The sequence below is a fragment of the Strix uralensis genome, chromosome 19, assembly GCF_047716275.1.
Source record: "Strix uralensis isolate ZFMK-TIS-50842 chromosome 19, bStrUra1, whole genome shotgun sequence".
Taxonomy (NCBI): domain Eukaryota; kingdom Metazoa; phylum Chordata; class Aves; order Strigiformes; family Strigidae; genus Strix; species Strix uralensis.
In genome coordinates, this window is record NC_133990.1 from 10,689,308 (window position 1) to 10,977,665 (window position 288,358).

The 288,358-nt window shown below is 38.3% G+C and overlaps 1 protein-coding gene across 5 annotated transcripts; it reads right to left on the bottom strand.

Annotated features, from left to right (window-relative positions):
• Positions 1–28,041: 28,041 nt before the first annotated feature.
• On the bottom strand, positions 28,042–235,228 carry CA10 (carbonic anhydrase 10). Of its 5 annotated transcripts, XM_074889399.1 has the most exons (11): positions 234,965–235,228; positions 234,170–234,311; positions 233,824–233,911; positions 195,545–195,619; positions 153,163–153,305; positions 74,426–74,611; positions 42,428–42,523; positions 40,103–40,175; positions 32,652–32,806; positions 30,118–30,292; positions 28,042–29,255 (listed from the first exon to the last, which is right to left on the bottom strand). In XM_074889399.1, the coding sequence occupies exons 3-11, from the start codon at positions 233,882–233,884 to the stop codon at positions 29,233–29,235; spliced, it is 987 nt and encodes a 328-aa protein (XP_074745500.1). In that variant the 5' UTR covers positions 233,885–233,911; positions 234,170–234,311; positions 234,965–235,228; the 3' UTR covers positions 28,042–29,232. The 5 variants fall into 5 exon arrangements, with proteins under 5 accessions (XP_074745500.1, XP_074745497.1, XP_074745501.1 ...); XM_074889396.1 differs by having other exon boundaries at positions 233,824–234,311; XM_074889400.1 differs by lacking the exon at positions 234,170–234,311 and having other exon boundaries at positions 234,965–235,224.
• Between the last annotated feature and the right edge of the window lie 53,130 nt (positions 235,229–288,358).

Below are 288,358 nucleotides of genomic sequence, written 5' to 3' on the forward strand. Positions count from 1 at the left end.
TTAATCAGTGCAAAGCCGCAAGGGCTTGAGAGGTACTGCTAAAGAGTGCTTCTTTCAAAGATGTGTACAATGCTGTCTTTATCTCCTGTTATCGAGAAGACTGTCAGCACTGAGTGAAACTTAAACTTCTTAAGAAGCTTTTTTGTTAAGGAGCTTAAAGCAGATGCTTTCTGAGTTCAGCAGCGTGGAGGAATGCTAGTATTGCTATGGTAGTGCGGCCAGAATAACAAGTCAGAGAGTTCTTTATGCAGACAGACACTTTATTATTACAATAGTACATACTTATGCTATGGTTAAAGCTCTTCATAATTAACAAATCAGCAATTAGACAGCTATCTACTTTTTCTCCTATCAGCATAAGACCCCCTAACATGGCTGTGCAGACCAATCCACTGCTCGTTCACGCAGCAGTAACTTCTCACAGCTCAGTGTTGCAGCTGGCCGTTTTTTTTCCCTGCCACCTTGGCACAACTCGGCAGTTTCTTATCTTTCTCCCAAGGTCTGTTTCTCATCAAAGCCTAGCTGCTTCTCAGGGGCTGTGCAGAGCTGACAGGCCGATCTCTCCCACACTATCGCTTGCAAGTAAAATGACAAATAAGTTAGTTTCATCTGGGTGTTCTCTGTACTTGTCCTCTGCTCTGTCTATGTTTTTATGCACAGTTATAAAACTGACTGCAATGTTAGAGAGAAGTCCTCATCTGAATGAAAAAATGTTTGTCTAAATTCACCCCTCTTTTTTTTGGAAAGTATTAGTTACATTTTAAGGATGCTCCAAATAACTTTTGAGTTAAGTCATCTGGCTAGAACTTTGGAGGCAATTACCACCAGTATTCATTATTTTTCAAGCTTCCTTTATCAATTTCTGAAGAAGCAATTAAATCTCTCTTTTGGCGGGGGGGGGGAGCAGCTCAGATTTCTTCAATGAGTAAACATATTATGGATTTTGGAAGCCTTAAGAATAGAGAAAAGTTAATATTTTTAAACTCTGTGGTTGTTTCATGTTGCTTGCTGCTCAAAACTTCAGTTAAAATGAGTGAGAATTTATTCCTGAGCCTAGAAATCTGAAGTGTCTTTTTGTACTCAGTTTTTGGTAGCATTTTGTTCTACAGCTAAATTATAATTTAAGTCCCTATTGTAATTAGTGTCATTTGATTTTAAGAATGTTGAACCATTAGAAATGCTCTAACAGCTTAGAAGATTATGTAGTGCATAAGCCAGCTGGCTTATACAAGAAGTAGAATATCTGTTGTGATGGTCTTGGAAACAGCTGAGTCTCTCTTGTATCTGGGTGGTTTCTTAGGATTCTAATTCCTTCACAATAAAGCACACAAGCCATTTTAATTAAAACACTTTTACATTGGGAAATGTTTTTATTTTCCATGTTGACTTTTTGAATACTTGAGATGAGGAAAACCCCAACAAGTGGGCTGCATTCCCCTCGTGGTTGTGGTTTTTTTTTCCCTGAATATACCTTTGCATATACTACATGAAGTTGTTTGGTGTGCTGTTATCTATTCAGTTTTTTTCTGTTGGACAGACCTGGCAGAGCCAGCATGAATGAGACTCACTTGAATTTGTGAATGAAAGGAAATCTTATATCACAGAAATGAAGCCAAGCTGGGTAGTCATATTCAGCTCAGTGGAGGCACTTGGCAAGTAGATTTTGCTCAGTGGTTCAGATTGTTCAGGTTTTATTCATGGCCATAAGATTACTAGTATGAGTATTTCCTTATTTTGTGAAGAGGTAAATTCTCAGTTCATTCCACTTCAAGAATAAAATCTTTGCTTATTTATTTGAATATGTGGGAGGGCTGGCATTGTTGCTGCTGTGTATTTATTTTATCCACTTGAATTCCTCTGTAAATTATACATGTGAGTCTGGTTATTTGTCAGTTGCAATCCAGGCAGGTCATGAGTTGCTTTTGTCTTATGGTCGTGCACAATCAATAATAGAGTGAGTAACTCCTGACAATTATTAAACGAATCTGGGCATCTTTCTGTTGGCAAATTGTTTGTGAACAGATGGCAAAATTTTAAGACTTAGTCAAACATCAAAGTTTTTCTTATTCTGCCACCTGAAACAATCAGATCTGAAGCCAGTTGAGTAAGTGTAAATTTATTGCCAATGTGTGGTGGAATAACTTATCTCTTCAGCATTGTACATGACTTGAATGCATAAATAATGCCAACTTTTCAGCAAAGGAAGATTTTTGAGAGTTAGAGTTCTAGTGGTTAACTTTGTGGCTGCATGTTGATAAGTTAAATCTGTATTTCATGAACTTTGATTCCAATGCTTTTCAGTTATAGTCTGATCTAACTCCTACTGAATTAAAAAGCCATTATCTTTAATGAAGATGCATTTATTCAAGTTCTTTAGTGTGCATACCATTTCTGTGATGACACATGCTGAGTCTCTGAGGTGCACTTCACAGGCTGAGTGGTGTGATGGACAGCAAGAGAAGGGTAAAGCACCCTGTGCCCTAGAAGTCCTGTCGTGAGCCGAGATGTATTTTTTTTTTAATAAATATTTAAATGAAATATACATTAAAGTAATTAAGAAACACTTTATGAACAGGATTAAAATAACAAAGATCTTAATGTAAAACTAAATAAACATTTCACCCTAGTTCTTTTTCAGTGTATTTCTAGGGCATCATTTCAGACATTCATTTCTTCATACACAGTCAAAACGGTGCTCAGGGATACAAATGATGCACATAGAGATCATCTGCTATGTGATGCTCTGAGGAGAATTTTGAATGAGAAGAGCGACAGCTCAGGTGGAGAAGCAAACAGAACACTGACATAGGTGGTGTGTTGGAGAACAGCGTGTCAAGGCGTTATGGATAAATTGACAGCAGGACCTGGGTTCTGCCTGAGGTCTTTCACTTGCAGCTTTGCCCAAGACAATACTCAGTCAAATTCTTCAGCAATTCTAATTGCTAAGTATCTCTGGTTTTTGGTGGGTGGGTTTTTTGTTTGCTTTGGGTTTTGGGGTTTTTTGTTTGTTCTTTTAATTAGTGAAGAGAGTGGAAAACTTTAAGGAAGTCCTATTGTATGCTCAAGGGAGAAATCAAATTAAAAAACCAGCTTTTTGTACATGTGTACATTTTTGCATTTACATGGAATTTTATCAAAGATCATTGTCTCCATTGCTGATTTATCATTACAAATGACCCATCTATAAGACACTCACAAACTATGTGTAGTTGTTGAGGCAAAAGTCATACATATGACAGGTGGATTAAATGAGACTAGACTTGAAACTAGAGGCTGTATTTGTAAATGGTGGTTCAGTGCTGAAGGGAAAACCAACATGGAGATGTCAAGTGAGAATTACACAAAGCAACTAATGATGTGTATTTCCATTCTCTCCTGTTCTGTAGACTTTGAAGAATCTCAGTCTTTTAAAATTCTAAGATACATCTATGCATGATAAATTTGTGATTATCTAATCCAATTTATATGGTAAGAGGGTAATTTCTTTATCCTCTGCGTTACAATTCTTGTCCATGATTTGGTAATTCCCTGTGGAAGACAGGTTATTTCTAGGGTGCTTAAATCTGAATCTCATCTAATGTAAAACCTAAAAGAACTAGGAAGCTTATAAAATAGTGCTTGAATGCTAACAATAACCATATGGATTATTTTAAAGCAAATTGTAAACAAATTGTTTTCTGCAACATGGTAATGTAATAAACATAACACTAATGAACTTGATAAACTGTAATTTATCAAGCCTTGGTCACTGTATCTCAGATGATCTGTGCTCTGCACAGGAAGGTTGTGAGGGAGTGGATTAGCTGACTATATGCTCTGCAACACCAGGAAACACTCCTGGGATCTGATTTTCCAAGGGAAATTATGAAATAAGGACAAGGCATTGGGAGGCTGAGGAAATGGAGACACGACCTAGATCATCCAAGGGTGGGCAATCTGAGTCTGGAGAGAGAAAGAGGCAATAAGGAGGAGTGAAACAGGGTGAACGTGAGGCCCATGAAGTGTTTGGGGGGAAGGTTGTGGAAGTGGTCTTGCAGAATTGAAGCTGGATGTTTTGGGGAGCTTGAGATAGGTTGTGTTGTTGTTTGTTTTTTTTTTTTTTTCCTTTGGGAATTAACTAGTTTTAGGACAATTCAGTACTCCAGCTTGGAGTGCTACTGTCTCTCATAGGTTGCAAGTACAGTCATAAGCCAGTGCACTTTCAGACTGATGTTTAGAGCCTCTGGTGACCACACCAATACTGCTTCTCTGTCTTACAGTGCTCATTTTCCTTATGAACGCAAACACATTTTCAGCTACCAGCTCTAACTTTCCTCTTCCCCTGTCTCCCTTCAGTTAGGCCACTCGTCGATTCTACAAGTTTTATCTACTGGTTCTATACTGTAGGATGAAGGCACCTTCACAGTGCTGCTGCTGATAATGCAGAAACATCTGACAAAATCTCTGCCATGAAAATATATGTGCACCCCTGTGAGGGATGGGAGGAAATGATAGGGAATGAAGTGATAAAATTAATCTGTTTTTCTATGAACTCTAGAGGTGATACGCGGGGTCTTAGCAAACTACATATGCCTGATCTATCTTGTGTGCAGGGAGTTCTATGTAGTTCCGATTATGTGTGTTTTAAATGTAATTACATAAAATAAATGAAACCATAGAGCAAAAAATGGAGAAAATAACAATATTCAATTCTCAACACAAATTCAGAGTCCACATTGAAAAATGCAATCATTTCCTGAAACTCCCCGTCTAGGTCTTAAATGCTACAAGGGCTTTCAAGGAGGGAACTAATCTTACTGCTCTGATTCTAACATAGTGGAAGAAAGAGCCATTCTAACATTTAACGTTTTAGACAAGATCATGCTTTCAAGTGTTTAGAAGTTCTTCTGAAAGAGCGGTGGGGTAGGAAGGCACCTGGAGTCTAATAACATTGTAGATCTTTCTGCACCTATAACTAATATTTTTCCTGCCCTGCTGTAACTCCTCACGCCTTTCTTCAGCTGGGTGTCCAGTTACATGCAGAGCTGGCTATCTCTTAAACTGGGCTGAATACAGTGGCAAAGTAAGCTTGCTAATCTGTAACCCGAACATGTTCAGCACATACTTCTCTGTTGTCATCCTATTACTAGTTGTATGCTGTAGGTGAATGAATCAATGGGAAGAGAGCTTAAATACAAAGCTATTCAACTTCCAAAAAGAAATCTGTAATTGCAGGGAAAGACCTCTAACTGCACAGCAGGGACTAAACTTTTGCTGGAAAAGATGTGGCTCTGTCTTAGGCAGTGCTTTGAAATGCTACAAAAGGTCATGGCTGCTTGTAGTACAGGCAAGAAAAAACAGGTGATTTTCTGTCTGTGACTTAGCACTTACGTGAAGTCTTTGATTTGAGAAGCTCGAAGCACCTGACAGATACTAATGAAATCCCACGACCCTGCGGTGGTACAGGAAGATGGATGTTTCCCAGTGTAACAAACCCAAGGACTTGATGAAGTGGACTTCTGAGCCCAGCAGTATTGAGAAACTTGCAAAATGGGAAATTCTTCAAAAGTTTTGACATTTTCCAAGAATTATCTTAACTTTTCCTTTTATCTACTTTTGTCTTACACCCCCTCTGCCCTCCCTGAGAATGTTCTAAATGTAGTCTAATTTGCCAGTTGTCTTTAGCAGGGAAAGGGGTCGGGGAAGAATCATGTAATATTTAAAATATGCTGTCACTTCAGTTTGTTTCAGCACTGATACCAGGGTACCAAGAAGCACTAAAATGCCCCTGAAATGGCACTTGAACTGTCTTTAATATTTGCTGAAGGAAATGTAATGACACTCTGAAGGATATAATAGATTAGGATTTAACAGATATTGGGTTTTTTTTTCCTAGCATTTGTTAATCTAGAAGACTTTATCGTTGGGGATTCCTTACAGGTCTTAGGCATCTTATATTTTATTTTAGTCACATTGCTCGGCCTTCATTATTTTGTCTGTTTATGTCAATGCAAACTCTGCTGTTATTTCAGCCTGAATACCTGAGGAAGAACTAAATGCTGAGCAGCAGTCCAAAATGAGTACTCTGCTCCATTTAATCCCATCACACAGCCATCATAATTGAACAAACGAGTGTATGTACTGTTTCTGTCAAATTACTAAAGCTGTAGTTTCACTAATGCTGTAAGGTACTGAAGGTGGCACTTCTGCTGTTTGCTTCTGTGCTCGTTTTGCCCCATCCTTTGTGCCAGCAGAGGTATTTACTTAGGGAACCAGGTTAAAGCTATGTATGTATTTTTGGGCATATTTTAATTTGGTTTCCTGACCTAACTCATGTGTTTCACAAATGCCTTTTCAGATGCAAGGGTCTGAGGCAAGACTGAACAGTTTGGAGAGGGGGTAACTGGAAAAAGGCTGTGATCAAAGTTAAAAGCTGCTTCTAACTTTGGTGTTGGCTTATGCAGTTTAAGGTGTTTCCAAAGTCATTGCCTTGAAGCCAGAGGAGCTGAAATGGGCCAGATCTGTACTGTAGCTATAGTGATACTTGCATAAAGGAGCAGAGTGAAAAGAGATTTAAGTGATAAAAAGGGAGAAGAAAAAAAAGAAGTCAAAGGTGGTCTATGCATAAAGAGCTCTAACAGGATACCTTGATGACTGACACTGGAGCATGATCAGTTCCTCCTTAAAGCTTTTTTTGCTGTGGTAAGAAAACTTTAGTTTCTTGAACAACCAAATCAATGCTTACATATATTACTTGAAATCTAATCTGCATGTTCTTTGAAAAACAACACTGCTGAAAATTCTTATTGCATACAGAAGAAAACTAGACTTTGAATTATTCCTGAACATTTAAATTCCCCTTTGCATCAATATATTTTTACTTCCCTTGTTGTATAAACTGCTTTATAAATTAATTGCCTTATTAAAGTATGTGGATTTGTGTAAGTTTATTGTTTTGTTGTACCTGGTTTTGCTCATAAACAACACTAAGCACACTGATTTAGAAACGCTGCAGATAACTTATCAAGTATGAATGCAGCTATGTGTTTTTGTGGGATCTGTTTGGATCATAGCAGCGTAGTAGTTCATTTGAACTCGTTGCTACAGCGCTACCAAATTCATGCAGTTTTGTCGTTTTTTCTTGCAGCTCAGATCTCCCTTTTTCTGTATGTGCTAAATGTAACCTCTGGCTGTTTAGGATGAACTGAAAACGAGGCTGGAAATGTATAAGCATATGTTCTTTAAATGATGATTACAGACAATAGTTTGGCAATCAATTTTTCTGTACCAGTGCAATTGTTTTGAAGCCAGATGGCTGGCAAAAATCCTAGCAAACCATAATATTTATTGGTTTGCAAGATTTATTTTTCTAGAAAATGATTATGCTGCATATTTAAAAACAGAAAAATGTGGTAGAGAATGTCTGCATTTATTGAGTGAGACATGTCACATGTTTCTGTATGGAGGGTCTAATGCGGATCTGTTGAGACTGGTGTAGGTACAGGTACACCATCCACCCGGACATGGTCATTCCTGCAGACTGTTGTGTTGTACTGCTCCGCTCGTTTAGGGTACACCATGGGCTCCAGCATCAGGTGCTGCGTGAAGGCTGGCTTTGTACTGCCGAGTGAAGCTTTACGTAGATCTTGGGACACCCGAGTTTCCATTCTTCTGTTCTCCTGTGATTCTTGATACATTTGTATAAATAAGTATGTATAACAAAGATGGTACTAAAGTTAGTACAAAAGGTACTTTATTAGTTTTTGGAGCAGCGGAATGTCAGATTAATATGTACTAAGCCATTATTGCCTTGCAGCAAACCAGAGAAAACTTTATATAGTCAATTGCTATAGTTACTGCATGGGGCTGTCTGTTTAGTTAATAAAATGTGTTGATATATTCATGTACATTTTGTAAATGCTAAAGCAATATCAAATCCTCTCTTAGTAAAGAATATATCTTAAGGATGTTGCAGGGTCTGGAATTGTAATTCGCCAATATTTTGGTGTTTGGGAACCGTGTACAACACATTCTATGAGTGCCAAGAGAAACAGGATTATAATTCTGAATTGAAGCAGAGTTCAAAAGTAAAATTTATTGTGGCAGTGGCTAGATGTGTCTGAAATGTAGGAGCTGCTTGCCTTTTTGTTTAGGGACCAGAAGCTTTCCATTCTTGTTAAGCAGCTGTTTCTTATTGTGAAAAATTCCCTCCTGAAGTAGCTAATTAAGTAATATCTCACAGTATGATTCACAGAGTATCTCTTACAGTTAATTATTTGAATACTGCAGACATGTATTGTCCACTTAAGGTATCTTGGGTTTGATCTCGCTGGCCAGTATGAGTTCTATAAAATCAGTGGGATGTAAGGTGATGTCCCATGTGAAATTTAAATTTCTGAGAACACTTGCTCAGTGATTTATTTGTTCTTTATATATAAACATGGTCAAATACTATGATGCTAGGAACAGAGTGATGATATATGCATTGGGCACGTTAATTCAAGGGCATAGCTTGATGTTTTTAAAGGAGTTTTTTTAAGCTCCTGCCATACTGAATATGGTTACTATTGGCTGTTATAAAATTTGGAATTGTTAAAGCTGTCACCAAATAATATTCAGTTTTGACTGCAGTAGGAAAAATATTTATACTTATAGTTTACACCGTAGATGATGTTTATACAGATCCCAAAACAACAGCCACCTTCTGTCTGTTTTAGGTCACTACTCACCTAAAGGTTCTGTGAACGTAGTGAGGTTTTTTCCCCTAGAGTTTTAAGTATTTGAAAGAACTGCTGTGTATTTTTCCCCCTTACATTCTCATCTAAGTAACTGATAAACATTTATGTTTTAGTTACAACAGAGTGAAGATTTTATCTTCAATGGAAACTTTGAGGGTGTGACCTCCCCTGTTGTAACTCAAAGAAATGAGGACTGCAAGTTCTTGCATAGGCTCCAAGCTGTTAAAAAAAATTTTTTTTTTTTTACACTCATGAAAGAAATCTGATGTTTTATGGGGACAGTAAAGGTGCTCAGCTTTAATCCAAGAGAGAGTGAGCACTAAGGAAGCACTGGGTAGCACTGTGTTTGCAGCAAGCTGTTTGATGTTTTAATGTCATCCAGGTGTGTGCCTGAGTGGATGCAGAGGGACATAAAGTAGCTGCTGGGGGGTGGCTTGGTACTTCCAGCTTTACTGTGGGTTTTCTGGCTAGTATAAATGAAGTGATAAACCACGTTGAGCAAGTGATTTATAGCAGGTTGGAGTCCAGCAGGGTGATTATATCTAGCACTTGAGGGAAGCAAAGGGTATGGAAATAAATGTGTCAGAAATATAATTAAATGTTTTGTGCTGCTGCTGATAGATGTATAATTACAAACACTACCAACATCACGTACCTACAGGGAGGGAACAATGAACAAGGCTACATTTGTGAACTTACTTCTTGCTCTATAGGAATTACCCAGCCTTTCTTTTACCTTACAATCCTGCTGTTTTTCTTTTCAGTTGAAAGGGAATAATAAAAGGTTTTCTCTACTGCAAATACAAAGTAGATTCATTCAAACCTATATGATTTTTTCATAAAAGAGTAAACAACAAATGAAAACACCACCAACCTGAAAACAAGCTGTCAGCTGTGGTGAAGATGTAACTTAACATCTGTTACTTGCTTTGGGGTTATTTGCCATGGCTTTAACCTGAGCAGTGAATGTGGATACTAAACTTGAAAAGCTATCCTTGCTGAATGCAAATAAGAAGTGATACTGGCCTTTTGAATACTGAATTAGACGACAAGCTGAGCAATGACTTGAAAGTAACATGTACCTGGAAGACCAGTCCTTCAGCTCGCAGATACTTGAATGATCTTATTCCAAGGTCTTTGCTATGCTATGAATAAAAATTTTTTTGGTAGTTTAGTTGTTCAGCAGAGACAGCCCCAGTTGATACTCTAAATGAAGACGAGATTTAGGCTTTTGGGAATGTCTGTCTTTCTCTTCACTGTCCATCATCAATGCTTGTAATTCAGCAGCCGTCCAATTCTCCTATTTGCAGATTTTTTCTGTTCTTGTTATGAGTTTCCAGACACACGAGAACAAATGATTCTTGTCTGGAAGTCTGGCAAGTGAAAATGTAGCTTTTATGTAACCTAAGTCCATCCATACTCAGTCCATCAGACTTTTTTTTTTAAATACTTTTTTGGGTGACAGTGGATGAGCATAAACACCAGGACTTGAGAGTAGCCTTTTGATTAATCAGAGTTGGGACCTTGGTAAACTAGACATAGCTACTACGCCTCTGGTATTCCAAATAACTGGCTGAATCTTCTGTGAATCTGACTTTGTCATTGTCCTTGAAGTAAAGATCTGTGGTTATACACTGTAAAGATGTTTGACCAAAATGTTTAATTTATACTTTTTTTCCATTTAGCTGAATGAGGACTTAAGTAAAATTCAGATCTGGTCAATGCTTATGAAGATTTAGAAAGAAATATTATTTTTACTGTTCATAATTGCTGAAGCAGCTACTACTACTTTAGGGAAAGCTGGAAAAATCTTTAAGGTTAAATCCAAAATGCACCAAAAACGCAGTGCACGTACCCTTGATATCTGAATGGCAATTTATGCTTCCCACTGGCATGGCACCTTGAGTTCTGCATGAACAATGCTTGATTATATTTTAGATTATGGTTAATTACCTTAAAGTTAAGGAGATGTGTATGTATAGATTCTATATGTTAAGTGTTTTAATGCAAAATAGTGGAGGATTTAAACTGGAGATTGAAAAGTGAGCAGGTTATGAGCGCCTATGCTTAAATTTTTCAGTGCTTTGAGATGGAACAGGAAGGTTTGTGTTTCTCTAGCAAGGGCAATTTTTCTGAAAAGTGTTTGCCACGTTGTTCTGTTTTGAAAGAGAGGATATGTGGGATAAATAAGGTGTTTTAGCAGTACATTTGTCATGATATTTATGGTTCATCTGCTGGCTTACCTCTTAGGACACATCATTATTTTACTTCTTAAAGAGTGATTCTAAAAGGGTGCATAGACACCCTAAACTCTTCTCTTTTATCATCTTCCCTTTGAAGACAAGAACTAGATCCTTGCAAACTGTGTTTTATTTTCTCCAGTAATCATTTGTAGCAATACTTAGCGCTTTCAAAATATGCTTTTAAGGTGTCAGTTTTGCTAAAACACCTTTTGATTCACTTTGCAGCTGTATTTACCGAATCCTTCAGTGGCCAAGAAATGTTGGCTTCAGTATTAATGGTGATATCGAGTATTACCCTGTATACTTACTGGTATCTCAGGTATAACTTCAGTATATCATAGAGTCGGATAGACTTATTGTACTAATAAAAAAATATATCGAAGTTATGACATGCTTCGGATCCTTTACTTGCAGGAGACATTGCATTCAAAATGTGAAAATTAATATCCAGTCTTCATACCTTATTTATAACCTATGTCATCCAGGTATTAATACTTAATCATTAATTTTTGCTAAGGTAAGCAACATTAGAATTGATTTCGTAGGACACAACATTCCCATTACCTTTTCTATAATAAAAATACTTCTACAATTTGTAGCATACCCTACAGGTTAAATGGTGAAGTGTGCCATCTGTACTCAGCTGATCTGCTTGGTGAATAGGAATGTAAAATCTGAAATGTTTGGTTTTCTTCCATACTTACTGAAATATCAAAACTAGCTGGATTGAATCACTTGTTTTTAGCATTAATTAAAATAAGTCCGTGATGGGAATTGTGTTGCCTTAATTCAGCAGCTATGCTATTAGGGGCTGCTTAATGCCTGAGAACTTAACTCTCCTTTAGAAAAACAAGTGAAAAACATGTGTCCCACAGCATGTTTGTGTGTTTAAAAGAGGCAATATATACTTCTATAGTGATTCCCCCCTCCCCTATTTACTCCCTAAGTGCCTTTTATGCTTTTATGGTGGTTGTATTTGTTCTTATAATGGAAGAGTGGTTGTAGTTCAGTAATATGAAATTAATTCATAGACTGCTTCTGAGAGAAATTATATGGCCCACTCTTTAAAAACAAACAAAACTGAGTAAATGTTTACCTTGAAACAAACTGAGGAATGCTATTCTCGATCCTCCAGACTTTTTTCTGGGGAATCAAGGTTGCATCCCATGGGGCTCAAACCTTAACACTGAAAAGGCTATGGCCATAAAATCTGTGGGGGAAATTGAGGATATGAATTATTCCGAAAGGGAATATATACAGAATCACAAGGAGAAAAAGGAGATAAATGCAGAAAGCGAAGAAGATTGAAGGTCAGATTGATCATGCTTTTAGAGTATGTAAAGAAAAAGATATTAGTGGCAGAGATTTGAACTTTTCTGGAGACGTAAGATTTAAAAGCCTTAATTGAAACATCGGTTCTCTCCTCTACACTGAGAGCATGGGAATCCTTCTCATAGATATGCATAATGTCATCAAGAAAGAAGAGATTTAGATGTCAACAGATGTAACTTTAAAGGAACCTTTTAACTTGATATTTAAAGACACATGGGGGTTAGCTTTAGACTACAGGGATTTTTAATCAAAAAGAAGAGACTCAGGCAGATGTTCATCCTAGCAAACTGCCCAGCCTGGACCCTCTTCCCTTCCATAACGGGATCAACTGCTGCTACTTTACCTTAATGCAGTCCACAACATGCTCCCATGTATGTCACATCTGGCGTGAGATGGAGGCCTTTAGGATGTTGGGTTTTTTGTTGTTGCTTGAGGAAAAAATTTTTGGTTTTAAGCAATGTGTTCAACAGATTTTGATCAAAATGCATGTTTGCTGTATTTTGGGGGAGCTCTAGCTACGTTAGCTGTTGCTGCATCCTGTTTAGCTTAAGCTGTCTAGGTTGTTAATAATTATTAATTTTGAAGTTATGAAATATTAATTAATATTCAGTCAACCTGGAGTCCTTTTCAGGTAAAACTAGCAGGAAACACATTTTTCAGGCTGAAAAATAAAGCCTTTAGGGGTGTTTTAGAGATGACAGTTCCACGTTGGGCTTGGGACAGTGTGTGAACAGAATCATTCCCATTGAATGTAATGCATTCTGTCTAAAGGAACTTGAAGAAGTTGTCCACTATCTTCTGACCTAAAGAAAAAACAATGAGACATTGTCACCACGGGGGTGTGATGGATTGGAAGTTTCTTCTTAAATATCAGCAGCTATTTATTACAAACATAGCCATCTGTGGCAGAACCTGCCTTGCATCTGTGTACAAGCTTACAGTGGTTGTTAAATGGTCAGAAATGTCCACAGTAACTCTACAGATTTTCCTTTTAACAGGGGACAATGGTGTCTATGACTACTGAAGTTACCAGGAAGTGCTAAATGTTCTCTAGAGCTGGCATTTTTTTCATGTGATCACTGGAAAGAAAAATCAAATTTCAAGAAACATTTCTTTTAGTAGGCTTATTCTTGAGTTGAGAAAAGCTAATTCCACGGACATTGCTTCATGTCTGAACAAACTCTATCCCACCCTTTTGTAAATAAATTAAAGGAAAATGGGAAGATTTGGTTACATGAGAAGGCTCATTCCAAGTGAGATTTTTAATATTGCTAAATTATCAACTTTATGCTAAATAATTAACTTGATTAGATATTAAAATCATTAACGTTATGAGTGTTTTGTGGTTTTCATGACCAGTTTGGTTTCAACTAAAAAGCTACTTTGACTGAATTATTGCTGTTATTCTTGAGGACTGCCACCTCCTCAACTGATCGTCTTACACTAGCACCTTCTTCTGCTACCTGAGCATCCTACTGACATGTTTTTTCAGCTCTGGTAAATCTGATATTTAGACTCTGATTATATGTTGCAGTGATTCTTAGTCTAAAGAGCTGTTTTTGGGAAATATCACATAAATTTCCATTTATTGAATGTTGAAAGGAAGGAGGAATGCATATTTCTTTCTCTAGAAATTCACCCGTAGTATTTCTCATTATGGGGAGTAGTAAACTAAGAATGATAAGGTATGCTATTTATAATAATTATAATTTTGCTGCAGAATGGAACTGCGTATAAAGTTATCTAATAAAATCATCCATTGAGTTCTCCTATTCCTAAGTCCTGGACCAAAAATCTAGGTACCAGTTGAATGCTGAAGGGCCATATAAAAATAAAGCTTCATTGGAAATGAACAGGTAATTGTACTACAACAGAAATAAATCTAAATGCATTGTCTCCATTGAATTTATTTAGACCTTAAAGGATAAATTAGCTTTCTCATAATTTGAAAAGATTTAAATTAACTGAAGGAGAGAAAATAAATGCACAAAAGGCAACTTCTTGACAGTCTTGTCAATACACGTTTGGAACTGACAACATGAGAAATTATGGTATCAACCTAAAAAATTAAAATCCTCAGGGCTCTGAAAACATAAGAAGCTGATAACATTTGTATGCCAGAGTTGTGATGTATGAATCCCCCTAACCATTATAGAATAGTCAGTGACTGCCACATGTATGGCACTTTTTGTGGGTGTATAAAAAATATGTGTGTATACATACACATAAAAGTTATAGTGTTTGGAGCAGTAGGGGAGAGAAGAATTGGTATCTCTCTATTAACCCTGGTTCCTTATCAAATAAGCACACAGGTGGATACCAAAAAAAATCTGACAGGTTTAAGAGAAACCCGTAGTCCATTTTAACTTGCATAATACTGTGAAGTGCAAGGTAATAATTTAATAAGCTTTTTATAAATATATTAATCTTGTACTTTAGAATGGTATGCAAAATTGTGGAAAGAAACTTACTTTAGTCTGATGGAGTTAGGAAACAAATTGTAATACACAAGGATAAGCAAATTTGCTATTAAAGCAATAAATGTAACTGTGCTTACAGTGCCCAGGTGGCCTTCAATTACGCTGGCTTGAGGGATTTTAAGTGAGGACACAACACTGACCTGACCCTGCTGTTTTTTTAAAAAAAATGAACTGTTGTTAGTTTTAGTACTATAGAATAGGCATACTGTGTGGGTTTATATGGGAACGTTCTGTTTCACCAAGTCTCTAAGTTTTCACACAGATTCTGCAAAGTTTGTAGGTGCCTGGGCTTTGCCATTCAGGAGAGTTCCTTGAAATAAGTTTTGGCTAACTCAATGAAGGTGGAGAAAAAAGGTTCTTCCCAAGTGTGAGCGATGCAACTTCAACTCAGCCTGTGTTTTTATCTGATCTCTATTCATGTTTGGTTTCTCCCTTTAGGCCTTGAACTTCTGCTTATCTGCTTCACATGACAAACTTTTGGAAAATTGAAGAGATCCTGCTTTGCGTCCAGGCAACATGGAGTTGAGAACATGATGCTGATTCACCAGGTTTCAACTCCCTGCAGGTAATGTTGCTTCTTTCAGCAGTTTTGGAATTGGAATTCATGAGATTATGTGGTCACATCAGGATCGCTGTTGTACCCTTTTGGTGGGAATTGGAGAGTGCTCTATGAAGGGTAACGATTAGGTTATGACGTCTTTGCTCTTTGGTCCCTTCTGAAAGAAAGGTCAGGCCCAGGATTTGACTGTGGTGATGAGACCACAGATATCGCACGAAAATTTGAGGGAAGAAAGCGACATCAGGTTTGAGGCGTTCTTGTCTGTAACCCGAACACTGGGTAGTCCTAATTTGACACACTTTTTATACTTTCCTCCTAGACTCAGCAAGCTCCTTCCTGAATCTGTCCATCCTTGATACTTTATGAACAAATATAAACCACGTGCTGGCTTTGGTTCTAGTTTCAAGTGTCAAATGAATGAACTTGAATGAAGGTCTTGCCTGAGTCGTGTCCCTTGCATTTGGTATTAGTAGAGGAGCGCAGTGCTTCTGTGTCCTTTTGCAGGTCTGTGAATGTATCAGGTATGTGAGGACAGGGATGGGGCGGTGCAGTGCTCTGGGTATCAGCTAGTAAGGTGTCAGTGATACAGGATATGTCAGTGCCAGTGATAAGGTCCTGGGTTATTTTTCATTTGTTAACAAGAGTGACAACAGTGCATGTGATGAGATGCATTAATTTTAGCTTGTTGTTTCTCGTGCATTTGTAGGTATAGGGTATGTTTGTGTGTGGTGTCTGGGGTCCTAGTGCTGGTTTTTCCATTACGATATCCAGGCGGGCTGTGAGTGCTCTCTCATAGCCCCTACATCTTGCATTTCTGTATCAGCTTCCCTTCTTAAGAAGCACAAAATGGTTTACCAATTAGAGAGGATTTTTCCCAGTGGAATCAAATAGAGATATTTCTGGGCTGCTGAAATGCATCCGGGAGAAAGGAGTACTTCATCTACTGCTTTAAGAAGGGGAATCAAAATGTGAGGATGTGAATTTCAGCCTTGAACTGCAATAGTCATTGCACAGCTGCTGACAGAAAATAAAGACACAAGCAATTATGACATTTCATGAGAGAAGGCCTTCTCAGTCTTGCCTAGGTAAAGGATGTGATAAATAACAATGAAAATAAGAATAAGGCTTAGAGATTTGGGGGGGTGTTATATACAGTGGGATAGCTCTGTTTTAGAAATATGCATATGCTGTAAAGCATTAATTAAGCAATTGTTCACAGTGAAGCATTTTAATGAGTATGGTACTTCATACTTTTCATTCTTCAGTAAGTATTCCGTAATTTGTATGCTATTGTACTTGTATACTGTGTGGTCTCTGTAAAGTCGCCATCTAAAATCGATCATTGCTGAACTTGGGCCTTCAAATATATGCAAAAAATTTGGCAACATTTGTCTCACAGCAGTGGCTCTTCAGCACAGTGTAAGATCATACAGAGATCTCAAGAAGAGGTTTCTTTGTTTCACTAAACAGAGGATATTCCTGTGTACATGTCTTCGTATGACAGTTTCCCTCAGAAAAGTGTCTCCCACCTCTAAAAACTTTGTAGAGGTGAATATTTCTTAAAAGTATTGCTAATTAAGCTGAATCATATCACTTATACTGGTCTTCTCGTTAAGCACTGAATTTGTGTACGTTTCTATTCGCTGTCAGTGTTAGTTGTCTGTTAGTCATATTTTGCCAGTATTAAACAGCATTCTGCAAGGACAGCATTCAATGTTAACAGAAGCGTTTGTTGCCATCTTGCTCAAGGTATTCTGAACAACATGACATAAGAATAGTTACTACTGGTTTTGTTTTACATTTGTTTCATTTTACTATCCTCTTATTTTTATCCCTAACCTTATATTTTTGTTTTTAAAGTAACATTTTCCTTTTCTCATAATATTTTGTTTATCTTGCTGTTTGTGGATTTTATGAAAGCCTGTTCTGAGCTTTGATGAAACAGCCTTTGGTATGCTTTGATTTTTTTTAATTTTTTTACACTATATGTGATCTTGCTCAGCGAGGTTTTCAGTGTTCTTATCTTTATGCTCACTATGGGCAGTGAGAAAATGCAGAGAAAAATATACAAGCAGTGAAATAGACTGGAAATGGGGAACAACTATTTGAAGGCACAGCCTGGGCACAGAGCTTGGTGTTCTGGTGGAATTACTTTTTGAGTAGCCCCGTACTAGCCACTGAAGTCTACCTCAGTTACATCATCCAGAAAGGGTGGTATGTAATTTTCGAGGCGTCTGGAAAACTAACATTATCTAAATGCTAAATACTGTTATCTAAACATTGCTGGCTGTAGTTTGATAGCTCAATTCTTGCTGGTCAGGCAGATCTAACAATTCCTTATGGTATTGGATAGGGATTAGGCTTCTCTCTCACTATTCCTGGAGGTATCGTTAAAAAAAAAAAAAGTGATGGGAAATATTGCACTGTTCTGGCTGTGTCTGTGCTGTGAATCTATCCAAAACTTTATAAGAGCTTCCATTACTGCAGTATCTGAATTGTTTATGTGGTTGTTCTTATATCACCCCATCCCTATTGTGCTAAGGTTTTATCGCATTTTTTTCGGTGTGAACAGAGACATAAGAGGGGGCAGTGATTTGTCGCAGATTGCAAGTACAGCCTCTGGTGGAACAAACATCTCTCAAGCCCCAGGCTGTGGGCAAGTCCCAGAAAGCTGATTATACTACTTCTCTTGAATGACCATATTTCCTACTGCAGCGCTGTCAACTTCTCATTTTGCTCAGTTCACATTATAAACAACACTACAAATGCGGAATATTTTAAAAGATGGCTTCTCTTGTTGAGGTCTACTCCCATGAATAATACTGATGGCTATTGAGACAAGTCAGCCCTTTCAGTTCATTTTTTTGCATGGTATATACCCTGGGTTGTTCCCCCCCCCCCCCCCCGCACTTTTCTTTCATCAATATTTCTTTTTCTAAAATGTTTATCATATTTGATCTTTCCATAGCTTGTAGGTTACTTTAAAGTTAAGAGGAAAATTATGAATATTTTCATGAGTGAATGTCTTGAATTAATGTTTTCCTCACCATTAGAAAGGGTAACAGAGGTTTAGGTTAGTGTATTTATCTGTGTCTCAATACAGCTCCAGTGCTTATTTTGTCTGCCAGTGTTTCTAACTATCAATTAGAAAATATATTCCAAGTGACTTGATTTCCAGTGACTGTGCATAATAAATGGACATATGCTAAACATAATTATGTATTTTAATGCCTTAAAATGTAAGAATGGTCGGGGATATTTCAGCAAAGCTCAGTGAAGAACTGTGGTAACTATCTACAGTAATTGCTCCAGATTTAATTGTACCATTAAAGGATGGGTGTTTATATTGTAACAATGTAATCTGTTTTAGGAAGAACTTGCAAAAAGATGGCAAGTAATTGTAAGCTTTCTATAATCAGTATTATTTCCATATGTATTTGTGTAGCACCACAGTGATATCCCTATTCTTGTGGCAGGTGGAAAAGTTCCAGTAAGATATAATTTATATTTGTGAAGAACTTATTTTCTGGAGGCATAACATCTTTGACGTAGAATGGGTCAGATTTTTAGATCTTCACATAAGCAAAACACCCTTGGAGATTTTATTAAAATCATATAGGGGAAGCTGTTCACAGAACAAAAGCTCTATCCAACAAACAAACGTTGCTAAATAATCCTTGAGTGAAGTTAGTGCTTTTGAAAGACAAAATATAGAGGAAAGGGTTTATTTTGTTTCCTGAATTAGCCAGATGTAGGGCCTAAATAATAACCCTAGAACCAGACTCCTCTAAATTTTGCTGTCCTTTTTTCCATGTATTGAACTGGAAAGACTGATGTTCAGAAATGATACTAAGTGGGCAGCTGCAGTGAGGAAAACCTGGTCAGTGTGAGCCTCTTGTACATCTGGGTTATGAGATTATCACAATGTAGAGAGGAATTGGAGCTTTCAGGCTATGTAGGATATAGAGAAGGTCACTGTTAGCCTTCCAAAGAGAGATACTTTGAATCACATCCAGCCAATGGCTGATTAAAGTATTTAAAAATGCTCTTTCTATGTATATGGTGCATTTAATGTGCAAAGAGAATTAGGAAGTAGATGTTGCCACCATTATTATTTTTTTTTTTTTTAAATAAGCCTTCATAACTTTTTTAAATTTGGAAAAAAGCAGAAAGCAAAAAAAGCCAATTTGACATAATTTTGAATTTCAGTAGTCTGCCACTAAGCCATAAAGTAAGCAAAAGGGGCTTTGTTTCAGTGTTGTTTCCTCTTTTAAAATCCTATTCAAGGTCATGGTTTGAATAGAAAAGTAATTGGATTTGAGACACCATATGTTGTGGGATGCTTATGACATCCCTAATGAATGATACAGGGTACTACTTCTTCCAAAAAGATGTTGACATTAGCATTGAAATGACTGTTGACATGAAAACTTTCATTAAGAGAAACATCTTGAAGTCAATCTTGTCTGATTTTTTTTTTCTTTCCCCCCCTCCATCACGATAAGATGCCCACTCCTGAAATGCAAAGGGGTTGCTTACCTTGCTAAGCTCCAGCCTGTCACAATCACTCACCAAACTTTACTACCCTTTCACAATACCTTCTGATTCACAGTGACAAATCCTAGACTATAAAAGCAACTAGATTCCATTGCTGCATGTCTCTTGTTAGTCATTTCACAATATTTATGGAGCTGCTTGTGGAGAACATTATTCCTGTGCTCTGTTTTGTAAATCAAATAAAGGTAAATTCTATTAAAAGAACATATATTTTTAAGGCTGTAAAGTTTGGAGAAGTTTCTTTGTTTTGTGTTTGTCTTTCAGTGTTTTTGGCTTTGAGAAGTATGAAGGTGATATCAAATATGTTGCCTTCTTCCTGTATGGTCTAACTTGGAAGAATCCTTTATGTAAGGAACCTTAATATAATTTATAACAAATAAATAACAAATATGAGGAAAAAGAACTTGATACTATTACTGAGATACTGAAATTGAAGAGGCAATAAAACATCAAAAGTCACAGTAGCTATGCAAACAAGTATCATAAAGCAAGCTGTTATAATCAAAACAACCTAATGTCATTCCTGCCTTTAAGATCGTTGTTTCCTTTTTCACCCATTTTATGGGATCACAGTCCTTTCCAAATCACAGTGCAGCATCAAATAGATGTAAATAGAGCACAAACAGTTTTGTTATTACTAAGTACAGTTTCTAAACTTGAACTAGGCCCCAGATTTCCCATGTCTTTTGGTTACAGGGTTGCATGCACTGCTTGTGAATGACAATTGTATATCGAAACGGAATACGTAGTCTCTACTTCTGCAGAAACACTTCTGTGTTGGAAACCAAAACTGATGTGTGTATATAAACACTATGACTGAGCTAAGGAAGGCCAAGCTAATTTGCTTGTCCCTAATACCTCTTTTAGGTGTGGGCAGTAGGACAGGATAGTAGTAACTAGCTCATGTGTTTTGCTGTTTGATCTAGCTGATACTGAAATTTATGTGAGGAAAACTAGCATGGATGTATCGAGGCGTAGAAGCAGGGAAGCAAAAGGCATGCCATGTATTCCTAACGTTGTGCCCTCATAATAGCAGTTGGTGCGATTTCTGTTGTTTTGCTTGATTTGTAGTGCGGCAACATGGAGAATCACAACAGCATATCCATATATCAGCTTTTTGATGTGTTTCTGTGGGCCGTGCAGTCGAGCTGCTGGAGACTTGCTTGCTTTCAGGCTTGCAGCCTCAGGCCCTGGTCTGTGCAGATGAGCCTCCTGTGAAATGTAACTCATGCGAAAGCATAACAATCCTGAATGCCAGTCACAAGGGTTGGCTGGTAGCTTGCCATGTAACGATATCAATCCTTGCTCAGAGAATTGAGTTTGTAATTTGCCCTTAGTGTGAAGGTAGCCACTGCCTGTACATGCAGTGGAAATCCAGACGGTGCTCTAACAGCTTTAAGAGCCGTCCTCTTTTATCTAGTTTAGAATTTTTATTTTTAAAAGACAGGTCTAATTACTCTTTAAGTAGAGGATGAGAAAGCAGGGCTCTAAATGATTGGTGAGAAAATATATCCCTGCCCTGGGAATAATTATCTTGCTGTGCTTGGAAAGTACATGGGAAGAGAAGAATCTGAAGGACACACTAACTAAAGAGCTGGCTGAGCTGGTGGAGCAAGAACGACGCGAGGGAGGAAGGAGGCGCAAGTGGGCTCTGAGCTGAAAGCCACGCCAGGGCTGTACAACCACAGTGAAGCTGTGCCCCAAATGCTGTTGAAACCTTCCTTCATTGCCTTCCTGGCACAGTGTGATGAAAGGCAGAGTTGAATTATAGGTCTTCAGTAGAAATAACCTGCTTATTAGAAGACTGGGTGAATTTCACCTCCTTTTTTCTTTTTTTTTTTTTTTCCTTTTCTTGGCTGTATCAGCGCACCAAAAGGCAGAGTTGCATTAATGTTTCAGTTCAGATCTTTTAGAGTCCTTACAGAAATCTTAATTAGTGTTAACAACTGTATCTTCTGGCGTTTCCCATGCTTACAGGAAAGTAAGTCCCTTACGAAGAGGTTCTCACTGTTTGTGAGACAACTGACATGTAAGGAGGTGGGGGAAGAGTTACTTCCCAAAATTTGAAGGCTAGAATTATTCTGTACTTGCTTCATCATTTGTATTCTGAGTTATGCTGGGATCAAGACTTAAGAGCCAAAGTCCTGTTGGTCTGTAAATTGGGCTAGATGATTTAGATCTCAGAAGGGGATGTTTGCTTTAGTTAGTTCACATGCTTTAAGGAGAGGCCACATAGAACAATCTGTCTTGCTACTGCTTATGGTATGGCAGAGTTTCAGTGATTTAGTTTTTAATGCAAGCATTTCTGCTGGCCATCTGTGTTGGAGGAACATGGACAGCATTTGGGGGAAATGTTTGTCAATGGAGTTCCATTTCTGTAAATTTTTCTGTAGCGCGTAGAACACAGATATATAAATGTTTAATGAACGAGGCCCCCAGTATGGCAAAACTTTGGTATGAACGTGTGAAATGTCACTATTATTTGTATTGCTGTCAAATTCTAAATTATGCCTGAAAGAAGGCAGAAAGCTGAAATCAGCTTGGTGCTGCATTACTGTATCATTAAGGGAGAAATTCAGGACAGAGGGAAAAGATTAATCTCTTCTCCTTGTGGTTCTCCCAAATTCTGTTTTCTGCTGTTATGCTTATGATTTTCTGTTGTCTTAATGTACCTTTTTATCACATATTTGAATATTAATATGGTGTTTCTTCATCATGTTGACATATTCCCACCTCTTTACCATGTGTAGTTTACAATAGCTCACTTACGAGTCAAATCTGGCAGTTATCCAAGAGTCTTTTAGGCTGTAAGTCTGAAGTACTAGTGTTAAAGAGGAGTTAGCTTTCCTTATCAAATGGTCAACTGCTTAAAAAACCAAAAGATTTAAAGAGGATCTTGCATAGATGTATACATAAATGGTACCCCCTTGTTCTCTTACTTTAGGTCTTTTCATCCATTTGATGCTGATGAATTTACTAGTGCTGTTGGTAGAAACTTATGCTCGTTTCCTTTGCATTATTTATGTTTTTTAGGGGAAGAGAACCAAGAACTTTTTTTTTTGTAGTTTTCCAGTGCTATTTTTTGTCTCTTCACAGAGACTCAATCATTACACAACCAGGTGCCAGAAAGTTCCTGTGGATTTTTTTTTATTTTTTTTTTAAACAGTCAGTTAATCTTTTCATTCAGTTCCTGGCTCTTCCCTCTCCTCTCCTTTTCCTCCTCTTTCCACGATCTGTTTAGCATGCCAACAGATTTTAGTGTAAAGGATTTTGTTCAACTTAAATTGTGTGACTGCAGCCAAAGGACCCTTAGCTGAAGCAGGGTGTTTAAACAAACCTTAAATTTGACTCAAAACTTGCATACTGAGCTGAATTTCTCAGGTGATCTTTAAATTTTTTATTTTCCCTGGAGAAGCACAACTAAGGTGGAACAAAAATAGCAGGAATAAGCTTTGAACCATCTAAAATGTGGAGTGTTCTGAATCCTGGCACTTGGGAGAAGTTTGGAGATGAGGCACCGTCAGCAATCCATTCTGTGTGCCCTTGTAAGACATAACCCTGATGCAGGTGAGTCAGGGTGCAACAGTCATATTTTAGTGGCTCATAGTTAAGTCCTCCTTCGTGATTTGTGTTTTGGTTGCCTTTTTCCTCAGCTAATCCTACCATCATTGCAGCATGAGTGTGGTCTGCTTTGCCCTTCGGACACTAGTTTGCACAGATTAATTTCCAAGTAGTCTCAACTAAAGCACAGGTGTGCAGTAGGACAGTAAGAGAAGCAAAGCATGAGGTATTTCTGGCAGACTGGTTTATTTGCAGAGCCCTAGAGGTGGGTTCACAAAATCGCCTGATACAGCGCTGAGGAGGCACATCCAGAAAGGTAGTTGAGGAATCGGGAAGGACATTCTGATTGTGACTCAGCATTGCTTTGCCTTGATCAAACAAAAACATTACACTTGGGCGTTTGAACGTTTGCCCTGAATGCAAATACCTGAATATCTCAGAAAATGAGATCTCTTTGCTAGGTGTTGGCTGTCTCTTTGTGCTGAGACTAGCCACCCAAGGCTGAATTTCACAGCCTTAACTTTCTTCTAGGAAAACTATAATATTTTGCAGCTGTAATGTTGTTCCACTTGGATTTCCTTTTGACTCTAGATCTTTCTTCCCTTACAGGGTGGGAGCATCTGCTTAAATTCATAAACTCTGATTATTTTATTTTTCTTTCTATTTTTCTAATATTTCTTCTAAGGATTTTTTTTCTCTATTTAAATACTAAGGGTTATTTTCCCATCCTTAGAAGATTTATTATCCTGTTTTTCATTTTCTATTCTGAGTATGTGTTTGACACATCTTTAGTTATTAGAATAGAAGCCTGACACTGTAGGAAACAGAAAATGTTTGCCTGCATTATGTTTCACATTATAAATGGTTCTTGTTCTTTACCGTGCAAACAGGCTCCTTGAATAATTTTACGGTATGCTGTTGAGAACTGCGGTAAGCCATTTGCTAGTAAATCAGCATTTCTTACAGCAAACTCTCTATGCTTTGTCAGGCACTATATCTAGGGAATAAAATCTAATAAAAAAAATCAAAACATGGAGCAGTTATGGCTGATCTCCCTGAAAAATTTATACTGTTCTGGGTATAGGAACGAAAACCCAAAAATCTGGGATTTTTTTTTTTAGGTAGTCTCTAGTTCTAAAGCTTTGAGATGTACAGCAAAACATGCAAAACATCTGCCTTTTTGCTGTTTTTCTGGTATTTGCAATAAAATATACTGACCAGTTTCAGTTTTCCTTTCAGTTCTTGACTTTTGGGGAAGGTTCAGCTCCTGAAAGCAGTGGCTAAGGAAAGTTTCAGCTGTATTTTCAGGTAGTGATGGAATTTCACTTTAAAAAATAAAAGAAAAAATTAAACATCCCTTCTACTTAATATTAAAGATAATGAGGAATACCTTAAATGTTGGAGGGGTTTTATTTGCTTTCTGGTCTTGGCCTTTTGGGTGCTATCATCCTGCTTTCCAGCTTGTCTTAATTGATGTAGCAGCTCTTTTTATATTATTTATTTTTTTAATGGCAGCTGAAGTACGTTGATTCCAGCAACAGTTAATATGAACAGACTTGCCAGCTCTTGTATTTTTATGGCAGTATTGCATTTTGTGGGGCAAGCCTTTATTGCATTGCTCAGAGCTGCTTATAATTTTGGAAGGAGCAAGGTATGAAACCCCCAGAAAACCAAAATGGGGAGAGTAAAGGCAGATCTGTCAGAAGCAGGAAGGATTCTGAAGTACTATTCCAAGGTTGTTTTTTTTTCTTTGTTTTGTAACAAATGTCCTGAAAGGTCCTACGGATTGAAACAATGTTTTGGATGCAAAGTACTTAAAATTATGTTGGCTGCTGACAGCCCATTCCCACCAGGTCCCTAATGTCTCAGGTACCTGACAAACTAATGTCAGGTGAACAGCAGTTATTGTTAACATAGCTTGAGGCCAAGATGTGGAGTGGTGTATGGACACTTAGAGCAGGCTTTTCATGAAAACATGGATTTGGGTGATATTTCTGATCTTTGCTGGCCAACTTACCTTTTTGACTGAGTTGCTTGTCTGAGTTTGAGTTCCTGGATCAGTATAGGGGAGCGCAGCCCTGCACACCTTCGAGTGTAATTGTCCCCAGCCTTGATGGAGGCTGCTGGTGCCTTGATCTCAGTTTTTCAGCACCATTTCCTTTGCTCCCTCTTCTTTCAGAGTATATACTTCATAGAAAAGTGAGAGGTTTTAAATGGTGAGAAAGAATGTTTTCTGTTTTATAATATATCCAAGCTTCCAGGCAGATCCTTGAGATGTTTGCTTGCTGGTTCAGTTTCAAGGCTGGAATAGAACGGTGGAAGGACAGAAATGCGTGGTATCTATAGGTACAATTATGCTGAAGGTCTTTGCCTTCTGCCTTCATCCTGCAGATCCTATTTAGTTCTTTTTTGTATAGAAATAGTTTTTTCTTTTGGTTAAAGGAAAAACTCAGCTTAAAATTTGGCTATTACACTTTTTTGAATACTGTTTGAAACAGAAGCTTTTATAGTACTGTAAATTTGAATATTCTCATGCTTTTTATCATCAAATGAGTTTGATAAGTTTGGTACCTGGTTTGATAACGTATTCTTAACTGTGATAGCAGAAGAGCAAATCTGAGCATTTCGTCCCAGTATTAGGTTCTTAATGTCTGCTATCATTATGGCACGGTAACCCAGTCCTGCCTGTGCTGTTGACTCTTCATCAAGGACTGCTGCCAGGTTTCCCTTCCCTGCCAGGTAGCTCGTGCCTGTACTGAGCCTTATCACAAGCAAAGAATCTCACTCATAATCTGAATGTCACAGGCAGAGATGGTATTGAGGCTACAAATTCAGCTCTTACTAGAAAGTACTGAGTACTGAGCTCCATGTGCAGCCAGACTTCTGGTGAGCAATGTGGACAGAAAACACTCAAGTTGGAGAGATTACTATGTGGACATGCTGCATAGACTCTGAACGCCAGAAGACTGTCTGTGCCAGCTGTTTTGATACTGAAACTTTATCTTTTTGCTTAAAGGCTTTGTGATAAGGTGTGGCTTTCTTTGGATGCTCAGTGTCTCTTGACACGGAGATGCATTCCTGATCTGAAAAACTAGAGCTAAATGTCTAGATTTGAGCACTACTGAAATGTGAGAAATGTGCGAGATAGTTAATGCTAAGCTTTAATATGGTCTATTTCTACTGCAATCTACTATTACAAAACCATAAACAAATCACGGTAAGATGGAGTTCATTAGCTCACAAAATTGAGTTGGAAATGTTTACAAACATATTTGAGGTGTCCCAGTATGATTGCTCCATTCCTCTATTTACAGGGCTTCTACATTGCAGCCTCACCTAATCCAAAGCACAGCATGAGTCTTCCTTAGGACTAGTCCCTTCCATCATATCTCTCTTTCCTCTTAAATTCTTCAAAAAGCTTCAATCAGCTTTCAGTAAAATAGAAAATAGGTTTTATTACTTATTAAAAGTTTTATAATGGAGGTCTGGCTTATCTTCCCTACCTTCTGTCACTGAGAAACTTGGATCAATAACTGCCAGATATTTGTCCAAAAATATAGATTGAAGCATTGTGGACTTTGTGTTCTCAGTAACTTTACAACCTTAATGTTCCTAGGAGAAGTTTCAAAAAAAACCAAACCACCCAAACAATCCCAACACCAGAAGTTTAAAAGTTATAGATCACTATGGCAACTCAAAAATACTGAACGTGTGTGACTTGTATTGTTTTTCGTTTTTTATTAGCTAGGTAAATCTAAGGTGATAATTTTGCTTTTATTTCAACTGCAGAATTTGACAATATTAATCTACAGTGTAATAGTCACCGTGTGACACTTCTGTGGTTGTGTTGTGCATTTTTCAGATCACTGCACAGTGTTAAGCTGGTATATGGAAGTAATTTGAAACGCTCAAAATGAAATAACTCAAGGATCCGGTACTATATATGTGCTAATAGGATCCTGGGCCAGAGTCGTCAGCTCGGAATCCTGCTACAAATACAGCACCACTGTGTCACAGCCTATCCAGGCCCACCTCTGCTCTTTCACTTGTGATTTCTCTGCACTTTTCATGGAGCGATTGAATTGTTGACAACTTTGGGTTCCTTACAGGTCTCCATCTACATCCACATACCTACTTTGAGAGTCCCCTGAATGACAGCTCGTGCGTGTTTTCGCTTTCCTGACAACTTTCCCTTTTATGTCACAGATGAAGTCACACAAATTGCAATCTTTCCAAACTGCTGGCTGCAACACGGACTGAAGAGTTTCCTGTCTGATGCCACCTACACTCTTCTCTTTCGCCAAAGATGAAATAACGTGTCATGTTAAAGCTAGTTTGCCTGCAAAATTTTAACTTCTTTACAGTGGTTCAGGTCCCTTGCACTTCCTGTAGTGCCTATTTTTCCACTTGGTATAAACAATTCATTGGTCAGGCATGGTACTTTCTAGCTTCATCTTAGTTTCTGAGAACTTCAAGTTACAGGTTACAAAGTGTGTGTCAGGAATGAATAGCATGTGGTTTGCCCCCTCTCCAGATAAATAAAAAATAAAAAAAATTATACCCTTGTGCAAGAAGGTCAAACATGAGCTGTGTGAACTTGTTAAACACATTTATTGATTTCTTGACAGTAACCAAACACAGTGAATGACCATTATAAACAAGAAAAAAGGCATTCGCTTTTACTTGGTCAGCTCCTGCTTTATCTGTAAAGAAAAGATATCCCTTTCCATCACCAATTTACAGGATTAAATTTGTTTGTCCCAATAATGGATTCAGCAGGGAAAATGGCAATTTTAAACTGAGATATGTTTCAACTGCTTTCTGCTTCTGAGCCCAGCTCCTATTAATGATGGACCATAAAGTGGAGTTAAAGTTATACTAGCTTTAAGTGCATTCCCAATTGCCATTAACTCACTTAAATTGGCTGCAAAAAAATAAATGAAGTAAAAAATGAAAAAGAAAAAAACAAAACACAAATAATGCAGCCACAAACAGTAGAGGCTTATTATTTCAGAAAAGAAAAAAGTAAATCAAAGCAAGTTTACTAAATTAATTTGTTAAACACATTTATTGAGTTGTTAATAGTAACCAACACAACGTATGACCTGTTGTAAAACAAGAAACAGAAAATGGATCAATTCTGATTTTGGCAAATCCTACTACAGATATGTGACAGAGAGGGAAATATTTCAATTTCCTTTATATTCTGCAGTGATATATTTACAATACTTATCTCTCAAAGTCTGTCCCTTTTTTAATTAAATGAACAGAAAGATCATAACCTAGAAATAAGTTTCCTCTACAGTCTTCTCATTCTGTCTTGTCAGTATCCATTAATGATAGTGAAATAATGAGAGCTTTCCAAGGATTACTTGGCACACAGAACACAACTCCACTTTGATGCTGTACCGAGCCACCTTTTTTCTTTCTTTCTTTTTTTTTTTTTTTTGTTTTAATTTGAGGGGGGGGGGAAAAGAGGAAGAATTTCATATGTACAAAGGCTGAAAAGTCTTTCTTTGTGAAGCTAAATTAGTTCAGGAAAACTGTATCAAAATTGTAATCACATTTACTGTAATACTGTCTTTTTACTTTTTTTTTAAATTACCACTGATCATATGAATGAATTTTTAGTTGAGTTTCCAACATGGCAGCTCTTTTCCTACAGCACGTTTGCACGGGCTGTCGCGAACCCAAAGAGAGTGAGGTTGGGTGCATTCTAGATTATGTCAATTCACAGTAGTAGCATTCCACTGAGGTTATGGGTTCTGCCTGCTCTGTCTTACTTACTTGAGGAGCCATTCATTTACTGAAAGGAAAGAGAAACAAAACAAAAACAATTATGCTTTAATAAACTCCAAATATGAAACTGGCTGGATTTAACACTGTAATAGCACTTAAACAAAATGTCTTGAAAAAGCCAGGAGGTTCAGTTTCCTCCTCCTTCTGGAAAAGAATTAAATTTGAATGACTGTTCCCTTGAAGTATTGCAACTCAGTCATCAGTCTTGTTGCTGAAAGTGTGCTTTCTTTTCCATCCTTCTGTAGTACTGTTTCATAACCATAATATTACTGGTAAGAAGGCACTTATACACCATTATTGCAGGTAATATAACTGCGTGCATAGGCTAAAAGATATGTAAGACACATTACAGCTTTGTTGTGAGCCCCCAGCCATGGCAGCGTAAGACTCTACCAGCAGGTGACTGGGTTGGTTCACTTGTTTAATATCCACTGCGTAATACAGCACTTTCTAATCTGAGGATTTGTTATGGTGGTGCACCTCCAGAGTGAAATTTATTTGTTTGAGATCGGCTGTCATCGAGACTAGCTCATTCCCCTTTTTCTTTCCAAGGTGCATAAAACAGAGCAAAATGCACTTTTTGAGGCAAGAGAAGACTTTAAAATGAGGCTAGAAAACTGAAGGCCTGTCCTAGTTGCTTTTAAAAATATATTACATGTCCCAGACATGTTTTTGTCATGCTTTTCCTGCATGTTTCTGGCCAAGTTTCCTCACCCGTCTCAAATATGTAATGTTTGACTCATACCATTAGTCCCCCAGATCTGGAGTTTCATCTGTTTTCATTTGTACTCTTTACTATGCACTTGAATTTCTCTAAGAAAAGAGTTCAGTGTAAGCATAGAAAGGATTATTCTGGAGGTAGAACGTACCTCTATACTGTAGTTTCTGTGCTCTATTGTTTGGACAATCTTTTCCCTGTAAACTAAAGTTGATATTAGTTCGGATACATCGATTGTTGAGAGGCTGGACTGGTCTGAAATTGTCGCTCATGCTCAGAAATATCTGTGATGGCTGATTCTGGCTTAGCAGTCGTAAAGAATGCATCTATACAAAATACAAAACAAGCATTTTTAGTACTTTCCTGTTGTCTTTCCTGTGGGTAAAAAATATACAATGCTATTAAATAGACTATTAAATAAATGAAAGTTAAGCAGGATTTCAGTGATTTGTATGCAGAGGTGGGTTGAAAGAGTTAACTTGAGGTAAAACTGTTCTTTCTGTGGTCCTCTGTTTCTGAGCCCCATTTTAAATGAACATTAACTAGTTTTGTGTGCAGTAAATGAAAATGGTATGAGGTGTGTCCTTGGCTGATTGGGAAACAAATGGAATCCACAGTACTGGGTGACAGCAGTTGGTGCAGAGAAAATGAACTTGATGAATGACAAGAGCTAATTTCCCAAGTTTTGTAGCTATTATTTTGTAGCTTCCAGCTGAGAAGACACAGTTTTGGGTGATGATACTCAAGTACCGGGTACAGCCAGTCAGGATGGAAAGGATAACTGACAGTCATGCTGCTGAAGTCATGAAATTAATGATGTTAAAAAGTGAAATCCTCTCTCCATTGGCAGATCAGTCTTGATACTGTCTGTGCTGTGTCTCTAGTGTTCTTATGGTAGCCTCTGGCCTTCTTGTGAGATGGCTTTATGGAGTGGCAGAGAGGGAATTACTGAATCTTCTAGGAATTGCAGTGTGCCCAGCAGTGGTTGGATGCAAACTACAATCGACAGCAATGGTTCTTATGTCTGTGCAACTGTGCTAAAAGCCTGTTAATTGGTTCAAGTCAACCAAAACCTTTCAAACTTTGTATAGGAAACTGGAGAGAGGAAAAAAAAAACCACCCCAAAAAACCCTGCAATTTGTAAATCAGAAACCCTCAAAATACTTTGGTTTAAAAAAATAGAAAATATTTTTCACGTCAGTGTACAATTTTAAGAGGTTTGGTTGTGCCATTTAATGCTTAACTGGGGAAATCCAGTAGCTGGGTTTTACATACTGAAAATCTTTAACAGCTTCCAGGGAAAACTTGAGCCGTGCATTACTTTATCAGTCTGAGTACACAATGTAATTAGTAAGTATTCCATGAAATCAATTTGCAGCACCAATAATGGAGGATGTAACTAACCAGTAAAGCATGACAAGGAGCGAGTATCATGAGATTATAGCCCACAGGTACTAGCATAGACTCTAGAAATATTCTAATCCTTGTTTTGTACATTAATGTAACTAAAAATGTTGCTTGTAGGAAAATGTTCAGGTCCTCTGCTTGAAAAGTTCAGAATGTACAGCATGTTTGCCTGTGCTCAGCTGTGTCATTCTCCCAAATTACCCATTTAGAAAAGGCACAAAGTGCTTTCTCTGCATCTAGACAAAATTGGACAGAAGGAATATCACAAAGATAAAACATGTCTCAGGCTTTTAAAAGCCATCTTATTTACAATGTTAATATGATTTTAAATCCCAAAGTAATATTTAGGCTTGTTCTATCGTTCCTTGTTTCACTTCTCAGGCCAGATTGCTTCTGCTGCATGCTTGGGACAGGCAGATGGTGGTTCAAGTATTCCTTCAGGATTCTAGTATGCAAGAGAAGAGGGAGGTTTTAGTTCAGCTCAGAGCTCCATAGCCAACTCGCTGATGGAAGCTCTGGACAAGACTGCAGCTGATGTTAAAGTTGTTGGTTCCTGATGTTAGGCCTTGGATTGTGAGCGAGCCATACAGAAATGTAGTCTTCATGACTTTTCTGCTGGTGTGTTTCCTCAGCAGTATAATTTTGACAATTAAATTAATTGTCTTTTTGCATAATTTATCCTGCTTCTTTCTAGTAGGGACTTCAATTTGTCAATTGGATTTTTCTGAAGATATCTGCAATGTCTATCCTGTCATCTCTTATTCCGTACCGGAAAGCACTAGCTGATTCTTTTTCAAGAAGGTCCCATATATTGAATCTCTGTCCCATTAATGTGTTATTGACATGTATTTAAATGGCCACAAGTGTTACTCACAATTTTTCTGTTTCTTTCTGACCTAAGAATGGCCTCTGTTATACTTAATAACCTCAGCTACTTTTGTGCAACACTGCTAAATTTGTTTTAGAATCCCCATATATCTATTCACGGAGTCACAGAATAATTTAGTTTGGAAGAGACTGCTGGAAACCATTTGGTTCAAACCCTCACTGAAAGTAGGGCCCACCTCAAAGTGTGTGTGTATAGATACTTAGCTCTAAATAGCTAATATTTTTATTTTGGTAAAAAACTTCAATGCTTTTGCAAACTGTATAAATCACAGGCAGAGATCCCTATAGCAAAAGGTTGAATATAATTTTGTATGTAAAGCTACAAATATATATGCTTAATATATTCTTTTGTACCTATGCTAGGTTGAGTAATTTTAAAATTATTTTTACCTGCATCCTTGTTATGTAGACAGGTTTGTTCATTATTATCCAGCTTGCTGTTTCATAGCAGGGTGGAATTGTCATTGACCCATCATATGTAATGAAACTAGATGTCTCTGGATAAAGTTCCTCGATATTAAGCCCCTGTAGTAAGTATGCATCATCTGGAGAATAAAGAAGAAAAGTAACTGAGATAAAACAATAGCTTCACCAAAAAAAGTCCCACTCTTTTTAGGTACAATCCTTGTTCCTGAACATCATGAAGAGTTTTACCAAAATACGAAGTGCAATGAACATACATTTCTGAATGCTCCAGCAGTTGGGACAAGAACAAGCCATGTGAATTCACTAATCCTGCTTGGGTTGAGTTCTACTCTTAGATGCCCATGCACACCTTCTGTGAGTTTAGCACAAGCATTCGCTGTGAATCTATGAATCACATTTAAGAACTGGAGTTAAAAGCTTCTTGAAGTTGCAGTTATTGATTTAGATGCGGCAGTCTTTGGGGAATGTCAATTTACCATATTTTGGAGTGATTAACAATTTTTGCTCAACAAAGCCTTGGGATGGCCAAGAGTGTAAAACTTAATTGCCCTTCTACCCCAGGAGGAAGTTAAGGTTAATGCATGGTAATAAAGCTGCTCAGTGAAGCCTGCTGGCCTTTCATGTGCACAGTGGGGGTGGATGCAGTGCAAGCTCATTTCGAATGCTAAAATTGGGGTGGAAAAGTACACTGGAAAGCAGCTTACTAGGTTCCCTTGCTTTTATTGTAAGTCTCCCTGGGAATTAATGAGGTATTCCTCTGCAACAGAATTCAATCTGTGGACATGTACTAAGATATAATGAGATATGGTTATATCTTTCAAAATTCATCAAAGTTCCTCAGCCTTTTCTATACTACATGTGCCATTTCCCTTGTGTAATTCTGGCCCTACAATATTTTTGGCAGTGCTGTCAAAACTGGAGCTTAGATTTTCCTGCCAAATCTTAGGTGGCAGGAGTTCCTTAATAGGAAATACTCAGGGATACACACACTTCTTATATGCTACTGCTGTAGTGTATCTTGGAGAAAGCTGGGCTGGTTACAAGCCATAATGTGAAATCTCTTTGCATGCTTTCACTTGCATGTAGTGTGTTCAACAAGGTTCATTTGCAGAGTGAGTGCTAAAATTTGGGCAAGGCGTGTTTCCGCTTTCAATACACAAGACAAACTGGCATTGGTTTTAATGGAAGGCAAGAAAGATAGTACACATAAAATAGAAGATACTGCTCAGACTAAAGAAAAATGTTGAAAGTGCATATCTTAAGACAATGTCAATAATTTAAGCATTTCTGTTGGATTCTCTGTTTTTCATGTACCATTCACTGTAAGTTTAAACAGTTCTTGGTTTTATGTTTTGTTTTGGGTTTTTTTTTAAAGCTGATAAATAGTTCCTTGGCCATCAGGAAAAGATTGTAAATGGAATAAAGAAAAGAAATATGAATGATCAAGGAAGCGTATACAGACTAAAAAAGAAAAGAGTAATTAAATTTTATTATTTTAAATGGAGCATATTATAGGTGAAGAACAAAACTCAGATGAGCCAAGTGCTTGTTTCATACTACCTCATGGGAGAAAATAAGGACTGCAGACTACTGTCTTGGGCAACAGAAAATCAAAGAACACATGCAAAGACAATGTGATCTTTTTCTTATTTTGACATAGTGCAGTCAACATGCTACAGGCTTCTGCAGTAGTAATTTAGTGGCTATAGCATCATTTGAAGTGTTAAGGTGAAGTGTAAGATTTATACACACTGACTAGTGCCTTACAGTTATTTCATATTTTAAATGTGTTTATTATTTTACAAAATAGAATCTTGGCATGTCCTTTCAAGTTGGTCAGCAATACAGCCTTCTGCCACGTTCTTGCACTTTGAGCCAGGGTAACTGCCATGCTATGTAGCTGGATCCTCAAGTAGAGGGGAAAGTACTATTAGTGTCTTGTTAGGAGGCTGACTGTTACCTTTTTTAACATGCTCAGCCTTCACTGGCCCATGGCCTGGGATACGGAGTCTTTCTAACCCCAGAATTTTCCGAAGAGAAGTGTAAACCCATTGCTATAGTATTAGAATCAAAACGCTGTCAAATTTTAACAGCTAGAGATGACTGAATACACCTGTGTCCTATTCATTAAAAACATTATTTGCAGTGCAGGGTAACTTTGCTGGAATTACATAGGAAGAGAATGAATGCATTTTTTCAAGCCAGTGCCTGTTTTCAATGAGTCATCACACATTTTTCCCTTTCCCACATGAACATCCTGTTCATTATTTATGAACCATGGAGAGTGGTGTGTTAGCTCCAAATGGCACAGAGTCAGTTAGAATAGAGAGTTTCAAACTCAAAGGACCAAATCTGCTTTCTCACAACCATATTGACTTTGGTTGGGCTAAAATGATTTAAACAAGGTAGAATTTACCCTGAAACATTTACTAGGGTTGGAAAGCAAACTAAAGATTAATACTGATGAGGGATATTGATGATATATATATATATTTTGTGTGCGCCACATTCTAGTTGATTAATTTGTATTCAGAACAGTGCACAAATTATTAACAATAGGACTACTTATCAAATGGAAGATAGAGAAACAGATTTACTGCTGGCATTAGTGCAGGTAATCATGGGGGTTTTGGAATTGCCTCACATTGCTTTAATAGAGATGTAATTCATTATTTTAATATGGGCTTCTAACTTTTTTCTGTGGATTTACAGCACTTAGTCATCCTCAGAACATAATAACGCTCCGGGGGTGGAGTATGGCATGGAGCAGTGTGGGAGCAGTGTGGGGCATGGTCCTCCTACTCATTCAGGCAAGCCTGATAAATGCCAGTACTCTCAAGATCAGGAGAGATGCGCTCCATAGCCTTAGCGAGTTTTGGATCAACTTCTTAGGTCACCCTGTTTGCATACTGAGGACCTACCAAATGTGTGGCCATCTCCCCCACCAGCACACAGAAGTGAAGTGGCTCCAAACCTGGTTCGTTGCCTCTGTCTTCACTTGGAATATGTTTAAGGAGAGACAGTGAATTATGGTAAGGATCAAAATCCATCAGTTGTGATTAATGGGAAACTGGAAGAAAATATCACTTCAGGAAAAAAGGGACGATGGGGTGAATGAAATAATGAAATAAAAGAGTTTGGCCAAGTAAAATCAGCATTTACTCATGCCTGCATATGGGTTATATTCCCAGGGGAAGTTGTATGACTCCATGAGAACGGCCTGAGAAAAACTACAGAATAAGCATTTGGTTAACAACATTTTTCCTATGAACAGTTCTGCTGTTTTCCCCACATCTTGATAAAGATTTCCCATTCTGGAACTGAATTTGCACTAATAGTAGACTGTACCACTTTAATGTCTTGTCTTATATTTACTGGAAGTATGTAGTTCAAAATGGTCAAAGTCACCATGTGTGAGCTCTTGCTGGTAATAAACTTCCTTTAATAAAGCCCTTCAGCCTTAACTATATTCTCAGCATCATTCCTATCTACAGCCCCCATCCTGTTTATTTTGATCTGCTTGTGCCTTAGGGTGATTGCTGAACTCATGAACTCTGCTCTATACAAATCAGATATCATTAGATTTCATATTCATTTATATAAAGGCCTTGACTGACAATTTTCTTAGCAAATGATGGAAATCCTCTTTTTATCCCTACATTTGTAATAGGTGCATGGGGTCTGCTTTCACAGCAAATCTGATGTATGCTCTCTTTAAAACAATAGTGTTTATAGGGAATATATTATTTACTGAATGAAGGAAGGTCCATTTGATTTTGAAGTTCATGTGATAATCCAAAAAGGGAAGGTCCAGCTCTAACTAGATTAGATTTACAGGATAAGGCATGTAAGGAGCCTCCGCTTTTTAATCCTGATACAGGGTTTCTCCATTTACCAGCCTTCACAAGTCACTTAGACCCAGGCTGACAGAGACTCATTTTGAATACCTGAGGTTGGTCCCTTGGGGCCTGGTTTGAGACTGCTGAGCTTCCACTTGTGACAGGAGCTGCAAGAGCTCAGTCCTTCTGAGAAGGCACTGAAACATGAACTTGAGAAATTAATAGGCTCTTATTTCCATAAATCTGAATCTTAAGCATTTTCAGGACAACCTCTTAAGATCAGAATAGTTTATTCACTTGTATGTTATCTATAAAATAGCTAAAGACTGAATTTGAGGAAATTCAGAATTTTACAGCTCTTCTGCTTAGCTGAACATGTGGCAGTATTTTGGTGGAGAATGACAGAACTAAATTTTCATATGGAATTTTGGGAATCTAAAATGTTATTTCTTTCCAATGTTAAGCAAACACTGGGTGGAAGCTAATGCAGCCCAACTGTTCTGAAAGAAAGCTAACTTATCCCCTCAAATGTCATACTTAAAGAGGAATATTAAAACAGCTTTTCTTTAGGGATATTCACATAGCTCTGACTAAGGCCTGGTTGAAAGAACACTTGTTTCAACTAGTTCACAGTAGATTCTTTGGGCTATGATAACAGAATAAAATAAGCATTAAAAAATCTGGTTAGAAATTCCTTGGGGTCCACTTTACTTTGCTGTAGCCATTAATATCTAAGAGTAGAAATTCCTCTTTTAATGCATTTTGCCCATGGAAATTTCATGCATCAGCATAGATAGCTCTTAATTTTGTTGTTGTTCTTTAAAAAAAGTACTTTAGTTATGTTACTAGCTGTCCTGACTCTGAACCTATGCTCCACTTCTCATTCACTCCACGCTCCCTTTGAGCACACTGGGACTGGTCATTTTGTCAGCAGCCTGCTGAGTATTGACTTCAGGAGTGGACCCCTAAAGTACAAGCTAAAAACCTCCAGCTGCTAAAGGCAGAACAGAAATCCTTGCAATGTAAGAGGTAAAATTAGTTTTCAGCAATGATGCTATAATCCATCACGCAAGACAACTGCAAAATTACTTTCAATAACACTTTCACGTTCCCAATTTACACTAAAAAATTCCCAGTCAATACTTGTTACTACAGTAAGTAACCTAATGCCCTGCAGAATATTACGTGCATTGTATCTACAAAGGATTTCATTTTAAGAGATAAACTTGTTAGTGGTAAGTGGTTAAAAATTGAAACAGTTCCGTTAATCATTGATTTTGCAGCCTACGCTATGTGTTCATCTTCATGTGAAATTTCATTTAGTAAACCCAAATTAGGTATGATTGGAATTGCATTTTCCTTCTAAAGAGGCAAAACGACCAACGAAAGGTTGTAGGATGCTGTCAACTCCAGAGAGGAGGACTGCCCGCTTATAAGTGCAGTGTGCAAATGAAATATTTGGCATTGGGACGGTACGCTTGCCTGCTGGTGTGGGTGACAGTTGCATGCTCACTCATGCAACAAGGGCAAGATGCTGCCGGTGCCCTCCTGCCCTATGGAGCTGTATATCCCTAATCATGGCCTCTCTGCTCCCAGCCACCACAGGTTGTCCAATCTTTGCTCTGCTGGCTAGCCACTGTAGCATGTGGGGCCAAGGAGTACAGAAAAAGGCTGAGGTACAGCTGCTGTGACGGGAAGAGCGAGGCAGCAGTCTTCTCTTATTCAGTGTGTGAGACCTGACTGGTCTGTGTGTGTGTGTATGTGGGGAAAAGCAGCTTCCTCAGTGCTACAGTCAGAGATCTGCTGGCTGGTCCCCAGACAGAAGCCAGGAATATGTAATTTGTTCAGAGCCTGAAAAAGCACATACAGCCTTAATGATAATTTCCAGTCTCCAGGATGCTGCAGCAGCACTGGTAGGCAGGAAGCTCTTACAGAACAGTGTTGCTGTGTTTTTGTAAGGAATCAAGACAGGCAGTTTAAAAACTGGGCTAATCTCCTGCTTCTTCCATGCAGAGAAGACAATGTTTCATATTGACAGAACAATCTGGAAAAGATGGTCTGAGTGGAACCATTTTGTTACCTTCCTTTCTATAGGTATCATGGAGAAAAGAGTTTTATCATAATAGAGGCCTCTTATTTGGATCAAAGATGTAACAAAATTTGTTAACTGTAAGGTAAAATTAGAGGAACATCTGTGGAAAGAAAGGTGTGTATATAGGAGAGGACAAGGAACTATTTACTTCAGAACGGGGTTGGATTGGCTCCGTTGTTCAAGTTCTGTATTGTATGACAAGACTCAAAATGTTTTGAATGCTTTCTTGTTCAGGAATTAGTAGGTAAAATGCTATGCTTACACTTTTTCATTTTACAATCCTGGCATTGCAGGGAGGAGGAAAAGATGGAGTCCCTGGAAAGAAATCAGACTCTGTACTTTAGGGGCATGTATAGAAATCTCTCCAAACCATAATCATAAACCTGAAGTTCAGTGACTTTTGTTGAAGTTAAATGGACACTTGAGATCTCTGGAGTTTCAGATATAAAGTTTTCCAAGTAACATTATGTTGTCATAGAGTGTGTAGTACAATATTATTTCATTTACAGAGAGGTAAACTGAGGCAAACCCTAGTAGAATTGTTCACCAAATCCTAGAGTCCTGACAACCACTCTCATTCCAGTTATCATGAGCAACTCATTCCCTGCTTTCATAAACAAAAGGAAAATCAATGAAATTTATGAAAAATGTTAACTCATTGTTTACAGAATAACAAATAAAGGCTGAGTTTTACAGTAATCTCACTTCTCCAGTTTGCTGTAGACTTTCTGAAAGCTAAATTCTGGTATCGTTTAACTTATTAACTTCATGGCTGCTTGGAATTCAAGTGAATATCTGACAAAGGGAATAAGGTTTATAGGAGAATAGATTTAATTTGTTCCATTGAGATGTATGTATTTTTCATGACTTTCTCTAAACTAGCCTAATTTTCACTGACATTTAAGCTCCAGTTTTCCGTAAGTTCAATATACTAACACGGAATTATTGAGCATTATCAGTTAAAGGCTTTCCAAATGTGAATACAACAAATATACATGCTATGTTAATGACCTCTTAATATAGCCATTAAATGCAGCAGTAGTTGAATGGAAATACCATAACTTTTCTGTACAAAAAGAAAGCATTAATTGAATACTAAATCCACAGTTAATGATGCAGCATCTTGACATAACTTGATTTGATATAATTCAGGCTGCTCCGCATGGTACTTTTATTCCTAACAGTAGGCAGTTTCTCCTGAGTATTCTGTGTGAATACAGTACATGTATTTGTTAAGTACAATTTCATTAATTTATTGCTTGTTTAAACATAAAATAGACTTTGAAGTTCAAAATTCATTTGAAGAACTGATGATCTTACTAGATTTTTCAGGTTCCCAAGTTTATCATGCAGAGTTGCTGGCAATGCAAACTTTATAAATTCTGCCCGTAATGAAGTGTCTCTTGTTTCAGTGGATTGCTAAATATGTTATTTGATACTAAAAGCATACAGCTGTTAGCCATAGTAAATTAAAAGAAACTTACTTTTATACGTTATTCTCGTTATGGTGTCTCTGTTAAGCATACGATTTAGAAATGGATTTGATGATTCAGATACCTACAGGAGAGAAAATGTACAACGTCAAAAACTTCTCACAAACATTCCCGTTCTGGAAACGTGGCTGGAAATGCACACACGCTCATCCTCTTTCTCCTGCCACTCCTCCAAATTGTTTCTGCCTTTTTTTCACTGTTGTGGGAAGAGGAAATAATGACTTGGATATTTTTCTAAAAAAACTTGTTTGAAAGATATTATCTAAAAATAAATCAAAAAAAAAAAAAGGGGGTGGGAGAAAAGGATGAATAGAAATTAACGCCTGAATACAAGTGTGACTATGGGTTTCTTCTCCAACAGCTTTGATGGGATTTGCAGGTGGTTAATATAATTAGGTAGGATTTTCATATAGTATTCTATTATTTTGCTATTTATTGAGAATAATTTCCTTGCAGCAGACTATTCAGATTGCAAATAAAATCTGTCTTTCCTTTGTTTTACATACAGGTATGAAACGCCTAAATTTCACTAAATGCACTGATAAATATGTATACATACACATAAATATTCAGTCTACATTAACATTTAGAGCATTTAGAGGAAAAAAGGTAGAGGGCTTAGAGGTATTGTTGTTGTGGTTTTGTTTTTTCTTGGGTGTTTTTGGGGGAAGAGGGGGGAATGCATGTACTTCATCAACGCCATTGTTGATTATCAATGATAATTTAATGAGATATTTTATTGCACTGCAAATGGCAGAATTCTTATTGGTTAGCAACAAAATTAGTGTCATATTTTTTATGGAGACATTTTAATAACTTTTTAGCTAGCCTTCTAATATCCTACTTACCTCTCAATTATTCTGTGATGTAGTTTTTCTATTAGGCACTGGATGCTGCATCTGGCACTTCTCCAGAATGAAATCAATTTATTTTGAAAATTGGAAACTTCACAAAAATTTTAGTTAAGATTTAGGAAAATAAACGGGCTATTGAACAAACTGTAATCCAGCTGTGTTTGTCAGGTAGCCTTCAGGAAAATTCACTTCAGGTTTTATTTTGTGGAAATTGAGATAGTTATGTCTCCACTTAAAAGTTTTTCTAACTTTGAACATTTAAAATAGAAAACATCTTTTCATGCTGGTGAGAGAGACCCAGAGAAAAATACGGTGAGGCAGTACAAGAGGTGTGCAACTCAGCAAGTACATGAGTGATGCATTATTTAGACAAAATTGGCGTGCTGGGCATTTGGAAGGCTTGCTTCAATTTTATCATTTTGTGCAAATTCAAGTCAGATCATTGAATTGTAATATGATAGATTTTGGATGAAAAAAGGTAACCTAAATATCTTAAATATTAGACCTGTATAAAAGGGCAATTTTCATATCTAATTATTCTATGCGCTCTGTGAAATGCATATTTTAATTCTGAGGTTAATGCTTTGTCAGGAACTTTACCTTATGAAATGGGATTAGAGAATACTAAAGGAAATTAATAGATATCCAATGCATAAGGTCTGATGAGGGAAAGCTATTTTTTTCAGCATGAAGCACTTATTCAGAAATATATGCATTTTTAGACTGATGAAACAGAGATATGTAATGGCAGAATATGAGCAATATTTTGGGGGAAATGCATTCTTCATATAAAATGAGAGAAAAGGCTTCTCCAATGTAATTAGGGAGATTTGAGTAAACTATTAAGTCTTGAGTTCAGTGCTAGACTGCTGTAATTTATAGACCTAACCATGCATCTTGAACACAACAGGATGGAGACTAAAATACAACAAAATATTCACGTGTCTTTCTAGCTCTGTGAAATGAAAGATATTGAGTTACATTTTTAACGTTCTTTCAGTTTTGATAGTTTAAAATGTTTTAAATAATGTTGTGAGGAAAACTTATTTTCCTGACTTTGAAACATCAGCATGTCTCCAATAGAGCAAACATGCCATCTCTCCCAGGACCTTAAACTACTAGTAGAGATTTACTTTTAATTGAATGAATAACATCTCATGAAGGAAATACCAAATCTGCAAAATTAGTAACTTTAGTTACTAATTAAAGTGTTATGACTGATGTTTATGATATAAGGATTGTTCCCCCCTCCCCCCCCATCCCTTTTTCATTTTCCTTACGTTATATTGTAAATGCTTTAGAGTAGAGATTGTGTTCAGTTCCTAGGATGATGCTGTCTCTGAATTCCAGATCAGAACCTCTAGGCATTGCTGTAGTGAGGAGTCTAATTCCTACATTTACAGCTCATGGGAAAAGTAATCCATTGTCTATATATTAGGGATTGATAATACTGAATACGTACTTTCATAAATATGGAAACTACCACCAACCCATTAGGACTCTTTGCAGCTTCTGTGACATTTGTGTACAGCTCGTGGTTATAGTGGATTAGTTGAACCTAGAAAACAGGGAAGGGAAAGATTACAATTAAACAGTAGCAAATCATACCATACACTGTTTGCAAATACTCTCTATACACCAATTGGTTTGTATTAGGATCCCATCTATGATTAGGATATTTTGTAACAGTGTAATTTTTCAGAGGTTTGCAGCATGCATGATTTTAATAATTTCAGTCACCATCTGGCTCCAACTGGCACAGCACCAGCATGTTTTCTTCTAAATTGCCAGTAAGTGAATTTACCCACATCAAGTTACGAATTGCACTGCAGGGGTTGACATGGTTTCCCTGTTGCAACAGCACTTGCCATGGGCATCAAGTAATCTGTACTTTTCAGCCTCAAGCCAAACACAGAGGAGTCAGGGGCTGAAATATTTGCAGAAACATATGGGATACAGGTTTGGAACTGTTTAAACCAGCACTCGCAGAATTCAAAATACTAATAATCATTGGCCCCAGACTTTACAAACTTGGTTACAAAAGCTCCTACAGTTAGGCACTTACTGTATTATCGTTAACCAGGTTTTCCTTAGCTCCTACAGCTTTTCTTCTGCTTTTTAGTTTTATGATTTGCTGGAGTTTTTAAATTATGAAGGCACAGTTCATCTCTCTCCCTGCATATGTAAACGCCTTACCCAGGACAATGGTGTTTGATTTGTCTGGGATCACTGGACACTGTTATCATTTATACTGCAATTTGTAGCCTCATTTGTTTTAAGAAGATGAACAACTTTAATGAACTTGTGAGGCAGTTAAGTACTTCTAAGAATTTCAAAGGCTAGTTAGCTTTATTTAGCCTAAAGATGTCTATCTTAGTTTTCAGATGTCAATTAGAAAAGTAAAGTCATTGTTCTGGCATCTTCAGAATTGCAGCAGCCTGATGTTTGTATTTAAAAATCAGCTGTGTCTTCCATGTGCTGGCATAAATCTAAAGATAGTCCACTGAAATTTGTGGACTTACATCCAAGATCAGTATTAATTTGATCTATGACTTCTGGTAGTTTTTTTAACTGTACAAATGGCCAGACTAATACTGCCAGTAGAGAAATGTCATCATAGTGTGCTTTCCATGTTTATAATCAGGAAAAAACCCAAAACACAACACCCCAAAAAACACTGAAATGGGGTTTAGTGCCTGCATCAGTGACTTTGTCTTTTGGATGAATGCAGTGTCTGGTGCTTCAGTAGTGAAATACAATTGCAAGGATTTCTCTGCAAGAATGACCTCCCTGTACGATCTGCAGTGCACAATCAAGTTACAAAGCCTTGCTTTGCCATCCGAATACATATGTCCACCAACATGTGTACTAATAATGATCTGAAATATAACAGCATCCCAATTTGTGTGTAATCTACACCATCCTTATCTCAGTCTATGATAAGCTGAGAAATAAGCGATGGCATCCAATCTCTGGGAGTGTTCAGACAGTTCTATTTCCTACACTCTGCCCTGACAGCAAAATCTATTTTTCTTATAAGTACATTACTCAGAATCGTATCTTGTGAGCTTTCCTAATATAAAAATCCACGAAGCATTGTCCTCCCACCACCCCCCAATCCCTTAGCGATGCTCTTTTAGTGTTTGGACATTGACGTAAAAAGGGGCAGTGGAAATTCTGAAAGAGAATATTTGCATTACTAAGATTGGAAGGTCTTTGGCACATAGCTTTACTATTTACAGCTAACGGTTCACAGACTAAAAAAATAAGGTAAGGGTCAAAATTACTGCTATAATGTGTTAATTTCAGTTACTTTTGTCCTGTTTGGATTGTTGGTTGACCTTTTTACAATTCACACAGTAGGCAATTTTTAAGGCAAGCAAACAAACCAAACTGGAATGAAAAAGTAAAAATGTCAAAGTAGCCAATGAAGTCATCTACTAAATTCTGACATCTAGGAGGCAGGACGAATGCAGTATGTTTTCTAAAGGTCTTGTAAGGAATTAATGGGAGTATTTACTCTACAGCACATAAAGGTTATAGGCTCATTAGTCATCACTTTGTGGTACTACTGAACTTTGATAACATCATGGTTCTAGGGACTGTGCAGTCACTGAAATTTTTAGGCTTAGTAACATATTTTTCTTTTTATGTACAACTATTTACTTTGGCACCGAACTAACTTGTGAATTATCAAAGAAATAAATGATGAAATCTGTTTTAGACTAGCATTCCTTCTGTACAAAGTCCCAGAATAACAATGAATTAGATTAACTTAATTTATCTAACAAACCAAAATGTCTAGTGCAGGACTGGGTAAAAGTAAGGACCAAATTCTCCTTCCACCTGTGGAAGCCCTGAGCCGGTGTCAAACTCTCATTTTTACTGATGGGACTTATGGAAATAAAAATCCTGAAGTATATATGACCACATACAGGATATTTGTCCCAGGCTCACTGCAAGGAGCCTACTGTGCAGTGCAGTTCTAGCCTTGCATCACACATTATACTGCAGTGAGATATGGGCCTCAGCACATAATAGTGTCCCGGCTCTGTTGGAGACCTCTCTCGATGTCAGAAAAAGACACAATTGAGCGTGCAGGACTCACACCCAGACTGCAGGCAGTCAATAGGGATTTGTGGGAATGAGTTAACAGAATTGAACAGATTAGGAATTAGAACAGTTATTTCTTTTGCTGATCTATAAATGATCTCTCCACCCTGTATTGCGCCGTCTTTACAATAAGAGCACTTGTCTAAGAACTTTGGCATTCTTTACCAGTGCTTTCAAGCAGCTTTCATTTCAAGTTTCCCATTCTTGCAAGTCTGTATGTCTCTGCCCCACTCTGCCCCTCTTTATCACATCTCAGTTTGGTAATGAACCGTTTTGGAGAATGTGCTTGAGAAATCTTGCTTCACTATAGCTTGAAAAGATCTCCTTGCCCTGCTATGCTTTACCATTTCTCAAAGATCCCAGTGCTGAATGAAGACAGCCTTTTTTTCTTCTGAAATCTGTCACTTTCTCTGTGTTAGAGTTGTATCCTTCCTTCCTGCACCCAAATTAATTTTAAAGCTGTTTCCATAGCACCATGGTTAAATTCATTAGGTTTTTCTTTTTTCTTAAAAAAAGATTGACCATGTAAAGAGACATCATTTTCAAAGTTTGTCATATGGAACGGACTAATTTAGAAAGGTACAAATGAACAAATATGTTTTAGATATAGAATATTACATGCAGGATAAAAAATATAATTCCCTATTAAATTCCTTCTTTTGAGAATAATTTCTTTAAAGTTGCCTGAAATACCTCTAATCTTACAGTCTGTATAAAATATTACTAGAGTCTTCCACGAAGGTGAAGCCACACAGAACTAAAATTGCTCATATGTGAAAAATCTCACTTTTTCAAATGATGACACTGTATTAAAAATAAAGCCCAACAAGAGCAAACTTGCAGTGCTGAAAGCACCCTTTGATTCTAGTTTGAGTTTCAGGGCTCAAACACAATACAGAATCTTGTTACAAGCTATTGATTTTCTTTGGAAGGTTCCCCATTTAAGATTAATTTGCCACAGAAGAACTGGTAGCTCTTCGTTTTCCTCAAGCTATAGAAGTTCTATTTTTCAGGGAGAAGAAGAGAATTGAGATTAATTACTCTCTTTTAGCTGATGAAAATCTAGAATGTGCCCTTGTTCCATCACCCAAGAATATGCATTGGACCAGGAGCAGACACAGCACTTTTTAGACACCTGAGGCTGGTGGTGTTGGGAATGTCAGCAGGAGCTGACGACAGTAGGTAGGGCTAATCTACTGAACACGCTCTCCTCAGCATGGTAGGCTGTGTCTTTGGGGCAAAATAATATAGATAAGCTGATATTATGGTTCATGCTTTGGCCGCTGTGGTGCAAACATCTAATTTCCTTTCCCAGCACACGTGCATGTGTGTTTATAATGGTAATAACCTCTTTGCCGTACTTCAGATAAAGTTCAGCCCTGTACTCGTAGTACTCACATTGTTTGTACTGGTTTTACTCCGCAGCGTGTTTTGCTGTTTTTCTTGATCCTTCACCCAGGTGAAATGTGCGTCTTTGGGCAGAGCTAGTAGCAGGATATTTTCTGTGTGGCATTTGACCAAGGCTCACTGGCTAAGCAAAAGGAGGCATTGTGAGGTGTTGATGGTTGTGGATGCCAAAAATTCCAGGGACTCTTTTCAGCAATTTTTTTTAACTTGGACAAAGCCACTCTCTGAATTACAGAGCTCTGATCTAGTGTGCATGCATAACCCTTTTATAAGTGTTAGATCACTGTGAGATGTTCTGCTGCAGTGAGACATGGAGAAGTATGAAACTGAGGGAATTTAGTGTATCGCAGCACTTTACACAAATGTTTACACAGTCCTCTTGGGAGTAATGGAATACCCTTTATTCTCACTTGGAAGTGTTATAATTGAGTGCATAAACATTTTGATTCACAAATGACAAGGGATCTAAATCATGAAGTGAATGGCAGCAGGGAACAGCTAATCTGTAACTATAATATTTGTATTATGCTGTGCTACCTGAAAAACTGTTGGGATACCTGATTGAGAGCAAGCACATAGCATGTTTCCAGCACAGCAGGGTAAAAAAGCGAATGAAATTGCTCAAGAAGACAAGTTAAATGTTTGTTTTGAATCAGAGTCCTTTTAAAAAGTGGCTAAGATCTCATTATGGAAATAAATTATACATTTTTGTTTATCCAAAGTTTAATAAAAACAGTGAAATAAATGTAATTTCAGCATGGCAGGTGTCCAGTGAGGAAAATAACTTAAGTGAGTTAAAACCTATTATAACAACAGTTGATATTCCAGTGTTAAAATACAGTTGCTCTTATAGGTCTTGTAAAACCCTTTGGAAAGAGCAGTAATGTTATATCCCCTATGAGTTATTTATGATATTAATTTTGTGGATCTGAACAGGTATGAGATCTGAGGTCCTCACTCTGTGAAAGAAATTAGGTTTTTTTAAAATGTCTCCTGGTTCTAGGATGTGTAATTTGTGTGACTGACAAAAATATTTTTAGATTTGTCTTAAATTAAACATACCTCCTGCTTCATGGAAAGGTATAACACCATCTGTGAGAACACGCACCAGGCTCCTCAGAACCTGTGGTCCTGATAGGTCTTGTTTCGTTGGACCTGGCAGGGATGCATTTTCGGCAAGTGATGAAGGATTTTTATGGTGTGTTGCTTAATAAGAGGCCTAAATATCACATGGACTATTCAAGAAAATAAAAAAGTTAATTGCAGTTTTTTCATGATTGGTTAGAATTTGGAGCTGGATGTTAATGTTGTTATTTTCCTGACTTCTTACAATGATCAAGGCTTGTTTGTACACACGCACTCACCCACATGCAAGGAGAATGCACTAAGATTGTATGTATTTAATTACTGAATCTTGGTGGATACTCGTGGCCTGCTCAAGGCACAAGTGATTACAATTCAAGTGGGGTAAGAACTTTTAACTCTCTGGTCCAGTTCTCAGTCCTTTTCTTCTTTTAGTGAGCCTATTCCTGTAACAGCTGGAGAACTGGGCTGTCAGTGGGCTCAGAAGAATGCTATTTAAGAAGGTAGAAATTAAGATTCACTGTAATTGTCTTTGAAAAACAAACCCATCTTTCTTTCACGCACAGGGTACTCCACCATGAAAAGTTAGGATATGCCAAGGTGGTATTACCCACATACTTATTAATTAATCTGTAAATCTACCTGGCAGTTATTTTTTCATGTATAAGCCCACAGCAGTGAGGTACCCTTACGTTGTTGGTAAACTGGTAAAATAAATTTTACACCTATACTTAGTTTACTTAGTGTTTTAGCAAACTACTGTGGTTTTAACACTCACATCAGTTTAAAAGATTAACTTACTCTAATATAACAAAGACGAAATGCAAACAGCATTTGTTTGAAATAATTTTATATCTCTGACTCTTTTTGATGTTCTCTCTATTAAAACTGAGGTTCTTTAGGCTGTTGCTGACAGATGTGTTTTGTGGTTTGGGTTTTTTTACTGCTTTTGACAGTTATTTCATGATTTAAAAGAAATGCCTATAAAATACTGGTTTAATAGAAAGGCTTGTCATGCACATTTATAGCAGTATGTCAGCAAATGCATCCTAGATAAATAAAAAAACATTATAATTATTTTTTACTTAAAAGAATAAGACTAAGGATCATATAGAATCATAGGAGGGTTTGGGTTGGAAGGGACCCCCCCATGGGCAGGGACACCTTCCACTAGACCAGGTTGCTCAAAGCCCTATCCAACCTGACCTTGAACACTTCCAGGGAGGGGGCAGCCACAACTTTTCTGGCCCCACCTTTTCTGTAGCTCCCTTTAAGTACTGTAAGACTGCTATACTGTGACTTTTGGGGGGGGAAAAAAAAGTAGCACTGCCTGCTTTAGGTTTAAAGTAGTTATCTCAAGATGCAGGCATACAAATGAAAGGTGAGTGAGAGAATTAAGCTTTCTGGGGCATCTGTTCAAAGATACTCTAACTGGGTGTTTAATAGTGCTTTGAAAAGACATCGGTGAGAATCAGATCTGAAGCAGGACAGCCAGTTTGGCTGCTGACCTGGTATCTTACACTGATGAGGCTGCTAACAGAGCAAACATACTTATTCCTGTTTACATGCAACCATTGCAGATAGAAAATATGAAAAATATGACATGAATGAAGTGTAGAAGATTTTAAAGTATTTATCTTTAATATTTTATATGTTCTTTCTTTTGTAAATCTTACTTTAATTCATTTGCAACTACGAAAAAAGGCTATTTTAGACAATATTTAAAACTTGATGTTTCTTTTACTGTAGTCCTGTGGATGCGTAAAAAGTACAAATTGCTACCAGAGGTGAGATTGGCTGTGCATGTCTCAGAATTTGCTATTAGGACTTTTCACCTTTGTGCTAATACCAAAAAAATAAGTAAATGATAGGGTGAAAGAATAAATGCGAAAGGTGATGGATTCCTGCCATTCAAATGCTGCCGGAACTGTTCCAAGTGTCATAATCATTTGTACGTTCTTCCAGATAGTAGGAAACACAATGAAGGAACAATCCAAACTGAACTCCAGAGGTACATAGATGTGTCTGTGATCCTGGTTGCTGTGTGACTTCAGGAGAATTTTTGACAGGGCAGTCATTGCTGAAGCCTTCCACTGCAGATTACTCTAAATATGGGGTATTTTTGGCTGACCTGCCAGTCAACCAATCCTGTCATTCATTGTTAGCAGATGAGCAAGTGCTGGGTAAACATAAATAAATGACACTGTTCTGCAAGTCACTTTCTATAAGGATCACAATGAAGTCTCACACTCAGACGTTTGATGTTGATTATGTCTTGGCCGATGCAAAATTTCATTGCAACCTGTAATTTGGCACTGACCCAATCCATAATCTACAAAAGTTACATTTTAAGAGAGAAGAGGGATAATGCAGGAAAAAAGGCTATTACATGAGCCTATCATCATTTCTGGATTCGTGCAGGATTTTCTGACTAAACGCCACATTTAAATTGTTTTCTTATTTTAAATACAACAGATGCTCAGACACCATGATGATGAATTCAGTATAAACGCTCCATTTGGGAGATTCGGTTATATAATGGTGCTCTGAATTTCTCGGAGAATTCTGTATTTCTTTAGCAGTCGGTCCAGAAAGCAGCAGAAAATGGTTCCTGCAAGTCAAAACTATAGTCAAGTAGCAACTGATGCTATTTTTGTTGTTCACTGTGTTGCCTTGAGACATTGAGTCTAAAGGACACGTGTGAGGTCACCGAACGGTGCGACAGAGATGCGTTAACAGTTCAAACCTTTTCTAACAACATGTGATGCCACTACAGCTCTCAGTCTACTTTGCCAAAATACCATCTGTAGCTACATTTCTGTTCAAAGGGTGAGCATGATGGGCAAGATAGACAGAGAAATATCAGACTGATGAATAAAAGAATGAGTAAAAAAAAAAGTTAATAGGATTTGGGCTAGTGAAAATCTAGTTGTTGATCTAGGCCTTATATGTTTTGTCCTCATTTTATAATTAGTAGGGAAAAAGTGGTAAAGCTTAAGATGCCCAATGTTAACTAACAAGCAAAGAAAAGGTTGGTGGTAGGATTATAAACCAGAGGCAGAGATAAGGCAATTACCAGTTTTATTTGCCCTCTTGAGTGTAGAAGTATATGGTTAAATTAAGAATATAATTTTTCCATGGCAAAAATGAATCATGGGAGTTTATATTCTTAGAATTACAATAAGGTGTGTATACAAGGAAAGAACAGAATAAGTGAGGATGTATTTTAAGAAGCTATTGGTGTGGTCCATCTGAGGTTCGTGGAAGTCCCTGTCCAGCCCATTTGGGCAGCAGCTCCTGCCTGCCTGAATGCTCTCTTCTGTTGCCTGATCTCAGCCTAGCACAGGCATCCAGCCTGTCATTGCTGCTCCTGCCGCGGTGCATGGCTTTGTGACCTCTTCTTCCCCACTCCCTGCTGGCAGATGTAGAATTGGGGAAGCTCTTAGCACAGGATGTGTGGAAACTGGCTGCTCTTGCAGGGAGGAGGGGAAGAAAGGGAGATGGTCTGTTTGCCCTTTGGGAAGGGAAAGTGGCGCATAAATGTGGAGGATGAACATATGCATTTGGTGAGATGAGACACTCTGTTTCAAACCAATGGAATTGTAAAGTATTAGTAGTATATCCATTGAAAGTTAAATGTGAAAATACACACAGGGCCTCATGGGTTCTTTCCAAATGATTTATTGACACATGCTTTTCTCCCGAGTCTCCTTCCCCTTTACTTGATTGGATTGCTCACCTATGACTTAAGAAAATTATGTTCAACACCTTCTCTGCCCTTAAGCAAACCTTCCTGCTATTTCTGCTCAGCTTGCCATCCCTGACATGGGATAGCTGCACTTCTCCAGTAACAATGTTGTGAGATGCTCAGATGTAACATTAACAGTGTTGGGGAAAGCATCTAGATAATGAATGTCATGTTACGAAGCTCAATTTGTGTTATTCATCCATGACAATTTGTGACACGTCATCCATAAAAGGTACCAAAAGAAGCTCAGAATACAAATAGTTTTGGCAGGAGACTGTGGGGCACTTAAATTTCCAGCACCTTAAAGAGTGATAAGAGGGAAACATTTAAAGCCTGATAAAAGAGAAGAATTTGAAATGGATATAAATTCTAGTGATCATAGTGTTACATCTTTGAATGTAAGTTGAGGGCTCAAACACAAAAAAGTCTGAGGAAGCCCAGCTTGACTCAAAATAGCCAAAAGCATTTCTGGTATGAATGTTTTATTGAATTATTGAAGGTCCTTTAGGATATTAATGCTGCGGTAGATGAGATGATATGTTGCAGAGCCAAATTTTTAGAAATCATTTGAAGAAATTTCACACCAGGATTTCTTGTTCAAGGTGCAGAGTCAGAGATTGAGAGGAAAGAAGGCACGGATCTGCCCTGCAGGCAGAAAATAAGGTTGTGGGGTGTGTTGGGGTGGTTTTTTTTGGGTTTTTTTTTTTTTTTTTTTTTTTAAGAATATCCTGGAAGCTTTTTTTAAAGCTAAGGGAAGTATAACTGCCTTTTGTTGTTTACATAAATTGCATAAGAGTTTCACATTTGTAGTTTAAAAGGTAAGTTCGAAGTTGAGAAATAATGAGCACAGACAAAACAAGAGGACATGAATTATCTAAGAATAGGAGATAGTACAGCTTAAGGCAGACAACTGTAAAATTATCTTGTTTCTAAATGAATTGAGTGGCATTATACTCAGTAGGAAAGATAACTGACACTTGGAAGTCATAACTAAGCCAGTTATCTTTTATAAAGTAAGCCATTTCGCTCTATCTGCAGATGTGGTGAAAGAAAGTAGGATATTGGCAAACACTACTCAACAAATGCAGTACAGCATAAATTAAAAGGGCATGAAATTACACACAGCAGCAGTTGTTTACCATAAGAACACATTCTTCTGGGTATCTCGTAAAGGGCACTGAAAATTGCCACATGATAGGAGCAGCTCAGTACAGCCACACAACTGCAGCTTAGTGCCATTTACAAACAAACAGAGGAAGATGATGATCACAGCAGCCTTTCAGTAGCCTTAATTATACCATGGCTGGTTGAAGTTCAAGGATCTAACAGTGGTTTTCTTTGTTAAAGGTATTTGCTGCAATTCCCTGGTTTAAGTCATCCCTCAAAGCTGCTTCCCTACATCAACAACAAAAAACCATCTTGGCTTCATATAGACAAGAAAAGAACCCCTCTTCTTCCATTTGTTTCAGAAACTTTCTAATTATATATTTCAGCACAGTAGCAACCTTTTCCTAACTCATTGGTAATTGTTGCCCAGACTAGCTAAACACCAACAATTTCTGCTTCGCAATTTGTCTGTATAACGTGAATTCTTAGAAACAAGAAACCATCTGAAAATCCCACCTAAGCGTTAGGAGGTAAAGCTGAGAGTTAACTTTGTGAATATGCCCCAAAATTACACTTTCATTCACAAGTTTTAGAGTTAATAAGTGAAGGTCAGTGAAAAATAATGAAAGCCAATTGCAACTCCCAACAGAAATAAATGGTACCTGCCATGTCTCTGTGTGCTGTTTGAGCAGTGAGATGTGAATATTAAATGGACAAAAGGGTGAAGAATATCAGTTATGCAGACAGTGTCTTTGTAAAAAAGTGAATAGCGCTTCAGTTAGGAATTGGGACGAATGAACAGAGGGTGAAGCCATGGTGCATCATCTCTAACCTTAAAAACATCTCTGCCCAATGGGATTTGAGGTTTGTGGAATGGAGGTTCCTGAGCACAGAGTGCTTTGGGGATCCTGTGTGTGAGTGTTCATGATATAATCTGCCTCATTGTGAATCTGGAATCTTTTAACTGGTAATTCATCTCTTCACTGGAAAGGATGGTGAGTGTAGCAACAGCAGTTCAGATGGGAAACACAACTGTGTCACATGTCTGCCTTTAAAGCATAGGTGAGCCCAGAGTCCCTTCAGTACTCAAAATAGGCCCTTGGACATGATGGTGGTGAAAGGGCCAGCAGTAAAATCACGCCTGCAGTTTGTATCGGCAGGCTTTCTACATCAGGCAACAGAAGTCAAAGCTTTTTTCCCCCATTAGAAAACACAGTCTGTATTCATTTGCAGGTTAATTTATGTAGCTGAAATGCTGAAAATACTGGCATGGAAAGACCTGACATGCCAAACAGATATTTTCCCTTAATGAAAGAAAACCAGGGGAATGTGCCATGCTCCAAAATGCTGGACTGCTGAAGAAAACTTCAGTCTGTTGGACTTTCTGCAATTAGAAAAGGTGAATTGGGTGATGATCCAATTAAAAGTCTTTGAAATTTATTTTGTCCATGCAGTAAACTATTTTTTGCTGGCAGAAAGCCTGGCCTCAGTCGGGCCGTGAAAGCAGCTCCTTCTCGCTGGCAAAGGCCCTGGCCTTCAGAGTGTTTCTGACTGCCGTGCAAACACCACACACTATTTATTTCTTGCTTCTTCCAGTTCCCCCTGGAAGAGCTGTAGACCCCCGAAATATGAACTGAATGCGGATCTGCAGTGTTGCTTCCACAGGGGATTAACATCTAAATGAAGTGCGGGGATGTGGAAGGTACCTCTGCAGCAACCGGCTTTCAACTTTCCTCCTCACAGCGCTGTTTCCTTTAGTGGCGTTACTGATCGTAAGTGAGGAGGGGGGCAGAGAGCAGTAGATGGTGCTTGCCCCTCTCCCATCCCTGACAGCAGCCACCTCCACCTGCTAAAACACCCTTGGGAGGGTGGTTGGTGTAAAGAGTGAATTGTGGGCCCTGCTTTCCCCGTGGAGGTAGGGAGCTGTGTGCTCACAAAGTGGCTGTGACGCTGGGCTGAGGCAAATGCTGTGGTTAGCTTTGAATTCATGCAAACCTCATAACATCATGCAAATATTTATGAATGTTGGTGCACAATGACTGGAATGGTACTGCTATTTGTTAGATGTGCAAGAAAAGATCATTTAACGCGAGCAATGTCTCCTGTGGGTTTTGTCTTATTTTTTCCCCCATGAAATTACTATTCGCAAATTTGACCAGCTGTAGTTTCTTCAGTTAGTCCTAATGTTGTGCTTACTACATCTTCCTTTATTTAATTTCTTTGTTATGTACATTATCCTCTGGTATGGCTCTTGCACAGTGAAAGAGAACCTTTCTCTTAGCGCACAGATGAAATGGAGCTGAAAATTACAGCAGATAGAAACCCAGCTCTTTAAATGTCAGGTTAAGAACTCTTCAACCACAGTAGACACCTAATTGAAGATAATGTTGACTGTATGTATTACTTTATTACTTTGTCAAGCTTACATCATTAAGCATGTATTTGATTTCATTATAATGCAGTAAACAATTTGTTGTTGTAGTAAGATACGCTGGTTTGTAATGTCTGCAGGCAGAGTTGCATCATACTTTAAATGCAGATAGTGCTGTCTTTAGATTTTGAGTTATAGAGCAACAGTGTAATTATCCTGTTACCTTGCTAAAACATCTAATTATTTGTCAATGATGCGAAAACCTGAGAACTTAAATGCGAGAAATTCTCATATGAATGTAGCTATTTTTTTTTCATTGACACTTTAACAATACCAATTTGCTAGACTGTTGTGAGGAAAGGATCCCATATAAAATTATGGCAATGGGGACTGCATATCACTAAAATGATATCTAATAAAAGATTGACTTCTGATTTTAATAAGTGTAGTATATATGCAAAGTATGTGTTTAGCTTTGTAATTCATTTAAATATATATAATTAAGTTTTACTGCATAACAAATTATATGCTACTATTACTCTAGTCTTGCAAAGCCCATTATTGCAAATTTAAAGGCAGACACATAGATTAAAAATAAAGGTAAAGCTAGTTCTTCCGACTTTTTAAAAAAATGTCATTGAACTGTGAGCCCAGTTTAAAGTCAGAATTCTGTCTCCAGTGTTCCCTGATCTCCTCAAGAAAACAAGTTCCTGAATTCTATTAAAAATTGCTGGTTTCTTAGCAAACAGCATGAAGAGTTTTTCCTGGGAGAAAGGTTTTAATAATTAAAATTAGTCAATACTGAAGCACAGGAGATTATTTGATCTTGTTCAGAAACTGACACTTTCCAGAAGGGAAAAAAAAATGCAATCTCTCTAATAAATCACTTTGTGCAGAACTGGGAGTCAAGTGGAAGAAATTTGCTGCAGAAGAAAAGAGGGCAACTCACCAGGGAAATAGGTTTGCTCAAAATAATTGTGAGTTTGAACATCAAGGTTGAGATTTTTAGGACATTTCCAGAAAAAATCTGTAAGACTCTCGGGATGAGATGTAAAAACGCATTTGTTAGTACTTCAGGGCATTACATCTCTCAAACACGTTATATAAAGTTGCTGTTGGCTCTTGTGCTCCAGTGCAAATTTCAATTTGTCTACTTTTTCCCCTGTAATTTCAACTAAACTCAGCTGTTTTATCAAGTCAGTCTATATTTCTGTGCAGAACTGAGGATGCTCACCTTCATTTAACAGACTTAAATTTTGCTCCAATAGTCCCTGTCAACTTTGGTTACTGCCAGCAGATGAAAAGATGAAATCAAAAATGTGCCAGTGGGGGTGTGTGCCCAGCACGGACTGGACTGCTTTTGAGTGATGCACTTTTTCAGACCTTCCTGTAATGATGCCTGTGCCACCTAAGTCCATGACGTTTTCCTTGTCCATATTCAGACCCATATATTTTCCTGCTTCTGTGAACACCAAACCTCTCCCCTGACCATTTCTGTCCTGTTTCTTCCTGTCACTTAAAATCTGTCATTCTTCTAACGTTAGGACTGCTTTCCAGCTGTGCCATTCCTCACTGTGCATTTCCTAGAGAAGCAAAATGGTCCTTAAATATACCCCAGTTGCCTTTCACAGTGGTGTTCAGAGGTTAGTGAATACATGTCTGAAACCAGACTGCTGCTTTTTCAAGGGGCCATCACAGTGGGAAAGGGCATCACTGCCGCTCTGCTCTGTACATCATTCTGAGGATGTCACAGGTTGCTCTTGCAAGTGTTTCTGAAAGCACAGAAAAATAAGTTCAGATGCTGTGGCAGGTTACAGTATTGCACCTTTTCTTTGTACTGCCAAACTGTGTCTTTGCATTCTGTTTTTTAGCTTTTATGTTGCATAATTAGAATCACTCAGTTTCAGAAATGCAGAAGATTCTGAATGTCGCATTAATTTAACTGCGTTTAAAAAATACTATTCTATAGCTTTTTATCATATGAGGAGGGCAACATTAATGTACAACTTAAATGTACAGAGTGATGCTGCAATTCTGCAGAACTGGTGGTGTGGCTGAAAAAACCCCCAACCTTCTGAATTATTTTGACTTGTTTGATTCACCCTGTTCGATGTCTCTTTGTGGCAGATTGTGTGAGAAAGTGGAGAGGGAGGCAAAAAAAGACTGCATGGGCAAGCAAACTAATGGATGCACAACCAGCTTTTCTGTTCCTAATTCCCAGCTTTGGAGCAGTAAACTTTTACATTCTGTAGTTTTTTAGCAAAGTTTATTCTGTGCCCTACAAAGTACATAGGCTGTTTGTATAAGAGAAGGCGACCCAAGGACTGCCTTTAACATAGAACACAGCTGGGAGAACAGACACAGGCTAAACCTGCTCATACTCTGAGTAGTGATGTGAAAGTACTGTATTTGTACTTCTGATTAATGTTGTGATGTTCTTATTATCTTTGCTAGAACTTTTCAGCAAGGAACAATAGGACAGAACTTACTTTTTAGCATCTTTCATGCTCCTGCTGTACAAGTGAAGCATTCAATACGCTGTAGCAGAGAAACACCTTGCAGTTGGGGCCTGGCATCTGGCAACTGTCACAAATGGTCCTGATATCAAGAGGAGTTTCATGGGTGGAACCCGGACAAATCATTATGCAGGCCTAGTAGATCAGCAGTAGCTTGCTCACAGCTCTGTGCAGTTTTATTCACTCATCATACTTACACTGTTCTCAGCCAACTGAAAGTCTGGTGAATAAACAATTTCGTAACGGATAAAAATAGATCTACTTTGACAATGTAATTCCTAGTACTTAAAAAGACCCAGATAAAACACTACGGTCCCTTTGGCTAAGATTCAATTACAGGTCACTCTTGCAGAGTAGATGAGACAATGTTATATGAGTGATGCTATTGAATTGCTCAATTGCCAATGACTTCTGCAGTATCTGCTTGTATTTTCCAGGAACTCTGTTTCAACAAAGTACTTTTGACCATACAGGTCCATCTATCACAAAAACAAGCTCTAACCTCAGTACAGACAAAACTTTAGAGCAAACAAAATTAAGAATGAGGATGCTGCTGCCATGACAAACTCATCTGCAGTCAATGAGCCAAACAGATTAAAGACAGGGGCAACCAGCAGCTGGGGTTCTGTCAGCTCCTCAGACACTCATTTCTTTCTGGTTCCTCCACTGTTAATAATAAATGGGGAGAAGGGTAAAACTACTATCAGCAATAAAAGCAAAAAAGATTTTAGCAATTCCACAATACAATCTACCTTAAGCAGGAGCTGCTCACATTGCTTCAGAATAGGAGGAGGAGGAAAATTTTCCATGAATCAAAACACTGAAGACAGCTTCTTAAGCAACAAAGGAAAATATTTTCACCTAGCCAACTATTAATAGTGGATCGTTCATCCAAAACAGCTCAGCATTCAATTGCTGCTGGTTTTATCTCATATATATATATATATAGTAGCTCTTGCTGGGCTGACCGCTCTAGAAAAGCTAGCCCAAAAACTTGAAAGCTGATCCATCGCAGCAGGTCACAGACTTCACATTACAAAGGCTATGCTGTTCCTTCTCAAATTATGGGCAATAGTTTTACTGTCTGCAGCTGGAGGCGTTCACACAGCCATGCGTGGCTTTTTTATTTTTACGTGTAGTGTCACTGCTGGAAATTAGATTTCTAATATGAATTAAAATTACAAGGGAAGCTATCATTGTTTTGCTGTTGCTACCATAGTGCACTTTCTTTTGTAGAAACTCCACTTTCCACACAGATGAGTGGTGTAGGTAATGTATACAAATGAAATGTGTGCATGTTAAGGATAAATTGCTTTATTTGCTTCATTAACAGCAATTTGATAAACAGTTATTCAGTTACAGATCTACTGATTAGAATCAATCAACATCTCAAAGTTTGAAGACTATCAGAATAATTAAATGGTTCAATAAATCTGAGACTATACATCCAAAGAAATATATTTAGAGACATTTTAAAAGATATTTACCATATCGGCATTCCATGAACTTTGAGGATACATATTGTAAATTATTTTTCACTGCTTCATTGACTTTTAATATTTTCAGTGCTTACAACCCTACTGCAGTTCAGAAGAAAGTATTTTGAGATTTACTTAGCTTCCCATGTTTATTATATTACAGTCTTCTCTATTTGGCATTGCTTTTATCTGCCTCTTTTGTTATATTTACATTCAAAGTTTGTAGCTTTAAAACATAGCTGGTAAGAGACAGGTTCAGACATAGATTATAAAAGATTTTCTGAGTGGCAGAATATTGTGCATATATGATGGGAAATCAATGACTGTCATCGATACGGTTGGATGTTGTAGTCTGCCCAGTGCAGTGTCTATTGGGGTGATTCACTTTTGCTATAGAAATAACAGTGACAAGGCTGCCTATTTAAGATATCTATCTACCACTATGAATGAGTTTTGAGAAATTAGAAATCACTTTGAAAACGCCACGAAATATCATGTTCTGGTCTTCACCACGCCATGGTCTGTTGTCACGACTGCAGTTGACTCAGCCTCTCTGTCTCAGTCTACCCATTTGTAAAATCGGCAAAATAATTACACTGCAAGGTAATTGATAGTTAATGGGGAACGCGTTAATGACCATAAAGCATTTGACAAAAAACATTACAAGGGCTATTATTAGTGTCTGTTGTGAGCAGCTATCAGCAGTTCTGAATATCCAAGGGGACCACGATGTGACTGCTTCCAAAGACTGGACATGTCTGAATTAGGTTTTTGATTCAGGCCCAACTCTAAACAAAACGATGAACTAAAAGGAGACAGATGGTCTCTCCCAGCTCTTCATTGCACTTTTATTTTCCTCTTCACAAACATTAAAGGACGGATTTTCAGCTGATACAGGATGATACAGCTCAGTAATTCTGTTGGTTTTCTAGAATTCCCCTTTTAAAATTTTTTTTTTATTTTAAGTGATATACGTCTTTAGATTTAATAATGGTCATTCACTCTGAGTTACAAGCTGTCACTTGCAGAGCACAAAATAAGGAATACCTTATTTCACAGTACACAGGTAAAATCGATCTACTTCAAGCTGCCCAAAGACTGTTTGATGATCACAACCGAAATATTGAAGAGTTTACAAGATCATTTGAAAGACAGATGGCATCACAAAACTGATGGGTTCTTCTGTACTAGTAGAGAAGTCTGTCTTTTCAAAAATGCTGTTTTCACCCTAATCACTTGGTAATTTCTACAGTATTAGCAATTTCTGGATACTTTATTATTTCGCAATACCATATGTACATAAAATAAGAAAAAATGAATGTGAAGTTCATATATATGATCACACTGGAGCCGAAACATTTTAAATTTAGATGGATTTAAATATTTTAAATGCTAGGGATTGCATCCTGTTTTTCTTGTATTGTGACCCACTCTGCAGCTCCTGACAGATGACACACATCTGACACACATCCTACCTTACTTTCCATTTGTTGGCGTGCCCATGATTTCACTTATTTCAATGGGGCAGGTAATGTATATGAAGATTTGTGGGGATAGACCCCAAACGTGCTGCCTGAGCTCAGAATTCTAACAAAAGACTTCCAACTTTCTTTGAAGTATTCATTTCCAGTACTGAGTCTACCTAAAAAATAGGTATGTATTTTCAAATAGGCCACAGGAAAAAGGCTTTTGGAACTTCAGATACTGATTTTTTTATTTTTCAGCCTGCTATTTTTCCTTTCATCATTTTCCTGGATTTCTAAAAGAAAATCCTATGAGAATGAAACACACAGACATTCATTAGAATCTGGAAGAATAAAGGATATTTTTTTTTTTCCCCCTAATTAACTGCCCCAGGGAATAGCTCTACCAGTTAGGAGAAAGAACAGTTCCTCTATTGTGCCTTTTGTGGTTTAGGAACAGTAGACAGGGAGGCTCTAAGCTACAAATCAAACAGTGAAAATCCTCTTAACTGAACACACCCTTGGGCTTCACACAGAATAAGGCCTTACACTAATCATAAGCAGAACTAGTTGGGATATTTTTTGCTGAAACAGGGTTTTGCTGGAAAATGCTTACGTGTCAAAACCAATAGACCTCGTGGAGGGAACCTGGTTTCAAAGAAATTTTGCTGAAACACAAGCAGAGACTATCAGAAATCTCCCTGATTTCCTGCCAGTTTGTCTTGTAATTTAGCCAAGAGCCTGGAGACCCGTCGCCTTCATCACTCTAGCTTACCTTACAGTAATCTGTTGGTTTTCCTGTGTCTCTCCCTTCAGCAGAGCTGTAAGTGTGTATAAAGTTTTGTTTGTGGGTACAGACAGATTGTCAAAAGGACAATCTGGGTACCTAGAGCACAAGAGCTTTAAGACTCCTGTAGAGAACTCTGCCTTAAACCACAACTCCTAGGGTTAGACTGTAATTCGCAGCCTTGGATGTGTGTGGAAATATTCCTGTCTGATGCCTCCTTTATGGAACTAATCATGCCTAAAGCAGGAAGCGTCAGGGATGGATTGTACTGTTTAAAACCACAGCAGCACTTCTCCTGAGCTTGTCCATTAGCCACCTCACTGGAAATATCTCACTGTGACCACTGCTCTGAAGGTAAAAATGGAACAGAACGTGCCAAAATTTAGCTTAACTGGAGCAATCTTGGTGTAGTAATTTGTATTTCAGGTAAAACTGGCTCCACAGGTCAATGCCACAATACCCTTTAGAAACAATCCACAAACCCCAAAGCCACAAAGTAATTTCACAATATGCAGAATTGGGACCAGAGCTCCCTCTGCCTCTTTGATCATTAGTTTCTGTCTTTGAAGTATAGGCATGTCCTGCTAAAGGAATGTGTGGTAAAGAGGGCTTTAGGTTTCACCCATAATGGATTGTTCTGCACATACTTTATGCATTTTTAATTATGCTTTTATTGGTAGCATATATTTTATGATGTTTTATTGACCCTTCCTTGTTTTTTATGTGAAGAGTCTTCTCCCAAAGCACTTGACAGTAGCATACTTAGTACTAAGAAGTACTGAGACGTCTTTTATCCTTGTTTGAATCAGAATTCCTTATTTCAGGCAAGTATGCTCAAAAAAGAAAAATAAAATAAAGGTTTGTTTCTTGCTGCTTCTGGAGTATCTTAGCAGAACCACAATTTGAAAGCCATGCTCCTCTACTGCTTTACGTAGTGAATTTCAGTGCAGTGAAACGTACTTCATTGATAGTTTGGTGCACTGGAGCAGGAGAAAGAAACGTCTGTCTAAACAACCTCACCAGGGTATTTCAAACTTATGTGGTGTGAGGCAAAAAAGCAGCAGATAATGAGAATTGGGTGGCTGAGCTCCTGTAGCCATGGATGCTGTAAGATTAAGTCCTGTATAAGCACGAAAAATGATGGGCCTCTTGGGACCATACCTACATGCTGTGCTTTGGGCGTTGACTTCAAAGTATCAGGCTGGGTTGGAGATACTGTATAGGATTGGTAGCTCTGTCCTTCATCACTCTGTGCTTAGATTGTCAGAGGAAATGGGAAAGAAATTGCTAAAGGTGCGAAGAGCAAAAATTCACGTAACAAAATATGCTAAATGTATACTGTTCACATTGAATATGCCTTGAAAAATAAAACCTATTTTTTATTCATAGGAATTATGCATTTGAGAGAATGTGACAGCTGTTTCTGACCAGTCCTATAGTGAAGATTAAGCAGATTAAGGCTGTGTTGCCAACTGGTTCTGTTATTAGCAGAACTTCCAGGGAGTAGATGGCAGTAGCATGTTCATATTTTTATAAGAAAAAGTAAATAAAATTCTAGATGATGGAAAGAGATGGACAGTAATGGACTTGCCCTTTCTAGCTAAAATCCCAAACTCTCTTTGCCTTTGATAGAAGTTTCAGAGTAATAACTTGTAGATGGTGCATTTCTAATGTGCCTATGGCAAATCGTCAGTTAGAAAATGTTTTCATGGCAGTTAGATTAAGAAAACCAACCGAACTACTGAAAAGTAACAGAACAGAATTAATTAATTTCTGCTGAGTTTAAAACCAGCAAATCTTGGCAGGTGTATGCAGTAATGTCCAGTTCATTTATATAGAGATAAGACTGCAGACAGATAAAGGTGAGATATTAAAAGATAAATGGAAAGAAATGGACTTTGAAGAAATGTGGTTTAACCTTGTAATTTCTAATTCTCCACAGTGTTAACTGTGATGCTGTTGTGCCTACTATCACTCACATGCTATTTCACAAGTTAGGTATGCCTGAGAAACTGATCTTATAATAATTTTAGAAAGACATGCTTATGAGATGATAATGAAAACTTAAGTTTGCTTCCCTTTACTGTTTGTAAAATATCCTAATCCATTATCTATTGAAATTTTGTCTAAAGAAAACAAGATTTAGAAGTATTTCCTTCCTGATCTTTATTGAAAGTATCAATTACCTAGATTGTTAAAATAAAATACCTCAAATTTAAGGTATTTTGACTTTCTGGGAGGCAGTGCATGCCTGTGTGCTTTTAATTAAGGAAAGGTCTACAGTGATGGTGGAAGGTCAAGTCAGTATGCTAAATGAAAACTGTAACTCTGCAACCTCACAGGGTTCCCTGAAAATGTAATAAAAAGGCAGCTAGAATTGACATGATTTAGTTGGCTTTTTACTCAGATACTAAAATGCCTCATAATAAAAACATGAGGTAAGGGACAAAGACCTAGCAAAGGAGTAGCTGAAGCTACAGAAATAAACTGTAGGTCAGAGAGCTAATGGTGAGGGTTCACAGCTGCCACTGTGTATTAGAAAACAGTGATTATTATCAGGGAGGAGGGAGACTTCTGAGCTCGAGCTCCTCCTGGGTAATTCAGTCTTAGGAGGATGTGGTCTCCCCCACCATTCAGATCCCAAGTCACTGTGACCCGAACATCCACGTAGGACACGGAAGACCTTTCATGCTATCTTGGCTGCCTCCTTTTGCCCAACTTGGACATAGGTATGAGCCAGGAACTCCTGCCTTGCACAAGAGAGCTTTACCAACGAGCTTAGGCTGTTCAGAATCAGGGTCACAAAAATCAGCTCTTCCATTTGTACAGAGTAACACAAAAATGACCGAAGAAGACAGCTTCCAAAGTGAATCCCTGCTCTCTGGGCTACAAGGTCCATGCTTGATCTCCGAACTAGTTGGTTTTTACTCCACTTAGGCATTAAACAAGTTGTTGCAATCAAGACATACGTGGCTGTGTGAGTGCTCAGCACCAAACAATGAACTGCCTGAGGAACTTCACTGTGTTTGCTGGTGATGGATCAGTGTCTTGAAAGTGTTGTGTCTCATCTGTTACTAACTCTGGATTCTCCTGTTTATGATCTGATTGCCAGCATTCATCCTCCAGCACACAGGCAGTACCAGTTAAGAGAGACTGAGCTAAAAGGGTATTACGTTTTATTGCAGTCTGATGTCCGTGGTTAGTATATAACTAACAAATCATACAGTTTTACCTCAGACAGAAATCCATTGTCTTCGTGAGAGTTTTGTCCAGGGTAATGTTTACAGTGATTGCTCACTGCTTTTTTATTGTTTTGGTAAATTGCAAAGATAATAAAAATACACATATGCTTGCTTTTTATTTTCTTTTGTGGTTGCCCATAATAGCTGCAAGAGCTTTTGTATAAGAAGTTAGTTTGTTTCTTCCTTTCTCTGGAATGATACATTAAATATATTTGGGGAAAAAGTTAAAGTTTACAAGAAGTGTAATGGAAAAATCATTACCAAGTAACATAAAACCCATTTCAAAATGAGAGTAGTTTTTTGTCTGCAGAGGTAAATTACTCTTTAATTAAAGAAGAATCATCCCATAGCAAGTAAAGTCACCCTAAGCAAATGATAATAATTTAGAATGAGGCAAAGCGAATACTTCATAAGTGACACTGGAGGTTTAGAGTGCTGAATGTTTTAATGTCCCAGTGGTTTAAAAGAGCAAATCCAACAGCTGCTACTCTAAGCAGAAAAACTCCACCTTATTGCTTTATGATGCTGGATTTTAAAATCGAGGCACCAAAGGGATTTAGCTTATAGTCAGTGACAGACTGTGCTCTCGGTACACTGACATTCTCTTCCACTTCTCCCTCTCCCCCAAAAGTTGATAACTGAAAAATAAATGTGCAAAAATATGTTTATTACTAATGGGATCTATTTCATTCAGTATCTAAGAAATTCAATATTTATTATTCCATGCAGCAGATATTTTGCTGTGTCACATGCTATATTAATATAAGCTGACATTGTCATAGAGCTTACAATTTGTTTGTAAGGTCCTACAGCTCCTACAACTCTGCTAATGGATAGATAGGTCGTAAGATTCAGAAAAGTAGTTCCCAAAGAAGGGAAGTTTTCTGCAAAGGAACCACTCAAGTGAGATAATGAAGAAAAAAAAAAAAAGCCAACCTCTAAAAATCTGCCTGTACAATTTCTTAAATTTCAGGATATAGCAGACAGTGTCTACGGAGCTTGTATCACAAAGTCTCCAGAAGGCAATATACAGGAGCAAAAAATACTGGGCCCTAGAAATGGAGCTTCTTTTATCAAGTGCCTCGAATTTCTTATGCAGAATCGAAGAATAACGTGCTTCAGTAAAACATTGAGAAATCTAGGGAATTTAGATGCTTTCAGACTTAGGTAACTGATAAGCAAATATTTGCAGAAGCATTTCTGATTCTTGCTATAACTGACTTGAGAGTAGAAATCCTATTTCACATCAGTGGAAATAACGAAGAGAACTTCAATGCCATGTAGCAGCTGGTACCCTAACTTCAACAGCCTTTCACTCATTCCTTTAAGAATAACTCCCTCAAACATTATATACAAAATTTTCAAATACTTAAATATTTAACAGTGCTTTCTAGAAATCAATTAATAATCTAGAGAATTCAGGTGATTTCTGTATTGTTTGTTGTCTGAAATGTTAAAGTATTCAATTATTCCAGAAACACTTAATGCAATTTGTTTTGGGCAATGTTACCAGGTCTTAAATAATCAATATGATGCCATACTAAAACACTTCTGAAAAGAACCTTCATTTATTTGATGTGACGGTGAACTGTAATTTTTCACCTGCAATGACTACACAAATACCTCAGTCATCTGATAACATGAAAAAGTGCAAGCCTAAAACAAAGATCAAAATCTTGCTTGGGTACCTGAAATTTAGTCTCAAATTTTGTAAGTGGTTAAACACTTGTTCTAAAGCATCACTCAAACTCCAGATGGTATCTAATGATTGTTTGGGATTATAAAATTAAATGACTGTTCCTTTCAATTATATGTTATTGTTAGTCTTTCTCCTAAAGGAAGTAAATACGTAATTCTCCCCCTGTATCTTTTTCTTAGTTTGTATTCTACAAATAGCTGTAGCTGTATCTAGGTCCAATCCTGATTCCCTGTTGGTGCAATAAATAAACTTCCAAGGTTTATACACCAAGAGAAACATCCCATTACAATTTGCTTCAGATAAAACCATTAAACTTTTCCAGTTTTATCTGTGCTATCGTAAAATACACTCTTACACCTATAGTATGAACTGTAAATTCTTTCCCTTGCAAAAAAATAAGTCAAAAACCTCATTTGTATTTCCACTGCTAATCAAGTTTTAGAAAGGTGAAAAAATAACATGAATGGTATTTATGATATGAGAAGCTGATTATACATGAAGTAAAATTCTTTATTGCTGATATAAAGCTTGGACATTATATAACTTGATTTGTGTAATTAAGGTTTTTTCCTAAGGGAAGGATAAAACAGGCTATTTCTAGAATCTAATTTTCCTTTAAAAATGGCAGTATGACTACGAGAGCACTAAATGTAAGACCATGCCTGCAAGAGTATACTGGCACTGCCTAGCAATGCAGCCATTCATATAAAAATGAGTTTTACTTGCTGTGTATTTTTTCTATTTATATATTTATGATCAATGACTTATAGTTGCTACACCTTCCCTTGATTCTATAACTTTCCCTGGCTATCGAGTTTTGGGATTTGTTATTTAACAAGCGTATATTACCCATGACTTGAAGATGACTGTCTAGCCAAAAAAACACAGGAAGGAACTAAGTTAGAAGTCAGTACTCCACTTCAAAAGTGTTAAAGATGAAACTGCTTTTGAAGGTCACTAAGGATTAAGATGCATTTTTGGTATGTAGCCAGCATAGGAAGTTTACTGTGTTTCGATGTAAAATACACCACAAAAATTTCTTCTATATTCCTGGAAAGTCATCTTTCTCGTGGTTTCCAATAGAGTAGTCCAGAAGGAGAGGCTTACTCAATATGAGACGCTGACTGCATTTTAAATATTGCCCATTTGCTGCTTACAAAATATCTGGATGTCAACACATTATTCTGACTGGTACTTTTACATTGTTATTACTGCCATGTAGCCATGGACAGTTCAGTTACTGCCTGGCTTTCCACCCATTTTCAGCTTTTGGTTTCAAGGAATCGCTCTCTGTCATCTCCTCTCCCCACAGTTCTGTCCATAATTCATGTAAGTGTATATAATGCTGAAAATCTTCCACAAAAAACCCCCCTACAGAAATCTAATGGAACATGAAATCAAGTAAATGGAATTTGGTATAGCAATTAGTTCGCATTTTTATCTGCAGACCTGTTTCTTATCCACCAACAAAAGAAGTTAAACGTGTGTAACTCAGATGCTTTGAATTAAGAAATACAAGTACACAGGGGTCAGAACAAAATAATATGAGAAATCTAGGAAATAAAACCTAGCTTTCAGATGTTTAGTATTAGATTTTGGGAAATTATTTGCACTATCACATGAAACCTGCAGATATTTTATGTTTTGTAGCTCAACCCTTTACACATTCCTATGTAGCCACTGGGGATAAGTTTACTTGTTCAATTGCTACGTGCCCTAAACTTTTCTATTCTTTGCTTTCACTGAAACTATTTGGTTTCAGGCAGAAGGCTGATGCTGAGCTGACTTGCAGGAGGGCAGGAGTGTGGCTGCACTGAGAGCTCCCTGCACCCCTCAGAGCTGAGAGGCATTGTGGGCCTCTTCCTACCAGAGCAGAGAGCAGCTACACCTGATGTGTTGGTAGATGTGTAGAAGGCTTGTTTAAATGTCGCACTTTTACAGGGAGCATAGGGATGTTCAGGTTTTGTGCTTTGCCCAGGAGTACTCTGATCTGCCCCTCCAGCTTCTACTCACTCTCAGCTACAGTCCTGGAAGTGAGGCCGCAGTCCGACAGTTTAACAGGCTGCGTAATCAAAATTATATTTTTGGACAAACAGACTATGGCTAATTACCGTGTATTACTTCATACAGTGGTTCTGGAACAATATGATCCATATCTGACAGAAAAATACACAGTAAATTAAAGCATTACCTTTTATCTTCCTATTGCCACCTACTACTTTATTACTGGTTGCAGGTACAGTAAGTGTATTAGCCTTAGCACCTTAATGACTCTTTCATCAACAAAACTTTTGCTTAGATTTTTGATTTATCATCTCATTTTTCTTTGGGAAGTATTTTGGGGACATTTAGAGATGTTTTTGATAAGTTTGACTTTATAAAATAACATAGGTTTCCAAATATGCCTCCCTGCAAGCTTTGCTCTCTAGATTATCTCAGCAGTGTTCTTCCTTGGACCATACTTTTTATTTTTTTCCTATGGACCATGCTTTTAAATCCAAAGAGCTCTGCTGTCCAGAGGGAGGGGTAGTCATTTCATCTCCACGTAGTTTTAGAGGTGAGACAGACCAGGCAGCTTGCTACTAAAACACATCTCTGTTAAAGAGCCTGATTCCTTTTTAAAGTCAATAGAGGGTGGAAAGGAATTTCCATTGGATGATTCAGAGCTCTTAAATTAGCAGACCACAGTCAGATGTGAATATCCCTCAATCTGTGCTAGTATATTGTTCAATCCTATCTTCTGTTATATTAACCAGCAATAAAACCCTATTTAACTTAACATAAAAAATTGATTTTGGTTTAGAAAAACACAGTAAGCATGTGTTGATGAGAAAGTATGTTTTGGACTTTAGCTCTGCTTTTTATGGATATGACTATTTTATAAAATTTCAGGTGAAGTCACCTGTAATCTTTAGGGTGGACAGAGGTGCATTCTTGCAACTAATCTCCCACTGATTTTGAATTACTCATGCGAATAGTCTCCTTATACTGTAGTGATGACAATACCACCACCTCTTCCTGATTTATATTCTGTTCCTATAGCAATTTAATTCATTATCCTATTGACTTTCTCCTCTGAAGCTGAACATTAATCTGGAGGTTATAGAGATTTTACTAAACCACCCTTCCATTAGACATGTGTTCCCTCATCTGCTACTTTCCTCAGAGGCTTATTTTTCAACATTAATAAGCACTGGAGTACAGTAAACTTATCTTTGGGCTGAAATACTTAAAAATGACCTGCATCATTTCCAATAAAGTCTCCAAAATGTAATACAGATGGCCTGTGGCAACTGACAGATCTGAATTTTAAACTTCCTTCTGCAAGCATTTGGCAAGAGTGCCAGCGTTACAAGGCGTAGTAGGTGCTGGCTTACAGCTCACTCTGCTTTGGCATTCCCACCTGTAGGAATGCGGTTAAGAAGAAGCAAGAAATTCCTGTCCTCTCTGCTCAGTGACATTGCTAGCTGATTTAATGCTCTTTTCCTGAGAAAGAGGAAGGACTATGTGCTAGCACAATTTGATGAAGAGCCACGCTAGAGTCACAAATCTGCACATCAGTGAGGCTTCCAATAGAGAACAAAGCAGAAACACAGACCCGGGAGAGCAATCTACATATTGGGTAAGTGTAGGGAACTGTGTGGAGAAACCAGGAGCTTTTGTGCAGAACTGACCCATAGGTTAGGAAAGGAAGCAGAGTCCTGAGTCAAATGTCACCTGAGAGGCACAATAGGTGATGAAATTCTGGGGAAGAAGATAGGGGCCCTGTCAAATAAAAGGCAACTTAAATGCCTTGTAACAAGCAATACAATATGGAGTTGGCCTGTACTTGCCAGGTTTTTTGACATGCTAATTGGCCATGAGTTGTTCTGTTTTGCCAACGTAATTAAAGTCATAGTACATATACAGTACTTTACTCCAGTAAAGGCTTGTTGGTTGTTTTTGGGGTTTTTTTGTAAAAACAGTACCAACATTATGACTTTTGGGGAGGCTATTTGGAACTACGCAGGCACATCAAAGGCGTACAGAAGGTCTCTGTGACAGAGCCACTGTTTCTGATTTAACAATTCCAGACTACTCTAATTCTGCAGCAGGCTGGATTAAATTATTCTAGCTGGCCGGATGCTTCTCATAGGCTGTCTATCTGACAGTCCTGCTTCTAAAAATATCAGAAGTTGGATTTGCAACACTGATCTCTCTGATAAGTAATACTTTACTATGACTAGAAGTTCCCCACTCACATAGAATATGCCTGCAGTTAAAAAAATTGCTGTAGTAGGAGAAGGCTGGTATTTCAGAATTTTGATTCCCATTTTATTTGGTTTTCTTAGTGGCTTTTAGCAACAGCAAAAGTAAATCTCAGTTCCAAACTGTGTGTATAGCTTTCAATACATATTCATTTATCTAGATATTATTCTGGCTTTCATTTGATTTCTTATGTAGCTGATGAAATCACTGTGTGTTTATAATCTCTCTCAATGGGTTTTCGAAGGGTGACTTGGCAGGCCAAGAAGAAGAAATCAGTTTTTTTCATGTGTTGTAGACTATGGTGTCTTGTTTGAAAGTCTCCAGCCATTGAGTTCGTGAAAAGTGCATAACCGCAAATAATTAAGCTCCTTGACTGTCTGGCTTCACGTTGATAAGGCTACTACAATGCACAGCCGTAAAGTGGTTGAAGGTCTCCTGCAGCACATTTTTCATTTTTCTGCTTAGGAAAAAAAATTAGTATGGATTTTTATGACTTTGCCACATGGTAAAGTTAAAGGGTCCCATTTTCACCATGAACCTTGTGAAGGTTGTTACCTTTTTATTTTAACAAGGTAGACAGTGCCTCAACAGCCCTCTGGTAAATTCTGCTGTATTTTGTACTGCTGCTGTCTGAAAGGAAGATGGTTTTTCTCATTAAATGATACAGACTCTGAAGCATCAAAAACTGTTTTGCATAGAGACATTAGGCAGCAGACACAAATGACTGGTGTCTTAGTTGGTGACTTTGCTTGAGCCAAGATTTTCTTTTAATCATTATATAGTAGGATGCTTATGCAAAGAGTGGGGAATTAAACACACTCAAGTATGTATCAGAGGGACAAGTAAATGCTTGATTTATTTATTTAAGCATTCCAAAACCTGCCTTTCTTTCCATGTCAGCAGTGCCAAATACACTGATGATAATCTGATACACAAAACCCCTACACTCAAACTGTTTAAGCATTAGTTCAGTTATTCTGCCTACTAAAGTGATAATTAGGGGCTAAAAGGTAACCAGATTATTGTAGAGATATCTCTTGACAGCCTTTAACACCTAGTTAAATATTAAAACCTGGAAATTACAAGCCTCTCAGTATCATTCAGACCACAGTATATTTTGAAGTAATTTGCTATTCCTAGATTGTTTTTCATTCCATGGTATCACTCCAGTGCTCTCTAGCTTGCTCTGAGTGCCTATCCACTTGCAGAACATCTTCACTAGGCAAAAAGAGTCCCTAAGGACAAACTTCTTGCTTAGTATGGATGTTAGGTGGGATTTCCAGATGTGTAAAGAACATTGCAGCTTATCCAAGATATGTTGGGGCTGTTTAAAAGCTTCTGCTTTGTCTGCACTTGGATTTAATTTAGGCGTGTTTGAATCAATCTAATAGTTTGCCAGTGCTGCGAGGGAGAGGTACTGCTCTCTCCCCGACCTCTTCCCAGGTTCCCCTTCTCTCTCTGCAGTGTGCTGACTTTACGTGCACTGGACACCTCAGTGAAAATGAGGGGACAGATATGGATGGGAGTGGAGGGAAGGAGGAGTAGGAACAATCTGATTGTGACCTGCTGGAAGGGATCCCACTTCTTGGGTAACTTCATCTTCTTGGGAATTGTTTCCACAGCAAACAGGTTTCAGTAAAACCCATAGTAGGTTTGTCCAACACAAATAAGAACAGCAGTAAGAAGGCAGTGTCATGGGAGTTAGTGTGCAATTAGCAGTCAAACAGTGTAATCCTGTAATGATTTTCTCTGGTTGCCCACACCTGCTAAAGCCTCAGCCAGCAAATATTCATTGCTGTTCTTACCTGCACTAGCTAAATTAAACTAATGCACTTATGCAGTTATTTTTCTTTACCCCATCTCCTCTGACAGCATTATCCAATGCAGAAGTGAATAGTAATTAGCAGCAACAGTCTTGAAAGCATACGTTACATTATAAAAACATGCACTCTATCATACAGTCAGCTAGCTTGTTTACAGTTTTCTTACTACAGTTGCTGGGAGCTGTAGACATTACATCTTCCAGTGCTGAGAGCTTATCGAAAATCACTTATGTATACGGAGAGAACTTGTATGGGTGGATGTGTATTCTGTATTCTAAGAACACAGCTGCTGTCCTTCACTGAGAATTTGCAGCCATGCTATTCAGCATGATTGATTTGAATCTGTGCTTGTACTTTGGAAACAGTATGTGTTCTGTATGACTTAACTGTGCAGATGTAAGTTCAAATTAGAAATTAATACTTGACCTTATTTGGAACTCACATGTCCAGCTGCCCAAAACAGCAATCTGAAACTGAAAAATGCATCCTTAAAGGACAGGATTCATCTCACTGTCTGAAAAGGAGGCATCTAGTCTAAGCTACTTGGCCTGTTGTTTGTCTCTGCTCTGTTGCCAAGGGAGATGTGTCTCCACAGTTGTTTGTCCTGGCCTAAGAGATGCTTCTCTGGCTATCAGGAATGTTCATCCTCTGAAGGTGCTAATCTCTTTCTATTCAGCGAAGGAGGAATTCAGATAATTAGATGAATCCTGCATATACTGTGGATCCAGCTGTGCATGACTGACTGACTGACAGTAGTTTCCACTTAGTTAGGTTTTCAGCTTTTATTAAGAAAAACTTGAGGACTCTGTTAGCAAATACCAAACATTAATAGTACTTCAAAATCAGAAGAGCATAGTTAAGTCTTAACATTAAATATCTCAAAACAATGCTTTACATTTTTATCTTTTGTTATAGTCTATGACTTGTGAATTTATGACTTAAAAACTCTTTAAAAAATATCTGAAATGATGCTGATACATCATGTCAACTGCAATGGTACGTCTCAACAAGATTTTTACTTTCTTGTTCAGTCAACTTGCTTTTGTTTAAATGTTGCTCTTCTGTAAATCTGAATAGCAAAGCAAAAACCTGATTTACTATAGCATACTTAACTTCTGGCTCTTAAAGGAGTAATACATTATATGATCACTTATCATAGAATTTAACAAAGGCACCCAGAAATCAGTTCTGTGAGACATGAATAATTTCATGAAAAAGCTGCCACTGGCTATATTAGACATCTATGTAGCTTATAAAACAAAGAAAATGATTACCATCAATTATAATACCATCATTTGACAACTCTGCAATTAATTTCCTACTCTTAAATAACTGCTGTTGCACAGTGCCAAAGAAAATGCCATGCATTAACTGACTCATCACTAGAGTTTGTGACAGTACAGATGGTAATTTGATTATTCATCTCCAAGAAAATAAGTGCTTTAGTATGAAAAACTACTCATTTTGGTCTTCTGAAAGAATGGTAACAGGGAAACCTAGAGTGTCTTTAAAAATAATCCCTACAATAATATACAATTATTCTGAAGCATTTTTTTATTTGTTAAGATTTGTGGAGTAGAGTTGTGTGTTCAATAGTTCACAGACACGGCACAAGCTGAAGAAGGATGGGGTACTACAAAATCCATGCATCTCTTCTATGTATAAATGTTTCTACATAAGAAGAATGGAAAGATTCTGCTTTGCCTACCAGAAAGTCTGCAGACTTTATATATGAGACTAAAATATTTATCCAGCACGAGTAATGGGCCATCCTGCAATAGCTATCACGATCATTAAATTATGGTCTTGCCTGGCACAATTACAGACATGTATTTAAAGTACAAAGCAAGTGCCAATCCTGCCAGGGTTTACTTGTGGAGTTAACTTTATTTCTTGAACAGACCAACAGACTTATGTGGAACCATCTCTGAAATTAAATATCACCTTACTTTTACATGAATCAAAGTCAGAATGATACTCAATATAAAGTGTTACACACCAGTGAGTAGCAAAAGGAGCACTTTTATAAGAACTTGAAGCACTTTCAGTATTACTTTGTGGTTAATCTTGTATTTGCACTTACTAGGGATATAAAGGACCCATCAAAAGACACTTGGTTACTTTGTAAGTAGCGCATATGAGAATATAGGATGTCTGTGCATACAATAAATACAACAGTTTCATTTTTAGATATGAGTTACACAATTTGCAGTGCATAGGCAAAAAAAAAAAAAAAGAGTAATTCCCTGATTTTCAGAATGGATAAAGGGAAACAATTTTTATGAATACAAATTAGTTTGCAAATACCTTCAGGCAGAAACAGAAAGTGAGTAATTCATACCGGTTCATTTGTAACTTCAAATACATTGACGTACCTCCCCAGAGAAAGCCTGTCCATTGAGCAGGTGCTCTGATCCCTGGCTGTCTTCACTTCCAAAGTGTAACCGGATTTCCTCTAAGCGGTGACTGTAGGTCATCGGTCCTCCAGAGATGTTGACCAAATGCTCTTTGTCTAATCGTAGAGATACATGTCTCCCTGTATTATACATCGTCCCGCTGACCTAAACAAAATGGGAGGGGAAAAAAGCATTTTTTCAAAATGATTTGTAAATCCTAGAAACTAGTTATATGTACTTCAAGCTTTTGCTCTTTACATACCTTCATTCAAATGTAGCACTACATCTTATTGTCGTGAGATGAAATACGCAACCTGAGGTTATACTTCAGCTTCTGCTTTGAATCTTATACTGTATATTCAAATATTTTGCTGAATCCATATGTACATATTTGAGCCAGGGGCACATGGTTAACACAGTGAATAGGATTATTACACTTCTAAAGAAGTAGGCTTTTAGACTATTTTTCATGCAAGATCTGAATAATGGCTTCTATACAAAATTTCTGCACTGAAAATGGGAACATTTCAGCCGACATAAATTATTTAAGTACACTTGAACAAATCTGAAATTTAACTCATTTTTTCCTTCTTTTAATATTTATAACAAAGTTATCCAAAAGTAAAGGTGCTGCGAAAACCAGAGATATAATTATTCATAAATAGGCCCATTCCTACTGGAGCTGCAGGTAAAAACTTTCATTGTCCTCTGCAAGTCTCTCTGGTTTGTTATGAGTATTTTATGTTTACAGTTGCAAGATATTTTAGCCATAGCAGTACAGAATTAACTACAATTTGACTGTTCCTACTACACCTCAAATAGCTGTAATGCTCTTGAAGATCCCTCTTTATTTATAAAAAGACTGAATATTGTGCTTCATTTACAAACTGATTTACAGCTGCTGTAATGAAAAAGAAAATGATTGTGGAAATTTTTCATATGGAATATAATACTGTCACAGGAAAAGTTCCTATAGCAAGATGTTCCTTAATTTATGCCATTAGAAAGTGAAATTATGCCAGTTTGAGTTAAAGTAGAATTGTGATTTATTGAAAAACTTTCTGCATGGATACAAATGGTACACTTGAATAACATTCATTTACTTTAAGAAGAGGAAGCACAGCAATAATATGCTTTGTTGCACTTCAATTTAAAATTAAAGACATGACTATTATGTATTATATCCTATACTACATCAGTACTATAGTAATTAACATTGCTGCAGTGTCATTTTATCTGTAATACTAATTACTGAGTTTAAATGACCTGTTTTCTTGCACAGTACGTTGTAAAAAGTTACACTGAACAGACTGTGCAATAGAACTAAATGGGTGAGATTAAACAGCTTTTGATTGTTGTGGGTTTTTTTAAACTTTGATACAGATGTTCTATTTTTTGTGTTTATTCCAATTTAAAATAAGCAGTAATAAATTTCTTACAAAAAGTAAACCACACATACTCCTATTCATTGCAAATAAAACACAACGATCTTATTTATAAACGTTTCTTAATTTTTCTGCTTGACTTTGCATACATATTAAACTAAGCTTGGTATTTAATTATTAGGTGGAAGAAGGTCAGTTTATTGAATTCAGTTTCAGTACACTGCATATGAATGTCATAAAATTGCTAATCATAAGTAACAAATGTAGTTTAAAAACAAATAGGGGAAAATGGTTTGAAGACTCTTATTCACAATTGGAAACTCGCTTCACTGAACGCTCAGTTAAATTTAGCAACTACGCATAATATTCAGAATCCATTTTCTTGCTTAAATTGGTACAAATCTCAAATGAGGTTACCGTTGTTTTCTCTCTCAAGGTAAAAGTGACCCAAATAACCCCTAATATGACTCAAATAACTCTCTGTAGAGCAGAGAGGGGAAATGATAAGAGGCAAATTCATGAACAGGAGTAACATTTGTCTTTCTCATTTCCCCCCTCATAAAAATGCAGTGCTTGCAATGAGACTGTATTGACTGTTTTAGAACAGAATTTCCCTACGTAAGTGCAGATGAAGAATCCCAGCCACACAGCGAAGTACCCGACATGCCTCATTTCTGACTTGCACGGAGGGATGAACACTTGGAGTGAGACTATAAAAATCTTCTGCATGGGCACACAGGCTTGTCACCAGGAAGGACAAAATCCAAGATCTTCAATATCAAAAATGCAAGGTCTTGCCCTCTTATCTGCCTTCTTATGTTTAAGTGAAGCACTAGTTTTCTTGTGTGTGCCCAAGGGAAGAGTAGCCACATACACCAATCTAGATTCAGGACTATATTGCACCTTCTGGACATGCCTGTTTCTTTTCTTGAGTGCCAACATATATCACCATTACTAGCAACTTTTAATGGGAACTTCTTCTATGGGCATTTGCGTTCTGCAAGAAGAACAGAAGTGTCTTATATTTGCCATCTACTCAGATTGTATCTGAATGAAAGATTGAAATATTTAGAAACTTTTTAAAAATTTTATATCTGGACACTTTCTGACTTGCCAAGATTGTATAGTAGGCTGAACTTGATTACGGGAAGTACCACTATAATGCTATGTGAAACTGTTTACTACAGTTCAGGATATCATCTGGTTTATATACAAACCCAGTATCTTACCACCTTTAGAAGTGTACATTTCAAGTATAACCATTTACAGTTGTTAGAATATAGTATCACATAAGTGCAATCACCTTCTGTTTGTAAGCTCAAAGTCCACAAATGCATTATACTCAGTAGTAAATTGTCATGCAAAAAACAGTGTAAGAAAAAAAGTTTGTCTTCCCTTGTTTTCAGCAGAAAACAGTACATAGTCTTTTCACTGTGCACAGTTTTAACTGCTACTGGAGAAATATAGAAGGTTCTGATCTTATTTACTATGTGAACCTACTAACAAAAGAAGGATATTTTCCATATTTTATGGTACTGAGCCTTTAAAGTGATGGTGCACTCTCATTTTAGAACATCAAACTGAGCTGGTTTTGTGGAAAGCAAAGTTGCACGTGGTCTTGTAAAAGGTCATAGGCACAGAAGTTAATGAGAAGGTATTTTCTGTATTTTGTACATTCTCCTACAAGATAAACAGTATGAAGACAGGGGCACCTTATGGGAAAGATGTTGACTCTGACTGGTACAGTCAGCAATAGCTGCTTCTTCAGAAAGCATAGTATTTATTTTTTATATCATTCTGTGGATTGGATAAAACGTTATAGGGCAGTTTAAAAGGATAATATAAAAAGTCTGTTAAGATCTATATAAATATTTCCTTAATGTGTCAGACTAATCTTTGGTGCCAAGTCCTTCATAGTGATGGCCTTTGTGTTGCTTCTTGCTCTGCTATTAAGTAACCCTTTTGTTCTGTGTTTCTGTTTGACTTGAAAGTTTATATAAAGATGGAAACACAGCAAACAAACTGTGGGGAAAAAAACCCGCTAAATCTTGCCCTCCTGTTTTTCAAAAGATCCATATTCACGTTTATCTTACACACTAGAAATGAGGCTGCAGTAAAAAAAAAAAAAAAAAAATTAAAACATCAGTAAAGGCCTGTATGAGAAAACGGTGAAGTCCAACATTGTCAAAGTTAATGACCATACCACATCCTTAGTTGACCCCATTTTTCTCATACACTAAGAAACATTTCCAAAGAGGTGATTTTACCTGTGGCAAAATCCCCAAGGAGAACAGAGCATGCTGATGGGCTTCAACCTTAACTGTGGAATAGTTCAACTTTGGTAGACTTTAATTAACTTATTAACATATTCCTGATGTAGTTATTTTCTATTTAATCTCATTACTTTTAATTCTTGCTTCACAGAGCTTTGTGCAGATAATTCCCCAGCAGCATTATTCTCTCTCTTTATCTTGATGCAAGACAGGCACACGCCTGTGTGGCTGTCTTGCATCAAGATACATTCTATATCTATATACATTTCTTACTTAGAAATGTAGTATATTCTAAGTAAGATCTGAATACTCATGTGGTTCTGTGTCTAACTTGCTGGTCCTGTGATCACAAAAAGTCCCAAAGGTGGAACACAAGCAAAGTCAATAAAAATGCATACCTTACAAACATGAACTCTTTGATGCATATTTATCTTGAAACTCTACAGACCTTTATGACCATTAGGAAAAAAACAACCAACCAAACCAAACAAAAAAACAATCCTGAAACATTTTTTTCTAATGATGTTCTTTAACACTGCATTTCCAGAAGCAATTTTATTGTGTCCCAGTTAACTGTATATCTTGTTCCCTTCATCTTTTCTTCTACAACTAGTCCTGTACTAAGTATTTTTCAGAACTTCCTTTGTGGCCTACATCTTTACATTACAGTCTGTGTTAAAATAGCCTTCAAAACCTGGAGCAGGAGAAGTGACAGAAAAAGAAGCCTGTTTCTGGGCGAAGCCATGCTAGAAATGTAAGCAGAGAATGCAAGAGGAAAGGAGAAGGAGCTGAGATGGAATCTCTGCCTTTCAATCCCACGCTACATTAGCAGTTCACTGTCACCTTTCTTCAAGGAGTAGCACAGGCTCTCTGCTTCCTAGGGGCCTCTACAAAATAGCTAAATAGTGCATTTTGGATTTTTTCAGGTAAGAGTGGTCTGAAGATTAGTTCCAAGAACATTCTTAAACCTGTATCAGTACCTGCCAGTGGAGCAGCACTGCATGTAAGGAAGCAAGAAAATCAATTGTATATGGCTGCCTGCTGTGGTGTCCTTGGATCTTATCTGCAATATTAGATGTTCCTTTCTCTAGGATGAAAATAGATAGTCCAAAGAAGGCCTAGTACTGTGTAGGGAAGCAAATCACCAAGGATTGAAGTGTGTTTTGAAGGTGTCGTAGTGCCCCAGTTTTATGTCTTGCAATAACTTGCCACGTGGCTTCCATATTTTCCTCCTGGAGCCCTGTATTCCAGCAGAACAGGAAAGCAGCTCTGCAGGCTCAGGGAGCAGTGGGCCTTCCTCCCCCATCCACAGCACCTGAGCTACTAACGCCACACACTCCGTCACTCCTTTTGGTTTCTGCCCCTCTGTAGCAATGTAGCAATAGCAGTGGGTGGCCTGGTGAGAGCAGCCCGGATCCTAAGGAACCTGTAACGCACCACTGGGTTTCTGCTCTCCTTTCATTTAATGGTTTTTTTGGTTGTTGTTAGTATCTTGACCAGACCATATTCTGTGATATAAAGTACTGCCCTCAATGATTTAAATTGATCGCAGTGTAGTAAATACCTTATATCTCTCTTGTGCACCACAGAGACTGCTTCAGGGTTTGAAAACCAAGTTTACATAGACTGCAGGGTAAGTCTGTGATTTGAAATCTGACTTTAGGGACAGTGATGAAGCATCGCACCAAGCTAGAATTTCAAATGTAACCTACCAAGGCACACTGCTTAGCGCTCTGCAGCAGAATTACGTTCCCTTATTTCAAAGCAGTGGCTCTACAAGAACATTTATTTTCTTAATATTGTGCTTATGGCATCCAGTTAGTTTTAGAAGTAGTTGCATGCTGCTGTCTTGATTTTCTAGCTGTTAGAGGGCACCCAAGCTAGAAAATAAAACAATTTTACAGTTATTCTTCAAAGTTATTTAACAGTTGTTTAAAAAAAAGTCTTGGTTTTTAAAGTCTTCTCTTAAAGAGGAGATTGACATAATCAAATAGGAGACAATTGTTCTATAGATTTTCCAAACAAATGTCTTGGTTTTTAGAGTCTTCTCTTAAAGAGGAGATTGACATAATCAAATAGGAGACAATTGTTCTATAGATTTTCCAAACTTTTGAGAGCTCTATCCTTGTCCTGAAGTATTCTTTGTGTTCATACATAGATACATGCACGCACACAAGAATTTTTAAATTGTTTTTAAACAATTGTTTTCTACAGAGTACTTAATTTTATTTAAGTGCTTTGATGAACATTTATACATTTGAATAGTTACTTTTTATAATCCTTTTTCCCTGCCTTCATCTTTACGCTTAACCATTGTATGCAACAGTATAGAAAGAAATTGTGGAAACGCTGCTAGAGTTTTCAAACTCATGTTTGCAATGAATAGCATGCTTCTTGACCTTGTAAATCATTATCTTCTATAGATTTGCCTATAAATATATCTCGTGGCCTTAGAGATAGATACATATTAAAATTATTCCATGCTTTATTTTTGAAGGCAATTTTAAAGTAAATTCCAGCTATGTTTCCTGCAAGCTTTCCTGGCTGCCAGCAGAGAGCACTGTTGACCCATCCCATATAGCGCTCACCTATATACCATGGGGACTTCCACAGCCAGGGAAAAAATTAAAACTAATCTTTTTTGGTGTGACACAACTGCAATCCGTAGCTCTAGTTTCAGAAGTGGTGGTTTCAGCCGTGGGACAGAATGTGGGATCTGTTGCATCAGTCAAGTAGGTTTCTAGTCTACAACTGAGTGTTTGGGGGGTGCAGGCTCAGCAGGTTGCTTGAAGGCCATCAGATAAGCAAAATACCCAGAGTGCCTTTTCTGGTAAGAATCCAATAGATCCCATGTTATGTTTATTTAAAAAAAAAAAAAAAAAAAAAAAGTGGAGGGGAGGGAAATAAAGATAAGGAAATACCAGAGTTTTGATACAGTGCCACTTACTGAGAGGGAGCTGCAATATAATTGCTGAGCTTTGAAGAACAACAGGCATCATCATCAATATTTGATTAAAAAAGGCCCGTGTGAAAAATGTAAATTGTAAGAGGGAAGTGTAAAGATTAAAATAATCTTTTCATCTTCTTCGCTGAAAAGTTTTAAAAAGGAAATGATGTTAATGAGTCCAATTAACCTGTTTACCTGCCTAATATAATGTGTCATGTATCAGCACATGGCACGACACACTTTGCTTTTTAAAGCACCATTTTCAGTAAGAATCTTTCCCATTCACTACTCTGCAGTTTTGCCTGTTTACTTCCCTTAAGTGACTGATCTGTAAAAAACTTGGAGCAAACCTCATAAATTAAATATTCAGGCTTACTGGCTAATGAGCACAATATGTCAATTTTCAGTGATCAAAATAATGTGCTTCAATAATGTATACACCATTCTGTAACAAAAATATAATTTTAATAGAGGACCCGTAGGGTCATGGTTAGTCTGAGATAATTATATGCCACAGGATGTGAACGAATGAGACTGCTCCTAGGACACTGGTAATACCCCACAGACTCTATATGCCACATGCTGCCTTTTAGGGATAATAAAGTGCTTTATTGCATTTCTACTACTCCATTAATGCAATGATTTTTGCTTGTTAGTAACTATGAAGCCTAAAGCAGATGCAGCAAAATTTATGGTGTCTAGTATTAATAATTGCTGTGCATGCTGATGCTAGCTTTGCAGTGAAATTGTGCTCTCCTTAATCTAAAATATTCCAACTACATTTAAACCATATGTAGTAGCTGAATTTCATCCCAGAGCTTTCACTCTATTTTGTAAATTAAAATTGAGTTATTGAAATAGGCAAAAAACCTGGCTTCTGTGACTGGACAAGGGATCTGCTTCCACCAATGCTGGCTGAAGGCTTGAGGAATCAGTCAGGATTTTAAGTGGGGGATATATCTTGATGCTGAGAGCCTCCTGCTTGGAGGGATCCATTACATGCTGTTTGGGGTGAAAAAATAAATAACGTTTTGCTGTAGGAAAGCAGCTGGATCTCAGTGTTCACCATCTTCTGCTGTGTAGTATCTTGAAACCTACAGCCTGAATATTTCCAGGCAAACTGAAGTATTGAAGAGGAATGTGTGAGCACAAGGTATGTTGCAATGTTAGCTTAAGAGACTTTACATACGGCAAGAACTGTGCAGATAAGGCAACAATAATCACAGGTATCTTCAGACAGGTAAAATGGTGATGGAATTATGTCAAATTCCAAGTTCTTTGTGATCATATGTAGAATGGGGCCCAGATTCCATGCTGAGACCACTGTCAGTCTTTTGTTAAATAAATAATATTAATGCTTCAACAGCAGACACGGATGTGTCTTCATTGTGGTAGATTCTGGAGTGACCTGCTGGCCACACTTCTCTTGATGCAGCCCATGACACAGTTGGCTTTCTGGGCTGCGAGTGCAAATTGCTGGCTCATAGTCAGTTTTCCATCCGCTAATAATTTCAACCCTTCTCTGTAGGGCTGCTCCTTGCCCAGCCTGTAGTTGTGCTTGGGATTGCCCCAACCCACATGCAGGAGCTCTCACTTGGCCTTGTTGAACTTCTCGAGGTTCGCACAGGGCCACCTCTCCAGCCTGTCCAGGTCCCTCTGGATGGATCCCTTCCCTCCAGTGTGTCGACTGCACCACACAGCTTGGTGTGGTTGGCAAACTTGCTGAGGGTCGCTCAGTGCCACTGTCCATGTCGCCGACAAAGATGTTAAACAGCTCCGGTCCCAGTACTGACCCCTGAGGAACGCCCCTCGTCACTGCTCTCCACTGGGACATGGAGCTGTTGACCACAACTCTTTGTGTGTGACCACCCAGCCAGTTCCTTATCCACCGAGTGGTCCATCCATCAAATCCATGTCTGTCCCATTTAGAGACAAGGACGCCGTGCGGGACAGTGTCGAGTGCTTTGCACCAGTCCAGGTAGATGATGTCAGTTGCTCTTCCCTTATCCACCAATGCTATAACCCCATTGTAGAAGGCCACCAAATTTGTCAGGCACCATTTGCCCTTAGTGAAGCCACACGGGCTATCACCAGTCACCTCCTTATTTTCCATGTGCCCTAGCGCAGTTTCCAGAAGGATCCGCTCCATGATCTTGCCGGGCCCAGAGGTGAGACTGACTGGCCTGTAGTTCCCCACATCTTCTTTTTTTCCCTTTTTAAAAATGGGGCTTAGTTTCCCCTTTTCCAGTCAGCGGGAACTTCACTGGAGCGCCACGACTTCTCAAACACGATGGATAGTGGCTTAGCCACTTCATCCGCCAGTTCCCTTAGGTCCCATGGACTTGTGCACCTTCAAGTGCCTTAGATGGTCTCAAACCTGATCTTCTCCTACAGTGGGTGGTTCTTCATTCTCCCAGTCCCTGCCTTTACCTCTGTGACTTGGGCAGTGTGGCTGGAGCCCTTGCTAGAGAAGACTGAGGCAAAAACATGGTTGAGTGCCTCAGCCTTCTTAGCAGAGAACTCAAGTTTGTTGTGAAGTGTCATGTGCCTGTGTCATGCTCTAGTGTTTAAAAAGGGTGTTTTGGGGCAGCAATTCACAGTCCTGTGTATCTATAGCCACCTTTTTACCACTGATGACAAGTCTCATCCTGTGCTGTGACACAGTTACAAGCATTATACGAAAGAGGGAAAAATTACATTTATGTGCTCCTTTTAGTTCATTAACCTTAGTTTAGAATTAGGCTAAGTCAATAAGTAATTGGGAGAATAACTGGGGCTTGGAGAACTCATTACCCTAATTTAATCTAGCAATCTGTAACAAGAATTTAGTTTGAAGAATCTGCATTGAAAACTCGTGTTAAAGATAATTTTTGTCTCTGATAAAGGGATGTCGAAAGAGCTGCCTTTTTAAAATCTGAAGGCTTACATAAATTTTCAAAAGGTTGTAAATGACACAGAAACCTAAAAACTTGTGAGAAATCCAGATAAATGGAAAATTACTCTTTCCATTTTTTATGCGGGTTTAAAATGTAAAATTGAATATGTTAAAATCCTGAGGGTCTAATTGAGTCCTTTTTTAGTGAGTGATATTGAGACGCACTGACCTTTGTTAGCTGCCTGGATTTCAGAGCTCTTCTTTTAGAGAGCTCTTTGGTTGAAATGCCAGAGGTTTTCTGGTGGAAAGCAGATCAGATGGAAATTTATAGGACGTATATTGAAATTAGCGTGTTTCACTTTCCTTGTTTTCCATATAGCAAGACAGACTTTGACTTTAGATGCTTAATACTGCTTTTGATCAACTGCGTATTAATAAAAGTATTCAGAATTTCTAATATCTTTATTTTGCTTGTACGTTTTCTTCAGTACTTCCGTTCCTAATGCAACTTTTAAAAGAAATTTCCTTGCTGAACAGATGAGCTATAGCTAGTTGATTGATTTAAATTCTTTTTTAAAATGCTGGTGTATCTTCTACTTCAGTATTTGTATGTAGCATAAGCAAAATGGCTGTGCTAAATTAATCTAGGAAGTATCTTTCAAGCTAAGATGTAAAACAGCACTGTAATGTTGTGTAGATTATTAATACACTCACCACTTTATTTACCTGCATCTATATATCTTCATATGTATATATGTGCATCTACATATCTATATATATTTCTATATACATATATAGAAATTAAAGCTTTTTTCCTAACTTCTGTGAATAGAAGGAGGAAGAAAATAATCTGTCCTGATACACAGGCCTAGATTAATAAATCAGCAAAAACTTCTTCCTGTTGTGCATCCAGAGCAGTAGATGCTGTCTGAATGACTGAGAAGCATACAGCTCTCTGAGCAGGGTAAAGGATGCGCATTCCGAGTTCATCTTACACCACTATTTCAATTTAAAATTTACACCACAATCAAAACATACCGTTATTAAGGTTAATGATACAATTTTACAAGAGCCAGAAAACCCCATTTATTGTAGTTCTTTATTTGTCTAATTCTTCTTCTGCCAGGAAATTCTGTATTTCTATGCCTATTAAGTTTTCACAAACCTCGAAAATAATGAAGTGACCGCTGCTGCTTTTTGAAATCCTCTGACCGCTTTAGCCATGAAGTTCCAATGTACTGAACTCTGCTTAAGGGAAATTGCAGTGTCTGAGTTGTGGTGTAGCCAGAGAAGCACGGTAATGCTTTACTGAAATTATAAGTCAGTGGAAATGAAAAGAAGAATCTATAAAGCTCAGCTTTTTAGCCATGAAAGGGACAAAAGTTTTATCAGCTTTTTTTAGCCAAACTGTAAGAAGTTTTTGAAAGCAGTATATTTCACGATATCAAGCTGCTTCCCAAATCACTGCCAAGGAAAAAATGCGTAGTTATTGCAAAATAATTTCCTGAGCTCTGTATCTCTGGAGGTAAACTAGTATTTAGATAACTTGAAATTTGACCTCAATAAAATTCATTATGTGTCAAGGCAAATCCTTTGTGGCATGCAAAAATCATGAGCTATTCCGCCTAGTAGCATATTTCACTGGGTTTTTTGAGCAGTAGGAGAGCTGTTTTGTTCTGGCCTGCCTTTACTAGTTCTTTAGAGAAGGTGAATAAATTAGCCTTTCCACTTACAGATATTACTGTTCCTGTTTATCAGAGGACTGTTTTACTTTTCTCATTTTAACTGCCTCAAAAGCATTTCTGTACCTTTTTCTGTTGAGAAAACAATGGAAATGTAGTAGAGGTAGAAATAAAAGAAAAACAAACAAACAAACCCTATCCTGAACTCATCTTTGCTTTTCCTGACATTTCACTCTACTCCAAAACTCTTTTTTTTTCCTGACAATGCATTTAAAAAAACCCCACAAATCCACATTTTTTTGAAATAGAGCTCCCTAAAGAATTATCAGTTCTAGCTTAACTAGAAGAATGTTCTCTGTCTTCCAATATGGCTTTAATTTGAATGTGTCTGAGAGTGAGTGTGCAAGTTGGATGGAAGACTGAGACATCTGGGCTGCAGCATGAGCTTGAGCTCCAGGGTAATGACAGCACAGAGGCAGAGGTGTTATGTGTGTATGTCAGTCCAGTGGATGTACATACAAAACCCTTTTAATCAGAAAGCTTCCTAAGACTTCACTTATGAGCACCCTTCTGCTAAAACTTGGTTAAGAGATTTTGTGTTTATTCTGTTGGGGGGGTTGGTTGGTTGGTTTTCTTCCCCGTTCCACATTACCTGCTGTGTTTATAGATTGCATGGCTATGGGAGAAGAGCTGTTTCTTTGTTTGGTATCTAATATTCTGTACAGCTCCGTGTATACCAGACTTGTGTAAATTAGTATTTTTACAAGTAATCAAAATGACACAAAGCTCTGAATATCAAGAAGCATTTTTTTTCCTCTTACTTCATTCCCAAGCGTGTTTTATTCCATGCAGGGTGAAAGACACTTCTCTGCTAGCTCAAATTATAAAGAAATGGTGAGAAACTATTCTGAAAAAGGCTATTAGAAAAACAATTTTTGTATCATGCCATTTACCATCAGTTCCCCTCTGTTTTTCTTGGTCACGGTGCTTACCGAAAAGATTTTTCTAGAGCTGCAGAAGAGTCCATAAGAAAAAGGGAAGAAGGGGTTATGGGATAAAGTTAGCTAGAAATCAGGATATGCCTAAATGCTTTTCCAGTAGGGATACAATTTAGACTAGATGGGATTTTAGCTTTCCAGACATAAAAGACAAGTTCACTTTTAAGACGTATTTTATCATATATATTTTAAAGAGTTTCAAGAATGCTTAATCTGTTGAAACAATAACGTTGATAAGTTCATCTTTATTATCTTCCCAGGAAGAATCTTTTAAAATAGTAGTTCATATTCAGTTATGGATCAGCGTTCCCAACTATTAGCAACTGCTTCTCCTCCTATTTTTTCCACCTTTTTCCTTCTCTGGAGCATGCAAACTGGAAGCTGAATGCTCCCAAATGGCTGTGAAGTGGTATCTTTCCCAACTCTGGGTGCTTGCACATGCACTTGTGTGTTCATGTTCCCATTTGTGATGAATTATAGCCACGAAGATGAAAGGTACCAAACATCTTATTTACAGTGTAAAGACAGCCTTGCTCTCTTTATCCTAGAAGATGAGTTTTAGAGTTCATTCTCACACTCAGATTTGTTGTTCTTGCCCGCAGTAAAGGAAAATACTTTAAATGTACTTATGTTCTTACTAACTAGATAGGACTTAAGCAGAAGTTGAACTGGAGCTTTCAAAAATTAACTCTTGCAGATCAGAATAAGTATTTCTTACAAGACTAACGAAAATTTCAGAACACTTGGTATTTTTACCAATTTTAAATGCACAGTTTCTGAATAATGGTCCCGCCCCTGAGCTACTGAAATCTGTGAGCAGTACCACTTTTTAATATGTAATTGGTGACTGATACAGTCTAAAGTAAAGATAGGAAATGCTTCTAGGCCTTTACTTACAGAAAAATATCCACTCCCTGATGTAACTGAAAGATTTGTAAGTCCATTGTGGCTTACGTCTTATTATTTTCATACCAACTATTTCTAAAGTCTAGATGATGCCTAATAAACAAGTCCTTTAATCATCTTTAAAATGACAAACCTGTTGATAAATTGAATTTTCTCCAACTAGATATTGCTATATTGATTTTAGTACTCCATTTTTAATAAGCAGAGACTGTTCGGAATTGCCTGCTATGACAGTCTTGAAAGTAGGGCATCAACTGACTTGGCAAATGGCTGAATTTATAAGGGAAGTTTTTGCTAGAAATCTAATCTATTATCCTTCTATTGTTGACATTCATTTGCAAACAGGACACTGGGCCAAATCTGCTGCATATAAAAACCAGACAGGCATGGCTACCTGTAAGTTTCTGTGGTAGATTTCTTCTTTTCAGAGGTGATTTCAGTCACCAAATTGAGTTAAACGCATACAGGTTTAAGGACAACTTAAGTATGGGCATGTCACAGAGCAAAGGGCTGAAGTTGTTTCCTGGGAGCTTTGGTTAGCATGAGCAGTGGATGTGCAGGAGCTTCTACAGGTAACGTAAGATAGAGAAGGTGGAGAAAGGCAATGGTTTATTTCATAAATCGGAGATGACCCACCATGGTAAGGGAAGAAAGATGCTATTTTTCTTAATTGTGAAGAGTTTCCAACAACTGATTTCTTCACATACAGAATAATAATTTAACCACCTTCACCATTTAACAGGCAGACGCATTTTTACCTCTGCTCTAGATCATTTTTCTAGAGAGATATGGTACACCCAGTACTTCAAGATAATATTATGGCTAATCCCATTACTCAGAGAGGAAAGGTAGTGGAAACCCACTGGCTAGATCAACATGTAACATTAAAAAAGCTGCCTGTAACTGCAAAAGTATTTTTCATTGCTGTTGGAATTTATTTTACTTTTGTCTGAACATATGAAAGCTTTACACATATTAAGGAATATCGTGGTGTCTTCAAATACCATCTGCTCAGTCTGCCTACTGAAAAAGACTTCCATACCTGAATGACTACTCAGATTACTCTGGTTAAATGGGCAGAAGGTTTATATGATGATAGCATATCTGTTACTAAAGCAAGTAGATAAAATGGAAACAATACAAAATTCTTGCACACATTAGACTACAGTAAAATACACGTAGGAGCAAACCCTAAAATGTTTCAGTTTGAAATAGAAAAATGTTTTTGATATTCCAACTTCCACCTCAAGAGTGAGTGTAGCTTGTGTATAAAAACTGTGGTTTTGTATATATATAAATCCCTTCTGGGACTAAAAACATATACATAATCATCTAAATACATAGGTGCCTATTTGCATGTCTTGTCAGGGATATGTATTCAGGGTGTAATGCCAGCTCTTTTACAAAAGCATTCTTTTTTTTCTTTTTTTCCTACCAGCTTACGCTTTCCTAGCAGAAAAAGAGAATTGCACATAAATTTATAGAGGATAAAGCATAACAGAACCACCAAGGGATTACTGAACAAAATGTGATATATACAAGCTGACAATTGACAACATAGTAATAGGTATTGAGTAAAAACCTGAATAAAAATGTTATGGCCAAATCACCTTTAAGGGATTTCAGGTTTCTGGTTTAAATACTGTTGCTTGTTGTCTTTTTCATTTATATATTACCAAAAAAAAATTAATACCCCTAAATCCCTGCATTTCATTCCTTGTACGCCCTGTCATACAAAAGCAAAACAAAATCAAACCAACAGCTTCTAAGATAAAAATTCTACACTCTAGGCCAGTGTTCCTCAAACTCTGGGTCCTGATGCCATCACACTGAAATGAGGAGGCACAAAGTGACAAATGTCAGTAACTTAATTGCCCCTAGATGTGGGACTGCCAGCTACCTTCGCTGGCTGGCAGCAGCTGAGTCCCTTCAAGGCAGTGGAGTCCATTGTAGGGACCTGCAGACACATGAAGACTGATGAACCAGAAGTGGTCCACACATGCCGAAAGTCTGAGAAATACTGATCTAGGTCAACTTTTTCCCCATCTAGGCACCTTAGGAGACGTGACCTCATTCTCAGAAGTGCTGAGAGAACAGAATTCTGTAAGTCATAACATTTCAATGGAGAGGGCTGCTTTTAATAATCCTAGGAAACTCCTAAACATGCCTAAGGCTATTAGGAAAATGTTAATCCTAATGTTTTCATCTGTAATTGTGTAAAGTGATTTTTTTCCCTTCATCTTTTAGTGATTTGGTCAGTTAGGTCTCCTTTTTACTGTCCTATATATATGGGTAGTCATCACAGTTATAATTGTAAGTCTGCTTTTCCTATAGTACCTGTTCCTATGTACCTCTGCAGCAAGTTAAATACACGTGGGAAGGTCCCTAAGGTCTTCTGTTCTGGGTAAAACCATCATCTGTTCTGTCTCTCTACTCTTTGTGATGTTTGCAGAAGAACTTCTGAATGCTTTCTGCAATTTGCTGTCTGAAAGATACCTAAATCCTGGCAAAAGCATGTAGCACAGGAATGTGTGTGTTCTACCCAACTGAAAATGCTCAGTAAATGTTCAGCCTTTCATTTCCATAGTGCAGTGCTTCATTCAAGCTAGTGAACGCGTTTTTCTCCTGATCAAGGCTGTGGGACAGATTATAAATTCTTACCTAAATGTGGATCTGGTAGTGCCGTACGAGCACTTGACACAGGAACAGTTCAAAACACATTGTCAGCACTGACCTACCTTCGTTTCTGAGCTTGAAAGGATGAACGTACCGTTCTGTACCTACTGTAGTTACAGCCTGATAACCTCCTATTGAAATGATCAGGTGATAGTTGTCCAGGTAGTTGTAAATTTGACTAACTCCTTATTAAAAAAAAATTCCTATCTCTGTGGAAAATTCCTATTTAACTGTAGGGAAATCTAGAAGTTTCTCTAGGAAGCACTGAAAAAAGCCCATGATGATCCTCCTATAGGATTCTGAAACTATTTTGCTGCAGAATTTTATAGGGACAGAACTCTTTAACATACATGTTTCAAATGTCTCAAACTGAGAGACTTCAGATTCTGCTACAGGATATCTGTGAAGGAGGATGTTAAAAAGTTCAGTAGAAAAGATTAGTATTTGCCTTGTTAAGACTATAGGGCTTCACCATTCAGCATGCACTGCTGTCTTTCTTGCATCTATATTTGTTATGTCAGTAAAACAGGCCTATCCATTTATTTTCTGTATTCACATCATAAATCAGAAGATGCTATACTATTAACTAGTAAGGAAAAAACCCAGCTTTTAATTGGATAACCAATATGTACATACTCAAAATATCGATCTGCAGTATTTTTGTTCTTATTCCTGAAATGTGCTCCCTACCCTAGCCACAGGGTATTCAGAAGTCTTCCTGCCCCTTGACCCGGCACTGCTATATGCAAAGTCTAATTCTGGAATAAATGCACAAATAAAACTGCACCAGCTATGGCAAAGAGATTGAACAAAGCCTCATGAAGCACAGAACAAAACATGGATTAAAATCCTGGATGACTAGACCAACTTCACATACTTTTAATGAATATTTTAGCTGAATATATCAGCCCAGACAGAATAATCCTGTGGTATTCCAGTACAAGGCTGCAGTAATAGCTAACCTACCGACACGCTGTTTCTAGCAAATCAGAGACCTAAGACTTAATCTACATCATCTAGAAAGCATGTGTGCAGAAAATGTGTAATGCCAGATCTTACTATGAAAAAGAAGATTAAGGCTGAAAAAGGATTAGAAATTAATTAAGGAGCTTCTTCATGTTTCCTGATATCCTTCTGATCTGTGATCAGCCTATCTTCAGGGTCTCTGCTACTGATGCAGTTGTTAGTGATAGTTCAAACCACAAACACTACAAAGGATTATCATTATGCTTTAGGAAGAGCTGTAGCTTGGTGGCTTGGGGTTTATTTTCCAGCTCCACACTTTCAGATCTATTGCAGGGATCAGTGGGAGAGCTGCAGACTAGAAGCTTAGCTTGCAGGGCTCACACTACTATGAGCAAGCAATTCTTCGGTGGTGGGCAGATGCTGGATGTTGCACCACTGCAGGAATACAACAGGGAGTCGATAAAGCACCTTCCAGAGGTAGCAATAGAGCTCTGAAACAGCCCCAGCTACAGGGAAGGGAAGTGGTCAGAACCATGAGCTGACCAGTGAAAGAGTGGGGACATATGAGCTCCTCTGATCAACCTCTTCCACGTTCCAAAGTTAAGCAAAATAAATCCTGGGCTCAGTTTTGCAAGCATTACAGCTATGGGATGGCTTAGCAGCCTACAGTATAGATACACCATAGAGCAGCAAGAAGCTAGACACTAACATGAAAAACATTAAGTTGTAGGAAGTTTCATTCAAGCTTTGCAGAGTGCTCACTGAAAGTTTTAAACCATATGCGCTCCACTTGTAAGTTAAGAGTATGCAGCAGAGAGGAATTAATTCTGATTGATATTAATTAATTCTAGTTAATATCAACCATTTTTTAATTAATTATGGTATTTACTATGCAGACAGTTTCTCATTTATGACATGGGGTGTTTCCATTTTCTGGAACTTAATTACACTCTAAAATTCAACCTTCACCCCAGCGAGGCAGAATGATTATTATTTTGTTTGGAATTCACAGCTTAACTTCCACACAAATGGAATTAATACTGCATGACTGTATGAGATATTCTCTAAACAGGGCCCTCAAGCTTGTTTCAGTGCAAATCAAACGTATTTTATCACCTTTGTGAATATACAGCTATGAGCAGGTTCTGAAGTAGAGAGGGTATCATGTGCACTGACAGCATTTATGAAAGCAAGTGATGATAAAAGAGCAGTAAACAATTTTTAGAGAAAGATTAGACAGTTTGGTTTCAAATGAAAACTCTAGAAATGAGCAGGGAAAAGCTGACTTGTCAAGCAGAAAGATTTTTACTGATTGTGTGTATTCTAGCACAAACAAACAACACACCCTTGAAGCCCCCCTAAACTTATGAGACAAATTGAGGAGACAAAAAGAAGCCCTGAATATTAAATAGTTACTTCTAAAAATGTTAATGGTATCTGAAAATTACTATTATTATTAAGAGATGCAACATGATTCAACATGAATTAAGACAAAATCAAAGTATTCATTTCTTCTTACAGAATTTTAATATATGAGTAACTCCATACAGCTGTCATGCTCAGCTCTGTGGTATTTAGTACATTCCCTTTATCCAGGACAAATTCACAGGAGGAGCCTATCCTCTCTTGCATACATCTCAGGAGTTGCTTAAATTTCCATTTTCAGCTGCAGGTTACTGCATTTCCATATTGTTATGGGCTGGTTTAGCAGAGCTGAAAATTCCTTCTATTCTAACTTCTCTGTCGCAGTGTTTGGGGGATAAAGCAGGACACTTCTTTGCATCCACACTGACACATTCATCAGATCCCACAAGGCCTTCATGCTCTCTTCCTCTGCTTAACTCCCTGTCACTAATATGTGCAGACCACGTCTCCAGCTCTGAACCTCAACACTGAAGCCTTCAGGCTGGGTTTTCACGAGGTCCTGGTACCAGACTTCCTCTGCTTCCATTTAAACAGCAGCATTCCAGTGAAACACAATTAGATCAATGGTGAGCACGTCCACACTGCCTGATGTTCTCAAATAGAGAACTTGGAGCTGCTGCTGACAGAGGCAGCCCTAGAGCCAGAAACAATATGATCCCACTGGCAGCTAATTGGCCCTAGAGAGCTAATAGTAGAAAGTTGTTTAAAAACTGTCTTTGTTGAAACCTGTGCAGCCATGGATGCATACTGTCTCTGACATGCAAGAGGTCTGTTTTCAAACTACTGTCAAATTACGTTATTTTTGCTGGGAGACCCAATATATAAGGTATTTGCAATCTGTGCAATATGCTGGATTGATAACTAGTGAATTTCCTCTTTATTGTTTTAAAGCAAAATCCCATTTACAGCAAAACCTGTCATTTCACAGAATCCACATACTTTTAAAAAGAAAAACTTTTGCTTACTCCTAGAAATATATGGGAAAGGATAATTTCAGGGAATATTTAACAATACCTGCAAAATACAGGAAGAGATTCACATCTGCTATCAGTACCACATTTAAATTCCTATGAACTTTTTTATTATGGAAAATAGAGCTAGCAACTGTTCCTTGTCTTCTGACATTAAATCAGTAATTATTGTGTGGCATGTGTGTGCAAATATTTATTTATCATTAGCTCTATGATTCTCTTTCTTTTTTTATCACTACAGCTATTCAGCTCCTCTAAGTCTTCTGACAGTTATGTAAAGATGCCATTTGGGAACCCTAAATTGTACATTTTCTCCATATGTGGCACACCCAACCTCCTGTTCTCACATATACATATAGATGACTGCATCAAAGTATCTTATATTTCACCCAGTGAACCAGTTTCTAAGAATTACCATATAAACACCAGGTGAAATATAACACAGCTTAAAAGGGCCTCATTAAAATGTATTTATCAAATAACTTGCCAACTGGAATGGATTCAAGGAAGCTTCTTGCCATTTATTTATATGGAGCCTGGTGTTCTTTTTATTGATGTCAATGGGAAACTGAGTGATTCTTCTCTCATGTTGGATTTACTGTAGTATAAATCCACTGGCTTCAGTATAGCTACTTCTGATTTACACTGTTGTGAGAGGAGAATCAGATCTAGAGTTTACAGCTGAGAATTTGTAAGTGACCGTTGAAAAGATAAAGTACTCAATATGCACAGGGAAGGATGCCTTGCGAAGATAAGTAGTCATTCTTTATGTATAGTTCACTTGGTTTTCTGCTTTGAATACTCAGTCAATGATCATTTATAGCAGAGTGCATATAAATCAGGCTTATGAGATATTAAATCAGGTTTAGGGTAAATTTTCAACTTGCCCTAACTAACATAGCAGAAAATGGTGGGTATATTTACTTGTACAAGTCAAGTGGCGACTCACCCCATGTTAGCATATGCGCACACAAGATATGAATTTAAGCAAATGTATTTGCCTAAAAAGTATGGAGGTCACCTAGCAATTTGGTCCACATACCTGGAGTTTTATTTGAAATAAAATACTTCATTGTGTCCAAATATTTTGTTTTTTCTTTAAGATTCAATATTCCTTGGTAATTTTTTTTTTTAGATGAAATTGTCTCCTGGCAGTATAGGAGATCTGAGGATTATTGGCAAATACAGAATTTTGCAGATCTTTACAATGTTTAAGAATTCACAAGAAGCTAATTAACATGCAGCTTATCCTGTAAAAAAAAAAAAATCCAGGTTTTGGACTAAAACTGTCTCAAGATCAGCTGGAATTAGGCTATTTCTACTGGGGAAAGAGGCACCACCCTACCCAACTTCTTGTGAAATTTTTGGCTCTAAGCAAAGCTTAAGATCTTACTTGGTTTTGATAAGAAGACCTCTTCACTTAGATTGAAATAACATTGTGTCATCTGAGTAAAAAAAGGCCATATACAGCAACTAGCAGTGACTCTTCTTGTGCCATCCTATTTGTGGGTAACACGAATTACCAGCAAAGGTCCGGATAAAGTGCTCTTTGTTTAGGACACCACAAAATGCACAACTTAATGCCCTTTGTGAGTGTCAAGGAGGATGACAGGCCTTGATCTGTTCCTGCTTGATCAGGTCTTGATGAGAATTGTGTTTGAATGCTAGATCTTTTTGATTAGAGTTTTGGAAAGTACTACCCATATGAATTAATTTATATGCAAGTTAAGATGTAACGCAGCTATTGTTCATAGCTTAAGATGTGTAATTTTACATAACTGTATGTATGAACAGCACTACACAGTTAAGTTAGCTTCATGTTGGGAGAAGTCTGTAACAAGTGGGTAGGGTGCGCCAGGTGGGGTAAGGTATTCACGGGAAACAACTCAGGCATCATTTAATCAAAACTCTTGGCACAGCAATCTTATTCGCAGTTTGATTTCCCTTTGCCTAATATTGCTCTGCCTTCTGTGCCCTGCCAAATTTAGAGCTCTTAAAACCACTTTTTTCCATTTTGTTTCTTGTGGGCTTCCACCATTTTTGTATTCCTACTATATAGCATACAAATATATGTGTGCATGCATATATATATATATATATGAAAGACTTGCTTCCTATTAAATCAATTAAATTGCTTCAAGTTTTTATCTGTAAACTATATAATAGCTTACATGGATTTCTTTTTAATTGATAGGGAAACTAAATACAAGGCAAATAGATCGTGGTTTAAGAGGGACTGTATCTATGTAACAAAACTGATCTAGTGTTAAATAACCTGGTACAAACTGCATTATAGACAGGACCCTCAAATTTGGAGTTCTGCTAGCAGCAGTGGGAGCTGGGGAAGTTTCAAGCCAGGTCTTTTTCACTCAAATGATGACAGCAGAGGCACATATCATTTATTTTACTTATCTAGGGAGATTTTAAGAGGGCTGATCTCTCAGAAAATGCAGGCCCTTGTCCTCGAGCTGTACTGAATAAAATGAGCCTTCCCTGAGCTGGAGCATCGTAGTATAGATGGCTGAAGATTCCCCCCAAATGACCACAAACCTTTCAAAAGCTGGCAGCTAACAACATGCTGCTCTCTAAGGCAGAACATTTGTGTTTGGATTCCCCCATGGTCCTTTCCTACCCGTTCTCTTACTCAGGGTATATTTTGAACTGCTAGGGACTTAAATGCCAGCAATATTCACAAGACAGCTATCTCTGCGTCAATAGAGATAGTGCTACTGGGCTATCTTTTCAAGTCCTGGGAGACATCATAACAGCATCTCTGTCTTGCCTTGTTCCAGGCAGCTGCATAGAGGAATACAGCTAAAAATACAGTCAAACAATCAGAATTTTCCTAGCAAGTGAATGGCATTAGTCATCCAGTGTGTAGCACAGTATGCATTCTCAGAGACCTTAAGGATCCTACCTCTGTCCCTAAACACTCATATAATGTTAGTAACCGGAATATGTAACAAGCTGTTGTATCTTCAAGCATATTAATAAGTTAAGGTGACATGCTCTGTATTTGAAAGACTTCCCTCCAGCTACTGTGGGGGAAGAATTCACTAATGATCTGAGCAGTTGCAATTTCATGATTTTAATAAGGTTCATACGGCTAAAAACTTAAATAAACATATGCTTAAAACAGCCAAGTAGGAACACATGTAATAGTGATGTGGGGCAGAATGAAAGGATTTTAAGGAAACACTGCTCTACTGCACAGTGCAGCAGTGAAGCCTGCAAGATCACCCTGAGCACTAACATGTAGCTTTTGGGGCATGTGTCCCCTGGAGCATCAGCTGTTGCAGTGCAGCACCCAGCTCCCTGCAGGGAACAGAGGTGGAAGGTGGTTCCTCTTCCATTTCCAGAGGATACTTCCTTTCCTGCTCACCTCCAGTCTCTGGAGAACAGCCTGCTAATGTGTGATGGGCTGACAGTGACGGAGAAGATCGTCAGTCACAATTATCTAGGTCACTTTCTTCCCCAATTGTAAAATGATATTGTAGAAGAAAAGACATTTGGTAGATTATTTAAAATTGAAGCGAAGCTAATGCCTTTCATGCTACAGAACCTGTATGGAATAGTCAGGTACATCTGACAATTTATAAAGATATCATTTTTTGCTTATGCACTCTCTAGGCAACAAATTATAATAATCTAGAAAACACTCTGGAAGTGTCTAAGCAACAGAAGAGAACTAAAAACTTTTACTATACGACTAACTGCATTAGAGTAATTGAATTTCACTAAATCAAGAGGAAGAATTAAATTAATGGAGCAATAGTTTGACAAGTTTGGCTTCAGTTAGTAGACATAAGCAAAATCGTTACTTAAGCATATTGTTAATTATGTTTAAATCAAGAATAAATTGAGTGATAGCTGTTAATTAGGCTTGTGTGCACAAGAAAATAAGCAGTAACATTACAGCAGGCTATAAATATATGTGTTTGTACAATAATGCTATACATGCGAGATGTGGGTGAGGGAAGAGGGAGTGCATGTGGGTGTGCATGCATGGAGACTGGGAAGCAGGTGCCTTGCCTGCTTAGTTTCAGGTCAAAGTTGTTTTATTGTTTAATATAGATGAATGAACAGAGGCTCCGATTCTGTCGTCAGTTCACTTTGGGCCACTGATTTACCCATTTTTCAATTAGGCATGCCAGTGAGGACACACAGAGAAGATTCACGATCTTTATGAAGTGCAGTCCTCATGCACACTGTTATAGCCAGAGTCAAGGATCTCGGTTCCACAGGAGTTGATGGCCAAGTAACTGAGAGGAGGGGTGGATCATGCTAAATATGTTGGCCCCTTAAATATATTGCATCTTGCAAAGTGTGTAAAAGGCCGTGTAGGTGTTCAGATGGCATTAAAGTTGATAAAGGAAAAATATTTGGGTCTGAAGAAATATAGCTCAGCTCACAGGAAGTATCTTTGTATCCTTGGCTGATTTTCTAACCTCTAAGTCATCCCCGAATGCGCTTGTGTCCACATACATTCATGTTCAGAAACAGTCTAGGAAATGAAAGACGAACTTACATTAATTGATTGATTCTGTAAACCAAGTTGAATCATACTGCTATTTATGTATACAGACTTAATTCAGCAGTTTAGCTAAAAGGACAGAACCGGACACGTAAGCTTGGTCTGCTGTGACATCAGCGTAATCAGGTAGACATCAGTTGACCTAAATCTGCATGTCAGCATGACTGTACTCACAACAAGGAGAACAGGACAGCTCTGTAGCTAACATCATCTGTGAAAAAGGTTTTAAGAATTTTGCATTTGAATTGTTAAAATTTCAGCCTGAGCTGACTTGTAGGCTATGTAATTTTAATAAAACTAAGGAAATTTTATAACTTTCTCAGGGGGGAATTAAATCAGGAAGTTATACACTTTTGTGCATACACTATGCCCTTTTACCAAATCCTGCTCAGTCAAATTTCACTCACTGTAAGGGATCATAGTCTTTTCATTGCCAGTTACAAAAATGCATTTTGATGCTTCCCGAACATTTCTCCGATAATTTATACTTGAGAAAATCGGGGTACAATTTGACTGCACAAAATGAAACAAGCTCGAATACATAAACGGGCTGGTATTTGCCTTGGCAATGCACACATGGTAAAGATCTCCTTTGATGGAGAGAGAGTTCATTCAGCCAAACCACAACACTAGACCTAAAAACCAAAACCTTCACACAGTGAACCATCCTGCTTATGCAAGCTAATGCAGAAGTGCAAACTAAAACTCCTGGGTAACTTTTTATAATTGTTCCTTGACTGCCAGCTCCTTCCTATCTGCAGGCTTTTCATGGGACAACTTAGAATGGGAGAGAGGACTAGCAGCATAATTTGGAAAGCAGCAATATTTAGTTACTGTAAGCCAGTAGTTGAATTTATATCCAAAGTTACAGGTTCCTGAGCCTCTCTGATACCAGAGCTGTCACACTCGAACAACACATAACAATTGGACCTAGGAGAAAAGATGAAAGATATGGCAAGTACTGGGTCCACATTAAAGAATAATTTGTTTTTCAAACATGCAAACAATTTAAGAGAAATGGAATCTAAAGCAGTTATTTATACTGGTATTTCAAGTAGATATTTAATCAATTCTGCAGAATATTTTCTGCACTATACTATTAAACAAAGGGACCCAAAAGCCTCAGGTCATCAAACATACCGATTGAAATGACCCAGGCTTCTTTTCTGTGCCATAAGAAATTACAACACAGAGAACATTTTTTTTTTGTGTGTGGACAGAAAAAATGGGTAAATGGGCTACTCATAAACAGCTTGGTCTTCTAAAAGAAAGCTCAGAAACTGCAGTTCCCATCAATCAGGGGGACATGAAAATTCTCAGCGTTTCTAAAAACTAGGTCATCAATCTAGGGTAGAAGAGATCTTATTCCATACAATAATAAAAATATTAATCATGCACAAACTAGTGCCAAAGAGCAGTTATTGTAGGAAAACAAAATGTTGAAAGCCATCATGCATTAAAATTCTCATACAATGTAGTGAATGAATGCACTTTTTTACATTCTTCTCCTAAAAAGTATTTCTAATGTCTGCAATTTAGTTCTTACCATTTTTGTTGCTTCCCGTTACATTATAAGAGTAGAAGAAAATTAAAGGTTATCATTAAATTGCACAAGTTACAATTTAAAGAAAATGTCAGTCAGTATTAAAGTAGTTTTAAAACTGAATAGACATTGATAGCTAAATTATTATATGGAAACAGTGTATCTGCAGAGTAAAGACAGTTTCCTTCTCCCTAATGTCATTAGGCACATGCTCTGTGTTACTTGTGACTTCTTTTCTCACAGTCTCATTTCTGACCTTTGTCAAGTGCTCATTGAAGGTGAGGTTTGCATTTATCTACCTGCTGTGCTCCCATCTGCTTCTGAAGAAGCTCAAACCTAGACACCCTTCTAGTCACAAACCTGACAGACACGGTCAGTTTTTTCATGTGCTTTTTTATTTATCATAACCAGTGACAGCCTGTAACTCTTTAATAAGTTGGGAAAAGTGAGAAGATTTGAGATGTACTGCTCAAACTCTTTCATGTGATAGAGTTCCGATGCCGGAACTGTAACTTTGCCTTATTGTCTGCTGCTTTGTTCAGCTGACAGCATAGCAGGTTCCAGTTAATGTTCATGTCTTTTCCAGTATGCAGATGTTACCAATCGGTCTCCAATCGGTCCTGAGATATATCCAACGAGGGCTGTATTTTCAGAAGTGTTTTGAACCCAGCAACTCAAACTGAGAACAACAGAAGCTACTTGAGGGTTCAAAGAGAGGGATGGCTCCCATATTGGTTAACTGGGAACTGAGCTACTTTGAAAATCTCATCAAAACCCAAATGCATCCAAAATACCTGTTATTATCTGTTAAGGTATGACTGCTAAAGATAATAAACAGTCAAAAATTCAAAGGGGGCTCACCTACACATTAACTTAAGGGAAAATAAGACACATTTAAGCAGCTACCACTGATTCTGTTCCATTTTTTTGGCTGCTCTGAAGTATTCAAAACTCCCATGAAACACACTGAAATAATGCGAGTGGCTTAAGAAATATATAGGGTGATTCTTTTTTTAACATATGACTTTTACTGTTTTCATGTCATATTTTCATTTTTTCTCACATATCCATTGGGAATAAGCACTTCTTTTAAAATAGTAAAAACTTAATTTTGTGTATATCCAGTTCTTAGACCAAATTGCAGGACTTGTAGCAATTACATGGAACTCAGAAGCCCCATTGTCAGCACTCACTGAAAATCAGGCTCTTACACTGAGGCAGGGATCAAAAAAATTAAAATTCCAATTTGTACTCTAGATACTACTAGGAAAGTTTCTCCATAAAATAGGGCGTAACTTTAAAATAAAAATCTGATAAAGCGTGTGAATAATAACCCCTAGTATTCAAAACACAACTTCAATACTTATAATCAGTAAAGTGAGGCAAAAGCATTTAAACCCAAGCACAGCCCTCTTTTTTCCCCATAAAGAACCAAGCTCAGCAAAACTAAATTAACTACACATGAGAAAAGAAAGTAATATAAAGATTGAAGGGAAAAGTAGTAATAGTCTATAACATATATTTGAAGTCAAATGTTAGGAAACAAAATTTTGGTTTGAAAGTATTCAGTGTAAATGTGAATGTCTCTTCAAAAAATCAGAAGGAAAGTAGAATCTTGATTAAATAGTGTTAATTAATGATAACGGGTAGCTCTCTGCAGGAGGAAAGCAACATACAGTTAACAATGAAGTTCAATTAGTAATTATTATCCAAGGTTTATAAATATCATGCTGTCCTGGAAATGCAGATTCATGGGTTCTGCTCCCTGTTACCCTAAGGTAAATACACACTAACTGCAGCAAAATTATGTGGACTGAGGCAGCCATAAGTGAAAGTAGAATTTGGCTGTAATCTATTGCTGGTAATTCCCAGACTTGATTATGCTATTTCAAGCTCAATCAATGATGTGCTAAAAGGAGAGCCCCTATAAAAATGTCAGTGCAAACAAAAGGAAAAATTAGGATGATTTCCCCAATGCTGATGAAGTTCCTGATGCTCCAGATGCTACTCTGCTAAGCAGCTAAAGACTCTTCTCTCCTACCTATAAAGGGTTTTCTGAAGAACAAATACCTTGCTACAAGCTTCACTGAATTGCACAAGATCGGAGGTATTTTGAAGGCACTTCCCAGGGTGGTCTCTCAGCTTGGAAAGTCAGCTTCCACCTGTTTGTTTCAAATTGCACGACACCTAAGTATAATAACAGTATTTGGAGGAATGTTTCCAGTAGATGTGCTAACTGCATACACTTCTTTGTGCTGCTGCACGCTGCCTACTGGAAGAGCTTAGCTCAAGCTCAAAAGGAAAGTGGTTGAAATAACAGGGGATTGAAACTGAGGGCACATCTGTACTACAAACTTATAGCATCGTGCTCAGACATCACTCAAGATGGCTAGTGAAAACTGGCCAGTCTCAGTAGCATGCAGCTCCACGTGAGGGTTATTTTAAAATTTGTTTCGGTTTACATTTTATCCGTGGGATAAAGTTAAAATCCAAGGCAAGGCACCAAACTAAGAAACAGATAAAACATCAGCACTAGATGGCTAAAATAGATGGCTAAAAATGAGAAAACACTTCAAAAATTATTCTGCTCTCTTTCTCATTATTCTCTGAAATTTAGCTATAGAGTACCTTTTCTTAACTGGAGACCTTGGGTGAGGAGATACACCGTCTCAAATATCAGAAGTTTTGATTGCTGGAGAAAGGATCTTACTGTGAGAAATGTGTTTTCAGATGTCTTTGAAATCCCCCGCCTACCCCCCCACATTCTCATCCATGCTTGCGCCCCCCCCGCCCCCCCCCAAATGATGTAAGATTTTTTAAATTTCTGCTATCGTGTTGTGTGGTTTCCCAAATGTGAATTAAATCCCAGTAAGTAGAGATGAAAGAAGATTTGCTTTGAAAACACACTCCAGAGCTGAACTGAAACTCTGAGTAGATGCGCATTTTAAAAACTCCGGATGTTTTTTATAGGACTGGGCTGTGAAAACACATATATATTTTTGCTGAAAGTATTGACCTGCTGCTTATAGCTATTAGAAAGTCTAGCCAATGCTAGCATGGCAGCTACAGGTGATTATACAGTTACCAATGGGTTATTAAATCTCCTCGAAATCAATGCCTCATCTCCCGGAAATGGATTTTAAAAGCTGGGGAGGTACAGAAACACCCAAGGGAATTATACAGAAGCCATCCTATATTTTTTAAAAATCTAATTAACTGTAAAGTAATTTCAATCCACTGAGACCATAATAGCAGAGATGTAAGAGAAGGCGCAGTAATTTGCTTTCCTGCCTATTGATTTCTGGAATGTAACTGGAAGAGGCAGGTATTTTTAGTTCATCTTAAAAAAATAGTTTATAAGTAAAGCTTTTTCAGTGCTCAGGAAGAAAAACTGAGCAACATTCAAATGTCTTAATTTGCTGCACACTCTATTCACACTTTGGAGTTTCATCAGTAAGTAGGAATAGATAGTTAATAGCTGTAAAAATGGGCTGGTCTGTCTTTGTGGTTTTCTTTCTGATCCATCAGGAATATTAACTTTACATCCATCCCCCTTCCCAATATTATACTGATAGAAGGTAGTTCTGCAGGCCTTTGGGTCACCTACAGAGGTGTGCAGGAGTGCGTTTTGCTGCTCATCGCGCCGTCTTTTCTTTTCAGATTAACTGTCACTATTTTGCAAGGAACACTGAAAACATCTGCCAGCGTTAGTACCGGTGGGAAGGCCTTTCCACCCTGACCAGCCGCCTGTCTGTTTGACAAGGATGTTACAGCACCACACAGCAGCCTGTTAGAGAGGAAATTCCAGGAGCACGGAGGCACGTCTTGTGCTGGCTACCACGGCTGCTGCTGAGGGTTGACACATCCATTCTTGCAGAGGATGGCTGCCAAGGGCTAGCAGGCTGTACTGAATTTTACATGAACCTGTCAATATAATACATAATGTTACAATTTTGGCGCTCTTCAGAGACTTAAATCGGCAAGACATCACCTCATAATTCACTGCAACAATAATATTTTGTCTAATATTAGCTAAATTCTTATTTATGCCCTGTTGGTTTTGTTTTTGGAACATTTCATACACATACAACAGGAACGTTGTTGCTGTACCCACTTCTGCTCTCAGTACTAGAACAGCAACATTGATTTAAACAGTTGTGTTCTGGCTTTCTCCATGTTTAAGGATGTGTGTAAAGGCAGAAAGTTCAAAGAATGGAATCCTAGTCTCAAAATAAATACAAAATCCCTATTGATTTAATTCTGGGATTTTAAAGCTAGAAAGAAGATGTGATGATAAAGCCTAACATGAAAAAGGGCTTAATTTTGGCCAGTGCATTTTTTTTCAAGACTTGAACCAGAATCCTGTTGTAGTGTAGGCTTCTTTGTGAAGACGATGAAAAAATGGGATGAGAGGCTGAATTATTTAAAAGTTAGAGGTGGCTTCACTGGACTGGCAGGTCAGTTTTCAGATAAAGGCTCTAATGTGAGGAATGTGGCATTTCTGAAACACCATGGAATGATGTTTCTAGGCAGACACTTCATTGAAAAACGTATTTTGCAGAAACTAGGAAAGTTACTTCTGATCTTATCTGAATCAGGATCACAAACACAATTAAACAAGATTTCACCCAGTTTTAACCGTATTTCTTTTGATTTGACCACATCTAGTAACATATCAGGTGAGCATTTTCTCTTTAAACAACATGAGCTTTCCAACACGGTGTCACAGTATCCTTGTTTGTGCTGTAGCCATAATTCTAGAAGAAAAATTCTGGTTTGGTATTTTAAAAGTCACCTTCTCTCTGTTACATTAATCTGCCAAAGTCCGACTGCTGCAGTTAAACTCACTCCCACAATTTATCACTCACACACACACACACAATCACAGAGTCTCTCTCTCACACACTCTATCCAGCTGGCTTATTTCTGGCAAGTAATATGTTTTCCTTCACACTTAAATATATGTTTTAATTTTAGTTCACTCTCTTTCAAAACCAGAAACTTACAGTCTCCCTAACCCTTATTTTTGTTCCATCTGCATCTAAACTGCAGGGTAGATATTCAGTGTTATGATAAAGTGAAGCACTTAAGGAAAAATTCATATCAAAAGTCTTCTTTCTCAGAAGTAAAAGCTAATACACAGTTTTGGGAGAAACATTACAGTTGCAATCCTGTGCACATAATGTGACTATTTATCATTGTTGGGCAATTTTGACTGGATGATTCAAGATTTACTTCATCGTTTCAGGACATTTACAAGAAGATAAAGGCGAAAACATTTGGTAAAAGATGATCCCATACGTTATAAATAATGACTTCTGTGGTGTCACCATAAAATATCTTATAATAATGAACCAAGGTGAATAATTCGCACAATTTTCTATTGGCTTGAAAAATTAGATTATTTTTTAGGAGCTAAGTGAACAATAAATTTCAGTTCCAAATGAGCAGCATTGCAGATAGTCTCCAACCTTTATGCAAATATCCACGAGTAAGGGAAAAAATGGCCAACCAAAGTGAACGTTGCCGTACTCTGCTCATATATACTATGTCAAAGCAATATGACCATATAAGTCACTGGTAGGGTATGCTCCACTGGTTTAATAATTTTTAAAGGCTTTAAAAATAATTTTCAAATACCCCTAAAGTGGTCTGTCAGTTCTGTTAGAATTATAATTACTATTCCAATGACAACTGAAGTATTAGAGCACTGCAGTCAACTGGTCTGCTCACGTGTTCTAAACTTGTGCTTTATTTTCCATAGAGGGTTATCTTCCTCAGAGAGTGGTTGCTGCCCTACGTTGTTCAATAAATTTGAAGATCTGTTACTGCATTCAGTAGCAAATACTTTCTTGTAAAATACACTATAGGCACAACTAAATAAAGGTAAAGGCTGCAACTCTCCCTTTTATTGTCAGCAAGAATGACATGGTATATGGAAAGCTCAGAGGTTAATACACTAATAAAGGTAAAGTCAAACCCAGTGATTTGGTCTGATACATTGTCTACTAGGTCTGTGCAACTCTCTCCAGAAATAAATATCCTATTTGTTGGAATAATGAGTATTCATATCAGTATCTTTCTTGTGAATTGTTACATACAGACATGAAACTGCATATGAAAGACAAACTAGGAACCTGAAGAAGGAAAATTCCCGCCTATTTAAATAGCCTTCATATTTTCAGGAATAAAACCCAAATATGGAAAAGTAGCCTATTTACAATGAAATGACAGTCTACAAAATGAAATATTTTTTTAAGCAATATCTCTTCATTGTTCAGGAAACTGTTCATTTCAGCCTGCTGCATTCTAGAATTATGAGTTTCTGTCTTCAGTACTGGAGAGAAGCTAATATTCACAAAGGTGGTATAAAGCATATATTAACTTTGGTTCCCTGTCATGCACCCTTCACCCCCTCAGTGTATCCAAAAGTTTCCAGTGCACAGGGATGTAGGCTTAGTCCCCAGGGGGTATTAAAAATATCCCCCTTAATATGTTAAGCACATAAAATGCTTTCTAATAGTAAATAGTTGTTTCAGTCACTAAATACTGAGATACAAGGACTAAATCGATACAGGAAAACTGATCTGGGAAGATCAATTCTTCTGATGCCTCCAAAGATCTTGTGTTTGGGTTACTACTCAGATCTAATGTTCATCATCCAGTCCATATTTTAGACATAAAACGTATGCCAACTTTGGTGAAATGGGGTCATTTACTACTGAATGACATGTTTAGTATGGACATGCAAAATGAGGCTGCTTAGGGCATTCTCGGATGGGAATTTCATGTAATTCTGTTTTATATATGTTGAGCTTTAATCTTTCTTTCAACTGTAGGAGTGATTAGAGTTTGTGTATATCCTTCAGGTGAAGAATCATATTTCTAGCTTCAGTACTTGATTTCATAGATTACACTTAGCTGCACTGATAGTAGCAAAACAACTGTAATGTGTTTTTCAAAATCAGAACATGTTTCTAGAACATGCTGGTGCAAACGTGTGCTCTGTGCTATTGGGTTTACACCACAATTCCTTTGTCTGTGATGTTACTGTACATCAGGTGCTACTTTGATGGAGTCAATTTATACCACACCACTGTAGAGCATTCAAAAACAGGTATCAAAACATTTATTATTCTTTTAACCTTTTCTGATAGCATAGGGATTATTCTGTGCCCAATTGAAACAATTAGAAAATGGAATTACAGAAAATCATTTAGAGTTTAAACCTGCATGACAACTATTCTGTCACAACAGGAAAGCCCTTAGTGCCACTGAGCAAGGGACATGAAATATGATTATGGCCAAACTACCAACTGTGGTAGTTTACATTGGTGGTACAAAAGCGGGTCTTGGGCACCAAGTCTGCATCCCAGTTCCACTTTGACATGTAAAAGGGGCTTTTCCAGCAGGGAAAAAAAAAAAAGGTATTTAGTGCCAAATTATTTCAAAGGGTCCTTAGGAATGTGATTCCTTCTGGTGGCTTTGGAATGTCTCTGCTGTGATCTGGCTGGAGTTTCAGCTGCTCGCAGTGCCCGGGGAGCCAGGTGCAAGACAGCCTCTTATTGCTGGGGGGGACAATAGCTCATTTGTCTTCTCTTCTTATTAGCACAGAAAACAGGATTTTATTCTTAATATTTAGCTGTTTTCTATGTAGCTGCAAAATATACCTACCTGCCTCTTCATGTTTAAGGTCTGCTTATCTTTGCCTTGCAGATTGGCTGGAGGAGGGATAGAGATAATCAGAATTTCACTTGTGCAACCAAGACACTCAGCTCAGTGCATGTAAATACACAACAGCAGCTGAGCTGAGCACAGACCAGGAGGCATAATACCACACGCACAGCAGCCTCCAGCAACAGCGGAGCTGTTCAATGACCACCACGTAAAGCTGTGCACTATGAGCTCTCAAATACTAATGCTGCATCAATAACTCCATTAGTAAGTAGTATTTGGGTTAGTAAGAATGGCAGGTAACTGGCCACTGACTTCTTTGAGATCTGGATGCAAACCCTTTCCGTAGGGCCTGCCTACAATTTTATAAATCTTCCTGCTTCTGAAGCCCTCGTTACTAGCACCCTATTTTGAAGTTATAAAATTGTATCCAAGTTCAGGTTTTCTGATAAAAAAGAAGTCTTATTTCCTTGGCACTAAACAAGAAAAGTTTGCAAGTTTCCTTTGAAAATTAAAAGTAGAAGTGTTTTGCTTGAGAAAAATTCTTTAGATCTTGGCTCAGCTACAGAAACAATTCCAGGAGAAACAGCCTCCTCCTCCCCTCCAAATCTACCAACACTCGACAGTAGGAAAACAATTCAGTGCAAACAGAAGCTTTGCAACTGCCAGGAATGAAATCCTGGCTTCACTAAAGAAAAAGAGACTTCTGCCATCGATTTCAGTGAAGCCAAATTTTCTTTCCAGGTCATTTGAATCCATGTCTCACAGCTGGTTGCCCAGGTCTAGAAGCACCACAGAATGGGTTTTGGCAGTCGGATGCTACTAGAATACCCAGCGTCTGCCTGCTATTTTGGCCTGTGAATTTCATCAAGCCAGAGCTTGTATCACGCAGAATCAGGCTGCAGGCTGCCAATACAGAGACATTTCCTCTTCAGAAGAGGACTTTTTCAGGTTCATGTGCGTTACCAATCTGCAGTCATGGCTGTTTGTGTCTGGAGTCCCTGTACAGTGGCATCTGCGTGATGCACAGCTCCTCTAAGGAACCACTGGTTTCCCTTATTTAAATAATAGTAAAGGTAAACGTGACTGCTCACAACTTTTATTATTTACTGACCCTAGGCATAAAATAAAGAATATCCTCTGTGAACATGGTAGGAGATTACAGGAGGCTTTATGTTGAATATTTCTGTAATCAGTAAGTGATTTTTCATCAGTTTTTAGGAAGAGAAGTTGTTAGTGTTAACCCAATAAAGTCAGTATGTCTTCTGTTGCTTTTAGCTCTTTATGGTATTAGAACCATTAACCAGTTTTACAGATATTAAAACTGAGTTTTTCAGAGGAGCCTGAAGAAGTTAGACATCACTGAACTTCAGGAGGGATTTGGCACCCAATTTTTAAAAAAAATCTACCTAAAACATATGCATTTTAGTGACTCAGAAGTCTTGAGAAATAGAGGCATCTCTTTTACCCTAATTATATGATATCCTAGAAGCATCAAACGATCGAGGACAGACCTGATAATTTCACTGGATGCTCTACAAACTATAAAGAATATTTCATTGTTTCTCCTGCAGTATTTTCTCCCTTTGGACTTCTTTACATCTAATTCACAAACCTTTTTTTCATACTGCTATATTATCCTTCTTCACGTGAGAAAAAACCCCACCCTGACCTTTGTGCAGTGACTAACAGTAGACCTCTCCAATTACTTACAGATGCTCATTAGTGTTTTTCCCCTTCTCATCTCTGCTTGGCATTAAAAACACCGTCCTGTTGTTCTGCAACAAAAAGTACATTCAGGATATTCACACGTACCTAGATACTGTTTGCCAGAAAGTTTACCTTGTGATTTCCCTATATAGAATACTATGAGGAATAAAAATAGTTTCAATAGTCTGTAGTCCAAAACCTTAAAAGAGATTTAAGGAGATTTGTGTTGGTGATCAAGCTACCAATGCAAGAGTCTGTGTGTTCTGAATTTGTATGGATTTTTTGTTGCTACGTCTCAAGTTCAGAAGCTGTTTCACACTGTAAAGTGTTCTCTTTTGATTAAGTTAGGACAGGTTTTGTATTTTTTGGAAAACTCAGAAAACAGTATTTTTAAGAAGTTTATGAAAAGTAGATTTTCTTTATATTCCATTTTGTTTGATAAGTTATTGTGGATGATCTTGCCAAATCACATATTTTCTGCTCCATAGTTTGCAACAGAAATAGCCATTTATTGTAAAAAGAATTCCATGTTTAATGTAGGTGTATTCAGTGCTGCTTTGGTCCGTTCCCTTCTCATTTGCTCTATTGCCTACAGTTTCTGTTTAGACCTGTTTAGACCTGAATTAATAAGCATAAAGAAAAGAAAACAGAAAAGCATCTTGTCCAAAACTGAAGCTACTGCTTACAGCCTAGCTTTGGCTGCCAAAACACGAGGTGCTGCTGGAGAGTCCTTGAAATCCATTATGATTTCTGCAACTGTTAGTGAGTTTAGATGAGTTTAGACACTAGAGTGATGGGTGGCTGCAGAGCTACAAATAGAGTACTGTGCCGTGAGAATTGTTTCTGTTCATTTAGCCATCATTGACTCAAGATTTGGACATTCAAGGGAGCAAGCTATTCAGCTACCACTGAATTTCAATCAGAAAATGGTACCTAGCTCCACTAGGGACTTTTGACCCTAACTCAGCCTAAATTGTTAGGACCAAAGCCAACGAGTGGTCAACTGTGTATCAGCTGCTCTGGAAGCTCTGAGCACCTCTCTGAATCCTCAAGCACATTATAATGTATTCCTTCACATGGACCTGTAGAGAAGCAGAATCAGCTGCCTTTATTTACTGAGCTCCCTGAAGGAATTTGTGAATGAACTGCATTAAGAAGTTGCTGATGCCTTGTGGGAAATCTCTGAACCACATTTTGTTTGGAATCGATTCTTTATGTGCCCTGTAGCATATTTTCTCTGTCTCTTTTCTTTTGCACTGGAATCCTTATGAGAAAAGTTGTTGCCTTTTTTGGGGCAAGATTTCCATTACTGTCTCATCTCAGACTGAATTTCCATGTTTAAGTATATGCTGTTTGAAGCAGCAATTAATGCAAACTCTATTCCCCAGAAAGAAGAGGTTGGGATTTTTTTCTCAGGAAGGATGAATGAAAAATAAGGGAGAAGGTTACATTTGCTCAAAACTTCTGTTAGCTTGCCTGATGAGGGTGCAAGAGAGACATAAGAGAATGAGGAGAAATCTATTCCCTACCTTGTAGATCCTAGCTAGGAATTTTTTAAACAGGTCTTTCAGTACTTCTCAGGATGACCTGAGAGGGTTTGAAAGTAAGGCTGTATGCTGCAGTATTGAAGTACGACAATAAAAATAGCATTATTTAATTTGTTTTAGTTTTTTACAACACAGATTGCATAGCACAGTAAGTACATTAGACATTGTGGGATTCTACCATCTTGCATTTCACTGTTGTCATCTCGGTTTGTCAGCAAAACAATATTTTAATAAGAACGAGCCAATATTGAATGGGATCCAGCACCCTAACTGAATTTTTCCTCTTTCATGTGACTGTAAATGCTACAGATATAGCCAGATAAGATATGTCTTCAATTATCATAAGCAAGAGTATTTTCCTTAGGTTATGTTTTGAATAACTGCCAGAAAATATTAGTCCTCCTCAGTGTAAGGTGGCAGAGGAATCACGTGCACACAGCCTGCAGCAGTGTTTATGCATCGTTGTAACAGAGAAGAAGTTGGGGCACTGGTTTGACAGTCACAGGCCTGGCCAGCTCTCCAGAAGGGCTGTTCAGGAAAACTAAATCTTTGATGTAATTACAGAATCAGTAAGATACACTTAAATCTGGACTAAACCCTTACCATTTAAAAACGCATTTCAGAGGTGAAACACTTTATAATGAGTATAGAGTGACACAGAGGACTAGGATTTCTAAAGTTTTTGTTTTTAAGGGTAACAATGGCCACTGAATAAAATAATGGCAGTTGTATTACAAAGTTAGACATGTGCATGTATTTCTGAAAATGAAATTTTAAAGCTGAAGGAAAATCTTCCCTTGCACAAAATACATGAAAGAATAATAATTTTTTAATGATGGAAATCACATTTTAGGATTAAATTCTAGTCTTAAATACAGCTAGATAATGCCAGTGATTTGGGACTGTGTGTAATTAAAAGGAAAAAGATCTTCTTCGCCTTCACTGATGGTTATTAGAGCAAATCCCAGGTGGTAGCAAGAGTAACAGCATTTGGCTCTTTGTAACTGAGAAGTCTAATAAAGAACTGCTTTATCCTCTATCTACTACAGAGTTTCATAAAGCTGAACTGAAATTTTCAGTAGCTTTATGTTTGTTCAAAAATATGACATGATATTTAAAGGTGTGTTACTAGCACTAAGCTGCTCCTGTTGCCTAATACTGTACAATAGCTCCCATTGGAGCTACTATCGAAATAAGATAATTTTCTAAAATAAATGAAGAAAAAATGCATAAAAACATTAAAGCATATGAAGCTAAACAGTTCCTATTGTTGGAGTATTACCTGTATAGGTGATTGCCCAAGCAGTTAAAGATTTATGCCTTCATTTTGAAGTTGCTCAGAACCTTAAGTGTTACTTTGTGTTTAATAATGAATGCCTAAAGCCACTGGGGGACTTATTTGCACAACTACTGCAGTGATTTTTACCCCATCCTGGTTTTATAAGGAACTTCGGTGTTGGAAGCACATGCTGTTCAGGTAGACTGAAGTATAGCAGGGCCAAGTTCAGAAAACTCTTATTTACCAAAAGCTATATACAATTCCTTTTTAGCCAGTGATACCAGTTTTCACTCAGTGCTTATGCAGAAAATATTTACTGTTTTCAAAACATTATGTTGCAAAAGCGTAAATGACAATTTTGAATCATCCATTTGTAATTAATTCAAGCTTTTAATTTCAGTTTTTTAAAAGGTTAATAGGCTCCAGTGCCAATAACTATTAATTTTATTTATACATATATGTCAGAGCCTTTCTGGAACATGTCAAGTGCAAGGACCTCATCGCCTATAATCAACACTCAAGAATAAAGACGAGCACTCTACTGGTACTGAGAATGTACTAATGATTTAATCTTTTTAAAACATTTTTTTCGTTAATAGAAAGGCAGATTGTAGAAACAAAAATACAGATGCAAAATCAGTGTAATATTAAAAAAGACTGTAGAAAGGGCAGAGAAAATGTCCCCTTTGGTTTAAGTGCACAAAGGGAATGAAGAGGGTGAGGGGGAAGAGTGGAAGCAGGGTGAACCAAGTCACAGTTCCAGCCACCCGAGGATGGCTCTGTGCTGCCTGCGGCCGCCCCTGTATCATTACTTGCTCGAAATAGCTGCTTGATGCATTTTGTATACTTGGGTGTCCTTTCTGCTTTTCAGATGTTTATTTTTTTTTAGCTTCCTTCAGTATGTGCAGTACTTTTTGTAGTAAATATGTAGAATCCTGGCCTGTGTGACGGGGCTGCTCTTCACTCCTCTCTGCTTGATCCAGCCATTGCTGAGCACCGCAGCAGCAAGTCCTTGCTTTACTCTTGACCTATGTGCCAAACAACTGGGAATTCTCCAGTCAGCACTTAGACCTTCCAATGGCCAGTGCTGTGGCTGGTACGCTCAGACTTTGTCCTGCTTTCACCAGTGTGAGTTAGCTGAAGCTTCTCTGTCTGAGCCGAGAAGGTCCATCCATTTCCTACGTGACTGCCACCTACACAGCTGAGGACCAAAAGTGCTGCCTAGTTCAGTGGTTTGCTGAACAAACTTTATAATTCTGGACCGGTCCAAATCTGGTGCAAATCCAAAAACTGTATTACTTTTTAATACCTTTTTCCTCCCTCTGGAAGTATCAATTAACAAGGCAGAGCAGTGAAGATCTCCCTTTGCGTGAATAGTGGTTGCTTCACACTCCTTACGATTATTTTGAAACCGTGTTAACGCTTTTGCAGCACTCTCCAACAATGTGGGCATTTCCTTTTCTCCATTGACATTACTGCAGATTTTTGCACAAAACTGAAGTGTAATATTTTTAGAAATGTTTTAATCACTTTGAAACAAAGCTTCTTTCTCAAAAATACCTGGGAGGTACATGCAGCTAGAGCTGATGGGCTTACCAAAAATAGCCAAGAACCTGTTTGTGGCTTTTACTGCTTATGTATTGCTTTGATAAGCACATCAGACTGTTGTCAGGCAAACCCTCCAGTATCCTCACTTTATGGTGACTCCAAACTTGCAGTGGAACATATTCAAGGCCAGCATAAGTGCACTAAACTAAGAAAAATTACACCAGAAATTATTTCTGTCCTTTCAGTCTGCTTTTTACTACCTTTTGATGTGATTCATGCTTTTATTTTGTTTTTACATCTTCACCTATATTCTTTTTCATGACTGATTTAGTCTTCTGTTTTAGAAAAATATAATGGAAACATGACTTTTAAGGTTATACAAAACTACTCACAGTGAGAAGCCAGAAACATGAGGCCAGAAAGAAAACATCTTAAATTACTATCTCACTTTTGAGCCCTGAATATTACCTTCAGTCAGAAGCACTAAGGCAAGAAACCAGTGGCTTATATTTTTCAAATAAGTGTCTTGGAGAAGGTCTTCACAAAAGAATACTTTACAGATTTTTTACTGATTATTTATGATAAATGTTTAGTGACTTTTATCTCAGCAGGAAACTCATACTAACAGTTACTGTGGCACAATGTAAAATAATATTACAGTTTGCTGACATTAATTTATCTTGATTATTCTAATGATTTTATATTTTTATTGGTACACTGGATTGCAAAAAATGCAGTATAATTTAATTTTTACCATCATATGTGGAGAAATCACTGGAGGCATTAAAATGATGAAAGAAGAGTTATGCTAATACCACAAAAAAGGATGCAAAAATGATTTAAGTTACTTTCTTCTCCTATTTGCAGTTCATTAAGTCACTGTCTTCTTGTAATGACCAAGTGAAAATTAAAGTACTTCAGAGAAGAACTTTAGGTTCAAGCATCATTAGAGGAAGAGAAATGGGTTCTTTGATGAACTTGACTGCAGAAATCTATAGAGCACAACTTAATCAGACTGCACATTGATCTTTGATGCTAGAAGGCAGACCTAAGACTGAACAAATCTTTTTAATGCATATTTTTCCTTTAAAAAGTAGCATATGATGCATGAGAATGTTTTATATTTAACATACTTCAAGTTTATAAGGTATAATGGTACACTGCACTTCCTTTTTTACTCACTGCAAACTGAAAACTAGAAAAAATAGGTACCTATAAGGTTTATATACTTCCTTATACATTCTCTATTACGTAGGATCTATGACTCTGGGAAATGGCATATTGTTTCTTAACTAATGAACTCACAATTCACTCAAAATGTGTCACTTCCCTTTGAAACACAAACCATGAGTTACAGTTAGTAGATAACTGTAGATGGTAAAAATATCTTCAACCTATTTGCTGTCTCTCCTCCAAGAAGATTTTTTAGCAAGTTAATTAGATGGTAGATTGAATTCCACTCAGATATTTGTAATGCGCTGTAATCCATAGAATTTGGTCCTCTGGAAAGCACAATAGGGGGTTGCATGCAACGCTGCGGTGGAGTGATTCTGCTCCAACAACTCCTGTTAGTGTTCAGGAGAAAAATGCCTAACTTCTAAATTCCAAAAGGAATACAGAAGGTTAGAATGCGAAACTAAAAGGTTTAAAGGTTTCTTCCCCTACTGAAATAATAAAGATTAATATCCCTTCTATTTCTAAAATGATCATAAAAGTTTTTGTGATAATAGGTCATAACATATGCCCCATTCTTAACGCATGGTAGTGACTCACAGGTTTCTATATGCTTTCTTCCAGAAGGATCCTGTAGTAATATTCATATCTAAAGAAGTGGTACTCTAGGGCCATATTCCACCTTTTGCACTTGTTTGTTCCACTTACAAAAATAAGATGTGCTAAACCAGCAATAACAGATTTTAACATGTTTAAATTTCTTTTGGAGTTCAGAGGTTAACCTACGTTGAAAATCTTGTCACTACTCTAGTTTACTCTTTTTTTTTTGTATTGGGTGTCAGTGTAGATATGGAAGTTGGAGGCAAATGCACTGCTCCTACACATCACTGTGAAACAGCTGCACCAGGACAGGATGGAGCTTCCTGAGCCTCCAGTAGTTGGTTCCAATTATGTGTCATGCTCAAGAATCTTCCTTGAGTTGTCATCTCAGAGGAAAACTGCTCCAGTACTTCAAGTAATTTCTAAAGGTTATTCTTCCTTCTCTCCCATGAAACCGTGATTGTTGGCCAGATAAACACACAGGAAATTAAATAACCACTTCTAAAATTACCAACTCCTTTTACCAACTCCTTTTTCACTTTCAACTTCTCCAATTCCCCTTACTTTATTTGCTGATGAACACGCCTATTTGACAGAGCAATCCCTTCTCAGCGTAATCCTATACTGTCTCAGCAACAAAGCTGCTAGGTATTAAATACAGGATGATGGAGATAATTTTTAATCAGGTTAATGTGCTTTAATTACTGTAAATTAGATTTTATTTCTCTAAGCAAGCAAACGGACTTTTTAATTTGGGCTATTTAAAACATGAACTCATTTAACAGTCCAAGTCATTTAGAAAACATACGTATTTTCAACAAAAGTACATCATTGTTCTTGATGTGCCAGTAACTTTATGCATTGAGTAGCATTATTTTTAGAAAATAGGTCTTACAAATCCCATCAAACTGAATTTAATGCTCATCAATACCAAGCTTCCTAAAATTGTAAAGAAAACAAAGACCAAGTATGGACAAATAGCAAAAGTGACCTACTCATATGAAAAATTCAGTTCTTTAAACAGTAAGTACTGCCTGGGAACCACCCCTCTTCTATGTTTTCCACGGATTAAGTACTGTAAGCAGCACACGCTACCACCAAGTCCCGCAGTTAGATTCCCTTGGCTGGATTTTTGCACCAGTGCAACCTCTTTAATTTTATCTGAGTTCAGAAAATGCAGTCAACAGGACAGATTTTTGTGCTAGTGAAGCCACATATAATGAGCAAAGTGGTTTTATCTAGAATCATCTCAACAGCTGCAATTTCAGACAACGTGAAAACACTTTGCAAATGGCACTTCTGATCTGTCAGTGACACATTTTAGTCAGAAATATCCCACCCTTAGTCTTTTTTGTCTAAATTAGTTGTTGAAAATAGATAATTTTTTTTTCTCAAAATAGGTATCCAGAGCTTGCCTAAATATAAAACTGAGCTTGCCCTTAATTTCAAGCTAGGGGGCACATAATGGACACAAAAAACAAATCCCGTGTATGATGGGTTTGTGTGACACAAGGCATAACACACACCTTATCACAGTTTAGTACAGAAATCAAATGGAAAGATTTCATATCTAGATATAATGCAAACTCTTGACCTGTGGCATTCAAGATTTTGTCTTCTAGCTAAAGTAACAATAAGACTACGTTTCATGCACTCTGTTTCATTTTGTATATAAAAACAACAGATAAGCACTCTGAAGGTACAGAAAAAGGGATGCCCCAGCAGCTTTCCTAACTGTTCAACTGGTCTGGACTTGTGTATATTTGGCATAGTGCATTGTTAACTGAACCTCTGAAGTACAAATAGGACGAGAGCAGAGAAGACTTTAAAGCTCTTACATCGTTTAAAAACAAACGTGTAAAATAAAAGTGCACAGATGGGCACGAAATGATTTATAAATTGAGAAATGACTCTTAAATTACTTAAATTTTGCCTGGATTCTGATAATCAGTAGTGTTGTCCTTGACTCCCATCTTCTCCTCGCCTTTCCTCTTGTCTTGTGGGAATAAAGTAAAAGATTATATAAAAAAGCCTCCACTTACAGTAAGTCTGAGGATTTGAAAACTTCAGAAAACTTTTCCTACTTGCTGTGTAAGCCTGCTCAGATTAAGTGACTTTCCAAGAGGCAGAAATGGTCAGCAGAGACACTGAAGTATAGTAGCTTTAGGAGCTCTGCTACTGAGATTGTATGGATGGTCTTTGCCTTTGGTGGATGTTGGTATTGTTGGTACGATTGTTGATAGCTGGACTAGAGAAGCTGAGTTAGCTGGCGTCACACAGTTACTGAGGTGCATGCAAGAAGCAAATATTCAGGAGGCCCAACAAGAAAATCTGGCAAGCTGAACATTTTTATTTTTACTTTAGCAATGATGCGTGGAGGAGTATCTTGGAGTATTTAATATCCAGGCAGAAGAACATGTGAAATCAATAGATAGATTGTAAGTGTATATCGTGGACTTCTTGTATGTTCTCTGTCAGGTACGTTTAAATATTAAACCCTTCACTATCCTGGGAGAACTATGTCTCTGCCTTACAAGCCCTCTCTGTGATCCTCCAATTCTATTTCACTGCTGTGAGTGACAATGACAAAGCTTTCCGTTATCCTTCTGCCTCCTTCCATCATCATGATCCGTTTGTATTTCTCTGTAACTTTTATGACTACTGTTTTGTTAACAGATTTTCTGAATATTATTCATGATCAAATGAATTTGAAAGAATACAATACTTGTATTGCACAATAAAAGAGAGGATAATTTTTATAGGTTTTATATGTTAGGTAATCAGCTTCACAGATAATCAAAGATTAACTTTAAATGGATGCTGCTAAGAAAGATCTTCAGTCTTAAATCAGCTTTTCTGCTTTAAACCTTTCTTTTTAATCCTCAGCTTCAAGTAATTTTATAAATAGATAAAATTGGAAAATCTTTTAAACTACACAATTGTAATACAATCAGATGAACCTCAATGCCATCTTTACTTGAGATAACTGTAAGAAAACATAAATAGTTTGTCTTCTTATAAGCTACACTGTACATCAGCAATGATATAAAATTATTAATAAACAAAACCTGGATCATTTTAAAAAATGAACTAAATCAACATAAGTCTTTTTTCCCAGTTACATAATATTTCAAAGTTGTTTCTATGTCAGGATTTAAAAGCAGGCTGTATAGTAACACCAGCACCTACCAGCACATGTGTGCAGCTCAGGGAGTCATTTCAGCTGAAATAACCATCTCCCAGGCTGCACTGATGCTGCCCTGTACAGCACTGTTGTGTACGTATCTGGCTCAAAGGCTGGAAGGTGGTAGAGCAAAGATAACCAGTCACAAGTTATCTTGAATGCAGTCTAAATGCTTCTGCAGTTACATAAATATCAGCTAAATTAAGGCTAAAAGATTTTTCATCTGAGAAGACGGCTTATCTCATTTGTTTTTTGCAGTTTATTCAGATGTTAGGGCCCAGAGTAATCTTGCCTTACTTTTGCTATCTAATATCTAATTATCTTGTTTTAAACTAATAGTCTTGTCTACCACTGTACTTAGGGGAGACCGATGCGTGCCTACAGAGTATAATTTGTTCACCTACCTTTTATGACCATGTTAGAGTAGGATGAATTACTTCTCTAAATGCCTATCTCTCTGCATTGATGTACCCTAAGTGAAACTCGATGGTTATAGTTACAGGAGATGAATCCTACTTTAGGAATCAGATCATTAACTCAGTTGCACTAGTATAAATCTAGAGTACTTTGAACTGCATTGCTCAATTTATGCTGTGTGACCCAAGCCAATCCAAACCTTAGTACCCTTCAATCAACTTGAAATATACAGCTTAATAAGAACAGTTTAAAACCAGCTTTGGTATGAAAACATTTCCTGAGATCCTTGCCAATTTGTGCAGTTTCATTTTCACAATAACGAATAATAAAAGCAATACTAGTAAAATGCTATCACTACTGCAAAAAAAAATCCACATAAAATGAGAGAAACTGATTGTAAGATGTGTTGTTAAATGGAAAAAAGTAACTAAGATTTGGAAAATATTTTATGCCGGTTTTAATTACTTTTAGCTTTGTTGACAGCAAGTTAAGTAAAAGGTAAACAGTTTTCACAATAAAATGTGATCTTTAAAACTACAGTATTCTTGGGCATTGAATTGGTAGACCTGATTTTACTGATATTTAAATTAGGTTTGCAGTGATACCAGTCCGCTAGTTTCAATGCAGTTACTTCTGATTTGTATGAGTGTAAGTGAGAATACAATCCTACGCTCTTCTTTGTTTTGACAGTATGCATATTTTTCCATGCAATTTAAATAATCAAATCCCCTTTCCTCCTTATGCATTGGTCACATCTCATGAAGCCGGTGAATACTTCACAACTCCAGTAAATAGCAGAAAAGGCATTTAGAAGAAAAACTACACATAATCATTAAAAAGACAGAGCATAAAAAACTACCAGAGCTGCAGGGCAGCAGTAATATTCACAAACTCTACATTTGTATTCAGCAATAAAAATAAAACCAGATAGAAACTGTCACATCCTGTGCTATGTAGGCTAGACCTGCAAAAAACAGACTTGAAAGAAATGCATATAGATGGTTATAAACTGGTTTTGGAATGTCATTAATAAAACCAAAAATTGCTCTGAAAAATGCTATAGAGCCCACTTAAAATATTTTAGGTTAAAACATTCAAGATGAATGTTTCAAGACCTATGTTACTAGGAAGAACAAATAAAATAGTGTTGAGAGAAATTTCTGATTGAAAAATGAATGCATTCTGTTGTGTATAACGGACACCAACATGTACCAGCATGTTTATGAAGACTTCTCCTCTTGCAGCAACCATTGATTGGTATAGTGAGAGAGCAACTAAATATTTTAACTGAATATTTTTAACCTCATGTAATAACAAAGTTAAGGAGCATTGCTGATGAGGAAAGCAAAGTGACAGGGGCTTCCTGTCAAGGCCATAGAGACTTTCATATTCTCTCCAACTGCTTTGTGTACATCAGGAAAAAAGATCAGTTTGCAAGGCTTCGTCGGGATGGTTCCTCATAGAACACTTTGTCCAGCTCAGTTTTGAGACTCTCAGGTAAGAAGAGCGTCTACAGTTTCACATGGGAGACTCCTTCATAGTCCAGTAACTCTCACTCTTGGAAAGTTTTTCCTGGTATTCAACTTCAATTTTCTATTAATTTCTTCCCATAACTCTAGTTATATGGTACTTACAGCTCAGCAGTGTAATCCAGGATCACAGTCTTAGTCTTTCTTTTTACAATTTTACTGCCTTTTTATAATTAACAACCTGCAAAATTCTCTAAGGAGATACTCAAGTTGCCTATCAGAAAAGAAAAGACATTTCAATGCCTTGGGATTGTTACCTGAGGCAAGATAACTAGTTATATATTACTCCTCTGAGTAAGGATATACTGACAGGCACAGGATCTGCTATCCTGCCTCTATAACTCTGCCCATGGGTAGCATGAATTTTTTGTTATAATACACATCTAGGGCAAAATTGGACTCTAGTTCCCCTTTTCAGAGCTGTGGGTGAACATCGTAGAAACAAAGCCACTAAGCAGCAGTAATTCAAGCTACTGGGATGGTTCAGAGCAGACAAGTAACGTTTAATTTGACTTAAACCTGAATCAGCGTTTGAATCAAACTCAGGTGCTCTGAAAGTTTTAAATCCCCCCTCATGGCTTTTAACGTGGGCATTTTTCTTTATCTTGTACCATCCATCTAGTGTCAACAGATGCAATCCAGAGAAACAATAAAGGTGCCATGGTAGCTAGTTTAATTTATTACTGGTATTTGAATCTCATCTTGATGGTGCAGAATATGTTGGACTATAAGGAAACAGAAACAAAAGCAGAATGGTAGTAATTATTCATTCTGCTAGCAAGGTATATATGTCAGGCATTAAAAATGAACAAAGAGTTGTAAAGATTCTTTTGCAGAACTATTATGTCATTTTAAAGTTCTGCATTATCAGGAATATATTGACACCAGCTGGTTGCGCTGGTGAGTAAGCAAGTTTACGCCATGTCACGTTTGTCTCACTGACCCTTTGCATGCTGCTCCCATTTTTATCTCTTCCTTGAACAACAAAGTATTCCTTAATAGAATTATAGATTAATTATTAATGCTAGTGTTTATATCAGTAAATAAAAATGGAAATCTGGTCTCCTCTTTTCAGACCTACCATTTTTAGCCCAACACTAAACCTGTGGTACTCTAGCATTTTATTCATTAAAGTTTAATATGGTTCCAGTGCACGTTTCAAGCATTCTTTACTCAGCCATACTAAAAAGCAAATAAGACAACTAAGTTCAGAAAAGTCCCATAAAAATCCAGTTCTTATTAAATTAAAAGCAAAGGAAAATGTCAATGAAGATGAGCTACACTTTTTGCTTACGAAATCTAGACAGAGTTTGATTTTAACCCATTTAGACTTTGACCCGTTTGATTTGGATGATTTGATTTGAGGCTGATTTGTAACTCATGGTAGAAGCCTGAAAGAGAAAAATCTACAGATTCATCCAAACAAAATATTGTCACTCTACTTTCCAAACTCCTAGCCTGTGTGCTTCATCAGCAGTTTATTTCCTACTGAATCTCCTCAACACTGCAGTTATTCTCCACTGTAAAACTTTATTGCCGGGTTTGAGGACATCAGCCAATCAAGCTGAAGCCCCAAGCAGGGCTCCCCTCCCAGCCTCCACACACTCCTACTGATGCAGCTTCTTCCCTTCCCCATTTCCCCCACAGAAAAGCACTGGCATCAGGCATCAACGCTCTTCAGGGCAATAAACAGTATTATTGCTTTGATGCTTGCATTTTACAACTCAGCAGAGCAGGTGCAACCTGGAAACAATGCTGCTTTATCTTGGGAAGTTATAGTGCTTGCTGTTTTCAGTTTTGTTATCTCAACTAATTTGCTTCAAAGATGCAGGATGAAACAGAAGGAGCAGGCAGAGCTGAGAAGTATTTGACACTCTTTTAACCCTCGTAAGAAGGTAGATTACCCCAGTTTTTCTGAGACAGATCCAAGATGACTATGTCAAAAGGTCCTCCTATCAAAAAACCCCAATCATCCATAAAGTTTCAGGTTCAAAAGAGATAGGACAGGCCCTGTGTTGAGAGGGAATTGGGAAAACCTATATGAAAACAGTTTTGGATGTTGTTTTCTCATGTATTTCCCTCTTTTAGCCATGACTCCAAAAGAGACAATGTGACCCTTATATTTTATTCAGCCTTCCCAGGACATGTTCGGGTTGTTTCCAGGCATGAACCCTCCCAGAATATCAAGCTGAAACTTCTGGGTGTTTTTTTGCTTTGTCTTAAGAGAAGTTAGGGGAGTCGAATAAGCAGCAGCATATCTAAGGAGCCTGACTGCAAGAGTATTTGCAAAAACTGCTCAAATAGTGCTGTACTGCTGTAAATCTCCATTATGCAATCCTTGAACCTTTTTTAAATTTTTGATGATGTGTTTGTGGTCTCCACAAAGCAGCTGCTCGCTATTTGTGTTTCTGTTGTGTCTAGGGACTGCTAACATAGATTGGGCATCACTGCTATTGAGCCAGGTGCTATGAAATATGTAAAGCTATTTCCCAAAGAGACTGCTTCCATTATCCTTTTTTTTTTTTTAAACAACTGTTAAAATCCTTCCTGTAGCTGTCTGCCATCTTAGCTCACTCTGGAAATGCATTTCTCAAACTGATGCTTGAGACTGCTTTAAGGAATGCTGGTGGTGTACAGGTGAGCACAAAGAACAGTTGACAAAGGCCACCGAATTGAAAATTGTACTTTTACTTCTAGTAGTATAAATCTGGAGTGATCTTAACAGCTTTACTGGATGCATTAATGTATATATGATTTGACCCTCTAGTGTTTTTGGTACTCAGCTCTGCTCCCCTTTCCTTCTTGAACACATCAGCCTGAACTCTGATAGCAGTAACACTGCTAATGAGACTAGTGTGACTTTACAGCACTGCAAAATCTGAGATCATGATTAAGTTCAACTTTTTTAAAACGGGGTTTTATTTTGGATGCTATGTGAATATATACAGAAGCTATACCTATACAAATGCATAGGAGAGCATCCCAATATAAATATATACTGAAAAATAACCTTGATAAGAACAGACTTGCTTTCTGAGGAAGTAGTGATAAAAAAAAAAAATATACGAATGATGCTATGGGCAAAATACATGGCTAAGTGTACGTAGCTTTTCAAATCAGTTATTAGAAATACAGGCTTGCTTTGTAAACACCTGCTTGGATATTTGAAGAACATATCACAAAGAGCCTGATACAAGTTTAGATGAAACTGGAAGGGCTACAGGGGAATGAGAGTTCACTCAGGCAACATACATCCAGTTTCACTGAGAAAAATTTATTTGCATAGCAGGCCACTGGATGAATCAGACTGTTGACATTTTTATGTGCAGAATTCCAATTAATTCTGCTTTTCATGGAGGAAATAGTTGTTCTTAAAATGGACAAAAATAAGAATATTCAGCTGATGCGTATTTGCCAAGAGCATGGCAAAACCAAGGATGATAACCATGGCTTGAGCTCAGCAGTACTCCTCCAGACCAAGGCAGCTGCAGTTTCATGGTTCTAAGATTTTCCAGAACTACCTGGGAAGTTTTATGGTGCCAAACTTATATAGTGCTGGTTTTTGTTTTTCCAATTCAGCTCTGAAAAGTTTCCAGAAATCTTGATTTCTTCTCTTTCTTTCTCTTTGGTTTTTGTTTGTGGTGTGTTGTTTTTTTTTTCCTCCTGCCATCATCACTTGTAATGTGGCAGTTGTGTAGCGTGTAAAGTCACGGTTTTACTTTCTTGATTTTTGTATAGGGCTGTCAGGACAAATCTGCTCAAGAAGGCAGTGATTTGCCACTAGTGTCTCAGTGGCATGCCCCTGGTTTTTGAGTTATTACAGCAATGTTTCCCTTTCCCCATATAAATATCAGAAACTGTATTATCTTGGTTGCATTATGAGGAGCTGATCATGCAGGTAAAAAGGGATCCGTTCATCAGGACAGTTTGTATAGTTGATTACGATGGGCTCAGCTGCTATGGCAAGATGTCTGAAGAAATACTTGAGAAGACAGTGGTAGTAAGAAATGCATCTTGAATGCCAATCTATTCAGGTGGGAAATGTGCTATTAGCGCTAGACTCTTGTACTGCGTTACATTCGCAGATGCGAAACCTGGTAATTTCCTGTGTGGACACAGGGACTGAGAACTGGATGTAAGGTTTACAGGTGGGTTATACTCGCTAACTGATCTACCAGTACCTGGGGTGGTCTGTTCTGGCAGTAGGAAGTTATATTCCCCTCAGGTGGCTGAACAAGATTACAGATCAGCAGTTGTCTTCCAGTTCTCAAAAGGAATGGAGATAAGGGTAAGCCTCTTACTTGTAAACTGTTGGTGCTGGATCTGTAAGCTTCACGGAAAATGGATGAAATGAAGGAAGAAAAGGACAATCGTTATGCAGATGGGTTTTCTCTTGAGCTTCTCCTGATGTTTCTTCACACAGCAGATAAAGATGCAGCCCCAGTGAAGCCTGAATGATGGGCAAAGGGTGGATAACAGTCCTCTTTTCCCAAATCTATCCATCTACTGCTGCTTTTCCATAATTTCCCCTCTATTTTTTGTAAGACCTCCTTCTCATTTTTTCTACTTTCAAGGCCAGAATTTTAAAAACTGAATTGCTGATTAGGGAATAGTTTGCCTTTTGCAGATTTGTATGGTGTCTTTAACCTTGATCCAAGATGAAGGCAGCAGAAACAGCCCCCGCGGTGAATGTTTAAAGTGCACTGCACTGCACCTGACATAGGGTCTACACTTTTAAGCACTGAAGTGATTTTGGATTACATAATGACAACTTTCTGCAAAGGCTGCACATGAGAGCAGGTGAAGCAGGATACATATATAAAAGTTGTATAAAAGACTACTCTGCTAGTCAAGCTTCTGCCTTGAGAGACAGTTGCAAATGTTCAGAGTACAGTTCTCCACAGAACCAGCAGATCACTTCTATTAGACACTCATTCTTTTGTCCATGTGCGTGGGCACTTAAAATAGCTTTCTCTGTAGTTATCCGAAAGCCCATTCTGACTTTCCTGTTTGTCTGCATTTCCCTGCACTGTATCTGTTCTCTATATTTCTTTATAACCTCCTCATATGAAATATAAACACTCCCTTGACATTCTCTTTCTTTTATGGTTCCCCCTTCTCTAGTCTGGAACACGTCTCTTCTTGAACAACATATTTATTACTGACATAGCTTTCATCATATTTAATACAGAAAACTCCAAATCTGTCTTGTTATGAGATCACAGTAACAGCATGGCTATTTTTAAGTTGGATAAAGTGGATATGTGGGAATGTGCATCAGGTTCACCAATTTTAAACTGGACTATTAGGGAAAAGTATAAAAAGGACAGAATATGCTGTTCTAGAAATGGCTGTAGTTCCAAGAAGGCATGTCTGTAACTATCTCTCTGATTAGCTAATCAGTCAATTGTCTACCAAAAAGAAGCTGAGCATAAACCAATTGAGTCAGTGGTAGGACGAACAGCGAAGTGGAACAGGTTCTTACAGGAATACTGTAAGAACACAGATTTCTGGCATTCAAGACAGTTGCAAGAAAATAAGTTTGGTTTGTGAGTGTTCAACAAAGCCCAAGTCTGTCAGCTCAGTAATATGACATATTTAGCCCAAGCACTTCTGAAAGTATCTGTATTGGGAATTTTTTAGCATTGTATTAATTCAATGAACAATGTAAACTTACAGTGTCAGAGTAAAACTGTAGCTGTATATCCTTAGATTTACATCAGTAAATGCCTATACTTTAGGGATTTCAAATAGGCTTAACTCATGTTATGGGTTTTTATTTTTTTTTTCTAATTAGTCATGTACAGCTTGTATTTTTAACAGTTCTTCCCTGAATTTTAGAGATGAGAAATGGTTCCAACTCATTATGGACCTGAAATATGGTTAGCATACTTTTCATTTCTGAGTTAAGTACTGGCCAGAAATATCCCACAGTATCTTTTGAAATATTTACATCCCCTTGACAGCACAACTATTGAATTCTTAATCCTGTTAAAAAGGGTAGTGGCACAAAAGGCACGATATGTGGAAACATCTTGTTTCACAAGTCAGCAAAGATGTTTAGTTTGTATCAAATTATCTGTGGATATATTGCAGGAAAATTTCAGTTCTACTTAAAGCCTGTAATACTGAGCAAAGCATTTGACTGAATTGTATTCATAGCTAACTATGTTTCTGGGTCATGTCCTGATATTTCCTTCATTTGAAAAATTCATTGAAATAAATGCAATAATCTCTATAAGGAAGAAAAAGGTGGTTGGGGCCTTATATCTGTCCATTAATCTTCTGCAAAACAAAATACGATAGAGTTAATTGAGTTCATATTAATGTTGGACCCACCCTTTCAAAAGGTACCCAGGGGAGCAGTTCTCCTAACACACATTACCAGTGATGTGTGTGTGTGAACCATAAGCAAAACAAAATAGAGCATTTTTCATAATGTATTTTCCAGAAATTTCAAGATTACACAGGAATGGTTGTCCTGACCATTAAAAGCTGCTAGTTCCTTTCATTTCCTAGACATGTAAACAAATTCCCATTTTCAGAAGTGCTTACATTTCAGCAACCTTCATTGTTCTGAAATCCTAGGTGTTTAAAAAAGAGTATTTATCAGTCATTTTCCAAATACAGGGCCCAATCTCAGAAACTCATGCAGGATGAAAGGCTTGTGGGATGATTTATTACACATACAAATTCAAAGCAACAAGCCTCTTCTTTTCATTGTCCAACTAATTATTTTTCATAGCATGAAACAAGCACATTTTGACAGGTGTAAACGTCCACCTCATCCAGGTGGGAGTGGAAGATGAGGCCCATCAGGAAAAGCTACCTTACAGGTAATAGATAATAACCATGCTTGAAAGTAATATGTCTCTCTCCTCATAGAATAGCAAGTGACAAGATTTCCTTGCAAAACTTCCAACAGTCAGTTCTAATGCAGTAATGTACAAAATAGTTTCTGCCATTTACCTTCTGCAGGATGCAAATTAACTCAAAATCCACTGCAGATATTTAGACTGTGAAGTGAAGAAAAGAGAGAAGATAAAACAAAGGAGAAGAGCAGCCTTGACTCCCGCAGTGAAGCACAAACACTCCTCCAATTAAGCTATACACTCTGAATTTCTGTAACAGTCCATAAAGCTGCTCTGGGCTTCAGAAAAATTTCCCCGCATTCTCTCCAAACCCAGGCTGTATGCTTCATAGGCACCTTTCAGTCCCTAGCACTTAAAGAATGCTATGAATATGCATGTACACAAAAGAAAATGACAGTATTTTCTATAAAGTATTCCATCCATCTTAAACTCTTGCTGTGGGATGCTGGGTTGTGTGTATAAGCCCCTTCTTACCTACTGCTCCCTCTGTGGTGCAGGTTTCATCCCTCTGCCATCACACCCCCATGCAGAGACATTTCAGCATGGGTAACCCTACTGCTACATCTCTTTTAGTTCAAGTCCCCAGCTCCGATCCAGGCACGCTGCCTGCGATGTCAGCTGTCACACCAGCATTTGGCAACATTTTGATGGTGACAATTGTCCTGCTAAGATGGGGTCTGACATTTATCCACTGAGGAGGCTTCATGAGAAAGCTGTAAAGCCCTTTGGTGAGTTTTAAAATCTATACACCTACACTGCGAGCAATTAATACTTATTCATCATAATCTGCTTGTAAAATAAATAAGTATTGTCATTTGCACTTCCCATAATCCAGCCTAAACCACTTCCAGTGCTTTTAGATGCCAATTAAGCAGCTCTGAAAAAGCTGTGCTGAGTCTATCAGAGAGAATTCCCTCCTAAGTAAGCAGACAAGTTTCTTTTCACCTTCAAGTTGCTGGCTGCAAAACACTTCGAAATTTATGCTCTCAGGTCAGGGTAGGTACCGAATACAGACTCTGATGTTTGCTGTGCTTGTTTCCTCTCATTTCCAAATATGGCATAAGAAAATCTGGGTCAAACTAGACGTAAAATGCACTTTTCCAAATTACACACCACATAAACAAGTGAAACTCCCACTTGCATCAAAAGGAGTTATGCTCACCTAAGCAAAGCCGTAATTTGTTTCTTCCATTCCCAGATATTCATCTCTTAAGCAGCATCTTTTTAGAGAAAAATACTGGTTTGGAAAGCTGACAAAATGATAAAAATGCATGGGGAACTCACAGTCAATATCAAACGTATTTGAAAATATTAATTTCTCTCTAGTTCACAATCAGGCAGCTTATTTATATAAAAACTGTAAAATGAGCACTGGACAAATACAGGTTAAATAAAAAAACAGAATAAAAAACAATTTAAACCATACAGCATATTCCTAACCACTTCAGAATCCTACAAAATCGAACTGCATGATGAATCACCACAAAATTCCCATTTAAAAGAATGTATTTTTTTCCCTATCTTCCCATGAAACTCTGACTTTATTCCTCTGAAAGTGCTTTAATGAACTCTATAAACTATTTGCTTGGCAGAAAACTATATAAAAATGAATCAGCAACAATATAGAAACAGGAAAAGAAAATTGTAACATATGCAAAATACCAAAATGAATAGACTTGCTGCTGCTCAAGTAGAATAAACACAAATGGGACAAGGGTTGCTGGTACCACCCCACCTCTGATGGTACAGTGGTTCTGGGAAGCTTTACAAGTACATTCCTATGGTGTCACCAATCTGTCTTAAAGGAGGACTGAGCAGCTTTGGTGACACTGGAATACACTCCTGAGAGACATTACTTGAACAATGAGCTATTTGGGATATCACTTGTTACAATGGAAGTATCAACTCGTTAACGTGGAAGAGCTGTGACAGTCTGACCAAAGAAGTGCAGTGAATGAAAATGAAACAACACGCACACCCCCCAAGTGCTACACTGACCAAAATACGTTGTTTTAAAGGAATTTATTCGAAGATGCAAGTTTCTGAGAAAGTGGAAAATGTTCATGGGAAAAGGTTTGCTTTTCATCGATGACCTTGAATGTCACTGCTGGTTACCCCTGGCAACAGCCAAAGAACAGCTGGGTTTCAATAAAAGGAAAATGCAAGGGAGAGCAAGGACCAATGTTGCCAGTGAGTTTAATTATCCACTTTCATGTTTGTATTAGTAATTGGTTTCTGGGGTGTTGGGTTTTTTTAATGTTTAATACATATGGATGGTAATACCCTGTGCTACTGCTGTTCCTTACGCATGGGTGAGTGTCTTTTTTAAGAACAACCATGGAACTCCACAGCCACCGAGGGAGGCTTTGGCAATACCCGCCTCTGTACGAGGCAGCCGTCCCCCTCCCTGATCTACTTTGTGTCACCTCTATGGGAGGCTGCTGACCCTGCCGCGCTACGATTTGCCTTGTCTCAGGTAGCAGCATCTATCTACTAGCCAGCACACTTAAGAACAAAGCAAAACATCCTTTATTTCAGGGAAGACATGCCTGTATTCCAGGAAACCCACCCAGCAACTGATACCTGGCTTGGTAAGCTTGGTGGATGTTTCAAGGTCACTGTAATTGCCTATTGTGCCTTCCTTTTTTGCCCTCAAGAAATAATCAAATTAATGATCCCATTTTCTGGCAAACCCAGAAACTCTATTAATTTTACTGATTCATCCTAATACAGTGATCACTGCCAAGAATTTATTTCGGTGTTTGCTGTGCGGTGAAGCTAATGTAATCTGAAAATTATAACGTTGTAAGATATGTAGTGACATAGGATTGATTAAAAATGCAATTTAAATGAATCACATGCTTGCTCCCCTGGAAAGATTAGCTATGGCCAGTAGAAAAGAAAGAGATGAGACTGAAAACAACAGGGGTGTGGCTTTGAAGCAAGTGAGCTTCCCTATGTTGGCTTGTCACTGCTAATCCATCCTGTAGTACATACTGTGATGCCTTTAAATCACTGGGCATGTTTGGGTGAAGGTATTTTACTTGGATATGAGTGGAATAACATCTAAAGAAGGTGTTCAACCAATCTGTAATAAAATCTAACTCTTCCCACCACTAATTCTACATCGTTACAAGCCCACAAACATCTTGGTGATCTGCAATCTTAAAATTAATCAGCCTTAAGGAAAGCTGGAATTGTTTGTCCTAAACAATTCAGTCATGTGATTAAAAGGAAACAGGTGTAAGATGCAAGAGTCAGGGAAGAGATTCTACTGTGGGTTTTTGTTTTATCTGAAAAGCCAGCCATCTCATCTGTTGCATTCATTCTCCTTTAGGAAACATTAATCTGCACAGATGGTGAAACCTAGTAATCTCTGCTACCAGCTGCAGAGTGGAATTTTTAATGAAATGGGAATTTGAAGGTTTTCACAGAAAGCACTAGAATCACTCCTATTATTTCCCGTGATGCCCAAATTACTTTGACTGTTATTTGACATCTACTGTACTGTAAATATAACGGCCGCAGAGCTTCAGTCATAGCCCAAATACAATCATTTTGGAACGGCCTTTGTTGTTTGCAAAAGCCGGATGCTAAAAGCATTTCAGTCAAAGAGAAATAAGTCATCCACCCTCAGCACATCAACTACAAAAAGGTTGAGAACTTATGACCTGTTATTTGGAAACTTTATTTTACCTTTCATTGAGTTTTAAAATAAATCTAGCATGTTTGTAAACTAAAGTGAAGCCAGAGATTGAACACAAAATAAGATTTGTAATGATGACACATAGAAAACAGAGAGTCACCATCAGTTTTTCATTCTTGTGATGTAAAGATTTCGGCTGAAGAATGTATTCCAGCACTTAAGATTTTTGAAAAAAAAAAAAAAAAGAGGCTTGATCTAGAAAGAGAATTATAAAGTAACAGTTTGGAGTAGCAATCCTAATCAATACTAACTAAATCAATCTAGAGCTAAGTATGTGAATTAACAGTTTGAAAGTCATAACAACATAAAGAGATGAATTTTATCTTGAAATGAAGGTTAATCATGTTATTTATTATAAGCTTATGATACCTTTGAGCATAGCAGTAATTTATATTAAAGAATTCCTCTAGTACTGATTTTTATAATATACTAGCATTCCAGTGCAATTCCCAGGTTCACTGGAGTGAACAGGATTTTATGCAGGTATGCAGGACAGGTGTTAGTCTTTGCAACGAAAGCTTATGAATTTGCCTTTCTGATGTGTATTTCAACACAACTTCCCCATTAAGCAAGTTTCACTTCAGAAACTGCAGTACTGTGGCCTACTGCAGTAATAGTTAATATAGTTAAGACAAAGGTTTACATCTGTACTGGAAATAGCACATACAAAATGTATGTATGAGAGCAACCACAAAGGCCAGATTATGCTTGTGTAAATTTAGTTAGAGAAAGTTTGGAACGAGCCATAATTCCAACAAAAGAAACATTTCACAACTGTGAAAAGCAGTTGGAAGTTTATTGCCAGAAGGATCAAATCCTCTGATAACACCCAGGTAAGACAAAACACTTCATTTGTGAGATGCATGAGCATGGAGAAAAGAAAACAAAACACATAAAGGGAAAGAAATCATAAAATATACTATACCCAGGCTTACTTTGCTATTTTTTCAAAAAATAATTGAAACACATTTTTGTTTTTTAAGAATTTATATCTAGGCTCCATTTCTGAGTAGTTCATTAAGGGCTTCTAAACAATCAATGCATGTTTGAAATAGAGTTCTAAACTGTTTCATATTGAAGAAGGATAATGCAGAATGTCTGCTTGTGGGAGCAGAGCTCCAGGCTCTGCTTCTGCCTCGCTATCACGGTACCTCAGATATTGCAGATAAACCACTGAGCTTTTGGGAATGAAAACTTATCTTGCCTTTCTGTGTCACAAAATGGGAAATTCAGACATGGGCGAGAGCCAATATTGCTCATTTGACTTTGGTGGGAATGAAAACATTTATGCCAGACTTGATTTGTCGTAGCACTCCAGACAGAGAAAAATAAGCACGAAGAGGTGCTTTGGAAATTAGACAAATTCAGGCGTAAACTCTGAAGTCTTTGCTGAGTTGGTATGAATACAATCGTATTGTATAGCACTGTAAATATGATGATATAAGTTAGTGAATAAGGCATTTACCCTTGGGGACTAAGGACTTGGGTTTCACCTGCATTTGCCTGGTTAATCTGGTCAGAACCAAAAGGCCAGAAGTTCACAAAATAACCCAAGGGTAAGGTAAATAGTTTTGAAATGAATCAAGTAAATGATTTGTGTTATATGCGTGCATCCGCCATGGCAAAGGTGCCATCAAAGTGTTGGGTCAAATCAAATCAATCAGTTAAAGTGCTATAAAATATGAATGCAGAGGGAATAGATGAGATCTTGATGTGAATAATAAAATAGTCTATAAACTACCTGAAATAAATCAATCTTCCTTTCATGCAGCAAATACAAAATGCAGTATATTTCATATTAACTGTGGCTGAAGTGAAAATATATTCAGATGAAGATACAATATTAGAAGTCTATTTAATCTAGTGGAGGACAACACTGCCTTAAGTGATCATTTACTTCACAGAAGTCTAGGGGTCAGAGTTTTAAAACTAATTCAGTCCTTAAGATGCAATTAGACACTGAAGTGATTTTGAAAGACACAGATTCATTCTGGCACTAAGTTCTGTTGATGAAAATGGGGTTCAGAACATTTGTAAATCTTCATCAGGTATGTAACTATGTTAAAAATATGGTCCCAGAACTCTTAGGCTTCCTCTGAAAATTCTGTAATGGAAAGGGCTTTATGTTTCAGAAAAAGATTTTAATAGAATAGCTTTATTTCTCTTGAAACGTTCTTTACTGTGGTATTTACCCCTATAGTGCAAAAAATAACAGAATTCATGTTTTTAATTAAAATGAGCAACAAACATTTTGATGGAAAGCGTGCAACAGGGGGGAAAAAGCCCTACCAAATCTATTTCAACCAAAAAACTCCCACTAAAAGCATCTGGCTTTTCTGACTACTCATCAGGAAAGCATTCGTTTAGTTATATATAATCCACTAGTCAAATTCATGCATGAAAAATGTTACATCTTTGGCAAAAAAGAGAAAATCCATTTACAAAAGCAGTCTTGGTTAACTCTAAAGTGATTTAAAAATTACAGAATGTAAGCATCCTGTTCTATTTACTTCAAACCAATTCTCCATATTATTTTGAGTATATTGAGTATACAATAAATACAAAAAGCTACCTGAGTATGTTTACTTCATATTCATTGTAGAGATTGACAACAGTAAATGGAGAACAGAGTTTGAGGATTAACCTTTGTGAGAAACAATCCAAAGCAGTCTGAGAGAGCTTCTTTCCTAATGTGAAATAGGAACAAACAACTCATGTTCCTTTTAGAGGGAAATGAGATTTCTAAAAGAAAGTCAATATGTTTGCTATCATTAGCCTTAATTCCTGTTCCAAATGCGACAGTTGAAATTCTCAGCACAGCTTCAAATGACACCTGTCTTCCCAGAAAATCCACACAAATACTGTCAGTTATATTTTTTCACATTCAGGGACTGACATCTCTTTCTGCACTTCATCTTTTCTGCCCTGCGCAGACACAACATGGGCATGTTTTCCCGAAATGGTACAGCACAATCTGTGGATGAGCAGTTACCTTTGAATGTATTCCAGCGACTGTAGATGAAACACATTTTTCCTATGTGTGTCTTATGATACCAGTGTCTGCTCGGAGTTTGCCTTCTCAAGGAGTCATCACAAAGCAGTGTACTCATCTGCATGCACTTACAAATCCCCCAGGGGGCTGCCATGATGGGAAGGCTCTTGCTGGCTCTGGGTGAGGCTAAGGAATGCCATGCCACCTTTTCCTATTTAGCCAGAATGTTAGTGAGTAGGGATTTGGCCTAGATAAACTTAACAGGGCACAATGGATAAAGATATTCAAGGATAGATTTGTGTTTCAGTAATACTGGTGCAAATCCAGAATTATACTGCATTTATATTTATCTGAGACAAGAATGTAATGTACACAGGGCTTTTTTAACACCACTATTGGAATGTTTTTGTATGCATCAATCAGTAAACATTAGTTTCCCTAAAACACACTGCTCTTACAGAAATGAATAAAGAACAAGACGAAAGAAAAAAAAATCTCAGTCAACTACTACTTGGAATTTTTAACCAGATTTTTTCCTGACTATTGCTTTATCTGATGAATTCTGTTTTACAGCATACGGCTTCAATCTAAGCTAGTTACCAAACTTCTATTATTCCTTTCATATTTTCCTTTCACAGAAGATACTGCCTCAAGGCCTAATTTATAAATGAGAAAGACTATGCTGTAATTCTCAGCAATAAACAACAAAATTGTTGTATTTTTGAGCCACTGCAAAATATTAGATGTTCTTTCCTTAGACAGTAAGTTTCCTTCCATTCATATTCATAGAAAATTACAGTCTTCTGTGACGGTTATTGACCTATGACTTATTTTTCTGTCATACAGTTTGTGCCAGCAGTAAACTACAATATCAATTAACTGTCTAACTTTCACAAATAGCCATGGCGTTATCTAACTGCTATTATATGTGCCAATAAGTTGAGGCTGAAAAATTACAAGTGCAGTTTTATTCACTGCATTTGATAGGAAGCCCCACAGAAATCTGCAAGAGTTTATCAAACGGCCCTCAGTTGGAATAAACAACAAAGAGATTCATCACATTTTAAAGAAAATAATCATGATGATCATATGGTTTAGTAAATTCTAATTGCTAAGAAAGGCTGTTCAGCTTTTGATAACTCACCATTACAAAAGGAGTGTTATTTGTGTAACAGAGATTCCCTAGCATTAAAAATGTAGTGACTCATAATACTCCTGCTTCTAACCTCCTTCTTGAAGTGGCTAAATGTTTCAGCCTCAAGCATTCTTCTTAGGGAAACTTTGAAGTGCTGGGGAAAGTAGAGGTGAAGATACCATTGAAAAGAAAGAAAAAACAACCAAAAAACTAAATCATGAGACTTAGACAAAGGGAGTAGTAGCAAGAGCAAAAAAAAAAAGGAGTTGGGAATAAAGGGGGCCTCTTGTGGGGTGAGGAGAGGAGGAAAGGACTATCATCAAGAACCTCCATAGCGTTTTGAAGAAGAACATTTTGCTGCTTTTATCCCAAGCAATTACACTGGAACTATCTCCTGTTATACCGTATGTGACACAATGAAAGCCACCCATGCTATTAAAAATGAGAAGGAAAGATCTATTGGGTGAAATGAAGGCAGCACTACAAAACTTCCCAGTCCTTGCAAGACAAGGCAAAGAAAAGCTTTTATTTAATGTTGTGGCTTGTTGAGCACGGCTTTTCTTTGTGACGCGTTGCTGTGCTTACAATAAACAGCTTTTGGGGTTTTCAAATGCCTCAGCTTTACTTCAGTGTGTTTAATCACCTGCGAAAGCTGTTTATTGCCTTGTATACTTCCCCCATCATGAACATTATCCTTTAAGTATAAGGCTTTATGGTGAGTCTAAGCAGGCCAAATGATGCAAGGGTACAAGGCACTATCAAAGCTGTGTGCAAGCACAGGTGAAATAAATCCATATGAGGACTACAGACCATGAAAGTAGAAAGATAAGCTATAGTAATGCAGTGCAATGATTTCACAGGCACTCTGCTTATCCTCTAAAATGTACCCTTGTTTGTTGAGAGCCACACTGCCAATCTTACATGCAACCCTCAAAGAAAGATGTATGCATTTAAAGAAAATTATGAGGGATCATGATAGATAAAGCCAGAAAGGCTAATAAAGGGCACTTGTGTGTACTTTACTTCTGAAGGCTTCAGCTCAGGTGCTTTAAAACAGCTGCAAACATAATAAAAAAAGCTGAATACTGAGAAAGTATTTAAATGAGAAAATGTGATATTACACAGAGTACTTCCTTTATCAATAGGAAGGACTGCACAGGCTTGTAAAGAACCTTTTCTAAAAGGCTATCAAGACCAGGAACAATTAATCAAAGGCTTTTTAATATAAAAGAGTAGGTTTTCCTCCTGCGACAAGCAGAGATAGAAAGATGGTTAAATTCAATTCGGATACCTTTAAAGTTTTTTGCAGGTATTTTTACTTTGGTTAAGAACATAATAATATCAAGGCATGCAGCAATTGTGTTGCTCCTGAGTTTGATAACAAAGATACAAAATGGTGGCAAACATCAAACAAAGCAATGACAGTGACACATCTCTCTGTTTCAAAAAAAGTCTAGTCTCACTAGAATTCCTGACTTCTGTGTGGCCATTTTTTACAGCGAAGATGGAAAAAACCCAGTGTATTAAAAAATGGAAAGATAAAGCTGATATAAACTATATACTGGAGGCAAAAGTACTGGGCCAAATACCTTTCCTTGTCTTTAATGTCCTGAAGTATTTCCACACAGAAGGCATTTGACAAGATATTTGCCAATTCTTACTCAGTAGAAATTAGGAATTTACTACTCCCCTGTGTGTTTTTTAAAAATTTTATTTTCCTTTTATTTAGAACTTTGACTGTGAAGTGACTTTTCTAAGCCAGGAAATTCTAACTTCTATGTTATTTTTTAACCAGGCTTTTGTTATATTTTGTGTATTTCTCAATATTTTTTTGTCCTAATTCATTAAATGACTGTATTCAGCTCAGTAATCATTTTTTGAATTTCCAGTGATTTCTCAAGCCCACACTCAATGAGTTCTACTCTAGAAACATAGATTCAGTAGCTAAAAGTTATAGTTTCACTATGTTATGCTCTTTTTTATGCATTAAGCTATTTTCTATTTCAAATGTGTTTGGCAAAATCAGGTTTTTTTACTCCCTAGCAGTTTTTATACTACTTAACATGTTCACTGATTCATCAACCAGAACCAAATATTGCTTGCTATCCCCTTCCGAATAGTCTCCTTTGATTGCCAAAAGCAACTTCAAAAGGTCATGAAGAAACTCAGATCCATACAAAACAGACTCCAAAAGTTCTGAATTAAAACTTCCTTGCAAATACTAACAGGCCAGAATAAAAATCCTACTGGCTTCTGTAGAGTCAGCGGTGCTTCAGGAATTCAGGCAGAGAGAAAGCAAAAGGACTAAATCTTGTTATTTTAAGTAAGAATATTACCACAGATTTTTTGTAGGACAATGATGAAACATTTTGTAAGTAGGTAGGTCTTCTTGAGAATACACAATTTGGACAATCATGGTATAGAAGACCTAATCATTTCAATGTGTTACTGACTTTTAGGGATGCAGCATATATATCAGTGTCTAATTCTGGTTCTTCACCTACATGAAGTGACCTGGACTTTAAAATTAAATACTGCTATCTCAGCCAGTAAGAGTCAAAGATATAAACCTCGTAATACATGTTTATGTTGTGCAAATTTGCAAAAATAATTAAAGAATCTTGTTTTTTTAAGAAAAAAAATATTTTAGGTATATTCAATGCAATTTCACTGCGCTTATAAAATGATCAGTTGAATTAGTAAACTAAAAATGATGACATTTGAAGAAAGTAGTGTTGCAGAAGCTAAATAACTGGTGTAATTGCAGTGTCAGTATGGGTTTCCATAAATTCCAATCTATTATGAAAAAAATATATTTCCAGTGAGTGCTTTACCCTTTCATCTCATCAAATTCACTGAAAATTTGTCTAGCTACCTTTAATTTACAATGCATTTACTCTGAGGTGTCAAAGACAGTCTGAACTGCTTTGTATTCAAGAATTAAGGGGGAAAATTAATTTCATTAAACTGCAGGCATTTAAAAGCTAGGTTTTCCTTACCAAGAAAAGCAGGCATTTTCTCAGGCTATTCTTAGATGCCTGTGTTAAAGCAGAGGAATGCTAGTTAATGTTTCTGGAGAGAAGTTAGGATTAAAGCAGTCAGAATCTGTTCAACAGACAGACTTGAAGCAATATTGGTTGACAGAGCTTTCTGGAGGTTTCTAGTCCAACATCCTGCTCCAAGCGGTGCTACTCTTAGTCCTGCATAAAGCAATCCATGGCTTCATCCAGCTATGTCTTTCTCATGGATTTTGTGTTGAAAAGGAAGAAGATGGTGTACCTTGCACATAGACCGTGTTCAGATATGTCTCACTGACTTCAGTTTAGCAAGTTCCTACATTTTCCTGTGCTTTTTGCATGGATTTGTGCAAGTATGGCATAGATGCACACACAACTGCATGAGGGAAGATGCTAAATTTTTAGTTGTGGTTGATGAAACTCTATAAGCAGCCACACGTCCTTTGCCCAGTCAATGACTCATCTGTGTCCTGAAGCCACCAAAAAGCAGGACCAGTGGCAATTCCATTTTACCAAAACTGGGACTGTAATGTACCCACAAGACTCAACTTATATATTACAACTAAGTGACAACTTTCAGTCACAACTGACCTACTTTAGATAGAAAAGTTTTTTCCTGCACTTTAAAATCCATCAGCAGTAAATGCTGAAAAGCTAACTAACAAGTGCTTAGCTAATTTATACTTGTTGGCTAGCTACACAGAACTTCCTCTCCTTTCTTAGAAGTAATACTGCCAATGTCATATTTGTTACCGTATCCTGCTAGCAAATGAATTAAATTTACCACTTAACCAAGCATGAAATTATGTTTTCAATAATAATTCAATAAAAGCTGCATAAGCTGGGAACAATTACGTATCTCATTGAAGAATCCGGTATCACCAAAGGTGTCCATTTTAGTCATTAAATAAGGTGTGATTGCCCATCTATAGTGCATCAAGATAGAGAGCTGATAGCCCAGTTAGCTTCAATGAGCCAACAGAGGATGCAGGTAGTAAAGCTTATTGATTGGGCTCAAAATACCATAAAAAGCTAATGAAATGTAACTTTCATTTTGCAAAAAATTGAAAAATATCTCTTTTTAATGCTTTGTGGGCTCTCACTACCATGGCAGATCCTGAGATGAGAACTATCCTCATTCTGGAATTGCTATTCCAGTTTCCTTCTTGTTTGCAGCCAGTTTCTGTCTGCTCTAATCAGGTGCTCCTCGTGCTCTCTACAGCAGTATAATTCTTTTTCATAACATTTGATGTGAAGAACTCCTCTCTCTTTCTGTCTTCTCAAGCTATTAAAAAATGATTGCAGTCAGACGAACAGTAATATTTATAAAGTTTGTTGTAATAATTTGACATACTCAATATTTCATCTAGCACAGCTGGTTTATTCTCCCATTACATACACCAGATGCTGTAATATTGTTCCTAATTTATGCGTGGAGCGTTCAGTTAAAGGCTGCTGCGTACTTCCACACCATGCAGCACCGGCTTACAGCGCAACAGCACAGCTCGCTCTCTCCAGTAATCACCTCTATGCTGCTCTCAGGAAAATGGTAGTCCCAAACCTTCTAAAGGTAACAGATGGTATCTGGCAGAGGCAGGAAGAAAAGTTAAAGTGCTGGCCTGCATTTCGCTCCTCTCAGTAGTTCTTCCTTTTAGGAATCTCTTTAGTGTATAGTTCACTGCACATCCCTTTACTCATACGATTAGTTATGCAGGGCACAGTGGTGCACTAAAAAAGGACAAACATTACTAGAAGGACGAACATTACTAGACAAAGGATTTTAGATGTTGAAATGGATATGTGGTTTTACAGCTAAAGGGCTTTCAGGAAAAGACAAGTCTAAGGGGAAGAGAGGATATAAACAAAATCCATTGGCCAGAATAATACTTAACCCTTTCAATGAAAGAATCAGAGAGCTCAGAACTAGCTAAGGAAAGAGACTGGGTTGAGAATACCTCATTATTAATAGCATTATCAGAGATCTGGAAATGAAATAGGTTTTCACCCAAAGAATGATTGAGATGCAAGTGAAATACTCCCTGACTTCTGATGATTTCTGGGTTCTTATCTAGTGCCTTGTAGAGGTTTTCATTAGCACAGCCTTCAATGAACAAACATATTTTGTGGTGAAGAATATATTCACAACCATGTTTCTGATTTTATATTTTTTGCTTCATTTGTAGGGGATGAAGGGTAATTGTTAGCAGTCCATACGTACAACATGATAGTCATTGAGAATGAATGATTGGTCCTTTCATGGGGATATTATGCCTTCACTTGCAGAGGTGAGTATTCATCATGAAATTGGTCTAAGACTTCTTCCTTCTAAATAATTTCTCCTCTTCCCTTGCACTGTTTTGGGAGAGTAGGAACAGGAGGTGATAAAGCAGCTGGACACATATAAACATCTTGGTGATATTTGCAGTGGTATTCTAAGGGGAACTGAGTAAACTTTCAACTTCAAACAGTATTTAAAGAACATGACATTTGGAAAAATATCAGTCCATTCAAATATCCTGAGCTGTTTAGGCAGAAGTTTCCCCCAAACCACGGAGATGAATGCGGAGATGCCCACCATGGCTGTTTGAGCTCCAGACCAGCTGTGCAGTGCCAACTCAGATACCCCGTTTTCAAAATTTAAGCTGATACCTCTGCTTGTTCTTCTCTGGGCTAGCTTTGGTGGTTTTGAGCAGATTCTCTTGTAGCACACCTTTGGCCCGTGAGACTTACCACATAGCTGTAAGAGGATTTCAGTTGTGACCTTGCTCAGTGTAAGTATAGCAGTCCTTACACGTGTCCTCGCATTGCAGTTTGCTGTGGTTCTCAGAAGGCTTTGTGACGCTTAGCTCCCTAACTTGAATTTATCACAATAGTAAGAAAGCAGCATACCATTTATGTTCAAGTGCTGCTGGATCTTCTCAACGAAGTTTTTCTAAAAGAATGAGAACTCTTTGGGTGAGACACTCCTTGGGTACATTGTTAAGATTTTTATCCAAGCAATGTTACATTCTTAGTAGTTTATTAACTTTAGTTTGCTTATGATGTTGAATCCTCAGTGCCGTACTCCCTGAAAGATATTGAAAATGATACATTTCTGCTAGAGAAAATAGCAGCTACACACTGACATGCAAAACAGTGATGTTAACAGCAGCAATGTACAGGATATGTAATTCCTTTCTTTAATATACATCTGCCCATGAAATTCCCTGTTTGTTACATAAGTCCTTAGCTTTGATAGCTCCTGCCTTCACAGACACAGGCTGATTGCAGTAAGATGCCTATGACTAAAGATTCTGCAAATAATTCATTAAAAGAGTAACAAATTGGTTGTTAACCTGTTTCCTATTTTCCCTGCACTAACTCGAGTATCTGCTGGCCAGTTTCATCCAACTTTGACAAAGAAAAAGATATCTCAGTGGTTTGTGAAAACTGGGTAGAAGAAAGGACCAAACCAATTTTGTACTGAGGAGCAGGCAGGTAAAACCCAGGTATTACAGACTGTTAGCAGCAGTCAACTGGACAATCAGCAGGTGCCTTTGCAGACTAGCTGGCGCAAAGGAACTTGGAAATAGCCACAGAATTTTCTGCCTTCGCTTTCTAACGGAGGGGATCTGTGGAGCAGTGAGGAAGTGATAATGGGGGACAGAGGCTATAAAGAAGCTAAAATGAGATTCTGTAGGAAACCAGGCTGCATTATTTCTTCTGTTTATGGAACATTTTGTGTTAACAGAAGATTTGTCACAAAGAGGCCTCCCAAAGGGTCAAACAAGATACAAAAATCATTTATAACCAATATGTAGCTACCTGAAGGACAGAGGACATTTGGGTGATGACAAATGGGTAAGCAGATGGCAAAAAACTTTGCACGATAATAGAGGACCATTCCATCTGAAATTTGATCCTAGATGCTGGCATACATTCCGAACAATGTCTTTCTGTAAATATATATATATATATAAGGAGTGTGGTGGAAGCACTATAAAAAGCTTGGATACAACATCCATCTGGTCATGGGCAGACAGTGGCTTACTTGCATTGAGAAGATTTCAAATAGACAAGGTGCCAAAGTTTTAAGCCTAAAGTTGTGATTTAGAGGCATGGATTTACTGTTGCATGGCTAACGAATCCCAGAATCTCTCCAATATGGCCTTCTGTCCATGCCAAATCCACCTTGGTAGTGAGGTTCTGGGTGCAGAGTTTCTCTCTCCAGTGTCCAAATCTGTCCCTGGGCAACATCAAACCAGGAGACAGGTTTAACAGTGTTTCTGTGCTTCTAATTGAGCAATACCTAGTAAATAGCCCCGTATCTGTCAAACAGGGAGTTACATCCCAATCCATCTTCACGCTATTGAAACCATGGCAGTCTGTCGTTTTTAGTAACACACTGAAAGAAAAGATCACAAATGTATATTTGCATCAAAAGCTTAAGTCACTCAAAAGTATCTATTAATGTCCATCATATAAACAATATGCTTTATAAAACTAAACACAAAAATACATTTGTTTAGAAGGGTCGTGATGATATCAGAAGTATATTTGTGTGATTAAAAATTATTCACATTTAATCCTTTTTTCTTCCAAAGGCTTCTTTGCACAGTACATTTGAATGCTATTTTGGGTAGAAGTCTTATATAGTCCTAGATGAAATAGGACTAGATGAAATACTTAGTTAAGGCTAAATACTCAGTTAAGGCAAAGTATCTTCAAAGGAGCTTTTAACTGACACCTCAGCACAGCTATTCTGCTCTTGGCATAGCCCTGGAAGATGCTGTGATTTAAAGTCATATCTGTGATACATTTCTTTGCGCTGTTTGTGTGGCGGGGAATGGAGACTGCAGAATGCGAGTATAGGGATTTAATACTATCAGTAGCAAATTACGATGCTGATATGCTGCCTCCAGCTGCTGGCTGGGCCACAGAAGAAAGGATATGGGAGTAAAGGATATACTCATTCGTTTTTACTACACATCCAAAGAAAGTCAAAAACCACAATTTGTCCTTATTAACCCTTGCCTGTTCTTCTCCTTCCCCTTCCTCCTCATCCCCACTATATACCTCAAATGTATTTATGTTGCAACATGCCATAGAAGTTAACGTAGTCTATGCAACATCCTCTTATGCTGAATAGCTTCCCTGAGACAGGTGGTACTGAGCTGTTAAAATAAATAAGAGTGCAGCATGCAGTACATTTTTTTTTTCTGAGCAGTATGTCACAGGTTAGTGATTAGCACTACTTATATGATGTATGTTTTCACCTTGATCCCAAAGGCAGCTTGGAGATAGTCAGACCTTGTGAATTCGTAACATGGAAATAAAAAGTCATCTTTCTTGAAAAAATAGAATTATCTTTTAATAGTCACTTCAGATGCTCCAACTGCCTTGGTGAAATAATCCCCTCGGGGTATATCAGCACCCATATGAACTTCCTTCAGATGGTTTTAAGCTGTGATGCAAGATACACAGATTTAAGTTCAAGACAACTTTACTGAAGCCATCCCTTTACCTATTCACACTGTTACTGGGAGCTGGAGCTGATGCAATGGAGACAAAACATAAATTCAGAAAATCAACAGTTTATTGACTTTCCTTACAAATGATGCTGTTTCTTCAGACTGATGCTTTAATCAAATGTCTTATAGTGAGTTTTCGGATTCTGAAAAACAGACTGCAGAAGAAACCTTATATGTATATTCATTTGCCTTTGACTGCTGAAGTGATGAATGATAGGATACAGCTTTAGAAAAAGAAGGTAAACTAAGAGCCTCATACACATACACACAAAGGCATACATACAAACACACTTCTTTCTCCTATAAGACAAATGTTCTAAATTGAGACAGGCAAGATGAGCTGCACTCTAGAGAAGACTCATGAAAACGGGACTGTTAAGTTTTTGGCATTTTCTACCGATGCATCAAGATTCTACATTTTTATTCTATTCTTCTATGCAAGTTTACAAAAGGAAATGTTTCTTTATTTTAATCATCTTCTTCACATTTGCCAGTTAAAACAGACTCCCCTATGATTTCTGGTAATCAAGTTTAACTTCCTTTTTTCAGTTTAAAACCTAAAATTTCCGTTGTCAGATCTACACTGATAGTTTGGGACTGTTTCTTGTTCAGGGACATAAGCAATAACTTGATAAAGAAGCTGGAGGTAAAATTGTTCAGCTATAATTGCTTTTAGTTGAAAGTTACATAAACCAAACAATAGTTACAAATTCAAACACTTACCTAAGTGACACAGAGGGCTACCACACACCTAAGCAATACTACTACGAGCTATGATTTTCTGTCACTTTCTGTACAGGAACAACATACCCAAATGAAAAAAAAAGGGTACAAAACGGATTATTCTCTTCCCAATTTTCTTGCAAGGCCTGCAACCTCCATAATATATGCTGTCCCTTACATTAAGAACAGTTTCTTACCCCCAATTTATGTACATTTGCCTCCTCTCCTCCAGAATCATCTACTGATGGTTTTCCTCAGCCTGAGTGACACAGTTTAAATAGCCCCACTGCTTTACCATCCAGATCCCAGTTTGATAGGAACTGCTGATGCACAAATTTGTTTTTGATTATTAGATACAGTTCATTGACCACTGCTTCAGTTTTTTTCCCTTAAGCTCCTTTCTAGCATCTAATCCTAAAATACATAGTTTAATTCTCCTATCTATAAGCAAACCCTGCCTGCGTCCATCTTCAACAATCAGTGATTAACAGTACCAGGAGGAAAAACAGTGAACTTGCACTTCTCTCTAACACCAAACTGCTCCTCAGAATTCTGACTGGCACATTTGACTGCCACAGCAATTTGTATTTCACCCTGGCAGCAGTGTTATTTATCCCCATCTTCTCTAGCTTAGAGCAGAATTGACGTGTGTCTATTATAAAGTACCTACTCCAGCTGCAAGACAGGCAGAAATCCCTGCTAAATATATGGTGATTTCTTGATTATATTCAGTGTAAAACAATACAGGGACATGTGACTAAGAGAATTGTTATCTGTCATGCTGGAAACACAAAACCAAAAAAAAGTTTCACAAGCACCACACTTGCAATTATTTTGTGCTTAAAGCTCCAGCCATAAAACAGGTTTACTTAACCTTAACTTTCTTACCTTTTACATGAATGAACTGATGATAAGTCAACATGGATCTTAGTTTATTTCCTGATTGTTTTCACTTATTTGGGGTTGCTGCAGCCCAACGACAAACCAGTCTCCAGTCCATAGCTTTAACCATTTTGGATGAAAGTCAGATATGTAAAAAAAGGAAGAGAACCTTTCCCCAGGTTCCTCAGTGGCTGCGTCTGATTCCAGTTTGTCAGGAACTGGGTCTCTTACAGCTCACACTTCACAGCCACCACCAGCAGGCCACAAGCAATCACTATGCCTGCTGTCTGCGTAACTCTTCAGAAAGCTGATGTCGTACCTTACTCCCACAAACAGATCTTCAGCCGAAATGTATCTCCTGCCTAGACGGGCAGCAGACACCTAACATACATTATAAAGTCTCCTCTCTCTGTGTACAAACTGGTTTCCTAATCTACACTCTGTTACAGAATTCCAGAGCAATTTGTAAATCATCTTCAGGAAAAATATCCTGGTTATAAATATATACTTGATGGATGCAGGATACAAAGGCTGATCAGCTAAGAGTCAGTCTTGCCCCCAACTTCAATTGGTGAAGAACCAAAACCAGTTGCTGTTGGAAGCACTATTCATTAGGCAATATACCCACCTGCCAGCTAGGAAGCTGCAAAGCTCAAATGTTTGAACTCACATAGGAGAGTAAGTTAATACTGAAATAAAAAGAATGGAAGAAGAATTATTTTGAACTGTTGATAAATAACTATTTACTTATCAGTTCAAAATAATTTCAAGCTGGGCTTATATTGATTACAAAGAGAAGAAAGAAAACCTATCTTGGATGCTGTGCAAATTATTCTTAAACATTTAAGAAACTGCTGCAATGCTGTTTTTAAACACAGGTAATGTTGGCTACTGTAGCTATGTAGCTATTTAAAGTTCTGAATATGTCACCTTACTAAAGGACTGATAACGGAACATAACAGGTACCCAGCATTTCCTTTCAGAGAAGAAAAAGAAAAGTAGTCTCCAATATACAAAACCAGTGATCACAAAAACTGCTTTAAAAATTGCAGCCTTTTGCTGTTGAACTGAGAGCACAAAACTGTAAAATATTGAGGCCAGGATTTACCAGAAGAGGTATGTGGATTGTCCTTAGTTCTGGCTGGCATGGCAAGTGTTTTGCCTCAGATGAACTGGTGGCAGCTGAACAATAACCTTATATACGTTAGCATCTTCCCCAGATATCTTGACTTTGATAATATGATTTAGCTTCTTTGTACAAAAAGACGTGGAACATCCCCATCCATTACAGCAGGCTCTCAGTAAAAAACATTTCTTAGATATTGTGCCGAAAATACCCACTTTCAAGAAAATATTATCCTATTTTACTAAGTTTCAATATGTCATACATTTACTATTTTATGTTTGTAAAGCAAAGAATGACTCACCCTCTGAGACCAGGAAATGTTTTAACAATGCTAAAATACAAAATTATATTCCATTTAAAGCATATGGTGTTAGGAGACTTGTACACCTTTACTATGACAGCAGGATTGGTGTGAGAGAAAAAAAATCATCAGCCTTTTTATATCAGTGGTTATAGCCCCAAGTAAAGAATCAAGTACAAAGACAAGATATATGTTACTTTTACTTCTTCAAGGCTTGAAATAAATATCTAGGTTTATAAATAGACCTAAGTGCAGAATGAAATAAATCCAAATAAGATACTATCAAAACAATGCACGATGTATATTAAAAGATCGAAAAAGGGCATTAAGAACAAAGCTGGTACTTTTGAAAATTCCTTTGAATATATCAAGCTATTTAGTAGTTGGAGGCCAGCTGCTGCTCCAATCTTCTTTTGAAGCTACATCATTAAGAACTGAAAACAGGAAAGCAACTTATTGCAATAAATAATTGAGGAGGGGAAAAAAAAGCAATGGACAAGAGCTTTGGCTAGTATTAGTTAGCCCAGCTTCAGTAATATCACAGACCCTTTAACCTTCTAATGGAGCTATGCCCAATATTCCTAACAGCAGATTCCCTTGATGTTTCAGCTAACCATCCCATTGAATGCACTTCCAGGGTTAGCACACTCACCTTTGCAAGGACACCATGGGTTGCTTTTAATTGCTACCCAACTGCAGCTGAGATGCATTAACATATAATTTGAACAGTACCTTTCAGAAGGTACCTGCCAAAATGAGAGCATATCCTGAGCTCTAAACAGTACAATATAGCTTGTGGAGTAAACCCGCTGAATCATTTCTTGCCAGATCTAGGGTCTCCTAGGAAGTTTACCATGGCAGACAAGTGAGCTTGTTTTATGACGCTAGACAAGATTAAATGTCAAGCAGAGTAGTTATACTGGAACAAAACCCCCTTGATACTATGAAGAAGCTGTACAAATGTGTTCTTGTGCCCGTTCAGGACTCCTTTACGATTTCAGTGGTGCTCCACTATCACAGACAACCAGAAATTTAGAACACACCAAGATGCACATCTGAGTCCCCACATATTCCAAATTGATTCAATCTCAAGAAAGGATCACTGAAGTGATAAGGAAACAGAAGTCCCAGAAACAGGTCAACACCCTGAATATATATGTGTTTCCCTCTGTATGGTCTACTAACAACAAAGTTTGCAAGTACCTCTGAAATAATACTTAGCATTTTTTCCTGTTCTGAAGTCATTGATGAGGATGAATAAACAAGTTACTTTAACCTGCTTGGCTCATTTTATGTTCATTTACTAACACATCTAAGAACATGCAATACTGTAGAAGTATTAGAAATGCTAAACAATTATTTAAGCAGCAATACTGTATTTCATTTTTTATTCATTAAAGTTTTTGATGTTTGCATCAGACTTCTGACTTTCTAAAGCCACTCTAAATCAAAACATCATATTATTAAGCCCTCTAAAAATTCATCACAAATCAGTTTACAGATGACATTGATGTCTTATTGCTATCCATTCCTCCTGGACCATTTCTAACAATTCATTTTTTATATTCCTGCAGTGCTGAAATATGGTTCGCACCAGTATCTGTCCTTTTAGTAATCACCAAAGCAAAGCTTGGCAGTTGTCATATATTGCACTCTTGAGAAAAATGCTAGTAATACTCTGAATTGATTGAACGGCGTGGAATCAGAACTAGCTGGCAGAGAAACCATTTAACTGATTTCAATTCATAAATCTCTTTTCTCCTATCCTATTTTAGTTTAGAAACTGCTAAATATCGCCATTATCTTGTGATGCATAGAATGAACCAATTATTTATAAATATATTAATTTAAATAACACGTGATGGCATTCATTAATGTCCCATATGAGAAGGCAGACTTATGGATCTTACTGAGTAACTTTCATTTCTGCACACTGAGCTAGCGAATGTACGTAACAGTCCTTGGCCAGCAGACATTGATTTGTTTATTTCCCCAGAGGTCAACATCAGGTACAATGGCCTTCCTTGTCTTAAAAATAAATTGATTTTTAAACAGAACTTTACCTGCTTTAAACCACAATTTAAGTCCTTGAGCGTGACCTAAAATGATTAGTAAGACATCACTTACATGCAAGGTTTAATTAATTGGTAGGGATGCACTTAGTGTCTAATGCAAATATTGTTACTTAACACGTTTATAGGAGAAAAAAAGTAAGTATGGCCAAGAACTGTAGTTCAGTCTTAAAGAATCTTGGAAATAGGGCTTTTGAAAATAAGTCCACAGAGAATCAGGAGATCAAAGGCAGATGGGCTCCACGTAAATCAGGGGGCAGACTTTGGGGAACTAAAGGAGACCTCTTGGAGAAGAGAGATGCCAGCACTGGTGAAGGGAGGAAGAAATCCCAGCAGAGGACCAGCTCACTGGGAAGTGAGGTGATTTGTTCATCCACTACTATCATCCACGACAGTCCGGAAATTCCTGTTTTGGAGACTGAAACCCATAGTGCTTGCTGCCTAAATGGCACTAGACTACACTGGCTCGTCAGTTAAGCTAGTCTGTTGTCTTGTTGCTGACTGTCTTGGTGCTTATGTGAATCCAAGTCAAAAAAGCAGAGAAAGTAAAATGGTGTTTTCCTTTGTGACAGAGTGGAGGAGTGTGATTTGCGTATTAATAAGGGTTTGTATTGTTTATGATAAAGGACTGTTTATCTGAAATGGGCTGCATGTAAAATTCACTAGAATGGATAATCAAGAGACAAAGCTGGGCCTGAGAGAGAACTGAAACTTGGGGAGTTCCCTCAAAAGCAGCATTTCTTCTGGGAAATTTATCTGCATGTAAACTAATTAAATATCTTGTGCTGAGATTCTGGATCTTGAAATCCAATTATCTGTATCAATGATATTCAGCCTTCAGGACCTGAAAAGCCACTTTCTCAGGAAACAGAGAAGCACAAACATACAAAGTAACACAGCACAATTCAGAGTAACATCTGATGATGCTTGAATTGTAAATCGCATGACTGCATACCTCACTGCAATCGTTGGACAGCACATAAAGCAATACATTATTGCTCACTGGAACTTTATTGTGAAAAATTGGATCAAAGAGCTATAAATATTTGGCAAACTGCATTGCCATCCCTTTTGCTCCTGAATGGAATGGGAGGAATTTTCTTCTCAGCCTCAGATCAGAAGTAACTATTAAGTCACCTGCTGTGTAACAGGCCACAGACTGTACTTTTTTCCCCTTGTAGGCTGCGGGGTAGGAAGGCAGTGATGTTGTCCTTCACAGTCTCCTTTCAGACCATTCCTTTTCTTTAGGAACAAAAAAATTATTATTTTATTCCTAAGCAGTCTAAAAAAATTGTAGGAAAGTCTCGATCTGCTTTACTAAAATGCCTTCCGTCACTCATACTGAAATAAAATAAACTCTCTAATGGAATCGGCTAGAAAGGTACGTACTTAAGGTAGAATCTTTAGTCATAAATTCTGTAATGGAATGGTTTGCAACAGTTTTGGTCTGCTGAGGTGGAAATTGAGAACTAAACAGGTTTACAAAAATTAAGCAATGCTCCCCCAAAAACTAAAAGCCCAAGAGAAATGAGTGGTAAGGAATGAAAGAGTTAAGAGGAAGTATTAAGTTAGTGGTCATGTCACCCAGGTATGTGTTACCTGAATTTCTCTAGGCTGGTCTTGGATTCTGTTCCTGTAGGTGAACCACTTCTGTTCCTTCTTAATTTCAGAAGTGAAGCACACAAAGTAAAAATGTTTTCAAAATCAAATAAATATTTGATTTTTCAAACTCAAATAAAACTGATTTCTACTTTGATAGCAAAATATTTTGTTAAAAATTTGAAGATACTGTTTCAAGACTAAGCGTACTGAATGTTTCCTTCCCTCTAGCTCTCTCTTAAGGCTTGACTCTCCTCCCAGCTCCCTTTTCAAAAGAGGTGTATAATTCTGACTGTGTGCAACTAGCTGTCTCTCTTGTTCACTCTGCATGTAAGCTAGCTTATTATAACTTTGATTTGAAACCATATCAAATCCCTTTTTTATTTATTCATCATTTTTCTTAGGATCAGTTCCATAAAATCCTTTCATGTACAGCATAATCACAGTTATGTCTTGTCTAAGAAAATCCCTGGCTGCTATATCAATTGGTTCATTGCCCTGAAAACTGAAGTGCTTCAGCCCATATGAAACACACCTCCATCTTTAACATATAAAAAACATTACCAAAAAGTGAACACAAATATACTACCCGCCAAATCAAATCCTCACTGAAGCCTTAACTATGAGCAAAGAATGTTTTTTAAGACATTAAAATTGTAGTCTTTTCCTCAGATGAGAATTTTGATTCAACCATTTTAGAAACCTCTCTAAGACTACCCACAACTAGAACCAATCCTGTTCTTGTAACATGACAGAAGACCACCGTGGTGTGACAGCAGCAGGATAATTATTTGTGAGTGTGGTAAGAACACCTCATTACTGATACAGCATCTCCCAGGTTATTGGTGCCTTCAATATTTTATTAATAATCAGACATTTGCTTTGCCATGTGCTTGTACAAAAAAACAGTGGAATTCTTAGAATTGCTAAAGACATTACATATTCTGGAACTCTTGGCTTTGATTCACTGACAACTTCCATGTAATTTTGTTAGTGAATTTCATATTATGTCATACTCTAATTTATAAACAATTGAAATATGTCAGCGTTTACATAAATAGCAGAGTCAATAAAATTCTTTTTTGTATCAAAATGAAAAACCTCAATGATTTTCTACTTAAAAAGTAAAATATACATATTACCCTGAAATTTGGGCCATAGTTGGAAGCATCACTGTCCTTCAGTAAGTAACAATACCACCAATTTATCTTTTCGGTGATGAAGCTTACATCGATCCTGATGTATGTGCACAGGTACCACCAGAACCTCAGTGGGAAGTACAGAGTGAATTCCTAACTTCTCATGCTGTTTCCAGCAGAAATCTCATTTGTCAAGACAACGGGAGAAGATAAATCATTTTGGAATAGCCTTTTGTTAGAGTCTCTGCTTGTTCTGATATTCTAAGTCACAATGCCTTGCCATCTGCATTGTTCTGTATTACAGACTGAATAAAAGGGAACTGCCTGCATGGAATAATCAACAAAATCTTTAAAATACCTTTTTAAGCATCGCCACATAAGGGAAGCAACAATAAACATTATGGACTAATGACTATTTCTAAGAGTGCTAACAGGTTCAAGATATTTTATTTATAAAATAATTTTAGAATCAAAAAGTATCAACCCTTCAGTTGGATAAACAGAATTGATAACTTAGTTATTTGAGGACTGTCCTTAAATTTCCATACTGTGAATTCATTCTTTAGTGAAAGAAAATTCATTAAACATAATCATTAGGATGAGTTTGTTTTTTGAAATGCTTTCAAATGACTACCTCGCTTTGAATGGTAATTTAGGAACTGAGTAGATCTCAGAATTTTTTTTTGGTGCTGCACCCTAAAATTTGACTGTACTCTTAATTTCTAGTAAGTATAATTATTTTAGTAAACATAAATGGAAAGACTAATTTAGCACCTGACCTCGGCAGTGCAGAAAATACTTTTAAGAACCATGTATGTAAAATGTCCCCAACTATGCTATTGGTATGAGATTATTAAAGTGAAACATGCTTGGGATCCAAATCTGCTTTCACTGTTCAGATTTGTTAACTTTCTGCATTTTTTTCACTGTATACACTGCTATATAACAGTTTCAATTCTGCTTCTGAGCACTGGGTCAGCAAATACAAATACACATGCTTTGCAAATCTGGGTAACAAGATAAGGTTTCTATATGTATCATTTAAAAAATATTATCGGTCAGACATTGGTTAATAAACTATTCAGCTGTGGCAGTCGCTTAACAAGAAATTATCATGATGATTTTAGATAAGTAAGATAGTCTTTGCTAACCCATCATTTCTATCTGATCCAATATCCTTGGAGATTTACTTATGATCTATTAAAATAAATGTTGCCATTCTGTTGTGAGATGTCCCATAAAAAAATCTTATAATGAGTGCCAATATGCTCTAGATAACACAGAAACTAGATCATTTTTTGAACATCGGTCTGCTTGTCCCATGCTGAGATATGTATCTCATAGTTCTTTTCATTTCAGAACATAAAGAACCTCATTCATCCCTTCCTACCTCTTAACATGATGGCATTGCAATGTTATCCTGATTTAAATGAATAAAAGAAGGTCCTGGCCATCTTAAACAACATTTTTAGAATAGCACCTTTAAAATGCCACTCAGATGAACACCAAATTTAATTATGAACATGGAGTTTCTAAGTGAGATGCTGTTCTTCCAGACAGCAGAGTTTCAAGTAACAATATGGAAATATAAATACAAGCTAGAAGACACCTAAAAATGTATGGTTGCTAACTTTCCAGCAGTGATGGAACTGTGTGATTTGCAAAGTACTACATTGTTGTTATTCTGCCTCAGAGCTGACTGAGCCAAAAATGTAAATGCTTCAGAAATATAAAATATAGCAAATGTTTGTAAGCGTACTAACTTCTTGTTTTTATACCAGAACATGATAGAATACATACCTTTCTTCCCCCTGTGTTTATGCGAAGTGGAGTTAAGAAGGGATCAAAAATCATATGGCTGGTTTCAATATTGACAGGTGACTGTCTTTTCCCGACAGAGCAAAGATTCCAAGCTGAGTTCACCAAACCCCAAAAGGAGGGAACTGCAAAATATAAAAAAGTGCAAGTTTAAGAAAAGTCTGGAAAGACTAGAGAAATACATGCAAGGCAGATAGCCAGATAATTAAACTTGTCATATTGTCTGCACACGCATCCTGAAACTGAAAACAGGCAAATTCATCTACCTCTTGAAATTTAAAACTTCCTACACAAAGACCAAAACATATTGTTTCATATAGTTTTGTATCAGGAAACAAGGTTGGGTGGGGTTTTTTTCTGTTTTGAGGGTACCTAGATATAATCCCAGATTCAGCTATAAATAGCTCCTTTACTGTTAGTATTATTGAATGTTGATGCCTTTTTTGGCTTTATTTTTACATGTTGTTAAAAGTTTTCATAACCTTTGAGCCTCAAAGCATTCTTCTGATTTACAGACTGTGTGTGACTGTCTCCAAACCCAGATCAGGGGGAGGAGCATGTGGCCCAGTGCTGGGGGCAGGAGCACAGGTGTTTTGCCCAGAGGGTGGAGCTGAAAACAACCCATCTGCTGCTTATAAAAAGCTTTTTGGTGGCTGCAGTTGACTGTATGTAGGATTTTGTAGTGTGAATGCTTGCTTCTTCTTGTGGTTCTTGGCTGCTCTAGAGTTTTGGTTCTGATTTGTAGTAGACTTAACCCTTTGGGAAGATAGTCCTTGGAGGGGTGACAGGTGGAAAATACCTTCTGAGTAGCACGTAGCCTTAGGAGAGTGGCTGATCTCGGTGAGTGTTTTCCTATCATGCTTTATAGAGCAACGCAGTTATTTTTGCTCTCAAAGTTTGAGTGTACTTAAGTGTAAAACTTAATATATAGCTTCATTTAAGTTTTCTACAAAAGGAGATAAACTTTAGGGTTCCTTTTAGGCTTTTGCTTGCACAGTGAAACTGTAGCACAGGTGTCTACACAGAAGCAATGGAAAGTGTTTTGCAGTTATCTGCCTATTCCAGTAGTTCATAAGCTATTGTCCACAGGTGTTACTTTTATTACAAAATATCTGAAAGTTCAGTTTTCAGGTGAAGCTTTTTCTTTTTTGTACTAGTCTGTCTGTGCATCCACAGGTGCTACTCGTGCAGGTGAGCTCAAACAGCCCTGAAGGGATCCAAGTGGTACAGCCATAACTGCCATGTTAGGGCTTGCAATGCTTAAAGTTTCACTGTATTCCTGAGCTGGACAGTTTTGAAGTGCATGTGACACCAACACCTTAAATTCAGTGGTGAAATATCTTTTCTTAACACCTGACATAGACAATCAAACCAGCTCACATGCAAAGCCCCAAAGGGGTAACTACTCTTAGTATGTACTGCATGAAATATCTAAGGGGGAATGATTGTGTAATGCTCTGGGAAAGCAAAGATCAGGGAATAGCACCCAAAATGGCTGGAATTGCAGACATCCACATCAAACTATGTTAGTAATCTTTTATCTGAATGATAAACCCTGTGTGCAACAACTCCCTAGAAGGTCAGATGGAAGGCCTTTAAAATAAGGGAAGCTTCGGGTGATGAGAAAAATGAACAGGTAGTATAGTCTTAAAAATTTATTTGGCTTCTCTTGTTTACCCTGCTAGTCAATTCCCACTTCCACTAGAGACCTACATGACTATAGAAGTTCCTGGAGTAGGCTGAATGATAGTGCTAATGCTTTGAAATGGCATAAAATAAATGTAGTACAATTAAAAATAAAACAGAGCACACTTAATTATTTGTGCTTTTTCTTAAGAGAAATACCATAGGATCTCACTTCAGTTTTTGTCAGAGAGAAAATCCCTCTTTATGCATAGCTCTAAAAAAAAAAGTTTAGGTTAATTGAGCTAGTCTGTTTTCCCTTGATAAACCCCCCTGTGTTGTTAATTTAAAAAATAAATTAATGATGAAAGTGTAGAGCTGTAGGTTCAAGAGGGAAACTATGAAATGTGAAGTCTGTTGCTTGAATGGTTTCTACTATTACTAAAAAAAAATCTTCTGGGCAGAAATACTCTTGGTATTGGTAAAAATAATTCTTTAGCAAGCTTTTTAAAAATAAACACAGCAGACATGGTAAGGGCAATAAAATGGCAAGCTGAACAGGGCAGTCCATTATCTTCAAATTCTTATTACTTAAAGAATTTATGATGTAACTGGGATTGTCCCAGACAAGCTGTGCTAGAAAATAGCTGCTATGAAGGGATGTTTTATAATGTTATTTCTGTTTCTGACAGGGAAATGTTGCATTCTGTGCAATGCCTGTCACACCAGCCCACCACCAGAAAGTCAAGAAGGTGGAGCTCCAATATTGTGATGTTACACTGCAAAGGTTATACTTGTCACCCAGACACGTAAGTCTGTGTTGCAATCTTTGATTTCTTTCTAAATGCCTAGGAATCTCAAGCTTAAGAATCTCTCCAGTATGTGCTTGTTGCTGGCTCTGTTATGTATGGTCAGACAAAAAGAAAGAGCAGCCATGGTAAAGTTACCCCAGTGATCAGAATGACTGTGCTTATGCTTCAACTGAAGGTTAATTATGGATGACTGACCTAAGACCGCACACCTAAGTTAACTAGTGGATGGGGATATTATGCAATATTAATATCTGATTACATTTAATTAATTAGTGCTGTTGCTTAGATGCTCAAAGTAGTAGAAAAGTATTCAGAACCGTAATGGAAAAATCCAAGGAGGCTTTATGTAGGAAATGAAGGCTTAAATTAAACACAAGTACTGAATTAACTGTTTAGTCTAAAGAAATTAGTGTATGAATCTAGGAAAACATATCAAAATATTTATTATTTTATTATTCCAGCTTAGCTAACAGACAAGGTTCTACTAGGGGGTTAAGTCATTAGTGAAACGGTATCTCCTTCCCCACAACTATGATGTATTTCCATAAAAATCTAGTCATGTGTGAGCGGGAATATCTTTGTGTGTGCACCTCAAGCATTTTAGCCAGCAGACTGGCTCCTGCGCTGTACGGGAGCTGCTCTTAAAGCTCGTTTGCATGCAGCCCACAGACTAGTTTACAATCTCATTTAACAAGGTTCTCTAGCTACTGGTGGTTATACCAAAAGTTTCTGTATACTGATCATGTTGCCTCTGCCTTCGTCTATAAATCCCCCTGAATTTATACAGTTTGAGAGCTGATTTGTTGCAAACATGTTATGTAGACATAAGGTGATAAGCTTTTGTCTGATCAATGTCATGCCTTCAACCTTCTCATAACAGAAAGAAAATTGGATAAATTCAAAGTTTGTTTCTTCTGTATGTTGGCACACTACGGACAACAGACTTTGTGTGTGTGTTATGGGGAGATGGTGAGGGGGATTACTTCTATTTTATACCTATGCAAAAGTCTGACACCCTTATTCAGTCTGTATCTTATTGCAGCTGCTCTTTTTTCAATTTACTGGGAACAATTCATATTGAGATATATGAATATGCTCTAGTATCTGCATGACACAATAGAATGAGGGATTCTGATAGCTTTTACCAAACCTATGCATAACAATAGTGAAATAATAGCAGCTAGAACAATAAAGCAAGGATTGAATGCTATTCTCCTAGTGATGAGTACCAAGGATTTGCCTAAATAAATACAAGCCTCCCCTCTCCAGAGAAAAGCAATGAGTGAACAGTGTCCCGTAAGGATGCCCTTCTGTATGTACAGCAAACTTGCAGATAAGCACCATGGTACTGTCTACAGTGTTTGTTGATGGACATGTAATAGTCTGCATCCATGTTGTGAGAGGAAGCAGTGGTTTTCCCAGTATGGAATCAGACGTGCATGCTGTGTATGACATCTTAATTACCTGACCTTAGAAAAAATGATGCTGAACTCAAAGGTCTAGGTCATGAAAGGATTGTGGACAGTTAGGCAGTGTCTCCTAATCACTTATCTGGCTGTTGAGGACTTATTTATAAAAAAGTTTCTTGAGTTTCTTGGAGTTCTACTCTGTGCTCTGTTCTGCATCTTGCTTTTAGCAAAGACGTAACGTTTGTAGCTAGAATTTCTGAGGCACGTTCTGAAGAGTCCTTGTGATGCACTGACTGAAGTAGTTTGGTCTCGCTCAGAAGAGAACAGATGCATCACTTGGGGTGGGGAGAGATGACTCTGTGCCTCCCAGCACACCTGGCTCTGGGGACAGAGCACTCCTGGGGGTCCATCCTGTAGCAAAGCTGCCCTGGGCTCTGTCTGTCAGGGATATTCAAGTCCTGGCTGTGTTCTTCCTTCTGAAATAACTGAGACTAAAAGGCCATGTCCTACCTGGTGAAGCATTACCCCATTAGCTCTCAACTTCACAATCTAGGGAGTCCTAAAGATACTTGCGTTTACTTGGAAATGTGCCTATAATTGTAGAGAGTGGCTCTGCAAGTTTTCTACACCAAAATCATAATCTCTAAGCCATAAAACATGAGAATTTATATAAGATAAAATCCTGTCTCTTTCCTTTTCTCCTGTTTTAAGGCTCTGATCTCTATTTTGTGCTGAATCACTGGCAAGATCCATTCCTAGTTGTTCAGTTTCTAAAGAATCCTAAGTTTCCCCCTCTCCCTGCTCCACCCTCCTGTTCATATATTTGTGCTACCTTCCTCGGTTCTCAACTCGCAGCTTATTTTTGTTAAGCTAACTTTTGTTAAAAAGTGCTTAACCTTGGCCACACATGTGATTTATTACTGCTCTGGGAACAAAAGCAAAGGGTAGGCAGGTTTCGTGTATGGTAGGCAAATGATTGCTATCATTGCAAAGCTTTAATATCCAGGAAGTATTCCCATATTTCTCAGTATGGCTTTGGAGTTTGGGGAAAAACACAGTAGACTTTCTACTATGTTCCTTGTGTTTACTCATATAAATAGATGAGATAGTATAGCAGCAAATCAAATAGTAAGATATCTGGGAGAAAAACATGTTTAAAACAGCTGCTATTCTCAGAACTAGATACAACTGGAGAGCGTCCTGACACCAACCTCCTAACTACTTTGTGTGTCTTGCTGATCTGATGATCATGCTTCCTGCACTGGGCACTTGGAGTAAGTAGGACGTTAAAATAGTGTTAGCTGTGTAAACCTTTCACTGAGGAAACAACCTCTGATTTACATCTGAGTAATGCAGGGACTCTGGCTTAGGAGTAACTACAGAAGCAACACTTTGTATAATAAATATCATACTACATTGAATTCAGCATCTTCATATGCATGAAAACCCTCATGTAGTTGTTTTTTGTGTAACCCAATGAAGAACTACATAAAAGTGAAGCAGCTTGTTTAAAAACACTTGAATGGTAAAATGAACGCTGGAATTGCCAGATCATAAGCTAAGTTTTAAGCTGTTATGTGTTTATTTTGAGCCTTGGTTTAAATAGGGCCAAGAAGCCATCAAGCTTCAACAGAAGAATAAAGGAGGTGGCTAGAAGTAAGACAGCATCCTTCAAAAAATGGTGTCTAAATAAGAAAAATGGAAAATATTATGAACTCTGACAAATTAAATATAAAACTAAGAAAAGCCAAAATAAGATACTGAAGAACAATTTTCTAAAGGCATAGAAGCTACTAACAACTTCTTCCAAGAGTACGAGAGGCAAGAGTCCTGACTGAGTCTGTGGAGCCAGCTGATGATCAAGTTGTAAAAGGAGCACATGAAAGATCATGTAGCAGCAAAGTAGCATCAGTTCTTTTCTTTATTGCTTACAAAGGTGCCTAGGGAGGTTCCCACACAGGACCTTCTTTATGGGGAAGGAATCTGAGAAACTGTCTTAAAATCAAACATCAGAAAAATGACTCAGTATAAACTGATAAAATGAACAAATTTTAGGGTCAGTCAGAACTCCAGGATGAATACCACAGTGACCTGAATTGCCAAAATTCTCACTTAAAATATGCATCAGCCTCGGAGAGATAAAAAGTAGCAAATGTGATCCCGTTTTTATAGTGCTTAGTTTCCCAAGGTATCTGCTACTGGTCACTGTCAATAATAGGAGATGGAGTCTAGTCAAGATAGTGAAGTTATTTCTGTGTTGTGCTGCACTAAGACTATAACTTCCTCTTTGAAGTCTGCTCAACTTTCAAGAGCACAGATTTTCTGAATTTAAGTTACACCAGTGCTCATGAGTTTAAATAAAAGGAGTCAACTTATTCATGCAGTAGATCCTTGTTTATATATTTAAGCTTTAAAATCAGCCCTGGCAATAGCATAAAACAGAATCAGATTGTATTTGTGCAGCAATTATTCTTGCCCTGTGTAATTACTGATCCCTCAGATAAAATCTCAAGCTACTTTATTGAAGCTGGGAATTGAAACCACAGAGAAAATCAGCTATCTATGTACATCAATAAAGCAGTCCATTAATTATTTCCACCTACTCAACTTGAAGAAAATTACCATACTAATGCCTCTGGATAACCACATGACCTGCTCTGCTTCTACATAAAAGCCAAACGTAAAGTCATAAAGGCTTTGAGAGATAAATCGGGGACACCAAAGAAAAGAGTATAGAATGGCATTCACGTAACTAATTGGTCACAGAAATCTCCAGACTGCAGTAATATTAGACAGTATCACAATGGTTTCAAATTTGAGAACTGGAAGTATTCTGATTTCTTTTTAGGAAGCAAAAAGTTGATAGCTGAAATATATCCTCAAGAGTAAGACCATTATTCAAGACAGCATTACCGTTATTCAAAAGATGGTAAAAAATATTAATTTTTCATCAATAAATCTTGAAACATATAAAAAAATTAAAATTAAGAACTCTAAGAGCATCATATTGCATACTGCTAATTTTATACTGGTCTGTTCAAATGTTGACTTCCCTCTGTATGAAGGATTCTCAATGACAGGTGAAGTTCAGTAACTGCACTGACTAAATGAGAAACAACAGAAAACTGGAAGGGGGAAATGAGGAGTTAAGATTCTGGAAAGATACTTTCTTTTAAAAAGTGTTGATTTTCTACTGTGCCTTTAACAGAGACATCCTGCAATACCCTCTTCAAATTACCTTTTAAATTATAGCTGTTTATTTCTGCCTAATTAAACAGTTTCTTCAGTTAAGAGTATTACCTGGAAAAAAAGTGTTTAGCAATCACAATTAGTGACCTCAAACCTTACAAAGCTTTCGCTTATTTTCATCTACACATTTGGGATACCAGTGTAGAAAACGCTACCACTTCTTTCATTACATTGATTAAACCAGACTAATTCACTTTTATAAATTATGTTAATCTTACAGTAAAGAGCAGTTATATAACAGCATGTAATTAGATTTTTCTCTGTCAGACTGTGGTGAGTTAACACATACACTAAAACTATATAGTCAAATACTACTTTAATGTTTCCCAAAAATGGTCAGCTGCTTAAAAGGTACTTACAGATGCCTGTCATATTATCTCTTCTTTTTGCATTATTAATAGGGCAGGAGTAGGAAGGGGTGTATCTATAGGTAGATACAGAGGTATATCCAGGTCCAAAACTAAGCATCTTCAGTAACAATCTTCTAGGGCCATTGTTACTACTATTCTGAAAATATACTGTACTTCTCTCTCTCATTGCAATAAAAAGGATATACAGTCTTAGGGAAAACTGTCTTTCTGTGTAATGTTAGTGAATTTTCTGCTGCTGAAAGGTTTAGCATAACTATGTCAAAAAATGGAAATAAAAACAGATTAGAGGACAGTTTGGTTTAAAGGTTAAAAAGAAACTGGGATGTTTAGGGGAGTTGGCACAGATTGCTCATTAGAATGTCAGTCTTGGGTAAAGGAAATTCTTCTTGGTAAAAGAGCTAAAAATAAAAAAGGGGAGGGGAGGAAGGCAACACCCTCTCCCCGTCTTCTCAACACAAGACACTGAGCATACACGTGGACTGGATCAGTGCCTGTGTCTGCCATTCAGTCATACGTTGGGCTCCCTTATGTCTGCCAGTGCCTGGGATGCTTGTATGAGTAACTAGCTGCATCAATTACTTGCCACTCAGCTGGCAGTTTCTAATCAAGTCTGGTCAGTCCCTCAGTCATCAATCACTGCCAGGGTTCAACAGATTCCCCTTGAAGCAGGCAAAGAACAAGTTGGCAATCACAACTGAGTAAGTTTTCCTGACACTCATTGTAATTTGAGGGGTGGAAGAGAGTGAGAGTTTGGCCTGGATTTAAATGTAGACTGAAAGGGAAAAGATGAAATGCAAAAAAGCTGTGAAAGTCATTCTGCCCTTTAAATAGGACCTTGCACTGAAATGCAGGAAATCCAGATTTTGAGCTATTGTGTGTTCTCTAAAAGTAACCTTTCCTCTTCGTTTCTTCATCTTTTGTTTTTCTGTTTGTGCTGGGGTTCATGCTGTAAAACTGGGGACTCTGGCTGTTCCATTAAAATGAATGACTGTTCTGAGGCAGGGCAAGTGAGAACTAAGGTTTTAAAGAAGATCCAGAAGAAAAGTGAAGAAAGCTTCACGTAGATGAAATTGGAACACAGGAGAAAGTTGTTCAGAGAAAAGTAATTTGGAACTTATTGTTTTAAGGAAAGAGGAAAGACTGCTTATCCAGCAGATAACTTGAGCTCTGTTCTGTAGATTCAGCTTTATTTTAATGTCTTTGGGATACTATCGATCCTTTTGCTGAAAAATATAAATGAAAGAAAGAACATAAAAAATTACAAAAGACAGCATATTTATTCTATCAGAAGTGCTCTTTCTGGATGTTCCAGTGCTTCACAGCATACTGTTACTCTCAGACAGTAAGTTGGAATTTAACTATTTCTTGCCAAATTCAGTGTATGTCTGCATCCATTAGCGCTTCCTTTGTTAGGATGAATATAACAAGCACCACATTCTGAAACTACAGGGCATTTAGGGATTCAGTTTGGAGAAGGAAGGCACTGAGGTGTAAGGCTTATGTGTAAGGAGCATCCAGTAAGGATTAACCAGTCCCATTCTCCGTAACATTTGTGTGTTTGACAGCGGCCTCTTGAGAATTACTCGTAGCTATGTACTACTTTGGTTTCCCACAAGACTCTTACAGCTAATGACAGCAAGTAATGCAGAAATGTCCTGGCTCTGCTGACTTGCAAAGACAAGTGAGGAGCAAGCACAGAGTTCACCACTGAGCGCCGCAGTTCATATCTGAAATGACAGTTCAAGACAGAAACACTGATGTTCTGTGCTCTGGTATTTTCTAGAGTAATCAGATTTCTCTGACCCCATTCCACAGGGCTCTGGCCCTGCCTGGGGATGTTGTTTCGACAGTGAGTTTACCAAAACTCTGTAACTTTGATTGTTCTTGGAAAGGCCAGGAGTCCTTAAGACAGCTGACTAGATGTACTCACGGGCTGGAAATAAAGTTGTCTGGGCAATACTGATCTTCTAGAAGTCCAACACGGTGCTGCCAAGCCACAACTCTAAATAGAGGTATTACTAAAAATATTTTGGAATTGAAGGAATCTTGGCCTGGATGAACCTGGCTGCATGGGAGTCCCAGTAACTAAGGATCTTCTAGAGGAGTCTCACTTGCTGTCTCCTCCCTTTCTCCTGACTAAGTGTGTATCTTACTGGTCTCTACAATGTTTGACAAACTGTTTGGACAGGAATTACTGTCTAAGATCTAAGGGTATAGCTGAGTCCAAGGGTATTATTTTGGTTCATGCCACATTATGATTTCTGTACTCTGCATGCACACCACGGGATGAATACACTGCATAGGAAATGTAATGGTTTCCTACCCAACAAATTCCTGTATCATCAATCAGCTGCATGTCAAGTGGTAACTACTATAATGAGTGTAAGGCTGGTCATTATTGGCCTAATTTTCAGAAATGCTGAAATGCATTCTCTGAAATCAGGTGAAAATATGGAAGATGGGAAAGGATTAACTTTCTCAAGAAAAACTGGGCCACTTATATAATCTTAAAGTTGTATCAGTGTGGTGTGTAGCCCAGAAAAATCCTGTACAAACAACATAAATACTGAGTAGCTTCTTAAAGAGGAAAGAAACTGCTTTGGTGCAAGACTATCTGTAAATCCCTTACAAACTAGAGAATAAATGAAATTCTTCTTCTTCACCGAATGGCAAAACGTAACAGTTGGAGAAACATCTAATTTTTCAGATATCCTTCCTCTTCAAACTCTAAACCTGCTTCTGCATGCTAGAGCTATTCAGGTTGGTTTGTCCACGGTCCTATAGGCTTTTGTAGCAAATGCAAGGCAAATACTACATGCTTACTCCAGTTTTTACATTCCTATTATTCAAACAAGTTTTCCATTTTTAATATCCCTTATGAACTTGCCACTATTAGGAACTCCTATACCATTGGATTAATTGCTCAAATATAGTGCAGTGTTTTAATGACAAGGTCATATTTCAAACCTTTTGGTCCATTAATGCATTCAGTTTTGAGTTCTGCTGTGAACCTGAGCTTCCAAACAACCTTGCTGATCTTGCTGAGGCTGCTTTTGGACAGATACAGCAAATGAAACTGCTGAGTTCTGTCAGTGAGGAAACATTTTGCAAATATATTGCTTTTCACAAGGCTGTGAAGGTTCTTAAATACTCACCTAAATGTGTATTTAATGACACTAGTAAGCGTTTTCTCATTTACTTTGAAGTTTCTGTATTTGCAGTCAAATACAGAGAAATGTTCTGCAGCACTCCCATCAGACAGGCTAACTGGGAAGGTTCTCAACCTGGTTTTGTCTGCAAACAAACCCCCAAACCAGTGTAAGCTCTTCCCCCCCCAAACAAACAAACAAAAAAACCAACCAGAGAGGGGGAGGGGGGAGGAATCAAATAAGTAAATACTGTAGGTATTGCTTGGGAGGGGAGAAAGGGAGGAGAGAATGCTGGAAGCCAGGAGAATAGATATGGACAGGAATCTACAAAGCAGTGCAGGGAGGGGCAGTGCATGGGTGAGGCAGGGTGCACACTGACCCACTGCCCTACACACCTTGTAAAAAATGAAAGTAGCCTGCAAATTTCAGCAGCTACAGTTTCAGCCTGTAGGGCCTGAAATTTATGTTGAATTTAGCACAGATTTTGATCTCCACTCTTATATCCTTTTCCTGTCTAAATTTTAAACAAACTCTGCAAAAAATAGGTAACTAACTAAATAAGATAAATAAATATAGAGAGATATTACAGGTGGTAGATCTTTGGTGCTAAGAAATCAAAGTATGTAAGACCAGGACATGCCTGATTTTTTTAATATTTGAATTTGTTTAAGAAAAGGCCTTTTCAAGTACTACAATATATCATTAAATCTGAAGTGGTGAGTTAAACCATGCCAAGGTATATTGTAATAATTATTCCATCTAAAATTAGCCACCTGAGGGCAGATCATGTGTTCTTAAAGGGTTTGCATGTTGTGCCAGGGGTCTGAAATGGGCAGGACCTGATTAGTGCTTCTCCTGGGTTCAGTGTCTTCAATCTCCTTGTAAATGGCTCTTCAGATAGCTGGGGGAGAGCAGGCCAGGGATTACACCACCAAGGAGCCAAGGAAGGACAAGCATGGAGGCTGTGCAATAAAGCAGGGCTATGCATTGCGGCAGCCTCCCAGCTGCTGGCAGGAGGCCAGTAGCTGCAGGACTGAGCATCAGGTCAGCGAGTAGACTCACAGGACAGGCTGTTCAGAGAGGATTACTTAAAAACAGCTCAAGGAGACTGTTAGTGTAAGCCCAAGTGCCAGAACAGTATGGATACTCTAAAGATGGAAGCTAAAGGACCATCTCCTCTCAGTGTTGTAGGGCGATGCTATCATGTTCTTGTGTGACCCTGATACACTGCTATTGCTGTTCCTAATCTGATCCTGCCTGATCTCCCTGTTAACACATACGTGGAAAGACACAAAGAGTGACTCCCCCAAATTGCTTTGGAAGCTTTTGACTGCAGGCAAACACACGACTCAATCTAGCAATTGAATGATAAGATCAAATTTGTTCTGAATGCATCAGCAAGAATTGATGCAGGTAACAGGCAAGGAGGGGATGCTCCCTCTTGATGTAAGAGAGGGTTTGGAAATGTGCTGAATGCTGTCATCAGTGCATGAAAATGGAAGTGCACCACCTTGAAAGCCAACTGAGTTGTGAATGTCAGGTGTGTGCTCAAGGTTAGATCAAATAGCCACTGCAAGGAGAACCCTCTATTATTTCCAAGTAGCAACTCCACAAACGATGACTGAAAAGCTGTTTAGCACAGCAGTAATCTCTGCAGAACCCTTCCTTAGCTAACTGTTAAGCTAGGGGTGCGTATGCATGTAGTGTCAATCACAGAGCACTACAAAAAATGCTGCTCATCTGACCAGTGCTGGCAGGTGGCATAAGTCTGTAAGGCAATAACCATGTGACATTTTCTTTCTGTGGCTTGTAATGACTTATTTCAGCTTGTGAAAAATGACAGTAGCAAGCACACTTATTTATGTGAGAAATACAGCAGTGCATGAGCACCATCCAATCTGTGAGGTACCTGCTCCACCTTGAAAAGCATCACAGCAGCACCCAATAGGTTTTAGCAAAGCAGTGGAGAGACTAGTTAGAGGTTCAAATGCACAGAATGCAGAATTGTAAAATCTCTCACAGGCACAAAGACCATAATCTACTTCCCAGTGTGTCATGGGGAGAACAGAGGGCCTGTAGCTCTAGAACGCTCCCAACAGCCTATTTCTCTCTGCCAGAGATTGCAACAGCTCAGAAGGAATGAGCATCAATTGCTTCTAAGGGAGATGTGTAAAAGATAATATATGTTGCCTTTTTGGCAGCAAAGATTCACCGGAAGATAGGGCCTTGGAGGCTTTAATACTTGTGACCTTCACACAGAACTGAATACATCTTATTTTCTGAATAATTTCAGCCTGTGGATACAGCATTTGATGGTCTTTCTGGCAGAAGAAGAATAAAATCACACCTTCCTTGAGAAAAAGACATTTAGGAAGAAAAGTGTTAAATGGTGACATCCAGATGGAGTAGAAAATTTATGGCCATGCACATGAAAAAGGCTGCAAAGATGACTAAAAGTACCTTCTTATGGATCCAAGCTCCTAAATCAACTCTAAAACTTATTACAAATATGATTATCAAATACACCAGGTAATAAAAAAATCACCTAAAGGCTAAATCTGTAGCCTCATAATCACTGAAAATATAAGTTTAAGTTGACCTCTGTGTCACAGGCTTGCTAATATTTTTAGAAATCGAAATATGAACAGAGTAATCCTGCAAATAGGACTAATTGAGCTACTTCATGGTAATTCCTTAGGCTTTGGAATTACCAGCTCTTAACTTTTTCTACCTTTTTTTTTAAAGAAAATTCTTGTGACTTAAGTTCTCACTTGATTTTTTTCAGTTTTAATTTGAATTAGTTGAATAAACATACTGAAGTAAATATTCTCTCTGACCCAACAGAGAAACTGCACCTGTCAAAAGGTTGCTTAGAACTATAAAAACTGATTCCATATGCTGGCCAGTATCTTCCATCAGTGCACCAGTCTGGCTTTAACACTTGCAAAAAATAAAGTATGTCTGTTTAAACACAAATTATATTAGCTGATCTGAATACATTTAGTGTTAGTTGACATGATTCTAATTTGCATTCTCAGTGAAAACATGAACACAACCACATTATTCATGAACATAACGCCTCTTGTTCTGTAACAGCCTTGTGTTTTAGGTATATGGCCATGTGTTTTAGTATTACTCATGCACTTCTAGTAGAAGTAATATCCAGAAGACTTAGTAAGTACAGATTGTCTATCTTTAGTGTTCTTGCTTCTGTTTAAACTTCCTCTAACACAAAGCTACCAAAGCTAAGCTGGTAATCATAAATCCTATTAAAATTGCCATGTACAAATACCCATTCACTATAGATGAAGTTTACTCTCAAGTTTTTCCAGTATGACCTGACCAAATAAAAGTAAACACCAGGCTTACAATCAAAATTGTATTTCTTTCCAGTTTACCTAACTGAGTTTCTGCACTGTCCCAGGCAGGCAGGAAATTGAATGATTTTTTGAGACTTGATGGCACAAATAGATTTTTTTTTTTTTTCTTTTAAGAAAAGCTTTCTATCTTGATCTCTCACAATAGTACATACAATGATTTTTCTGTCTGAGTTTTAAGAAAGGTATTTCAAGAATCAAAACAATTCAGTTCCTACTCTGGTTTTCAAGCAGCTCTAGTAACTTTTTGCTGCACTGTAGTGGTATACATTGAAATAAAAATCCCTCTTTGTTTGCATTCATCTTAGCAAAAGAACAACAGTGGTTTAGCAACTACAAGCTATGTGCAGTGACTAAACTTACTCCAGCCTGTGAGCCTTTCTTCTTTAACAGAAAAGACTGAATATGTTACAAGGAAAAAGGAAAGTGCTTATTTCAGAAATATTTTTCAAGTAAAAATTTGAACATGAATCACAAGACCTTAGCAAAACAGAAAAAAAATTTCTCATGGCTAGTGTTAGCAACACTGTCTTCCTAAAGTCTTAACTGTGCTACCCAGAATTACCTTGGCTAATTATGGTGCAAGAGGAACAGGGCAAAGTCTGAGTCTCACAGTTAGGCAACTGTCATTGGAAGCTTCACCTACATCAATAGTGATGCTTTTTCTTTGTTCTGCACTATTAGCTGTTGTCAGCCAGGGTAACGGATACATCTATTATGTTGCCAAAGGAAACCAGCAGAGCAATATAATGACAATTCCTGGACCACTTACAACCAGCCTACTACCTAATGTACAAGAGAACTATTAATTTATTTTCTGTAGCATTAACTGTGGCAAATTTAATAAGAAAATGGTCTCTATACATCATTTCTTGGGACTTGGCCCCATGATTTGCTCCTCAGTCTTAGGATGTGAAGTAATACTTTTAGCTATATTTGTGTGTGAGGTATTTCAGAACCGTAACAACGTTTGGTGTTCTTGTTACTCCACTGATTTGCTACGACTGAGATTTTTAGTAATAATTACTCCATTGAAATTTCAGTGTGATGATTTCAGTGGCAACAGATCCAACATTTAAAAATCTTAACAGCTTCAAAAGGCAACAGTTTGAGCACTGAATATTTCCTAACAAGAAAGAAGTAGTGAACAATAGTAAATTACCTGGCTTTGCAGAAAACAGTTTTACTCCTGGTGATTCAAAATGGATGTCTTGTAGGTTTTTCTGGTGGAAGAACACCCTTGTTTAGATTATCTAAAGTTACCCCCTGTTTCTTCTTTTGTGTGTGTTCCAGAAAATTCTGACCATTTCTTCAGCAAAACATTCTTTAACATCTAGTTTCCTCAGAAAACTTATAGCTATCAAGTTATGCCTTTCTTTTCTGGCTGAAACATTCTTATTAAAATACAATTAGTGCTTGCAGTTAAGTGCTTCCCTGAATTAGATACATTCTGCATACACATCACTTATCAAAAGATACTAAATAAATTATCCACATCTAATTCCAAATTTATGCTTAATGTCTTTTACAATCCCTGAAATTTCCCCTTTAACTTCTACCTTTTGGCACCTTCCATGCATGTTCTATTTTTGCTATGTAGCATATGAAATCAAAGTTGACACAACCTTTTAAACAGTGGGGATATTTGCAGGTGGCTGAGGAAGAATCTTTATTTTCATTCACACAATTTAGTTTGCCCATTTTCAGTTTCTTTCCCTTCAAAAAATACACTCCAATTTGCAGGATGAAAAACTCCATAAACTGTAACCTCTGTGAAATTTCTGCTCTGATACCATCTGAGGCTTCTTGCTGCCATCATTGGTGGAAGGATTTTGTGATGCATTTTAAATCAAAAGTTCTTATGAAATGTTGTCTGGATAAAGCAGTTCAGATGGACTGCCTAATGGGTATCTCCAAAGATGCCAGTGATTACGAAATCTCCAGTTCCAGAAATTTCTTTGAAAAGTAGGAAGCACAGTTTTTGCAGCCTAGTGAGGTTTCTTTAAGATCTCTTTTCCCTGAGGTACCACTTCTTATAACTCCTTAAAAGTCTAAAACCACTCTATAACTCATTAAGCAGATGAACCTCATTTTCTGCAGTCAAAACAAATGTATTACTTCTAAGGCAACTGCTATTCTCCATAGGCTGAAAATGCATTAAGCTCACATTTAAAACAGGTGTTAACAGTATTAAAAACCCAGTACATTTTGATGGACTCAATCTTCCTCCTGGGAACTATTCATCATGTGTATGTTAGAGGTGGCTCTTTCACACATGGATATTACCTGTCTTCTAACTACTCATGAGTTGCACTTCCTAGTAAAATCATGGTTGGTTCCTCTGCAATGGAGGAGAAGGTGCTTCTCAAATCTGCTGGAAACTTCATTCACTCGTATAAAACCAGATGGACGTTAAATCCTAGACCTTGAGATCCCTGAAAACCCATTTGGGTATTGCAAAGCAAACAGACACCCAACCAATGAGAAAATCACCCATCTATTAGGCAAGTTTGGGTGCGTTACCTTGATGACAGATGAATGCAGATAGCTTGTCTACTTCTGTCAGCTCTGTCATCTCCTTCCTAACTCAGCTGTGCTATCTAAACACCCTTAAAAAGATCTTTGAATGCTTTGCTTTAAACTTAAGCAGGATCTGACAGGATGCTCTGTGGCTAACAATAACACTCTCATGAGGAAAAAACATTCTCAGGATGGAAGTGTGGAAACTCATAAATACATTTAGCTTCTCAATCTGCACACATATCCCCCTATTCTATCATGAGCGAGGTTTAATTAAGTAATTTGAAATTCCTGACTTTGTCAAAATAGTTTTCACATTCTTTCTTCTTTTTCCTAGTTCTTGTTATACCTTGTACATTAGCATTTCTAAATTTTAGAAGAAATTCTATTAAATTTTTGCATTAGAAAACAAATTCCACAGACCCTGATTTTGGCAATGACTGTACAGGAGCAGGTGGCACTGGGTACAATAAAAGATGTAAAATTAAGTAAGCTTCTTTTCACTCCTTAAACAAGATGATGTCAATGTCTTGGGCTTAGGCTCAACATTAAACAAGACATAAAATTAAGGCAGTTTCCCTGAAATTTTGCTGTAAGAAAAAAGTACCTTAGAGCCAAATACCTGCCATAGCTTTTAAGAAAGCAAAATATGCAAACCTTCACAAGCATGTTTCTAATTGCTAGTTTTACTGCTTAGCTTGACTTTTTGAGAAGGATAAGAAGTTGTGATTTTAAATTCCTCTGTTTTGAAATCTCTGAATCTGGGTGTGTCTGAATCTGGGCAACTGCCTAAACTAGGCAGGCTTGATCAAATGTTTTCTTCATTACCAGAATTATCATCCCCTTTTAAAGGTTGACAGAACCTGTCATCTTCACCTGCCCATTATTCACTGCATTCATGAAGCTAGTTAAAACTAACACCAACACTGGCTTGCAGCTTGTCCTCTAACACTTACATGCAGACCTGTCAGTTCTTCACATTAAGATACATTTACTCTTTTCAAAACACATTCAAGCTGACTACTAATTCTACAGTCCCTGACTTCATAGGCAGTATAAACTTTTAAATGGTAATTGAGTCATCTTTTGATGAGCTGAAAGGGAGAGCAAAGTATGATGTTGCCAACAGCATGCTGTTTGCTCAGCAGTAAAGTTTATGGACTACTGCTTTATTCAGACAAATTATTAGGTTCAGTACAGGTGGTAGGGGGATGACACACAGTCATGATGTACAGAAAATCCATACCTATTATCTAGCAGCATCTTCTAGCCTTGAGATCTGTGAATTTACAGCTGACTTTGGAGCTATGGCCGACAGTGACATTCAGCATGGAGTCTGTGTCACTTCCCCTGTGCAGGGCATAAAACTCCCAAGTAGAAAAGGTTGGCAGGAAAATCTATTCCTCATTTCTTTTGATAACTGTTAAAACTTCTGACACACAGGGGTGTTTTTTGACAACGTTACTGTTGGGAGTACAGATGGGCAAATGAGACTGTTTTCTCCATGTCCCCTCACTGCAAGCACCATATTCTTTTTTTGTACAATGAACTGCATGAGCTACTTATTCTTTCATTTTTAAACTGAGTATGTCTAGATTATTCATAAGTCAATAGTGCTGTATTTGCTGCCAGCTTTTTATATCATTGACAAACATAGCCACTGATGAAAAACATCCTGGTGCAGTCCATTCATAACTAAGTCTTCTGTTTCCAGTTTGAAATACTACTTCCATGATGTGAAAGTGCTAATGTATTGCCTGTTGATTTTTCTGATCCATCTTTTATTCTGAATGTCACCAAAAGGGCCTGAAACTTAGAAATTGAATTAGAAAGTTATTTTCCTCTGTTGACTTTTAAAATGGCTGAAAGCCTGAGTGCCTCTTTGTTAGTCTAAACCAGATTTTGCGTAGACACTGTACTTTTTCCTTCGGGTGATCTTTATTTTTCATATTTTAAATAGAAGACAAAAGGATAAAGTATGATTTAAACTTTATCAGCAGATTCAAACTACTCTTTTCAATGTGGACATAGGTCATTTGACGCTCCTTTAAGAGATTAACTTTTACCACTGGCGAGGCACTTGCACAGTGCTGAACCCTTGAAAATGTGCCACCCTTCTCCAGGTTCTGATAATGATACTGGATCAGGAAATACTTGCTGTGAATTTAGCATTCCATTTCACGCTGTTAAAACTCCTATCAAAAACATGGGAAAGGAGAAATACTAACTGTAAGGAAGATGTTCTAAACTGGTGAGGCTCTGTTTAAATTAACAGTTGTGCTGAGCTTATTACAAAGTGAGGGTTTGGTTCTCCACTATTTTCTGGTTTTAAAATATATCCAACTTAGCCTTAACGACCTAATATTTTTTGGATGAATTGCTAAATCCTCAGACGGCACTACTTGGCGAACATATAGTATAAATATCGTTCCTCTTTACGTAGTACTTAATAGACCCAGTTTCTCTGTTCTTCTGAGGAATTCTCGTTGCTGTCTCTTGCTTTTATGTATCATGCTTCACTTTATAATCCTTACTTGTCCTCAAGAGACTTGATGCCAAATCCAGTACTAGAGCTCCCACCAGAATGATATCACGTTGAATTCAGCCTCAGCTGGTTTTACCTCGAGAATCGAGGGAGTGAATGGTTATGACACCTTTTATTTCCTTGGATTTCACCTACTCCAGATAACAGGAATAAATTTCAAAAGGCAAAGTAAAGGGTAGAATCTATTCAGGTAGAATCCAGTCAAGTGTGACTTGCACGTGTTTTTTGTCCCCCAAAACGTTTCTGAATGATCTACAGTTCTGAATTTTCTTTTAAACAAAATATCCCTCAAACTTGTGGACTCCTGAAACTATCAGGCCCTTGCTGTATACAAAAACTGACTATACTCTTCTGACATCTTTGTTTCTTTTCTTCTAAGATTAAAAAGAAATATATAAAAAAGTATGCTCTTCTATTTTCTCTATAATATCGTTTATCTTATTTTGATTCTTCTGACAGCTTGTAATGCTTCCAGAGCTTACATTTCAAAGAACTTTTCAGCAGTTCAATCTCCTTTTGGGTGCCAAGGTCTGGCCTCAATTCAGTCAGCTGAAACATGGCCAAGTGTTTTGAGGAGCAGCAGAAATTTATTTCAGAAGAGTTAAAGGTGGCATAAGCAGCATCAGGCTGCCTTCCCCTTCAGCAGTTCTGTAAGGCTGGGCATAGCTCTTTTGAAGTTTCCTAGATGAGGCTGGCCACAGGTTGCACTGAATGTGATACAATAGCAAAGCATCATTTTCCCAGCTTCTGATGAGGCAGCCTCATCAGCTGGTGAGAATCAAATCCCTCAATAGCAGAGAGGAAAATATTTTGGAAACCTTCATTGTCCCTTCTCTCTTCCTGAAGTGAGAGAAAGCACAAGGAGTACAAGCAGCAACAAATGGCACAATCAAGGTGGTTCATTGTAACTGAGGGTGAGATCCTTGTTACGCCTAGAAGAGCATGAACCACAGCAGAAATGTTCTTCAGCACAGAAGCAGAATTTAAGTTAGCATTCCTTATTTTTCTGACTAATCCCTCTGTGGCACTCCATGCATCTGATTAAAGTTAATATTTTAAAAATTATGTTTGAAAGCACATGGATACACCATTCATAGTTATTGCTAAATGATCCTAAAGACGTCATCAAGAAAGTGATAAGAAATTTAACTTGTTCTACCATCAAACACTAATTAAACTGTTTAGTGCAGAGTTTAGCATAAATAAGAAATTAGCAAACAATGATGTGAGCACAGGATGATTTGTAGTATCAGCACATTGATGCACTGGGCTCAGATACTGTAATTTGATTGGCAGCGCTTTATTAAGTTTTGGCAGCATTTAAGTAGACTGGGAGTGCTGTTATGAAGCTCAAGCACATTAATCCAAGCTCCAGCTCTCGTTAATACTGATGAGTGAAGGCAGTTAATTGAATTATGTATGAAGTACTGCTGATTAAATAATATTTCACTCCTTGCTATAGAATTAACTCTGCTTTATTAACAGCCACTGTTGTCTCTAATAGTGAATGTCAGAGGGACCTTTTCTCAGCCATCCACTTTTCATTTTTTTTACCATCTGTTCAGGTTGCTTATGTATGTACCCATCTATTCCTACTTGTACTGGCCTTTGAAATAAATATTTTTGCTTTTCCCAAATGTTGGTGTGATACTAGAAAACTTTTATTCCCTTATAGGAAAGACTTCAATAAAAGTTTTCAATTAATTTTCCTCATTGACAATAGAAAAAGATTCTATAGATTACATAAACACATACTTTTGACTGATGATGTCTTAAGAATGAAATACAACATTAACTGACTATTTTCATTTTATTTTGTTGATTTCTATTTTCTACCTTTTTCTACTGTTTTAAAGTATTGCACATTAACGGTGTATCCCTGGTTTTATGAGGGGGGGAAAAAAAGGAAAAACCCAGACACAGAATCTCAGGTTACAAAGAAATTGTAAAGCAGGGCTTTAGAAAATAAACTAATATCCCTTCAGGAGCTCTACTGAACAACTACAAGAATTGCTGTCCTCGGCAGATGTTTACAATTAATCTCAAAGACAAGACACCTGAAAGAGATCTCACTTATTTAGCTGTTCAAAGACAACATGACAAAAGCTAATTAGGATAGTGGCAATGGTTTAAAAACAACAGAAGCCTCAACATTGTCAAGACACAAGGGTTACTCCTGGACCATGTTGTCAGAAGGCCAGATCTCAGTGTTCTTTCATCCTTTGCTAAGACATGCTATGAGTTGGCAAAACATACTGAAATTATGTTCACTGAAGTTTGGTACTAACATATATATTAAAGAATATTGGAATACAGTATGCAAAGTGTATAAAGTCACAAGCTTCCATAGTTACAAATAAGGATAAACATTTTTAAAATGCGCAGTGTTGGAGGTCTGACAAAGAACTACTATTGTATTTTCAATGCAGAGGGCACATAGCCCTTTCATGATCAGCCTTCAAATACTCTAAGAGTAAGCTTTCCAGTGATGGTCCTATTCCTGGCCATATGTAAAAGGTTTTCAGTGAAATGAAATGAAACACTGTAGGGCACAAGTGACAGAATACAGAAAATATATTTGGATAGTAGCAGAGATCAAGGATAATAAATTTTAATACATATCAAAACACAGAAATGCAACACCTTCACTATTCCATATTATTTTGTAATCCATTTATTTCATAAACACAACTGAGGAACAGTCTTTTTAAAGTGTCTTTGGAGAATAGAGAGCCCAGAGCAAGTACCTTTGTGTAGATGTATTATGACTTTTTTGCCATTGCTTACATTTGTATGACCCCAGGAAAAGAATTTTTTATAATTAAATTGATGTTATAACCAGAAACAGTGAAGGAAATGTTTATAAAACATTGTTTAATGAAAATGAATCAGATATTTCTTAATTCAAACTGCAAGAATACCACCAGTTAGGATCAGAGGGTACAGCAAGGCCTCTAATTAAGGTTATTCATTGCTTTGACATGATTTTTCCCTTGGTTTTCTTCTAATTACAGTGTTCTAAAACAAAATTTCAAGAATGCAAATACTGTATTTGAAACCCTGTTTCATAATACAAGTTTACATTTTGATATTAAGATGTCTTTTCCAAAAGGACTGTAATGATAACAGTGATCTGCATGTATAGTTATGAATAATGGAAATGGTCTGTGGCTGGACCACTGAACTCCCAGAACAGGAAAATTTAAATTCCTTCCTAATTACCTATGAAGTCTTGTATAATTTGTATCATATATGCACAGAACTGATGTGCTAGTTTGAAGCAAGTCCCTTCTCATGTGGGGATAAGACTCAGCCTTGTGCTAGGACTACTGGAATGATTTAGGGGAGGGAGGTAAAAACAGTTGAATCCAATCTGAGCTAGGGGTAAATTTCTCTTAACTCACAGTGAAACCCAGATAACAACTTCACTGACTATTATGTAAGTCTTTCAAAAACCAGAGTGTCCATAACATTAGCTAGTTACAAGGTGGGATTAATCTTGGTTTTAATTCTACTCAAATATGATGGTGCCATAGCCAGAGTAAAATGAAAATTTAGCTTTCACAGCGCTGTGAAGGACAAAGTATCTTAATCAACAGATGAGAGGAGGTCCTCTCTGAAACCATTAAATCTTTCTGTATTTTGAATGATGGGTTCAAGGAACCCAGAACAAGGACCAAAGGCACACATACAGAAACTAGAGCTAGAAAATTATTTGTTCTTCAAGTTAGAATCTGGGTCACTTTTTCACTACAAAGCTGATTTCTTTTGCTTTGGTAGATATTTTGAGGAGAGCAGGGTTCCCTGAAGACAAGAGAGACTGGCAATAACTTTCCAAAGTAAAGTGCAACCCTGTTGCTTGGGGGTTAAGACTTTCAACACCAAGAACCATTGGCTAAGCCCATGTAGAGGCTGGAAGAGTGCATGTCCATAGAAGGTCCAGCTGGAATTTTGAACTGCCTATGAAAATATTGATTTCAGAGTCAGACTGAGGAATGGATGAGGAGGAGGCTGATAGCCATCTGTGGAGGAAGCTTTGCTTGTTTCTCATGGGTTCCAAAGATCATGAAGTGCTGTTCTGGATGCCAGCTGGCCTGCTGCCATGAGGCTTCTCTGTTCCATCAAACAATCTCTGGGAAGCTTGCCCATGAAATCATAGCATATATCCCAAAACAAGTACCACTTGATATTTCTTCACTCCGAAAGCTGATGAGAAGCAGATTTTCCTTCCACAGCTCAGACTTCTAGGGCTTCTCTTGCCTGGTTGTGTTGGGGACGTGGCAGGGTGTGAGTCTCAGGAGGGTTGTTGACAGTAGTACTAGAAGTGTTTCATTAGACTTTGGTGCCTTTTCTCCAATCTTTTTGGCTTGCCTACATAAACGCTTCCACATGACCCATTCCAAATATTATGGCTGAAGAATAGTTAATGATTTAGATTGTCTTTCAGATCCTGGAGTCTCTTCAGTACAGTGAGGACAGATGATAGTTTCTCATGTTGACTGTTACCTTTCTGTTCTCTCAATCAAATAGGACTGCTTCTCCAGTCGAGAGAAATGGAACCCTCTTCTTTCTTGTAGAGAACTGAATCTTGAGGCTATCTATTGTTTACTCTTACAGTCACATTTAACACTGCTGAATTCTCACTGAACTAACCAGATATAAACTTGCTCATAACTAAGCTGAATGTGGTTTTCCTCCTTTCTACTTTCAAGAAAGTTACTGGAAAAGTTTTGTTAGTGTAAACCAGCAGAGGGCCCTGGTGTAGTCAGCTAGGCCTTAATCAGTTGATTAGGTGCAATATCTATAAATTAGTTTCTAGAAAACCAAGTGGCAAGAAACCAGATGTTAAGAACTTTAGTATCTTGTGATGAGGCCTTGACAGTGCAAAAACACTACTGAGAACATGATTACAGTGACATGAAATACATACAGACTTCCATCACTGGTGCCTTAAATACCTCAAGGCTCCTTAAGTACTTCCAATACTGTATCTTGTTATGTGCACTGAGTGGCAATACCACGCAGAGCTGAGAAACAAAAAGGTTATCTGAAAACCTTTAACATGCAGGAAACTAGTTAGTGCTTTTGGACAGAGATGCTTTGGGATGTTTTTACAACAAGGAATTCTTAGTTCATTTTATTTCAATATTTATAATCAGCTTGAAAATGGGAGATTAGAATGGGAGCTACATACCAGTCTTACATAATTATACATAATGTGCACCTACAAACAAAAGGGTAGTCATTTTTACTGATCAATTTTTATACCTCTCATTATTATCATTTTGATTGTGGTAGAATCCAAAAGCAATTCCCCACACCCAGATTATTCCCCACACCCTTTATACTAGGGCAAATCTGAAGTAAAAATTGTGAGAAGAGGCTTAGTCCCACAGACTCTAAATTTAGAACAAGAAATACCTACAGAACACGGTGAACTCAGTAGGTGATTCATTTCCTGTTGAAGATGATTCCTAAAAGCTCAAGTATCTCCAGAAGGTCACTCCCACCTTCAGAAAACATACACAACAACTTATTTTTAGAGTTCTGTAGAAATGCCTTGCCCACACAGTAAATTGGACATATGTTCTCAGATTTAGCTGCCAGTTTTGTGAAAGTTAAATTCTGGGCTTAGTGTTTTTACTAAATAAAATTTTCCATTTATTTCAGTCAAAGCAAAAACCAATTTTGCATAAAACTATTGCTCATGGATCTAGCAATCAAAGCTAAGTCTGCTGTTGACATTCTTATGCTTCATTGTAGGTTGCTGGTCCTCCTACAAGTACATTCCTAACTTTAGACACAGCAGCTGGAAAGGATGTTGGATTAAGCGTGTTCTAACTTGCATTGCTAAATCAGAGTGAAAACGGTTAACTCTCTTTCTGTTGGTATCCTTTGCACAATATGGATATCCTGTTTCTCTGTCCAAAGCATCCTGTTTTTCCTTTGCCGATTAGTCCTAGTAGCTCCCTATTGTGTCTGCACAGGAACACTGCAATGCTTGTTAGGTTATAAATGAAAGAATCAAATACCTAAATTCCTATGATCTTTTATCACTTGAATTTCTTGCAGTAGATTCAATACTAGAAATACGTACAACACTTCTCACAGTGCACACCTGGTGTATTTTTTAGGTGCAAGTAGAATCAGGCTGGTTTGTTGTTTGAGGGTTCAATGATTCACGTTGTGTTTGAAATTTAAAATCAGCTCAAATCCCCTATTCAGCTATCACTGAAAACACTGGTTTGGATACAGTACTCTAGATTATTTGCAAATGGCAATGTACAAGCTATTTTAAAATAGTAATAAAATTATTCTGAAGGTATATGAAGATAGAGCTGTGCATCACACACAGCCTGGTATCTAAGCGTAATGAAACTACAAAAAAGAAGAGAGTAAGAATTCTTTAGAAATAATGACAAACATGGTAAAGGTGCCAGGGACACTAGAAAATTCCACGATGACCCATTTTTTTGCATCTAAAAGTAAGACAATAAGCTTTTCCCAATATTGTTTGGCTGATACTAATGTAGAATTATATACTATCATGCTGATTTCCTGTGGCTTATTTCTAGAAACCTGATTTTTAAAAGCTCAAATCCTTTCAGAAAAATATTCACATAAAAATGTAAAATGTTAAAAACCATAAAAGAATGCATATATAAGGTGACTGCCTCTTGACAAGACAGTGTTGGGGGAAAAAAAAAAGGTTGTGCATCTCAAAGGTAGTTTCTTAAAAGCAATAAAAAAAACCCAACATGAAATTATTTGTGCATCTGCATGCAAAGATCTCAGTTAGCATTCAAGGAGCACTTTATCCATCTCCACACATCATAAAAATCCACTGAATTAAGATTTCTCTTGTAGTATAATTTACATCTGCTGTTCTTCAACGAATAGATTAATTTCTACCATAGATGTAGTATTTCCTGCTGTTGTTAGAGATCTTACATAAGGAATGCTGCAGAGAAACATTTTGTATATCAAACATTTGAGTGTTAAATGTTAAAAATGTGAAAACTCTCTATAGATATAGGTGTATATACACACATGCATGTGTCTGTGTGCACCCCAACTGGAAAGCCATGTAGTGAAGAAGGTGGTTCTGAAAGATCTGCTTGAAAAAAACCAGAAACCTAATATCAGCATGAATAGAACAATTAATTTAAAATGTTAGAGGCTAGTGAAATTTGATATTGTGATATCCTTCTCTGGTCTTTGGTATTTTGGTTTGCACTACACAGTAGCTGGGTCTGTTTGGAGGTTTTGGTTGTTTTAGAGGAAGGAAATACAAGAAGCAGAATTTGATCACTTACTAATGTAATGCCTAAAGATAGAGCTATTTCTGCTTATTCTTTGGACCAGGTGGGTTTGTGGAGCTCCACCAGATGGATGTATGTCTCTGTTGAAGCAGTGGGGCTTTCAGGATGAAAAATCCAACTGATCTCATGAAATGGCTAAAGTTTGATCATTTCTATTAAGTTCATAGTGAATTCAGACTCTGATAAAGAACAAATTTGGGCACTAGCTCAGACAGTCAATGAGGAGATATAAATATATTTGGGATTATGTCAATTCATGATATGAAATTCTCTATATATTTAACAGTTACTTTCAAGCAAAGTATGGCAGTGAGAGAATATAAAACAAAGTTGTACTGTGAGAAGATTACCCACAGTCATTTGGAGGTGGGGCACAGTATCATCCTGGGGTCACTGAAAGTATCTCACAAAGTGAATAGGCAAGTTAGGGAGTGAAAACACATACCAAATTTAGAGATTCTCTGAATAAGGGAGAATTCTCACTTGAATCTGGTTCTGTTTGTTAAACTTCTGCTGTAAAAGGAAAGTACTTCACTAAAATATGAATTTGCCTGTATGTTTAACACTACACTATGGAGGACCCCTGTGCTGTTCAAGACAGTTTTAAAAGTCCCAAAAGAAGAATATGTACTGGGCTAAACTGCCCAATGCACTGTTTCTGACAGCAGATTCTCGCTCTAAAAGCAAATATATCAAGCCACAGAACAGGCCATTTGGAGGGAAAGTGCAGCTCTCCTTTACTGACACAAAATGACAGAAGTTCTTGTGCCAATCCTTTTGCCTTTAGTACAGAAAAGCATGACAAAAATGTTCATTTACTTGTTCTATTCAGAGACAGCAAATGGCAAGGCTTCTGACAACTATTCAGTCTCTGAAAGCACCCAAATCATATAGAATGCAAAGAAGAAACCAGTACCCCCCTTCTACAGCCCAATCCCACGAACATCGTGTTTGCAGACAGGTCATGTTACAAGATTTAGTGCACTGTTTCTCTACAGAGGCAGATGTTACACAGAGGATGATATTCGGTAGTTTAATCCAGTTTGGGAAATGTGACTGTAGGTGTCTGATTGGTAAGCAAAAATACATCTTTAAAACACTTGTGAAAATATTTTCTTATTAAAGCCAGCTGACATTATTCCAACAGCTTTGTATTTAAGAGCCTGCAACTATGAATCCCCTCTTCTCCAATTATGAACAGCATGCACTACAAAATTCTTGCTGTAAATATATGGCCCAGCAACAGTATTATGTACTAAGTAGTTGAAGGTGTCTTTATGTACATTATGCATGAAAACCAATGCAAACTCATGTTGCAGAACAAGGTCAAGCAGGAAATTGAAAATTAAATGACAGTATCTCAGTAACAGCTTCCTGAAGGGCACATTAGAAACAGTTTACCAGAAATGCTCCCAGAAGCAGGCAAGAAATGAGAACATCTTTCACTTGAACCCATTTCTTCTGCCTATACTGCTTTAATGTCATTTAACTTTCTCTGCATTTCCATTTAATATGTGGTAAGGTTTGGGAGGTGGGGGGGTTAACTAATACTTCAGCTATTTACCCTACTTACCCTACCCTAAGAGAATAGAGAACACTCTTTCAAGGACTAAAGTTCTTATTTAAAGATGATTTAGATACTTTGGAACTTTACAGTCAGAATTATGGTGGTCTTCAGGCACTAAATGATACAGCAGGTGCCTCCTGGGATCTCCTTGCCTAAGCAAGTTGGATGCCCAATTCCCAGAGCCTTTTGGGAGAAACCATGTATCTTATGTACTTAACTCCTTTTCCTTTGCGAGTTGTTTGCATTTTAAAGCACTTAAATGGAGTTTGTACATCTGGCCATCAATCTTAGAAAGCCACTGGGACTGAGACTGCTAAACCAGTTCTGAAAGTGAAAAAATACTAGAAAAAAATATTTTGTATTTCAAACTGGACTTTCTAAATCAAGAAGTGCTGTTTATGAAACTGAGTATTTTTTTTCTTCAGTATTTTGTAATATTCACGTTCTGGAGCTCCTTCACATCTTTATCTTTACAATCTAGTGGTGTTTTAGGTAGTTTTGATGCAAAAACTATGCAAATGTAAAGTGCTTGTTATAATTAATGGATACAAATAAACATAATTCCTCATGGCTTGATGTAACAAGCTGGGAGAATTTCTATGTTACCTTCTACAAATATTACTTGTAGCTCTGTATCCTTCCTTAAGTGTGTATCGTGCCTACACAAGTGTACTATTAACTCAAAGGAGGCTGTGAGTAGTTACAGAATTGGCAACAAAGTAGAAACAATGGTAAAACAGACAGAAACCTGAGCATCATAAATACAGGAGAAAAGCTTCATGTCCTTCAATTCAATGCAATTTTGCCACTTTAATTAGTACTCTTCCTTTGTCCTCTCCAGAATTCCGTTGTGGTTACACTGGGTTAGAGGTGTAGGAAGAGAGTTGTATCTCTGTGCACAACTCTTACCTCATTTCACGTCTCAACAAATACATAATTTTCATTTTCATCTTGTTTTCCCCTCTTTTTTTTTTTCTACTTGAACTAGGCATAAGAGTTGCATGAAAAATAATGTAAAATAAGTTCTGATACTATATTTAAAATTCTATCAAAAAATGAATTTGGACTGGACAGCGTTCTTAACTGGGAAACTAAATCCAGGCAGTCAACAATGAGAGTAATATGGCTGTGGCCCTGAGACGGAGCCTGTTCAAGTCATGTGGAAGGACTTCCACTGATTTCACCAGGCTCCGAGTTGGGCAACATCTTCTTACTACTATACTCTCTAGAACTAAAAAGCCCCAAGTCCCGCCACAAAGGAGTAAGCCCATAAACATGAAATTACAATGAGCAGTAAAATCTTGAGAGACTAGTTTCTCTATTACTTTAATTTATACTCCTGTTAACCAATTTTAAATGCACATTAAAATACCAGGTAATTCTAAAGATGTCAGTATGTGGATAATAGAGCCTGCCAAGGCCATGCAATGTAAGTGCTTCAGCCATATCCTATTAGACTTCAGTCATTTTTTTCTTCTTTATTTTAAGAAAGCCTAATTTAAGACTAGGAAGAAAAGGCATTTGAAGATACCCAACTGCTGGATAGGAGAAGCAAAATGGAATTAGAATTCACCCCTGGGAAGTGGCCTGACATGCAATAGTGAATGGGTATTCTGTAGCCATGGTCTATGTAGCCTAGTTTGAAAATACAGAAAGGTTGACTACCTTATCTGAGATGCTTTCTCTTATGTCATATGCTATATTCTCTGACTCACACAGAACAGCTAAATCCTGCAGTTCTAAATTGGGACTAAAGCTGGGAATTAGCCATCATTCCTATCTGCATGTTGTAGAAGGGCAGCTGGCCCATGATATGGCTTTAACTGCATCTGACTGAGATTTGAAGGAGCAGTTCCTCTCAGAACCGAGCATCCTATTCATCCTGTACCTGTTCATGCTGTGGTAACATTAGCGTGATCCCAGGTACAAAGGTTTGTTCCTTCCTTTCAGCCCCTCCCCTCCATGAGAAATAAAGGATACAGTATTAAAATGTGATATCCTCAAAAAGCACATTATTAATGCAATTACAGTGTAAACACTCCAGAAGAAAAGAGATGGAGGCTACACTGCACAGCTGTGTAAATAAGTAATTTCACTCCAGTTAAAGAAATTGGAAAGAGATGGTTGTAAATAAAACCACTGTAAAAGGAATACAGTCTTGTAAATTTTATTTTTCTTTAAAGAATCAGCTTCTGATGTCCTTATTCAAGGGATGCAGCACTCAATAAGCAAATCCCACTGTTTTCAGTGGGGACCTATTTTCAGACAGAAGTAATAACCTAGGATTTTCAAACCTGGCAGCAGGGGGCTTTTGTAAGGACTACTTCAGCCAGACTTGCCTGCTAATTATTCTAGTGTAGAAACAAAGTAACGCCTGGATTTCAGAGACATTACTAAACCAAATGTGACCAAAGTATTTCTTGTAAGCAAGGAAGAAAAATCCCATCTCCTCGGCATTTGATTGAAATGTCATTGTTTAAATTCTGGTGCTTTTCAACATTTGGGTTTGTTTTTAAACTGGAACATAGTGGCTGTGCAATTGGCTATTACTTGGCCTGCATACATCCACCCTTCTTCCTTCCTCACTTCTGAAGTTATAACACAGTGTAAGATAATGCCAAAATTTCACTGCTAATAATCATGTAACAATCTTCAGCTCTATTTAAAATGAGCCTTTGAAATGCAAAATCTGGTAATGCACATGAAGGAGGTATGCCAAGTCTACAGTGCCCATCCTGTGGCCTACTGTTGCTTCTCTGCTGGGGCAGATGTACCACTTCATTTTAGCCAGCCAAAAGACATGGGTTTCTTCAAAGGATCTGCAGGAACATCTTTTTTCTTTTTAATCAACAGCATAGGGTCATTAAGCAGACTAGCCTGATGACACAGGTATCTAAGCTGGTTGTTTAATTCTCTCCCAGCCTCCATACTGTTGCCTTGAACTCACTTTATCCATCTTTCTTTACCTACGTCTCATTTAATATTTGTAAAATGACATCTCTGTGTTAAGGCCTTCATTCTTCACCTAAGCCCCCATAACTGAAGCTCCTAGATATTAAAGACACAGAAAAAATAAATTAGGGGGAAGTCATAAAAAGGTCCTAAAGAACTACCTCTGTGTTGGGGTGGAACACCTCTCAGCCATGTGCTCTATTGTCAAGTGAATGACTTCCAGTGTGACCTGGTTATTTTGTGCTACATACTTCAGTATTTTTCTCTTTCGACCAGATACTGAAAGGCTGTAGGCTGTGATGTTGTCTACATGCACTTGTGAATTATAGCAGTGCCATTTGCACAGCTGTAGTTAACGACCTGTCAGGTTTCCCATTATGATGTTATGCTGTTATTTTCAGGGTTTATGTCCTGACTATAAAGTTGGTGACTGCTTGGTCTGGAAACACTAATGCATTTTTGTACATTTTATAAATACAAAATGAAAAAGTGCCCTAATATAAAACCACACTCTATTCAGAAAGGAAAAAGTGACAATTTTAAGTAGTATTTTCAGTAGTAGAAAAAAACCCCAATCAATAACATTCAAGAAGCTTCCTTCTTTGGCCAGAGTCATTAACTGTAATGCAATTTACAGGTCTGAGCAGGGTCAGCAGGTAGCCGGAAATGCATTAAGTAGGTGACTGTATTTTATGGTGAGTTTCTTTGTAAGAGATAGTAAATCTTTCAATGACCACAAATAGCATGTGCCCAGAAATACCATGGTGGGGTGATGTTATATGATAGCTGTATTTTAATGTGTGTAAGTAACAGCAGTAAAACTTCCCCAAATAATAATTCCAAGTACTCGTAGGCAGGCAGACATGGTAAATGATGAGCATGGATTTTGCTCCTGAGTGTGTTCAATGGATTCATGGTTCAGTGAATTCACAACTGACCTTTTCAGAGAGGTGTTACAAGAGGAGGAAATTTTCACTGAGTACAAATGACTGGTTTCAGACTACCAAGTCACAAGTAATCCCCTAATTGAAGTGCCTAAGTAATCCTCACATACACACACATGGTACTTTCAGAAATAAAGTTCTTGCAGCCTGCTGAATAAATACTGTGATAAAACAATCTTCTAATTCTATATTTACAATTTAAATCATAGCAGTCTATGAGGAAAGTACTTGCATAGTATACAATGTATCTACCTTTAGGTAACAGCCTCATTTCCTTTTATTTTTCACCTCTTTCACCTAATGAGGCAGGGGACAGGACTTGACAGGGAAGTTCTTTGTGAGTAACAGTAAAGCTTTCACTGACGACAAACAACAAACAACAAGCAGAGTTAAACACTGTGTAACCGTACAGAGTAGTGGTGTGATCCTATTTCACAGGAGTTTATTTTAACCACAGATAAGAGTGTAGCTGCAGTGACCATATTTTCCTCTGTATGAAGTGACAAAGTCTACACTAATGGCACTAAATTGTACTGATGAGATGTATGAATGGAAAATTGCATGCTGTATTTATATAAAGTCCTCAGTGGTGCTGGGTTCATCACCAATGTAACAGAAATAATCTCCCTGAAGTCACTATACTGTTCTGATGTAAATAGTCTCAGTGAAATAAGAGGTGGATTCCTAACTGATAATTGCAAACTGTAATTGTAGTACTCTTAAAATACCATTCTCTTTATCAAAGCATTTTACAAGAGTATTTTTTGTAAGTGAGATAATGACAGAAGGAGCAGTGCGGCAACCTCTTAGTGTCACTCATTATCTCTGTTTCCATACTATACTGAGATCCCTTCCAGTTCTATCTCATCCCATACAGATTTATGGGAGAAGTACCCAAGCACACATAAGCTGAAACATTGTAACCCTTCTCTGATTAAGTCCAATTACATGCCATTACAGAAGAACATTATTAGCACAGAAAAATATTATTCCTTGTTATTCTCTGTGACTTCTTTCTTCACAGGACACTAACTTATTTTACACTATACAATGAAAATCTATAAAGAAAGGGTTTTTTTAATGTAGGGAGTGATGACTGCTACTATCTATCTTGTACAACAACACATGCACACACACAAAGAAAAGACTACTTCTACGAGGTAATTAATAGCCAAAGCTCCAAGTGCCCTCCTTACATAATCAACCATAGCAGATGTCATTACTCACCTTCAGTTTGTATTATTAGTTTAGAAAAGTTCCTTGGGTCTCTGAGCAGCTACTAATTCTTCTATCAGATTTCTTTGTGCTTCAATTCTACTCCTCTTAAGACATGGATACCATCAAAATGTCTACTGCCAAAGGGTGACAAGAACTACTAAGATATTGTGTGAAGATTAGCTTGTCAAGGCGTAAGATAAGATAAACTTCTTGAATATACCAATACATACACTCAGCAGCACCAACACGCAGGAGCCTTGCTGTCTGGCACTTAGAACTATCCTGAATAATCCTTCAAAGTACAGATTTACAAGCTTTCAGTTATTAATGACTTAGTCACAGACCACTGTTTCAACTGCTTTTATACTTAGCTTGTCAAGAATACGATAAACCTTTTCCTGTATATACCAGTATCTATACTTGGGATTCCTTCCTCTGCTTTTAGGTCACAGTGAAGAACCCAAAAAAATAAAAGATTCCTAATATTGGCCTTAGCTTTTTATTCCAAACCCCAAACTTTTGATGATACATTTAAGGTCCTGTACAGGAAGGATCCTTCTTTTTTTAAGCAAAAGCTTAAGAGGATGTGCTCGTCATGGAATGATGAACCTTTGCAAGATCACAGACGTGGGCTTGCTGGCTTGTCACTTTTAACAAGTTCAAAGTGGGCTGGTATAATATTTAAAGAAAATAAATTGCATTAAACTTGCAGAAAGAGCAGTTACTTAACCAACAGTAACTGTAGGTCTTCAAGATTCTGTAATGATGGCAGACTCCACAGTGTGTAGGACAGCAGATATTTTGGATACTGCTCCCTGTTCTCCTTTTTGAGGATATAAATGCCCAAATGGTAACCACCATCTCTTAAACTTCCTCCTGGCTAGAAGCCATCATCCATGCAGGTTGTGGTAGCCCTACCAGCTACAGCTGTCTCAAAGAATTAGTCATACTTAATTGTTCTTTCTTCTTATAACCCGTATTAGCGTCACTGCAAGGTAAACAGGAACCACTTCAGGATAGTGGGAAAGAGGATTTTCAACTTCATCAAAAAGTAACTGGAGTACTGCTATCCCTAAAATTGGCATCTAACCTACGAGCAAAATGTGAGGTAAAATGATTGACAAAGATCAGCAGATTATTGCCTTGAAGGTCTTTCATATTAGCACATTCCTGAAGTGGGAGAGGGATAGTGCTTGTGTCCTAGCAGTAGGAACCTGCAGGTTCAGCAGGAGAGGTACTAGGCAGCTGGTGACACAGCGAGATACAACATGCTATCCAATGTAGTGTTTGTTATAAAAGGAAGGCTTGACCTTTGCAGTGCCTGACGGTGGCTAGAAATAGACAGGAAGACAATTTGAATCATTTGGTCCTGTCAGTATAATGAAACAAAGTCCGAGATACATGTGTTACATACAATTTTTCTTCTGTGGATATTAATCATAACTTAAGAGGAAAAAACACACCCAAGAAAGGTAATTAGGCTGTTAAGGTAAAAGGGATCTGAGGCCACTTTAGCAAAGAACTGTGGTCCAACCACAAGTTTGGCAAGGTTTAAAATTTTAGATTTTTAGAGTTCTTTACTGTGGTTAGTTCACATTGCTTGCCCTCTAAAACGTATTTGTTTTGTTGAAGGAGTGAAGAAAGCTTAGGGGGGAAAAAAGTATTCAGAGATCTGTTTGCAAAATGGTTGCAGCTACAGGCCACGTTTAAGACAGTAACTTACTCTGTTCGAAGGGCCCTTGTAAAAAGGACTGCATACATAGGTATTCAAAGGAGTGGGAAGGACCTGAAGACAGGAACTTTTTAAGTTTCATACTGGTAACAAAAGGATGTAAAGGATGATCCCCAACCCTGGGCTCCTTAGTCAAGTGAGAAGGGGGCTGTGAGAACCAAAGCACAGTGCCACCAGGTGTTGTGAAGGGCAGAAGGTCCATGCTGCAGGCAGGCAGAGCTGCCCTCTTCTGAGTATATTGCCTGGAGGCCTTCTGCCAGGACACCTCCTCCACAGTCAGACTGCCCTGGAGAACCATGCCGTGTAGTGTCCTGTGGTCCTGTACATCTTCCTCTGCATTGACTCAAAGTTTTGTTAAAGTCTTCTTTCATTGCTAAACACGACTAATGGAGAAAGTGATAAAAAGCTGGAGCTGTTTCCTTCTGATTAAGAAATATTCTACCTATTACTATCAAGTGTAGAGCATCTACAGACAATACATTCTCTTTGACTCTGTTAAGTGTGAGCTTAGACTACCTACCACTGGAACATTAAAAGTACACAGGCCATAAATAGAGGAAGGAAACTGATGTGACTAGGCCTAAAATAGTCTATCACAGTTTTTATAATGTAGTTCAGACAAGATAGTGTGACTAACCTACTTACCCCATCAATCTCCTGGTTTTACTCCCTTTCCTCCTTTTTGTTCCTCCCTTTTATTCCCTTTAGAAAGGGAGTTTCTAAAAACCTCTCACTGCCCATCACCTTTGCATCTCTGGATACAACACCATTCAGAAATGTGTAGTGGCAGTTTTTCTTCTTGGCTTGAGACTGACCGTAGTTATTAATTCAGGAAACAGTCTCACAGAAAGCTTCTAGGGAGACTTCTAGGAAATTCAAAGCTAGCTAGAAACTAGGTACCAATTAAAAATCAATGAAACCATCCTTGTTTGCACCTTCTTCTGAGGGCTAGTCATTGGCAACAGAAATGGCCCAACTGAAATTACAGCAAACAGGGCTGTCCTATCAGCCAAAGTGGTTTATGCCTTTAAAGTTCATTTTTCACTTCTTACAGTGTAGATGAGAGTGCAGGATTCAGCTTGGCTGGCAACCCCAGAGAAGGATCACTACCAAAGCATTTAAGACAAAGCCCTTAATCCTGCTTGATTACTAAGAGATATTGGACAGACATAAGACCGCTGGACCACAGCAAGATGAATGAACACCTTGTGTATTCTCACCTGAACTTGCTAAGAATGTGCCCACTACACAAGCAAGACATCGCTAGTGCACATCCCAGAATATCATTAAATTGACACTTTTGTTCACTTTTGTAGCATGTTGTTAAATGAATAAATAAATCCCATTTCTCACACATACATCTTCACAATCAATGTCAACTTTGATTCTTCTACCACTGTTATGATTGTTGTTGAGGGAGAACATTACAGATCACCACTCAAACCCAGTTTCCTGCACTATTTCTCCATCTATTCGTGAAAGCAAGCAGATTTACATTTGTATTAAATCAGGTAAACTCATAAACAACTCAGTATTTATATTTGCTTAAAGCTTTGTATGATCAGAAGTTCAGAGACACAGACTGAGATTGTTAAATACACTTCTTGCTATAAAGAAGGATAGCATGGATCTCTCATTTACATCACCGACTTGCCAAGGGACATTTCATCTCCCAGTAAAATGTGAGTATCCACATAACAGGAGCATTGGAGGCTTTGTCAGGAAAATCCAACCAGTGAAACCATTCATCTGGAAAACTCAGCTTGAATTCAGACACAGGACCCATAAAACTCTTAATAAGACTAATTGTTGACTAAACCTGGAGACCAAGTTGTATCACATGGAATTGTACTTTGTTGTGAAACTACAATATTATGTAGAACCATAACCAGATCCTAATATGCTAAATTCCACTTTTTTCATATTTAAGTTCAGGGATAAACCAAACCTTTGAGGTGTGAGTCACTCTCTAACCAGCCTCTTTACGTTTTTATGGAAGATTCAAAATTACAGACTCTTTCTGATAGTCTCATTAAGTAAAGCACTACTACTAATGTGAGAGTGTCTCAAACTCAATGCTGTAATTTGGTTACAGCTCACATGGAGATGAGCAAATGTTGCCATATCTGTATTAGAACTGAGGCCATCAAATGTTTCCTCTCAACAGTGTTCTGTTCTTCTTCCAAATTAAAAGCACTCAACTCATCTGTTCCTTGCTATTTTAAAATAATGAGTTGTTCAACAATTCATTGAAAAGTGAGACAGTGGTTTTACATTTTAATTCTATTTAACTTCCATGAAAAAAAAAAAAAAACACACCAAAAAAAATCTAGTTTCCTTTCTAGTTCTGTTTGTAAACAGTCAGTTTTTGCAGAATCACCAAAGGAAGTAAGAAACCAAGAAAATATTTGGTACAAAATATATTTCCTTCAAGCTATCTTTAACTGACAACCAAAGCTGAAATATTATACATACTAACCTAAGTCCAAATCAATAAGTGAATGATTTCCAGCATCTACGTTCTATTGCCCTGAAGAAATGAAGCATTCCAATATATTGCTTTCTAAAAGAAAAACTGCTATTATTGTTCCAATAAATAATTATATATGGCTGGTTAATTCTTCAGAGTCGGCATCAGACTGAATGATTTTGAAGAGTGTGTGCAGACTGTTTAAAACACTGCTGTAGCTCAGACAGCACCACTGTTTTTACTGACAAGCAAAATGCACCAGACGGTGAATGATGCTGCAGCCTCCTGAAGTCCCAAAATAAGACCAGAAAATATTTTATAGTTAGTACAAAAGTGAGCAATGCAGGAGTAGCAATCAGCAGGTTTATGTTTTGTATTCTTCAGGCAGCCAGACTAAGTGATCTCACCAATCTCCAAGTATGAAATAGACCCCTATGTGATTGGAGGATGGCATAATACATGAGCTTTTCAGGAAGTTGTGCATGGCTTTAAAGTTTCAGATCTCTCAGTTTCAGGCCACGGACAAACAGTTCATGTTTCTTACAGTGTACATAAAGAAATTTGTAGTTTAACAGAAATCTTAAAGTTGCAATAAAAAGAAATCTTAAAGCCCACATGGGGAAACTAGGGACACCTGAACTGCCTGTGTGGGCCATAACAAAAGCACATGGTGATAGCAGGGAGTTTAAAATCATGGTTTGGCACTCATGACCAAGACTGTCAGTTGTTTCAGGCTGCTTCTTCCTTGTAACTTATTACCAAATTCATGCATTTCCTCCTTGGAGGGAGCTTCTCAGTGCTTCACAAACACTGTCCCGGTGTTCCTTTTGAGACAGTGTAGCTTTGCCAGCTGGTCTATGTTTGGGCATAATCTCATCAACACAATCCTTGCAAAAGGCAGGAGCAGTATTATCAATCTCTAGCAGCCTTTCCCTTTTATAGTAAAATGAGTTGTGAAAGGAACTAAGAACAGGGGATTTCTCATCCCAGGGAAATATATAGCCTTTGATTCAGTGATCTGTAGCTGATAGTGAATCACAGTGGATGTAGATCTTTATCTGGAATTAAAGTTCTTTTACAACCTTTATTATAAGGAAGGAGAAGAACATTATCTGCTCCTTCAGCAAAGTTCACTCATTATTTGGTAGAGATGGACTTCCCCCTCTTAGCCAAGATTAGCACTTTCACCTTGTAAAGTAACTTTAGACGTGGTATAATTCAGTAAGGGTCATGAAGACAGTGTCTTCCCTGGGCAAGAAACACTTATGACCTTGTATTAATATATAGTCCAAAGTTTCAGTAGCAGGATGTTTTGGCAAGTGAATTCCATGATCACAAATTAGATTTAAACACATTTATATTTTATGCTTACCAAAGCCCACTTTTATGATGCTATGAAGAAAACAGGAGCAGTACGAAGAGAATCAATACAATCAGACACACAAGAGTATCAAAGGTTATGCACATCTATTTGAAGTAAAAGAAATGGTACAGAACAGTTTGAAATATTATTGCCTTTGCCAGCCTGAAAATGCTTGCATGGCTTCAGTGACACAACATATTCATAGTCACAGCAAAACTCAGCCAAAAGATAGAAAAAAGGTTATTTAAATGTATTTTAACCCATCATGAACTATTTTGATATTCCTTACCAGAAGAAGTCTATGTAGTGAAAGTATGTAATAATATAGATTATTTGATTATTATGCAAATCACCATGAATAAAGAAAAGGATTCATTCTTCATCCTCGAACATTCCCTTAAGTTTAATTTGGAACCTAATTTGCATTCAATTAACATTTTAAAGCACTACTTACTTTCTATTTTGTTTGCTTACATGATTTAAATTGTAAGAGCAATTCTTTGCTTTTAGAAAAGGTGAGAGATGGGTGTTTTATGTATCAGTAGTATGTACACAGATCCAGCCACTGATGCACCTTCCTTCCTGCACTTGACAACTCTGCACCCTCAGTGGCAAGTCTTGGCTCTAAGACTGAGCCCAGTTACTGTAGGGAGAGAACCTTTCAGTCATCATTGCTCTCCTCTCTGTTGAGCAGTGCAAGAAGAAAAGTTGGGAAAGACAATGTGATGGGTCTTGTACCTCATCTCTGCCTATATCCTCTCCTACCTGTGAGATAAACATCGGTGATTGTAAGCTGCTGGTTTACAGTGGAAAAAAACCTGTGTTCAATGAACATATTACATCAGAAGGGGATTTGAAGTTATTTTTCTAAAATCTATCACAGAATACAGGGAGTCTTGGATTTGGGGAATGTAGTGAAGTATGGTTTGATTTTATGAACTGCTCAAAGATAAATCTGCACAAGATCCAGAGAATTTGTCAGGAGTTGACTTAAATACATCCAAAACAGAGTATTAAGCAGAAAAACACATGAATGGCATATTCTAACCTAGGCATATTGTGATACACTCCTAAATGCGTTCTTACACAACTATACATGAAAGAAGTGATAGTTCAAAGACAGACAGTGACTTTGCTTTGAAGTAGGCGAAAAGCATTCACACAGCCAAAGCTGCGCCAGACAAACTCTGGCAACTCATCACTCTGGAGTGTCTTACAATGCTGTTACCCCCAATTAGTCATCTCTATGCTTGTGGTTGCTTCCCCCAAGCAGCTAAAGAGCTGTATTCATGTCAGTCACATTAGCTTAGATGCCAGTTTTGAACTGCAGTGACAGTGTCTTGGTATCTTTGGGGGTGGTAACTTCCAGCCCTGGGACAGGACAAACAGCTGTGGAAAGGAAACATCTTAGCAGATGGCTATAGCTGTTTGCTTCAGTGCACATCAGTCAGCAACTTCAGCTATAGCTCCTCAGACTGCCTCGCAGCTATCACCTCTCAGGTGCTAATTATCATCTCATGCGAGATCTGATATGTGACTGCTAACATTATGGATAAACTTAATATGCACTAACATATCCTTTGTGATGTGTTAGACTGAGATCATAACCATAAAATGCATCCTTGAAATGCTTTAAATATGGTTTTCAAAGACTCCAAAATCTAGGTGCTGCTGAAAAAAAATTAGTTGTTTGTTTTGTAAAAATTCATGGGATTTCTCTCTTCTGCTGAGGCTTACAGGTTGCAGAGTTGAATCTGAAAGAAACATAACAGTCTGCAAGAAAGGTGCCCCCACATTACCCTTGCTTTCTTCATGGCTGCTTCAGCGAACTGTTCATAATTGTCCTTCTGGACCAATTCTTGAGGATGTGTGCAAGCTTTAGTCCAATATTCAACGTGTATGCGTAATCCAGGGTTCTCTCAGAAAGGAGGTGTCTCTCCACATTAGTCTAAGAAGTCTTCCTTCTGGAAAGTTTGAGTCATGACTATTTCCTCCTTAATCTTCTATGGATGTTCCCAAGCCCAAATTTCTCACTGTATTAAGACTAGAATACCACTGGCATTCTCTGATGACATATGTTTCTTTATATGCTGACAAATTTTTCTCCATTCTTTAAGCTGAAATAATTAGAATGTCTGTTAAGCAATTTTTTTTTCATTCACCTTCTACTGGGTATCTCCCTGGGTTGTGCAGATCAGGAAGGCTGAAATTTCTTGAAAGCATGTGATTATGTTCTCCAGGTTTCTTCCCCTGCGATCAACATTAGGATCTAAACATGCGTAACAATACACTGCAGCATCTTTGACAGCCCAAACCACTCTCAAGTAAATCTGAAAAGCTGCTTTATGCTACATCAGTATGTAATTAAGCTCTAGGCTTGTAGATGTTGATTTCCATATGTACTTTTCACAAGAATTTCAGTGCCAGAAACTTGTGGGTTGAAATACTTCACTTGCACTAGTATTCCTATCAAGATAATCAGCATTTTGGATACTTCAGATGAGTGTCAGATTGTAACTGTTGTCACAACAGTTACAGTCTCTGATGACAGATCAAATCTACAGATTCTTAGGAATAGCTCACGCAATGGCCAAGTAATATTTTCTAGTACTTTGAGGAAATAAAGGTCATGTAGCAATTCTCATGACGCATTCATGACAGAACTTGAAGCACTATTTTAGCTTATAATATATAGCTAATATACATAAATTAATGCATATTCATCTCAATTGCACTGAAGACATACTGAACAAAATAATCACTGAATGTTTCTGTGTATACTAAATGAGGAATGTGCTGTCAAATCAGCTGCACAACTGAACAGAAAATGGAGGTTTCTAAAGTTTCCTGACTCCTCTTCTAAGTGGAAAGATCTAGTCAAATGGAACAGTGAAGACCCAACAAAGTAATTCTGTTTGAAAGAAAGAATAAAATAATTTACAGAAAGTGAACACAAAAAGATCAGGTGTTAAGTGTAGGTCAAAAAAAAAAAAAAAATGTCAGTCTAAGAACTACTAGTGTCTCAGGGAGCTTGAATCCTGAAAAGTGTTAGAGAGATCCAGAGCTAAAAAGAACAAGCTAAGGCCTACTCCGATCACATGATACTTAAGGAATACAAAGCATTGGGACAAGCAATACACATGTTTTGGAGTTCTCCGAATACTGACCAATACTAGGCTACTGCTAGCCTGAATTTCACTTTTGCCTATCAAATTCAGCTGGTGTGGCTTATTTAGATCCTGTTAGCTGTCTGCTGATTATTTATCATTTACTAAATCTTATTGAAGTCAAGTTAGGATTTCAAGCGAAAGTTGTGAGTTAGTTCATGTTTCAGTTAAGTTCCTTTCCTAATATACTGTTAAATCTGTAGAAGTGGGATTATCTAGAAGTGCTGCATCAGATAAGTGAATTCATCCAGTTAACAATACTGCTTTTCAGTCCTCCCTTTCTCTTTCCTATACACAGAACACACACATTCACATAGTAGCATCATGTTAGTTTTACAGAGAAAAACCAGGAATGTCATCAAAGCAATTTTTTTCCCGAAAACCAGCCATGGTCTTTGGACGATGTATTGACAAAAAGCTCTCTACGCTTCACTATAATGTGATGTTGAGTACTTGTGTACTTCAAAACTTTCCATTGGATAAAAAAACCCAAAACATTTTCCCCCAAACCCAACTATATTAATTCCAGTGAAAAAATATTTAACAAAAACTAAGATTTTGAAATTACACTTACCTGGAACAAAGCTTCCCTGGACCACCTCCTTATAAGCCCACCAGCCTTCATGGATTTTTGGTGAATTTTGTTGAGCTAGAAAGAAATAATCAAAGAAACCACAAAATTAAGGCAAGGCATAGGAAATATTTAATTACATAAATTTTGAAAACTCTAAACATGGTATCATCTTCTACAGAAGATGATATGATATTCCTTAAGTTCCCAAGTGATATTTATTCAATTTATTATATTATGCTATGCATCTGTATTTTATAGGACTTTGTCCCTGTTTCTCATATAGTAAAACACACTCAGCTTCTGAAGAACTGATCACTAAACTTAAGAGTGCAGGTAGAAAATGAGTATCTATAGCACCATTGATGGTTTCTGTGCCACCCATAAATTCAGTATGGGATAAAAATGCAGAGAAAAAAGAGTGTACTTATATATAGTAATCAATATCTAAGTCCAAGTTGGTGAACTGAAAAGCAGTTTCTTCCCTTCCTTTCCCAAGTTCTCCAATAATCTCTCACTTTGAATGGGAAGAAATGACAGAGAGAACCACAGGCAATAGCTGTGTCTATAACTGCTTCTCCTCTCATCCCATGTGCTCTGAGTTCCAAAACCAGAACAGAAACGCATAACCCATAGCTTCACAAATACTGGCTTATGCTACAATGCTTAGGCAGGAATATCAGCTCTTCCTGCTATCTTCTCTGTCTGCAATGCAGCACCTGCTACTTATCCCCCACCACAACCATTCTGGTAGCTAGGCAAGGTCCCAGCTTCTGTTCCGCCTGTGTGACATGCAACTCTATTACAGTTGCATTTGATAGCACAGTGAAAAGTGTCTTTGACCAATATTCTGAAGGTGTCACAGTAGAAGTCTAAACTTTGGATAAGGCTTGCCCCTGATGAGACTGTTGCTTAAATGACTTCTCTAAATTCCTGAAAAGCCAAGCGCAGAAAGACCTTGATCAGTCAGTTTACTACTTGTAAGGTCATTATTTCTCTTTGTCTTGAAGGAAATCAGAACTGGAGCAAATTTTGTCATCAAAATGTAAAATCTCTGTTAATTGGAAATAGTTTCAAAGGGCATACACACACAGAGCAAGCCAAACACGCAGTTGATTTCCATAAGATAGCAGATCAGAGCTGATATGCAAATATGTTCTGCCTTCACTTGTATTTTCCTTGATATTTTCATATTTAGAGCAACTCTCACTGAGCTACAGAAAGCTCAGCTACATTGTGTACCATTAACTTAAATTTGGGGTTGGTTTTGTTTTATAAGATACTTTCGGTCTCTTGCACTAGGTCCAAGCATTTTTTAACATAAATACACAGCTACAGAAGATGCTGGATTTAGCAGCTTTCTGCTGCAGTTTCATTTCTAGATAACATATTATATACAAAAGACACAATTACCCCGGGAAAAGTTCCAGCAATATAATAAAAATTGTTGTTGTCATTAAAAATTACAAAGAGGATGTGACATTCAGACTAAAAAGGATACAAGATGAGGACCATTACATACTGTTCTATCAGTTACAAAACAATATTTATGATTTAACTGACTGTAAATTGCAGAAACAAAAGTAAAGCTGAAGTTAATTAAACATACTAACAGAAGGACCCACACTCGGCTTTACCAGAAATCCAGACACACTAGTGGAAAGGGGTATGTGTGGATGCAGATTTTTCCTTGCAGTACTGATGCTCATTCCATTAATTGAATGGTGACATGTTAAACTGAAAGGACTATTCCACTGTGCACTCTTTACAGTTTGCAGAAGACATTATCTTTGTTATTTTAGCTTTTATATCATTGCCTAGAGAACTCAAACTGTGTATGGCTTCATTGTACTGGACTGTGCTATACAAACATTTGGAAAATGGCAAATCCCAACCCACAATCAAAATATCTGAGCAGCAGAATATTCATATCCAGTCTGAACTGCAATTTTTTGGATCTCAGCATTGGTTTATGCAGGTTGCTTTTATGCCTCTGTGCTCTGCAACAGAAGGCCTTAAAGATTTCAGGATGCTTCAGCAATAGGAGAAGATACTAATAAGTGAGTCCCAACAAAGCCCAGCAATCATTCTTCTACTTAAAATTTCCCAGAAAATTACATTGCATTAAAGTGCATCTTGTAGTAATATACACAGCTAAAGCTGTTTCAGCCAACCAGAGACAGCTGCATTTTAAAAGTGGGTGAAAAAAAGTATGTATGTAGATAGAGGCAAATTAAGAAGACTTCAGGAAAGATGGGTATTTTCAAATGCAACTGCTTACTGTCAGCATTCCTAGAAACATATACAGTCGAAAAATGTATTGCTTTTCCCCACTCTGGCCAATCTAAATGATACATGCCAGGTCCAGAAGAAAAATATGATCCATTATTCAGAGTTTAAATTAAACCAAAATCAAAAGACGCTGGCTCTGCAGCTCTGCGTCAATGTGTTGCCCCAACACTTAGTAAAGCTAATTCCAGAAGGAATACCTGGAAAATGAAGATTTTGTCATACTTTTTTCAAATGTGCTGCATTAGTGTGGAACAGACTGCATGAGATGAGCAAGAAAATTAGATTATCAAAGCTTTGTACTAAATAATTGGATGCCTGTGCAATTGCTTCAGCTATCAGAGAAGAGCATGACCTGGCATCACTCTGCACATTCCACAGATATCAGATCCTTATCTCTTCAATGAAATCACATGAAAATGAAACACATAATAAGGAGTACAGTAAGCAAGATAAGATGTTGTACCGTAGCCATATAAAATATCTAAGATAGGGTAAGAGCAATGCTGGGAGTACTGCAGATTTACAGAAAACTAAGGCCACTGAAGAAATCAAGAGGAAAGGCAGGTGGTTGTTGTGAGAGAACAGCTAGGGAGCCACTCCCCAGTGCCATGCTCTTTCTTGAACCCTGAAACCTCAATGTTTTATACCAGTTCAAGCAAAACATCCTGCAAAATAGTGCCGAGAGTGACTGAACACAGATTTCCACTCTGCTGTGCATGTGAAATCCAGCTTGGTGCCAAAGATTTACTCTGATGGATCCTACAGGGATTTTGCTTAGAAAAGAAAAAGATTTATAAAGTTTTCATTTCTCTGAAGGCAGAAGGATGGTGTCTGGTAAGGCCAAGGAGGAAAGTTTGTCTTCTAAAAACTTTTCCTAAGCCATTACTCCAATCTATGTTACGCAAGCGGGCAAGAGGTCTTATTAAAGGATAAAAAATCTGTTCTCTATTTTGAAACATAATCAGACCCTTACCTGGATTAGTAATGGAACAAGGGAATATAAAATTAGAATGAACAGACATATGGACAATCCTTGCTGGGAATCCTATCTGGGACAGTTACACCTGATGCACGTACAACACAGGGCCTCTACAATTGGTGTATCAGTGCCCATCTGACAGAATGGCACTGTGCCTGCGTAAACAGGTTCAACCTTATGGCTCAGGAATTGTTGCCAAGAAGGATTCTTCATATATGCCACCTCTTGACACTGACAATAGCAAAATTCTCTCAGCATCCTTCTTATTTCAGTTAAAGTAAAACTATTGTACCTCTCACTGCAGTTCTCCCACTTGAGGACCATAAAGAGACATGCATGCCTGCTGGGTGGATTCTGATACTCCTGTGTTCCTACCAGAACACTGCAGCTCCTCCATAGCAACTCTTTCTTTTTTTTTTTTTTTTTGGCATGACCTGTCACATAAGATACTGAGGAGACAAAAGGTCCTGAAAGCAATTCTCTATTCCTAAGAAGGGTTAAATATCTTAAAAAAAAAATAAAAATATTCATTTCTGATACCTCAGAGACTTCTGCTTTCACCACTAAAACCTAGAGTATGTCTTTTGCTTCCAAGAAACATTGTTACTTCTGCAAAGGCATCAAAATAAACAGGCCCATCTGAACAGACACCTTGCAGTTAGGAGCAGATTACCTGCACAAGTAGCTCTGCAACAGCAATTTTTAGCATCAGCACTGTATTCTGCTAATAGGAGGGACAGTCCAAAATGCCACGTTTGTCCAAAGTGCTAGAGGATATTGAATGACCTCCATTTGCTACAGCGTTCTTTCCTGCGCTACTGAAATCACTAGTATCTGAGATTAGTAGCTCTGCTGATATAACACCATTATGTCAGATCTCTTTCAATGCAGCTGCTGTAGAGGAGACAGGATATTTATTTGGAGCTGATATGACACGTGTTGCTTTCATTTTGTCAGATTATTGTAGGTATGTCTCATTGTGGACCAGAAAATTACAGGCTAAATTCTGCAAGATGTTGTGCATTTTTGTTTCCTAGTGACTTCCATGTATAGGCAAACAGCATTGTACAAGATCATAAAAATGTACAGTAAATGCAAACAGAAAGAGATGCCAATGCCCCATAAAGTCAGCAGTTAACTATATCTAGCGTAGAGGTTAAAATGAGTAGGCTTATATTTCAAAGAGAAGCTGTTGCTCAGTCAGTAAAACTATTTTAGAATCATCAGATAACATTGTATCAGATACCAGGTATCATGATGCAGCTGAAATACCTGCAGACAATTTGCAGTGCAAAGAGATCGTCATCTTGTGGAATGCTAATGCTGACATAATATAAAATACTGTAATTAATACAAAATACCCCTCAGTAAATATGCTTATGTGCAAGGCATAAACAAGTCATTCTACAATTACTTATTTACTTTCTATACTTAAATAAAAGAAAGGCTTGTATCTGATGCCATCATTTATGGCATTCACATCTGAGCACAAGCCAAGAGTAGAATCCTGCCAGATCAGAATTCTCCATTCACTTTACTGCCATTTCACGCAGAATAAAAATGCTAGGCTGTGGAGAACCAGGCTCACAGCAGTTAGGAAAAAAATCTTTTTTCATCTGAATTTTATTGATCTGAGCTCTTCTCATTGCTATATTAATGACTCTGCATGCTTATCGCTACTTAACTTACATCCTAAGAGTCTGGGCTGTGATAACCTGGCTAGTATTGTCCTGACATTAAAGACACGATAACGTTTTCATCACTGTTACCCTTTCTGCATAGTTATGAGATTAAAAAGAAAACCAGCTGCAACTATGAGCCATTAGTTTGATAAAATTAGTGCAAGGAGTTAATTCACTGCTAGTACTTTGATAAGAAACTCACAGAAAAATGGCATGTCTACTTCTTGTCTACTACAAGAAAAATAAATCCTTGAATCTGCTATTGCAATGGTGAACACTGAAAATGAAAGATATGTTTGTAAGGAATTAGATGCTGGTGTGATCTTCACTTATATCCACCCTTTGTGTCCCACAGACTATTGGCTTTATAGGCCTTATCACAGTTCTCTCCCAGCTAGCATAAGCTATTTTTTGCTCAGTTATATAATGCTATTTGACTTTCCATTCAGAGTTCCATAGTTCACTCTGAGTAGCTTCATCACTCTCAAGGTATCTTTTTCAGTCATTGACAAATAATCCAAGGTGGCTGTGCCTTATGGCAGAAATTAAAATTAGAGGAATTTTCCTGTAGTGTTTCAGAAGATCATGTGTTCTAATAGAATATTAGCCCTACAGAGAACAGTGCAGGATGGTTTTAAAAAAGAAAAAAAAGGCTGTAGGAAAAACTTCAATCTTTTTTGCTAAACTCCATTTTCTGAATTTTAGGTAATGTACATCCTTTGAAATTATTTTAAATAGTTTTAATTACTACATTTTATATGGATATTTTGCATACTGTTAAACCCGAGGATGGGTTGCCTAGATTTTGGAGGGAACACAGACTTAATCTAAAAAAATCAGTTTCAACATCTTCAGTCATACAAGTACCAGCTTTTGGCTCACACCAACAAATGCCTCTTAAAGCAAATGGAATGCACATGTATAAAGTGGACTTGACCGCAGGGGAACTAAGCAGATGCAATTAGCTGAAGATTCAGCCCTCTATAATTAATGCTTGGTTTGTTTAAAACAAGTCTGTACATAATTGCAGCTATTATTTAAGATCATAGAATCCTAGAATGGGTTCAGGTTGAAAGGGACCTTAAAGATCATCTAGTGCCAACCCCCCTGCCATGGGCAGGGACACCTTCCACTAGCCCAGGTTGCTCAAAGCCCCGTCCAACCTGGCCTTGAACCCTTCTAGGGAGAAGGCAGCCACAGCTTCTCTGGGCAACCTGTGCCAGTGTCTCACCACCCTCACAGGAAAGAATTTCTTCCTTATATCTAATCTAAATCTCCCCTCTTTCAGTTTAAAACTGTTACCCCTCATCCTATCCCTACACCCCCTGATAAAGAGTCCCTCCTCACCTTTCCTGTAGCCCCCCCCTTTAAGTACTGGAAGGCCACTCTAAGGTCTCCCCAGAGCCTTCTCCTTTCTTGGCTCAACTCTCTCAGCCTGTCCTCACAGGGGAGGTGCTCCAGCCCCCTCATCATCCTCGTGGCCTCCTCTGGACTTGCTCCAACAGGCCCATGTGTTTCTTACACTGGGGGCCCCAGAGCTGAAGGCAGCACTGCAGGGGGGGTCTCTTGAGAGCAGAGTAGAGGGGGACAATCCCCTCCCTTGACCTGCTGGCCACACTTCTCGATGCAGCCCAGGGTATGGTTGGCTTTCTGGGCTGCGAGTGCACATTGCTGGCTCATAGTCAGTTTTCCATCCACCAGCATCCCTAAATCCTTTTCCTCAGGGCGGCTTTCAATCCATTCTCCGCCCAGCCTGTATTTGTGCTTTATGTTTTTATGCAGCCTTTTAATATTAAAAGAACCTAACAACTCACACTTCAGACACTATATAAAACATCATTTATAAGTGAATAGTTACAGAACAAGAAAGGTTAGCCTGCTTATGAATACTACAGCCTACATTGTATGCATCACCATACAACGAGGGAGGAAAAAGAAAACAAAGGATTATAAAGGGATCAATAAATAAAATGCTTTCATAAGCTATGCCAGATTTTTTTTTTTTTGGGTAACGTTTTGCTCACAAAACATGCAAATGCTCTTTCATTAAGTTAATACTTTCCAATTCCATAAATCCTTCTTTCACCATCCCCATGTGTAAAAGCTCTCACTGCTGTTGTGAATTCCAAACAGTATTCAACACAAGCAAAACAGACGTGACCTGTTTTTATCAAGTCTGAGGGCAAAAGTAAGGCACTATCCTGGGAACTCTGCTATGGCACAGAGACTTGACTATTCAGTGTATTTTCTATTTATTGTAATTTTGTCTTCTGATAAGATTCCAATTAAAAACCTAGGCCAAAGGGTGACATTTCATACAAGCAGACTCATACGTATGCATGTAGCCATACCAAAAAATGTGATACAACATTGACACACAACTAACTGCTGCATCTACTGTCCCTATGCAGTTGGCTTTTGATGAGAGTCACCGAGTGTCCAGAGTCACTAAATGTTGCTTGAGGCACCATAAACTATGATGTTTACAAGTAAGTAAGCCCCTGTTAGGACACATTCTGCTTACAGCACTCTCTCACCAGAACTCTGCAAGACTTTGGTAGTATCTAGGAATAGCTCAGTTTGCAGAAAGTAAAAAGTGTGTATAAGCCCAGCTCTGTTCAGCAAAGAGAAGGATCTTGTGCAGATACTATTGTCATCCCTTCCAGTGAACCTTCTCACTAAAGAATTTCAAATCTTAAAAGATGAGGAAAGGGGAAAAGGCAAGGGATAGCCAGTCTAAAGGCCACTGCACAGGGCAGGCAGGACTCCAGAACATCATTTCTTCCTCTGCTATTGATCTTGCAGGTGACTGTGCATTTACATTCATTTACCTGTAAAAACAAACTTGTAATGCCAGTTATCATGCCGCTGTTCAAGAAAAGATAGAAATATAATTAGTTAACAACTTCCCTGCTTTCTGACCTCTGAATACTATCAAAACAGTTTAAATAAGCTTATGTGAAGGCAGGAGTCTTTCCCAATAACGTTTGTGAAGAACATGAGATGAACATGCTAGGTAGCTGCATGCTATACCAAGCTGTTAAAGGAAGCTGTATAAATATATGCTTTTGGGCAGTGGGTCCCAACTTGTAATAAGCACTTTTCCATAAAGCATATATGCCCAATCATGCAATTGTTCTAATATAAATGAGCAAAACCATGGGCTGTATCTAAAGCTTTTAGTCAGAAAAAGTTAAAACCATTTTGACTCACTCTTCCCTGAGCACCTAAGTACAACAATGTAAATGATGGATTGCACTGCAGGGTGAATTACTTTATGTCACTGCACCCAATTTAACATGAAACTCTGCATACTGTTCCTAACTCAATTTGTAGAACATCAAACGTCCCTATAAAGCTGCTGTCCTTTTAATGTGACTAACACACGTGTACAAGAGTTAGACCACATAATGTAAAAGACAGTATGTTCACTCTCTCTGAGTATTTTGTGGCTAACATGGCTGGAATACTAAGGCAGTGTTACACTTAATGTTATTTGTTTCAATTTTTAAAATAATACTTTTCCCATAATTTCTTCTTCAGCAGAATTTAATTTCTGAAACGACTGAGACGGGGAACTTCTATATAGCTCTCTATGCTGTCTGGGAAATCTGAGCAGCTTTGTTTAATATGAAAGAATGCTGAAGGTCCTACCTACAAATTACTACCGACTAGGGATGTGAGCTTGTGCTTCCTCAGACCCCATACCTATCTATGGGATTCACACTACTTTTGAATGGCGTACAGTTCTTTTCCTTCTCTGGCATAAGTGTCAAAATTGCATCAAAGCTGACCTACTGCAAGAAATCAAAGCAATTAAATTAATGCAGGAGAAAAATACATAGCTGTATCTCAGCAATTAGAACATAATACTGTTTGCAAGCAGTGTGGGAAATTCAAAGGGTAACACCAGAGACTCAGCACCTTTCATCTCAGTCACTGACGGCATGCTTAGGATTTCATGAGTCCTAAACCACATTAATACAATTTGGCTGTCTCAGTGTTTTCCAGGGTCTCCGCCAGGAGTGCCAGCATACACAATAGTCTACTCTGTGTTGTGTTAGATGGGGTAGTTCCTCTCCAATGAGTTGTTTAATCATGTCTAGTTATAAAGTCTGAAGAGCACTATAAAATAATGAGTGAGAAGCAGCAAGATATCTTCTGATATTAACTTCAGAATAGCTCTTACTTTTCATCGCACTGCATGCCCTCCACTCCCATTAATTTCTATGCGGTTTGGGGACACTCAGCAACTTCAAAGAAATGGCCTCAATATCCTTGAGCCTTTAAAGTTCAATACATTATTAATGCTAAATTAATAGGGCTTCCTTTAAAAGGAAACCACTAAGTTCCTTCCTCAGAAGCACATATGATATTGACATCTCATCGGGTTTCTGACCCTAGTTGCTCTCTGTACTCTCTGGACAGAAAGTTACCAATCAGTAATAGCACAAACAGTTGGGGACTGTCCTGTTAGCTGCCAGAGGCAGATTTTTTTTGTTTCTTTTCCCAAATCTTTGGCTCCAGGAAAGAGAAATTATTTCTTCAGCAGTCTTCCCCTGAAGGAGCTGTGCCCAGAATTTAAGTATTTATCACTGCTTAGGCAAACTCAAGGGGAAAAAAAGAAAGGTCTTCCAATTAACCTCAAGACTAATGGCACGGCATCAATATTAGGTGCTTGATCCTACAAAATACACAGCAGCCTCAAATCCCACAGAATTCTACAGCACACAAAAACTTGCGGTCCAGGACGTGATATGGAAACATTCTGAAGAGCTACACCATATGCAGAGAATTCATAATGCTTAAGCAATATTATTATGAGCATTTTCCACAACCTTAACAAAGGGACATACCTGAAAAAGAGGGAAGAAGGCTGCCTTCAATCTCCCTTGAAAACTCAGCAGAACTATGAATGGCAATCTATAGGTCTTGTACATATATTACTCTAAATTCAGTCAACACAAAAGGATGCACGTTCCTGAGACAAGAAGAGTCATTGTCTCCTGGCTAACATAGCTACATATAAACAAACCCAATCACAACGAACAGCACAAGGTCATTCAAAAGCTAATGGCAATGGGGAGGCAAAATTATTTTGATTATACTGAATTGGATTCAGAGACCTAGATTTCTAGTCATCCTGGGGTTGACAGTCAGGGCACTAATCCAGATCATCTCACAGCTCACTGGACTACCTAAATCCTCAGCACTTAAACCTTATGTCCTGGCGCGTTCTGAGATCACAAAGTCAAAAAAATATTTTTCTGGCCACGTAATAACAGCTTTGCTAGCATCAAGCAGAAATCTAATGTCAGAGGATAAGCCAAGATATGGATCCACTTCAGGCAGAGGCCTCATGACAGAAAATTGAACCTATCATAATGTGGCGTTATTGCAAGTGCTCTTTACCATCACCACTTTTTTTTGGCAGTTTATCAGTTTCTTAGCAATAGCTGGTTCTTGGTTACTAGATATTTCTTAACAGAATGGGAGGAAAAAACAACTTTGTAGCTATTTTTTCTGAATTGATAAGTGACAGCCTTTCTTCCAGTAAGCAGCAGTACTTTCAGAGTTGTTAACAGGATTGTGATATATTTTTCAACATAAAGTATTGTTTCAGACTAAAGCAGATCTTGACTTGCTCAAAATAATGTTTCTACATCATGCACATTTTCGAAAGAGGCCAGTTTATGCATATTCCCATTATTATACATGGCAAGTATAGAAGAATCTTAAATAGCAATGAGCTCATTAAATTCCCTTTAAACTGCCAAAAAGGGTAAGGATCATTGGGTTTGTTTCTGTGTGCTACCAAACAATGAGATGCCATTGGCTACCAAAAATTCCAAGGTCCATGCTAACAATACAGGGTTTTTATATACGTTTCCTTCACTCACATTCCTGGAAGGACTGTGGAAAATAAGTGTATATTGCTGGAGGCAAGAAAAGGGACTAAAGAAGGATTATTTGTTTCTGAGATAGCTGGGGCACATTAGAGCAACTCCCAACAAGAAATGATTCTTGGAGTCCCCAAAAAGCAAGCAGAGTCTCTGGCCCTGCATCATAAAAAGCTATCCAAGGTTGCAAAGTGACACATACTTATACACTACATCATTAATGAACCCCAAATCATTTAATAAAACAAAGTGCACGGCTTAGAATCCCATTAGTATTAAACTGGCCACAAGACAAACAAATTGCCAGCATTAACTTACTTTGCATAAATTTAATTTACAACGCAAGAGGCAGCTTAGGGAAGTAGAGAGAAAATGAAGTAGTCTTATTGACACCTCAATCCACTTACGTCCTTGTAACACAAATGATGAAGAGTCAACCCCTATGAATAAAATGGAGTACATATATTTCACTACTACCTGCTTATTCCAAGTAACCATCAATGTTAAGGTGAAAGGTTATTCAAACCTGGAAAAAGTGAAGAAAAGCAGCTGGTTTTTCAGACTTCTAAAATTAGAGATGGGAAATAATTGCAGAAAAGTTGAACTGCAGTGGAGGAACTGAGGAGCAGCAAGAGGGAAAAATCATTCTAGTCAGATCAGCTGCCAGGATAAGACAAGACAGATAAGAAAAGAACATGTCTTACTCATCTCAGTTGCCAGCCATGTTGTATTACATCAGTATTCCAATTCATTAGTTACTGCTGAGATATTACAGTGATGACAGCCATATAAATACCTGAACACAGAGCTTTCACTGGTTTATTTTGGACTGTTTTCAAAAGACATCCCTAAAAATTTTACTAGTTTGGAAGCGCTGTTTGTTCATCCCACTTGTCAGGTGAAGCTGGGAAGAACTTTAAGGTTTTTTTATTACTTTGTCATGTTCCAAATCTTGACAAGAGACAAATCACTCTCCATGCTCCCCCCACCATTTTTGCTTCCCTGCAGTTCTGTGGAATATCCCTCAGAGATTACTTCTATCATCCATCTGTCCATAGTTGTGTTTATCCACTGATCCTGGAAGAAGTCATACCCTTCCCCCTCTCTGGACTGATTCCTGAGACAGCAGTGCTATTCTGGCACTCTGCTGCTATTCTGTTATTCCTATCCCAACCAACAATATTCTTGTCTAGAAATGATGCAGCTCTGTCTACCTTGGGTGACTGTAGAGAGCAGCTTATCCTTCTGAACCCTACTAAATTTCTTGGCTTCTTGGTCCTTGCAAAGGTGTCCTCTATTCATCCTTCTCAGCCACTTCTTTAGCCTTTAGTCAAAAGCAGTGATACAGATATGCTTCTCTCCTCTCTCTTGTTCAGTTTTGAAGTTAAGATGGAAGACATTTCACACTGGCTGTGATGCATGCACCTGCTTCATTTTGCTGTTCTAGAATTTTAATCACTTTCTAAATTATTGATGCAGAAATTCCAAGTTAGAAAAAAAACCACCTTCGCTGGGTATCTGTTGTTCATAGCTTGCTCTCCCTGTCTTTTGAGAGATGAGACTTTGGACACAGATAAAAGAAAAATTAAAAAACCACCAAAGGTAAGAAATTAAAAAATTTATTTAGTTCAAGGGAACTGTATGGAGCAATAGGCAACTGCGAAGATTTCATCAGGGATTTCCTAGCTTTCCTTCTTTTCATCTGTGTGGTCCTGTTTCTTCCAAGTCAAAATCCACAGAAGTTTCAGACAAAATTTAATTCTTGCCTTTATCAAGAGGAAAGAAATTTTTTTTAGTGAGGTCAAAACCAACCCAAGACTGGAAATGGAAGTTGTAGATTTTAAATGTGTATGTTGCCCTTCTTATCAGTCTGGCATATCTAAAGCAGAGCAGTGTCCTTTGAAAACCAGACAGCATTTCACCTGTTGCCCAGGTTTCTTCCATATTTTATTTATATTTACCTCTATTCTAAAGACTCCTTAAGGTCTACTTCTCTGGTAGCCCTTTTTATTGTTCAATGTTCCATCTTTGGCTGAGACATTGACTGAAAAAAATAAAAGAAATCCTAGGAGCTGGACAGCCTTGCCTCCTGCACCCTATGGGGCAGAACATCTGGAGACCTGCAGCTAGGTTTATTCCAGTAGCTTAGCCATAAAGACTAGCTGCCTACCAACTATTGTGTGAACTACTGAACATGACAGCAGTACAGAAAAACCTGTCCCTTAGTAATACTCATTGCCTATATCGTTTAATTTATAAAAATGCTAAACAGTTGTCCATCTATCGATATGTTTAGATATTCAACAGAAAAAAACAGAACCACAGGGCAATAGTACAAAGTAATATACTCCAACAGCAGTAAGCCCAAGACCCCGGTATACCAGCTTTCAAAATACCAGAAATAGAGGGAAATGTCCTTGAATTCAGGCCAAGTCAGAGAAGCTTTGTTTCTTTCAGTTAAGATTCTTATTGTATTCAATTTTGATCAGTGAATGTTCAAAGAATGATTCAGGATAACTCTGGCAAATTCATTGCTGTGCAGCTGCCTGAAGAACACACTACATACCCTGGAGACACAGACATCCCATCCCTGATTATCCACAAATGAATAACTGCTGAGTCTTCCACATATGCTGAGCACTGTAGTGGGAACAGAGAACAGTGGGATATGCGGACCTATAGATCTACTCCATAAAGATCTATTCCATAAACACAGCCTCTAACAAAAATCATGTCCTTGTGTGCTGTACCTGGCTCCTTCCCTGTATTTCAGCCTTTGCCACTTAAGCCTTTGATTTATGTATGCAGAAGGGGTTGCAGGTACAGATGAAAAAGTCATGGCCAATCAGACTGCCCCCTTCAAAGTATCTGCAGTCCTGAAAGGAAAGTATCAACCACATTCTGCTGACAACTGACTTGTCATTTCCTTTACTATGATTTGCCTGAAGTCACACATGGCATATATATCCAAGCAGATACAGACTGCTCTGTCCTTCAGCAGGTCATACTAGCTACAGTACACAGTAGTGGCTTGTGTCTGGGTCATGAGGAGCACAAGCAGACAAGGAGTGGGTGGAAAGGCAGAAGTCGGTGAGGACGTTGATGGGAGAAGTCAGACTCTGCAGGAAGTAAGTAACTTCCAGTCCTTTGATCTTCCCACTGGAACACACTGAATTTTATGCATAACATCTGAGCTTTTCTATAAACTCTAAACCCACTTGAAATAACCTCACAAATGCTAGGCAATATAGTCTAGGAGATTAGCAGTTTTTTTAAAAAAATATTTTGAATACTGAAATTAATATAAGCAAACAAACTTTTGTTTGTGTCAAAAAACAACCAACAACCAAAGTTTGACATTAGTCCCACAGACATTCAAATTATCATAGTAGTAGCCAGGAGAAACTGACTGAATTCTGCACATTTAGTTCTCCCCTTCACATAAATGCCCGCCCAGCTGTTCATGAAAGTCTACGCTAAGCACCAGGGAAACCCAGTGAGGGCTGACGAATAATGCACACAAAACAAAGTCCACCATATCTGGCTGGGTGACCATACAATTATGCAATGAACAATAGTACTGACTCTGTAAACTTGGTTTTGAGCCCTGTTAGTCGGGCTTAGGGTCAAAATTGGGTAATGGAACTGGATGCATGGAAAGGATCTTACACCAGGGTCCTTTAGCCAGTTTTCAACTCCATACCAGGACAGGTTCACTGCAGCTGGCATGCTGCAATGCCAGGTTTTCACTCAGCTATGCAGGAAACTAAGCTCAGTACCAGAAGATGCCAACTTAATGTTAGTCAGGCTGATCCCCACCCATCCACACATGCTTGGAGTTGATCCAGCCACATACCTAAAAGGAATCATGTGTTTTCTTAAATCCTTATGGTACTGTGTATGTGGCATCTGTTTGTTTTTTCCCCAACACAACTTTGTGCAGCAATATGTTGATAAGACTGCTCTTATCTGTTTTTCTGTACTTTTTGCAGCACCAAAAAGTTGTAGAGGTCATATGCTAGAAACAATACAAAACACAGAAGATCACCTCTATTCAAGAACTTGAAAGACCCCGTTATTTAGCTGGAGAACAAAGAGTTTAACCATGGTTGCACCTGCTTCAAACTATTTTACTGACATTTAGACTCTAGCCCAAATCCTTTCTGTATGTGTCTCCACTTCGCAATGTTTGACCATGTGCTGCCTTCACTTCCTGGTTCTCAAATTCATGCATGTTTATGGTCTTCTTATTGGTACATCATCATAGATAAGGAGCTTGAGTCTATAACTCTTAGTAATGCAAACAGTCCATGTAACTCAAAGAGTTTTCTTGTACAAGTGAAGATTAATAACATTTAACAAGACCGACACAGCACTCCGCAGAACACAACATTTTGATAAATGGTGCTCTCATAGCAGCTTACACCAGGCGCATTCTAAAACATTTACACTGATAGGAAGTATTCTGATGACTTCAAAGATGCACTGAATATGGTTCCAAAACAAACACAAGTTTTTTGTGACCCATCTGTATCACAGTCTTTCTTTTTGAGTATGGATTTCTTTAACCATGATTTCCTCAACTGCAACCCAAGGTAGATGTGAAGAATGCAACACTGGACTTATACTATTGCTGCACAGCTCAGCTGGTTAGACACAGGGCTATGCCATTAGCAGGTTCACCTAATATCTACTTTACAAACACTCACCATTTCTTCTCATTATTTCCTGCCATTAGAAAGCAGCCTGAGTGCGTGGGAAAGTACAGTAAACAAAAGGACAGTAAACAAAACAACCATCTCTGATATTAAGGAAGTTAGTAAGATTTGTTTACTTCCAAAAAACCAGAAGCCTACTCAAACAAGAATAATCAATTTTGGGTTCATGCTTTCTAATATGCTTTTGTTCAAAGACAATCCAGTAATTCTCAGTATTTATCCTAGCAGTCGTAGGGCAATATTCATTCTAACAGTCTTTGTAGGGATAACAACAGGTTGGATTTGAGTTGAAAGGAGATCTACTGCCTTCCCTCTCCCCTACCCCAGAAATAGCTCATACGAAAAGAACGAATTTTCTCCTTTGTGTGGTATTTAATTAATTAAATTGCAAAACTTTTTGGTGAATTTGGCATGAATAAAATGACACTTTGGCATTTAGCAAACTGTATCTTTACCACATAAGGACATCACCATTTTCTCTCCTTTAATTCTTTTGGTAGCTATTCTACATCAAAGAGTAAAAAAAAAAAAGTAAGGTTTTGTGGACCATCAAGCTACATTACTGAGTATTAAACCAAACAAAACCCCAAAAGACTAGGAATTCCATTTTGGAACTTAATAATCTAAAAGTGATCACTAATCACTTTTCATCATATATCTTTAAAGAATTTTCAATACACAATTATAGACTTGTCACAGATCAGAGTCTAAGTACACATTAAAATGTTAGGCATTAACAATTTCATTGCTATTAAACACAGCAGTAATCCACAGATAGCACTGCTGTAATTTGAGTGTCAAGGTGATCCAGAAGCTTAGCAAATTGTAACTGCCTCAAAAAGCACAACAATTGTGAAATCATGTCACCTCTGATCTTAAGTGCCAATCTTTCTCTTCTACCCAGAACAACTTTTCATTCATGCCAGGTTTAAAAAAAACTACGAAGAAATGCTAAAGACAGACTAACTAAGGAAAATATTAAACCCTAAACTCCAAATGCCTGCTTAAACAACAGCACTACTTTCCTTCCATCTGCATTCAGCCACGTTTTTGAATTTAGCATGGCATCATGTGCACAAGTGCTGCGGTGAAGTGAGGTTGGCAGTACTAAGTGACATGAGGGACATACACTGGCCTATATCCGTAGGACAATTATCACCCTGAACAGGCATTTTGTATTAAAGCTGCTGCTTTTTCATCTAACATCCCCTACCCTTCTCCCTGGCACTGTTTCCCAAAGAAGTCAAAGTCTTATCTGCAAACCCAAAGGCTCCATCAGTTCACGTGAAGTCAGTCAATAGAAACTAGTATGGTACTAGTCAGGTTAGTGTCACAACTGTAAATACAATTTCAACCATAAATCAACATAAATGAGGCCAGAATCCACTTAAAATGCTAACCCAGACATTTGCATTGGGTTTAAGTAACGTAGTAAAAAACTGGCATCATTTTACACTATTTCAATTTTCAGTATCAACTATGTGTAAGCCACCCTGCCTCACATAAATCTGCATTAAGAATGATACAAGATTTGGACCTGGAAGCCTCAAGAACCTCAAGGCAGCTTTTTCATTGCTTTATAGTTAGTCTGGGCAATTATCTCTCTGAAATGCAGTGCAAAGCCCTACTATTCTGATTTGGCAGTGAGCTATGAGTCAGCTGTCTTTGACCTACCCAAAGAGGGTTCTACACACTGAGCAGCAGCATCTCTTTATTTCTGTATAACAATTAGTGAAAAACATTTTGAGATATTTGAGTAAAAGGTACTATAGAAAGTACTGTTTAAATAAATTATATTTCTCTAGGCTTTGAATTAAGAACCACCATCAGTCCTAATGGATTAAAACATGACATGTTTTACTTACCTCCTACACATGCTTGTATCCTTTTATAAAAGGCTAATATAGAAATTCTTTACTAGTCTTCCATGCAGTAGAAGAGCTAGATGGCCTGTGATCATCAATACAGAGATTAAGAAGCACTTTAGAGGCTGGATGACGCCAGCCACCTCATTACATATGGCCCACAGTCACATTAGCATTATCCTGTGACAAAAATAAGATTAATATGATAAGAATAATATTTGCTCTTCCCCCTCAAAAAGATATCAAAAAGATCTGTCTGGACTTTAGGAAGGAAAAGGTTTCCAAACTTCACTCTAAGCCACAGTAGATGAGAGGACTGCTGTCATTACAAAGCTATGATATCTCTGGGCATTGCTTCCTTCTGTGAAGATCGCAAAAGGTGGGATCCCTTTTCTACAAACATGCAAATGAATGCCAGAGTCAGAGAAAGATATTCTCTAGCTTTTATTAGCCAATTTGTAGCCCCAGCGTACAATTTTTACAGTACTTAGACTTGCAGAGTATTTGATACATACAAAACATTTCTCCCATTGACCTGTTTTAGCTGTAACTGCTCAGCTCTTCTGCAAATCAGGCCTCGGGGGAAACAAGAAACATACAACTAGTGACCACGCTTGAAAAGTTTGATTAAAGTGTGTTGCCAAGCAACACAAATTCTGGCAGAGACAGTGATAAAATTCTATTCTCTAGAGAAGCCTTAAATTTGTTTGTGACTATCTTTTCCTCTTCCTGCAACCCCCTCTATTCACTGTGTCCCACAACCTCTGCCATAAAACGCGAATGTGCTAAATTAGTGTCTTTTCCCACACAACCCTTGCATAGGCAATCATGCTTCTGGTATTGCTAAAGTGTTAAGATAACTTTAGATTGTGAGTGTGTATTAATTCCTCACTTGGCTCTCCCCTACTCTTATTTTTCAATAAAACAGAAAAAAAAATTCTACTAATTGACATAATTCTTGTACCTACCAAAGTGATTACGAGGTTAGGTCTTTCCTCTCTTTTTCCCATACCTAACTGGCTCTCAGACCTAATTTTCTCCTCTCTTTCTCTCTCTGCCTCCACCATTCCACAGCACCTCATTTGGGTGCAATCTCCTCCGCACCAACTGTCTGCTTATCTTCCCACCCCAGCACCTAGCACAGCTGTCTTCACCCAGCCAGTCAGTCCCAGTTATAGCAGATACCAAAATCCAGCCCAGAGCGCTTCATTGGATAAAGATGTAGGCTTTGTAACTTATTTCAAGCTTATCAAGGAAATCTGTTTCTCTCAGATGCTGACTCCATTTTTATCACACTTACATATGCAAATATATGTATGTGTGTGATGTGGTATACATCTGTGTACAAATTGCATAATATTTGCAACCATAATAAATGTGAATGTAATTTATATGAAAGAACAACAGCAGATCAGATCAAACAACCTGGGAAGAACCCAGCAGATGAGACATGAGTGCTTCCTTTAAGAGTGGGTTACTGAAGAGCTTCTGGGAGTAGGAGAGGGGATATGCCTGAGGAAGCGAGCACCTGCACTAGCAGTTGCGGCAGTAAAAGAAATTTGAGGAAAGGGGCAGGCACTACACTCAGCAAGGACAGAACCAGGGGCCACAAGTATTGAGCTGAGTCCCTGCTTTTTAGCAAAGGTCCTGGAAGAAAGTAATACCAGTGGGGGAAGACTATGAAGCAGTGGTTAAGCTCTAAGCTCCTAACACCCATGGACACTTCTTGTTCCAGATCTTTCACATTCTCATTCCTTCTCTGGCAAAGGATTCTCAGAGCTGCTCCATCCCCCATTATCCCATACCCTGGATGCAGGGCCAAACAAATTTGGAAACTGCTGATCAGCAGCAATAGTCAGCAGCAAAAGTGTTGGAAAAAAGAACACAAAAACAGGCAGCAAAGAGAGAACCTTCATCTAAAACCTTCCAGCCATTACACCTAGAGGTTTAGGAATCTCCTGAGCCAGAGGTTCCGCTGTATTAACCTGGGAATAACTGAGAATAATAATAATGGCTTCTCACACTTCAAGTTCCCTTACTACCTGTGGAGCAAAATAAGGCCCACAGCTCTCATCTCTAGGAAGACACAGCCTACAGCTACTGCAAGTCAGATGTATATTTAGCAAGATCAGTGGAGCTGTGCTGACTTACTATGCACAATATAATTTAGGTTGGAGTAGCATCCAAAAGCTCCAATTAGGAGGAGAGCTTCATCCTGTCAGGCACTAGATGAATACCTACGGTCATGCATGCCCTATCCCAGGAAGACAGGCCAGGCTGCCTTCATATGCTTCTAATTGGGCTCTCCTTGAAACTGATCCTGAATCTGCACCATTTGCAGAATGTAGCTGTTTGTTTACTCCACTGGACTGGAACATGAGAATTAATTTAGTCTATCCCTTGCGAAATGCAGGCCTTGCCAATACACGAAAGGATAGAACTCAAAGTCTAATGATAAGGTATAAAACATACCTTCATCCTCCAGGCTCTAAGTATTTGACAGGCTCACCAATTTCTGTCTATCATAAAAAATTTGATCTCAGCCCTGTATGCTCAATAAATAGGACATTCATAGTTCAGATATCTTTAACTGCCTATAGAAAGTGGCCAGCTCCATCCAGCTTTTTCAGGTGACATTTTGACCTCCCTTTTCAAGAGGAAATTAGGGGAAGAGAAAAAAGAATAAATGGTGTATATCCCTCTTCCTCCTTTTTAATCTGCTTTTGAGTCAGCCCTTTCTGATACAGCCTCTCCATATGCTTTTTTCATTGTGATATTTACATGTTATTTTAGACAGTTTGTATAAGTGTCTTCAACAGTGCAGAAATGCTAAGCACCTAAACATGATATGAGATCCATACTGTCATTTACATCATAACTAATCAACTCTACGAGCGGGATCATTAAGCTCATCATAAACATCTTTTAAAAAAAAATGCTTTGAGGCTGGTAAAAAGAACAAAAGCAAAGTCCAAGTCCTGAGTTTGAATGATGTATAAATTCCATCCTGTAAATAACAAGTAGAACATTCTCTTGGGGCAGTGGGAACTAAAACTAACTGTTGCCCTTCTTCAGGAACAGCTATGTTAGGTAAGGCACAAGGGAAAGGAGGCCACATGAAACACTTGTAATATTTCAGTGTCACCAGAGTTTAACCTGGGAAGGCTTTTACTGGAAAGCTTCCAACTCTGCCAGATCTTTGTTACATAGAGGATTTTGTTCTGCAGCTGAAGACCTTCAAAATAACAAAACCATGCAAAGGAAAAGCAGATTGACTTTCTGGCAGGAAGTCAATGTGCTAATACTAATGAAATAATCTCAGTAAGCAGTCAGACTCCTCAAAGGTCAACAGCTACGTAGTGAAGAACTTCAGCATTTAAGTTATTAACTATTTTGTCTTCAAGGCTTCTGACAGTTTCTGTGCTCTAAGTTAAGGGTTTAAAAAAAACCCACCAAGATTTGATGACTGAACAGTCAAGCTCCCTCTATATGTATCTCTGCGATTCTTCAGGAAAAAAGATGATCTTGTTCCTATGGAAGCTACCAACCTGATTCCTATCTATTTAGGACCAAAACCAAAAGCAGCTAGGAAAATGGACTGTCATCAGTGCTCCTTCTCACCTGTTTCTGGCAAAGTGCACTATGAAACACCCAATCTCAGTGCTATCTTCCATTGCCAGCATCCTCCCTGTTAGTCCATATCCTCATTCTTTTATCTACTCCCCCCCTCTTCTTTTATTCCACCCCTCGCAACCAAATACTCTTTATCCCCGTTACTGGTCTACTCCTGTCCTTTTTCTCTCCTAACTCAGAACTAAGAAATGGGTGCAAGCAATGACAGGGGTGAAGGGGAAAAGGAAATTAGCCTTAGGAAAGAAAGTGAATGACCTCAAATTGCCTAAGCTTTGAAATATCTTAGGGTGAAAGTCACTTGCTGTCTCTGCAGTCCCATTTTGGTAGAGCGAAAATTAGTGGTGAAACCTTCAGCAGTTTTAATGGGATCAGAAGCAAGACTTCTAGAAGAACTAAGCACAGCTTAAGTCTTCCAGTTACTCATTGAAGGAGCTTCAGTTCTCATTTGTACCACTTTAGATTATGGAGCGCTGATAAATTTACTGTCTTGCACCTTTATAGGTCAGGATTAGTCCTATTGTGCTACTGACAAATACAGTATCACTGGCATGTTGATGATTAACACAATGACATGTTTTCATGCTTAGGCACACCACTTTCTATTAATTGTACATGAAAGAACATGTCCCACTCTTGACTGTTCCATTCTTTTCATTTTCTTAAGTTGGGAACTTAAAAAAAATCTGTTACTTTCTCGATGCTACTTTACATGGCCCCTTCATTTTGCAAATCTCCATAACATTTGCCTCTTGTAAATCACAGGGGAAAAATGTGGATGTAAGGCAGGCAATCTTCTTGTCTATGCTCAGAAATTGTATTGGATTAATTTAAACTGAATTTACTGGATGCACTTTAGCCTCTTCCAAATACACAATCTAAATTAATACAGACCAGGTTAATTTCATCCTAGGAGTGCCTATACAGCTTTTTGTGGCCCTTTATTGAAACTGATTTATTTAAAATCACTTTTTATTTAGACTTCGCTTTTAGAACATAAAATATCCCTAGCCAACAGAAAAATCATAAACGCAAATACAAAATACCAGGAGAGATTACTGAATTTCCACCCCTCACTGTGCCCATTTAGACCAGCTCAAACACAGTACGATGGAAGTGCTCCTTTCTGTAAAAATGGTAGGGGTAGATCTCATTTCTGCTTAATGTACTATCCACTTTTTAGCTTCCTTATCCCTACCACAGGTCAACTATGAAAGAAATGTGAACTAAATCCTACCCTCCATGAACCATGGAATCAACAACAACTTAGCCTTTCTGATCCAACACTACTAAAGAAAAGAAAAGCTTAAGAGAAACAAGATGGGAGCGCCCTATTTCTGGCTGTATTGATGTGTTTGGGATTGCTAGTCAGATCCCATCAGTTCCAAATCAGAGTAATAAAGAAGCCAAAATGAGAATTCTTATCTGCTAGTTGGATTTCTGCATCTCTTACCACCAATTTGAAACATACGGAAAGTGAATTCCACGCTGGCACAATGCCCTTTCAACTCACACATCAAAGCACTGCCTCTTCAGACAAAGATACATTCAAGCTGAGAAAGCCTAAAAGTAACATCTATGTATCTAATCTATTTAAAGAGTGTCATCACTGCAGACAGGACAAAAAGAAGTACTAAGCATTACAGAGAAAGGGATCTCAAGAAGAAGCAAAGGTTCCTCAAGCGACACATGTAAAGGGAGGTGGGAAATTAAGTGTTACAGATATATAGGTTTAATGTCCAGCATTAAGACACTTTTATAAAAGGGAAGAGCTATTGACTATGACACTACCAAAGTGCAAATACAGCAAGTATGAAAAACACAGACATTTTACCCAATCTGTGAGGAAGTGGCACATACCTGGACTTGGCTAAATTAGAAATATTTCACCGATGTATTTGTAACTCTACTGCTATGGCACTCTAAACACAATGACAGTGAAAACTGCTCAGGAATAACACAGTAAGTTCCAAGCTTCTAAGCGCTTACTGCAGTAACATGGTCTGTTTCCCAACATCTTTGCAGTCCTTTGAGAGGTGTAGATGCAGATTTAATGAGCAATGCCTACCATCTGTTAATATTGCCTTTAAAAGCAACTGAGAAAAAAACAGCAATACCAAGAGTGCAAGAGATGGCAGAAGCTCTAAAAAAATGGACCATCAATAATAGGGTTCTCTGTGTATGATTGCTGTAAAAACAAATCCCCAAAAATGAGCAGACTACATGTTTATTTTGCAACTGTTAAAATATTTAAGTCAGTCTTAAACCTGGATTAGAACCATGCAATAAACATTCAGGTTAACAGAGCTAGTGGGCTTATTACTTCTGATCAAAAGCCAAATGCACCAAAATGACACATCCCAGGACCTGATCCTGCAGTACCCAAGCTCTGGGCTAGCTCCCTTCTCTAACAAACTAGAACAGATCTCTTGAGTTACACTGATTATGTAAATACAGGACCTGGCTGCTTGTTAGTTTATACTCAAGCCAAGCAGATAAAAGCTGCTACAGAGTAGTATTTCTCACTTACTCATTGGGGTTATAACTAACTACTTTGGATGCTAGACAGTGGACAGTCAAGCCCCTGGTCCCTAAAGTGTCTAAACAGAGAAAGCTAAGCCTGACAGCACAATACATTTTCAGCCACTAGCTTGGGCAATTCAGCTTAACTTTGTGAAGCCATTCAGTAGGCAGTCACAAATGCATTACAAAGATACAGAGAAACTACCTGGTGTCTGTCTCTCCACTCAACAAATGCTTCATTTGTTTGCAATGTGAACCTGCTTAGGTAGGAAGAACTGCTCCATGGCCAGCCTAAGTGCTAGCTAAAGATCAGGGGACTGTTTCCCACCCTACTGTGAGCCTATAATTTAGACCCAGGTCTAAATCACTTGCAACATGTGGGTGAAGCTTCAAAACTTATCTATGAAGCTGTAAACATTTAACTCCCTTGTGTTCAAGTTTCATTATTGTCTATTCTCACTAATTAGTCTTCTACAGAACATGACCTGAGGACAGGACTTGTGTTTAGCTGGTATCAGGTATTTGTATCATAAATAAGAAAGAGGTCACTTTTTCATTTCAGTTTCACAACAACTATTCTCATGGATCTATTCACCTCAGGAAGTGTGACTTCTGTTTTCACTTAGATGCTGAACTCTGATTCCCTCTAGGATAAGGACTGTATTTCCTAATAGCTGGCAGGACAATAACTTCATCTTTTTCATCCAGTCATGTACATTTCAGTCTTACATTAGTATTTTCTTCTTCCTCGAGAAAGCTTTAAGAAATTGCCAAAAATCCATTTAAATGCTTTGGGTTTACTTCCATAGTCCCAGTTTTATTTGAACACAATATTAAATCTGGAGGGAAAGAAATAACTGGAGGTCCATAGTTTGCATGATGAGTTAGTTATCTTCGGCCTTCTTTATCCTTAGCTTTGTGACAAGAACAGATGTAAAAGCTCTTTGCAGTCCTTAATCAAGACATACTATTACTGAGATAACCAGAAGGCAAAAGAATAAGCCAAGTCACCGGGGTTCAGAAACAGAGATGGTTGCATGAAATAAAGGGTTTATTTTAATCACTAGAATTCCCTGACAGAGTTTAAGTCAATTATAAAGTTAAAGCCATGTTACCTTGCTGCATGTTAGTATAATCATGTAGAATACATTTGTAGTAATTGTATAATCATAAAATTTTATGACATACTGACCTTTTAATTCAGAAATGCATTATTTTTCAATGATTTTAATGGGTTATTAATTTATACAAATTACAAATAGAGCTTGCTCCCCTTTCCCAAGCAGATTAAAGCAAGTGCAGTTAAAATGCAAAAGTATACTTTCCTATGAATTTTCTGCATCATCTGTGGTGAACACAACAGCAAAAAATTTCTCCTTGTTTTCAGCATATAACAACAGGAATCAGAAACACGTTCAGAGCAAGACATACTTAGGTGATAATTCAGGCATGTTTCCTATTAAAGACATAGTCACATTGCAGTTTAAACAAACACCAAAACCTAGTTGTTTAGAGCTAGACTGTTGTCATTATTTATTCAATCAAAACCAATTTCTTCTTCTGTATGTCATACAGACATTGCGTGTGTCCACACCAATCTGGCAGGCACCAGGTACTTGCCTCCTTTGCTCAGGGGAAATAATTTTTCAAAGAATATATTCTACATTCTTCTAGAACTCAAAATCAAACTCTTCTTCTTTTAATTACACTTTTAAAAAGAGTATTTCACAAAATTACAAACACTTGAAAGCCAAAACAATTCCAATTTGCAACCTTAAGCACAGATGTGGGAAACAGGGCCCAAACACATATGTAAGAGACTCCCTCCCTCTCCTTGCCTAATATAAAACTATCCACTCAGATTAAATGCCCCCAGAACTTTCCCAGACACAATGACAGTCTGATTTCTTCCACTTGCTATTCCCTCTCCCCTCACTCCTGTCTCTCCCATACTGTACTGATGGAGGCCTGTTAAAACTGTCTTCACGCGTCTTGTTTACAATCCCTTCTGAAACCCAAACCACTGCACTGTGTGCCCACAGTTTCCTCATGTCTCGGTAGATGGATGAATTGTTTCCTCATTTCTTTCCTTCTTCTTTTTTGTGCATCGTTTTTCACCTGAGGAAGACTTCTTACACCTGCACTGAAATTAAGTACTGAAATTATGTCTAACTGTGCTAGATCTCTGGGAACAGCCCTGAGCCCTGATACTCCAAATACTGCACTGGTTTAGAAAACAGAATTTCCCAAAAACTTGAACAGCTATTTTGCTTTTGGCCACATCTTCAAATGTCAGTAAAACCCAGTTGAGGGAACAATCACCACTGTTAATGGCAGACAGACAGTTTTGACAGTAAGGAACAGTGGCCACCATTTGTAACAGCAAAGTCAAACCAAGATTTAATTTCTGTTGTTCTTATTTGAGCTTCTACTAATGCCAGCTCATATCTAAACATAGTAAAGCTTTCTTCATCCACATTTTTTTAAAATGATACAGCTTTTACTGTGCTATAGAATAGTATAAATAAAAAACCACGAAGTTCACTTCCATACAAGAACGGCCAAGATCACTTTCTCAAAGAGTGGTAATAGGATACTGCTAACAGCAAACATCAAGAAAGATAGTTAAAACCATTACAAATCCATATCTCTCAGTAATTTAACAATCTATAGGTTCAGTCAATTTAAAAGATCTAGGAACAGGGGTTTAGTGGATTAGTAACAACAGACCATTAATCTCTGCAGCCTCAATTTTAATCCAGCAATGACCAAAGTGATTGAAAATCATTCTGACCACATGACTAGTAAAGCTCCTAAGCACAGTTCTCTCACATACCTGAATCCCAGCAGCAGAGGTCACAGTATGTTTCTAATGGGACTATTTACCCAGAGACTTCTGCTTAATACGTAACTAAACTCAATGCCAACATTTTTGGCAGAGTAATTCCACTGCACACTACTACTGTGAACTAAGAAGTGATTTGAAGATTTTATTTTACACTTTATTTCAGCCTGTATAAGCAAAGCTTGCTTTTTTCCCCTGGCAAAATATCCAAAACAAACTTGTGTAAAACAAATACTTTTTTGTTTCTACATAAGATTTTAAATAAATGTGTAGGAATTGATGACTGTCATGCCAAGCAAATGCCAGGAGATTATTTCTGTACAGTTTACATAATATCAGTGAAAGTTATATTATATTAAGAATTTTAAAAATAATGCAATAGTATTATGTCATATACTGGTTTTATGCATAAGAATGCTCTGTTTCAAAGATTTTTAATTTATGAGGTATTCAGGGACAAATCAATTCTCAGGTGTCCAATAATGTGATGATATTATGTGATCAAGACACCCTTCATCATTTGGTCTTCCACAACAGTTATTAGCATATCAGTAAAGAAGCCATTGAAAAGGAAACCTTTCAAAAAGGATTTAAATTTAACTGTTATTTGCTGTAGTCTGAAATCTGAGATACAGGTTCTTTTTCAGGAGCATTAGAAGGAATATGCCAACTACCTCATCAGATATGCTCTTTTATTACTGCAAAGTAAATAAGTATTTAAAAACATAAAAACCCAGTAGACACAGAAGGTCCCAGTTACATACAGTAAGGAACTAAAAATGCAAGAGTTACGAGTTATGAGAGTTACTTGCTGCTGTTTGTGAAGCACCAAGTAGAGCCAAAGCAGGACAACATCTGGAGGAGAGAAAGGAGAAAGTTTGCAGGCTCCATGCCCTTTCATAGATATAGCCCAAATACACAAATATGATGGAAATGTATTGTAGAGCTTTGTCCAGACATTTTTATAAATAGTGCAATACTTACATAAACTTTTTTGCCCATGATAGAAATTTATTTATAATATATGAAGCCTTACCTCATTTAAAATGTGAGGAATTTTCTACTGATACATACTGAATATGCTACCACCTTCTCTCAGCAGTAGAAAGGACACAGTTGGCTTGTTTTGGTCCCAGACAGAGGGATAGACAGAACCTCAAGTATTTTTATATATCCCCCACAAGAAGTTTCCTATATCAGTCTGACTAAACTCTGCTTATGCAATCTAGACTGTGCCAGCTGCTCGCACAAAGCTGGCATGAGGTTTCCCAAGCACCACCGTTGGCACCACCTGGTAGAGTGGGTCTTCCCCTTCACCACACAACAGGGCTGTGCCGCTGCCCCTCCACCAGGCACACCACGCAGCCCCACAGCCCAGGCCTCTACACAGGGGGGCCTCTTTATATCAATACAGACCTGAAGTCTGATCAAAATTAAATTTAAATTTGTGCTGGAAAAAAAGTGGAACAGAAATTCACGTATGAAAAGCATTGTGTATTACCACTCACCTCTCGTTATTTCACTTCTTAGGTTTTTGGTTTTGTATGCTGTAGTGCAGGAGAAATCTGTTTACTATCATGAAAAATGGTGTCTGTTTCATTCAGGGCATCCATAAAGTGTAAATTAATAAATTAAAATCCAGATTATTTTAAATCTGATGGTACAGTGTCTCTTGCTGTTAGTCATACTAGAAAAGTCCATGTCTTCACTTTACCACACAAAGAACTAATATGATTTTACCTGGATAAAAAACTATTTTCTACACAACTGTATAATTTAATTAGAGATTATGAAAATTTCTGCTCATTTTAGCTGGGCTTTTCCAAAAATTTTGTATTGTTCATGTATTATACCACTGCTACTCCTTGCTTCAGCAAAGCACTTCAGCACATCCTTAATCTAAGTTGTTTTATACAATTACATAAGACTCAGATACAGCAAAACACTTAAGCACATCTTTTAAGTTTTGCATTTTGCTGAATCTGTGTATTAATGTATCACAATAAAGCCTAAAGAGGATGACTAAGTTTTTAGCTCGCAAGTGTAAAAACATACTTATGCTACCTAATAAATATAAATCATATTATTTATTACTCTATTTTGCATCCTGTTCCACAGTGAGCTAAATACCTGTGACTCTAGAGCAAAGGCACAATTACAGACTGGCAAAGATGAATTGGTAACAACTTGGAGAGAGTGCCGGGGGGCTACTGAAGACAAAAATTATGCATCTGCAGATAACTTTAAATCCCACTTGCAATTACTAACTGCCACATAGTACCCTCAGGATCATCTAGGCAAACGAGAGGAGACTGTGGAATCCTTGTAGATTACTTTGTTTTCCATCAGGCACAAAAAAAAAAAAATACTATAACAGTAAGATACTGCTTATAAATATGAATGTGACCAAAAAGAAACGCAACTGGTAAAGCCAGGTGAATATATTGGCAAATAAAAAGTGGGAGTTACAGACATCATGGGCGAAATGCCCTGGGGTGAGGATTTCACCCCCCAAAATTAATTCACATATGTGTACACAGCGTATCCAACAACTGCATCAGTATGTAAAGGGACATGTTTGGTTTGCTGAGAGGAAATTTCAAAGAGAAAATTTAGGACCAAAACCTCTTGTGCCCTTAACCTTCTGTTGTCACCTACACCTGCACCAAGTGGATGTGAAACATGAGGCAGGCGAAGTGCTGCACTTTGAGGAACCTATTTGCTACTCATAGTTACAGCAAAAACATAAAGAGGCCAACTGAATCAATGTTAATAATTTAAGCAGAATTTAAATAACACATGTTTATGAAGGAACCTTGTGTGCATCTGAATTTTGTCTTAATATCACACAAACTCCTGGAAACCAATTTAAGTTAAACTCTAATTGATATAACTCTTAAATATACCATAATTATACCTCATGATAACTTCATTGCTATTACTATGAAGAAAAAAAATACCTTGTAATACACAGGCAGAGAGAGAAGGAGGGATCCAGCCTCTGAGAGGACACAGCAGGCCCCATTCAGTGACCCTTCCCTCACAGGGGAGCCACACAAGTTTAAACACTGAGGATGAATCTAGCTGAAGCAAACTGCATGAAGTCAAGAGGCAAGGGAGCACAACCAACCACAAACTCGCTGTTCAGCTGGGCTTCAAGTTCTAGAGGTTTAAAAATGGTCATTTTATGTTTCTTGGGGCCAGACTGCCAGGTTTTTCAGATGTTTCTAGGGGTTTGCAAGGGCAGGCAGTGTCACAAGGACGGTCGGCTTCCTGTGGCTCTCAGTCCACTGCCATGAGGAGCAGGGAATGCCACGCAGGTCAGCCACCCTCCTGACATCACCAGGCACCTCTATGGTGAGGAAACATGTCCCCGGCGAGGAAGCAGGTCCACAGTCAAGCTGGGGAGTCCAGTCGGTGAGGTGAGGCAAGGTGAGAGGTGGCAGGGCACAGGGCTGAGGGCCGGCGAGGGGCTGAGGTTAAAGGCAGCTCAGAGCCGCTGAGGCACCAGACATGACTCCTCACAGTTCTCTCCACAGCCTGACTCAAGGCTACTCAGCTGTGCAGGATCAGAGCTGACAGACCAAGCAGCCAGACCCCAGGGGTGGGGGACGAGGCTGCAGAGCCCGTGGGCTCGTCCCAGGGCCTGACACTGCCGTCCCTCCTGACTCTGGCACCACGGAGGCCTCGTGCTCCCTCTTTTCAGTGAGGTGATTCAGTGTCATATCCGGACCAGAAAGAAGCTATAAGAGTAATCCTAGCATTGCAAAGCAGAAATGAGAATAAAAATGGGCTGTAATTAATTAAATTGCTGCTGGGTGACCTTTCACATGACATTTTACCTCAGTTTCTCCATCTGTGAAAGTGTGGCCAACACTATATGCTCCCTGCAAACCGTTCCAAGCTCTGCCACCAAAATTAAATCTTTTTTTTTTTTTTCTTTTTGACTGAAATATAACGCAATGGTCTTCTCATTCATACTTTTCATTCTTAGAAAAATCCAGACTGCAGAATCCCATTCAGGGAAATCTCCTGGCAGTAGTTGTTCACACACTCCCAAGCAGCAGGATGAGGACCAGCATAGGGTCAGTCAAACACCTTTTCTTTCCAGCAGCAGCAGCCCTTCCCTTCCATAAGTTCAGATTCCCACATGGCAAATAACACAGCTCAGCTGCAAACGGTATGGCCTCCACGGACATGGTTCCCCCTATGTTTGAACAAATAGCTCATTCTCCATAACATTTCACTTTCAGGGGACACTACTGAAGTATTGTTACCCTTTTCTGCCAGCAAGCACAAATCTTCAGCACTACCTTTTTCCTAAAGAGAGTTTATTTTCTCTGCCGTGATGGCAAACACAAATTAATGCTCTTCCTAGCAGCCCAAATATGGCACCTTGCCAAACAAAACTTAGCTGTGGCAATAGCAATCCTTCCTGACCTGTTCCTTCAGGTACCCAACTGTACTGGGAGTACAGCTATCAGGCAGGGTTTGCTGGAGGACACGGTCAGCCCAACATCACTTCAAACAGTGCAGTTTTCCATAGTCACACATACCAAAAGACCTTTCTCTATTACTCATTATCCTTCTCTTTTAGCGTTAATAAGGCAAATTCTGTAGCAGTCCTGCTGTGCTAGTCTTTCTACCCATGGCAGAACAGAAAAACTCCGTTTTGATGACTATTCTTGAAGCAGAACAGGGCGTTATAGTAGTTAACAGTAGGAAAGAACTTAAATTGGAAACAACCCACAAAACTGACAAGAAGATGATTTTTCAAAAACCATGTTTCCCTATAAATCCATCTACTCAAATGCTACTTCCAAAACCTAGAGATGTCAACACATTTAGAGGGGAAAAAAAAGGATAACGTTGCTTAGCTTCCTCCTCCATGCATGTGCTTAGAAGCCACTTCTCACTAGTCAGTGCACAATTCTATCTGTTCCACACTTAAGAGCCAGATGACATACAGTATTCTGTGCTCGATCAAGTTAAGCACTAATGATAAAGGGAGGAAGAATAACAAAATGAACAGGTAACATTATGGATATTATCTTATCTCTATACTTATTTTAGTATCTTGTTAAAAAATACATTCTAATTAGTTATTTGTGAATTACAGCTGCTGTGGTATTTTCCTGGCAATAATATTACAAAAGATAAAACTGTGGGGCACTTAAGTTTATTACTAATCTTACTACAGAAATACAAATGTTACAGATCCATTAATTTAAACCAGAAATGTTTTCATATGGAAAAAATACATCAAACAATGAAAGCATTTCTCTCCTTTAGTTCTGACCATTGCTTTCAGTACACTATGTACGTGGGAACTGATCACCTTCCATTTCTCAAGATGAATAAGTTAAATATTTTAGGGCTGCAATCCTGGATAGGCTGTACCTGGCACTCCACAGGAGCACAAAGACCTGCCATCTAAAGCTTTTCTCATTGTCAAGCTTTAAGTTTTTGCAATTTGTAAGGCCCAAATCTCACTAACACTAAAGCCATTTATAACATTCTCAGAGTCCCAAAGTCTTTTAAGGTGGGTGTAAATATAGGTTTCCTTATGCTTTCTTACCTCAACTGTCAACTGGTAAGCGCTACATGAAAATGTTTCCCATACTGACAAATACAAAGTTTACACTTATGGGCACCCATGTGGCTACGAGGCACCCAGTACTTGTCTACATCACCAGAAAGGCTACTATACTACACAGAACATAGGTCTAAAATGTTTCAGTCCACTATTTTTATGACAATAACAACTTGCTAGTTTATCTTCAGGAAATGCGATTACAAGACCCTTGACAGCTTTTTAACCGTCAATGGTTAAACCAGCAATAAAATATTCCACTAGTTTGAATTCAACTGTAAACAGGTTGGGCTGCAAATTCTCCTAAATGCCAGATTATTATCCTTTTTAAAAATTTATTTCCTACTTATTTACCATTAATATTTCAATTTATCTATAACAGTGGAACGTCTTTTGCTAACTGATATTCTCCACTGTATCGACAGGCACTTTTATACTTGCTGATGGCATTACAATGGAAATGCAGTCACACTATAGAGTGTTGCCTCTAAGCAAGTCATTTAAAATTTGATTCCTATTTTATATTCCTTCCAACATGAAGTATAGTTAAGATAAAAACAAGATAGGAGCAAAATAACACTTATCACAGTATGTCAGTGTTGTCCATAACTAACTGTCATCTAGTTTTGTCTGCTGCTTGAGCTGGTAATGAGATAATGATAAAACAGTTTTATATAGTCTTCTATTAACAGCCCAGATGGGCCAATCATCCACTTCAGTCTTTGCCATGTTAAGTTTAGCCATAAACAACCAGTAACTACGAAAACTGCAGCTCCCTCCTCAGCTAAATTACAACCTTTCAACCAAGAAAGCAAGCGATGCTTTGACCAATAGCAACAAATAAGCAAAACAGCCTTTTAGGGTAAGCAGGAATTCCTTGTTCATTGGTATACAATAAATATTCAAAACGTAAATGGAAAGCCATTTCAATCATGATGAATTTAAAACCTAGCTGCTGTAGATTTAAAAACTGAAACCTCTCCAAGAATACTGCGGGCAAAATTTCTCTATACCATCAGTCGTATCTTAAAGACTTAAAGAATACCCTTAAATTGAAAGTGATTATTTGAGTTGGGGTTTCATTCCTGTTTTTAGTAATTTTGTCTTGGAGGCTTGGTATCTAGTTCAATTATTAACAATGAGGCAACACAACAAGGTGAAGAGGTCCCTTTGAGAACTGGGTATCTTCATCACTGAGATTTGGAAAAGAATAGCTGTGATTACCAGTTTCTTTCCGTCAGTTTTCTGCATGGAAAATAGCTCAACATAATATGTGCAAAACTATTCATAAACGTTCTCTTCTACTACCTTTACATAATCTAAAAATATGTGTGTTGTTTTGGCACTTTAGCGCCTATCTGGTCATGCTCTAGCTGTAAAACTAACAATAAAAATAGAATGATGAAAAATACAGGACACACACACACACACACAAAAGTAAAGCAGACATTTATAGGAGACTACAAGGCTATTTCCATAGAATTTTAAAGCAGAAACATCTTCACACCTTTTGAAAAGGCGGCAACATCTCTGAAGTGAGAAAGCATTCAAGTGCTAAGGAACTGAGAGTCTTTGGATCCAACATATGGCCTCCATCCTGTGTTTGAATGTGAGCAGGAGGATTGAATCCACGTGGATTTTTCAGAAACATCAACAAACTCCGTGCAGGCATGAAGGTTTGCCCACACACATGAAGCTGTGGAGATGGGACAAAGCAGGAAAGAATACTATAATGGACTGGATGCTAAAAGCTCTTAGCTACCACATGTACCAGGCTGCACGATATACCTTCCTACATGCCTAGTGATTACTTTCTTTCATATATATATATATCTGTGCTATGAATAATTCCTTCCCTAGGATAGTACATTTTGTACTTAAAAGTACAGGAAAAGCTATTTCTGTGACACTATTTGAGAATAATTAACTTGATTTCAACATTTTTGCCCAACCATAACAATGAACTATTCACTGTTAGTTACTAATGGCCATCAGAGCCTTGATATTCTTCCCTTCTACAAGACTGCTTTAGCTTGAATTATGTCAGGTTGTACAATGCTAAGCAAAGAAGAGTTATCGGACCTTACAGATCATCATTCAACAGATAATTCAAGCCCTGGCATAATTTAGAGTTCCTGCAGGACAACTCTGTGTTATGTCAGGTAATAAGAGCTCAGAGACTGCAGAAGCAGCAAGACAGAAAATGAAGTGCAATTCTCCTCCAGATACACCCCTAGTCCTCAATGCCAGGAGATGCTACATCAGATGTTCAATACACAGTGGAACTCCTTGATAGACAGGATTCTTTTTATACCATCTTCGTTGTTCATAATACATGATTTATGATCCCTGTGTGCTGACTAACAGGCCAAAGAAGTTACATCATAGAAGGGATCTGCCCCTGCGTGACTTGAGGATGACGGCAAAGGATTAAAATACTTCCAAATAATAAGAGAGCTGTAGGGATTGCATGAATTTCATCCATATTAGTTCCCGCAAGCCAAAACAGTAAGAGGCAACGTATCAGTTCACAGAAAGCCACAAAGATGTTGAACATGCAGGTTTTATAAATCATTCTGTTGATGGATTAATATCATAGTTACCTTCTTAGTCAATGTCTTAGCTAACATGCCATATAGAAACGTTCTTAATCAATGTCCACAATAGTAGCATTTTCTTATTTAAATGAAGCATCCTGCAAGGGTTTGAAAACAGCATCCTGGTTTTTTTCTTAAAATTGATTGTTAATATGTAGAATCACAGAAAAACTGCTCACTGTTTATACAAATGACTATGCAAGCAAAGGTGGCAGCCATTATGGGATCAGCAACATCCCACCTGAGAACACTGATGTCAATTAATCTCTGGTGGTAATTTTACCCAAGAAGGAAATTTTGGACATCATACCAACAACTACTACCCTCTTTCTATATAAACAGTATCATTCCCACACCATGATTATCTGCATCTTCAAAGGCACAACCACCAGAGAGGTCTCATTTCAGCATTCTATCTACAGGACATCTCTTCCACTACTCTGTGTTCCTTCTATGCTGTAGTATCATTAAAAGGAACTAAACCTTAAAAGTTATAACACAAATCATGACTATTTTTCCTCAGAGATACAACTCAAAGAAATAAATATGCATCATGACTTTGAAGGGAAGAAATAGCTTTCATTCCTTTCTAAAGGATAGAAATTGTTTTCGTGGTCCCTCAATCTGTTCTTATTTCTCATTTGCATCTGCACAAAGAAACTAGATTCTCCTTTCAAACAAGCAAATTCAAACAGCAAAAGCCTTAATTCAGTATGCCAAGAAAACAAAAATATTCTGTTTATTTCCCAATAATTTCCCAGTAATAAAAAGAATATATATTCCTAAATCTCAGCATGATTTCTTCCAAGCCAAGCAATCTATCACACACAGGTGACACAGGCTTATAAAAAATACGTTAGGTATAAAATATTTTGAAAATATATATGCCTCTTTTTAATAGATTAAATTACTTTCCATATACTAAGTCTCACAAAAATTCATGCATGTGAGAGACAGCAGAAAGCCAATTGTATAACTTCATTATTTATTTTAAGAAATAAAGCATAAGTGCTACATTCAGTTTAAATGTCATGTAAATACACAGCAAAAGATAATGTGACATAACATTGAACCTATGTTTAATAAATAAGTTTACTAATAATGATAAACTAACTTATTAGTCTATTCAATTCAGTGACTGACATCATCCCTTCGAACAGCAGCCCTTAATAGGCCCTAATCCAAATAACCACCAGCATCAGTAGGAGGGCCATCACAGGTTTAAATAGACACTGAATCAAGGGTTTGCTAATGTTCAGGAAAGATCCATGCACGGAAGACCAGTCTTGTATCTTCATTGCTGAAACAACTGACTTAAGAAAAAAAAAAAGAAAAATATAATACTACCCCGCTCCTTAATTCACATTCCTGTAATTTGGAACAGTGTGCTCAACTAGTGGATTTTTTAAGTAACCTGTTGTATGAATGACCAGCGATGAAGTGCTAAAAATACAGTTTCTGGAATCCAGTGTTGAGGCAAACCTTAACAGGCTTCATTGCACCTTCTCTTTACTTACACTGTTATCCAGACATCCCAGCTAGATAATATGCTACAAAATACAGTGTAAGAAGGATGACAGAGGAAAGATACATAGCATTAGTGCCAAGCAGGTATCTACAGATCTTAATCCTTTTTGCCAAGATGAGAAATTCTAAGGATTCCTGAAAAAAAATAAAAATCCCTAGGAGGAAAAAAAAAAGGCTAAAGCATGCACACACATCCTCTATGCAGTTAAAATTAGTTATTTTAAACCACAGCTTTAACCATGCAGCAAAAGCATCCCACCATTCACTTATTCACTTTATTCCCAAAAAAAAGAACAAAAAAAGAGAAAAAGAAAACAGAGAGAGATATCAGTCCGTTCTTTGTGATAGAGGGAGATGGAGAATGAGAGCCCCTGCAGGACTGATCCCACTACTGGTTTCAGAAGCCTGGGTTCCCATGTCTGAAAATGAGGAAAGGGAGGGGGGGAGATAAGGAAACACTGGCAGCTAAATGCATGGCATAAGGACCTGCACAGAATGGGAAAGCTTCTTTCTGTCTCAGGATATTACTGTCAGAATGGCCAAGAAAGCGATGAGCTTCATCTTTCCATTCTCACTGTGGCACATTAAGAAGTGCCTAATTTGAAGAGAACTGGACAGGTGGCATGTCACACTGAGCTAAATAGATAAGTGTGAGATTTAACTGACAAGAGGCAGCAGGTTTTGCTGTTGTAATGAGTGAGAGAGTGAATTATTCTGATGGTACCAATGGGCACAAGCGGGAGGTCAGCCTGGGGTGCTGCCAGTGTCACCCAGGTGCCTGGTAGCAGATGGTGCCAGTCCGTAGGGATAAAAGAAGGGTGATGTACCCCGTGGGCCGATAGCAACACTATTTGCTCAGAAATAAAAAAGTTCTGTGGATGGAGCAGGCAATACAAATGAACATAGATGCTGCCACCCCAAATGTTAGTGTAAGTGTCACCAGTCCAAGGGCCATACGGGTGGCTCAGTCCGAAGTGCTGCAGAGGCTCAGTGGGGGCAGGCACTGCCGGGTGAGATGCTGCAGGTGCTGCTGGCTGGGGGCTGCGGCTGGGAGATGGCCCAGGCCCATCTCTGCGTGGTCCCAACGGAGCTGTGGAGCTCCCTCTCCCTAAGCACCTCCAGGCTGGACACTGAGATGTCCCCCGGGACCCCCCACCTCCCCCCGGCAGTGCCTTGCCCGCGCTGCCTTCGTTCCCATTTCCGGACTTACGCAACGACTTGAGGGCAGAAGCAGCCTGCGGAGAAGTGGAACAGCAGGCGACACAGGAGCCTGGATCCCCATGGGGCTCCCTGAAGTGTCCCAAACTAGAAAACTGGCCACCTCCCCATTCCTGCCTCCTGCAACATAATTATTCCAGCATGACTGACATGACAAATTAACAAGGCAGCCAGGGCTTCTGCAGTAGAAGGGAGTGTTTTCCCCAAGAATAAATTGTTCCAATCCTTTACGCTAGACACCCAGCCGTGCCTATTCATTAATTGGACAAGCTCTGGTGACAACTGAAATTACCCGACTTCTACATACTGGAGAGATCTTTGCAAGCTTAAAGTGAGAAGCCTAAAGCTGGAATCCCAGCCACCAAAGAGTTCTTTGAATGGGGCTTTTTTTAAAAAAAAAATTTCATTTTCAGAGCACGACCACAGTAAAGCTTCTTTTAAAAGCAGAGGCACATTCTTCCGTGTTATTCCTCCCTTTGCAGACCCTGAACTGTGGCACCAGAACATGACAACTCCGCCAATGAACCGCAAACCTTTTAAGATCTGTGGATCAGCTGAGTTTAAGGACTTCAGAAGCTGTGAAATTCTGGGATTATTGCAATGTTGCAATTAATTATCACAATCGGGTACATTAGGGATTTTAAGCATCTGCCTAATCAGCACACTGTGGTTATTTATTGCAGCTAAGGTATCATAATTATTACACAGGTATTAGAATTAAGGGGGGGGGGGATTGATGTTTGTTGATTCTGTCACGACCCACTCACAATACATAGTTCATGTATTTTTCAACTACTATTTTGATTTGGGTTTAACTATACCTCTCTTGCCCCTTATTAAGAGGAAGCCTGGCAACCCTGTATGGTATTCCCCCCCCCCCCCCCCCCCCGCCCTTTCTGTGCTAGCTGCGTACCTGAAATGCAGACGATGAAATTCGCTTGCAGAAGAAAAAGCACCTCCCAAACAATTTCCATCCTCCGATTCTCATGCCAAGTGCATCCCTCGGCGAAAAAAAATAACAAAGATCAATATCGCAGTTTGAACGATCCCAGCAAATTTCCTTTCGGACTTGCAGCCTGTATTCCCCAGATGTGCTGACAACACATGTCCGAGCTCTCTCTCTGCACAGCTCAAGCGAGATCCCTTCCCTTCCTTCGCCCTCCAAAAAAGACCACGAAGCCAACTGCCAGCACCAGGCTCTTCCTCCACGAGTGAGAAAAAAATCCACCAGATTTCCCAACAAGACATAGACAACAAACCCCCACTGATCCGGTCCGGAGAGTCTATTCCAGGGCGGCCGGGTGCAAGTTAACCCCAAACTCTGCACGTCTCAGCGGGGCAGTGCCAGCATGCCGGGGGCAGGGAGGCGGCGGAGGGCGGGCGGGGGCTCCTCTCCTGCTGCTACAAAACGAGCGGAAAGAGATTAATACCCGCTGCAACGCATCCCCCCCCCCCCCGCCGCCCCCGCCCCGCACCTCGGCGGCGCGGAGCACGTAGCAGCCGGCTGCCCCGGCTCTGCCGGGGTTCCGCAGTCCCCGGCGAGCCGCGGCGGTTCCCGCCCGGTGACTGCAGGGGTCGTTCTTGCCCCGCGCACCGAGCTGCCCTTCCCCGGCCGGGATGGCCCCGCCGCCGCCCCCCGGCACAGCAGCGCGATGAGCACCCCGGGAGGGGGAGCGGGGGGCTCTGTTACATTGGCGGTCGTGTCGTCCGTCCGTCCGTCCCCCCCCCCGGATCTGAACTGCAGAACTCGGGAGCGTACAAGCAGCGGGGGCTCGCGTGTATCGCCGGTCGGCTTCGCGAAGAATGCCAGTATTTTAAAACTTATTTAAACAAGAAGGAAAAGAAAAACAAACCCAAACTTCTCGTGGTTTTGGTGATGGGAAGGGCAACAAGACGATACAGCCAAGAGTTAGCGAAGTACTCGCGCTGCAACGCGTATCTAACTGCATCCCCCAATCCACAATACTTCTGCATAGATTACCCCCCGAAAAAAAAAAAAAACCCAACCAAAAAAACCCCCAACAGTGTCAGTTTTGGGGCTATCTCTTACTTACCCCCAAATCCTCCTGCTTTTTTTTTTTTTTTTTTTCAGCTCATCGGATTTGCCACTCCTGCCTGCAGTCCCAAAAACAAATCGAGGTCAAGCTCCGAGCCGCTGCCTGCAGCCACCTACCACCACCTCAGCTGTGAGGAGGTACCATAGCTCGCTGGATTGCCCCCCTCCTCCCTGAATTCCGACTATTTCGCCATTTCCCCGAGTCGGAGACCGTGCTGCGGGGGGCCGCGGGCCGGCGGGCGGCAGCGCCGGGCACGGCGGGGGCTCGGCACGGCGGCGCGCACGGGCGCGGGCTCCGCCGCGGAGGCGGTGCCTGGGCGGGCGGCGGCGGGGCCGCACCGCGGCAGGGGGGTCTGCGGCTGGGACCGGGCCGGCGGGAGCGGGGGCAAGGCAGAAGCAAAAAAACCTCCCTCCCCGCCGCCGCCTGGGCTGTCTTCTCGGGCACATTCCAGAAGCTGCTGCTCACTTTGTTTAAAATGTGGGTCCATTTTTTTTTATTTTTTAAAATTTTTTTCCCCCCTCAAAAAAAAAAAAAAAAAAAAAGAGGTGCACCTTGGTGCGGGGAGAGGTTGGGTTTCCCTTTCTGCGGAAAGGGAGACTGGGCGCAGCAAGGCAGCGCTGGCAGAGGCAAGGGGCTGCGGGCTGGGGAGCTGCGCGGCGCGGGGAGGTGGGCAGGGGGCTGCCCCGGGCCGCAGCGCCCTGCGGGGTGGCTCGGTCTAGCGTGGAAGAAGGGAGGGGGCAGGGGCTTTGGGCTGCAAACGAAAATCCCGGCTCAGGGCAGGTGTGAAAAGGTGATCCCGCAACTGCTTCGACTGCGGATGCCTTCATTGATCACTGGAAGGCACAGGGAGGGGGGAGGGAGAGAGATGCTTTGGGTTTCAAACTGATAGCCCAGCTCTTGGCAGGGATGCAGAGGTCAGATTACAAATACTCCAGCGGGGGATGCATGCATAATAGATTGACCATAGGTTGGCTTATAAACAGTTCTCCAGCCCAGGGCATACTTGTCAAATCCACCTTTGTCTGGATTCTAGCAAAATGAGGACGCCTGGATCTCTGAATGGGGAGGGAGAGGATCTTTAACAGCAGAAAGCACAGGCTAGGCTGTTATTTTCATCGGCTCTGAGAAATGTGTAGGAGTCATAGGTTTCAAGTAATCCTGATGGTATTTCATTGCGGTAGATCAGATTTCCCGAGTGCTTCAAAGCAACTGGATGGGACAAAATCATCAGTATTTGAAAGGAAGATCTGGACTGCAGTCACTTAGGAGTCAATGTGATTCTTGTATTCATTTTGCTAGTTCTCAGGGTGGTGTAAGTGCTCTTTGCACTGCAGCAGTCTCTGCTGATGTTTACTCCATCTCTTCTCATGGGTTTATAAAGAGACTCAGGATTTTAACAAACTAATTGCCATCATCTGCCTAGCAAGGCTGGACACGAGGCACAGTCATTCAAGACTTTAGGGACAAATGACTTAAAGAATTCCCTATTTTTTGATGGATTTTCATTAAACAGTGGGACTGTGCAGCAAGAGAGATTTCTTTCCTTGATAGGATTGCAAAATTCTGAGTGTCATTTGAATACTTAAGTTTAGGCAGTTGAGGATTATCCCTCTTGGGCTAAATGAACTGCATAGGATTTAGGGAACTAAGGCAGCCTGTGGGTGAGCAGGCATTTATCAGGTGTGCCATTAAATAGATATGCCTTTGGGCACTGAATGAGTTGTCCAGAAGCACCAAACAAGTATAGATTTTTAAAGAGGTTGAAATATGATTTGCATCTGGTTCTTGAAAAGTTAATGAAATAAGGACTGAAAGGAGTCCTTCTAAATCGTTCAAGATCATGTTATCAAATGAACTCTCAGATCAGCAGTGGAAAATTATTGTTGAACCCCAGACCTTGCTTGTTGAGTATTCTGTGTTTTCAGAGTCATGTCACACAGCATAGGCAATTCTCTTCTTTATGCCTTTTTTAAATCCAGGTTAGTACCTCCTACTCTGGTATTATAAAAGGCATGAGTGGCATCCTCTGTCTGTAGTCTATATGTATTTAAACACGCTTTAGGACATGCTCAGTAAATGTTTCCATTGATGTTTAGCTGAACTCCTTTACTCAAACAGATGATTGTTTTCCATGAATTTAACTGTAAATTCTCTTTTGGGCTTTCCCAACTAATTTCTTACAATAACATCCCAATCCAGAACATAATAAACCCGCAAAGAGACCTTTATCTTTTATGCTCATATTTACACAGACATCCTTGTTCCTAAACTAGTCTCTTTGTTCCTAAACTAGTCTCCTTGAAATTATGGCATTGCTTGTAGGAAAATGAATGTCTCAAGCCAGTGAGATGACCTGTCGTAAAAGGGTGCGTTGTCCATTAAGCCAGCAACGAATTGATTTGGTGACAAGAGAGAATGCCAAATCCTAAGCAGCAAGCTCATGTTTAATTCCTGTTGATGTCAGTGGAACTTTGAGTTTAATGGCAGGCAAAAATTAGGCAGTTCATGCTGGCTGCCAGCAGATAGCCAAAACTCCCAAATATATTAAATTTTGTGCATCGTTTTAGTGTGGCATGTTTATCATCCTCATGCAATCCTTATTTCAGTGGCCTGTGATAAATAGTTTGTGACTGAGACTGAAAAATCTATGAGGGATCAAAGGCAAACTGAAAGTTTTCTTCACCTGGAGAACATAGTTGTGAGCTCAGAAAACATGCATTTTTTTAAAAATCTGGATAAATAAAAATGTGTTCATTGTGCTCAAAGTCATTTACTTGCTGTGATGTTATTTGACTGGCAGTGGCCTTAAAGCTCAGTTCTGAAGTCATTATGGCCATATTGGCTGCTGCAGCTCCACAGGAAAGCTTAGTTCAATAAAGTTGAATGGATGTCGATATGGGCCTATTCCAAAGTCCGCTGAAATCAGTTGGAATATTTCTGCAGACTTTGATGAGTTTTGGATGAGGCTTTCACTGCAGAATTTAGCACAGTATATTTGATCCCAAGGGAAATGGTTTAATAAAGTAGGGTGTATTTGGGGTAGAAGCAGAACATAACTTTCCTGTGTACATTGGTGGTACATTCAAAACAGACAAAAATGCTGGCTGCAGCATCAATTTTTTATTGTATGAGTTTCCATTGAAAACTCCTTCTGTAACTCACTAAAATGGAGTTTGATATTTGCTGCATTTATTTGAGTTCCATTCATATTTATACAGTCGGCTAAAGTTCTTAAACTTAATCTTGCCAACCTTTAAGCTGTACTGAAGTCATTGGACTACTCATGCATCTAGAGGTAAAAATGACTGCAGAGTGGTTTTAGACAGGTCTCTGATGCATGTTTGTGTATTTTAATTGTGAGGATTTTACTATCTAGAAGCTGCGGCTGGGATTTCTGTCAGAGTTTAAGAGTACAAGCTGGACACCTAGTTTCTTCAGGCCAGGTTTACAGAGAAAGATATTTTGCTTTAGCTATGAGAACAGAGTTCAATGTACTTAGAAAATCCAATCCTTAAAGGTTTTTATACCAACATAACACATTCCAATTCAGTAAAGCAGAATAAGGTTTGTACCTTCTCAGAGGAGCCAGCGTTTCCACTCATTTGACTCAAAATTAGCTTGGATCAGAAAAGATCAGTTGTGGAAATTGTTTTGAACTTGGCAACTTCTGAGCAAAATGGGTTGAGCTGTGGCTTACCCTGTGTCCATGGAAGAGGTTGCTGCCATTCATCACAACCGCGCTGCTGAACCACTGATCTGGTACAGCAGCTTCCCCGAGTGCTCCCTAACTCATTTCTGTCAAAATAAGTCAGATCAGCAAAGGCCTGCTATTGAAGTTGTCTGAAGCTTCTGGCATGTTTCCAGCAATTAAGCTGGCAGAGCTGGAACAGTTCCTGCTCTTACTCGTTTTCCCCTGTCCCAGGGGCTGCTGGCCCCATGGCAGGGATGATGGAAGAACTTGTGAGTCAGCTTCCGAATTGCCGCTGGAACAGCCTAGGATGTAAGCGTGAACCTAAATCAATGTTAGATCAAAATCAAAGAAAGGGCCAATGGTGCAGTTCACTCAGGTGGAATAAAGCTAAAGGGTCTCCAAATCCAAATGGGGATTTGAAGATCATCCAAAATCAGCAGTCTGTTAGTCTCCAGCTCAGGGAACTTTACCAGTCTGTTTACCAGAACTGGACCTTAACCACTACTGAAATGAAAGTGGTTGCTTGGAATAAATTATCCTAGAGATAGCATTGAACCTTGCTGTCATAAGTCACATTAATATGACACTGTTCCTCCTCATCTCAAGTTTATTCTATATTTACACTTACATTCCAGGTGAAACTTACACTAGCAGTTTTTTATTGCAGTTAACTGAATTGTTTGTAGACAACAAAAAGGACTTTTGTGTTTAGGCTGTACGTTCAAATGTCATTCCATGCAAGTTCCAAGTAACTTCAGATGAGGCAGTAAAACATCATAATAAATCGCAAAAACCTATCAGAAAAATTCTGTGCATTCCATGCAAACGTTTGAAGCTATGATAATGAATTACATACATATTTCTTTTAAAATAAGACGTAAACATTTGTCTACTCAAACCTTTGGTCCTTATTTATTACTGTATGAGGGACTCTAATCTCAGGGAATAAGTATGGGATTAGGAAAGAGTTTATAGTCCTGATTGTGCCAACATTGACTATGTGGCTTCTGATGAACTGTCTGTATCTCGTTATCTTGCATTTATAAAATGGGCTACAGTTCAGCAAGGAATTCAGTAAGACCAGGTTAATAATTTGCAGTAAGAAAGACAGTATTGACTTTTTCCACTTCAAGAGTCACAAGTGCCCCAGCTGCTCTGGGGCTGTGTAACACCCCTGGCCAGCGAGTGGTGAGGCAAGGCAGGACTCGGGCAGCTTCCAGCCCTCCCTTGCCCAGCTCCATCAGTGCGGGGCGTGCTGCGTTGGTGGTCCGAGGCAGCTGAGAAGGATGGGGCTCAAAGGCTCCACGATAGCACTGTTGGGATTTCATCATTGTCAGCAGTCTGCTGCCCATAACAATTTCCTATTTGCCTATGCCTGAACTCAGTCCTCATAGCCACGTGTCTCATTTTAAGCTTTTAGGTAGCCTCACTCAAATTACAAAGATTCTTAAGTACCTTCTTGGTTCAGAGGTTAAGCAAGTTAATATTAGAAAGCCACTAGCAACAGGTGACTTGCTGAGAATATAACTATATATATATATAACTGAGCGATAATACTGCCATTTAATTTCTAGTGCTTCTGTTCCATATATTGTTACCGCCATGCTTTCTTGTATTTTCTGAGAATATCTTCAGTGCTTATAAATAGTGCTGACCTCAGTAAGGAAACTGATAAAAAATTTAACACATCATTGTAAAAATACAGCCTCTAAGAATCCATCAGTGCAATGGACGTTAAGGTAATTCTTTTCTTGTATTGATGGTCTTTATTAAAACTGAGATGGAATTTACATTTTACTGGTAGAGATAATGATGCAACTTATTTGAAGTTAAAAAACACCCCCAGCAAAGGAACAAGGAAAATGACTGGCAGTTAACTATTAAGTCAATCAATGTGTTTTTCCTGTGAGTCAGTCTATTCATTATCATAAAGACTTATTTTCAGTCCAAATCCCTTTTTCATGTCTGAACTCCAGCAAACAGTGTTAAGACATCGAGTATTTGTGAAATAACATTCTTCTAATTCAAAAAGACATATGTAAACTGCAGTGATTTAGTTTTTCTGGAAGTGAGAAATTAGTCACCAAAGTGTTTAAAACGTCATGCTATCTTGCAGTTCCTCAGTAAACCTCAATAGATTCTTTGGGAGTCTTGGCAGCTCTGCGCCCACAGAATTAGTTTTTTCTGAGTAGGCATGTAGAGTGGGAAAACTGATTTTTTTGCTAGTGTCAAAGTCACCAGATAAAATTGACTTCAGGTGGTGCAGTGATTACAGTCCTTGTAATATTCTTATTTCCCACAGCTGGGGAATATATTAGTGAAAAAAATCATTAAAAGATAAAAGAACAGGATTTGGAGGGGGGTTGTTTTTTGTAAGAACTGACTGCAGTGTAGTCCAAGAGGGGTGGAAGATGAGAAAGGACATTCTTTTAATCCAGTTTTTGGCTTTGACTCAGTTCAGAGACTCTATGGACTGATGTAAGTTGTGCCAAACTCCTGGTGTTCCAGGAGGGTCATTCTGGCACACAGGGGTATTTGGTCTGTACTGATGCCTATTCTGTGTCCCTTTTTGTTTATCTACACACTTGGCCTAACAACAACAGATGGGCTGGTTTAGCACACTGCTTGCAATTGGGCCTTGCCCCAGAATCCGTGCAAGACCATTTCTGCCACATTCAATGCAACTTTTCTTGGTAAAAGGGAGAAAGTTGCTGTCATGTACCTCAACATGTCACACCCTCTGTTTCTGACTCTTTCTAAAGCCACCTGCAGTAGCTACAAAGCAGGAAAGAGAACTTCCTGCTTTTTGTTTTCTGCCGCCATCCTCTTCTTTTGCAAGTTTGAATTAATTAAAAGATCAAAAGCAATATATATGTTCTGATACTGAGGATTCTTTGTCATCTCAATCTAAAAGAAAAGAACACACATCTTGAAAATTATTCTGATATGGATCTTACTGGTTCCTCATTACAGATTTTGACAGCTAGTTGTCACCTGGTGCCTGTCTAATATAATTTCTTATGACGCATAGGGTAATGGTGATTGCAATATCATTTTAATATTATGTATGTTTGAGTCAAGGCAGCTATGCTGTAAATTTTCAGGCTGTGCTGCGCTCGGAGTGGATTGAGTTGGGAAGTCATGTAGGATGTAACAGGTATCTGCTTGCAGAGCACTTTTCCCATTGTGCTAAGATTTGCCACCAGGGCATTTGGTAGGAGAGAGGTAAACTCTGAGCGTACGTCCTTTCCAGCGGGACTGCCCAGTGGGAAGCGCAGAAACTCATTAGAAGTGTTTCTTTCCTGAACTTGAACCTAAAGGATGTATGTCTAGGACAAAATTCATGTTCCCTGGCCTCTTTGTGTGTGGATGTTGTTTAGGTTTGTGCACACGTGGACAACGAGGCACCATCTTGTTAAAATTCTTGCCTGTTTCTTTTCACTATTTTTTATATTAATACGTGAATCATTTTGCTTTTTATGGGAAATACGTTGCTGTATTTTTCTGCAATTATGAGTAACAATTAAGAAGGAAAAGGAAGCACACTTAGTATTGGTCTTGTCTCTCTCTAGATTTTTTACATCTTCTAATCTAAGTTTTCTTTATTCTGCAAGAAAATACCTCCAGTATTTTTTTTAGGCAAAATCAGTTAATATGAGGTTTCTGAAACCAGAGATTAATACGCTTATTTTAGCATTAGATGTTGTTCCCTGCAACTTTTCACATGTTGCAGATGTCCATAAAGCATCAATTATGAGCCTGAGCTTGTTCCCATTAAAGTGAATGGGAGTTTCACCCTTTGATTTTTAACACATTTCCTTTGAAATTAAGTCTCAATTCAGCCTTTCGCCAGCTGGATAACTTTCATCACAAAAGTAATTCAGCAAATGGAATTATTCATGTGCTTAAAACAGACCATGCACTCAGGTTTTTTTGTAGGAGGCTTCCAGAGGCACAATGTCTCATACAGCACAACTACAGTTTATAGCCAACAGACTGGAATAGCCACGGTCTGAATGGCACTTCCTCAGCTACAGCGTGAACTGAACTTTTGTGTTCATTTGCAACAGTTCAGAAGAAAATAGCTTTCTCCTAAATCCTTTCTCTAAATCATCCAAATTCCAGGACGAATTACTTGTACTGATGCCTGTTCTAAATTGATTTCATCTCCCTCACTTTTCCTCAGTAAAATGGGGATAGTCCTCATGAGGATGCAAAAATATAACAGCTGATGCTTGCAGTAAGCTCTGAAGATAAATACCATGTAAGTTCTAAGAAAGCCTGTTACTCAAAAAAAGTCCACGATGGCTGATCTGCAAGTGCTATCATTAGATTTATGGGGCCCGTGAAATTCACACTTTGTATTTTTCTAGAAAGAGAGTGGAGGAATTGGTATCTAGCACAATTCAAAAGGATCAGAACAAGCCCTCAAAAGGAAAATAAGGCTCTTCTGACTTTTAGAAATCTTTATAAACGTCATTTAGTGTCATTTTCAAATACCTTGAAGGGATCATAAAACTTTGCTCTTCTCTGATCATTGTACCACTTAGAAGAGGAAAGGTATGAACAGCCATAACCCTGGCACATTTTTAACAATACTCAGGACCAAAGGGGATTGTAAGATGGAAGCTTTGATAACAAAAACATAAAGATGTCATTGTCAACTATCTCAAAATATACACGCTTGTTGTAAATGTCACATAAGCCTACAGCTAAGTGATGGATCAGAATTTCCTGTGTTTTCAAAGTGCTCCTGTTGATGAGTACTTTAACTCCTTCACGAACCAGTTATTTTGTGTCCCACAATCTGTTTTCTGTCCTTGTGCTTTATATCACTAAAACAAAAACCTTGTTTAATATGAGTAAATTGCATATACAGGCTAGAATTTCAGTTCTACTCTGCATCAAGATAAAAAATACCCGGAAAGTGGAAAAAACATACATAATATTGTAAATCAGTTTATTAGCAATAGTATGAATTTTTTCCTCTTCTAAAATAATAAAAGTGGTAATAAGTGGAAACTAAACTAAGTACTGGACATGTAAGAACTAACTTGCGCCCCAGTAGAAGTCTTCATTCAGAAAAGTATTTAAGCATATGATTAAAAATAAGCATTTGTTTGTAAGCATCTTGGTTCAGCCCAGCATGCAGTAGAGCACTGAAGAAAAAAAAGCATATGACACTATTAACATCAGGTACAGCAGGACAGATTTTTGACCCTGTGATCACTCATACTTGCTTGTGTCTGTCACCAGGTTGGAAACTGCTTCTAACAGTGACATTCATGATTGCAGACTCAGGCCCTTTTGGGGAGCTGGAGGTCTCAAAGGTTTCAGTGCTTGAGGATTGTTATCTTCCAGTACAACCCATCCCTGCTACACGCAGTCTCTCACTGTGTGACATGGAGAACATGGTGCTTGTTTTTCTATATGATTAGGTAAGTCCCATGGGCTAGGGAGGGGAGAGGAAGTAATTTTTTTGAAGTTATTTATTCACAGTATTTTTGGACTTTGCTATTATGTCTTCATCTCAATCATCTCTCTACACTTATCTTTACCAAAACCAAGAGCCACCAATCCGCTCTTCTCTATAGTTTACTCAGATAAATTTACATCTTTTTTTGCAGAACCATTGGACTTTTATTTGGGTTCAGAGATGTTTCTACTATTTAAGTGCCCTGACACTGAATAGAATCAAAATAATAATTTCTCAGGAGAGCTGCAGGTGCAGAATACAGGAACCATGTATTGCCAAAATTTATTAAGTGCATTAGGGTTTTGGAAAGAAACTTCATCACATATTAAAATCTGTAATCCCAGTAAATTAAAAGATAATTTGAAAATTACAGCCTGGTGGGTAGCCTAACTCAACTGTTAAAAATCTCTTCTACAAATTGCAAGTCATTAATAATTAGTATTACAAAACCTATTACATCTTTGATTGGGGAGAAATGGACTGAGGCTAGTGTTACATTATTCAATTAGTTTTAATTCCATTTGGTATGTGTTTTACTTTATTTCAAGTGCAGTCTGTAAGCGGATCATGGTAGCAACTATCTAAAATGTCAATTAATTTGTGTATAGAGCAAATAGCACACATAATAATTTCATCATATAGTGCAGCTCTGTTGACTGACAGTGGAAGTGCTCTTAGACTCACTATGGTTAATTAGATTTCTTTATGCATTGTACAGTAGCATTACAGACAATCATTTATAAATGAGTTTATTAAAATTTCTATCTTCATATAGTGAAAACACATTCAACTCTGTTTCTTGAATGTTTATGATGTTACCTTTGCATACTTTGGCTCTTCGCTATGAAAATGTAAAATGTCCCTAGGAAAATATAAAATGAAGTAAAATTCTAAGTCAAAGCAGTCTATGAGTTAGCAGATCAAGTCAAAAGACCTCAGGGATCAGAGTGGCCTGCTAACTGGTAAAGACGTTACTAAAAGCCTTGTCTTTCCTAGGATTTTATCTTCTGCTGTAACTTGAATTACATACATTCCCAATTTATAAATATTAGTCATATCTATCCGAGCAGCTGAGAAGTTCAATATTTATTTCCCAATTTGTTGCATTTTCCACCACATTTCATTCAATCTGTTAGCACTGCAGTAAATCTATCTTTGCATTTATTTCCCAGTTTTTTTCATCTGTTTCTTCTATTTACTGTACACTCATTAGGAATTCCTTGGTATTACATTCTTGTGATTGTGTGGATTTCTTTCTCGCTTCCTGAAACACCACTTGCCACCATGAAGAAAGCAGCTTCATAATGTGTATTTATATGGCAGTTTTGCTATATGAAATACCATGTAGAATAGAATCTGTGTTACTTGCATATTATACAGAAAACATCCATTTTAGAACCTTGATCACTGGACAAGTCCCTTTATCAATATAAATGTCAATGCACAAGTAAACATTGAAGTTAGGAGGGATATCTTTAAGATCTCAAGCAGAGAGTCTTGAAAATTCTGCCTGAAACTGCTGTCCTGTCTGAGCTGAACAGTTCAGACACATAAAACAAAAAGGAATTGACCAACAAGTTTAAGTTGCATCTATTTGTTTCAGTCATTTTCCCGTGTGCAAAGCGTTGTTAACTCACTGGTTAGTTTCCCCCAGAGATCCGGGAGCATGTGTAGTGGTTTGTAATTTATGGATGTAGTCAGGAATTACTCTGAAATCACAGTATTATGCAGAAAGCTCTGTAACAATTGAACTGAGCTAGAGTGACAAGAATTGGTAAAGAAGAGGACAACTGGAAGACCAAGGCAAGGAGGTATCTTGTTGCTATTGTAGCCATGCATATTAACAGTGCTACAGTAAGTGAGACATTTCTATATTTAGTCTGTTTGGGGGGGAAAAAAAAGCAATAGAGGATTTAGTAACCATAATAGAAAGATTTTTCAGTATGATTCATGCATCCAAATCCTTTAATTCCTGATCAGCACTCCGGTCTTTATTTTGTCCTACATATTAAATGTGTCACATGGCGTGGTTCAGCAAACTGCAAAGTCATCCTTCTAGGTAGCCTTTTGAGAGAGAATTGGTAACATATTTTTATCACTAAATTTGTTTTAGGGAGTTGAAACATGTAGCAAATCTTTTGAAGCAAGTCCTCTCTTCTGCTAGCTGACAAATGCCTGTGATGGCACAGTAGAGCATGAGAGCCTTGGTGCCCAGAAGTCATTCAGGATGACAGATCTCCTAAGGGAAATAGGAAATTCTAGAATTAACATGCTCATTCCTTACAAATTCCTATTTGCCCAAGAAGAAATGTCCAGGAGTTCAAACTCCTGTTGAAACGTCTACAATCAAGGCCATTGTTATTGATTTTTCTGCACTGAGAAGCAGTTTAGATGCGAGAAAAGTGTTCATGACACACCACAAACCAGATCCATACAGACATTTAGGCACTTAAATCTTTCTGGGTAATGGAGCTGGCTTGCTGTGCCTACTAAAGCTCACACCCAGTTTTCATGTAGCATCAAACCCCAGATTTCCAGAAATACAAATCTGAATCAAATGTACCATCTCCCTGCCTTAGACTAGATGGTCTACTAATGTTACAGCACAAGTACATAGATGGGTCCTTTATTTTTTTGCATATACAGATGCAGCCTTGCACACAAAATGGACACGGAAAAGAGGGTCCTTTTTACTACCTATCTAAGATATAGTTGTAAAATATATATATACTATGTGTAGAAGTTATATTTACTTTAACAGAGATAAATCTGAATAGAATTTTTTTCTCTTTTTTTCTTATTTTTATTTTATTGCCAGTTCCTCACCAGATTACTTCGTAGACATGCTGTCAGGGATGGTGTAGTATTAAAAGATGTACCTATAAAGTCATACAGCATTTGCATACTTTAATGTACTGCAAGACCTAAGGCCAATCAGAATAAGAAACTGCCAACATGTGAAAAACAGAGATTTCTGTGACGTTCCATGAGTCCAGATCTGATTGTTTACTCATAGAATGGAAAAAAAAATAATTGTACATGTTATCAGAAATCTCCCTCTAGAAGTATTGTGCCCTCTTAACTCTAGCTGTGTGGACAGCTGCATCCAAGAAAATACCTACCATGTGTGGAAGAAATTACTTCCCAGAATGCAGCTAGCAAGCTTTGGAAAAGGGAACCCACAGTGAACTGGGACACAGGGAAAAGATTTTTATCTCTTCATACAGTATGAGGTTAACCTTAATACTCTGTTTTACCCTGAAATCTCTTCTAAACAGTGGCCTTTCAACAATACATTTCCATTTGGTTTTTAATATTAATCTGAAATATTTGGGAGACGATTTTCAAAAAGTCATATATTGCATAGGGACAACTGGAATAACTGGTGTGGAACTGCCCGCGTACAGAAGCTGCAGAAGGGGAGCGCCACTACAGTATTTTCTGGCACGATAATTAATTACCTTGGTCTTTAGCAGAATTGTCAGATATGAGCCCTTAGATGCTGCAGGGAGCAAAGCTTTCACATGCATTACATTTGCATCACAAAAATATGTTTCTATGAATATGTCTTGTAGAATTCATGCCCTTCATTCTTGAATCTGAATCCCGTTTCCTACAGATATTTAAATCACAGTTGCTACTAATAGGCTTCTAGCACAGGGTCTTCTTTTGAAAGCAATGGCAAATAGGAAGGAAAAGAACTCTGATTTTTTGCATCAAATAACCCAGCTTTGCAGAACCAACCTGACGCTTGCTACCATGGCATTTTTGCTGTGATTGTTTGAGGCAGTCCTGTCACCTATGCTTTATTTCTTCTGCCTGCATCGAAGTCTCTCTGGGTGATAGGCTCTGATGTACAAACTCCAGCACAGTTGAGCCCCGCTGTCATTTGACACTACTTGAAGAAATATGGCTTCCACTGCTGAAATTGGAAGTCCCATTGCTTTGACCTGTATTTCCCTGACAGATGCTCGGTGTATGTTCTGTCTGCTGGCGGCCTTAGTTCTTACTCATGGACTTTGCCTGTGAAAATAGAGATAAGCTGTATTTGTATGGGCCGCTTTGTGTGAACCTCCAGGAGTCTGAGTGATGTAGACTGGTATACACTAAGGGGTGTGATAAGGCACACTCCAATTTGTGAATCATCTACCACCTGGTGGAGGTGTGCTGGCCCCCAGTTAGGGGAAATTTGTTCCTTCCTGGCAATACTTACTCTCAAATTGACCTCAGTGGTATGTCAGGAGTTATACTCCTTGGTGTTACATAAACCTTTGGGGTCTGTCATGCAGAGGGGCTGACTCAGTAGCAGTCAGCCTCCTGAAACTTTAAAGTCTGCATGGAGACATAGCGTGCCACAACTGAAGGCTTCTCTTGGGTCTGTCTTGATCCTTTCTCCAAGATGCATTTCTCTCACATGTTTTTATTTTTAAAATAGTTTATGCTGCCAACTCAGATTGGTTAATTAGGGCCCTTCCTTACCTTTGAATTCACAATAGTAAGGTTTCTTTCATCAGCACAGTTCTTCTTGAAAAAAGGTCTCTTTCTGGCCACAGCATTACCAAGACTGTTACAATATCTCATGAATCATGAGGTATACTAGTTACACAGCACTTACACTGATGTTCACCAAGAACTAGACATGACATAGAGATAATGCAAATGAAAGACTTGGCAGCTAGAGCACTTCCAAGCCCCCTCCACACTTTAGTCAGATTTAGGAACACATCTCATCACAGTTGGAAAGCAGTATTAGACACAGCAACATAGAAAAGTGAATTCTATGGTGAGGAAAGATAAGGATCCTGGAAAAGCACTGTGAAAATGATTGTAACTAAGGGTTTCTCTTCTTAAGAAGGCTAATTAGGTGACTTCTCATTTCTTCATTTACCCTTCTGTCCCCTTTTGTCCTTTGTGTCTCATTGCTGCGCAACTTTTCCCTTTTCCTTAAAGCTGCATAACCCAGATACAGCTTTTTATGGTGCTCCAGAAGATACAAAAGGGATTAATTCCCTGCTGCTTTCTTTGAACTTCCCACTGTTTTTTTCAGGAATTCCTTAATGTAGAACTTTTCTGGGAATCCCCCCATGTTTTCTAGGATTTTCCCAGTCCAAAACCTTTCTAGAATTTTCCCAGACCTTTCTAATAATTCCTAGCTGTAGACCTTTTTTAGGATTTCGCTGATCTGAAATCTTTCTGGGAATTTTTGAAGAGCTTTTCAGATATTTCCCAATGGCTTTCCAAGAACTCGTGGATACTGGTATCCCTGTCCTGTATACCTAGAACCCCTGCTATGTTACCCAAAACCCCAAGAAGACATAGAGCTCTACTGAGATGGCTACCTAGAATCTGTCCCTTGGTATTGAGATCCCTTGGTATGACTACCTACAGCCTGTCCCAGCACACCTAGATTTTGTCTTATAGTTTTAGGGAACTTTCCACAATATGGTGGAATGAATGCTATAAGTAGTCCAAAATATTTCCCGTCAAGTACAAGGATGATCCCTGTAGCTGGTTTATGGGAGAAGGGTTATTAAAAGAGACAAATTAACTTTTTTCTTTGGTTTAGTAGTACTAAAACTGGGGAGAACAAAAGCAAGGAATACTGCCAGAAAGAAGAATCAACTCAGTTCAAAACTGTGAGATGTCACAGAAGCAGAGTTAAGAACATCTCCACCATGCAATGAGTATGGAGTTACTGTTGATAAATAAAGTCCTGAGAACAGACCTGCAGTCAGAGCAGAACCACAAGCACATCTGAAGGGATGAAAATGGCATAAGTTCAAAACACATGGGCTTTCATTCCCCTGCCACTCAGTATGTGACTTGAATTAAGAGCTTACTCTTCACCCCTAACGTTCTCATATTTTATTGAAGATGCAATACTCCAAGAAGACTGAGTATAGTATCAAGCAATAGAAATAACACACAAAAGCACAGGAGAGGACTGAGATATATAGACAGAAGTGAAGATAAAACACAACCATATTAAAGTCACTGTATTAAAAAATAAGTAGGCCTGATTTTCTTCTGCATCGGAGCTTCCTTACGCCACTTTGTCAGAATAATGGGGCCATGAAGTGTGCATAACTGTAATTACTCCTACTCCAAAGGTCCTTTAAGCTGACAGACTGGTATAAATGGGGCATTGTATAAATGAGAATTGAGTTCAGTGTGGAGTAGATTGCATGTTCCTCTGAATTCCAAATGCATTCTAAAATTTTAAGTAGAAAAGTGGCAGAGATATCTTCCTCTATGGAAAATAGGTGTATTTCAGAGTCAGCATTCTGTGTGTAGGAGAATTTCATTGGGCTTCACTGTACATCTTTACGCTTCATACAGGTATGGTCATCTACACAAAGGTGGTGAAAATGCTGCCAAATCATACCTTTAAAATTTTGCACCAGCTTTGTTCAGCTAAGACTGGGAAAGAGACCCAGACTGTGATATCTTACATGGTATAGATCAGTTCAGAGGAGCGTCCCAAGATGCTAGAGGAAACTAAGCAAAGAAGGGAGAAACTCAGTCCCAAATTAGTGTTAACCCTTTCTGTCTTGCAGAGGGTCTGCGGAATATTCCAATTTATTCATCCAGCAGTTGTACTGAGACCAAAGGATGTGTTAATGAGAGATTGTCTCTACAATTCTTTGCCAGACTGAAAGGCTGGCCTTCTGTGACAGCAATTCTTAGGTATCAGAAGCATCAAATGCTGTGTAGAGTATGTTCTCTACTTACATAATAAATAGATGGCCAGCCTAGAAAGATGCTTTTAAAATCATAAGATTTCTCTAGGGGTAGGATAAGGTCAGAGGAGCTAGGGATGTAATATAAGTTTCTAACAAGGAAATTGAAAAGCAGGTGAGAAAAACTGCCTTTCAAGGTTCTCCTTTATTATTTCCCTTTCTTCACTGAAATTCATATCAGGACAAGACCCACACAACACTTCGACAATCTTGTAAGTCTGCTACAGTATAAAATGTACTGCTCTGCTCAGGTGAATTGTACCTACTCTGTCTGTATAGGTTAATGAAATCTAATCCTCCACTCCTGATAAAATCCATTAAGCAGTGACCAGCTGCTCCATTTGGAATCCCAGCTCTGCTGTATCTCCCCTTCTCTCCCATCTGTCATTCAACAAGGTTTCTCAGGGAAGATTTTCCATTTATCAGGTCAACTTCCACAGCCCTGCTGCTTTTGGATCACTTTGAAAAAGAATTGCTGAAAAATGCAATGATAAAGATTATCTCTGGGACCTAATTGTCTATTTGTTTTGGATTGTTTTATTCTGGCAGCATGCTCACTGGAGTGTATTTGATAAATTTAAACAGGGTTATACCAATGATATACTACGTTGTTGAGAAATATTTCCTGGCTAGCTAGGGCTCTTATAGCCTTGCTGCCTTTTCAGTCTAAATACATGAATGGCAGCCCTAGAGTCTTTAACTGCAAACTTCACTAGGTAAATTATTGTGATAAAAATATATCTGGGGATTTGGGGTATCCCCAAACTTCTGGACAAGTACAGACGTATATGAGAAGGGTTAACTGGCTCTGATTCATGTTTATGGTATTTTACCTTGTGAAATGACTGCTGGGCCAAGATGCACCCACTGAAATGCTGGCTCTGCAAAGCACTTAAGCATGATCTTAAGTTCTTTATTGAACTGGAGCCTGAGGCTAAACAAGTTTTAAATTGAAACATAACCTTGACTGCTACATATGTCATGTCCCAGTGGAGAGCAGCAACAAGGGGTCGGTAGTGGGACTGGAGCTGTTTAACATCTTTGTTGGCGACATGGACAGTGGCACTGAGCGACCCTCAGCAAGTTTGCCAACCACACCAAGCTGTGTTGTGCGGTCGACACGCTGGAGGGAAGGGATCCATCCAGAGGGACCTGGACAGGCTGGAGAGGTGGCCCTGTGCGAACCTCAAGAAGTTCAACAAGGCCAAGTGAGAGCTCCTGCACGTGGGTCGGGGCAATCCCAAGCACAACTACAGGCTGGGCAAGGAGTGGATTGAGAGCAGCCCTGCAGAGAAGGACTTGGGGGTATTTATTAGTGGATGGAAAACTATGAGCCAGCAATGTGCACTTGCAGCCCAGAAAGCTAACCCTACCCTGGGCTGCATCAAGAGAAGTGTGGCCAGCAGGTCAAGGGAGGGGATTGTCCCCCTCTACTCTGCTCTCAAGAGACCCCACCTGCAGTGCTGCCTTCAGCTGTGGGGCCCCCAGTGTAAGAAACACATGGGCCTGTTGGAGCAAGTCTAGAGGAGGTCACGAGGATGATGAGGGGGCTGGAGCACCTCCCCTGTGAGGACAGGCTGAGAGAGTTGAGCCAAGAAAGGAGAAGGCTCTGGGGAGACCTTAGAGTGGCCTTCCAGTACTTAAAGGGGGGGGCTACAGGAAAGGTGAGGAGGGACTCTTTGTCAGGGGGTGTAGGGATAGGACATGGCGCAATGGTTTTAAACTGAAAGAGAGTCAATTTATATTAGATATAAGGAAGAAATTCTTCCCTGTGAGGGTGGTGAGGCCCTGGCACAGGTTGCCCAGAGAAGCTGTGGCTGCCCCCTCCCTGGAAGGGTTCAAGGCCAGGTTGGACGGGGCTTTGAGCAACCTGGGCTAGTGGAAGGTTTCCCTGCCCGTGACAGGGGGGGTGGCACTAGATGATCTTTAAAGCCCCTTCCAACCCAAACCCTTCTAGATTCTATGATATAAATTGTTAAGTTATATAGAGAAACTGTCATTATTTTATTTTCATTCAGAAAATTCAGTGGAATAAATAAACTTGCTATCATTGACAGGCCTAGAGGATAATCCCTGATTAGAAATGTCCTCCAAGGCATATCTTTTGGTATTAGCCTAATTTTAAAAAAGGAGGGTTTGTGCTACTGACAAATCTCTGTTCTTAACAACTAAAGTGAAATTGAATCACATCCTGCAAAGAAGTCTGAAATCTGTACAGTCCAATTCTGTAGCAGTCCTACCTAGTTAGAAATATATTGTGCAATTGTGCTGTCTCAAAAGGCAGTGCTCATCTGCAAAACAGAGACGGTGGGAACAAGAACAGATACTTGAGAGTACTTCAGTGAGGAGGAAAAAGAAAAAGGAAGTGATAAAGAAAATCCAGCCAGTACTCCTCTTTCTGCTGGGGAAACAGGAGAAATAGTGATGCTGTGATCTCTGACCTTTTATTAACAAGCTAGTCACTTCCAGAGGACAGTGATTCATTGCAGGCCACCTTATCTGCATTTGAACAGGCTCACCCCCAAGGCATTCCTTTGTCATATACTGTAACTACAGATGGCAATAGATTCCCTGTACTAGGGGAAATAGATTTATAAAGTTTAAAGTGCTACTTTATCCTATCTGCAATATAAAATAACCTTTAATGAGATTTAGAAAATTATGGATAAAGCCTAGTTTGACTTTTGTAATAAAACATACATTGACATCTCTAACTAATGTGTATTATCACAGTGTAAGCCTATAGAGAAGAAAGGGTGCCTTATTTGAATTATGAATTGATAAAAGGAATATGATACTGTATTTGAAGGTGGTACAAAGGCTGAAATTTTCCATAGGACTAAGAAAGAATAAAATGTCTTTCTTGATCTGGCCAATTGTATTTTGCAAATCAAACTGAGGAAAAATTCCTGCTTTCAATCAAACATTGGACAGTCGATAAGAGGTAAGAAGCATTCTTTATACAGATGGATAAATGGTTCCACTCTGATTACACTTTCAGACAAAGTTTGGTATACTCTTACTAAGCACGATTCTTTGTATTACCCCACTGAGAAGCAATCAAGAGGCCGAGACACCGTTCGTTTAAAAATCTTCTTAGGAATTCTCAGTATCAATATACAATCCTTTCAAATATAACCAAAACAATTTGTGTCTGTGTGGTTACAGTGTGAAGGGGAACTTTTAATCTTGTAAATATAGGGTTGCTTTTTTTATGTCATTTATCTGGTTCCTTAAATTCTGGATGATTTTCGTTCCACCTACGCCTATGTATATTGCTTCAGAATTAAGTGTTGGATAGAAACACAAATACCCAGTGATCCTATCTGGAGCTAATAGCTTTGCTATTTCCCAATCCTGATTTACAAATAATCAGAATGTATGTAAATTATGTAAATGCCATTGCTGTTTCTTTCTTAGCACAGACTATTTTCCCTTTGTTCCTAGTCACAGCTGGTTAATTGTCACTATACAATCTGGACAGTTCACTTTAAACTCTCCACACGTAATTAGGGTTTCTAGTACAGTCATATTAAATATTTTATCAGACATAAGTTATACATGCATTCTTTTAATGCTGGTGACCTGCGATGCATTATCATTACCTGCAACTAAACTGAAGAACCTGGGAATATCTCATAACTTGAAGGTCCAGGCATGCTTCCACACTCTCTTACTTGCTTTCCACTCCATGACCTTGTTTTCATCAGGGAAAAACCCAGACACACAAATAGAGCAAGAGCCATGACTTATTTCAGAAGTTTTCCAGTCTGGCAATGGGAAGATCGTTCTCGTTGTGAAGTGTGCCTCTTTTGTCATTAAGATGTGGTGCCTAGAGAATGGATATGACAGGATATCAGCCAGGATGACAGACTACAGCAGCATGCCACTTTCTCTACAAAGTCCTCTCTCACACTTCACTTTCCTGTAGTTTCTTAACTAGTGGATGCTCAGATTCAACGGAGCTTGGTAATGAGTAAAAATCTGTAAGAAACATTTTGTGATCATTATATCTCAGATTCAGTACCTGTCCCAGTAATCCAACTACAAGGTCAGTTTGTAGACTTCTACTTTCAACAAAGCTATGAAGGACTGAAATGCAGCTACCCTAATCTCATTTTTCTTGTTCTAATCCCCTTACCACTTATCAAAGAATATCCTCTTACAGATTTCCAGCATCTGCAGGACTTATTTTCTGTGAATTTTGCCATGTCACACAGACTAATGTAACATCTGTGGACCTGTCCAATTTGACAAGGCTAATTTTTATTGTCTTCTATACCTGTAAGGCTTTTTAGCATTACATTTTGATGATTCATGTCTTTTCATAATACAACTTGAAATTCTTAAATTTACTAGGTAAATTTATGTCATGCAAGTGGCACTCACACCATGCAAAGCCTGTTTAAAGTGATCTAAGAAGTGTACCGGGGAATTCTGATTAAGAGAAAATCTCTGCCATCAGAAAGCTGCTGCAAGTAGCTGTTTGCATCCACCCTTTCATGTACTTCTAATATGCATGTGAGGAGATAGCTTATGTCTGGAGGACTTCTCCAGGGGACAAGGCATGAGAGCACGGGATAGTCCTAACAGAGCAATAATCTGACTTTTTTACCAGCAACATGTGAAGCTGACTCCTTGTAGACAGCTGAGAATGTGGGAAATGAGGTTTATTCTCTGTTACCACTCTTCTCCAGCTCCAAATGTCTGCCCTGTTTACTTCTCTCCTGTTCTTCTCATTATTATATATTCCTTTTTGGTTTTGAGTCTATGTTTTGATTTAGTGGTCTCCTTGGGCACCTTCTGCTCTTGCGAGTAATCCTTATGCATAAAGAGCTCAGTTACAGGCAATAGGGCCTTAAATCTAATTTTTTGGCATCTCTGCTTGTATTTATGAAGAACTATTCTTGTGAATAAAGTTTTAGTTGTGGTAAACAGTGGTAAATAATGCCAACAGCTACAGTCTCGTTCCAGCTAAACCAGCTCAAATGAGCTGAAAACTCAGCCCTCTGTTGGACACTGTCAGTTTTCTAATGTGGAAAATTAAATAATTCCATGATATTTGGAAACATTTCTCCCCTAAGCAGATTGCAAATTTTCAAAGTGATGCTTAATTAGTCTTGTTATTTGTTAAGGAACTGTGGAAAGATATCATGGAACTGCTAAAGAAGGATAAACCTGAATATCAGAAACTACCTTGTAGCTGGGAAGCATATAAACCAAAACCTCCCTGCTTTACCTTTGTACGAGAAAATGCTTTCATCCCATTTGCACTGCACACCCAACATCAATATAGCACTATTTGGGTAACAGGGGTCAGTGCAGCTAACACAGAATGTGACTGGAAAATCAGAAAGAGTACACATATTCCTTACTGTTTGAAAAATATTGATTAAAACTGGTGGTTATGGTAACTTTTGATGTGACATAATAACAGAAGCATATTGTCATTAGTCTGTAGCCCTTTTCTTTAACTCAGTAGATAGATAGATAGATATTTGATAATTCATGTTTTCTACCTCTCCTACTAGTAAGATAGTGGGTTTGGTTCTGGTAATTACTGGCTGCTTTCTCTCTGTTTTTTGGCCTTCTGAAGTCTGCCAAGTTCAGGTGACAAGCAATTGAAGAATGGAACAAGCTATGTCATTATATTAACAATATAGATCATGAAGCTGTCTAGGAGAGAGGAAATATAACAGACAGGTGTGGGTTTTTTTCTTTTGGTGTAGATTGTTCTCCCATTTCCAAGAAATAGACACAAGAATGAAGCGCCCAAATCTGCCATTTCTTTATAACTTCCAATGACCTTTCACTGCTCTGTGGCTGTTAATATTACATTTAAGAAAGGAGTCTCACTAGCAGGATGGTGTGGTAGAAAATTAATACAGTCCAGAATTCTTATTTTTTTGAGGATTACTGGGTGGTGTGATATATCGTATTTTAGCACACTCATTTTCCTCTGGCCTACCCTTCTTTCCATGCATAGATTCTGGGCCAGGACAAATTCTCAGGTACAAGAAAATGATGGTACAGCACTGTTGGACAACTGTTGAGCCCTTCCCCTTCTCCTTAGCTCTGCACCCCACCTCAGGGGAGCATGATGTTTAAATGGAGGGTCTGCTCTTCAGAATGATTTTAAAGATGCCCACAGACTGCATGTAAGCACTTTCAGGGCTTTGTAATTTAAGAGGAGCCGCATTACTTCAGCAGTAATTTTAAAAGTTGTGGATGGGTGTCTTGCAAGGTAGAACTGATTTCATTCCTAACTCTGGTACAGCCTTGCTGGGTGACCTTGGGCAAGCCACTTAACACCTGTGTTCCCCTATTCCCTGCTGTGTAAAATATTGCTGATGCTTATCTAGATTAAAGAAGAGCAGTGAGGCGATGTTCATTAATTATTGTTGGAGAGTGTGCTGAGATCCAATCCAATAAAAGTGTAGGATACAATGCTTTGTCCTTCTAGAATACATTCAAGGAAGGTAAAGCATTATATCTTCCACTTTTATGTGAAAAGAAAGAAAACTAAAACACCACTTGGAAACCTCATTTTAATTTGCTTTGGGGTTTGTTTTTTTTTTTTTTTTTCCTGTACTGTACCCAAGGCTAAATTCACAGAGGTGTTCCTAAAACATGAAAAGATGCAGACAGGCACCTCATGAAATTTGCATAAGTAGTCTGGGAATCTGCTCCCAGTGGAGTCAGGCACCTAGCATGCTTGGGTGGCTTCATCAGTCCCAAGGGAATGCCCACCTACATCCTTAGGAGGCTAATTTTCTCTGGCAGTCTAAGCTGCAAGTTCGCTATTTGCAATGCTTAAAGATACAGAGCAGATTTTCAAAAAATATTGTGAAGCCATTTTACAATATAGCCCTCCACGTTGTGTACGATTTTTGAAATATTTTGCAATATGAAGTTTTGGGGTCAGTCATTATTAAAATGTTACCCTTATTTCTTTCTGCATATTAGTCCCATTTAATTTCTGAATTGAGTTACTATTAAAGGAGAACGCCTTAACTGATTCCTCAGATATAGATTCTTTCAGTGCTATGAATGCTGAGCAGGTTGGAGAGCTCCTGGATTCCATGGAAAGGTGCAGAAATGGTTATTCCTGATGGAGGGGATTTGCCCCATTGCAGCTGCTCTGAGGATGACTGTAACAACTTTGGAAGCCCTGGCATGGTAAAGGGAGTAGTTGTGTGATGCTACACTGAGACTTCACTTACATATGCTGTTGTTAGAAGTTTTCAGTTTAGATGTGTGTTTAAAACAACTGCCTACTCAACTGTTTGTGCATATACAAGTCCTACAGAAGGGGCCCAAGTCAATAGCTACAAATTCAGATTTGGTTTTGTGTGTACTTTGTGGACTTATTGTAAGCTCTGTAAATGTTCTCACTATGCATCCCTCAGCTGATGTTTTCTCTTTGAAAATGGAATTTTTGGCTGTCTTATGAGGCATAAGGACAGAGACATGGCCATTCAGTTTGTCATTGTCTCATTACTAGTGTGAAAAGCACTCCAGAAATGAATCAGAATAGTCCAATTTCTGTATTTCAGCAGAAAATATAAATCTGTGATTTATTCTTCATTAAATAGGTAGGTGTCTCCTTTGGATGTGCTGGAAGAAAATTTATATTCTTTGGATATTTTAAACTTTATGGCAATAGTTTGATAATTACTTTTGGTTTTGGAAAAGCGAGTGTATCAATTGCACTATTTTTTTCTGCTCAGCAACATCATAAGGAAAAGATCCAGGCTAATGTCACAGCCTATGAAATGGAAAACTCTCCTTCCAAAAAAGACCAAGGAGAGTGGAACCGTCAGTCCTGCATGGCCTTCTGCACTGTGGGAAATGGGGCACTTTTATTAGAACAGAAGGTTTTAACAAAAGCTGGTGCCACAGTCAATTCGAAGTAGCGTGGCAGTTACAGAGTTAACTTTCTGGGCCAGTATTTCCCCAGGTGCAAACCCAGCAGAGAGTACTTAGAGAAAAGGCATTGGGTAGCTGCCTAAAAGCTTTGATTGGATTTGGGTGAGTCCTGAGTGCTACACCCAATCCATGGGTAAAGCAGAAAGTGGAAACCGAGAGATGTTTGGGTCTGTATTTTTTTTTAACTATTGATAATTTTCTGTATTGCAGATATGTTGGGATTTTTTTTAAGTTTCTGTCTCTTGGTGTCCTGGCATGGGTTTTTACTGCTCTGCTTTTGAATTGCTCAGTGGGTAACCAGAAATAATGAGTGAATTAATGGTTGAAGAATGCAAGCTGTTAAGCATGATGTTTTCACTGGGGGGGGAAGGGGGAGCAGTGCTATCTAATGCATGATCTTTTTAATACTTCAGTGCTACAGATATTTCAAAAACTCCTATTCAGGAGACAATGCTATCTTATAAAAACCCCATCTTAGGTGTTGCAATGTCCCGTTAAATGTGGTTTCCTTTGTAAATGTGTATTTTTACATTTTAAAAATGCTAAGCAAACTTTGAGAGTGCGCGATTCAAATGGAGAACTCTGAATTCTGGTGTAGCGTGGCAGAGAACTGAGTATTTTCTTTGCATACAGCTGCATACCGCCATATGGTTGATTCTGTGGGAAAGTCCTTGGTGCTTGTGGAAGCTTTGCTAAGTGTACAGTTCACTGTGGTGCTCTCTGCTTGCTGTACAGAGAGCTTGTGCTACTTGAAATAGGAAAATAAAAGAAAGAAAATCCTTTGGAGGGGATAGGGAGAGAGAGGTTGGATTATGAAGGCTGTAAAGATTTGTATAGAAGAGTAAGCGAGCTTTAATATTTGTGTGCCTATATACATGCACATACATAAAAAGGCTGCTGTATCTTCCAATCTCCTGAAGATAAGAAGAGTTTAACAATAGTTACACTGCTACTTTGCATTCACTTTTGCTTTGATGATTATGGGTTCCTGCTCTGATGTTACATTTTGGCAGTCACTAAGTATGTGCATTTTCTCCCCTCCCACAACAGGCACGCTTTTTTTTTCCCTTTGCGAGATGTGCCGGGAGTACAGTGGTTGTTATCATCCTGAATACTTAGTACCAAATTAGATGTTTTTTTTCCGGTCTCTGAGTAGCAGCTGTCTTGGTTGGATAATAGCTTACTTTGTTTGATAAAGTTGGAAGAAAATGAAACAAACCAGGGAAAAATCAATAATTCTTCCTGTAATGGAAGAGACATGTATCTAGCATAGTTTTTGTCAATACGCATACTGAATCATCTTATATATGACCAAATATTAAGTAAATTCCTTCTATTCTTACTCAGAGATGTAGTTTCAGGTAGCCAGGAAGAGTTTAATTTTCCTTACTATGCTAGAGCTCCCCAAAATAGGTACTGCTAAATTTTTTTAACTGGCTGCAGATGTTTGGATACTCAGTCTAAAAGAGGTTTTGTTTCTTGTGAAAGTAGTACAAAATGACATGGTCTGCATATCTCTAATTTTGGAAATGTAAGGCATGAAAAGATGAGGGTCATGTCTTACACTGATTCCCAAAGAAATTGTTGGGTACTTCTTTTTTTTTTTCTAATTCACTATTTTGTATTTGTAGTTCTTTCCTTACCTGGGATATAGTCAAGATCCTTTGGGAAGGAGTGGGAGAGGATCTTTCTGAAGGAAAAAATTGACAGCAAATGTTAACTTTCTCTGTCATTCCCTTCCTTCCACAGACAAGGGAACTGAGCTCCCTTTAGTGTTTTGGTTTGCTTCTTCCGGGGCTAAGAGAAACAGAGAGGTCATCATGGTTTTCTGCTGAAGTAATGCTGTGTACCTGCAGGAGGGGTCTGGTGCTTGAACCCAGCGGGTCAACATGAGCAAACTTGTGAATTCTAAAAGCTTTAAAAAGAGACAGTAAAAATAATAAAATTATCTTGACAAACACCAGGGAGGAAAAAGGTTATTTAAAAATACACAGGAAGCAAAAGGGGGCTTAATAATTGCATTAGGTATATTAAGCTGTGTTGTTGCTTTTCCTGTCTAGAAGAGATGTCCTGACTTCTAGGATTAGCCTCAACAAGATGCACTGCATTGAACCGTCCTGCAGTGACAAGTAGATGGCTCGGATGGGCTGCTGTAAATAGTCTTATGAAGTTCTTCCTTTGAGTAGTGATTTTTTTTCTTGCCTTAAAGAAATAATATGTAGGACCTTTAGCTCAAGTGAAACTTAGTTCTTCTGGAATCTTCAGTGTTGCTGCTCTCATTCATCTACCTGAGGACTATTCCCTGCAATCCCTTTCTTCCTTTTCCAGCTTATTTTATGTAAAATTTATTTAAAATCCTGTTGAAGTGTCAACTTCTGTAGCAAATCCTTAGAGGCACATCACTTTGGCAGAATATGGTGCCTACACAATGATGTGGAGTAAGGACATTTCCTTTGTTCTTAGTTTTTTTTAAACTGAGGCAAAAAAAAAAAAAAAGCCCTGAGATTAGCAAGAGGTCTTGAAAGAGAAGTGTGAAATATTTCTTTTGTCCTTTAGTTTTCCTCCTCCATGCTGAGGCTAAATTAATCAAGAGCGTGAATCAACAAGACCAATATGATGAACGACCACCAAGTCATTAACGATACTATTTTTTTTTTTCAAGCCCTTTTCTCTGTGGGTGTACTTCTGTTTTAATAGTACAAATTTTAAGGACGGCTGTTTGACAACTGAAGGCGCCTTTCCTTTTTTTTTTTTTTTCCTTTGTTTTTTTCTTTTTTTTTCCTTTTTTTTTTTTTCCTTTTAGAAATCTATTCCAGACTGCCACCTTTAAATCATGCTTAGAGGCTTCTGATCTCTGCAATATACACTACAGTGGCTTGTGACACTACTTTCTATTGTAATATAGCAAGTCATTTAACACATGATGGTCCCTCCAGCGAGCTGGTGGAAAGTCTTCTTTAGCTTACAGTGTTTGGGAACGTGAGGTCTTGACTCTAAATGCAGGGATGATGCTGGTATGCAGAAAGCAATTACCAGCCTTGGAACCTGTCCAGAACAGTGAGGCTAACAACTCTCCTCTTTTCAGTAACACCCTGGTAATACTAATAACCGAAAGCTCACTGTTAATATATTTGCCGTGAGACACGCATTCTAATAGGCAGTCGTGGTCATACACTTACTTTTCTCAGTTTTCATTTGAATATATATGAATACATTTAACATCAGACAGAGCAGGTCGAACAGTGAATTTGCAAATAGACATGCAGTATGGACGCTTATAGAACGCTTGCCGTGGTAAAATTGTAGCAGGTAAATTGTGGCTGCTGTAGTGTATAATCTGCGCTATTATCATAATTGCTATCTGCATTATCTTTTGAATGGAGATGAAAATATTTTGTATAACAGCATTAAACACCAGTGTTTGTTGTACTATATTTAATACTTTGATACCTTTTAAGTATGTTATGCTGTAAAGAATAACTCAAGTGGATTTTAGATCAGTGATTGCTTGTAAAATGTCTGAGATGAAATGTCTGAGGATTGAGTGTAGCTGAGGCTTCTAGAATACTTTGTGAAGGCAAGACCTTGAAATTGAATACAAGTTCATTAAAGAACACTGCTAATGAAACGATAGGATTATTATTACTATTGCAAAACTGTTCAAACTAAGACTCTATTCTGCTGTCCAGGTGTTTTCTGTGATTAAATGATTTATGTCCAGTTAGCTCCAAAGATTCTCTATGCCATCGTGCTATAAACCATTTTCTTGTTTGTGTACTGGTGTTGCTTTCAGCTCTATTGCACTTGGCAGTAGTCAAAGGAGGCGTCTTTCAGCTTTCTGCTCGTGAAGACCTCTGTGCCTTCAGCTTCACAGCAGGCACTTGGTGTTCACAGTTATGAGCTCTAAAATGAAGTGTAGTGAGAGATGCAGCTACATGTGTGGGACTGGCAGCTGCTGACAAACAGGTCCTGCTGCATTTATCTGGCAATTTTTAGAAAGCCACCTCTTGCCGTTATATTTCAGTTCTTTCTAATATCTAACCCAAATGTTAATGCATTTCAATAAAGGGTTTGATAACACCTCAAAGACTGTATCTAGGGTTGTGGCCTTTCTGTATGGACAGGTTCAGCCTTCTCTGCTGGTGTGTTTTCCCTGGAATTTTCACAAGGTGTTCTAACAGCACAGGGGTTCTTGGTGGGTGTGGAAGACTGAGACAGGATAAATATGGTAGCAAATGATCATGGAAGTTTAAATGTTTTCACTTGATCTGCAATACCTGGGGATGAGTTCTGTCTTTTGCTTTTGTTAACAAGGTTCTCGTGTTAGTTTGCATCAACTGGAGGAAAAAAAAAAAAAAAAAAAAGAAAGAGTTTAAGCATTTAATCAGCCACAATTGTCAGGAGTTGTTAGATCAAGTTCTGATGTCCTGTGTGCTTCCTCTGACACCACAAATGTCACTGCCATGGGTTTTGCTCATTCATTTGGTGCTGTTCAGATGAATACAGTTCAAACTGGTCAGATAGAGGATATGGGAGAGAAATGTCTTACCCTTCATGTCACCATCCAATAAAGATAAGAAAAATTAAGATAGATTAATGAAAACAGATGATAGTACTGAGATATTGTAGAAGAGCAGCACAAACTCTCTTCCAATGCAATCCCAACAGTAAAAGTCAGAGTAGAGAGTTTCTTTTGAGGTATTAAATACATCTTTTACTCTAAATTCAGACTGGAAAATATCCGGGCACACATGAAATCTGTTTACATTTTATGGACTTACTTACTGTGCTTCTGTGGCTCGCAGGGCTAACTAAACTCATGCATTAAGGTCATGAAGCAAGCAAGAAGAATCTCCTGCCTGGTTATCTCAGCTGTGTCATGTACAGACCCAGCTATCCCAAGCCCACTGAAGTTGTGAATGGTGTTCTTTGGTTAGAGCCATTGAATGGTGAAGAAAGGGGAAATGTTGGTTAACATATGTACCCTGGCAGTTTGGTCCTTCTGATTTCATCTCTGGTTACCGAGACAGGGAAGTGGGAAAAGGCCTAGAGGGCCAAAAGCAGAAGTGATGTTATGAACAACAGAGAAAGGACATCCTACTGCTATGGTCAAAGTCATCCCTTTTCTTTCATATGTTATGACTACTTAGTAGATGCTGCCCAGTGCCTGGAGCTCTTAGGACAAAGAGGTTTGTCTGTCTCACTGTAGTTATGGTCTGTTCTACTGGTAATCGGTGGCATGTGCCTGTGATAAAGCTCTTTGTAAGCAAACAAAAAGCATGTTACGCTTTGATTCACAGGATATTAAATCTTTTGTGGAGTCAAAGAAACAATTTGCTGTGCAGCACAGAGTGACCTGCCCAACTGTAGCTAGTGACCTTTATCCAAATGAAAAATCTTCTTACAAACATCTGCCTTAAATGAGAAAGATTTCTTGAAAACGTATGCTGAATACTTAAGTCTTGGGAACTGTAATGCATTTTGATTAAATAAGAACAGTTCCTGTGAAGTTTTGGGAACGTTTCATTACCATATGATAAGCCACAGTAGAAATCGATGGGAGTTACCTGACTTTGACTTTTGGATTTCCTTCCTGGTTATGAGAGCATGGATGCAGCGTGCGTTTGAACATTGCTGCTTAGGTCTCTGAGGACTTACGTGATTACTTAATAAAGGTAACAGGTATATAAATGTTATGCAATAACTGGATTCCTGAGAGCAAGTAAAAAGCTTGAACAGGATACAAACAACTTCTCTTAAGGCTGGAGCCAAAGGTTGGTTTTCTAATTGAGCTTTGATAGGCACTAGTTCTTGGGACCTAGTCATTTGGAAATGTGTCTGTGTATGGGGTTTTTCTTTGTCTGGATAAGTGTGTGTTACACTAAAGAGGCTGGGCTATGCCTGCGTGCTTCTACTACAAAGGCGGCTAATGTGTAAAACCGTTAATTGTCTAGTAGGGAAAACTTGCAATTCTACATATTTCACTATATTGTCTATTGAAAAAGAGACCAAATACCTGATTTAGCAAAGAAAATAAAACTTCAAAACTTGATGTTTCTTTAAAACTTATTAAGCAATTATAAAAATCTACCAGTTAACCTTATTAATTTAAATTTATATGGAAGCAAATTAACTTCAAGATCTGGATGACACTAAATTATTCAAATGTGCATTTAGGGGTTTAATATTTTATCTGTAGTTTGTTAGGCTACAGTTATATATGAACTTTTTTGCTAAGCTAAACAGTTCCTGCCTCTTTCTTCCTTTCCGTAGGTGTTCATCCCTACCTTTCGTGGTGGGGCTGTATGGATTAATGTACAGGGCCTTGGAGAAGAGGGTGGGTAGGGCAGCTGCTGCTCAAGCTGTTGTAAGCAGCACTGATGGTGAACATCTAACTGTAGTCTCATTCTCTTTGGGTCACTGTTTCATGAAGTCGTTATGAAGTGGGTAATCTAATTCTCATCCTTTACACTTTTTTTTTTAAGTGATCACTGCAAACATAGCAGGATGAATTTGGAATGCTTCACACACTTTTTGTTTAGTGTGCCTTTTTCCTTAGGCTTCTTAAGCAAGATGAATTGTTGAATATATTTGCATGCTGTTGTGCTTTAGATAATGTATTCACAGATTTTTTTTTTTTGTCTGCACACAACTAGTTGGGCGTAGATACTCATTTTTAATAAGAAAGTGGCAAGATTCCAAGCCATTGTTTTCTGCTTTTTTGTTTAAAAAAAAGTGTCATTCTCCCCAAGGAATTGCAAACTAAGATGAGGCAGATTGAGGGCAAGCATGTGGTTACAAACAACTTCTGAATAATTTCATTTAAGAAACGAAGAGATGACTTTGAAAACTTTGCAGGTAAAACACAAACTTTTTAAGTAAAACAAAATCTATCAGATCAACAATTCCCTGTGTGTGCATCTTCATTTTGTTTTCTTTCCCTTTCTTATTGTATCCATTGCATCTATTGTACCTAAATGATTCTGATATTCATGCAGAAAACTTTGACAAAGTTCAACATATTTCAGTTCATAAACTTTGTTTGTTTTCTTAGACCATGGGACTCGCTTTGAGAAACCTGGTCTACTGGGGGCTGCTGGGGTCCATCTGTCAGAGAAGGGGAATAACATCTTCAGTCATCGGCTTGCCAAGCTGGTGAAGAGGGCTTTACACTGAAGTTGTTGGTGGAGGGGAATCTCAATCCATCCCAATTCTACCAGTTTAATGCCAGTGACAGCAATAGATGCCCTGGAGAGGGATCACAGGTCAGTGGGAGAGCACCTGAAGAGCAGCACAAAGGAATTCCAGCCAATAAGTCAGCTTCACCACGAGCTCAACTTAAATGCTTCTGTGCAAATGCAGGTAGCATGGAGAATAAACAAGAGGAGTTAGAGATGTGTGCACGCCTGCAGGGCTACGATCCTGTTGGCATCATGGAGATGTGGTGGGATGGCTTCTATGACTGGAGTGCTGGAATGAAAGGATACAGGCTCTTTAGGAAGGACAGGCAGGGGAGATAGAGGGGGTGTTGCCCTCTGTCACTGACCAGCTTGAGTGCATGGAGCTCTGCCTGGGGATGGATGAGGAGCTGACTGAGAATTTATGGGTCAGGACTAGAGTGAGGACAGGGACAGGTGACATTATAGTGGGGGTCTGCTACAGCCTACCTGACCAGGAAAACTGAGTGGATGAGGCCCTCTATAGACAGAAAGGAGCAGCCTCACATTCACAAACCCTGGTCCTCATGGAATATTTCAACCATCCCGATATCTGTTAGAGGGACAACACAGCCGGGCATAGGCAATCCAGGAGGTTTCTGGGATGCATTGATAACAACTTCATGCTCCAAGTGATGAAGAAGCTAACAAGGAGAGGTGCTATGCTGGACCTTGTTCTTGCCAACAAAGAGGAGCTGATGGGGAGTGTGAAGCTCAAGGGCAGACTTAGCTGCACTGACCACGAAATGGTGGAATTCAAGATCCTTAGGACAGTGAGGAGGGTGCACAGCAAGTTCGCTACCCTGGACTTCAGGAGAGCAGAATTTGGCCTCTTCAGGGCTCTGCTTGGCAGAGTATCATGGGATAGATCCCTGAGGAGAAGAGGGGCCCAAGAAAGCTGGTTATTATTCCAGGATTACATCCTCCAAGCTCAGGACCAATGCATCTCAACAAAGAGGAAGTCAGGCAAAAATGCCAGGGTGTCTGTGTGGATGAACAAGGAGCTCTTGGACAAACTCAAACACAAAAAGAAAGCCTACAGAAGGTGGAAGCAAGGACAGGTAGCCTGGGAGGAATACAGAGAACCTGCCAGGGATCAGGTTGGGAGAGCCAAAGGCCTGATAGAGTTAGAAAGATTTTATAGATACATTGGTGATAAAAGGGAGACTAGGGAAAACGTGGGCCCTCTCTGGAAGGAAAAGGTAGACTTGGTCACCTGGGATATGAAGAAGGCTGAGGTACTCAATGACTTTTCTTGCCTGTCTTCACTGGAAAGGCTCCAGCCACACTGCCCAAGACTCAGAAGGTAAAGGTGGGGACTGGGAGAATGAAGAACCACCCACTGTAGAAGAAGATCAGGTTTGAGACCATCTAAGGCACTTGAAGGTGCACAAGTCCATGGGACCTGAGGAGATGCACCCACAAGTCCTGAGGGAACTGGCGGATGAAGTGGCTAAGCCACTATCCATCGTATTTGAGAAGTCGTGGCGCTCCAGTGAAGCTCCCGCTGACTGGAAAAGGGGAAACATAAGCCCCATTTTTAAAAAGGGAAAAAAGGAAGACGTGGGGAACTACAGGCCAGTCAGTCTCACCTCTGGGCCCGGCAAGATCATGGAGCGGATCCTTCTGGAAACTGCGCTAGGGCACATGGAAAATAAGGAGGTGACTGGTGATAGCCCGTGTGGCTTCACTAAGGGCAAATGGTGCCTGACAAATTTGGTGGCCTTCTACAATGGGGTTATAGCGTTGGTGGATAAGGGAAGAGCAACTGACATCATCTACCTGGACTGGTGCAAAGTACTCGACACTGTCCCGCACGGCGTCCTTGTCTCTAAATGAGACAGACATGGATTTGATGGACGGACCACTCGGTGGATAAGGAACTGGCTGGGTGGTTGCACACAAAGAGTGTGCACATTAAGAACTCTCTTATTTTCCCACCTAGCTTTGAAAGATACTGGCAAAGTGTCTTCCTAAACTCTTCTGTGCTGCCTTATAGCCCAGTGACTCAAGGGTCTCAAGTTTAAATTCCTTTTCTGCCTGATTTGGAGTAGGGATTTGGACTCTGAATGAGCCATTGATAAACAGAACATCTAAGTGCCTCCAGTGAAGCTGTTCCACCTCAGGTAATGTAGTTAAAACTGTCAACTACAGAGTGAGATACTGGCTCAGAAGAACATGCAATGTTGATCTTGCCCATTACAGCTTGCTGATCTACCCCATGCTTCTTAGGCTAGAACATTGCATATCTTCTGTGGAGAACTGGCTTAAATAAACTTTGCCTTGCAGTACTGTCCAGAGGTAGTCAGCAGGCTCCTGACACTCTTACAGGAACAGCCATGTGGCTGTTCAGTAGCTCTACCCCAACATTTGGGACTTGTAGATGTAATAGATTCTTGACCTCTCTGTCCTGGAGAAAATGCAGTTCTCTAGATCTCATTTTATACTGCAGATTTCAGCAGAGTGTAACCTGTTGATAAATTGGCAAATCTTTGGCTAAAGTCTCCCCACAAAGCCACGCAGATCTTATAGCCATTTCTACCAGTTCCAGCTGTTGCTCTCACTGTTAATGTCCCACGGCTCTTTTAGGCCAGTATGTCAGATGGTAAGATAGTCTGCTTCTTGATGTTGCCTTCCCAATCCTAAAGCAAGTGATTTCTTTTTTTCCTCTCAGCACATCATGCTCCTTTCCCGGATGTTGCAGTATTCATAACTCATCATATTGGTTCAAAGAACCAGATATGATCACAGCAGAATCAAAAAATTAATGCTAAAACAGTTGCAAAAGGGTGAAATATATTACACTGATGACATTATGGCAACATAATGAAGAAACTGAGAGGCGCAAAATGAGATCTTATATTTTCCTTAAGTTTAGTAAACCCATTCTTCTGAGCTTTATGGATGTGATGAACATCAATAAGATTGATTAAAAAAGGCTGTAGAATGCTAAAATTATACCATGTTGCTTGCAGCTTCGGTATTATTCATGCTTACAATGGGCCATTACCTATACACTGTTCTTTACAGGGGAAAATAATAAATTAATTGCTTGCTTTTGTCTGGTTTTACCTTGCCTAAAGCTTGTCAACAACTTCTCTTTAAAGATTGCTGCAATTTCCATTTGCATAGTAAAATCTGCTTCTTCAGCTTGGCAGAAACTTTGCCATAAGCCTTGCTTCTTCCGAACAATTGGCTCCACGTATTTACCATGTGCAACCTGCTGCTGTTTGATAGGAGCCCAGGGAAAGCCAGTACAGCAAAGGGCCAGATGTACGAGGGACAGACCTCTTGGTGCCACCTCCAAGCTTGGGAGGGACAAAGGCAGTGGGACTAAGTGTGTTTCAGCTGGAGTTGCTAAAAGTGTTGCTGTTACCATTATAACCGAAATAAAATCAAAGCCTGTGCCTGCCATAGGTCATGTCGCACTTGTGTGTTTCGGAGGATGTATTATTATTTAAGCTTTAAACTGCTATTTATGAGCTGCAAAGAGCTTCCAGAGAGAATGATTTCCTCTTGACTGCATACCAGAAAAAGGAAATCTGATTTACCTCAAACACATTTGTTCATCCAAAAGATAAGGAGAAAGACTAGACGTGGTGTAAGGTTGATTTGAAGTGAAGTGAAGCTGAGGAGGAATGGTCAGGCTGTATTTGTGTTTATTTAACTTAACAATAGAGTTGTACTTCTGGGAGGAGAATGTTCATGTAGGGGAAATGTAAGGGGATTAAAAAGGAAATTTAATCTTTCATCAATTTCTCTGTGGAGCTGACAGTGTTTGGGTAATTAAACTGTTTACCTACATTCTGTGTGCCTGCTGTTACAGCTGGATGCTGTCACCCTCATTTTTTTCCAGTGTGTAATTTACTGCATTAGCAAGTTGCTGAGACTTCAGCCTGCCTGCAAACACATCCACCCTTGGAATGGAGAGAGACAGGGGGGTTTGCACTCGGTGTACAGGTGCTTTAGGGATCTGTTGAAGAAGGATCATTTTGATTCACTTTTTTTTTTTTTTTTTTTTTTGAATTATTTGTCCTGAGTTGTGCCTGGAAAAGTGGAAGGAATCCTTTCTCCTTTTGAATGAAGGAATACTTGGGCAATTGCAGTTCTGTAGGGAAGACAGCCAGGCTCTTCCTTTGAAATCTGCTCATTCTACTCAGTCTCTGACTAGTATAGATAGCTTATAAACTACAAGAGAACCATATGTGGTATTTTCATCATGTATATGCTTCATGATTTCCTAAGGCTAACTTGGGTAACATTGTTTCTGGATAGGAGGCTGTGCTGTGCTCCTTTCACTGCTTTTTTTGTTGCTCAGATGAAAGCCAGCCAGACCCCAGCTGGGAGGAGCAGTAGCAGAAGCAAGCGGGCAGGGCCTCCTGCAGCTCAAACAGGACTTTACCCTGTTCCTGACTGTTTGCTGGAGTATTTCCTTAATATTTTTCAGTTTATACCACCAGTTCCTTCTTCAGTTCTGTTTCACTTAGCATTTTCTGTTGGTTGTTTTTTTTTTTTTTTTTCCCATTCCTTTACCTGATCTTTACTGACTCCTCCCTGCACCTGAGAAAAAGAGCTGATGTTTCTCAGAGTCAGTTCCTGTACTTTTATTTTTCCTCTTTACAGAATGTCTTCAGGGCTGTAAGCATAGCACAATGGTATGTATTCATGACTGGCCCTTAAATGTGACTCTAATAAGCTTCGTTAACAATATTTATTTCTACCATTGTCTTCATCCTGAATATATGGAGCAGTCAGTTTGACTTGAAAAATCAATAGAAAAATTAACCCTTATTTTTCTGAAAACTCAAGACATTTATCTGTTCTTTTCAGAGGAGTCCTCTGCTTTCAGTTGAAGAAAGGCCCCTTCGAAAATATCAGTTTGAGAGGTGGACACTGTTTCTACTAGAGAAAAAGGAAAGAAGAAACAGCAGTACTCCTTTAGCGTGGGCATAGTATAGGAAACTGACTCTTCTGTTGGCGATTTAATGGCTTTCACAAATGTTATACATCGAAACAGCTACTAAATCCCCCGTGCCACACTTACTTGCTTTCATGTGCTCCTGATGCTCTATGGGAAATAGTGCCAAGAATTGCCAGTGAAATTAAACTTTCAGAAGTAGGCATAAAGAAATGAGATTTCTCCTTGGCTCTGAAACCAGACTTGTGAACATCTATGGCATCTTTAGGAACGAAAGAGCATCTAGAAGGCTAGCAAGGGGAGTGATGCAAGATAGACTAACGTATTTACTGATGCTGGGCATGATAAGAAATGTCTTGAATAGTTACAAATATTTACTGTGTGACAAATTCCTTGAATAATCCTGGAGGAACAATAGTGCTGAGATGTTTTAGCAGCCTCTGCTCCAGGCTAAGGAAAGAGAGGGAAAGAAGCACAGGGCACAGAAGAGTTTATGCAAAACCTGAAAAGCAAACCAAAGGAATGTGCTGAATTTCCAGTGAATGTCCTGGGCAAAGGCAAGCCCAAGCCACCCAAACTCCTTTTTATCACAATATGATGAGATACTTCCTAAGTGGCCTTTCAGCTATCTCCTGTAGGCTCTGGATGCTACTCCCAGCAGGACTGCTAATGTGGTATCACTCTTGAGAAATGCCAGTTCAGCAGCTCAAAGGAGCCCTAGAAGGCTTGAAATGTGCACTAAGAGTTGCTGGTACTGTCTGGTGTTGATTCACATTGAAATGGTATTGATTTCTTTCTCTCTTTGGCATTAACTTTATATTACATAAACAAGGAAATCTGAGGGTTTTTTTCTATTAAAAACTTGCATGTATTTTTCATGCTGAAGCAGACTTGAGTTCAGTGCTTGTTTACCGAACTCAAAAGTATTTTTTTTTTTGGTCTGTTTTTCTGTGTAACTGTTGGTGTTATTCCACATTATTTTTTTCCCTACTGGAAATCTGACTGAAAACAGTTCAATTATTCATTTCAACAGACTTTACAAAGCAAGAAACAAAAAGAAAGGAAAACTTCTATGGAGTAAACTGTAGATTTTTAAATTAAATATACTTTTAAATTGCTCTTGACAAAACAAAAGCAAAACCTACCAAACACACAGTGTCTGAAACTTGAAGCTGAATCTGTTCTTATTGTTAAGCTAAAAAAAATACTCTAATAACTTCTAGAACTTGTGAGAAAAGCTGTCTCTTCAATAAGATTCAGTTTTAAGCCATCTGTGATTCAACATGGGCAATACCATACTGATTTTATTCCTCATATTTTAGATGGAGAAGTCAATGATATATGTAGTTCTTAAACACTCTGTGGTAGCATTGTACAGAAAATACTAATTAAGGTAAAATGATTCTGGTAGAGATTATGCAGGCATGTAAAAGGGAGTAATCCTAGGGAAACAGAAGTCTTTATGAATACTTATTTAGATTTATTGCATCTACAAAACACATTAGAGCTCTAAAAAACACCATACCTATAAAACCAAATGAGCAAACAGAAACTGTATACAAAGGTACTTAAGGATGCCGAGGGCCACATTCCACCCACTTTAAAGGGAGGAAATATGAGCAAGGAATTATATATTCTTTCATGCCATGGTGGTGCTGACACTCATTTGTTTCAGTCTCAGGGAAGGCTTTTATTCCTTACTGGGCACTGTATCAGTATTCATCCAAGCTTCTGCAACTTACCTGCAGGACAGGAACCCTATTGCAGCAGGTTTGGTCGGGGTTTTTTTGATACATTGGGGAAGCTATTTTGCCTTTGCATTGATGAGGACATTGCTAGGGGGTTGTTCAGCAGCTGATCTGTGCAAAAGCTCAAAAGTTCAATTACTTCACCTCCCTTTCAAAAGAGATGATCAAAGTAGTTGACAGGGAACATGGGGAGCAGGGAGTGCGCCAGACTGAGGAGGAAATGAAAGAGTGCAGACAGAAGCACAAGAAAATTTCCTTTTCTTCCTTCAGTCTGTTCAGAGGATAGGGCAGACTGGGGTTGGAAAGCAGCTCATTTGTTAACCTCTGTGTGATGGGGGGCTCTGACTGGTCACTCTGACATGGCTTCATAACCAGATGGCTTGACCTGGGCGCTCTTATGTCCACATATACCTAAAACTTTCTGTACTGGGATCAGAAAAGGAAAGGAGAACCCTGGCTTTTGGGTCTAGTTTGCAAACAATGCTGATATCATACAGGAATATAATCACCTACTACGAGTCCTGTTTTCAGTTATCAGAATGGGAGCTACCATACCTGGGTCCTGTTCTACAGAGCTGTAAGCATAGGCAGTGTTACATATTCATGTCAGGATAAAATCTGAGCTACTGTAACTCCGTAGCTTTTGCCATATCCATCTGCTCATGGGTTTTAAAGACCAAGGGGACCACTATCTTCATCTTGTCTGACCTCCTCCATAACACAGGCAGTAGATTTCACATAGTAATTCTTGGAATCAGGCAATAGCTTCCAGCACAACTACAGCATAAAAAGTACAACAAATTTCATAACTTCTGCAAGAGCTATTGCCAGATTTTAACTAAAATATCTTACAGATGAAGGATAAACCTCTTCTTCACAAGACAATTCTCACCTAACTGTACAACACCTTTTAAAAACAAACTACATGTGCCATGCTATGCAATTATTGCAAAAAAATAAAACCAAAAAGCCCTCCACCATTTCTTTTAGAAATACCTATCATTTATACCTATTATTTTTTTGGTAACCCTTAGCCCAATAAAGCTTTTTCTTTTTTTTTTTTTTTTTTTTTTTTTTTTTATGGCAGCTCCACCTATGTAGTTGATTCTTTTAGTTCTGGTGACATCTAAGCTTTGTTTATTTCTCTGTGTGATGGACTGGGAGGCTCTTTTAACTGATCTAGAAACTGTGTTTGGCTGATATTGTGGACTCTGGCATTTTTGGTCTTTGGCAGTCTTATTTTCTCAATAGTGTGTTTTCATTTTCCTCCTGTTTTATTTCAGATTACACTTTGAATCTACACATCTGATTTGGTTTCGTATCTGTTTTGTAGGTGGCAGCTATTTAATTTAGAAGCCTGACTTCATCTGACTGCTTTGGAATTTTACAGCTCAGCCAATTACTAGTTATTTCCAATAACAGAGCCAATTACTATTTTTTTTCTACTAATGGTGTTATATAGACATTAATAACTACTGCTTTCTGTAATGGCTTTACAGTTTAAATTGTGTGTAATTTATTTTCACTTTATTATTCAAAATATTACCTTCTTTCCCTTACTCAAAACTGTATTCTAATACTTAAAACTCAACTTCCTTTTATTAAATATTGGAGTGTTTCAGATATTTCATACATTGTCGACCCAAATAAATGAGTTCTCTATAGATTCGGTGTTCTCTCTACCATTCAAATGGTTTACCATATTTTATAATAACTTTGAAGCACTCTGTTTTAACTAATTTCTTTGCATAAATTTCAATCTTAATATTTCACCATGAGGAAAATAGACAAGTGAATCTTTAAAGGGGGGCTATGAAGATGGGCTGGAACTAAAATGAGATATAAAAGCATTTCTGTCTAATGACCATCTGAGCTTTTAGAAAAATACTTTTCTTGGAGCAGGGATGTAAGGTTCAAGCCTTTGAATGGTTTGTGAACTGAGTCTAACAAAGTATGCACTAGGTTAATCAAGACATTTCATTGAGATATTGACCTTTTACATTTAGAGCAAAGATTAAAAACTTTCTGTAATTCTGAAGTCTAAATGAAGAAATCTGTTATAAAATGTCAAAACATGACTTTTCAGCCACTTAAAGATTTATTTTTTTTCCACCAGAACAGAAAATTCATGAGAACAACAACAAGAAGTCACAGAACTGTTTCTGCAAAATGATTAGCAAATCAATATTTATTAAGAATTATTTAAAAATTAATGAGTAGCTGTGGTTGAGATGCTTCAGAAAATGACTCAGACAAGACACTTGAGCATTAACTAAGAACTTACTGTCTAGCCTCTCCTTTGACTGTCCGGAAAGAACTGCCTGCGTACCTTAATCTTGGATATTTTTGTACTGTTTTGGTATTGTCTGCCACAATGCATGTGTAGTTCTTTCCTCTAACCAAATAATTTATGTAGTCAGTCACTTAAATACTATAAAATACCAGATGATATCTTTACAGAGTCAATGTAATATTGCATGGGGGAATTGCTTCAGCCAGAGAGAATTTTTCTTGAAGAGTGAACATTGCTAGAGGAGTTTCTGATGCCTTTTTTTCTGCAACAGTATAAGGCGCTCAATTTAGCATAGGAATCAGCTCATCAAATCACTTCGTAAGGCAGGTGCTTATGTGCTGCTGAGTAGAAGTTCTTGTCATTCTTTTTTTCCTTCATCCTCTTGCTGAGAAGCAGAAAGGAGTTTCCTGGTTTCCCAGGAGTGCTGCAGCTGATGCCAATGCAACAACCCTTGTTATTAGGGCGAATGCTCATCATGTTCTCTCGCTGTCTCTCTCATGCATAGAGGAATCGCAACAATCTGACACAAAATGTTTAGAACATCTAGTGTCTGGTATGCAATTATTTATTTTTACACTGCATTCCTACCATGCATTTCAATTGTGCTTCAATATTTTACTGATTCAGAGGTAATGTGTGTCTGAAAAGCTGAAAGCCATAAATTTCATGTTAATTGACAACATAACATCTGAATTTAGAAATACCTGGCATGAATAAAATGTAAAACAGGATGATTATGTGTGATTAAATAGTTGACTTTTATATTGTATATTAGTCATGCCATCATCCAATTAAAAGGATAATGGAAACAATAGTGATTTTTAATTTTTAAACCAGTGTGGGCTGCATTAAGGAGATTATGGAGCTTTATGAAGTAGTTTGCATAATGTAGTGATCAAGAATAGAGTCTGAGTCAAAGCTGAGTTACACATGGTAAATTAGGCAACTTTTAATTTCTCCTTGAGAAAACTTTGGGCTATAAATTTTGAATATGAAATTGAATGGAAGTGTCTCCAAGTTATGAAGAGTTTTGCAGGACAAGGTTGTCATTTGTGCTCTTTTTCAAGAATTCTTTTCAGGTCAGAATTTGGCTTTGGCATATGAGGTCAGGATGGCTGTCTGTAGGTTATGTACTTTATTAATCTGGACTTTGCTCTTTCTTCATCTGAGGCTGATTTAAATAATTGTGGGTGCTCTGTGCCAATACCTGCCACTATATTTTTATCCACTGAAGCCTGCTCTGTGCAATCTGTTGCTTATTACCATTAGCGAGCCTTGTTCTCCTAATTAACCTAATGATCCTCTTCATTTCATCTGATTAACTGCAACATGGGTAGAAATATAGTAATGTGGCCTCTGATAGCAATGACAAAGGTCAAAGGAGTTGAATGTGGCCGTTTGCCTACGTGACCAAAGAGCATAGGGCACAATCCAGTGAAATTTAAAGCACTGTGGGAAAGGGGTTCCATTTCCCCCATTTCATTCAAAACTGGCAATGGTTAATTCAGTATCTTCAGCTTAGTTCTGTTCTTCCCAAAGAATGGAGTATTTCAGATATTTGGTTGTTATTGTAGTGGAGCTGGCATTTTTATGGTGAGGCTTTTTGGTCTTGCTTATATGAAAGTCTCAGTCCTCCTATTAATCTTGACAATGACAAAATGTTTTATATGTTGCATAAAATAGCTGCACATCTGTTGTTTTTAATAATGTTTGCATATTCAGAACTCCTTTTAAAAAAATGCATCTTTATTGTTTTGTAATTCGTTAAAGTTTGTTTGAATTGTCTGACAGTTTTATTCTGAAATTTCCTGATGGTCATATTGGTCATAGGGATCATGAGTGAAATTGCCTGGTGAAAAATAGATTTATACTGCTATGTTAATTACTTAGACTAAAGGATCTCAGTGCTCAGTCATATCACAAGAGAGAAACAAGCTGCTTCTTTTTTTTAACAGGAAATCCCTTAATGCAACAATAGATTTATAGCTTAGCTGCTCTAAATACATCACTCGGGGTTTCAGTGGTTTAATGCAAAGATGATCACACTAGGGATACCTGGCTGTAGGAATGCCTGAGTTCTTGAAGGTGATGATTTAAACGGTTCCTGAAGTTGCAAGGGAGATGTTTGCAAGGCAGTCCTAAACGTATGTAGAAGTAATTGAAATGCAAAGCTGTTTTTCCTGATTTCCTGTTGCATTTGACAGTGTCTTTCCTCCTCCATTATTATACGTGACTATAAGGAAGAAAAAAAAGAGAATAGGGTACCAGTCTGTGTGAATTTTGTCTGAAGCTGAGACTGCATATACAGTGTAGAAATGCTAGTACTATAAAGAAGATACAAAGTGCTTGAGCTTATCTGTACAAATAGACAGAAAAATAGACCAGTGCCATTTTTCCACGAAGCTCTGTTGGGTGGCAGGGTGTGTTTTTCAGAACCCTGGTTTGCAGAGCAGTGATACCACCTTCCCCGAATGTCCCTGGGTTCATCAGTAGTTAACTGCTGTAACTTGGAGATGGCAAAGGACAAGCACATGAGGATCAACGTCCTGTGTGGTTTGTTTGGCTCAGACTGAAAACTTTTAAGTAGCCACAGCATTTTAAAGCATACAAGTGAACTGTTCAGTGTTATGGGGAAGAAATTGAACATGCTTATTCAACTGTGTGGCCTGTTATGGCTATAGAAAACAGGTGAGCAATGATTCACTCTAAAATGAAGCATTGCCTGGACTCGGTAAGAGCCATGTTAGAGGGAGAAATTTGAAGAACAAACTATGCACAAATTTGGTGCACAGAACTCGAGTCTGGCTGCAGCAGCTATGGTAAAGCACAAAGCTGCTGCAGTGAGTTGACAACATGAGCTTGTGTGGAAAAATTGGGGAAAATCGAGCAGGTAAGGACATAATGAAGACGTAAATGGATGCAGTCTTGAGGAGAAGGGAAGAAGTCCATTTGTCATGCTCTGTGGCGGGAGCTCCCCTGCACAGGGGCCAGGGCTTTAACATGGCGGTCACCGGCCCTTTCGTGCCTCTGGCAGGACACAGTGTTTGCTGCCACATACGTGCCCTGGCCGGGTGCAGCCGCCCCCCATGGCGGGAAAAGGGAGGTAAGACCCCTGGTTGACAGACAAGGCCCTCAGCCAACGAAACGCCTCAGTTGAGAGAAGTTTCTAGAATGCTGACCATATATGGCCACAGTTCAGATCCAACCAGGCTATTAGATGGGGTCCTGCCGGAGCCCCCTTGGAGTGCTTCTCCTGGGAGCAGCGGGTTTGTGATCATGAGCTCTCCCCTTGGGACTGGGATTCTGCCCAAGGAAACTTCCCAGGATTGAGTGCCCTCACCTCCCCCTTGGTGAGTGAATACTTCTGCTGGATATCCCTGAGGCAGCCCTCGCCCCTTTGGGTGAGCGATTGCATCTTCTGGGTGCCCTTGAGTGAGAGGCTTCCCCTTCGGTGACTGAGTGTGTGCACACTTTGGAGTCATCGTTCTTACATGTCATCATTTTTCTGTGTTCTTGTGTAGTCATAACTTTCCCAACTGGTACGCCAAACCTATAGTTTGGTAAATGTTATAGGAGCTTTGTTCTGGTTACCACTGTTGTCCTGTTGGTTTTGGCTGTTTGGATTTGGTTATAAATTGAAGTTTGTTGCAGACTTATTATCTGTGTGAAGCCTTTTTGGTATACCTCCATAACATGCTCTTGCAGCAACGTTTGTAAGTTTGTCTCAGACTAGTGGTATAGTGGTTGGTTCACAGCTTGCTAAACTGTAAGTATTTTTTTGGAGAGGGTGCAGCTGGCAGCGAGAGAAGATACTGACATTTGCTTTGTCCTGTGGGCTGTGCTCTGAGTCACCCTGGTGAAGGAGAGAAGGGAAGCTCTGGGAGAGGCAAGGGGGGAGGCGGGCTGGAGGGGCTGTGGTGTCAGGCAGGGAGGAGAGACACTGATCCCTGAGAGGGACTTGGCAGCAGCTCAGGTCACAAAGCCAACCTAAAGCAACACCTGGAGGGAAGCTCTGCTGTGAAGCAAGGCAGGAGGGACTTGTCATCCTTCCTGGTGCTGTTGGAGGGGGTTATTTCTGAGCCTTTTCTTTATTTTGTCTCCCTCAGCAGACCTGAGACTTCTTTATATTTAAGGACTTATCTTCCACTTTTATTATTTTTGTATTTTGTAATAAAATGTGGCTTTAGAGACTGGGAACTTGTTCCTGTCTTTTAGTCTGTCTGTTTAAAGGAAAGAAGGATGGGAAGAACAGTGCACTTCAAAGTTTTAGCTGAGTTACACTATCAGCCAGCCCTGGAGATGAACCTTTTCTTGTGCTGCAGTGAAAGAGAACCAGATATGTGAACTGATATTCCAATATTCATTATTTTTGAAAATACATTTGTTTAAAGAGGCCGATTTAGAGCAGCAACAAAGATTTTAGTTCCCAAAATGGCGTTGCCTGGGAGTTTCTTTTCCTAGACAGTGGACACACTGGCTGCCTTTTGAGTGATGGACATCCTGGAAAATTTGTTTCATTACTGTTGTGATTTGCACTCCTCTGTGTTTTAGCCAGGCACAGGCTGTAGTTTTATGCTTTCCCTTTAATCTAGTTCCAGTCTGGCATCACTTTGTGACTGAAGAATCAGGGACACTAGGGTTTCTAGATGGTTCTGAGTAGCTGTTAACCTCATTCACCTCATGCTTGGAAAAAATCAGAAGTCACCCAGGGCACCAAGAATTGACCTGACCACATTGTCCTGAAAACCTGTATGTCTAGGATTTCTCACATCATTCTCTTTTGATAGAACAGTGGTCACCCACAACACTCTTCTTCACAGCATATAGCCCCATAGTAGGGCAGCAGGTGGTGTGAGCTGTAGGGGAATCAAGCAGGGTAGGATCTTACAAACAATCATGTTGGAGGCATAGCAAACGGCTGACTTCCCACAATGAAACATTTGGGTAATCCATTGCCATCTGTCTTTATTTGCAAACCCACTCAATTGGCCAACACATTCAAAATATCACTGCAACTTACTTCTCAAAGAAAATCTTAAAAAAAAAAAAAAAAAAAAAAGCCTGATAAAATTACCTACACATTTTTTCCTGTTCAAATCGTAAAAGATGCCTTTACATTCATGTTATCATAAGACTTTGTAAAACAGCCTTTTCTTGTACCAAAAAATGTACTTCTGTGGGAAGTGTAGATGCATGGTAGCTTTCATAAATGCTGTAATTTTATTAGGTATTCAAATAAGCTATGATAATGAACTGGTTCAGCCAGTAGGCTGAAAGGCAGTGACTCAAGACTGTGACATATTTATCTGGGTATGGGTGGTCTAGCACTTTGAAGCAGTGATTCTAGCACTTGTACTCAGCTATCTTGTTCCCTCCCTTGCCTACAAGATGCAATTAATGCTCATGTCTACATTTACATTATTGGAATGGCTATGTCCCCAATTTGTGTGGTTTTTGTGAGGCAAAACCAGAATAGATGGCAGTAGCACATCAAATGACTCACAGGACAGAGCTGTCTGACATTAATTTTTGGCTCATCTGACAACCTTCTGTCTTTGAGGGTATTTCTGAAGAATTAACAAGAGCAAGGATGATAAAGGAATATGCTATTGGAGAATTTGTCATCCTTAAAGTTTCTTGAAAGACGGGCAATTTTAAAAGGTCATTTACTCCAAAGTAAACGTCTTTCCCTTGTTCTTGCTCAGCACTGCTCTTGCTTATAGCTTGCCTGACTGCTTTGCATCTCAGTGCACCAATGCATTTAAGAAAACCCAATCGTTAACTGTTCTTTGTGTCTTATTTCTGGTCCTTTTGCTGTAATTTCTTTTGAATGAGAGAGAATTCATTGAAACAAGTGAAAGTCTTCTGTGGCAGTGTAAGTATCTCTGCTGATTAAGGCCCTAGAAAACTGAGTTCTGTTTCGTTTGGAGTTGTATGCCGTCTGCACTGGGCACTGTTTCTCTTTCTACTTCAATTTCCTAATAGCCAAGCTCTAACCCTTGTACTTCTGATTGTGTTTTAATTTTTTTTTTACCTCATTTGACACTTTTGAGAGGAAGTACTCTAAGGAAAGCTGGACTAGGACATAAAGGAGAAATTGGTTTGGCAGTTTCCTGGAAATCACATCACCTAATCATTAATTTTCATAGTCTTATGTTCTCCTATGTCAGTTATGTATCTTAGTATAAAACCATTTTTTTCTTCATAGGAGTACTGGCAGCTCTTTTTAAATTAGTCTGATTATTCTCATGTTCCTTCCAGCCACCTCCCATTAGTTCAATTACACTTACTATATGCTCAGATTTAACACTTTAGAATGTAAATTAAGCTACTGCTATCAATAGTGAATTTAATTTTCTTTATGCTCTACTACAGTGTACAAAGTGGGCATGTCCAGCAGCCTTTCTCAGGCAACACCCTCTCCCATATCAGTGTTGGGCCCATTTTCAACGCCATGTTGACTTGTCATCTAATGCTTCAAGTTAATTTGTCTGTCACGTTGGTAATGAAACTTACTGCATTTCTAAGAAGGAGGGGAAGATAACTGATAGCCACCTTTGAAAAAAATCAGCTGTTCCATGCCTAATGATGATACAGTGTGTCCTGGTTTCAGCTGGGATAATTTTCTTCCTAGTAGCTGGTATAGTGCTGTGTTTTGGGTTTAGGATAAGAATAATGTTGATAATGCACTGATGTTTTAGTTGTTGCTGAGTAGAGCTTAAGTCAGTGACTTTTCAGCTTCTCATACTGCCCTGCCAGCGAGGAGGCTGGGGGTGCACAAGAAGCAGGGAGGGGACCCAGCCAGAACAGCTGACACCACCTGGCCAGAGGGATATCCCGGACTATACTCGTCATGCTGAACTATAAAACCGGGGGGAGTTGGCCAGGGGGTGGCAGCCTGCTGCTCAGGGACTGGCTGGGCATGGGTCAGCAGGTGGTGAGCAATTGCATTGTTCATTGCTTGTTTTGTATGTTCTCTTGTCATTATCATTATTTTCCCTTCCTTTTCTGTCCTATTAAACTGTTTTTATCTCAACCCATGAGTTTTATCTTTTTCCCAATTCTCTTCTCCATCCCACTGGGGGAGAGTGAGTGAATGGCTATGTGGTGGTCAGCTGCCTGCTGGGTTAAACCACAAAACAGCGTTAAGATTTAATGCTTTTAAATCTTCTAGGAATAAGGTGAAATGCTGAGCGTATCTCCTGAAAAGCAATATAATCCTTCCATTTCAGTGGTGTCTGGAAACCATGTCTGTGTCTTCAGAATTTGCAAGCTACTGGACATTTAAATCTCTCTCTTCAACAGCTTTGAATCCTGCCTTTCTTGAGTCTCAGTGGAATATTGTTAGGAAAGAGGGGGAACAGTGAACTATAGAAAGGAATAAACTTTGGAAAGTTAATATTTAAAAATTATCACTTCTAAAATTAGAACAGTGAACCTAAAAACTTTTTGCTGTTATGTTTGTTACTACAACTTCAATGGAAAGAAAGTGGAAGTTTCTCCATGTAACAATTTTCCTATACCACACTGACCAGCAACAGTTTTATGAAGTGTACAACTGCAGGCACTGCTTGCTAGAGATATGTGCTAGTGATAACCTGTAGTCCCATGGCTATGAAGCACTGTGCATGCTTTTATAGGCCTGTATCTAGCTAAGAGGACTAGTACATTTTGCACTACTTTTCAGTAAATTCTGAGCTTGATTATTGTGAACAGCAACAACAAATCCATTTGTGCCATTTGTCAGATCCACGTGTGGCTGTCTTTGGAATGCAGGACATATTCCAGTAGGTAAAAACCAGGTAGACTACAGGAAAAAAAACCACCCCAAAAAACCCCACCAAGCCAAAACTCCAAATCATAGATGTGGTACAGACTCTAACACTGTTTGAATATGCAATGAAAAGCTTATTTTGTACATCTCTCACTTTTAGGCAGCTAGGGAAATGAATGCCCTAGCCTGAGGCCTCTGTGTTAATGACCCCTAGCTATGCAGTGATGAAAGGTTTTGTACATCAACTTGTTCCCTGCTGTTGAAATTCTTTGTGGAGCTGCATCCTTTTGTGCTGGATTCTTTAAAACTTAAATTTATAAATGTATCAAACATGGGCATTCTCCTTTTTCATTCTTCCCTCTTTGCATTGAAGTGTGATCATATTAGAGTAAATGTTTACTGAGGAGACAGTCTCCTTCTCAGAGTCTTAATTGGTCTGGCTAGTGTGCTCTGAAGATTAGGCTGCTCCCCATAGATACAAAATTATAAAGCAGACTTAAAAGAAGGATGATATCATGATTTTTCCAGCTGCCTATGATTCAGTAAATGTCTTCCTCATCCCTCTGCTTTGCACCTGTCATGGTTCCATAGGAAAAACCTGCCAGCCTCTGACCAATATTTCTGAGAAGGCACGAAGTTTACCAAAAAAACTCTAAGCTTGTTTGCTTTTCTGGTAAAAAGCCCTTGTGTTGACACAAGGGTCTAACTTCAGAATTGCTTTTCCATTTTCTCTGACTGCTTCTATCCTTCCAATTTTATGGCATTACCTTAACAATCCCAGGTCCAAGAACAGTGGGATTGCTGGTTTTGCAGAGCATGCTAATCAGAATTAGGCATCTGAAGGCACCTATGCTCCATTTCATTGAAAGAGACAAGCATGTCCTAGGGACATCTGACAGTGTCTTGGTGTTTGCTTGAAGAAAATATTCTTGGTGTAGATACTTAAGTATCTTAGGCTACATAAACTCAGATCTTGTGGACTTTTATAGATAATGATGCTTCAGACCTTATCCCGTGCACTGTATTCATTTATCAGTGTGATCACTGACACAATACAAACCCATTTACAAGCAAACTTGAATATAGGCCAGAGGAAACTGAATCTAAGCATGAGAAAATTTATAGATCCTAAGGCCATGAAGGACTATTCAGATTGGCTAGTCTGACCTCCTGTAAATTGAGTAATTCATGTTTATTTTGACCTCATCTTATTTTCCCAGTAAGAATGACAGCTCTCTTTGTCCCTTGCATCAGCTGTAGGATAGCTATTAACCTCTTTAACTGCTATTACGTGTAAGTTACTGGACTATTTTGCTACAGGTTAGAATGCTGTGGAAGGCTGTGTATTACCCTGGGATATGCTGGCATCTCTCATTCTAGCAGAGGTATGTCCTAGCTTTAGAAAGTAGCTGGTGAGGGGGGTTTCAAGGCATTTCTAATCAACTTGTACTAAATGAGCTCATTGGTTTAAATGAATTATGACAGAAGTACTAGTACAAATCTTACAGGTGGGAAGTTATCTTCTATTTAATTTACAATCCTTAACCATGGTATGAAGATGGATTTAATTGTGAACCAGATTATGATTGTTCTTAACACCTTTTTAATTGCAATCATTCCTGTTGGAATGGGCAGCGGTGATTTTAAATGTAAAGTGCTCTGCTTATTGCATATGAACACAGCTCAATTGATTTTTTAAGAGTGTTTGTGGAATGCTTTCTAAAGCACTGTAGGAACATTAATTCATTTCTGATTATCAAAGTTGTGCTTTTGAACACCGTTTCCTTTGTCTGATCAACCTACAAGTATATTTGCTTTATTTGTGGGGAAGTGTAACAGCGAGAGGATGGCACTTGTGTTACTTAACTGGAATTGCTGATCACCTGCCTTGTTTATTAGGATTCTAGCCAAGTGAGCGGTATTAAAACTGGGGCTAATAAAGGGCTTTCGCATATCTTTAATTGATAGTCAGCTTTAGTAGCTTATTTACACTTAGTTTGCTTGCATGAGGATCGTATGATACTATTCAGACTCCTCAACCAGAAAATACAATATATTGATTTACTGACTGAAGTTAGAGATTCAAAAACATGCTTTAATAAGGCCGGTTGTTTTTGCATGTTAACAGAATGAACATGATAGGCAAAACGATCAGCAGTTAATCACTGTTAATACCTCTGCCATTTATACACGTAGCATTAATAGATGTATTTGGAATAGAGCTCATGTTGTCAAGAATTTCATATTAATTCAGAAGTCATTGAAGAATTAAAGCAAAATGCTACAGGACTCAATTTTAGCTTATCTGTATTCAAGCTGCAATACCATATTTTCATAGAGGAAACATAAGTGACTGGATTGCTTTCTGGTTTAATTTTTTTTGTAGTGAGTGGAATGAGAGATGGGACGGGGGGAGTTGTATCTGAAAAATTGCCAGATTATTGTGATATTGTGGTATGGGACTGTAAATGAGAGCTACTCAATGGCTGGACAAAACAGCATCTAACCCTGTCCTGTGCATATTCTTAAGAAGGACACATATTCATTCCTGCAGCTTTGCTTGCTTCTATGTCACCTTCATCCTGAACTACTCATTATCTCTATGCCAATTAGCTATGAGGGTTTGATGAATACTGTCAAGCTCCACCCACCTGTGACAGCAGACAAGACTCCTGATCTTCCTTTTTTTCTTCATCTACTGAGAATCAAATAATGCTGTTCTTTAATTCTGTGTCTTCTTGACAGCTTTAAAATTATATATATATATCTTTATGATGGAAGTGTGAATTTATATCTCAGTTGTTTCAGGCTGCTGGCAGACTCAAGTAGTAATCAGTTTATATTTTGACAAGAATATGCAGATGCTAGATATTTCATGAAACTTAAACTAAATCATAGTTTGTGGAGAACAAGCTACCAGCAACTTCAGACCATTTCAGCTGTTGACTTCTTCTCTTACTGCTTGGTCTGTTTATTTTTGAACAGCAGAAGGACCTGGCAGCTGCATCCTTGAGAAGCCTGTAAAGGATGCAGTGTTTAGGGTGTGTCTTAGGCATTGCTTCCTGCTTCAACTCTCAGGAGTTTATGCTGTTGATTAAATTTTAAATAAATAGTTGTCATTTTAATCACAACTGCATTCAAGGATCTATGAAGAGGTGGTTTTGACATTTTTCACACCTCAATGTTTAATTAAAAGACACTTGAAAACAAATAAAGAATTGGGGATGACATTTTACATGAGGTTTTACCTGAGCTCTCTATTTCCTGATGAGCAGGATTAGAAAGCAGACTTTATGAAGCTGCTGTGTGGGATGCAGATGTGATGTTATACTATTTTATGGCTCTAAGACACTTGTAAGAATAAGTCATAGCACAGACTAACAGAATAATCGATATCATAAGCAAGAACTCTGGATGGTACAATGTAAGTTTAAAAAGTGACAGGTAGTACTAAAATATTTTGAATGAATTTAATTTTTGAAGATAACCCTAACGCACCCCAGTGCGCTGCACAATCAATACAATAAATTAATATGCAAAACTGCCAGAAAAATGACAGATAAATCTATAACAGCTGTGATCTGATGGTGGTGTTGCAGCCTAAAAGACGTGTGAGCTTTTCTGGCGCTTTTATATGGACGTCTCTGTTATAGTTTTAGGGTAATTCTACTCCTAAGGTAAGTACTGTGTAATTTGTGACACCATGGATTTTAATTAGATACCACCTTAATATTGATGGCATTTGATGAAAATGAAGGTTTTTAGTGTTGTCCATAGATATCATACAAAGCGAACTTATCAAACTGTAATTGGAAGAGAAATGAAGTCCTAAATAATTCTATGTGGCATCTTCAATTATTTTTAATAGAGGATTTTTTCAGGCTAATTCATTTGAGAAAATCAAGTGGGCTTGATTTTTTTAAAAAAATCTTTTAATAGAGATAGACTTTCTGTGAAGTTGCAAAGAAATGCAAGAAGAGCACAAACCCTTACAGCTGCTCATCCCTCAGCATAGGCCAAAGGATGTTTTGCTTATAAGTGATATGAAATGAGAGGCTGCTACGTGGTGATGGCAGTGTTTTAGAAGTAGTGTGTCTAGATAGAGCATAAGTTCTGACACCTCTGAAGCACGAAAAGGCAGTTTTGCTAATCACAGTTTGTTAAGGTTGACAAGATGACTATAGCATGCTTCCATTTTTGCTATATTCTCCCCTTTTGCCCCAAATGATTGACTGCAAGGCAAACTTGGCTGGTGCTAATATGCACTTATAAAATAATCATGACAGAATTAGCACAACATTGACATGTAGCACAGCCCACATCATGTTCTACGGGTTTTCTGATAGTGGCCTCTTATATTGATGAATTCATAAATTAGGATGTGAAATAACAGACTGTTAGTTGAGTCTGGTTTACACTGCTGAAGCAAACCAGGAGTCTGTTACTATACCTGAGGAAAAATCCCTACCTGATTTTTAAATGTTGACATCAGTGGAGTGAAATCAAGCAATTCCCATCAATGTCAAGACCAAGTGAAGATGGATAGCTATAAATCTTGATTGTGTTCATGGGTCAGAAAAATCCCAACTCATTTTTTTGTTTCATTTCCATGAAACTGAGCAAGAGATGAATTCAACGAATTACTAAAATGAAAATCTGGCAAAATGAAAAACTTGATCTAGTTCTTTTTGATAGTTAAATGGATAAAGCTGAACTACTTTTCTCTCATCCAGTTAATATCTCATACATTGTTTGTGCCTAATATGTGGGGTTTATATAATTGAATTTAATTCTTGGGGAACTGCTGGTTTTTTGTTGGCTGCAAAATGACTTTCTAAAAACTCTTGGAAAAGTTACAATGAAGCCCATATTTACTGGGGTTTTCACATTCCACTGTTGGTTGTTCTGCAGAAAAATGTTTTATTTCAGCATTTTGGGAGTAACTCTTCTGCATTTATTGGTTCAAACAATGAATTAAAAATAATTTTTACATTATTTTGTAAAAGTACATGTACACTAAATCACTTCCTTGCTGAAAACCAGATTTGAAACCACATAAGTGGGCTTCTCCAATGCCCTTTTATTCATGAGGGTTAAAAACTGGTAATCAACAATCGCATTCAAAAGCAATCCAGCTCAGTTGTCATGGAGACAGCCGGGATGTTAGCGATCTGGATTATTATTTTAAAAGCCGAATCACTTCCTTCTGTGCTTCCTCCTTCCTCTTCCCTGGTCCTGACATCCTATCAGGCTCTGAAAGTGCAACGTGCTCTTGAAAGTGAATTGCCTTTTTTAATATTTCTTCCCACTGAAGGAATTTTTAAGTCAGGGCGCACATCATCCCCTAGCTCTGAGGCTTACCTGCGCTCAACCTCAGGGGTTCATTCTGTGGGATCTTAATCTACACATGCATCAGCAGTAGCCAAGGGTGCTCAGCGCTTTGACATTTTAGGTTGACTTGTGTTTCAGCATGATTCTTCCAGATGCAAAGAGGCAGGCTGACACGCTTGTAGATGGTATCAGTGGTATAGCTTGACTTCTGTTTGCACAAAATCCTAATTCCTAGGGGATATATTGGGCTTTATGCTCAAGGATATTCTCCTGG

Bases quoted from the DNA above. Each gene is read 5' to 3' on its own strand.
- CA10 (XM_074889399.1), bottom strand. From the start codon at position 233,884: ATGGAAATTGTTTGGGAGGTGCTTTTTCTTCTGCAAGCGAATTTCATC. The intron at 42,524-74,425 runs GTACGTCAATGT...CCTGTTTTCTAG, and splicing joins GACAGGCTTTCTCTGGGGAG to GTTCAACTAATCCACTATAA. The intron at 29,256-30,117 runs GTACGTTCTACC...CTTTCCTTTCAG, and splicing joins ACAGAAACTACAGTATAGAG to TAAATGAATGGCTCCTCAAG.